This window comes from Carettochelys insculpta, chromosome 13 (genome assembly GCF_033958435.1).
Source record: "Carettochelys insculpta isolate YL-2023 chromosome 13, ASM3395843v1, whole genome shotgun sequence".
In the NCBI taxonomy this organism is placed as follows: Eukaryota; Metazoa; Chordata; order Testudines; family Carettochelyidae; genus Carettochelys; species Carettochelys insculpta.
Genome location: NC_134149.1, coordinates 42478938 through 42684338, shown reverse-complemented (window position 1 = coordinate 42684338; position 205401 = coordinate 42478938). Strand labels below are relative to the sequence as shown.

General features: G+C 48.9%; 1 protein-coding gene across 2 annotated transcripts; it reads left to right on the top strand.

The window, feature by feature from the left end:
• Window positions 1-59845: 59845 nt before the first annotated feature.
• GABRA3 (gamma-aminobutyric acid type A receptor subunit alpha3) lies at window positions 59846-192740 on the top strand. Of its 2 annotated transcripts, XM_075008164.1 has the most exons (10): window positions 59990-60105; window positions 74766-74897; window positions 82566-82687; window positions 135623-135690; window positions 141306-141526; window positions 155352-155434; window positions 163386-163529; window positions 165737-165889; window positions 171233-171444; window positions 181711-192740. In XM_075008164.1, the coding sequence occupies exons 2-10, from the start codon at window positions 74809-74811 to the stop codon at window positions 182047-182049; spliced, it is 1431 nt and encodes a 476-aa protein (XP_074864265.1). In that variant the 5' UTR covers window positions 59990-60105; window positions 74766-74808; the 3' UTR covers window positions 182050-192740. The 2 variants fall into 2 exon arrangements, with proteins under 2 accessions (XP_074864266.1, XP_074864265.1); XM_075008165.1 differs by lacking the exon at window positions 74766-74897 and having other exon boundaries at window positions 59846-60105.
• The last annotated feature ends 12661 nt before the right edge of the window (window positions 192741-205401 follow it).

Here is a 205401-nt window from a genome sequence, read left to right as displayed (position 1 = left end):
TGCCAGTCAAAGAATTCGCCTCTTCCTCCTTTCAGCATCCTCTCAACAAGAGACATCCTCTGGCAATGGACAAAATCCCAAGAGAGAGAAAAAGGAAATGTCCCCAAAATGGACTCGGCAAAATGTAGAATCAAATCTCACAGGTAGAAAAAGAAGCCAGTTTCCCCTGAAGGCTCCACTTGGATTATTTCCCCCCTGCTATTTTGCCATCCAGTTCTGCAGATGTGGCTTGCATGGCTTCTGTTATCCACCTTCACAGAAGAGGAGGAGGAGGAGGAGGAGAAAATGTGTATGTGTGGGGTGTGTGTGTGTGTGTATGTGTGTGTGTGTGTGTGTGGTGGGGGGCAGGGTTAGAGTTCTCTAGCAATGCAGTTTTATTCTGGATTTCACCTACCCTTCACTGATCTGTTTCCCCTCCTCCCTCTTTTTTTATTTTAGGAGGGTGGGGGCTTTCAACCCCTGGGTGCAGTTTGATTTGATTTCACTTGCAGGGTGATGCTGGTGACTTGGATGGATATTGTGAAAGGGTTAAAAAAAAAACCCAAACACAAAACAAAACAAAAAAATAAATCCCTGTATGCAGGAAGAATTGCTCTCAAAAGCAGAGTTGCATGGCTCCTTAATGCTGTTGCTGCAGCTCCTGTAGAGTTTTGCTGCTGGTTGCAAAGTCACAAGGGGGGCGGGGGGCGAGGGACTTTTGTAGATTTGGGGAAGAAAAAAAAATCTGTGGGCAAATTAGGATCCTGACGTCACAGCTGACAACATTAACCCCTGCTGGTTTGAAGAGGGGGTTTTTTGGAGGTGGGAGGAAATGGGTTTTCTTTTTCCTTTTCCTTTTGTGTGTGTGTGGCAGGGGGAGAGAAGGGGTGTGAGGCTGAGCCTGGAGATGAGATGGTTTCATTGCCAGAGCAGAACACTGCCACGGTCATTTGAAATAACCTGGCAAGCTCACAAAACCAAACCTTTTCCTCGACGAGAGAGCATGGAGGAGAAGACAAAGCATCTGAGTGTGTCTCTCTAACCCATGGGGCTAGGGAGATCCAACAGCAATCCCAAGAAGCCTGTAAGGACAATTTGTACAGGTTTCTGGCAGATGACAGAGAGGACCCAGGAATTCCCCTGGGAAGGAGAGAGGGTGACCCAGAAAAAGGATCTTTCTTTTGGAATTAGACCGGAGCAGAGATATTGACCCAAAAAGCACAAGTTTGGAGGGGGGGTTGAAATTCTGGAAGTGCTGCCAAGTGCCGGCTAATTATGCGGAGGATTTGCACACTGAAATAGCAACAACACAAAGCAAACAGTCATCCTCAGGACGCTTTCCTTATCAGCTAAGGACCTTTTTCTAATAGCACCCCACCAAATATGGCTTTTTTATGCCCTGAAGCCTCAGGGTCTATATCCTGTCCCAACCCACACTGGCCAAAAAGAGATGGGCATTTGTCACAATGGCCGTACTAGCCAAGGCTTAGTGTTTCTCAAGCTTCTGTCCTGGGGATGAACACATAGGGAAGCTGAAGACTGAACATGCATTTTCTTCCATTGGACAGAGCATTGCTGCCAAGGTGCTCCTGGCCCTGAGAACTAGAACCAGTTGCCTCCTTTCCTGGCCACCAGGGCAGAGAATTCCCTGCCTTCCCCAGTCTCCTAGTGGAGATGTTTAATCCCCTCTCCTGTTTATCAGTGACCCCCCACCCTGCTGTTTAACATTTCCCAAAACAGACATCCCACCCTGCCAGCCCTGCCAGGATATGCTCTGCCCAGCCCATGCTACAGCCAGACACCACCCCGTGACCAAGGAGCGTAACCAATGGAAGCTCAGCAGGAGCTGGGTGGAATGAGGAAGAGACCTGGAGGGGGTATGCAAAGCCAGGCAGAGCTGGCTGGAGGCAATGAATGGTTGGGTATCCAGCAATGCTGTTAGGTCACTCGTTCAAGTCCAGCCCAGGGCCTGCTACCCTGACAGCTGGTCACTGACCTGTGTGAAACCAGCTCATGGTCTCGTTTTGGTAGAGTAGACAGCTACTTACAAACTTGCAGAGACCACAGGCTTGTCAGCAGGCCAGAAGAGACCACTGAAATGGAAGATCCTCTACAGGCTGAACCCCGGGCCAGGATGAAGCATGCTAAAGGGGCAGCAAAAGGAAAAGTCTACAGGGAGACAGGCCAGTCTGTATTTGGTCTGTGAAGAGAGGCTCTGCTTTCTGGGCCTCTGGACAAGGGGTGAATGGAGGTCCCTGTATACCTGCTCGAAGCTTTCCTGCTAGGACTGGTAAGAGGAGACAAACAGGAGCCGCTCGGCCTTCTGTGTGCTTTGTTCTCAGCCAGAGTTTTACAGAGGGTCCTCCGTGGTGATTAAAGCAGATCGGAACCGAACTGGGAGCTGCAGGGAGTTCCGTACCACATTCCTGGTGTGGTGCCGCACAGCCGCACCCTCAAGAGCACTCAGGGAAGGGCGTCATCCCTCCCATAACACTCTGGACCAATCCAGCCTTCCGTGGATTCATCCCACATCCAAAGACCCGTTGGCATAGTGCCACCAGGACATTGCAATGGGAGCTGCCTCGCCTACATGGGACATGCCGTAAGCAGGCAATAGAAGCAGCTTGGTAGCATCATGACGGTCTGCAGACAGACCTTGCATCCTATTTAATAGATGAGTCCCAAAGTTAACAAACCAGCCAAGCATGTTTCTTCACAAGGTGACACCATGGCAACTCCATGTATTTAGGTTGGCACAATTCCATTCCTGTCATAACTTTGTCAGATACGATTATTTTTAAGCATTTTTTTTTTCTATTTTTACTGTGTCTTTTTTAAAATTCTCAGTTGCACAGAATTATGGGGTTTTCAGCATCGTTTCCCCCCGTTTTTATTGGCTTCGATTTTCAAACTTGTGGAAGATTACTGGGGATCAGTCAATTGTTTTATGACAGCAGATACTGAGATTCAAAATATTAAAGCTTTATAACTGATGTATTGAAAGACAAACTGTCAACATCACATGTCAAAAGAGACAACACAAATATCCTTAAACCAAACTCCAATCAAAAGCTCTCAAGCATCATTTTACTCACTTTATCAGCAAATTTTGATTATTAGTAGAAATATTTTGGGTGTTTTTGGTGAAACTGACATTTACCAATCAAAATGTAATCCTTCCAAGCCCATCTGCATTAGAGGCATTCAGTGGCTAAGGAAATACACTGACACACGTTGTCTACTGCAGTAGGGTCACTTGGCAGAGTGGGTCAGAAGCAGATGTGTGTTTGTGTGGCCACTCAGCAGAGATTCAGATGTTGCCCTGCTGATAAGCAGAGTGCCCAAAGCTAGGTTTTTTGGTATTGCTGGTGGTGCACACATCTTCCACTTGCACTGCCTCAGGCGCATCCTTGGAATATCATGGAAGGACAGAGTGACCAACACTGCCGTCCTCGAGCAAGCTGGAATCCCAACCATGCACACCCTCCTCAGGCAGCGTCAGTTCCGCTGGCTTGGCCGCGTCCACAGGATGAATGACGGAAGGGTTCCAAAAGACATCCTGTATGGTGAGCTAGCCTCTGGCAAAAGACCTCCCGGACGCCCCCAGTTGCGTTACAAAGATGTCTGCAAGAGAGACCTCAGAGAGGTAGACATTGAGCTGAACAACTGGGAAGAACTAGAAGATGACCGCAGCAGATGGAGGCAGGGGTTACACAAGGGCCTTCAGAAGGGCGAGATGAGGATCAGACAGCTAGCAGAGGAAAAGCGAGCACACAGAAAGCACACTAAGGACTTGCCAGACACCCACCACATCTGCAAGAGATGCAGCAAGGACTGTCACTCTCGTGTGGGTCTTCATAGTCACAGTAGACGCTGTAAATGAAGTCCTCAATTGAAACTATAAAGGGCGCGATCCATAGTCTATGCAGACTGAAGGATGCCTACTACTACTGCTACTGGTGGTGCACATAAATATTATTCTGCACATGGATGGAAAGAATTATCGTGCACCCAGCTGCAAAAGATGAGGGGGAATGCTGGATTAACATTGACCAAAACCCTTCTAGGCCAGTAGACTGTCTCCTGAAGGAGTTTCCCTGCAATGGAAATATTGTAGGGGCTCTACCCACGTATACACCTGCACACCTGAGGGGGTGAAGGCAACAGAGGGATCCAGAGGTGCCAGAGAGGCCACCAAGGCACTCAGGAACAGGGAGTGGGACGTGGAGGGGATGGAATGGGAGTCTTTTTTCACAGTCTGGAGCTGCTTCCCTTCCCCTTGCCTGGTGAGAGTAAGGACCTCTACTCACAACTCTGTATTTCCCTTCACCTCTGCATTCACATAGAGAGTCCTTCACCCATTCCCCTCCCAGCTGCCTCACGAGAAGCACTTTCCGCCATCCTCAGGTGTTGGTGTTCCATAGGGCAGCAGTGCTGGCATGTGACTCATGGAATCCTAGAGCTGGAAGGGACCTCAGGTCATCAAATCCAGCTCCCTGCCTCAAGCAGGATCAACCCCAACTAAATCATCCCAGCCAGGACTTTGTCAAACTGGGGCTTAAAAACCTCTAGGGATGGAGATTCCACCGCCTCTTTCAGTGCCTCACCACCCTCCTTGTGAAATACTTTCTCCTAATATCCAACCTACACCTCTCCCTCTGTAACTTCAGACCACAGCTTCTTGTTCTGCCATCTGTGACCACTGAGAACAGTCTTTCTCCATTCTCTTTAGAGCCCCTTTCAAGAAGTTGAAGGCTGCTATCAAGTCACCCCTCAGTCTTCTGCAAACTAAATAACCCCAAATCCCTCAGCCGCTCCTCACAGGTCACGTGCTCCAGCCCCTTAATCATTTTTGTTGCCCGCAGTTGAACCCGCTCCAATGCGTCCACATTTTTTCTATACTAGGGAGCCCGGAACTAGACAGAATACTCCAGATGTGGCCTCACCAGTGCCAAATAGAGGGGAATAACAACTTCTCTAGACCTGCTGGAAATGCTTCTCCTAATGCACCCAGTACGCTGCTGGGCTTCTTGGCTACAAGGGCACATTGTTGATTCATATCCAGCCTTTCATCCACTGAAATCCCCACGTCCTTTTCTGCTGCACAGCTACTTAGCCAGTCATCCCCAGCCTGTAACAATTCTTGGGATTCTTCCGTCCCAAGTGCAGGACTCTGCACTTGTCAGTGTCTTTGTCTGTCAGCAAATTTGCTGACGGACAAATATGGTGGCTTAATCCAGCCATCTTTCCTGTACTCACAAAGAGGGACCTCGAAAACTGGAATGAGGTTTCTAAATTTGCACCATGTCTCAGGTGCAGATGTTGTATATCCTGGGGGCGGAAAGCTTCCATTAACCTGTTCAGTGCTGCTACACTGGCTAATTGGCAGGTTCACAGTCTGGATATAACAGAGATTAGAATTTCACTTGCTGAAGACCCTGCCCAGTAGTTGCACCTAATGAGTTAGCTGCTGTCTTCTGCACCAGCTTTTCTCATTTCCAGGGGAATAAAGGGGAAGTTCCACATACCACACATTATCATCATCATGCCTCCAGCTGATGTAGGCAGCCAATCCTAGAGCTGCTGAGTTGGAAGGGGCGTCAGGAGGTCACCTAATCTAGCCCCCTGGGCCAAGGCATGACCAAGTATGGCAAGGGACAGTCCTGGCAGGTGTTGTCTATCCTGTTTTTAAACACCTCCCCCCTAACCCCCAAGGACTAGAATTGCACATTCTCCGTCTACCAAGAAAGTGTTTCTTAATATCGAACCTGTTTGGGTTATAATCTCCCTTGCTGCAGATCAAGATCATTACATCTTCTGCTACTTTCACTGCACATGGAGAACAATTAATCCCAGTTCTTTTTATAACAGCCCTTAACATATCTGGAGACTGAGCAGGAATCTGATGACAGTCTTCTTGTCTCAAGACTAAACAGGCAGTGTTCTTTTAACCTTTTCCTATGGGTCAGGTTTTCTAAAACATCATCATTTTAGTTGGTCGTCTTTGGACTCTCTGACTTATCCACACTTTTTGTAAAATGTGGACCCCAGAACCATACACGGTTCTCCTGCTGAGCCTCATCTGTGCTGAGTAGAGCAGGGTAATACCTAGATTGTATTCACCTTTTCTGCAACTGCAGCAAATTGCTGACTTCTATTCAATTTGTGATCCTCTATAACCCCCAGCTCCTCTTCAGCGGTACTACTACCTAGGCAGTTATTCCCCATTTGGTAGCTCTGCATTTGATTCTTCCCCCTTAGGTGAAGTAATTTGGATTTATCTGTATTGAATTTCACCTTGTTGATTTTAGAGCCATTCTTTTCTATGCTGGCAAAACCCAGCTCCAGGAGACATTCTCGCTGTCTCTCTGGCTTGATTCAAGGAGAAATAAGAACCAGGGATCACCCAATGCTTTAAACCCACTGCCTATTAATTTAAAAACTAAGGAAATATTTCTTCACCCCACACAGACAACCTGTGGAATTCATTGTAGGGGACATTGCAAAGACTAAGAAGTTGAAGTGGGTTCGATAAAGAATTAGATAAGCTCATGGCGGTTAGGTCCATCGATGGGTATTAGCCAGGATGGGTAGGGATGGTGTCCCTAACCTCTGTTTGCCAGAGGCTGGAAATGGGCAACAGAGGATGGCTCATTTGATGATTATCTGTTCTGTTCCTTCCTTCTGAGGCAGCTGACCTCCGCCATTATTGGAAGACAGGCTACTGGGCTAGATGGACCATTGATGTGACCCACTGTGGCCATTCTCATGTTCTTATGCCATCAAGGCAGAGTCTAGGGTAGGTGGAGCTGTGAGATGCATTATGCTTCAGGGAACCACAGCACCATCTGGGAGCTTAGATACTGATGCATCCTTTGGTTTTGTTGGAGTGCAGACTAACACGGATATCTCTCTGTTACCGTCCTTTTGGAGAGTTCATCAGGAGACCAAGGCCCTGACCCTTTCGGAGAGGTAAGTAATTCCAGGGTACTATGTGTATAAGCAGCCCTTGTTCCTCCCCAGACCCCAGTCTGTCCATGCAGAGGGCTGCCCTTCTCTGACCCTTACCCCCCCCAGAGCATTGGATTCACTTTGTTTAGGGTATTTAGGGCAGTTCTCTTTCTTACAGGTTTCTAAATTTGTGCTGAATATAATCAGCATTTCTTCCGCCCTGTCCATTTGCCTCATGGCCCCAAGCAGTTTCCAGTCATGTGTGTCTATGGGTAACGTTAATGGAACATCCATACTCAGACCTTTCCCTCCTCTTGTACCCACCTCCCAGGTCATTAACTGCTGTGCAATATCACTGGCCAGATACGCCACTGGTGTAAATCAGTGTAGTGTTGCTGACTGACATCGTTAGGGATCTGGCCCCAGAACTCCTGCTCTGTGGCAATGGTCAGTTCAGATTTGAACTTCACATGTAACAGACCATCACTGCTTGATTTCCTCTTTGCATTTCTAGGATGGTGGTTTGCAATTGCATTTGCGCCCTTGGGGGCTGCAACTTCTCTTCCTGTTATGACTGGCTGGGTTAAAGATCCAAGGAAAGGGCAAGGGCGTTCATACCGCCTAAACAGTTACCAAGTGCCAGGAAAGGCCTCCTTGTTCCTTATGGAGTGGATGGGCTGACCTGTGGCACCTAATTCAGTAGGTCTAGTTGAACCAGTTCTGCCCCCACTCAGATCTGTGGTCTCCCACCTCTGTCTCCTGCAGTTATGCCTATGGGATTACAACCAGGTCTCAAGCAAAGGCAGCTCTGCTGATACTAGTCACCCCGACATTCCGCTGCTTATTTCCTCCTGCTAACCCTGCAGTACAGCTCCAAGAGCGAGTGTGAGTCTACGCCTCCTTACTCACTGCCATCAGCACAATGGTTAAACAATTTCCAGCGCATCATCTTTACTGCCTGAACCAGAAAGAGCCCAGCTTGACCCTCAGATCCCAGGACAAATTGGCTGGGCCAAAGGGTGGCTTTTGCTAGTAAACTGAGCACAGTTGTTCTGGGGAAGGAGGATTTTCCAAAGAACACAGCTACAAAGGCACTCTCCAGTGCAGAACAATGGGACTAGGGATTGGTTCCAGGAGGAAGCCATCTAGAGGGTCTGTCTGGAGATTTTGGAGGAGATCTTCGTGGCAGCCAGGGAGAGGGAAAAAGCCAGCCACTGGATTGCAAAGCAAAGGATGCTGGTGCCACAAGCTTCTCAGGGCCCCACAAGGTCCATTTGGATAGACAATTCCTGCCATAAATTGTGTTCATCTTGCTCCTGCTGGTACTTCCCTGTGGAGTATCTCACAAGCACCCATTTCCCTGTCACTCTTACAGCAATTACCATAACCCTCTTCCATGCATGGAACCCAAAGCACTTGGCAGATGTGAACGAGTTAATCCGTACAAGCTTTATCTTCTTCCCAACTGGGAGCCACAGTCCAGAGGCACTTGAATCAAAAGCCTGGAGATTTTCAGTTCAGAGCAGCACTGTGGAGTGTGAAAGGGACTCCCTTCTTTCTCAGTGCAGTGTCATTCGCCTGACTGTCAGGGAGTTCCTCCTCATTTGTAGCACTATCAGTAGCCCATCTTTAGAAGTTGGGCATGTTTGAATTTCTCCTGTCGGAATTTCAGAGCAGCAGGAAAACAAAATGTTTGGTAAGTTAGCACAATCAGATCCAAAGCGTAATCCGGCTCCTTTGTTCAGCTCAAGCTTTCTCAGCAACATGGCTAAAGAATTTCTCCTTGCATTTCATCACAATTACCTGAGCCAGGCAGCCCAGCTTGACTCTCAAATCCCAGGATGAGTTTGTTGAGTAAACACATTGGTTTTGCTTGTACACTGAGCACATTGCTCTTGAGAGGGAAGAAAAGGGGAATCCTCAAGTCTCACAAATCGCATTGCTCCTCACCAGAGAACGGCAGTTAAATCATAGAAATGTAGTGCTGGAAGGGACCTGGGGAGGTCATCTCCTCCAGCCTCCTGCACAGAGGAAAAGTATACCTAGACCTTATCTGATAAGTATTGTCTAATCAGTTCTTAAAAGTTAAAGGACTCCACGTCCCTCTTTGAAGCCTATTCCAATACTTAACTACCCTGATAGGCGGAAAGCTTTTCCCGCTATCTAATCTCCCCAAGTGGAGATTAAGCTAATTGTTTCTTGTCCTACCTTCCGTGGACATGGAGGAAAAATTGATCAACATCCTCTTTATAACAGCCTTGAGCATAGCTGAAGACTGTTACCCACACACACACAGGTCGGGCACACATCCCTCCTTTTCTTCTCAATAGCGAATGGCCCCAGTTATTTCACAGGTCAGGTTTCCTAAAAATTTGATCATTTGTCTCAGTCTCCTCTGGACTCTCTCCAATGTACCCACGTCTTCCCCAGTGCGTAGCACACAGAGCTGGACACAGTACTCCTGCTGAGGCCTCACCGTTGCTGAACAGAGCAGGACAATCACCTCGTGTGTCTTACATACAACTCTCCTGTCTGTAGAGCCCAGAATGATACTAGTCCTTTTCACAACTGCTTCACATTACTGCTTCATTCACTTCGTGAGCCACCACATCCCCCACCCCCAGCCCCTTTTCCGCTGTACTATCACCCAGCCTGTCATTCTCTATTTTGCGTTTGTAGATCTGATTTTGTCTTCCTAAGTGTAGTATTTTGCACCCGTCTTTATTGAAGTTCATCTTGTTGGTTTAATCGCCATTCTCCAATTTGTCAGAATCACTTTAGTCCTGCCCTCCAAAGAGCTTACAGCCTCCCTCAGCTTGGTGTCACCCACAAATCTTATAATCATTTCCTGATCTCCTCTATCCAAGCCATTTGTGAAAATATTGAATAGTACCAGAAGCAGGTCTGGACCTTTCATGATCTCATTAGTTTAACAGGGAGCCATTGACAGCCTTTCAGCATGCACCCCTCTTACAGTAATGACATCAGAACCACATTTCCCTTTTTTGCTTACGGGAATATCAGGTGGGACTGGGTCAAAAGCCTTGCTAAAATGAAAACATATCACATCTGCTTCTTCCCCCAACCATCCATTATGCCAGCAGCTCTCTACAAGAAAGAAATTGTTGTCATGATTTATTGTTGGCAAATCTGCTTGGTTTCTGCCCTATCATGCTCTAGGTGCTTACAAATTAATTGCTTAATAATTTATTCCAGTATCTTTCCAAGTATTCAAATTAGGTACATTGGCCTATAAATCTCCAGGTCCTCTTCGCTCCCCTTCTTAAAAGACAGGTGCTATATTTGCCTTTATGCAGTCCTTTAGGACCTCCTCATCCTCCATGAGTTCTCAAAGATAGTCACTAATTGGTGCAAGAGTATTCCAGCTAGTTCCCTAAGTCTCTTGGATGAATTTCCTCAGGCCCTGCAATCTTGATTACATGTAGTTTATCTAAATTCACTGGCAAAAAAACCTATGTTAAAGACAAGCTAGGGTTGCTTGGTGGCATGCCATTGCCCTTCCAGAACACTGAGTTCTGAAAAATCAAGAAATGCAAAGTGAAGGTTTTCCAAGTAGTCTTAACTTTGTCCTCGTTCATCGATGCCCTCGTAATTTGTTATCCTTTACTCCACTAATCCCCAAGTTGCTGTCATGTACTCTTTTCCCCTCTTTTTACAACCGATTCACTTTCGCCCGCAGCATTCCATCTAGCGAATTAAAGGAGAAATCGGGAAAGGTTGCCCTCACCCCATCTTCTCTCTGGTCTCTTGGAGCGAGATGTACCCAAGGGGAAAAGTTTGTGAGGGAAACGTTAACTGTGCCTTTCCTGGTTTTCAAAGTTCTCAAATTCCATTCATTATTTGGGACCCCTTTACCTGGGGTAAAATGTGACTTAACAGTGGAGCATTTTGATCTGCATTGCAGCCATAGTTGGATCCACAATTTCATAAAAAATCGCTACCTAGAGACATTCTTGAAAATGGGTGATTTTTCAGGGCTTATATTTCTAGAACTGCTGGCTCCTATGACGCCAAATTTGGATCACTAACCTTACTCTGCATTCCCGTAAAGCGTAGCGCATTGCCTTGAATAGGTGTATGCAGATTTTAGGACATTTAGAATCATCGTCCTTTAAACAGGAACGACAGATGGAGGTGGAGGAAATGGGCTCCCCTCCAGACCCCCTGCAGCACAGGAGACTCTGAATGGTGTGGAGTGGTTCACTCACCTCCGTTGGAAGTTCTCAGCTGAATGAGACCGTTCCTTGGAGCTGAATGTAACTAGAGACAACAGCTATGAAACTTTCATCTTAGTGTGTGCTCCCATCCCTCTCTTGGGTGCCTTACAGCTTGTGGTAGCACGAAACACACACTTCTGAGCTCTGCACCTAAAGGGGAAGAACTTTGAGGCGTCTTGACTCACTAGTGGGACAGGCAAAGGGGCCTGAGATCCTCCCGAAAGGGCGGTTTCCCAAACCTGGCTCCCATGAGCTGATCCCTTCATATGGGCATGGGCACACAGAGGGAGGAAAGCGAGAGGGGCTCATATGCCTCAAAAGGGGCAAGAGCCCTCACGCCTCAGCACATCTATGTGGACTCAGATGCCCCCAGAAGGGTGAGAGGCACCACAGATCTTGGCACACATGAGAAGAGAGTATGTGGGGATGACAGAAGCCTGTGGTCCTATCTTCTCTCTAGCACCCCACCACTCACCTCCACCTCCCTCCTTTGCATTACCCTACCTCTTGACTCCCTCTAACCCCATGCTTGAGCCTGCAGATTCTGCCCTCCCTTACCACCCATCCCCACTACAGCCCCAAGCCCCTTTCCATTCTTCTCCCCCACCTTCTCTACCCCTTAACAGCCCCTCCACTCCCAGGATGCATCAACAGGTCTAATCCCCATCCCCAAAGACTTGGATTACATCCCCCTGAAATGAAATTGCTACTCCTGAATCACAAACTGTACCAATAGTGGCTTGTGATTAACTTATCTTTACTTATGTTAATTGAAATGTAAGTTCACAGCCATAAATCTCAACCAGGACTGGGATTTATCCAGTAATTTGTAGCCTTTCACATGAACAGTGCAAGGCAGCAGAAGGAAACTGGTTTTTTTGAGGACCGTGTAATTCAGGAACACCCCAAGTTAGATTATCCCTACTATGAACCTCCTTTCATGAGGCATATTTCCAGGCAATTAGAATAACAAATCAGATTCAGAGCACTGACAAAAGTCAATCTTCAAAGTATATTCAAATGTGGAGATGAAACCCCTCTAGCCATTTTTCTACATTGGCAGATACACACTAAAAAGGTGCATTTGCTCAATTTACACTCTCATTTGAGTTCTCCTAGCGATTTAGTGGGTGTGTGCAGTAAAAAATTTGTAAGACGGGTAACATTTTGACCTGCATCACACCAACAGTCTCATTATTACCACTGAGCAAAAAACCCTAGAAACATTTTGCAAAATATCTTTTTGTGGTGGGTGGGCTATCTCCATAACAACTGGCTCAACTGGCCCCAAATCTGGGTGAGTAGCTCTACCATGAGCGGTCCCAAGAAACGCCAAATCTCAAAAGAATTCAACTGAGCATGTCAATTTTAGAGTGCTTAGACAGAGCCACTGTTAAACCAAGTTGTGAAGCAACCTTAACTGCAGCCACAGTGGCATGCTACTATGATATTCTTTAACTCTCTCTTTTCTTATCCTGGTTGGTGTTCCTCCCCACTAGTTGTTGAAAATTAATTGTGTGCTTAATGTTGACTCCTCGAGAATCTGCTGACTCTCCCAAACTCCATTTTCCCCCAGATTTTCCCCTCTTGGGACCTCAACTCAAGTTTCCTGTTCTGGCTCTGCTTTACTGAAGTGTGTTAGCTCAATTCAGCTCATCCCACTCCTTCCTTTCCTTAAGATAGTGAAATAAATAATTGGTTCTCCACGTGGGGCCCAGGAGATGGGACAGAAGAGAGCTCCATGAGGGAAGGGGAAGGTTCTAGAACAGAGAGCTGGTGGCAGCCAGGGAGACAGAAGCAAGCAGAGGCCCTGGGCTTAAGAGAAGGACTCTGATGCTGGAAGCCCTCCGTTTGCATCGGCAAGGCCTGTTTAGATATAAATTACTGCCATGTTTCTTTGTCATCCTGTTCTTTTAAGCATCCTGCTGCTACCTCTCATTCCGTTACCCATAGAGGAGATAAGAGAAACTCCCCACAATTTCACTTTGATTTTAACACTTGGTTCTTACTTCAAAATCAGACTAGGAAATGGTCTTAGCATCACATAGGGAGGTTAAAGTTTAACGGTAAGTCTTGTCCAAAAAGGATGAGTCTTACCAATTACGGGTAACCAGCTGGGGCTGGAGCGGTACCCCACCTCCACTGCAGGCAGGGGGTTGACCTGGCCAGAGCAGCCCTCGTCCACAGCAGGCACACGGGGTGGCCTGGACAGGGGACTGCTCCAGCCCCCTGGACCACCTCCCACCCATGGAGGTGCCGTATGCAGGAATACTCCAGCTGGGCTGGAGTGGCCTTGTCAGCCTCACCCGTGACCTTTAATCCATTAACTGATTAAACCTAGCATTTAACCGGTTAACTAATTAAACAGGCTTTTACTTCCCAAGTGTCACACAGTGGCAGATATGGTATGCAGCCCTCTCTGCAGAAGACACCAGTTGCAGAGACACCTGGGCTCTTTTGCTCCAACCGCTCACTTTTCTAGCTCTCCATGCCCCTGGTTCAATACCACTGTGCCAGCCAAGATGGCAACTTCACATTAACATTTCCACAGAGCTTTTCGTCCCTAGAAATCAAAGCCTTTCAATAGGCTGAGTAAGCAGCACTCTCCCACTTCTGAAATGGGAAAACTGAGCCACAGAGAGAGTAAATAACTCGCCCCAGCTCACACAGCGAGTTAATGGCAGTAATAAGACTAAACTTTAGGAACAGAAGTTCACAATCCAGAGCTCTAGTCACTGTCCCACACAATCACCCTATAGGCAGGATTTCAGACCGGATTTGAAGATCCTAGGTTACATAGGTCACTCATGGTAGCACTTGGGAGGTGCATTAGTCTTCTATGCCCCCATTTTAACTGCTAAATGGGGTGCCCCCACATTCCCCCTCTCTGCTTCTTTGTGTGGCTCTCCCTGCATCCCATCTCCCCCAAGCAAGTTGTCCCCACCTGGGGACATACAAAAGGTGCAGTAAAAGTGGCTACAGAAGAGCCTTAAAGAAGAGGGACAGAGACGCGAAGACAGGAGGGAAGCAAGTAGGAGCCATCATCTTCTAAAGCCTGGCAAAGGAGTTTGGCTGCAACCAGGCAGGAAAAGGCCAGAGCCTTGGCTGCAACCAAGGGACACTTGGTTCAGCCAGGAAGGAAAGGATACAAAGATGGCTTTCGCCTGCCTTGGTGCCACTCTGCATCACTGTAGTCCAGTCCCCAGCCTGAAGCCCTAGTTTACACCCCTTGCCAACAGCCCCACTGAGTGTTGTACAGAGATTGTAACCTCCCTGGGCCAGGGGCCATCCTTTTTGTATGCTTGGTATATGCTTGGACTAGGAATCCGTTTTACTACCGTGACTGTGGAGAAGGGGGTGTCATTCTTCAGGGCCCCTCCAGCACCAGCTCCAAGAAGGAGCTGGGATGACATCTCTGCACCACTGCCCCAGACCTCCACACACTGGAAAGGCAGAGGTTAGCTGGCTTTAGGGCATCTTCATATTTGCAAACCAATAGATAGCTGCCTCAGTGCGGCCCAAGATCTGACCCGGGGAAGCAGGCTATGCATGTGATTTTTCACTTAGCCAGACCACAGGACCGACTTTTGAACCAGCTTCGGAAGCAAAAATTTTAACCGGCCCCAAAAGAGTGTTTTTCAGACCTCTGTGCGGAACACCTTCTGGAATCAGTCCTGCTCTGAGCATTGCTTACAGCAGTGTCTGGTGGCGATCAGGCACCTCCAATATGCATTCCAAGGTTTAGTTTTGATTGACATAGATTACACGGTATGTTTCCATCTCCCTGATTGGATGAGTGTAACTCACTGCCAGGTTCCCAGTTTGGAAACAACCCATTTGAAAATTTGCTTTCTGCAGGCATGCGTTCCAGCGTGTGTAAAACCCGCAGCCTCCGGGAGCATTCCTGCCGGTAACTAATGTGCCAGGGTCTCTTGAAGACAGTGAACACACAAGGGGTGAGAGTATGCTTCAAGCAAATTCAGTCCCCTATTTGAGCGATGATTCACTTGCAATTTTCTGAGGCGCTTGCCCAGGTCTAATGATTGCAGTCGACTTCGGCCGATAGCCACAGAGCAGAAGGGGAGTGACTTTTATCACGTGGGAGTGGGGAGAATCTCATTTTGCAGAGCGTCCTGTTGCTCTCCTGACATGGAATTCCTGCATGGCAACCAGAGCAAAGACCCCAGTAGGTCTGTCTTTGCAGTGTGCTCTTGAAATGGGTCCAACCCCATGGATGGGTAGTCAGCCACCCAGCTCTGGATTCCAACGGCCGTGTCAGCATTTTCTCTGAAGGCCTGGGAGCCCAGTGCTCTCTCGCTGTGTGCATTCAAACCGCCCATGTAAATCAGTAGGGGTTATGGATGGGCGAGGTGTGCTGGATTGGGCCCCCACCCTGCCAGTCTTTGAAAGGAATTACAGAGATGAACATGGGAACTCAAAGCCCAGGATTCCGCTGCTCATGCTTCCTGCACCTTGGATAAGGGAGGGACCAGGCAGCCCCTGGCTCTGGCTTTAGCAATGATTGATTTAGCATATGGCTTCTCATGGGACCTAAATCCGGCCCAAGGTGGCTTCCGCCCCTGCACACACACTCACCATCAGCGTTGTGCCACTTCTGGTGAGTGTGGGGGAAGTCCTGCTTCTGAGCTCTTAGGCTGTTCCCCTCCAAGGGTGCAGGGTGGTCCCCTGCCCCACAACTGACTGGAAGCAGTGAGGGTGCTGCTGCAGGAAGAGGCAGGCGGAGCAGGGGAAGCGGGCAGAGTAGGATCTCTGCATAGGTGCCCCTCTCACCCCATGCACTGCAAAGAGAACCTTGAAAGTGAACTCGGGCTTTGCAAATTGCAGTGTATTTCCCGTGATTCTTCAGGCACCTAAAAGATAGATGCCACTCTGCTCAGAGCCACCGGGCCCAAATCCACTTGTGGAGCTCGGTCTGAGTGTTCACTGGATCCCACTTGCTAAGGGCATAGATCACTAGCACAGTGGTGGGAGAGGAGGCTACTGGAGGGGATCTTAGCAGGTACAGAGTGAGTGGTCCCTGTCTATGCTGAGGCAACCCTCTGTGCTTACCCATTATGCTCAGTTGCTCATCTGTTGGCCCAAAGGAAGAGGGTGGATCACTCAATAAAATGCCCTGTTCTGTCCACCCCCTCTGAAGCATCTGGCATCAGCCACCCTTGAAGGAGAAGACCTTGGGCTAGATGGACCAGAGGTTGGACCCAGCGTGGCTGTTCTCTGAGACGCTACAAGGGAATCAGAGAACAGAAGCTGTCTAGCGACAAGGCCAGCTTTAAGTTGCCCTACTGGAAAACCTCTGGGTTTTCAGAGTTATTTCTATAGGATCCCATTAGAGTTGGCAAATTAATTAGCTCTATACAGGACTTTTTAAAGTCTTTTGGGGAGGTGGTGGGCTAGGAGTTGGACAAGTCTGGGGTTTACTTCACCCCTGGGTCAGGTGGGGGTTGTTTACGGAGGTGTTGTCAGGGAAAGGGCAGTTCTTTATGGCACACTGTAGACCCGTGTTACCCATTTATGGGGTAGAAAGCTATGGCCTAGGACACAGAGCTGGAAGGGGGTGGGAATAAGTCAGCTGCCTGGATGGATGGGCAGACTGATAATTGGGTACTTGGATGAGGACACAGGAATTAATCCAATCATTGTCAGAGTCTAAACCACTGACATTCCCTCGCCAGACTGGGAGGAACTCCCATCAGCAGCAGGTGCTTGTGGCCTGTGGCACAGGATGTACCTGCATTCTGAAGGGCCACACATTCCCCTCGCACAGGACACGACTTTGGTGGTCCTGCGGGCTTCAGAATACGTACAGTGTATTTAATGGAGAGCTAAGGCATTCTGCTCCCTCTGCAGTTCTGGGTACGTGCCAGTTGCAAGGGGAAGATCTGTTGTTCAGACCGGCCGTGTCCTGAATGGAGAAGGTCTCAGAGCATCCACTCTGTAGGAGATGCCGGAAAATAAACCATAGTTTATAGGTCTCTATGTATCTGTTGGGGAGGAGGTGAACTCCCTGTCATGCTGTGTTACCTAGCAACAGACTGGGAGTGCTGATGCGGTTCAGGGCTGCTCTCTTCCAAGAGGAGTGATGTCTGTGTCCACGTGTAACCGGGAGGGGAACCGGAGCTGGGATTCAGAGAGCGGAGTAGCTAGGAGGGAAAAGTCTAAGCAGACTCACACAGAAGCAGTGATACCAGGGGGATGGAAAGAGAGAGGGCAGAGGAGAAGATGGATATAGACAAGAACGGGGGGGGGGGCAGGGAGAGAAGGGAGTGGAGAAAGTACATGTGCACTCATGAGTCACAGATCAGTTGCAATCACCTCACTGTTAAACCTGCCATCTCCCTTCTGATGCAGACAAGCTACAACTTAGCTTTATCGGAAGGCCCCTGCACCCCTTTGTGCCTGCCTCCATCATCCACGAACTGCCCAGATTGTACATACACATTCACGCTGATCGGCTCACCCCCATGTACCCCTCCCCTGACAAGTTCCCATCCAAAAGAGCCTTTCAAGGCTCAGCTTGAGTAGCCATCAGGATGTGTCCTCTCCAAAAGCACATTGTGTCTGTACCTGGACTCCCCTTCGCTGTCTTCTCCTGCCACCCGATGCGAAGAAAAATGACTTCAAGTCAAACTTCTGGAGAACCACTGCAGCCTGTCCAGTGGGCTGCATAGGAACCTATTCTCTGGAATACCTGGGAGGGTGCAAGAGGACCAGTTCCCAGCATTGACAGGGATGCACCCCAGTATGCACTTTGGATGGTCCCAGGAGGACACTAACTACCAGAACTCAAATGGATCCAATCCAAATTACTTGAATGGGCCTCAGGGAGACCCACTCCTTAGTATTCAAAACAGATACTGAGAGAAACTTTAGCTTAAATAAATCTTGGGAACGTTCAGTCACCGGAGCTCAATTCAAGGGAGCTGCAGCTGGGGATGAAATTTGATGGACCCATTGCTAGAGCACAGATAGGCTCAGGGGAACGTGCCTTCCAGAGCTCACTCTTCTTCAGTAGCCTCAATTACTAGGACTCACTGGGCACGTCTACACTGCAGTTAAATACCTGTCATCACAACAGTCTTGCAGGACTTGAGCTTTAGGGCTGTCAAATGCAATGAAAATATCGAGGGTTGGGCTGGAGCCAGGCTCCTTAAACTTGGCATTACACGCCCATCCTTTGATCTCTGTCATTGCTCCCAACCTGGTCTCCTGCTTGTTGCACAATGACCTCCATGCACACTGCCCCTACACATGTCTCTGATCTGATCTGCAAGGCCCTGGTCCTCTCCACTTTCACCACCTTTTAAATTCTTACTTGAACAGTTCAGTCTATGGAGAAATGAGCTGACCTGCATATAAGTTATCTATGGCTGTCCTTGTTCCCCTTCACCTAACTCTTATGTAGACATCTGACTTGTCCTTAAACTGGGAGTTCTTCAAACAGGAGCATCTTTTTTCAGTGTTTGGGTTATAAAATCGTAAGATCATAAATTTGATGGGGTTGCAGAACCTGGTTCTTATCTGCACCAAGCTTGGTTGGCCTGGGGGAAAAACTTCAGGCGAAAATTCAAAGCTGGATTTCTGCACCCAGCAAGAATGGATTTGAAGTCAGAAGGGCCAGTTCTCATCAGTCTCTGAAGAAGCACAACAGCTCACCAGGCTGCTTTCTTGACCTTAAGAAAGCTTTCACCGTGTGAACCAAGTGCAGCTGGTGCTCCAGTTCCTGCCTGATCTGTCACATATCCAGAACTGAGAGCTTAAAGTTTCTTCACAATGGACCGTTGAGTCTGCAGTGGAAGGAAGACCCGTAAGCATGGGTGCTACGTGATTGCCCCACAGACAGAAGCATGCAGGAAAGGCAAGAGGCAGTCCCCTGAGAGTCGTCTCTTTGTTAAGTGTCTCAAGTGGGTGGAGCTTGGAAAGCGGTCACGATTCTTCCCTACTTCAGCCTCAGCCCAGCCCCAGTAGCCATGATGCCCTCTTTCCTCCACCTGGGAGCTTCCAGCAAGTGTGTATTGTGCAAGTGAGCCATGGAGGGTCCTGCAGACCCCCAGCTCCTGCCTGCAGAGTCCTCCCTCATCCTCCCCAAGTTAGGTGTATGATAGCTACCACAGTTAGGAGCCCTGGGAGAATACATTTGGATTCAGTTTGCACAGCCCTGCTGTGAGCGGCATCTCCGGGACAGCAGCTCTCCCCTGCCATCTCTCCATCCCATATACAGTACCCCAGAGAGCAGATCCTTCACTCCAGTATTCCTCGCCAGACCCATCCCGGCCAGGCATTGTTAAGCGCTGTCTGCAGTTCACACCCACAGCTCCCAGGGATCAGAGGCTGAGACTACAGAGTCAAAAGGAAAACGAAGAGAAGCCTCTGCCCCCCTCAAAGCCCCAGCTGCCTCCTCCCACACGCACACCGAAGCTCCCGAGACTTTGTCCTACTACCCTCAAAGCTGCCTAGCAGCTGCAGGATACTCAGCTGGAGGAGGTGGAAGCTGTTGGAGAGAGAGAGAGAGAGAGAGAGAGACAAGGCCACTTGATTTATATATTTGCAGTGGAAGCTCTCAGGTTGTGGCAAGACTGTTCATCACACCAAAGTGTCCTGATTAAGTCAGGTGCTGGCGATGACACTTTGAGGGGAGGGGTGGGATAAAACATCTGCCGGCACAGTAAGCCCCAGGAAAGAGCCAGGCCTGAGGCGGGCAGGGGTTAGCATATGCACCTCTGCTCCCCAGCCCATTGCAAGGTCTCTAGTAATCAAGGAGCATTCCCTCAGATGCTGGGGGAATGACAATCTCTGTCGCTATGGCGATGGTGGAATGCTGCAGCAAGTGATGACTTGGTAAGAGTTTGCAACTGGCCAATCAAGGAAGTGTTGGTTATATTAAAATGCACCCCACGCCCCCCTTTCCCACTACCACCCTGTGCCACTGATTTGAAGGAAGACATTGTTCTTGCTGCACGGAGAAGAGCAATACAACTGTGCTCAGGTGACGCTGCATGTGAGGACAGCGCCAGTAACACACACACTCCCAGAGTACCAAGTTGCTTCCCTTTTCTGACGCCAGCTGTTATTAACTTGCCATGCGACCTCGTGCAAATCACTCCAGATCTGTGTCTCTGTCTCCCCCACTTTCAAATTTGAAGACAGATGCTGACTCAGCTTTTTAAAATGCATTAAGATCTCCGGGTGGTCAAATGCTGGGTCATTCCTATACCTACCCACCTCGTACTGACAGCAGGACAGTAGCGCTGGGAAAGAGAGGAAGTAATAGGGGTCGGGAGAGGAGAAGGATTAAAGACTCCAAGAAATATCTGGCTGTGGAAAAGTTACACAGTCCAATGGAGTTGGCACTGAGACAAACACCATTTGAATCTCTACAAAGCTCAGTTCAGCAAAGCACTTAAGCGTAACCCACCAAAGCCACAGAGACCAAAGCAAAGGATCTCTGCTGACTTCACTCTTTACTGCTGAATTGGGGCCTTAGAGATTAACATCACCCCTTTAGAAAGGTGGGGACAAATCGTGCACGCCTCTTGAAGATGCTGTGCTGCAGAGAAACCACATCTCAGTGGGACACATGGCCCTGGAGGAAAGCCGCTCCATCTCTCTCTCCCTTTGCCTTCGTTATCATGGATGATCGTTATTGCTCAGTCCACAGACAAATTACAAAGGACATCAGCCGGCCTCTTGAAGGCGTTAGCACACCTGATTGTTACCATCAGGTGACTCGGAGGGGAGCCGTGTTTGTCTGTGGCTTCATGAACAACAAGCAGCCCTGTAGCACTAATAAATAAATGTGTTAGACTTTAAGCTCTACAGGACCGCTTGGTATTTGTTTAGATCGTTGCAACTCTTCTCCAGCCAGGAGTGAAGACTGAAGGGTGATTTAATTTAAGTTGCTCCCATCAGCAAGGATGATGTGGGAGGTCTCTGTTACAGAGTGTTCTTGTGCTCAAGAATCTGATCTCACCGGAGTTCAAGCAACTCCTGGGCTGGCTGTTTTCTGCTTCTGTCGCATCAGAGTCTTTGGTTTCCCACAAGTGGGGCTTCTGTCATCTGCTTTGTCCTCGTTTTCTTGCGTGCTTTGGTCATGTGGCTAGCGCTCTCAAGGAGTCCCTTGCTTCCATGTGAGCTGTGACATGCATCTGAAGAGATCAGCCCTCTTCAGGGCATGATCATGACAGTAGCAGCCACCTTCATTTACCCTGAAAGCGACAATGGGCCAAGCTGGCCACCTTTACTCATGCAAGCAGCTCCACTTCGGGCAATGGAAGTACAATGCACCTTTCGAGCTCAGTTCAGAATGGAAGACAGTGGAGTGGAACATACAGATGGGTTCCATGAGGTATTTGCCAGGTATTTGCAAATCCCTCTGAGCTTCAGGGGATGTTCAGATCTCGGTCTGAACTGTGAGAGTCTCTCGTTCCAACACAGGCCTTAAATCAACCCTGTTGGCTCAGAAGCAGTTCAAGGTTAACGACTGGGACCTGAGTTTTGAGCCGTTGACCTCCACTTTTGACCCCAGACATGTGTCTGATGAAGCAGGTCTTTGCCCACGAAAGCTTATGCTCTAAAAATCTACTAGTCTATATGGTGTCACAGGACTTCTTGTTGCTTTTGCGCATACAGACTGACACGGAGAACCCTCGGATACTTCTGACCCTGTTATTCTTTCAGTGTCTCCCACAGTCACGTGGCTCCTGGGTCCAGTGCCTCCTCCCACAAGGTTGGCTGTAGAGGCAGGCTGCCCTCCGGGCGTTTCCAATAAGGCCTCTGGCCTGAGGTCTCACAAGTGACAAATGTGACCTGGCTTCTGGCTCTGCAAAGTTTTTCCCATCAATTAATGCTTAACCCAAAAGTCTGTTTAAAACAACCCCCAAGTATTTGTAAGCTGGGGGAGCGGATCACAACCACAGAATTGCCCAGTGTATTTTCATCCTCAAGATCACACGTAACAAGAGAAAGAAAATTACTTGAATTAACTTAGGGAAAAAATCCCAGCCGTAGGCCCAAGCAGCCCTGCAAGGTCTCTAAAGAGTTGATCTATAGAGTTCCCTGACAGGAACCCAGTGCTAACTCATCACACTGTTGAGAGGGCTTAGACAACAGTCAGCTCCCTCCTTTCTGGATCAGTAGGACTGCCCTAACCTTTGATGATAGTGCCTGGACATGAGACCAGCCCCACCCAATGTGCTGTTCAGACAGTCCTTGCCCGCTGAAAGTTTACCATCTGAACAGGTAAGGCAGACTAACGGTGGGAAGAGGAACCCACTTACTCAAAGCCACACAGCAGACCAGAGGCAGAGCAAGGGCTAGCACCCAGGTTCTCTGGCTCCTAAACCCACCCCCTATCTGCTAGAGTAGGGGCCTTCCCACTGCAGCATACATACTGCATTACTGCTGCTGTAGGGTGCTTGGCCAGCAAGGGGTTGAGTGTCTACAGCCCAACCCCATCTGTTTATGCTGCTATTTTTGGCTGTTGAGCCCCGCAAGCTTAAGTCAGCTGACCCAGGCACTGAGATGCAGGGCCATGGTGTTTTTAATCGTACTGTGTAGCTTTCACCATCTTGCAGAGGGTTGCCCCAGTCTGGCCACATCAGACCTGGAAACGTTTTTTAGAGGGAGGGCTCAGCTGGCGGCAGCGGGCCTGGAACACGCTGCCTCAGGACAGATGGAATATTTAAATGTATTTTGCGTCATAGCTTTGGCGAAGAAGACTCCCTCCTCACCTCACAAGCCCTCTGCCAGCCGGGCTGATGGAGCGCTCAGGCAGGCTTTGTTTGAAGGCAGGTCCCTCGGTTTTGTCTGCGTGCTGGTTCCTAGCATGGAAAATCCGCTCACTCAGCGATAAAGGAATCTTCCTTCTCAGGGGATGCAGGGACGAACTGTCTTCCCCTACAACTCTGCCACGCACGCAGAGAAAATGAAATCAAATCCAATCACAGGCGCCTCATGAAACCAGAACCAATAGCAGCCGGAAGGCGGAGGGAATTCCTCAGAAGGAGAAGCACTGTCAAGTCCAACCCGTTGCTGACAGAGAGATCCCCTCTGAAGAGCCCCTGCTTATGTCATTGTACTTGTCTGAGTCTTTCTAGCTCCCCTTCTGCCTCTCTGTGCTCTTCTGTGTCCCTTTCCCCCCTTATATACATATCTTCTTCCCCACTCCCCACTGCTCTGATGCTTTTTTTTTTCTGCGCTCAGAATAATTTAATGTGCAGCTCAGGGAATTCACCTTCCTCCCTTTCTCTTAAAGTCTCTCCCCACCACTCCCCACCAAATTCCTCCCCATGCCCTTTGCCTCGTGAGACGTGCATGCATGAAGCATCAGCCAGGGAGCTTTGCTCCATTGGTGATTTAAAGCGGAGGAGTTTTAGGGAGAAAAGGGAGACAACTGGCTGCCAACCAGGGCATCAGTGATGAAGGAGGGTCTAGAAATTTATGTGGGGCTTTCAGACGGCACAGGTTAAACACTTGCTGAGGAATTCTTCTAAACATGAATGTTCTTAGCTGAACACTGTGGCCCGGTAGGGCAGCCCCAGACTGAGCAGGGACAAAGAAGTCTCATACTGCGAAGGAGGAATGACCTGGCTGAAGAGGCTGGGGAAGGCCTCTCTGTGGTGACAGAGGCTGGGGGCTGAAGCCGCACTGCCCACCAGCTCCCCAAAACTCCAGGGTGGGGCAGGCTGGAGCCATGCCACCCACCTGCCCACTCCAGAGCTCCAGGGATGTGCTCCACCAGGTGGGGGGCCAGCGGCCCCATTGTGTACATATATGTGGGAGCAAAGGGTCTGGGCAGAAGCCAGTGGCCACAGGGAAGGGCCGGGTGTCTGGTGGAAAGGGCAGAGCTGGGAGTGCTTGCCCCTGCCCCACGCCCTGAGGTCATGCACCACCCATGACGGATGACCTCTCTGTCTCTGTCTGATGGTCGCACCGACTCAGCTTGCCTTGTTTCCCTGCTGGTCACTGGGAAATCCCAAAGTCCACCTGTGTTGCATCCCAACAGGGAATCTTTCCTGACAGCATGGTCCTGCCCACTCAGGGCAGTAAGGCCCCCTGCTATTAGTAGCAGCACAATACTTTTGTCACTGGCTCATCAGAAAACACGCCACACTTCAGCAAGCTTTGACCCGGAGATTGCTTTTCCACTGCTTTGAAAGCCACCTGCTCCCTCAGAGGTAGAGGAGGAAAATGCACCATTCAAGCCATGTCTTCCCTGCAACAGGAAGGCCCCTTTGAGACATCATGCTCCAGTGTGCTTATTGTTACCGGCTCTGCAGCTAGACCCAAAGCCCCAGCAGACAGCAGGAGGGAGGGAGGGATTTGGAAGGTGCAGGCTGGTCCTTCCAGCTCTCCCTTTCTGTCTGTAGCCTGCTCCTCTGCCTCCCCTTTTTCTCCCTCTGCCTGCATTTTTCTATAGTTATAGGAATCCTGGTTTCTTCATTTAACTTACCCTATAACTCCTCTGGTAGGTGGCTAGAGAGGATTCCTGCAATTAATTCCAGGGCAAAAGCTGCCATTTAGCAAAGGTTTTGAAATCCCATGTTGGTGAGTTGCCCCTGAAGAATCACTAGGGACTTGTACCTAGCCAGCTCTTGAAGAAACAAAACAGCTGTCATGTAGCACTTTAAAGGTGAACAAAGACTTGGAAATACTATTGATCTGTTGCAGAGGGTCTGTCCCACGAAAGCTCATTACCAAATAAATCATTTTCTTAGTCTTTAAAGTGCTACTTGACTGCTGTTTTATTTTTTTAGAATACTGACTAACACGGCTACCTTGCTTTTACTATTCAGCTCTTAGTCATTACGTGTACTCCCTATTAAATGGGCAGCTGCAGAGCCACTGATCAGAAATTCGAAAGGGGGAAATGGGAGAAGCCGTATGGATTTTGGAAAGGAGTCTGCACTGGTTATATACAGCCACTGTGGAGTCTCCTGCCCCTCAGATCAAGGTTAGATGGAGACGTCTCCTACCCAAGAGCCTCAAGGATTCTGGCTGAGCAAGTTATGCTCCCAAAACTCTCCGAACCTCTGCCGAGGAGTGAGGAACAAGGCTCTTCATAGAGGGCAGACCATGAGGCCAGCCCATGTAGACCATTTTCGGGCAAAGCTTGACCCATCATGACATAACGACGTGCATTACCAAGCAGCATTTGATGTTATTTGGCCCAAAGAAAGGCAGAGAAACAGCAGAAAGGGCTTAGTTGGAATCTTCTGTCTGCACACAGGTGGAGCAGCTCAGCCAGAAGCATTCAGAAACATTCATAGGGGAATGGAGTCGTTAGGCGCACTCATTAGCTGTTTAGAAAGCTTTCATTGTGTGCCCTGAGCCTCACAGGGCCAGCTGAGGCCCAAGCCAAAGTCATGAAAAGACAGAGCTCTTGTCCATGCCTTATCAGAGAGAGAAGCAGAAGTACAGCTGAAATAAAGAACAGCAATGGTTGCTTTCCCTCTTTAGCCAGCACCCTAGCTTCCTGAGATAAGTCTCAATTTTCTTCTCATACCAGCGTGAAAATACTGTCCAAACAGGCTTTCTCCTGACGAGCAACGCAACTAGCTCCCCACAGGAAAAGCTCTATTATCCTCCACCTGGACCACAATGGCTAAACACAGAAGAATTAGCACCTCCGTGGGGATGACCTTTCTCAAACATTTGCCCTGCCCTTCCTTACTTTCCTGACAGTCAGATTGCCTGTTTGCAGGAACCGTTTTTCACAGCCTGCCTTTCTGGGAACTGCTCCTTTAAATTGGGCAGAAACAAACCACCATCGCCCTAAAGCAGCCATTTTGCAATTCTCTTTTCCTCTGACCAGTAAGTGCTTACTTCTCCCCTTCTTATTCTTAAGGAAAATTATATGTTCTCACTTTACCAGGTAGCACATCTCTTAGCTGCTCTCTCTAGCACTGGTAATGTTTGTGTCCAGAACCTGTGACCTCTTACAGTTTTTAAAGTGGTTCAGATTAATGTATTTATAGAGCCTGAGGTGAGAAACTAGCATTAAATCATCTAGAGGGGCCATTTGCATATCCCAGGCTGTTCAGTTGCATCCACTTACCCTTATATTGATTGGAGTAACTAAAGCTCATCCTCCAGAAAGACATCTAGCCTTGATCTAAACCTCTCCAGGGACAAAGCATTCACCACTTCCCTGGGTAGTTTGTTCCAGCAGTTAATCACAGTCTCTTTTTTTTTCTTAAAGTGTCTAATTTCTAATGTGAGTGTCTCTGGCTTCAGCTTTCAGCCATAGGTTCTTGCTCTGCCTTTACTGGCTCCATTAAAGAACTCTGCAGGACTCCCTGTTCTCCCTCCATGAAGGTTCTTACCCAGTCTAGGCGGGTCCTCTCTGTCTGGTTTTGGATTGCTAAACAGATTCTGCAGCCGGTCTGTGTGTAGGATTGTATTTTGAGAGTTGCTAAGCCCCTGCAGTGGGCCCTCAGCTTCTTCAGAAAAGAGGCTGATGACTACCAGCCGTTTTAACTCACAGGCTTGAAATTACCAATAGGTCGTTAACACTTCATCACCATAAGGCAGGGTTGGGGACTCACCAGCCCACAGTCCAGATCCACCCCATGGTGTGCCTGGATCTTACTCCTGAGGCACAGGGCTCCCCTCCCCAGTATTTGGCCCACAGCAGGGTGGAAGGTGTGGACCCGTGAACCTCGTGGGCCAAGGCTGGCCCTGGTCTTTGCTGGGAGGCAAGGGGGATCAGGCAGCAATTCTGCACAGTACTGCTGCTAATCCCCTTGCCAGGGGAGGGGGAGATACAGCATCAGCTCTGCCTGGAGGCTTTATGCCCTGGCTCTGTTTGGCTGGAATTCCAGCTCCTGGAACGATGCACAGAGCCATGTGTCCCCCCAGGGTTTTGTACAGGTAAGTTGCTCCCCAGTTGAACAGGCCCATGCCCCTAAACTATTCCTGCATGCCATCCTGCCTAGACCCTCCCTCCTACCCTGATCCTGCCCCCTACCTTCCAGATCCTGCACCCTTCCTCCTACCTGACTCCCAGCCTGCTCCTGCCCAGCCCGTGTGACCTGGAATAAGCCTCTTAGCATTTGTGCCCCAGGTCCCACCTGTGAAATGGCCCTACCCTAACTCACAGGGCAGTGTATGAGGTGCAGAAGTTTCAGGTTGGAGATGTGGGCAGGCATTTCAGAACCTGAAAGAGATTGCACTGTGCAGCAGTAGGCTCACAGGGATTGCAGCCCAGCATAGGGAATTTAGATTGTTCAGTACTTTTCAGAAAATAAGTACTGAAAACGCTGTTGGGGGTGGGGGAGATGACAAATCAGTTTTTTGAAAATGTAAACAAATAAATGAAAGTTTTGACTGACTTGAAAACTCCTAGTCCCATCACAGGCATATTGCAGGGTGAATGAGGGGTGACTGCATATGACCCAGGCTATAAATGCAGGTATTGAGTGGCCACCCTGAGCAGAGATACCCTAGGGTGTTCTGTGAGTGGTAGCCAGCTGAAAAGGAAATGCCTCACCTTGTGACTGGGGAACAAAACCAGGAAGAACCTGTGATCTGGCCCATTTCTGAGCAGCCTATTCCATGCTGAACAGTAACAGAGAGGTGGCCGTGCTAGTCTGTATTCCAGCAAAACAAAGCAGCAGAAATGTAGCACTTTAAAGACTAACAAAATGGTTTATTCGGTGATGAGCTGTTGAAAAATGTCATAGAGTGATGCTTTGCCAGCACGCTAACCTGAGATATATGATTTGCTGTTAGCAGAATAACTGCAGTGATCTCTCCTTGTGCTGCATTTGCAGGGGATTAAACCTGGTGGTTATTTGCTTGGCCTGCATGTAATTTCTGCAGTGCTGAATATGGCCAAGTCAGTTTTTCAGGTTTGGTGAATCCTAATTCCAGATTAGCTCGGTGTGATTGTGTGCGACATGCAGATGGATGGGAGTGTGGAGATGGTGTTCATGCATGCTTCTGTGAGCACGCATGTGAGGGGTTGCATATTCATGGACTCATGCCTGGCCAGTGCACTAGTTGTGCTATACCGAGGTAGCTTCAAAGCACCACACTCAAGATCTTGTTCCAGTGCCCTTAGTGCAATGTTTCTGACGGAGTGCAATTGTAAGAGGGAGTCCCCGACTCAGCACTGACATTCAAACCTGCCCTTGAGCCTCCGTTTCTCTTCCTCTCTTGCCATGCGACTCCCTTGGAGCGCTTCCTTCCAAAAATACAACCTCTTGTGACATTTGGAGCCATGGGTGAGTGGTAGCGTACACAGTGAAACTGGCAAAAGACACAGAGCAATAGTCCCAGAGTGCTGCTCTTTAGAGTTTCTTACGTGGTCGTACGCTGGATTCATTTATGGGCAGAAAAGGCGTTAATTTTTGACACTGTTTGGAACGTATTTGCAAACGAACTTGGAATGCGCTCAGCCTGATTTTGCTGTTGACATGCTTGAACTTTCGCGGTGCCGTGACTTGGTTTTGAAGAGTCTCGGAAAGGTAGCCAGGTTAGTCGGTATCTTCACAAAACAAAACAAAAGCAGTCCTGTAGCACCTTAAAGACTAACAATATTGTTTATTAGGTGATTAAGCTTTCGTGGGCCAGACCCACTTCTTCGCATCTGGAGAATGTTGATAAATGATTTTGAAGCGTTTGTCTCGGAAAATGTAGCTTATCAGAAATTCCATTGTGTTGGCTATTTTTGGTGTCAAGTGTCCTATCAAGATCACATCTTTATGTGTCTGTAGCCTGTCTTTTCCTCCAGAGCTGGTCTTCACAGGGACATGCAGGAAAATTCCTCTGAAATAACTAAATCTGAAGTAGTTTAGCTAAACTGATTTAGTGCTGGTGATTCTAGAGTGGTGGCTGCAGGAGTAAGTTAGAGCAGCCCCAAGAATGTTCCTACTACCCGCAGCTGCTTCCAGGAGTGGGTGAGCCCAAAAGTCAGAGAGAGAGAGCACCTTCACCTTGTCCTCCCTATGGGTCACACATTGCTCAGCTAGTTCAAAGAAACTAGCCTCTGGAGGCAGACCTGGACTCCACCTTCTCTGATTGTCATGCCTCAACTTAAGGGTTCATTCAGCAAACACTTCCGATCCTGCATGCTACGCCGAGAAAGTCCCTTGGCATCAATAAAACTACTGAGGTTCGCTAGTGCTGCATCAGGCAAGTGTTTTGCAGATCAGACCTTGAGAACGCATAAGAGTTGTGCAAAAGTGGGAGGGAAGGATATTTCATTGAGTATTTTATTGGAAGGATGGTATCTTCAAATAGCCGAGCATATTATAAATAGAATCTGAAATCATTGTACCAAACCCTACAAGGTGGGTGAAAGCTGTTTTCGAAGTCAGTTGAAGAAAAATCTCAAATTTCACTCCTGGGTTACTTGAATGTTATTTGGTCAACTCTAGTGCTCAGCCTTTTATTGCCTGCCTTAATGTTGGTGTGCGAGTAGCGGTAACAAGGGTTTGGTTAAGAGGAGATGGGAGACTGGCCTCTATCTCTGCACTGTGTTCGCATCATTCTGTCAGGCCGGGGGAAGCCATTTGCTGAGTTCTCAGCAGAGGGTGCTGATCAGAAGGCCCCGGAAGGGAAGGTGGTCAAGGTATGGGTTTTCAGCTTTGAAAATTTAACTTTTCATTGAACAAGTGTGTGTGGGGGGGGGGCAAAAGACAACTAAATGTTGTGGGGGCTTTTTGTCCAAAATTTTAATTTTTTGACCTGAAACCCGTGCTACCTTTTTCGTGTGCGTGCGTGCGTGCGTGCGTGCGTGCGCGCACCAGTACTCGCTGGTACTGAGTACCAGCACCTCAGCAGTCCCAGCCATGGGATTGGCTGGGGAAGGGCGGAGGCAGGGGGCCTGCAGGGAGCTGGCTGAGTACCAGCACCTTTTTTTTTTTTTTTTTTTAATGTATATAGAAAAGGCACTGGCTGAAACACTGTGTGTTTCAGGTTTTTTCAATGAAAAAATGGAGCTTTCTGAAAGAAGGTCAGGCCTGTGCAAATGTATGTTTAGTGGAAAGCCCGACATTTCAGCAAATAAAGACGTTCTGATGGAAAATTCTGGATTCGGCAGAGGGCAGATTTGGCACGCTGGTGGTGGTGGGGCGGGGGAGGGGGAGGGGGAGGGGAGAGAAGAGTCCTCCGGTCCCGTGCCAGACTATGCCTCACCGCAGCCAGCTACCTCAGACTCTCGCATTCAGGAAAACAGGAATTACTCAAACTCAATCAAGAATCCAAAGAGCAAGAACAAAAGCCACACAAAGGGCTGCTGAGACATCATGTTGTGACATTCTCTATGGAAATATATATAATGAAGGCAATTTGCACTCTTTGATCATACCCAGTAATGTATATACACATTTAACATAGGGGAGAAATTGCCTGCTCCTTTGGGGACTGAAGGCTGCTTTTTCCAAGGCAAGTGCTTTGCCATCAAATGAAGAGATCCATTCTGCTCACTGGATCCAGTGCATCTTGGTTATATTTAACCCACCACTTTTCACACTGAGAGCATAAATACACTCTTTATATCTCATTTCTGTGCTCGGTGCTATATCGCACCGAGGCTGTGACAGAGAGGTGATGCTTTTCCCATTAACGCCTCCATGCCCTGCTTAGCACCCATCTGAGGACCTCTGTGGGGGAAGCTGGAAAAGTAACAGCAGATCTTGGGGTGTCTGGAATTTGCTGATTATTATTTGTAAATAGGCTTTTCGTCACCTCCAGGCTCGTGTTTTTCATGCCCTCGTTTCAGCCTTGCAGGTCACAGAAGGGAACAGGGAGATTAGGAGTCAGCCCATCAACATCTAAGTTTGGATGAAGAACTTTGGGGTAAAAAGAAGGTTTTCCCAACCAGGAGTGGCAGAGGCAGCTATGAAAATGAAAACAAAGGGGGAATGTTCCTTTTCAGCCTGCTCGAATTCCCCTCGTCCCAGGAGAGAATCATCCCTCTCAGGAGGACCAAGGTTCCATAACAGCATGGGTGAAGGGGATCTTAAGTGTCACAGCTCCTATTATTTCTACATTGCCTACAGCTGTGCAGCATATCAAGCCTTCAGTTAGTGTGAATCAATGCCCCTTCCCCTCAGGATCAACAAAGAGCACAGAAATGGAAGCTGAAAGGCAAAGACGTCAGCTGTGGAAGCAGGAGCAGTGCTGGAGTCAGGCCTTGGTGGTTAGGGTAGTCCTGAGGCAGAGGGAAGAAGGTAGAAAGGCAAAGAGGCTCTGTTTTAGGGTTGGTGAGACATGAGGGGATGCTGCCCACTCCCCTGCCTGTTCCAAGGGGTGAACCTGCCTTTCTGTAAGTCAGAACCCAGACAGTGAACACAACCCAGTCATCATAACCCCTCTGTCAGCAGCTGCACTAGTCCATGGGGGGCCCCAAGCAGAAATATTCCCCTTCCCCACCCTCCAAGATGTAATAACAAGCAAATAGAGGGGGTCTCCCTTGAGCTACTCGAGGCCCTATCACATTGCTGAGCCTGTTTATGCGTCGTGTCGCTCTGCTTCTGTTCATTAGTCATAGTAATGCCATTAAACAGAATACTAGGAAAAAGTTCCTACCTGTCAGGGTGGTTAAACACTGCAATAAATTGCCTGGCGGGGTCGTGGAATCTCCATCACTGGAGATATTTAAGAGCAGGTTAGACAGACGCCCATCAGGGATGGGCTAGACAGAGGTAGGCCCTGCTATGAGGGCAGGGGACTGGAGTCAACGACCTCTTGAGGTCCCTTCTCGTTTGTTGTTCTGTCTCTGCCGGGCACAGCACAAAGCCTAGTCCCTGAGTCTACAAGATTTACTTCTCCATTCCCTGTCACTGCTGTAGAATTAGCACCTTCCCACTACCCACACATGGAGAATACTAAGAATACTTTACGTGGTTAGCCATGTTCACCGACAGAGCCCCAGGTGCTTTACGATTGAGTCTTGTAACTCTCATTTTACAGGTGGGGAAACTGGGGCATGGTAAGTAAGTCAGGGGCAGCATTCCCTGTATGCTGAGCACTTAAGCGGCCACCCAGGAGAGATTCTAATGGCACCCAGCTGATTAGCAGAGCGCCCACAGCCAGCAGTGTGTGTTTCTGCCAGTGGTGCACATCCACGCATGCATCGGTGCACATAAGAAAATTCATTCCACATGCGGATGGAAAAAGTAGAGGGGCCATTGGTCAGGACCAAAGCCCAAGTTCTCTTTTGTTGAACTGAGCAAAGGCCACACCAACTGCTAACCTGAAAGCCAGTTTATAATATAAATATACAGGATTATTTTAGCTTTCAGAGCAGGGCGCTAGTTTTAGGGATAACATTTAGCAGTATAGGTAGTGAGAAATGGATTAGAGATGGCACAGACACAGTTAAAAAGCCCAGTGTGGTGTACATACAGGTGTACATTGGGGCAGAGAACCCACCCTGGCCCGGCGTGACGTCCATCGTTCCGCTGGTGCACGTTTGGGATGACAGCTTTTTTTCTGGAGCACTGGGAAAGATCCATCTATGAAATGGGGGAGCTGGAGTGAAGGCATTGAAAGTGAAGCAGGGGAAGGAACTGCTGGTGGTTTCGCTTCATGTTAACGAAAAGATGAACAGTTGTAATTAACTGATGAGAGATGGTGACTGGTTCTCTGCCCACTTCTGATGATTTATGAGGTGCAGAACCTGCCACGTCAGCACATTCTGCTTGCACCAGCGCTGCGTAGAATCTCCGACTTTCTTGCTCTAATTTACACCCTCCCCTCCTGGGTGTAAATTGGAGCAACCATCTGACCCATTCCCCCTCAGAACACTGTATGCTGTACAAAGGACTTTCCTTTCCCGAGGACTTGCTAGCGGCCCCGGAACCGTTGTTGGTTAACATAGATTGGCTGCAAGGGGAGGGAAGTCCTGCGAATGCTGAGGCTGGAACTGAGAGGATACAAATTAATCTGTTGTAGAAACAGCAGCTCCTGTCCAGCACATCTGAGAGAAGCAAGCTCAGCCTCTGAAGGGCACGGTCCGGCTGGACCGGGGAGTCTAGATAAGATGGAGTTTCAGGTGAGTCTCCTCTTTCCCATGAGATCCCAGAGTGTGTGTCGGGAGCGGGGAGATATCAGAGCCTCTAACTGTTCATCCTAACTGGAGTGTCTATTCCCAGAGGGCTGCACACTCAACCTCAGAGGAAAACTGGAAAATTAGCTGCAGTAGGATGCCAAGGAAGGAGGCAAAAGCAAATTCCATCTCACCCAGGGCTCTTGTGTTTAAACAAATAAATAAATAGAAGAGAAGAGTATTTACATCGGCACATTCTACTGTAACATGTTGCTTGGTGTTAATCTTCTGCCTTTTGAGCATCCTCACCCCCTCTGTAGGTTCTGCCTTGCTCTAGCCTCCCCAGCTGTGTATCTTCTCACCTGTTGCTTGGTGTTCTATCCACAGGGAGTCCAGGAGTCCTGCCTGACCCCTGATGACCTACACGCCGTGCTCTGTGGCACTGTGCGTTCCAGGGCGGGCAGCACCCCGGAGTACAGAATTTGAAATGAGCTCATGGTCTGGTGATCGCAGGGTCTCAGATTCCTGAGGGAACTTAATGGCACACTTCTAAATAATTTACAAAGCACCTCTCTGCTGTCTCCCTAACTCTGGCATTTAGACAGCTCTAACCACTGTCTCTAGGCTCCGCAGCCTCTACACCTGTCTTGCACAAAACGTCATAAATAGGATAAAAGCATTGAGTGATATAACTAAATGTGTTACATTAAAATCGAGGAGAGAATTAGTGGGCAGGCATACGCAAATCAAAAGGGAAAATGAAGCCTGTGGACCCTATTCCAGTTAAAATTCATCTTTGCACGCTATGTTCTAGATGAGGTCTCGCCAATGCCTGGCACAGTGGTACCAATACTTCCCCGTCTCCACTGGAGATACCTCGCCTGATGCATCCTTATCTGAGCATAAACCAGTCACAGTATCCTGCTCAGAATCTCTGCATCTATCTTTCCCAGCTCCTGGATGGTGTCCTTAGATATTGGTAAGCACCAGTCCTTCAGATCCATTTGTGGTTAGTACGTTTGGTCTTCCAGCTGTTTAGATGATTGTAAACATTACAGTACCTGCAGCTGTTTGTACGCTTATAGGTGCATGGGTGATTGTGGAGGTGGGCGTGAGAGAGGGAAAGGAAGAATGGTATATGGAATGGTTTTTAAGTCCTGGCTTAACATGGTCCTGGCTGGGATGATTTAGTTGGGGTTGATCCTGCTTTAGGCAGGGGGACTGGACTAGGTGACCTCCCGAGGTCCCTTCCAGCCCCAGGGTTCTATGATTCTGTGACCCTTTCTCTGTGCTCGTTTGGACGATGGCATCCTATGCATTCACATTGGGAAAGCTGTTGAGGATGTTGGAAGGAAGAAGCCTCATATCTCTCTGGGCACAAGCAGCCGCTATGCGCTTAGTACAAATTAACGTCAACGTGAGCATCTAGGAGCAGAGAATGCAGGCTGGGGTGGGCAATGATTTCTGTAAGTGGTCCCAAGGGCAGCCCTTTTCTGTGGAGGGAGTGTGACCTGGGGCAGGTCTGGGAGGAAGGTTGGGTGCTGGAGGGAGTTGTGACCTGGGGCAGGGAATTGGGGTGCAGGAGAGGTGGAGGAGGAGGGGGTGCAGGGTGTGGGAAGGAGTTGTGATGGGAGGGAGGGAGGGAAGATGCAGAGGGTTTGGGTGGTGACCGGGGCAGGGAGTTGAGGAGTGGCAGCGGGTGGATGCCAGAGGCAGGCTGTGGTCTGGAGGTGCTTCCTTACAAAGCAAATTCCCTTCCTGCCATGGCCTCAGGCTGCTGAAAATGGCTGGAGGCTCCCTCCCTGCGCCTTTCTGCACACATACCCCTTGTGGAGGAGGGGAGACTCTCAGCCCAGCCTAGCCCAGTCACTGCTGCTCCCATGGCTGTTTTCGGGTCAATGGGAGCTGCGATGAGTGGGCTGGGGGAGGGGCGGCAGTGCGTGCAGCCTCCCCCACCCCGTAGGGGTGCGTGGCACCAAGATGAAGCCATCAGGCATTGTGAGCTGCAGCAGACAGGCAGCTGCCTCGGGCTCCCAGAGGGGTGGGCTTGGTGGGCCGCCTCTTGCCCAGCCCTGGCACAGCCCGGGCTTCCGGAGGAGGGCGTGCTAGCCTGGGAGCAGCACTCTGAACTAGCTGTGGGGGCCCGTGTGCTTACAAACTCCCAGGGTAGCACTGCAGCCAGAGAGCGCTAACCAGGCCAAAGAGAGGGCTCCAGGACGGTACAGGTAATGGGCCCCCGCAGATGTTTATGGGGGGTGCTGTGCCTGTGCCGATGCCCAGCGAGCTGCCAGCTGCACTGCTGGGTGGGCTTCTCCAGCCCAGCCACGGATTGCCCATTCCCCGGTCTGGTCCCTTGTATGAGGCCCCTGCCCCCACTCACTCGATTCCCCCTTCTTCTGTCACTCACCGTCCCCGGCCCTCACCTTCGTCAGCGGGTCTTTGCCCACAAAAGCTTATGCTCCAAAATATCTGTCAGTCTACAAGGTGCCACAGAACTTCTTGTTGTTTTTGAAGATACAGACTAACTCGGCTCCGTCTGTGATACTTCTGTAGCTGATGCACAAGCCTGAAAGCAGCCTGGCTCACTGGCCTGCCCCTGGGCCGGGTGCTTATTATTTTAAAGTCTTATTGATTTATTGGCATATAAACAGAAGGTCAAGTGGTTCTCCAGTTCTTGCTGGCGCTCTGGCACATATTAAAAGTGTAATCACTGGAGCAGCCAGGTCGGACTTGAAACATGCTTGGGGAGCAGGTACCACTCGTATGGTCACTGTTAAGGAGGCAGGTACCACTCGTATGGTCACTTTTCCCAGGAGAACTTTAAAGCCAGTCCTCTCTGCAGCTGTACCATGCAGGCAAACAAAATGGGATCATGGATGTTCAACCTCATCAGTGAGTGCTGCTGTCTCAACAACCGCAAGTGATGGAGGAGTCCTGCTATAGGAAGGAGACATGACTCCCAGCATGGTGGTCACAAGAGTCCTTGTTTGGAGCACAGCACACAAGCACCCAGCCTATAAGCTGACACACACTGTCAGCTTTGTTGGGTACCAACGCTGGGACAGGTTTTCAGATGGTGGTGAGCAGAACCAGTTCTAATGACTTCAATGAGTGACGCACATCTGCACCATCGAAGGATCTGGCTTACTGTCCCTGCCCTGTGGTGCTTTGGTTAGATAATGTGTCATGGTGCAAGCACGTGGTGCTTCTAGCAAAATAGAGGGCAAGGGAGAGCATAGTTCAGATTTGTATCCAAGAACCAACTGGAAACCATTCTACGTATGTGCTTAGCAGCCCAGCCTGGCAACTGCTCTATGGACAGCGGGCCATGTAGGGGGGTTCAGGCCACTCCGAGAATCATGGGACCTTGGAGGCCCGTTTAAAGTACGGGGGATCCCATAGATTTGCACCTGCCCACCTGACCCTGCTGTTCCCTTTGTGGATATCCCACCATTGCTTTGTGTGGAGTGCTGGGGTATTTAATTTCCCTGTTTTAAAAAAAAAGATGAAAGGAAACAAAAGCACTTGTCTCTCAAATGACCTGACTAGGCCCTTCCAAAGTTGTGTGGACAACCTCCTCCCCAAATGTGGGACCCCAGGCTCTGGGGTTCTGTGCTGCAGAGCTAGTAACCCCTCTTATTAATGACCTTCTAGCAAGAGATTCTCCAGGTTTCCACACCTCCCAGGCGCTCAACTTGAACCTGAATCTTCCAGGTTCTAACCACCGGAAAACCTCCGCTCTAACACCCCGGCTTTTCTGAGCTATGCATGTGTGCCAAATGCTAACGTCTTAGTCATTTACTCCAGGAGGAGGTCTTTTGAGGCATTGGTACCACTGAAAAGTGGTTGAACAAGCTTCAGCCAAAATGGAAAAAGTGGAGATCATGTCAAGATAGGGACTGGGGGCAACATAAGGGGAATCTTCATGTCATCAAAGTGCACAAGACAAATTGTTATGGCAGGTATCACCCGGTGGTGGTGATAGTGCTAAGGTTTTTTTTAATTTGCGTGTGAGCAAGTTTTGACTGCTGGAAGACATTGGCGGTGGTGCCTGTTATGAGCTACACGAGGCTCTGTGTAGAGGCAGTTTGGGACCTTGGAAACTGTGGAAACAGCAAAAGTTTTCTCTCTGTCTTGAGCATCCTTTATTCTGGCAGGGTTCTCTTGAAACCTGTGTGGGCTGAGATGCCCAGAAGAATGCCTGCCCGCCGCTTGGTCCTCTCATTTCAGGACTGGTGTGGATGTGTAAATAAAGCTGGTTCTAGTTAGAACATAAACATGCTCTACCTTTCTGATTTCCTTTGCCCTGGAAGAAGGCTACTGCTCAGCATGGGGTGACATGCATGTCAGAATTGGACTGTGATGTCATTTAAAGGGGGTCACAATACCATGTGCTCAGGTGCACAAAACCAGCAGCTCCTTGTGGGAGCCGAGTGCCCATCTGCAGAAATCATGCAGAGCGAGGGAGTAGGGTGGAAACTCATCCTGCTGGCTGGCTGCTTATTTGCAAGTCTGTCCTTGTTTAATTTGTTGATTATGAGCCTGCCTGTCTTTTGCTTTTTAAGCTATTGCAGGCTTAATCCCTTCCCTTGCGTTTCTAAGTAAACGCACCAGGAGCCTGTTGAAAGTACTTCCAAGAAAGCGAGTTATTTCCCCCTCCTTTATTGCGTGTTTTTTATAGCATCGACCGTACTCCTCCTTTAGCAGGCAGAGGGCAGCAGAAGCCATGTAACCAAAGCCCCTTCTGCTCCCAGAAGGCTGGGGAGGGATTTGTGTGACACAAAAGCGCTGGGTTCCCCTCTGTTCTTGCCCTCAGCGCAGCCTGGCTGCAGAGAGGAGCCCCCACTGCGGGGGCGAAGAAGAGAGGTGGCCCCAGGTGGTGTGCTGGTTGCTGGGATAGCTGTGGGGCTGAGGAGCCCATCAGAGAACTGAGTGCAGGCCCATTGCTCTGTTCTGTACTGTGCCTAGCTGAGTCCCCCCACTGTCTGTCCCATCTCCTGCCATACGCGCGGTCAGAGCCTGATGCTGTCACTGCCAGTTCACGTGCAGCTACCCCGAGCCACTGCGTGTACCTGGAAAAGCTGAGTCCCCCGTGGGATCCCTGCCCCTCTTCTAGCTGCTCTGCTGTATGGAGAAACAGCAGGGCTGGATGTGGGGTAAACACACTCGCTCGTCTTCACACCTGGCCTTTCCTCCCGCCTGAGGAGTCTCTCCAGCCTCAGCCCCTCCTGCCGCACGGGAGGGGTCCGTGCAATGCTAATCAGGCTGGCTTTCACTGTCCGGGTTCCCAGCATATCGAGAGTGGACTAGCAGCCTCTCAGGCCAGTGAATGGCTCCCTACACCACCAGCCCTGACCCACACACCTGGTTCCTCTGGTGGGGCTGCTTTCTCCTCAGCTGAGTCAGTCAGTCCCAGTGGGGCTGTTTGCCCAGAGAGATGCCCTGGCCCTCCCTGAAAGTGCTGCTCTGCTTCCGGGCTCCCAGTCTCCCTGGGCTGACCAGCTGGGCTGTAGAGAGAGGCCGTTCCAAAGGGAAGCAGAGTGCCAAGTGGGTCAGGGCTGGAGGGAGATAGGTACTCGGGCTGCTGGAGTAGGGCTGGGGGGGGTTAGAGGGTGCCCCTCAAAATGGCTCTAGAGAGAAGTAAGCAAGCAGTGCAGGAGTCCTGATTTTTCACAGCTGAGGGGCTTAAGGAGACATCCCGGGCATTCTCCTGTTTCTATACTGCCCTCCCCACTTAACAAGGGGTTACTGAGACACTGTTCTCTGCACACTCTGGGAACAGCAGCCTGACATTGATTTCCACTTCAGTCAAACACTTTGTCACAGCCCCAGAGGGACCCGGCACAGCCTCTGTGTCTCCCGTTTCTTCAGTGTGCCTGGGTAGATAGATATCTTACTGAGGCGTTTCCTTGCATGCCTAATAACTCCCTCTTACTGCTGCCTTCCTCGCCCTGCCTTCAGATGCCACCAAGCCAGGCCATGGCCTGCCAGCAGGCTCCTGGGGAATGCATGCTCATCTGCTCTTTGGCAACGAAAGCTCGGATTAGCAGGGCCCACCTCTCCTCGGTCAGATGGCCTCTTTTGCATTAAGAAGGAAGATCCTGAGTAGGCGTTTGGGCGGTTTAGGTCTCTACAAGTTCTTGTACCATCCCCCATCTCGTCAGAAGCTGAGCCCCCTTTTTCACATGGGTTTTGATCTCCCTGATACCTTGTCTTCGCTGCCCCGAAGATGGCCTTATGGTGAGATAATGAACCCACGTAAGTTATCCCTCTGGAAAACACTTGTACAGACAAGGCGTCTGCAGTTCTTACCACCCTGCAGCCGGGCAAGGTCAACACTTACACCTCTTTCCCCTATCCTCCTACCCCCACCTCACCTAGTTTGTCTTATGATAAAACTACAATGCCTTATTTCTGCTTAACCTGTGGGGGAGGGGAGGGACAGAAACACCTCCTCCTTTAGCAGTGAAAACACAATCTCACTCTCTCCTCAACGCAAGAAGTGATGTTAGAGCCATTTGAAATTTTCGGGGACTGATGAGAAGTTTCACAGAGAACTTGTGGTTTTCTTTATTTGATTTTTTCCCTCCTCTTTCCCCCCCAAAAAACACCAGAACCAAAGAAATGCTGCTTCAAAGGGTTTTTTCAAGTTTCCAAGGTTTCCCCCTCTCCCTTCATGTCCCCTCCCCCAACACACACATTTGTTCTCATTAAACTTGTTTTCAAACTTTTTCTATTAAGGATAAACTAAACAAATGAGAGGGGAGTTTTGTTATTGTTTTATTTTTATTTTTCTCTAATATGTTCCACATCTTCCTCCTTCCTACCTCTCCCCTCCTCATTTTCCAAGGAAGGGGGATTGGAGGGGAAAGGTGCTTTAAAAACATGAACATTCTCACCATTGAAGAGACTTTTTCGGTCTTTGGAAATGAAAATTGAGAATGGAAAATGTCATTTTTGTTACAAAGTGCCTTCCTGGAAAAGAAATTTTTGAATTAAGCTCCCTCTGTTGGCATAACTTTTTAAGTGGCACTCATGGGGAAGGGGAAAGATGACCAGCTTTTAAACAAGGAGACTTGGATGACTCCTGTGCACCTCAGTCTCTATCTGCAAGACAAAGCTGCCATACACCTGACACTTATAGTGGCGGCGGGACAGTGAGATTTGGAGCAATTGTCTCCCCCATCATCTGCTGTCTGTTGTCTTTCCTCACATTCTCCCCATCCTTTGTCCTGTTTTCTCCCACTCTCCTCCCCACGGAGTTTGGGAGACATTCCCTGCCACTGCTCTCTGTGGTGACCTGGAGCACAGCTAGCCTAGTAGCTAAAATCCGATCTCCAAAGCCCACATGAGGCAGTGGGTTGCCTTGCGAATGTGCTTTGGAGACTCTGATGATAGCTAGACCTAGATGGACCAGTTTGGAGAAGAAAAGAGCCACCCTAAGCTCCAGCCTACATGAACCTCAGGAAAACACAGTACATCAAAAGTAGCCACTGCATTCTATCCCCATGCAGGCAAGGACAAGCGTGCTTAAGTGCAAACTTGACTCTTGCAAAGGTAATGGCCAGCAATGTGTAACTGTAGCAGTTAGGAGCATGGTCCATAGGCTGGCCTTACACAGCTCTGACTTGTGCTGCCATGGACTAAGCATGATCACAGTGGGGGAACCAGGAAGGAGGCCATCATTACCATTGTGGGAACTCCATGTGTGCATGGTTAATCTATCAGCAGAGGAGATAGGTTTTCAGGCAATGGCAGATTATCTGCTAGTGGGACATCAAACCAGACCTGAACGTCATTGGGATTCCTCTGAACAAGATGTTATTCTCCCAAGAATCTCAAAGCACAGCCCATGAGTAAGAGTCAGCTGATTTGAAGGAACTTCACAGACAGGAAAGAGGCTAAGTTAGTCAGATAAATCAGATGGTGCAAATTGTTCCACCTGCTCTGATCCACAAGCATGGGGCTGAGCCATCACCGAAAAAACAGACTTTTGCAGAACAAGAAGCCCAGCCCAGCCAGATGCCGGTGTGGGTGACTATAAGCCACGTCAGGTCCATAGCTTCCTTAAACACATTTCCAATAAAAACACGTCGACTGAAAGATAGAAGAGAGAAAACAGATCTGCTAGGCTGAATGATTCCAATCCCCATGTCACTGACTATGTACACGAGCCCTGGATCAATATAACACATATCTGTGGATATGCAAAACGTTTTCCATGGCAATAAACAACTCCGAAGATGAAAGATGAAACCTGAGCCTTCTCCAGCTGAGAGGCATCAGACAGAATGCATCCCAGCTATCTGCAAAGAGGACGGCAGAGGCTTAATCGCCCCTGCTGGGAAGAAGTGGCAGAGGTACAATTTGATGGTGTAGCCACTACCAGTCCTCACTACTATTGCATTAATGTGCACAATGTCACCAAATGCATTAATGCAATAGTGGTGATTACTGTATTAATTCAATACAGGTTGACTGAGATGTTAGGTGCGTGGATAGTGTAGAAGGTGGCTCAGCCTTTCATGTAGATTTTTCTCACAGATCTTTTCTCCTACATTGGTTTTTCTAGACTTTTAATCATTTTGGTTGCTCTTCTCTGGATTTTCTTCAATTTAACTGCATCTCTCCTGAAAGGTGGGCCTTAGAACTATATACTCCAGCTGAGGCCCAAACGGTGTGGAGAGTGGAAGAATTACTCCTTGGCTTGTTTACAATACTCCTCATACAATGTGTCTCTTGCTACTGTCCCCCGCTTCCCTACAGCTCCTCATCACATCCGTCTTTCCTTCCTAGACACAGTACAGAACAACCTGTGAGAGCAATGCTCCCTGTGGAAGAAATGATGGCATCTCCCCTAGCCTCCTTCACAAAAGTAGCTGAATTGGCTGGATTAAAATTTACAGATATTCTTAGCCTGCGGCAGACAATTGGCGTGGAAAATTTCAGCCCCAATCATTATAGTTTGGCAAAGTTTTAAGCCACTGAAAGTAGCGTCTGGCAATGGGAACCATTGGGCAATCGGTGCTACCAGACTCACCAATGATAAAGCATCCAACTAGCAAATGCCCCTTCTTTAAATACTGGGGCTTTTTTAATCTGCTTCTGGAGGTTACTCATCTGATTCTTGACAAATCTTTCAGCTGGATATTGAGACCAATTCCCACTGAAGTTCAGGTTCCCTAAGCTCTCTGGTGCATCCCTCGCATCAAATGGCAAAACTTTTGGTCACAAATGAGGCGCTTTGGAACAGAGCAGGACAAGAACCACTTGAAGTTCAAATCAAGAGAAGAGAGTGGGGATGTCTAGGCCTCACTCTCAGAAAGCCATCATCCAGCAGAGTCCGTCAAGCTCTTACATGGAACTCGCAAGGAAAACGCAAAAGAGGGAGACCTTGGACAACATGGCAATCTATTGACATTGAAGGACAACACCTGAGGGTAGCTAGAAGTTTTGTCCTGAGACAGAGTGAAGTGGAGACGACTTGTAGATGACCTACGCTCCACCTGGAGTACAAGGTTTAAGTGAGGAAGTACCCTGGGAAAGCCCAGCCTTCCCTCCTGCTAATTCAGTGCCAGTTTTGGTATCTGATACTTATGGATCAGACTCCAATCTGGACTGCAATGCATGTTAAGGAATAGCTTTTCCTCATTTCCCTTTGGAAGGTATGGCTTGGCAATGTACTTTCATAGTGGGTGTATCGATGAAGGAGGAGAGAGAGGGGTGCGTATGAAGGAGAAGATGCTGCTGGAGCAGGTGAATAATCCTGTGCCTTTAGCCAGAAGCAGGGGATTTGGAAAGCCCAGAGAACAGAATCTAGATTAAGTGGATGTGACAGGCATGCTAATAGCAGCCACAGAAGAGGTCAGCAGAGCCTTTGTCTCAGCATGTTAAGTGCAATTACATCCAGGATTCAATACCGTTGCTGGCTTTTAAATTGAACAAACACTTAGTGTGTAGATAGCAGCTGCCATACACCAGCTTCAAAGCAGTTGGTGACACTGGGGAACATATTGTTATCCCATGTTACAAATGGAGGATGCACAGAGGGGTAGCTGCCTTGTTTAAAATCACACAGCTGATACCAGAACAGGGCGTCCCTACCTACAGCTACTTAAAACAAACTGGACTGGATTAGCTACAATAACTGCCTCTTAGAAGCAGTGCAGTTTCCAGGTAAGCTCTCTGGTTCCCTGGAGTGCTGACTCAAACTGCCCTAGCCCTGCCTACCTTCCAGGCAGCGTTTTTACCGATGTTTGTTTCCAGCATCCTCTAGCTTCCACCAATCAGCTCTCCCCAAGTTTACAGGCTTCTTTTGCCTTCAGAGTGTTGTTTGTTTCATGGGATTACAATGCTAGCAGGTTACACCGTGCAGAGATAGGGCAACGGAACAGAAAGCTTTGACTGGGCTGTGACCCATTCATCTGCACCAGAGGCTGCAGTATTGCATACCTGATGTGGGGTGAAGCTATTAATCAGATGATTCTTCTGTGGGGTGTCCCAACGGTAAGTGGGCACTGCTGGTTTTTCCCATGCCCTCGACTCTGAAGAGAACATATAGTATTGTGTCCACTTCTCTCTCCCAGGGGTCCTTCCCCTACGGTGAGAAGTCCCTACTTCTGTAGTGCCATGGTCAGGGACCAGCTGTGTAGTGTGTCTGCAGCAGTCCTTTGTCCATGAGGCATCTATTAGGCTTCAGGGAAGAAGGTTGTTATAACTGAGGACTCACCTGGGTTAATCTCTCAGGGGTCCTATCTCTGCCCCTCCCCCGGGGCTTTTTTCCTCTGTGTTGGATTGCTCTGTTTCCTTCTTGTGTGCCTAACGTGACTCGCCCCTTTTATGTGATTTCTTTGCCTTCTGTAGCATTGGCAACTTCTCTCCCTTTAGGATCCTCTCCAAATTTAATTAACATGCCACTCACTCTCTCTTCCAGATCAGTAATTAAGATATTAAATAAGACCAGATCTAGCCCTGATCCATGCATTACCCCCCACTATACACCTCCTGCCAGCTCTACACACTGCTGTTTGCAATTTGCATTATCAGACACTGTTTACATTATCCATTGCTTTGCAGCCTTTCAGGCCATATGACACCGTCCCTACCCAAGTCAACTTGAATGGATTTTTCAAATAAGATTTTTATCAGCCACAATATCAAACACTTGACTGAAAGCCAAAACATTCCATCTGCTGCATTCTCTTCACAGGCTAATTTTTCAGCAGAGCTTATTCTGTACAAACCCATGCCGATTCACACTCATGGCTCCGCTACGCCTTCGCAAGCCACATTCAGAGGTGAGTGTGAAAAAAGTCTGGAGGGAATTTAAATGTACATAATTTACGTCTACTTCCAGCCTTTTACTGTTCTCTTTGCCCAAGTGTGAACTCCTTCTGGATTTACCTGAAATATATTTATTTACATACATTTTGCTTCCATTGACAACATGTAATTTACGCCTCTCCACCTTATGCATCGCTTCAGTGTTTGCCACTTTACGTGGGTAATGATTTTTTCTTTTTTTGTCAGTCTCTTGTTTCATTACTTCACTGGGGAAAGTGGCTAATGAGATGTAAACTGCCAGGTTCACCCTTTTTCCTGTTTAAAAACTGGTACGGCATATTCCCTCCCCTCGTACTTCCCCCATGACTTTCCAAATCTCATCTGTATTCCCTACACCCAGTGATTTTTCCCATTGACTTTAAAGTGAGCATGAGCAATCATAAGAGTGATAACAAATTATGTCCTAGGGAAGACCTCACCACACAGACTGGTTACTTTGTGTATATTCAGATTTGTTGAGTAGTCCGTTATCATTCTATATCAAGAGTTTAGTGGCATTTTAGGTTGTTGGGTTTTAGGGTTCCCCTCTTATTTCTAATGATTGTATTTATGCAGTGCAAAAAATGGAGGTTGCTTCACAAACATTGAGTGAAAAAGGCCTCTGTTTGCAATCCAAAGAGACATCTTGTGCCATAGAGATATATTCGCCATACAGGCACCAATAACACTTAGTGAAATTAACCTAGCTCCTTGGATGACTTGGGTTTCCAAAATTTGCCATCCTGAAGTCTGATACCCAGATGTCACTGAACCGTGTGATCCCATTGCTACCTCTGCTGAATTCCACCAGCACTGTGGTTCTCAGACTATGGTCCAATCAGCACAAACTTGTGGCCCCCATGACATTGTTAGGGTCGTACAGGTAGTACTGGATGCGGCTCACGAAACACATTGTGTCCCTCAATGGTAAACAGGTTGACAGCTACTGCATTAGCTTGCAGCTGTGTGTTCCAAAGTTTCCCGTTGCTCCATGTCTTCAGACCAACAGGAAGGAAACAAATCCAGGAACGTTGGAGTCGACTGTTTTGTGCATACATGGATTTGTACAGCAGGTGCTTGATAGATGTTGTGAAGAACTCACAGGCAAGTAAGGTCTTCACAGATGCAAAAAACCCATGTCACTGGTGAGCCTGGCCTGGTTTCGAACACAGATTTCCAGATATGAAGGGGTGGATGTTAGACCTGGTCAGGAAATATTTTCCCTGCCTCCTCCCCCTCCTCAAAAATAGACGTTTTATGAAAACACGTTAATTTTAGTTTGAAGTTTTCATCAAAAATTTGAATTTTTGGTGGAAAATCCCATTTTGTTGAGAAAAAAAAATATTTTTAGTTGAGGAAGAACATTTCAATGGAGGTTTGTCAACAAGCTCAAGAGTAGAGATGGGGAAGCTAAGGCCCACAGTCCAGATCTGGCCCTGGCTTCTCTTGATTAGCCGACAAGACTCAAGGCTCCCTCTCCCCTCCCCTGCTGTGGCGGGAGGCAGTGGGGTCAGCATAAAGCCCCTGTGTGGCTGGCTCTGCATGGCAGGGGTAGAAAGCAGCTCTTTGCACTGCCGTTCCACTTGCCCTCCGGCTCCACCCTTGATGCTCCCCATTGGCTGGGAATGAAGTGCCCCAAACCCAGCCCACTCCTGCATCTTTCCTTCCTCCCTCTCTCACAGGCCAAACCCACTCCTGCACCCTCCCACTCAGACCCCCCCACCAAAGTGCCTTCCTTCTCCCTCCCAGAGGCCCCAGATCCAGCCTGTTCCTGCACCCTACTTCCCACCCACACCCCCACGCCAGTCTGCTTCTGCACCCTACCTCTTGCTTGGGCACTGCACCCCAACCTCCAGCCCCCTCCCTGGCACCCTTTCCTGCACAATAGATCCCCTATTTTTGGCCTCATCCCACAGACTCAGGGCCCCCACAAAATCTACTAGCTCCAGCCCTGTAGAAGAATTAATCCAGCCCTGAGCCGAAGCCCTGAGCCTGGTTGCCGCCCGCCTCCATGGGTGTGGAGAGCAGAAGGAACCCTGGCATCTTGAGTTGCATAAAGGAGGCGTCTCTCTTTTTTTTTTTTCCTTCCCTGATTTTCAGCTGGGAGCCAGGTCAGTGAGGTTTGTTTTTCACTGTTTTTGCTTCTCCCTTGTGCGTGGCCCTTTTGTGGGCCAGTGGCCCCTGAACCAAAAATGCTCCCCCGCCCCCACGCTAGAGGGTGTATTTTAGCTATTGTAGCCCAGACTCTGCTCCTCTCCAGCAGTCAAGCCTTCCAGGCATCGGATGAGGAAAATGAGCTGGGGACTGCATGACTAATTCCTAGTCCATGCTGCTGAATGGTCCTCCTTTGTGTGAGAGATGTAACAAGCAGCCTGATTAGCTGGGATTGAGGGAATTAAGCCACTGTTTGTGGAGATAGAGATCAGTGAAGTCTCTCTTAACACATTTGTTACACTGGGTTTCCTTTGATTGGCATATCAGCAGTTCCACACCATGAATTACCTTGATGAAATTCCCCATGCATCTGAATTTAAAAGCGGCACGGCAAGGGATTATGTATGCGGTTTATATTTTTGTGGGGATTTTATGTACCCATGAAAGTGGCAGGCTAAGAAAGTTGGCTGGAGCTCAGCACGACAGGCACTGTGATTAATTACTGTGTTGCTTCACAATGACTCTGGACAGTCCGGTCCTAGAACCCCACCAAACTGGGCCAATGCAACAACCCTTGGAGCAGCAGCATCCCCTCCTATTCCAGCATGTCCCCCCACCCGGTCATGCCAAAGCACCTATTTTATGGTCTGTAGCATCCCCTACTGGTTCCTTCCTAGAACTACCACCTAGTGCTGCCAATGCACCTGTTCTGTGAGTATCAGAGAGGTAGCAGTGTTAGTGTCTAGCTTTGAGAGCAACAAAAAGTCTTGTGGCACCTTACAGACAAACAGATATTTTGGAGCATAAGCATAAGCATCTGACGAAGCGGGTCTTTGCCCACGAAAGCTTATGCTCCAAAATGTCTGTTAGTCTATTAGGTGCCGCAAGACTTCTTGTTGTTCTCTGTTCTCTGAGCTTTCTCCTGCAGCAGCTGCAAATAAGACTGCCTTGGTTTGCAGTTTGTTTTGGCATGAGCGCGGTTGTGTTCTGGTGGAAAAATGAGAGAAGAGCGAGACCAGTTTTAATTTATGGCTGAAACAGAGGTTACCTCAGAGGAAAGGCTGAGCGGCTATTGCTCTGGAGACAAGTTGTTAATTTGGATGATGTAACGTACCCCCTCTCCACACACCTGCATTTCATACATCATTGGAAAGTTTAGTGTGCCTGCTGTAAGATGAGGTCTGATGTGGCACTGACAAATGGTGTTGTTACCATGGAAATGGGGATAAACAGTTCATGATGTTAAAATCATAGCACTGGGAGGGACCTCGAGAGGTTGTCAAGTCCAGTCTCCTGCACTCGTGGCAAGACCAAACACCATCTGCCCTGACTGCTGTTTGTATAACCTGCTCATAAACGTCTCCAAAGATGGAGATTCCACAACCTCCCTAGGCAATTTATTCCAATACTTAACCACCCTGCAGTTCCCTCGCTGAAATTTAAGCCCATTGCTTCTTGGCCTATCATCAGAAGTTACTGAGAGTCAGTTTTCTCCCTCCTCTCTATAACAACCTTTTATGTACATGAAAGCTGTTAGCATGTCCCCTCCCAGTCGTCACTTCTCCTGATGAAACAAACCCAGTTCTTTTAATGTTCCCTCACAGGTCGTGTTTTCTGGACTTCAATTATTTCTGTTGCTCTTTCCTAGACTTCCTCCAATTTATCCACATCTTTCCTGAAAAAGTGGTACCCAGAACAGGACACAATACTTCAGTCAAAGCATAATCAGTGCAGAGCGGAGCAGAGCAGAAGAATTATTTCTCGTGTCATGCTTGCAACACTCCTGCTAATACATCCCAGAATGAGGTTTGCTTCTGTTTTTGTTTTTTGTTTTTCAGCAGCGTTACACTATTCGCTCATTTACCTCGTGGTCCACTATGACCCCTAAATCCGTTTTTGCAGCACTCCTTCCTAGGCACTCTCTTCCCATTTTGCATGTGTGCAACTGATTGCTCCTTCCTAAGTGTAGTATTTTGCATTTATCTTTATTGGATTTCATCCTCTTTACCTCAAATGATTTCTCCAGTTTATCCAGATTATTTTGAATTCTGACCCTATCTACCAAAGCACTTGCAAGGCCTCCCGGCTTGTACCGTCTGCAAACTTTATAAGAGTCCTCTCTATGCCTTTATCTAAGTCATTAATGAAGATGTTGAACAGAACTGGATGCAGAGCTGATCCCCTTGGAACTTCATTCATTATGTCCTTCCATAAAACGACTCCCTAGAAATATTTCTGTTTAACGACGCATTTATTATTTCAAGACATAATATTTTTTTGCGTGTCCTCCAAAGCAGCCCAACAATGATCTAAGGTTTGAATGAAGTCTGACAAGGGCTGGCTTCTTTCTTGTCAATCCCATGGTCCCTCTGCTGCCTTCTGCTCCCCTGTCACACCAAAATCCATTGAAAAACCAGGAGGCTGCTGCACTCAAAACCAAAGGCACCGGGTACTTCTGCAGGAATCATGTATCAGGAATTTAGACTGGTTTTCTCCTGTTGTAGCTGGACCTGTTTGCAGTGAAGGAATATAGAAGTATGGCACCGGTTGTCCTTTTGCTCAATACACCCATTTAGAAGTAGACGCACACATTTAGAAGTAGACTCAGCATAACCTGGAGAAAATTGTCCTGGAACTTGAATGTAAGAAATTGTGCATACTCCCCATGTCTGAAATTCCTCCAGTAGTGGCAGCTAGCATATGCTGAGTTACAGTATCATCAGGACTTTACTGATGAACTGCAAGGACTAGTGATATTTCTCATGACACTGGACTATCTGCAAACTGTTCTTGAATACCACTCTAGCCATGGAATGGGAAGTGTTTGATCTTTGCATTCACGTCTCTAGTAGCATCTTCATGGATGTGATTTCTACCAACATGAAGCGGTACAATTCCATGTAGACAGAACACACCTCCCTGCAGTCTTTCTACTTCAGTTTTTGCAGAGCTAGTAATGAACTACCTCAGCTCATCGTAACGGATGCAGAATCTCTGACGCTGTGGTGCTGACACACATAGGTGACCTCCATAAACAACAATCACCTGGCTTTGAAAAGTATGCTGAGGCTTTCATTGGGACTACTTCAGACAGATGCAAGCATCAGTGTGCAAAACGAGTTGTTCATTTGAAACCAATTCATCAGGCACACACAGCAGAAGAAATCCACAAAACATTTGGATGACTTAAATTCCTGCTCCAAATTGCTAGCAGCCTGGATAGCATCAGCTAATGATATTACACTGCCTAGAACAATGGTCGACTTGTCTTGTCCATGCTGTGCATGGAATGAAATTGCAGAACCATAATGTTTTTCTAATCTTGCCTGTAATTTGCTGCTAGAATGGCTTGCAGTTTCTACATCTGTGGGAAGCAGGGCTTTATAGCTTTGTAGCAGCTTGCACAAAAGAACCTTCTTGTTCTACATAAAATCATTATTATCTCTGCTAATAAAATGCAATGTCATAAGGCGGGTGTATTTTTGCAATTGTATTGGGTGATTTTGCTTTAAGGTTTGTTTTACTTAAGTAGGAAGAAGAGTCCTATAGGTTGATAAACTGCATCTTTGGCAATCAAGCCTTCTACAGATATTCTGCGCACCATGTCTCCATCTCCTCTTGAAGTGCTGCCCCCTTTTGATTGGTTGCTCTCTCAATTGCTGCTATTTTTTTGTGGTTTCTCGTCTTGTGTGTGTTTTTTCTCAACTGCCCACCAGGGCCAGTCGCTGGAGGATGTACCCTCTCTGATGGCTGTAGAAGCAGGTGAACATGATCTCTGTTTCCGTTTTTCTTTCCTGGGTTCCCTACAACTATGACCTGTGCTCAGTTCAACTTGCTTGTATGTTTCTGAAAAAGACTAGCCTGTGCAAAACTAACAACAATTAATATACAGTTATTTGGTAAAGCATTGACCAATAAACACCTTATTGACTTAAACCCTTGTACGCCGGGTGGCGCATAGGTCATCTGAAGTCTCCTCCGCTGTCTCAGAACAAAATTTCTAGCTGACCCCAGGAGTACCCCAGTTGTTGTCCTTCGTTGTCAGTGGATCTCCTCCATGTTGTCTGAGGTCTTTCTCTTCTGTGTTTTCCTTGTGGGTTCCACTTGAGAGCTGGATGATGGTTTTCTGAGCGTGGGGCCTGGCCATCCCCACTTTCTTCTCTTGATTTGAATGTCAAGTGGTTCTTGTCCTGCTCTGTTCCAAAGCGCATCATTTCTGACCAAGTCTTGCCACTGGATGCAGAGGATGTACCTTATGGTGTTGGCCCCTTATTAAAGCAGCTTCTCTGCCCTGGGTGTTAATATCTCCCCATTAGACTCTGACAACGAGCCCACATCCCCCTGTCTGATCGGACTTGTTTTTTCCCTCTTTTGATACATACTACTGATAATGGGCCATTTCCACCTTGCTGAATAGACCTTGTCAGCTCTGGTCCTCCCTTTTACTGGGACCCCACTCTTTAAATACCCTTCTGGAAACACACCCCCCCCCCCCCGCAACTCATGCATCTGACGAAGCAGGTCTTTGCCCACCAAAGCTTTATGCTCCAAAATATCTGTTAGTCAATAGGGTACCACAGGACCTCTTGTTGTCCTCGAAGCTACAGACTAACACGGCTCCCTCTCTGATACTTGCAGTGTTGAAATTAACGTGAGCAGTAAAAACGGTCGTCATAATCTTGATGCAGTGTTTCCAAAACTGTGCAAAAAACAAAACACAACAAAACAAAACAACTTTTTCATTCTGGTTACTATGGTTTCCCCTCACCTGGAGACTTGCATGGCCACTTGACAGCTCTCCATCTAAAGTACATGCCTTGTGCTTTCAAATCAAATATTGTAAGGGCGCACATAGGGTGGGTACATTGAACTCCAGAAATATGGCTCTTTTTGGAGACTTGCTGAAAGCCTATTAGAAGTTGGATGAATCTGCCTGGCTTGAATTAGAAAGTACCTGGGGATGTCATTTAGTCGGGTGCATCTCCTGATTGACTGAATGTTCTTAAGCCACTAACTACCAATCAGCAAGGGCTGTGTGCCACAGTGTTGCAGTTTCCATAAGTGAGGAGTGTTACTTTGTAACTATGGAGATGGGTAGGAAGGGGAAGCATGGAAAGGATCCTGCTCATTGTTTCTTCTCTTTCCCTTCCCCCCCCTTTAAGTTATAGCAGAATGATGCTAGCCTTTTAAGCTTTGTTTCAGCAACAATGCAAAGCTGGGATTGCTGAAATGTATTGTGAAGGGTGTAACAGGGCCAAGGCGGAGAGCCCCCTCAGAGGGAGCCCACACAAGCAGAACAGCCTGCAGGACAATCACAGGCAGCTGGGCAGGAGATGGCTCAGCCTAACTGGGGCCAGCTGACTCCAGGACTGGGCTAATAAGAGACCTTTAAAAACCCTTCGCGGTGGGGAGAGTGTGAGAGGTGAGTGGAGAGACACAGGGAGATCAGAGCAGTGTGAGACAGCAGGTTTGAGAGGGGCAGAAGAGCATCAGAGATCACAGAGGGAGAGTGAGGAGCTTCAGCAGATCAAGAGTGGGGACTCGTGACTGCTGCAGCCTGGAGAAGGTACCAGGGGGGAGTCGTCTGGGGAAGTGGCCCAGGGAGGAGAGCTGCTGTGCCAAGGGCGAAGGGAGTCAGCTCCTCCCACTAGCAGCCACACAGTGTCCCTGGGCTGGAACCCGGCATGAGTGCACGTGGGCTGGGTTCTTCCCAGACCACCCCTCACCCCAGCAAGAGCAACTGAGCCTTTAAGTAGCCCCAGTGGACTGAATAGAGGCCAGAGGCCCAGGAATAAGACTGACATTGTCACAAGGGCTATTGATGGCACTGAATTTTTGGTAGGATCTCCGGCTGTCCCAAAAATGTCTCCACCCCTGGAAACAAACATTTAGTTTTGACATTTTGGGAATGGACTTTTTAGACTTTTCCCCTATTTTGAAAGACTGTTTAGAAACGTCCTTTAATTTTATTTTGAAATGAAAAAGAACACAAACGAACTGTGCAGACGCTAAAAGAAATGTTTCATGTTGGGGCCCGTCAAATGTTTCATTCGACCCAAAGTGGATTTAGAAAAAAAAAAAAAATCGGAATTGCCAATGAACCAAAAACTCTGCTGGCCACCCAGCTCTGTAGTCTAGATCTGTTTTTAATCAAATGGAAGAACAAGAGGTAGGTACTGTACCAGAGATGGGCACCTCTGTTCAGAGGGACTGAATGGTCTCAACCTCTGAGCTATTTGAACTCTGCTGACTTTGAGGCTCTCTGACCTGCTTGTTCCCAGCAGGGATGGGAAAGAGAAACCCTAGGCAATGCTGCTGTCGTCAAACTTCCAGCCTCCCCAGAAACTGGTAGAAGCATCCAAACTTCTGTGAGCTTGCTTGAATCAAACCTACAACCCTTCTGAGGACCTGACAGACAAAATTGTAGCTATCCAGCATGCAGAGGCCTTCCTCATGGGCCTGGATGTTCATCCGGAGCAGAAATGGGGTCAGCACAGACACATCAAGTTAGGTACTGATTTTTTGATTCTTTTAAGTTGCAGTGCTCTGTATCGTGTTAGGTCTTCACGAACATGCCTCTTGTCCCTGCCGGACACCCTTCTGTGCCGAGTCCTCCCGGAACCAGGGCTCTGAATTGCATTGCCTGCTGCTGTAGCTCACCTTAATATCATCAGGAGCTCTTATTACCAGGGTCTCTGCTGGTTTCTCTCAGCTCATTAGTGCTAATGAGATTCTCTCTGGGTGTTAGGCAGCTTTCCTCCCCGCCCTCTGTTTCCTATTATCCTTGTAAAGTTTACCCAACATGGCAAGAGATTAATCTTCTAGGGACCAAAACACAGGCACTGTGATGGCATCACATCTTCAACCCCTTCTCAGCTAGGTAGGATATCGGGTATTAGTCCCTAGTGAACGCTTGTGTTTAGGAAGCTGGATTCAGTGACCTTGCCACTGACAGCTCTCTCTACAGCCCCCTCGCATGCTTGCTGCCTGTTGGACAAGTCTGGGGATGGTGCTGCTCTTGGGTTGTGTGGGTCTTCAGGCTCCTGAACTGGTGCCATCCTGGGGGTTGGCTTCTGGCTGTCACTTGGTGCCCAACAGTGCCGGGGTCAAGGAGGAGCTTGTGGAGCTGAAGTAGACAGTCCAGCCTTCTCTTACAGGGGGACCCAGTGGACTGAAGAGAGCACATGGGTTAGGAAGGGCTGGGAATGACACCTGCAGTTGACCGGAGCTGCAGGTGCTTTCTCCAGTCACTGCTGTCAACTCTTGTGGTTTTACCTTAAGTCTTGTGTTCTTTGTTTTTTCTTAAGTGCCCAGACTCATGCATCAGCTGAACACACCAGGAGCTCAGCTTTCACTTAAAAACACGTTTCCAGCTGTCAGGGTTACAGAGAATAACTTACAAATGTAAACCGTGAGGGTTTGAAAGCTAGGAGGCAAATAGATAGGACTCTAAAGGCCAGACGTACAAGGGTCTTGATCCCAAAGGGAGGTCAGTGTCCAACTTGCCCAGGGGTCTTTGAAAACCCCAGCAGGCACCTCTCTGTACTGGTGAGCACCTTTTACCAAGAACTGTGCAAATCTGGCCGCAAATACTTCAGCTCTAAAATCTCGTGATTCTTAAACCAACACGCAGCGGTAGCAAGAAAAGAGGCAGTGTAGCCTAGTGGATAGCCCAGTGGGTTTAGATGGAGACCAAAGTTATACTTCTGACTCCACCTTTTCCCTGCTGGGTGGACGTAGGCAAGTCACTTCCTGACCCAGGGCCTCCGTATCCCCATCTGTAAAATGAGGCTAATGGAATTGACCTCCTTAGGTAAAGTGCTTTGAGATCTGCTGGTGAGAAAGTGCTATGCAAGAGGGAGGGGTTACTGTCATTAGGAGAGGAAGGCATATCGGCCCATGAGCTTTTTTCTTGTAACCAGTATACAGCTGCAGGACTACGGCAGTGTCTGTCTGTCTGTCCCCTGTGCTGCCTTGCACGAGTCTGCTTCACTCCCTGCTTGAGGTTTGGAAATTCGAACCACTTCAGCTCATCCTGTTTGTGATGATCTTTGATGCTTCATGTAGCACTTTAACTTGACCCTCTGGCTCCGAGAGCTGCAGATGGCTCATACTGCCCCATATAAATGTCTGATTCTAGCGAAAAACTTAGACAGCGGTGTGCTGGGCCACCGTTCCAAAGGCCCATGATATGCTGCGTAAGGCATATTTTTCCTGTTCATTGTTTTTGATGTGTCTATCAGCTAAGCCTCCGGTGTGTCTCCTGGGGTTACAAATTGAGGTCAGGATTGCTCCAGCCTCTTAGCCACCTGTGGGGGCGTGGCTGTAGCGGAAAGAGCCGGGCGGCTGAGGCATTGCTCTGGCACTTACCAGGTCCAAGTTCTGCTTCTGCCCTGCCACAAGTTTGTGGCGTGACCTTGGGCAAATCACTTGTGGGTACGAAGTCACTTAGCTGGGTTTCAGCCCAATTTCTCCCCTCACTGTGCGCACAAGCCTCTTAGGCCTGAGCTGGTTTGGCCGGCAGGGATCATAGCGTGGAGTCAGCACACTGCTGTAAGGCAGGCTCAACCCCTCCTGCTTTGCAGTAGGTATGTGGCTGAAGCTGAGGTTTAAATAGTCCTCGGCTGCCATCCCACAGCTCTGTATGTTCTGGCCATTCTGCCCACTCGCTCCACACTCACGCGCTGTGTCCCAGAAGTGATCTCTGTGCCTCAGTATGCCTTCTGTGGCATGGGGCTAATGCTTCCTCTCTCCCACCCTTTGTTACCTCGGTCTGGTAACCATGGGAATACATCCTGGGGAAAGGGGCGCCCGCCCCTGTGTGTCTGTATACTCCCTACATCCATAGGAGGCTGACCTCAGTAGGGGCCTGGCTAAAGCAGAGGGGGATCCCCTGTGGGTTCTGAGACATTTGGTTTACTGTTCCCCATGCACAGGGTTGCCGGATTCTGCTGGTTTCCTCCTGCGGAGTGACAAACCAAGGGTACGCTGCAGGTTGATCTCACACAACGCAGATTGTGAGAACTGTGTGCCCCCTCTGCATCCAGAGTGCTACTCTGGTTCAGTCAGCGTATCCCACAAATTCTAGGTAAGTGCAGTTAGCAAACTTCCCGAGCTCAGGCTGGGCTGACCCTCTGCAGGGGAGAGAGCATTCCTGTGGCCCAGTCCAGCAGCCGAGGCCTCTCTGCACCCTGCCTGCATACCTGAGTTTGGGAAGGGCTGACTTCCTCCCTTTCCTGGGGCTTGTGCCATGCTCAGCCCTGGCTCAGGGCTCCATTTGGGCCTTCTATTCCCTGGCTGGCACCCAGCAGAAAACAAAAACCACACTATATTTTCTGGACTCGGGCGGGGGGGGGGGCGGGTTTCCAGGTTTCTGGGTATCGGAACATCACCGCTTGCCTGGGCTCTTTCCTTGGCCAACCCCATGGTACCCAGATGGGATTTGGAGCCTGGTGCTCAGGCAGTGCCATCCCAGAGGCTGGGCCCGAGTCTGCGTGAAAGGATGAAGTCAAGAGCAGCGTTGAGCCGGTGGGACCCATCCCAGGCTATTTCCTGTTGTCGCCAGCTGAACACGATGCTGTATAAAGCAAACAAAGAGCTCTGTCACACATCCAGCCTGGGGCCTGCATGGCTGCCGCTCGGGGTTTGTGGGAGACGGCTCAGAGCCAGGGTGGCTAGCGCCAGCTCCGGAGCACTTGCTAATCTGGCCGCGCAGCGCATCCCGAGTGACCCCGGCTTGTGTCGTGAGGAAGGAGGGCACAAAGTCGGGTGGCTGATTTATGGCCGTGAGGAGAGGGAGAGAAAAGGGTCTGGAGTTAAGCTGTAGACAGGTTGCCATGGAGACTGGCTAATAAAGCACTCAGCAGCAGCAGCCGCAGCTTTGACAATGCAGCCCCTGATGCAGAAACAAGGAGTAAAGGCAGACCCGGGGGGTGGAGGGGAGCTGTAGTTGCAGGGAGGCAGCCCAGGCACTGAGTGAAAGATGGGTCCAGTGTGGTTTGGAGGTGATGGTGGGCAATCAGGGGCAGGGGAGGAGTTCCCTTGCCCCGAGTGGCCATGGGGGCAGAGCCCCCGGGGAGAAGGGGAGCCCTGGCCTTATTGACGCCACCAGGGCACGTGGAGGTGGGAGAGGGGCAGGTACTCCGAGAGAGAGAGAGAGAGAGACTGCCAGGACAGCCAGCCGGGAAGGAGTGTGCTCCGACAGAGGGGAGCACAACCCGGGATCATGCCACTGTGCTCATCGGTTTCATCCCCTCTTGGAAACCGGCACAATGGTCCCGCCCCGCCCTGAATGCGGGTGCAAACGATCCCCTCGTTCTCGCTCTGCTGTGCTGGTGGAGTGGTTTGAGGTGGCCTTAGTGTAATGGAACCAGGCCCTGTCTCTAGATCCCTCCAGGGCTCGCTCTCCCCGCAGGGGGTGGCACCATGTTCCTTCGTGCCAGGGGCTGGGGTGGGCATGGTGGGGCGTTTCTGTACCTCTCAGGCCTATATTGCAACGATGCTACAGCAAACATCCCTCATCTTTCCCCCCATCTGCGTACAGTGTCCGAGGGGACTCGAACTCTGCTCCAGCGAAGCACTTAACAACTGGGAATGGTCTTGGAGAGTTCTGGGGCTCTACCTCACATACTGAAGTGTATGCTTGAGAGCGCTCCTGAATTGGGGCCTTAGCTAATTTATTTATCACCTATTTGGGTGCTGATTGCTTAGAGTCAGAGAGCTCTTTATTAGTTGCCTTGTAGTTGCCGTTAGGGAAAAAGCCAGAACATAACAAAAAGCTTCCACCTCCAACCTTCTCCCAGCTTCCTCTGGCCTAGATTTTCCTTTGTCTGTCGATATTTAGTGGCTGGAGATGTAAAGGAGGAAGGAGCCGGGGAAGGGAAGATGTACATTCGAAAAGGAAAGACTCCATTTGATGGCACGCCAAAGGAGAGGAGGTGCTTGCAGGTTACACAAGGTGCTTTCATGCCTCTTAGGTCAGAGGATGTCCCAGAGGTTGCACTAACTTCTGTAGCATCTCACAGTCTCTTCTGAGATCATGACCAGGTCATAGAGGTATCATAGTGTCTCTCCTTCTAAAGTAGCCCCAGATCTGCATGCCAACTAGGTAACACCAGGGTCGTCTTAAGATTCCTCCTTCCAGAGGCAGAGCCTTTCACAGTAAATGTCCTCCCCATTGATCTCTTCACCATGCAGTGCCGCCTCTGTGCAACCCTTGTGTCTTTATTAAACATGTCACCATAAAACACCAAGGGCTGTTGGCTCCTTTATCGGTTGGATGGTTTTCTCTGCTCGCCTGGATGAAGAATAACCTCTGAGCCCCGGGTCCTCTGTTTGTGTCACCACAGTGCTTTCCTCGGTGCTTTCAGTGGGATGGCTGACTGGTAGTGGGAGGAGAGCTCAGGAGCACAGTTTCTCTGGAACCTTTCCTGGGGAAGCCCGGAGAGCAAAGAGTGGGAGTTGGTCCTTAGCCAGAACATAGTGAGAGACCAAGAAATGGACGTCTGGGGACCTGGCTTGCTTTGGGCCAAGGTGGCCACCCTGCCAAGGGCTCCCATAACCCAAGGTGCAGTGCAATTGGCACACCCCCAAGGTCCGGAAGGAACAGCCTGGGAGCTGGGCATGGCTAGGCTGGCATATCTTTAAAATATGCAGATCCACTGGCTCACTCTCCACTGTCAGTGGGTTGCAGCTCTGGCCTGGCAGCTGCAGCTGTGAGCATGCAGAGACTACACCCGCACCCCCAGAGGCTGTTGTTCTGTCTTTCTCTACCCCAATGTAAAGCCAGGTTCATTTCCAGGAGCCTTGCACTGCCTTGAAGCTTGAGCTCAGTACAGGAAGGATACAAGAACCTCTCTTGGAGCGGATGGGCCAGTGCTTGCGTTGCAGCCAGTTTCCCAGCCTGCAGGTGAGTGAGGCACAATCCTTTTCCCAGTGCTCCATATGGACATGGTGGTGCTGAGTGTGTGCCCTACGTTCTTCCCTGAAGTCATCTCTGGATGCCATCTCAAGTCATCCCCCAGTCTTTCTTCCAGAACCACATGTCTAAGCAGGAGACGCTCGGAGCACGTAAGTCAGATGTCAGAAGCCCATGGGTCCCTTACCTGGAAAGCACAAAAAGTTTCTCTGACCTCCAGCTTTTGGGCGTGGGAGGGGGGAAGTTTATGGAGATGTTGAGTTGAACAGTCAACTCGCTAGAAATTGCTTAGGTGGAACAGAGTCTGCTCTTGTAAGGAGACAGGGCCCACCGGTGCCTGACAGTAGATCTCCAGGAGCAATATTCTCAGATAACACCAGTTACGCAGAAATTTTCTTCTTTCTAGTTTGCCAAGAGCTTGTGCTACGAATTAAGGCCAGAATCGTCCCCCAGAGTTCAGCTAGCGTGAGACTGTGTTCAGTCTACCCAACGTCTCTTCGCCCCTGCTTGCGTCTCTGTGTTTGTTTATAGTCTGCCCACTTTCTGCTCCGTTTTTAACCCCGGTTTTCTCTCTGCATGTGTTTTCTGCCTGGGTTCTTTTCTTTCCAGGCTCCGACAGGAATAGGAACTCACTCAGCTCAAGGCAAAGATTTCACACCCACCATGCCTGAGTAAATTCAGCTTGGTGAATGCGCCCCGGCCCGGTGAATGGGATTAAAAAATGAGAGGGGATGAGGAACTTGATCCAGGGTACAAGGGAGTGCCTGGCTTAGCGCCGTCTGCCACGTGTTGCGTGTAGCATTTGGGCGTTGCCAGCTCAACAGGTAGCTGTTTGCACCCGAAGTCCTTTGCCACCCCCCTGTGCTGCTTCGCTTCCCCCCCCGCCCCGTGAGAAGGACTCCGCTCCGACAGGCCCTGCTGCCCACCAGCAGGCCAGGCCGGTGCTCCGTGCTCACAGGGCGCTGTGCCCTGCCTCCTGACCCTGGCTCGTCCACCGGGAGGGTTTTGAGGCTGGGGGTGGGAGGGAGTGTCTCTTCCCCCCTCCGCCCCGTGCGCCTTGGTGGGTGTTTTCGGTTCCATGGCTCTCTGGGAAGAAGGGATCTGCAGGGACAGGGCTGTTAAACCCTCCTCCGGAGACTGGGGGGGGAGGGAAGGAGGCAGGTGGGGAGGAGACTTTCTCCTTTCATCTCCAAGCTCAGAACGGCTCAGGGAGTATCTCCAGCAGCCGGCCTACAGTAACACCCGCCCGCCCGGGCTTCTCTCCCCCACCAGCAGCCACAAGAATCCCACGCTTTAGCCTCGGGTGAAGCCACCGAGACTCAAACGCCTTCAGCTCAACCACTGAATCCAGCTACTGCCGGAGCATCGGCTGTCACGCGCAGAGAGCCGCGACCTGGGAGCCCAAGGCGGCGAGCCGGGGAGAGCGAGAGCCGGCGAGCAGGAAATCCAACGTCAACAATCCCGAACCCCGCTCCGGCTCCTTCCTTCCCCTTCTCCCGGCAGCTCTGGGGAAGGGGTCCTGTGGCGTGGTAAGGAACTCAGCTGCTTCTCCCCGCGCCCCGCCCCGCCCCGCCCTTTGTCCCGGGGACGCCTTCGTAGCAGGGGGGTGCAATTCAGTGGATTTGGGGTTATGCCCCCCCCCCCTTTCCCAAGCGGCAGGCGCGGCGGCAAGCCGGGTGCAGCGCCGCTTTCCAAGCTGGCTTAAGCGTTGCTCGCTGGAGACGGGAGTCGTTATTATTAATCGCTATTCACGATTTAGAACCGTTGCCCTTTGTTGGCAACTTGGAAGCAGGTCAACCTCTTGGTTCCTGCTGGCTCTCTGGCCATGTGCGTCCGCGTAACCGTGCGCAGGCAGAGCTCTGCCTCGCCCTCTCCAGCCATCAGCGAGCCTGGGGGGGACCTGAGGCGCACGGGGAAGGTTGAACCCCGACTCGGAAGGGAGGCGCAAAGAAGCGCCGACGCTCCCGCTCGCTCCCCGCAGCCGAGTTGTAAATACCGACTCCAGCCAGGGAGACGCACGAGGCCGTCTGGCGGCGAGGGGGAAGCGGAGAGGCGCTTTGAGCGCCTGGGGGGCGTTCTCCCGGAGAGGCCAATCCCCAGCGTTTCCCCCGGCCCTGTGCAAACCCCGGCCGCTCCCTTGTTTGTTGCTTGGGCGCGGAGGGGGCTCGAGCCAAGCTGCTGCTTGTTCTGTGACCCGCAGGAGAGCGCGAAGGGACGTCAGATGTTTTATTTTCTCCCTGCCGCCCGCTGCCGGGCTGGGCGGAGGCTGCTTCGTTTGAACGGTTCGCTGGGCGCAAACACCTGTGAGGCTGTCGGGTGGCCCCGCGGCCTTTTGTGGCGATGACCCCCAGCTGCTGGGGGTGCGCGCTCCGCTCGAGGGGCAGGGCGAGGGGGGTGATGCACCAGCTGGGTGGCGATCGGGGGCGCAGGCTGGGGGAGGTCTGAGCTGCGGAACGGAGCGGCCCCCTTCTCCAGCTGAGCCCCCCTGCGCTGCTGGCACCGGCCGCAGGCCTGGGGTCTCCGCGGTGTGAGCGAGGGCTGCAGGTTGGTTTTGCCTCCCCGCCTCCCACGTTGCTCTGGAGGGCGCCTCTGGCGCAGGAGTTTGTGCTTTGAAGTGGAGGCCGGCGAGGGAGCGGGGTGACAAGCCGCCGTGCTCACAGGACAGCCCCTTCCCGGGGCGATGGTCAGCTCGGAGCCGCCGCTCAGCTCGTTGCTGGCTCCAGGGGGAGGGTGCTGGCTGCTGCAGCCCCAGCCTGGAGGCTCTGGAGCTGGGCGGGTGCATTGGAGGCGCAGCATGTGTTGCAGGTGCCCAAGCAAAGGGACGGGGGAGAGAGGAAAACGCAGCACTGAGTGGTAAGGGCTCAGCCTTGCCCAGCTCTTGGAAGCACTGTGGCGCACAGACAGTTAACCCTTGAAGGCTGAAGCAGCTACAGTCAGGTGGTTCTGGCTGATCTGACAGGCTAGGGCTGATGCGGGACATTCTGGGACACTTCTACTTGGTGCAATCCGTAGGAAACAGAGAGTTCCCGGGAATTAACCGCTGTGGAGCTCTGCATACTAGAGCCCTGCATGCAACTTTTTATTTTTATAAGCCCGCTCCTGTCCTGCCTAGTAATACTCACTCCCACATTGTTTCTCACATTTCTATCCCACCACCACTCACAGAGACCATAGACGCCTGCAAATCCTACAAGAGAGACAGCGGTGACTGGTGGTGGAGGGATGCAGGAAGGGCAACCGAGAGGGGCATGTGGGGCACCCCATTTAGCATTTTAAAATGTTGGTGGAGGGTTGAGGTACAATGCACCTCCCGAGTGCTACCACCTGTGGTGAGAGAGATTCTTCTGTGCTACTAAAAAAAAAAAATGGATGGTAAATATAATGAATACAAGAATTAGACACCATTTTTACACAGCAAACTAAAGCGAGATTGTGCTCTGCATGGTCAGTGTTTTGCCCACCTAATCTCTCTTGCACCAAAGCACATATCAACTGCTGTTACGGCGGGAGGTTCTTCAGGAGCCCTGGGATGCCAGACCCCCTGCAGAGCTCTACTGTCTATACCATCGCATGCTTCGGAGAGGAGAGAGAAGGCCCCTCCAGGCTTGGGATACTGCAGCCATTGGTAGGGTGTGAGGTCCAGAATGCCGGGGGAGAAACTTTTGCGATGTAGCCAGACTTCTAGAGTGAGCTAGAGCTGGAAGGAAAGAGCGGAGAGAGAAACCCATGCTGCCGCTTGATGATGCTAGAGCCAGGGGCTCTGGAACCTGGCCGGATGGGCCCTGCAGAGGTGGAGAAACAAGCCCCTGTTAAAAGAAATACGTCATTCAGCCTTGGATTAGCAAGCCTGAAATGTGGTCTCCACCGTGCAGTCACAGTCTGAGCAGCAGCCAACAAGCTTCCCCGATACAGCTTAGGTACACCTGACTTAGAGGGACTGCTCTTAAGGGTGACTGAGTAGTTATTCCCAGGGCCAGTTAGATCCTTGGTTCCGCTGCTGAGTCTGCCAGCTATCTGTGCAGTGCTGTCCAGCCAGAGAAAATGGGCTGAGACTTCCGAGAGAGTAATGACTTCTAGGTGCAATTCACTGAGGCTGTGCTCAATCCGGTGACTTAAAGGGCGAGCGTTTTAATCTGTCACCCAGCTACCTTGTCTTTCCAAGGAAGAGTGAGAGAAGCAGAGTGCTCAGGGCCATAGGCTATGAGGGGAGAAGATAGGCAGGAGACCAGCCCATGCCCACTCTGGACAGTAGGGTGAGGTGGCTCTATGGAGGAATCTGATGCAGCCCTGGCTTCTCAGACTAGTTTCTTTAGCTACCTCTTTGCCCCAGAGGAGGAGCCTTCAACCTAAAGGATCTCAAATGATGCTGCGGTTTCTGCAGGCTCTCTAGCCACCCATCCTTCAGAGCACTGCCTGTCCAGACTCTACCCAGCGTCTGATTCCCACCCTCCCTGCAGCACGCAGGCCCAAAGAGGCAAGTGAGCGCACTGGTGTCCTATCCTTATCGGCACCCTGGCACGTAAGTCTGGGTGCAGATTCCACCAGATCTCCTGGCATTTCTTCTTGGTTTTTCCTGTCTCGTGAGAAGCACAGCGGGTGTGTCTGCGCAGGTACATTCTGCATGCCACTGTGTGGATAGGTCAGCCGTCAGGGAGCTCAGCTTCTCTTTAGATCTCCGTCTTTCCTGACAAATCTCTCACCAGACGTCCCTCCCAACCACTTTCATTGCTCTGGGTGTACTCCTGCCAAATGTTTACAAAAAGCAGCACAATGTGCCGACCAAGGCCTGGCATAATCACATCCCCAGACCATGTAGTAAATAACCCTGCCTTTCAAATACTCCACCAGTCCCTACTCCTGCCATCACTTTCTCCTGCGCCAATGTCTCTGAGCTAAATGCGTTTTCACTGTGCACGTACTCTGCATGGAGCCAGTCGGGATAGTTAGTGTGCGTACCTGCAGAATCCTTTTATGTATCCATGTCTGGCACATCTGTTTACGTTGAATGTCCATGTGTGCGTTATCTTGCAAATTCTGATCCAATAATCTCTTTAGCATTGTGCAGTCTCAGTTGCCTACTTTGTCCACAGCATCAGCCCTCCGGTACCGTGTGGCTGTTGTGGTTGCTAGTCTGAGTTGGCAGAGGCTGTGACTGTGAACCAGAGTCTCTGTCTCTGCAGTTGCAGTGGTTGCAAACACATTTGCCCTAATTGCTGTGGGGTTCGAACGGGTGTGGAGTTGTTACACATGTGACCGAGTCCAGGTGCCTGCCAGTAGCTGGTGTGGTTGTGAACCAGTTGCTAGCTGGAGTCACAGCCAGGAAGATTAGAAAATGGGGTGGAAACGGGCTAGTTTTAGTTGATGGAAAACATGGTTGAGCAGCTTTTGGCTTTGTAAAACTGAACCTAGTGGAGGTTTGGACCCTGGTCATAATTATCTTCATCACCCACACGCTGGGGAATGTGACAGAGACCCAGTTTGGGGCTCGAATCTCAACCCTAGTTTCCAGGGGTCTATTTTTCTCCTCGCATGCCTCCTACTTGGTATTTTGTAGAATTGTCATACTGCAGAGGCCATACTTGGGAGCTTCCTGTGTCTCTGTCGCTTGGTTTGAGTGGCAGATTCATAGACTCCTAGAACACTAGAATGGGAAGGGACCTCGAGGTCATCGAGTCCAGTCCCCTGCCCTCAGGGCAGGACCAAGCACCATCTGTTTTTTACATGATATGTATAAGCAGATAAACAGCCTTCCCCACTTGCCATGCTGAGGGCCTCACAATCAAGGCCTGATGATAAATCTATAAACTTTGTGTTTCCGATGTCTCTGTGCACATCCCACAGGGTTCCTGCTTGGGGGATGGATTCTGAGTCTTAGGGGCTGTTCGTGTGCTTCTCACAGCTGTTGGTGAGTTCAAACCATCCTCTGCTGGTGAGAGGAGCAGGAAGCTCTTCTCGTGGTGGGGAAAGTGATCCTTATTGGTAATAAGCTGAGCCATTTGTCGGGTTTTATGGAACCTTCCTCAATGAAAGGCTTGAGGTAAATGGAAAATTTGTCTGACGCATCTCCTGTGGGGGACATTACCAGGCAGGGTTAATCCAGACTGCGAGAATTACCAACATTACAATACAGTGGGGATGAACTCCATCTGAACTCAGAGCTCTCTGCCCCACAGGAAAGAATTTTTTTTTATTATAAAAAACCTTCTCCTTACAGACGCTGCATGGAAACGGCATGAGAGCCTGAGCCCTTCAGAAAGGGGCCCCTTGGTGCTATGAGCTCCTGGTCCCTGTCACTAGTCAGTTCAGAACAGAGGCATTTTAGCCAGTCACCTCCCCCCAGCCCTGCCACTCTGTTAATTGAACAGTCTGTTCACCCAGCCACTGCTGGATTTATGGCTAGTCTTTGCTTGGGCCTTTGTTGGTGAAAAGGACAGGTGCAAAGTGTGCATGCTTAGAGGGGTCCAGCTAGCATCCCTTAGTACCTGGGAGCAGCAGGGTGCTCCTTTCTAGTAATCCTGTAGGCTCAAACCAGCCCTGATGGATCTGGCTTGGGAACCCAGAGAGAGCTTACAAAATGCTTCATGCCAGCAAGGAAGGGAGAAAGAATTCTGTGTCGTGTATTGTTTTTTTTTTTTTTTTTAAACTCATCAGAGGAAGAGATCTGATGCTTATGAGTGTCAATATTGTTACTCTGGTAATCTGACCCCTGGGTGTCCTAGGAGCAGGGCAGGTCCGATCCCAGCCAGTGCCTACCTGGCATAATCCAGCTCTCGATCCCTGCACTTCATAGAATCATAGAATGCTGGGACTGGAAGGGACCTTGAGAGGTCATCAAGTCCAGCCCCCTGCCCTCCTGGCAGTACCAAGTACTGTCTAGACCATCCCTGATAGACATTTATCTAACCTGTTCTTAAATATCTCCAGAGATGGAGATTCCACAACCGCCCTAGGCAATTTATTCCACTGTTTGACCACCCTGACATTTAGGAACTTCTTCCTAATGTCCAACCTAAACCTCCCTTGCTGCAGTTTAAGCCCATTGCCTCTTGTTCTATCCTCGGAGGCCAAGAAGAACAAGTTTTCTCCTTCCTTATGACACACTTTTAGATACCTGAAAACTGCTATTATATCCCCCTCTGTCTTCTTTTTTCCAAACTACACAAGCCCAGTTCTTTCAGCCTTTCTTCAAAGGTCATGTTCTCTAGACCTTTGATCATTCTTGTTGCTCTTTTCTGGACCCTTTCCAATTTCTCCACATCTTTCTTGAAATGCGGTGCCAAGAACTGGACACAATACTCCAGCTGAGGCCTAACCAGCGCAGAATAGAGTGGAAGAATGACTTCTCGTGTCTTGTTCACAACTTACCTGTTAATGCATCCCAGAATCATGTTTACTTTCTTTGTAACAGCATCACACTGTTGACTCATATTTAACTCGTGGTCCACTATGACCCCTAGATTCCTCTCTGCCATACTCCTTTCTAGACAATCGGGTCACAATGCAAGAGAGAAAATCTATGCAAAAGCAATAGACTGCCAGAATCTGGCCCCGTGACTCTTTCCACCCACTTTGAGCCAAAACCTGAATAGATTGAGTGCCAGGAATTTCTTTAATTGTGTCTCTCATGCCATCACACCCATGTCGCCTCTCCCCAGTGTGCAAGGAGGGAGAGGTTGAGTGGTGCACTAGGCTACCCCCTGTAGACTCAGACCCACTGCCTGCACTAGGAAACTGAGCTATTGTTGGCAAAGCAGAAACCTGAATTGGTAGCAAAGTCAGGTTTGCTCTTAGAATCGAGCCAAACAAATTATTTTCAACTCCCCAGCCCTGAGTTAGCAGGGTCCTTACGTAGGTGCCTAACAACGGGAGCAGTGCCATTGGCTCCAGTGGGACTGCTTGCGACGGTAAAGTCCGTGGTGTGCCTAGTGCCCTGTTGAACAAGGGACCACGAGCATGGGACATGGGGGAGCCATGGTCAGTTGCTAGTGTAGACGGGTGTAGCTCTGGTCATTTTAAATGCCAGACTAGTATCCAGTTCAGCCCTTGCTTTCACTGACTGTGGTGATGCCCCAGCCTACACTACCCTAAGTGTTCATTACATCTCTGGTTTCTCCACGTAGCCTGCATCACACTCTTAGGGTACACAAACTTGCAGGACTGGAAGGCACCTCAGGAGGTCATCTTGTCAACTCCTCCCCATTCGCGGAAGGACCATTTTTTTTTTTTTTATCAAAACCATCCCTGAGAAGCGTTTGTCAGCCTCCCTCACAATTTATTCCGGTGCTTAACCACTCTGACAGCCAGTAAGTTTTCCCAATGTCCAACTAATCCTCCCTTGTGGCACTATAAGCCCATTGTTTCTTGTCCTGTCCTCAACAGGTAAGAATAGTTTTTCTCCCTTCTTCTTGTAATGGCATTTTATATATTTGAAAACTGTTATCATCCCCTCCCACTCATTCTTCTCTTCTCCAGGCTAAACAAACCCATTTTTTTCTTGCAGTCTTCCTTGTTCGATCTTTGACTCAGTTCTTACCCAGGCAAAGCTCTCGCTGATATCACTAATCACTGAAGATAGTGTTTTCAAGACTTTTAGCATTTGCGTTGCTCTTTTCTGGACCTTCTCCAATTTGTTCACATCTTTTCCAACATGCAGCACCCAGAAATGGACACAGGACTCTAGCTGAGGCCTAATCACTTGAAATTAGAGTGGACTAATCCACCTGGGGAAGTGAAGAAACAGGTTGATGGAGCCAAGTGAAGTCACCTGCGAGACGACAGAAAGCCACTGGCCATTACCTAGAACCCCCAGCTAAAACTTCTCCAGCCAGGCCCACTGACAGGGAGAAGCAGAAGTAAAGGGGGCAGCTGCCTCCGTCCCTGCTATCGAAAATGAGGCTGGAGTTCTGGGCCTCTTTGAAATGCTGCGGTGCATGGCTGTCAGGGACTGGTGGCGGAGGGGGAGGGGAGCACTGACAGCTGACTGCCCTAGGCCCCACCCCTTCCGGGGTGAGGAGCTGGGCCCACCTCTCACTTGCCCTGGGGCCCATGAGGCTGTCCAGCACCACTGTCGTCCAACACGTCAGCAAGGATCTACAGCCTCTCCTAGAGGATGACCCCTTGCTCTCACAGCCCTGGGGAAGTAGGCCACTCCTCACATACAGACAGCCCCGCAACCTGAAACACAAACGCACTACCAACTGCACACCCCACAACTGACCCAAGAACTAATCCCTGCAACAAGGCCCTTGGCCAATCCTGTCCCCGCATCCAACCCCAGTGACACCAGCATAGGGCTCAACCATGTCAGTCATACTATCAAAGGCTTATTCATCTGCACATCTACTGATGTGATATATGCCGTCATGTGCCAGCAATGCCCCTCTGCCATGTATGTTGGACAAACTGGACTGTCTCTACACGGGGGAAATGGATGCAAATCAGACATTAAGAATGGTAACATATAAAAACCAATGGGAGACTTTTTAGCCTCCTGGGACACACGCACTTACAGACTTGAAAGTTGCCCTCCTCAAGCAAAAAAACTTCAAAACCAGGCTGCAATGTGAAACTGCTGTGCTGGAATTCATATGCAAATTGGACACCATCAGAATGGGTCTGGATAGGGACTGGGAATGGCTTGCTCATTACAAAAAGTAATTTTCCACTCGAGGTTTTCTTACCTTCTTACCCAGAACCTGCCTGATGTAGCTCTGATGTAGCACTCTCACTTCAGTATCCCTTCTATTTGTATATTTTTTTTCTTCCCTTCGTGTATCTGAAGAAACGAATTGCAACTCACGAAAGCTTTTGCCATAATAAATAAATAAATCCTAATAAATCCTTGTTGATTTTGGTGAAGCAGACATAACCTCTGAAACCTGGCTACCTCCGGGCTACCTCTGAAATCTGTCTTCTTGCATCTTGCTAACAAAGATCCTGCTCGTACATTCCAGAAGGGTGGTGGTTTGGTTTGGTTTTTTGAGGAGTGTGACACTATTGACTCGTATTTTACTTGTGAGGCGCTATCAGCCCCAGATCTCGTTCTGCAGTCCTCCTTCCCACTCACCAATTTCCCATTTTGTATAGGTGCATCTATGCTTTAAGCCAGTGGTACCCAAACTTTTTGGTATCACTCCCCCCTTTTGATTTTTTTGAGAAGCCCTCATGCCCCCCGACCTCTTCTTTACCAGCATCCAACCCCCCTTAACAAAACATTCAATTTGTGATTGAAAATAAACACAAAACCTGGATATAAAAATGTTATTTAAAATTAAAAATAAGCACATATAGTTTTTCTTGGCCCCTTGCAGGTGCCTGGTGCATCCTCAGCTGCCTGCCTGCCTGAGGCTTGTGCTGCCAGAGCCCCTGTTTGAGCTGATCGAACCCCGTGCTGCCAGAGCCAGCCTCCCGCCCGCTGGCCGCCTGCCAGCCACCAGGGCTTAGTACTGTCGGGGCTGCCGCGCACCTGCCAGCTGCCCGCCTGAGCCCCACAATAACAGGGCCAGCTGCCAGCCTGAGCCGCCCAAGCCCCATGCTGCCGAGGCCAGCCACCCCAGCTTCCTGCCTGAGCCCCACACTACCAGGGCCTGGCGCCAGCCGTCAGCCTCCCCCAAAGCCGGGCATCCCCAGCCCCGCATCTAACCCCATCCTTCTCATCCTCCCTTTCCTCTCCCCAGCCCACACTCACTCACCTTTTCAGGAAGCAGCAACTCCCCTTGGGTCTTCACTGGCTGCCCAAGTAAAATTCCCAGCCCCCAGGAGACATACCCATTCTAGCTCTAATCCAGTTAGTTTGCTAAAAATAGTGGCTCTGCTGTGGGGCAAGTGGTGGGAGAAACTAACAGCCCCACTACCTGCCCAGTCTAAATGCGAGGCACGTCCTCAGGGTGGCTAGCAACTCCCACCACTCACCTCACTACAGTTACTCTATTTTTAACATGCTCCATCAGAACGACATCCCCAGTTCAAAGCACTAAGTGCCCTTAGTCTGAGGCTTCTGTCTCCTCTGCGTCAGGCTCCACACCATTCCGTCACACCACTCGTCATCTCACCCACTCTTTGAAAAGCTGATCTGAAAAGGACATGCTTTCTTCCACTTAGGAAAAATCCTTCGGGATAGGTCCACGCTGCTGCAACACCTTGGATTACTTTTGTGGGTGTTATCACTTCATCGCTCTTAATTCCTGAACTGAGCCGTCGAGGGATTCTGCCCTCGTATGTCACTTCTGAGCTGGCTCTTTCAGCTCTGAGCCCAGATAGTGCTGCTCACTCATGATCCATGTTGCTATTACAGATGTGTGTGTCCACACAGCTCAGCTAATGCACTGCCTTCCTGATGAGGTGTGCTCCTAGCTGCTTCCCTTATGGGTCTCCAGGCAGCTCTCAATGCGTCTCAAGGCTTGCCTATACCATGGGATAATGTGCTCTCCAGGTTATGATTTCTCAAGTATTCTAACACGCTGAACATTGATTGGTCCATATAGACCCAGCGGCTATGCCTTAATGGACTGCAGTTTCAGCCAGTACTATTGTAAAGCCCACTTGAGAAACTTCAGTGAGCACTGACTGGTTCTGCTCAAAAAATTCCTCACCAGATTCAATCCCGCTCTTCACAGAACTGGTATTTGACTCTGGGACCTCATGCACGTCACTCCACAGTAATATGGATAATCGTCATTTCAGTTTGGAGCTCGCTAAGGCAAAACTGCATTCCTGAAACCCGTGCTTGGGACCTGGCCTCATGCACTAATTGCTATAAACCCCAGCGGACTGGCAACCTGAGACTGAACCATGTCTTGGTTTTCCAGCTCAGGGGCCAGCAGCTGCAGGTTTCTTGGGTTCCCTACAGACCAGTGCTACTTGCTGTCTCCATAATGGGCCTCCTCTGAGCTGGAATTGCCAAATATAAGGTGGTTTGATGGGGAACCATCTTAACAAGCTCTGTGTATGTAGCTTCTGACTTCACATGGCTGCTCTGACGTGCCTCAGCATAATGAGAGACACAAAAGGGGAAAGATGGTTGACTGTTCCGTAACATTACAATAAAAATTGAGCATTCCTGTAACATTGAAACATACTAGAAAGACATGACAGCCAGGCAGCCATTGAAACCACCTGAGCCCTTGATGCCCAGACTCAGTCTGTTTCTAGCTGTGTTATTGTCAGGTTTCACCATCTGAAATTGGCCATTTGTGGGGAAAATGGGTCTTCAGCCACGTACGGACAATGCTAAAAGCTTCTGTTGCATGGACGTACTCTGGCTGAGTGTGGTTTAGAGGAAGGCGCACTGGGGACAAACTATTTGCTGGATTTCTGGCAAGAGCTGCCTTGCACATGTAGACAAACGCAGGTTGTGACTGCAATAATCTGATTAGCTTCTGTGATGAGGTCACTGGCTCTGTGGACATGGGGATGTGATAAACCTTGACTTAGCAAAGCTTTTGATACAGTCTCCCACAATATTCTTGCCCATAAGTTAAGAAAGTATGGATTGGATGTGTGGACTGTGAGATGGATAGAAAGCTGGCTTGATGGTTGGGCCCAACACGTAGTGATCAATGGCTCAGTGTCTGGTTGGCGGTGGGTTTCAAGTGGAATGCCCCAAGGGTCGGTTCTAGGGCTGTTACTGTTCAAGATCTTCATTAATGACCTGGATGAGGGGACAGATTGCAGATGACACTAAGCTATGGGGAGAGGGAGATACATTGGAAGGTAGGGGTATGGTCCAGAGTGACCTATATAAATTGGAGGATTGGACCAAAAGGAATCTGATGAGGTTCAGCACGGACAAGTGCAGAGTCCTGCACTTTGGACAGAAGAATCCCAAGCATTGTTACAGGCTGGGAACTGCCTGGCTTAAGTAGCAGTGCAGAAGAAAAGGCACTGGGGATTACAGTGGATGAGAGGCTGGATATGAGTCAACAGTGTGCCCTTGCAGCCAAGAAGCTAACGGTGTATTGAGGTGCATTAGGAGAAGCATTTCCAGAAGACCTAGAGAAGTTATTATTCCCCTCTATTTGGCAGTGCTGAGGCCACATCTAGAGTCCAGTTCTGGGCTCCCCAGTATAGAAAGGATGTGAATGCACTGGAACGGGTTCAGTGGAGGCCAACAAAAATGATTAAGGGGCTGGAGCACATGACCTATGAGGACAGTCTGAGAGATTTGGGCTTATTTAGTTTGCAGAAGAGAAGAGTGAGGGATGATTTAACAGCAGCCTTCAGCTTCCTGAAGGGGAGCTCTAAAGGGGATGGAGAGTGGCTGTTCTCAGTGGTGGCAGATGGCAGAACAAGGAGCAATGGTCTGGAGTTACAGAGGGAGAGGTGTAGGTTAGATATTAGGAAAAACTATTTCCCCAGGAGGGTGATGAGGCACTGGGATGCGTTACTGAGAGAGGTGGTGGGATCTCCATCCCTAGAGGTTTTTAAGTCCCAGCTTGACAAAGTCCTGGCTGGGATGAATTAATTGGGGTTGGTCCTGCTTTGGGCAGGGGGCTGGACTCAATGAGCTCCAGAGGTCCCTTCCTGCCCTGGGATTCTATGATTCTATGATTCTGTTATGGGGAATGCCCAAGAGTGAGGTGAAAAGGGTGGGAGGGTGAGACTCAAGCATGCCCCATTCATTGGGCAGTCTCTTGAATGGAAGGAATCCAAGTCACTTTGGTGCTTCTGAAGAGTCTTTCGAGCTTCTGAGATCTTGGAGAGGGTTTGGTATCTTCCAGCATCGATGGCAGCCAAACCTAGCTATTGCTGCTGGCACTGACCGCATCTGTTGAGCTAGAGAGAAGGAAGTCCCACCAGTTGCCTCTGACCATCGAAGGAATGAGCTCCCATGACTTGCAGCCAATACGCGAGAACCTCTGCCTGTGCCTGGCTTGTCTATTCACTATCGATAGCACGAGTTTATCTGGTAATGAGGCTCTCCCCTTGCAGTTCCTCTTTTGATAACACCCTGAGGTCTCTGGCTGAAACAGGCAGGAGCCATCACAGTAGTGCCACTAAGAGTGGCATCGAGAGACGAAAAAATGTCCATCAATGACTGAACTGAGATCGTCGTGCTCGTTGCACTTGTAAGCCAGGTCAGGTGTGAGTTCTGGCCTCCAGAGGGGAGAAGCTCCTGGCTTTCACCTGCTGAGTTGTGGAGGCCCAAGTTAGCAATGCACTCAGTGGAGGAAACGCTCCGAGCTGGGTGCAAAATGGGTGCCGCTAGGTGGAGCGAGCGCACGTGTGTGTACAGGGGTGGGGATTTCTCTTTGTCCCTCTCCCACAGCACCCCAGTCAGAGGTTCCTTTGCCTGGGGGCCTCGTGTTTCTGCAGAGCAGTCGTCAGTGGCTTTGGAATGCTGTTGGTTGCACTGGTTGTTGGGTATTCCCACGGAATTTTCCAGCAGGGAGAAAGGAAGCTGAGCCCACCTGGATCATTGCCTGCACAAAGTGCCCTCCCCACACTGTTTCAGGGGATTGCTGGTCCCACTGAGTGTGTTCGTCGGCAGCGGGCTCAGGGAGCAGGCATGCACCTCAGGGATCAGCCCCTGGTTTGTCCTCCTGCCTTCCCTGTTGAGCCCTCGCTCTCCCCACATCCACAGAGCCGAGCCATGCAGGCTTCTCTCTCTCCTGTGAGCCCGCAGGCAGCTGAGCCGCCCACTGCCGAAACCAGGCTGCTGCTGGCGGCTAGTCTCTGCATTCCTTTGGCACAGGCCCCAAACTAAATTGGCTCTCCACTGCTTTGCCTACATCTCCCCTGCCAGTGACGCCAGGCGTCACCCTGCTTGCTGCTCCTCCCAATGCCATTTCCTTGCCTCCTTCCATGGTGCATAGGTAGATAGCGCTCGCCGGTCTGATCCGTACTGGTACTGATCATTTCTGCTTCCAAAGCCACCTCTTCAATGCCCACATCTACTATGACCACTACACGGCATTAACCAGCTGCTAATGTCGAGGGAACGGCCAGATGGGAAGTGTTGATGAGTGGGGAAAGTTGATAGACAGTCCTGCATCTTTGATTACCTGGCTTCTAGTCTTGCTTGTGAGCTGTCCAAGGCAGAGGCTGTATATTGCTATAGCTTTGCATGGTGTCCATGACATGAAGAACATTGCTGCAGCATGGACGATAAAGGCCTCTCCCGCTGCTGGATATGAAATGTGTATTTGTGAGACAAGGTTCTGTTGGCTCCTGTCTCCTCAAGTCCCCATGCTCCAGAAGTAGAGTCCAGTTGTTTGTCCTGGGGGACCTTCCTGGCTGCCACTGGTTTGAGTTTTGCAAGAGGCAGTTGTCCAAGGAAGTGTAGGAATCCAGGGAGATGCCAGCCCTCCTGGAGTGAAGGGATTTTCATGTATTCTGGTGAATTTAAGAGTTCTCTGTGTATTTGCATTGCAAACACTGGCTGCCCTGTGACCTAAGTCAGCACAGTTCTGTAGTTTACAGGGAGTAGAAACTGAGGCACAGAGAGTTTACGGCCCCAGTTTTCAAGCTTGAGTTTTAAGCTGGGCACCTTGTATCTTCCAGCACCAGTGGCAGCCAAACATAGCTATTGTTGCTGGCACTGACCTTGTCTGCTGAGCCAGAGAGAAGCAAATTGCACCAGTTGCATCTGACCATGGCAGGAATGTGCTCCGATGACGTTCAGCCAATGTGTGATAACATCTGTGTGTGCTAATATTGTAGGATTAACATCAGAACGGCTTCGCTGTCAGAGGTTTGTGGGCACTGCAGGGACTCAGCACCTCTGGACTTGGGTGACAAATATGAGGCACCCAAGTGTGAAGATGTCCATCTGACTTGTCCCAGCCCGCAAAGGCAGCCGAGAATTTGGTCCCCAGCTCTGGTACAGGAGCTTCCATAGGCTGCTACGCCCCAGAGCCTCTTGTGTTATTCAGCTGCACCTCCTTGCAGCCAGAGCGCTCGCTGGGTGTATCTACATGGGAACTGGCTTAGATATGGGCAGCAGGGAGGCTGGAGCGGTCAGCAACGCTTGTGTTGTCTGTGGGAGCCAGGGTGGCTCTGTTCATCATTGCTGTGAACTGACCTGGGGTTTTGTAACCGATTGTGTGCTGTACCCATAAGCCCAGCCCTAGCTGACTGCGAAGGGGCTACGGAGACACCGGAGAGCTTTGACAAAATCGGTGACAAGCACTCCCGTTAGCAATCTCTTTTCTTTCTCTTTGTCTCCTGCTCCACTCCCCTGCCCTTGCAGGTCGCAGAGACTCTCCTACCGTCCCTTGCTGCATCGCAAGACCATGACGCTGAGTGTCCCAGGATCTGCTCCCCTCTGTGTCATTAGTCTTGGAATTCTGCTCATGGCTTATGCTCTTCCTGCTGAAGCTGGGTAAGATGACAAGAACCTGAGGGGTTTAATAACAGTGGGAGCAGAGGATGCCGCATGTTTTGCTCGGGGTATTCGAGTAGGAGGTCCCCAACACGCACTTTTCTTCACTAGGTGTATTCCAGCATAGCCTAGAATTGCCATCAAGGCTTTTCTTTAGCCATTCCGGTATAAACCCAAAAAAGCGTCCACTTCCCTCCTTATAACCCTACCAATAACCTGCGGTAGGGTTCGTGTGTAATTCATGGCTCCGCCCCATAGCACCTGCCCCGTTTAGTCTTCTGCAATATCTCCCAGAAAGTTAGTTGCACCGTAATTCATCTGGTTTTTGCCATATTGCCCAAGTCTCTGCTACCCTTGGGTGCATGCACTATTGTAGCATAGCGTAAGACAAGTGCACCCCCACCTTCCTTGAAATATTCACTCCCGTGCAGCTGAGAATGGCTGCGATTATATTAGCATTGTTCAAGCCACTGTAGCTAAGGTTGTGTCAGCACTTTCGTGACAAAACTAATTTTCTAACTTGGCCCATGAGCAATTTGCTCTGGGTGAAAGCTTGGCAGATTGCTTCCAAGCGGGGCCGGCTCGCTGTTGTGAAATTTCCTGTACAAAATTTGAAAAAAGGGAATTGATTTAGCTGTTTGACTCGTACGAGTATAAACTGCAGGGGAAAAAATGCTGTGATCTTGGATGGGGTTCCTGGCCTTGGCTAGTGGTTCTTGAATGTCTGCGATGTCACTGCCTGACCTTGCTCACTTTCTTGCACGCGTGATACTGTTCTGATCTCAGAAAATGAGAGCCCTCGTGTCCATAACCAGATGCCTGTAGTTAGGTTGCCACTGGACAAAAAATGATCTGACGCCTCACCGTGCCTCCCAAGCGACCCCTTGTAGTTGCTAGTCACGTTTTAGGAGGGGCGATCTTGTAAACAGAGGCAGGTCCGTGCCAGCACAGATTCTGAGCAGTGGTGAGGAATGAGGAGCTCCTTAAGTCAAACACCTTTTGCTCTTATAGAGATAAAATGTCCATTGGGAATACGAGGATTCCCTATTGCATCCACCCTCGGCAGCGATACCTGTCTGAAGGAATGTTTCTGTGAAAAGAGGCACACAAAACATTTATTGCTACTGCTTCCCCAAATACACCTCTGCACACCTGTCACGTGCCTTCCCTTGTGCATACGCCATCTCCTCCCACATTCTCACAGGCCCACATGCACTGAAACGTGTATTTGCTTTGCATGTACTTCCATCCCCCATTCCTCCAAACACATCCATCCACGTGCGCAAACTCGTAGAGGGGATCTCCCCACCCCCACATACACATACGAGTCCTTGTGCACACATGTACTTTCCCTGCAGCTAAAAGGGCTCTTTCTCATTTGCTGCACACCAAAATCTCCCTCTAAGCCCCTCCCCTTTGTCTCTAAGCTGCAGTGAAAGGCCTCGTCTGGTTCGGATGGTCAAAGGTGTTCAGAACAATTGCCAGAACGTTTGCTGAGTCGCTGTTGCTCCCGCTGCACTGCCTCAGTGCGTCCGTCACCACTGTCAATGGGGCATGCTGGGGGCAGCGATCTGCCAGTGGCAACTTTCATTCCATTCCCATCCCTCCTCCCTGGAGAGAAACCCATCCTTTGTGCTGGTTTTCATGGTAACGGAAACCCCGGCAGCCCCTGCTGCCAAGGGCGGCAGCGAGAGCCCCTGCAATTTAGATTGAGGCCGAGGAAGGGAACTGCTTGTTCTTCTGTTGTCTGGAGCCTGGGTATCTGGGCATCCATTTGTCAGGAAGCCCTGCTACATTCTGCGGGAGGTAGATATTGTATGGTTGTGAAGCCACATCGAAGCCATCCTGCGCTGTGCCTGCAGGGTCCCTGCCCATTAGGCTGCTGATAGACACCGCAGCTTTCTCCATTTTCATCTTCTCTATTGCCTTGCCTTGGGTGTCATCATAGATCCCACTTCCTCTCCAGCCCATAAAGACAGGGTGTTATCTCATGCTGTGTGGTCCCACACCATCAATCCAAATTTCCATCCGCCTGAAGCTGATCTGGAATTATCTCACACTATTGCTCTTCCTCTTATGTACCGCTTGTCCCTCGGCTGTGCCAAGACCTGCCATTCTGCCTAGCTTTATACCTCCAGCCACCCCCTCATTTCAGACCGAGATTCCTTGTCGGCCCGACATGACCGCTTTGAAGACCTTCACTTGGCCTCCGTGGCTGTCAAGCCAAAGGTTCAGTGAACTGTCTTCATCCCCAAGCCAAACACTTGAGCCATGCAGGCTAGCAGAGAAACCTTCAACTTCATAGGGCCAGGGTGGGTGGAACAGGGAGTGGGGTCAGGGCCATCCTTACAATGTAAGGGGCCCTATATGAGTTACCTATGGCTGCCCCAGTGCCTCCCCACAACCCCTGTGCGGCTTCTTCCAGGGCTTCCCTTGAGGGTCCCCCTTGGGTTACCTTGTGCTTGACTCCCTGCACGGCTCCTGCTGGGCCCAGGGTGGATCTACAGAGACTGAGGGCTCCTCTCCATGCCCAACATGTCAGGAGGTAGGGGCAGGGTGGAGGCAGTTGAGAGAGCAGCCAGGGGCAGGGGCTGGGCCAGATGGGAGCCAGTCAGGGCCATCTGAAGGCTCACCAGCATATGCAGCTGCATAGGGGCACCCAAACATTTGGTGCCCCATATTTAGGGAGCCCTACACAGCCACATGCTCTGCATATGCCTAAGGATGGCCCTGAACAGCTGGTGTGCACGTGTGTTTGAGCAGGAAGTTCAGGCCCAGGGAACAGCACGTGGCGGTTCCTTTTCCAAGAAGATGGGAAGTTTGTGGTTAGCCTCAGAGAGGACCACAAAAACAGAGTCCTACTGAGCCATTGGTCAACATGAAGCAGCTTGTATCCTACACCAAAGAGCATGAGCTGTAAATACCCTGCCAGCTTTCCAGGCCTTGTGGCTGCAGGCTCAGTAGCATTGTCTGACCCGGCCTGCATTCCTCAACATCTCTCCATTGCCCTTTCGTTGCATAGTCTCTTGTTCTAATTCCAGTTTTGTCCCTTACGTTCTGTTGATCTTGTTGATCTCATTATTTCTGCACCCTCCTGTCACCCTGGGTCAGGGCAAGAGAAGTCTCTCTTTCTCCCAGTGTTTTCCCCTAGCTAAAGGTCAGCCTTTGCTCTATATTAAGGACAGATGAGCCGCTCTCCAAAGCTAATTTGGACCAAGCAGATGCCCCAAATATGGTTCCCTGTAAAGATGCTTCTGATTGTGTCCTTTGAAATTTTTATCTCCCTGCTGGTGCTTCTTTTTTCCCCAGAGTCTTCTAAGCCAGATGTGAACCCCGCAGTGTTGCAGTCTGAGGCAAAATTCAAACCTCAACTAAGCAAAATGGGTTCAAAATTAGACAAGATGAGTTTGCCAGTCATGCATGAGCCCGTGCTAGGCACTGCTCTTGAAACTCTGTCCTGTCTGCTTTCTATTACAGCTACCTTTAAATAGCCTGTAAAACCTTCATAACTTACAAGCTGTTGTATACATGTCAGGAATTCTAGAACAGTAGTTCTCAGCGAGGGGTATGCTGTATGCCTGGGGATACTTAGAGGTCTTCCAAAGGGTACATCAACTCATCTAGATGTTTGCCTAGTTTTACAACAACCTACATAAAAAGCACTAGCAAAATCAGTACAAACAGAAATTTTATACAGAGACTTGCTCATACTACTCAATATACCATACACTGAGGTGTTAGTATATTTGTTTTCTTATAGATTTATTTTATACTTATGTGATAAAACAATGAAAACACAGGAAATTTTTCAGCACCTGTGTGCTGTGGTTTTTTTTTTTTTTTCTTTAAATGTCTGATTTCGTCAGACTCCTGCAAGGGGTACTATACTCTGGAAAGGTTGAGAACCTCAGTTCTAGATGTTATGCACACTTTGGCAGAAGGCGGGATAGCTGGTTAAAACCCATGGTAAAGCAACCCGTTGGACATTTATTCCCATTGCACTGTTGCAATCACACTTATTAAAAATGGCTGTTGATTAGACCTACTCAAGAATTACATATGCGCACCAAGGACATTTAAAAATTAGTTTTTGCACCAGATCAGCACCAAAAGTCACATATTACACACGCACAGTGGAAAGTTCCAAATAAACATATTTGATTTTTGTTGTTGTTACATTTCTAATTTATACACAGCCTCTTGACTTCTCAGAATAAAACCATTTCACTTTGGCTTGGATGGACATTAGCCTCTATCCCTTTCAGTTGCCATCGTGACTTACAGCAGTTGTAACTCAAGTGCCTCAGGTCCCCTTCTCCTCTATGGGCAGGACAAAATCTCCCACGACATACCATGGTCATGTGATTGCCATGATGTATCATATGATGAACTCAACAAGACTAATATCAGAGAGGTAGCCAAGTTAGTCTGTATCTTCGAAAACAAGAAGTAGTCCTGTGGCACCTTATAAGCCAACAGATATTTTGGACCATAAGGTTTCGTGGCAAGACCATCTTCATCAGATGCATCTGATGAAGTGGGTCTTTACCAATGGAAGCTTATGCTCCAAAACATCTGTTAGTCCATAAGGTGCCACAGGACTCTTGTTGTTCAACAGCACTGGAAATTGGGTGCATCGTAGGAGATGTAGTCCGGCCAGCCAGATGTCAAAGAGAAGATAGGGGGCAATCAAATGCCCCATGAGGCATGCAGAAGTACAAGCAAACTTTCAGTCATGGTCAACCAACTGAAGTGGGTCAATTTGACCCTACGTGATGTATTGTATTTTGATGTTTCCTGGCGCAAAATTAAAAAAAAAAAGCGTGGACCAAACAAAAATTTTTAATAGGCAAATTTGGATTTTGCAGAAACTGAATTTTCAGGTATCCCCACCTGCACCAAAATAAACAAAAACCCATTTCGATGGAAAATGCCTGAGCACCTCTTCTGTTTATCCTTTATGGACCCTCCATGAGCTAATTGAAGGCACCTGTAATGCAAAATGTGCTAAATAATTGGTCTTGTAAACACCAGCCACCATTCTTCCCCTCGTTCGTCTTCCATTTTGCCCAGGCTCTGCATTTCCTACTTCAGACTAGAGGTACCGAATACATCGAGAAGATGCTGTTCTTGTATTACCAGCAAATGACAACGCTCTCATGAGAGTCTATTTTTATGAGCTTTTGGCCCCACCTTGTCACTTCCTAAACCAAAAGCTCTGGCTCGTTTGGGTGAGGTTCATCTAGGTCTATGGACCACAGGGTGGGAGTGCGGGGGTGCTCCTCTGATCCTTGTGGGAGTCTCCTGTCAATAACTATCTGTGGTGGGGAAGGGGAATTAGCTGGGCTTGTAGTCATTATGCCAAGCTGTTGACTTCATCCAGTGTGCTTAGCAAAACTGTCAGAGAGATGAATGCACGGTCCATCTGGCAAGCCAGAATGGGGGAAACAGACGCACACCAGCAGCTCCTAGCCACTGCAGCGCCGCTAGCACATTCCTAAAAGAAACACATCAGGGAAGGAGGAAGCGAAATTGCAATCTGCAGTGTGGTACTGAGCACTCCCCTTGTTTTCCGCACCACCAAGGGAAGCTGCCCAACCTATGCATCAACCCTAATGCAGCAGCACCAAGAAACAAGGCTCGAGTGAAGGAAGAAAATAGAATAAGGAGGAAAAAATCAGAAAGAGGGGGAGGTAAAAGAGAGATCGAACTAAACGGGCAGAGGCATGGGGCAGGAATATTTCCCAAGCCACTTGAACCGCTCCCTAATAAGGGCTCCCATTCCAGGGGGTCCAGGGGTGCTGCTCTGCAAATGCACCTGTGTAATTTACAACCCCCTGTCTGTCAACTTTGGCATCTCTCCCATTTGCCGCCTTTGCTCATCTGAATCAAGCTGCTGCTCCCAAGTCATTTATTTCTCCGTTTAGCCATAATGCATCGATGTGTCAGTGCTGGACTTCAACCCCCACAAGCTGCGACTCCTGCAGCACTTCTAGCAATTCATCCGCTACACCAGCCATTCATCTCTGTGCCTCGCTGTGTTTCTTTATCTATCATGCTGCATGTCCAGGCTTCTTAATCTCTCCTTCTGTCTTTCTTGTAGCTTAACTTCACTGGGTGGTTCTTTTTCCTCTCTCCATCTTTCCTGCAGTCTCTGCATTTCCCTACTGTTTGTTGTTTGCTTTCTCCTTCACTTCGTCCATTGCCCTTCCACTTATAGGCCCGGCTGATGTCTCCTCCTGGGATCTGAGTGATGGGGGATTACCTTAGAGGCAGCATATTTACATTGTCCCTACCCTTCCGGGCAGCTAGGCTATGCCCACACAGCAAAGTTATTTCGAGGTAACAGCTGTGATAACAACTTTGTGAGCCTCTAGACGGCATACATGCGATTTCAAAGTAAATTCAAAATAGTAGCGGTGTTATTTCACATTTCACAAACTTCATTGCAGGAGGAGTAATGCCTATTTCAGAATAGCCATTTCGAAATAGGCGCTGCCATGACATGGCATGGTGCTATTTCAAAATAAACCATAATGGAGCCCAGTGGCACTATTTCAAAATAGGCACTGTGTGTCCAGGCAAGCTATTTTGCAATAGCTGGGCGCTACTTTGAAACGCATTCTTGTGTGTAGCTGTGTTATTTCAAAATAAGCTGTTTCAGAATAGCTGTTCTGCAATGGCTTATTTCGAAATAATGCTGATGTGTAGACAAAACCCTAGTGGTTTGTGACTTGACTTTCAGAAGTTAATTGATTTCCGGTGAGAATTGGGGATTTTAGCATCTCTCTTCATCCCAGTGGCATGATTTTTAGAACAGCAACCTTTGGAGGCTTGTCTGAATCTCTCCTTAGGTTTGCAAAATTGTGTTGGGAATCTTGTGAGATGAGGGTTGTTCATGTGTATTGATATTTTCCTTGTTGCTCCTGGGTCAGAAAATACTGTGGAAGAAGGCTTTCTCTACAAATGGCATTTTAGCACTTGTGTTCTGAAAGGAATCAAGAAACATAGGTAAACAAGAATGAAATTCAGTTCAAAGTGGAGAAAATGTCAATCAACAATTCACTTCCTATTTTAAGTGGCAGTCCAGTGCCTCATAGCCAAAGCGGTTTGCTTATCTCCAGTTCTTTGCGATGCGCCCTCCTGAAGTGGAGAGCCTTTAAAAGCCTCTCGCCATGAGTTTTCCTGCCTCTTTTGCTAAAGGTCTCGTACGGGAAGAAACTGAGGCTGAAGTAGAGCAGTGAGGTCTCCTGAGGTTTTCCTAAGCCTTTCTCCATTACGATGCCGAGTGGGAGATGCTGGAAGAGGGGTAGATAATTCTCCCAGTCAGTGCTCCTTAACTATTCCCCATGTGTCTATTTAATGGGCGACTTAAGTACCTTACTTGCTAGCATCTCTGCAAAGCAACTTTAAATGGACAGAGTAGCTGTGAGCTCTCTGCTGTCTGCCTCTGCAGAGGCTACAAGAGAAGCAGGCTGGGACTGGAGTAGGCGTGATGTCTCCTGCAATCAGCCTCCTACCCATGATATCCTGTGGCCAAACATAAAACATATTGCAGCTCCAGGCTGCAGAGGCAGGCCCTGTCTGTTTGACCTAGGAGCTCCAGGCATATCAAGACATGATTTCTAGTCTGATTTCTGTTTCCTTACCTATCTCTCCTTTCCCCAGGCTTTCTCAGAAGCATGGTCCGGATATTGTTGATGACAGCAAGGACAATATCACCATCTTCACGCGCATCCTGGACCGGCTGTTGGATGGCTATGACAATCGACTGAGACCTGGACTCGGAGGTCAGTCTGCATTGTGAGGACTTTATTCTTCACCACGTAGGTCCAGAAATGAGTTATAAGTTTATTCAGAGGGTAATGTCAACAACCTTTCATGGCGTAAGGTGGGGATGAGGGGGAATTCAGTCCGACAGTTGTTCTTTTCCTCGTTCTTTATAACCCCAGCAATTTTCTGGCAGGAGAGAACCCCCCACTGATCTCCTGAGGTGAGCTAGGAAGATGGTCTTTCTCTAAGACTTAGGTCCTGAGCTTCTGTGGTACATCAGGATCAATGCAGGCTTCTTTCTCTATACTAACGGACCCCACCTACTTCCTAGAGGACACTTCCTTCCTTCTCCTGTGAAGAGGATGGAATTAAGTTTTCATGTTCATTCAGTCCTGGGCTCCTGTGTCAAGGCTCCACCAAATGAAAGCCTAGACTCAAACCCAAACCAAGCTGCCCCAGGTATTATTGCGATCTGCTTTCATTCCTATTTCACAGTGCTGAACTCCAGGGAGCCGTGTGTCAGACAGATGTCCTTCTTTCCAATTGACATCAGAGGGCTTTGTCAGGGAAATGCTCTTTTAGTATCAAAACAATTTCTTCTGTGGTTACATCCCATTTAGAAATTACAGATTGAACTTCTCTTTCGTTCAGCGCCCTTGCAACCTGGCCAGTGTCAAACCAGAGAATTTGCCCAAACACAGTCGGTTAATATTGCCTAGCATCATTGCCAACATTCCCACTGCTTACTGGGCTCTTAGAAGACATTTAAGGATAAATTAGAGCCAGATACCAGCGCGGAACATTGAAAGCCAGAACTGGTGGCCATAAACAAACTTTATGGGACAAAGGGAAACTTGGACAAACCCTTGATAAGTGGACATCTTAAGTGGCTAACTGAAATCATGCTGGATCACGGATGTTGTCAGACCAGAGAGTGTCAGACTAGAGGGGTTCAACCTATACTTTGGTGATTCTTCTCACATTGGGTCATAGTCAGCCAGACCTCTCTCACTGGAATTCCAAGGGCATTGGACCATCCCACTAACTGGGCACCCAGAGTTGTGTTTAGTGCCATCTGAGGCAGAGTCCTTCCACCAAAGAGCATTGTGGCACATCATGGCGAGGAAGGACCAAAGACGGGATGGGGACCAGGGGGACGAGAGTGACACTGGTAAGGTGATAGGATTATGGAGCGGAACATGGACATAGTTTGGGTGTTCTGGTAGGAGCAAGCCGATTTCATTACCTTTCCTCCCTTTCGCTTTGTGTACGCTTTGCATCCAATTTTTTTCAGAGGGATGCGACTGGTGTCCAGGAGGTGGCTCCTCCTTGGAGGTTGCCATTGCCAGAAGGTTGTTTGTCTGTGAACCCAGAGCAACGGGTTTAGCTTGCATTGTGTCTGTAGGGAACTGCTGAGAGATCCCACATCCCGTGGCCCCCAGGCCATTCAGTATGGTGAGAAGTGGGAGCTGGGACAGAGCTCTCCCACAGAGAGGTCCTGCACTACATTTTGCAGGTATTTATTCCCCCCACAGTGAGTGCTTTGGCAGCTTGTTTGAGTGATGTCTGAGAGAGTCTGAGACTGCAGTGGTTGTGAGCTCCCCTGCAAGCTGTAGGACTTCACTGCTGCTAACCGCACCTCCTGCTGGGGTGATGGAGACCAGACTCCCTGAGTTCCCCATGTTCTGCTCCTGTGGGAAAGCCTGGACACAGAGTAGCTGTGATCTTCCCCTGTGGGAATCTCCTGCCCCATTCCTTACAGCAACTGCTACTGGGAGAGTCTTTCTAATCTGTGAACACCCAGTCGTCTCCTCTCTTTGCTTCTGTCTGTCCTGCTCTCCACTTAAGACAGATTCTCCTTGTCTATCAGAGTCCTAAACTGCCACTCACTCTTCCCCCTCCCTCCCACCCCCACTCCTACGGCAGGCATACACCTCTCCAAAGAAATCAGCCAAAATCCAGGTGCATGCCAGCAAGCTCTTCTGCCTTCAAAATCCTGCCCTGCTGGCTGGCTCTTTTATCCTGGAGGGAAAGCGTTAAAAGAGCTGCATAGGCTATCCATCGGTTTTATCACTTTTGCTGCTCATCTCTCTCCCCCAGAATTAACCGCAATCCCGCTGATAGCTTGGTTTCCTCAAACCTCTGTGCTGGGTGAATCAATTCCAATAAAATGCATCTGAAAGGGGTCTCGGGGGACGTCTGTGGCTTGTTCCAGGCTCCACAACAAACCAGCACAAACTATTAATAAGAGGACTCCCAGGAGCCCCTTCTGGACGAGTTAAAACCTTCCTCAGAATCTCTCTGGAATATGGCTTTAAGTCCTTCTGCGAAACAGTTACCATACTGAATTGCCTTTGCCTGACCAGAATTAGCATGCCCATCACAATGCCTCTGATTTCCCCTCACCCAGGAGTCGTTAATAATTGCAGTGGGGCCGGGGGTTGGTCTGCCATGTGGCTTTCTTGGGGCTGCTGCCAGGGTGGGAGAAGGTGTCTGTCAGCCTCTTGTGTCTGGAGAGGTGGATGCTACTGGTCCGACTGAACTCTGTCTGGTGGGTCAAGGGTTTCTTGGGGCTCCATTCAGAACAAAGTGGTTCTACTAAGTAAGATTGTGTGAGGAGGATTCTGCTTCAGGTTAAGTCAGTCCCTGCGCTGGTGGTAGCTCGCTCGCTGCTTTGGGACATGCTTTGGCTTACCTAGGGGATCTCAGCCAGCTGTCTGCGTGGACCATGCTACTTACAGAGCATGCACCTCCCTCCATACTTAGGGTACCCCTCTCCCACTGGTCAGCTTTTCTCTTTCCTTAAGGCCTTGTTCTGGAGGAGGCTTTCATAAACTGTTTGCTCTGCGGTGTACAGTTTATTCTCACCAACAGCACGGTGCTGAGGTTTCTGTGTTCCTAGTGGCCATACTCAGCAAGATTACAAAGGATTGCTAGGAGAGGGCTTAGCCAAAAGGTTAGCATGTGACTGGGAGTCAGGAGATGTGGCTTCAGTCTCCAGCCCTACCATGGAATCTCTGTGACCTGGGACAAATCACACCCTCCCTGCCTCAGTTTCCCCAGTTTACAAATGGAGGCAATGTTGTCTGTCCCTTAGAGGCTTTGAAATGGGGTTAAGCCATGACACATGGTTTGCAGTCCTCTAAAGAAGGTGCAGTAAACCACAAACTATAAATTGTCTCATTAGCATGAGAAACATCCCATCCGTGTTGAGCCAGGGGGCAAAGTCTCCAGATTACTGCCCTTGAAAAACTATGTCCCAAACAGTGCTCCCTGTAAACTGGGTGCTTGGGCGGCTGCCCAGGAGAGATTCAGGGGCTGCCCAGCTGGTATTACATAGGACACGTGTCCCTTCTAATTTTTTCCATCCATCGACGGAATAAATTTTATTATGCAGGGACATACACTACTATTAGAAACATGTGCTGTCCAGCACCCACAGCTACCTACAAGGGCCAGCATGAGTTTCTCTTGGTGGTGCATGTCCCCACGTAACACTATTGATTCCACCCATGGGTGGAAAAAGGAAGGAGAACACTGATCTTAAGTAACACCCACTCCTTATGAAAGGCTGAAATCTCATTGCTGTGCTCTGGGCACAAAGAGATAGCTGGGTCCCTTTAGCCTGTGATGATTTACACTTGAAGTCAAGCCTTAGCTTGGCCCACACATAAATGAGGTTACCAGTGCCTCACTCTACGATGGGGTATGCCTCAAAAGCGTAGTAGAACTGCAGTCACTTGGGAGGTGTGGAACTAGGGGTGCTGAGCAGGTGTGAGTGGCTTCCATCCCACGCAGGGGTTTTTTAGTTTGGAACAAAAGCTCTTGGCATCTCTGCCTTACACACTGTTCCAAAGCCACTGCAGTCACGATCTCAGACCATGTCTGGAGTAACCGGATGCCCTCAGGCTTTGGGCTGAGGGGTGTTTTCAGAGCTGCGCAGGGAAGAACACACAGGGCCTGAGCTGTCCCTGGTTCCCTTCAGGACCAAGCGGACCCATGAATCTTTAGAAACAATAAATAAAGCTCTGATGTCAACCCATTACTCCCTGGAAAGCCAATGCCCTAAAACAGCCTATCTGCTGTGAAACCAAGGACGTTAGGGCAATTAACTCTGCAGCTGCTCCTGCAGCTGCGGAAGAGGAAGGACCCATTTGTGGCATTTCTGCTGGATGTCTTTGCTGTTGCACACATTTCCGTAAAAGAACATGAATTACAACACTAGAAGGGGAAGAAGCGTGGGGCCCTGCTACCAGCACCACTTGTACTCCTGGGAGAGACAGGAGAGGGAGGCATGGTATGACTGAAATGGCTAATTTGGATAGAGAACAAAGCTCCAAATGGACTTAGCTGGTACAGCTCCAATTTCAGAGCCACAAGGGCATACCTAGGCACTCTCTCTGCTAGGACAGTTGAGAATCAGCGGTGTATGAGCTCTGGGTGACCCTAGCCACGTCTACACGTGCACGCTACTTCGAAGTAGCGGTGCCAACTTTGAAATAGCGCCGGTCACGGCTATACGTGTTGGGCGCTATTTCAAAGTTAACTTCGACGTTAGGCAGCGAGACGTCGAAGTCGCTAACCCCATGAGGGGATGGGAATAGCGCCCTACTTCGACGTTCAACGTCGAAGTAGGGAACGTGTAGACGATCCGCGTCCCGCAACATCGAAATAGCAGGGTCCTCCCTGGCGGCCATCAGCTGAGGGGTTGAGAGACGCTCTCTCTCCAGCCCCTGTGGGGCTCTACGGTCACCGTGTGCAGCAGCCCGTAGCCCAGGGCTTCTGGCTGCTGCTGCTGCAGCTGGGGATCCATGCTGCATGCACAGGGTCTGCAACTAGTTGTCGGCTCTGTGTGTCTTGTGCTGTTTAGTGCAAGTGTGTCTGGGAGGGGCCCTTTAAGGGAGTGGCTTGCTGTTGAGTCCGCCCTGTGACCCTGTCTGCAGCTGTGCCTGGCACCCTTATTTCAATGTGTGCAACTTTGGCGTGTAGACGTTCCCTCGCAGCGCCTATTTCGATGTGGTGCTGCCCAACGTCGACGTTGAACGTCGGCGTTGCCAGCCCTGGAGGACGTGTAGACGTTATTCATTGAAATAGACTATTTTGATGTCGCTACATCGAAATAAGCTATTTCGATGTAGCGTGCACGTGTAGACGTAGCCCCTGTGGCCAAAGGAAGAAATGCAACCCTGGGCTTCACTCATGGGAAACTTGGATAGGAGGAGAGAGATTTGTTTTCTGTATTTGGCACCCATGTGACTGGGGGGGGCTGGAATTCTGGTGCCCACAGTTCAGGAAGTCAGTACATTGGAGAGGTGTCAGAGTAGAGCTGTGACATGATTAAAGGATGAGAAGCCTGCCTCACAACAATCAGTAGAGATCTGCTTTGCTTCGCAGAAAGAAGCTAGGGTGACTTGACCGCAGTACAAATAGTTAGAGGAGAACACTAACAGAGTGATAGCTGTGTGAGTCTATATTCTATCAAAACAAAAAAGCGGTCCAGTAGCACTTTAAAGACTAACAAAATAATTTCTTAGGTGGTGAGCTTTTGAGGGATAGACCCACTTCTTCAGACTGTAGCCATACCAGAACCGGGATGCCAATTACCTGGACCATTGTAAGGACTCTATCACGTACTTTGTTTTATCTGACTCTTCTCACGCACACGTGCACGCGCACACATGTGCACACACACACACACACACACACACACTCTGCCCCTTTTCTCTTCTGATTTGCGTGTGCACACACACACATGCACGCACACACTGCCCCTTTTCTCTTCTGATTTGCCCACCTTGATTACAATTTTTCTGATCTGTCAACCTTGATAACTATTTTTGGTTCTCTGTGCCTGAAAATATTGAGTCTGTTCTGGTATGGCTATGGTTGGAAGAAGTGGGTCTATCCCACCTAGCACATTATTTTGTTAGTCTTTAAAGTGCTACTGGGCTGCTTTTTTGTTTCGATAGAGGAGAACCCGTAGTAGGTAATGGACAAACCAAACTAGCCGAGGCTGGTCTGGCACTAGCCAAGGGCTGGAAGGTGTAAATTTTCGACAGTGAGACATTAACCTTTCAACAAGTCACCAAGGGTTACGGCGTTTCTTCCTCCCTGACCATTTTAAATTGAGATCTGCACTGGGAGCTATTGTGGGGTAGTTCTCTGGCTTGTGTTAAACAATGACGCCTTCGGGCCTGGGAGTCTATGGGGAGGGGATCAGGGTGAGATTAAGAAAGGGGCTTTAGGGGCTGCATCCCAGGGCCTGGGGTGAAGCGGGCCCTGCAAAAACATCTCTGGGCCACCAAATGCACAGATCATTTTGCAAAGCCATCTTAGCCCAGGGCCCTGGGCTGTAGCCGCTAATGTCCATATGTGTGGGGCTGGGCGGTGAGGGGTGGGAAACAGCTCTGTGCAGTGCTGTCCTTCCCACTGGGCTGGAGCCAGATCGCCCTAAGCGCTGGGAGAAGCTACAGCCCCATGCTGCCCTTGCTTGCAGGCTCCTCCTGCACAGCTCCCTTTGGCCAGGAATCCAAAGGGAGTTGCAGGGGGTGATGCCTGCAGGTGAGCCCAGGGCAGCATAGCCCAGGATGAGCCACCTGCTCCCCACCACCATCACCAAATGGGAGCAGCCCCAGGTAAGTGCCCCACACCCCAGCCCCCTGCCCCAGTCTTCAGCCCCTCTCCTGAGCCCTGTCTCTGTCCCTGGGAGACCCCACACCCCATTCCTGTGCCTGCTGCTGCACCCGAACTCCTACCCACTACCAACCTCTTGGCTCCTGCCTGGAGACCCCTCCTGCATCCCAAGCACCTCATCCCTATCCTCACCCCAAAGCCCACGCTCTCAGCCACTCCCACGGCCCCCCTCCTGCCTCAACCCACAGCCCCCTCCCACACTCTGAACCCCTCAGTTTTGGCCCCGCTCCAGAGCTTAAGGGACTCCACAATTTCTGGTCGCCCTGGGCCGGCGCAGAGTTCGTCCAGCCCCAGAGGCGGGGAGGGATGGAACGCTTGCGAGGGAGCGAGTGGATGAGTCTGAATGGCTTTCCTGCTGAAGCGGCACTTACGTTGTAATCCCTCCAGGGGCTGTGTCTTTCGTGGGGTCTCACTCAGCTCTGGGCACGGTGTAGATGCTGAACAAGTGAAAATGGAAGGATCGATTCAACCGTAAGGGGAGTAGAGAGGACGAAGTGAAAGGGGGGGGTGGTAAGAGAAGGGCGGAGAGCATGTGAGAGAAGGACAAGGAAAATGAGAGCTGGTGGGAAGCGGGCAGAGATGCCCCCCTCCGCTTTTAACGTCCTGTGAAATATTTACAGCCTGGCGGCAAACGTTTAGAGTCCCGTCTGAAAACACTTAGCCAGGCCAGCAAGTGCTGAGCACAGCATCCGAGGCCGCACGCCACCTGCGCTCTGACAGCCGGGGCTGCCCGTCTGGCACCCTCTGCGGCGCCTTTCCTCTGCCCTGCCAGGTGCTGAGCGCTGGTTGTCAGGGCTTATGTGCGCAGCTGAATGTTGCTGTGCTCACTCCCCCTCCTCCGCCCGCTACCATCTTTGTATTTATTTTCTTAGCCCCTCTGCTTTCACCATCTGCTCCAGCCCACTCCGACAATCCCCCTGCCAGAGCTGTCTCTCTTGCCAGGATGCTAGAGGTACATTGCTCTAGCAAAATGCAGCCGTGGCCAAGCCAGGCCCTGTTGAGTGGCACTGTGGCAACACTGCTTAATGCCTTCCCCCCTTGGGAGATACCCCACCACGGTGTCAGTTTTTGGCTGGGGGCAGCCTCATGCTCTCCCAGAGGGGAGACCAGATGTGATTTTCGGGTGACAGGCAGAGACAAAAGGGAGCGCTCGGGTGCTGGCTCGCAGAGGAGCGGTGTTAGGAGGTGGCAACAGGCAAGGTGCTTCCCAAACTCTTGTTCCCATGCAGAGAGAGAGAGAGGTCTTCATAGCCCCTGCTAGCTAAGAGGGCAGCAGCCCTGAATGAGCTCTGAGGACCTTCGTTCTTGTCTGCCTGCTGACAGCAGGTCCAAACAGCCCTGGTGAGTCAGGGTTAGCAAATCAGACACACTGGCCTTTACCAAAGCTGTGGGGCTCACCTCAGCTCTCCTGGCCACCCCAGCTTTGAGGTCAGTGAGTTTCCACACTCACAGTCAGGAAGAGCGCCATCACCTGGCGCTGATGGTTATTTTCGGTGACCTTGAAAGAAATGGGGACGTGAAAACCCTGCAGAGCGCACCCAAAGCACAACCTAGACTGTGTACTGAGTAGCAGCATGGCTGTGCCTTTCCCCACAGCCCCAAGAACCAGCCTCCACTCAGTTCCCTCTAAGCTGCCTGGCTATGCAGCCGATATCCCAAAGGTGGGGAGAGCAAAGAGGTGAGGCGCGGGCAGGGAACAAGCTGGGGCTTGCAGGGCTCTTCCTGGGGGGAGGCAGGAAAAGAGGCTCTTCCCCAGCCCTGGTGGCGCAGTGGGGAGAGAGGGAAAGGGGGCAGACCTCTCTTCTCAGGACAGCCTAAGTCTCAAATCCCTCATCCCTGGCCCCACCCCAGAGCCCCCAGCCAGCTCCCACCTCCTCTGCACCCCAACCTTCTGCCCAAGCCCTGAGCCTCCTCCCACACTCTGAACCCCTCAGCCCCACCCTCACCACACATCACGTCCTATTGGGGCACGCAACACAATTCATTTCTGCACATGGATGTGAAAAAATTAGAGGGAGCGTTGCCCCCGTCCCCTTGGCAAACCCCTGTTTGCGGGGGGCAGCCCCACTGAGGAGAATAAGGCAGGATGGTAGGGGATGCTTCTGCTGTGGATTGTGGCAAAGAGGTGTATGTAATGATTAGGGCCCTCCCAAATTCATGGTCCGTTTGGGCCAATTTCACAGTCAGAGGATTGTAAAAATAATAAATGTAATTATTTCTGTTATTTATGTCTGAAATTCCACAGTGTTGTAATATGAGGGGCCCTGGCCCATAAGGGAATTGTGCCGGGGAGGGATACAAGGTTATTATGAGGGGTTCGGGTGCGGCTACCCTTCCTTCTGTGCAGCTGAGGGCAGAGCATTGTCTTCAGAGCTCAGCACCTGGCCAGCTGCTCCCACCCTCTGGGCACCCGGCTTTGAAGTCAGCACAGAGGTAAGAATGTCAATAGTGCGAGTCCCACTGTACATCCCTTTTGGGTCAGGACCCCCGGCTGGAGAAACGCTGGTGTCCCCTGTAACATACGTGGAAGGTCAGGTAAAAGCACACGCAAGACCAGGTTTCAGGCAGGGATGGAGATAGATGTTATGGTTTGTGACATGTATTTCATCTGATAGGCCCCCAGTAATGACTGAGGCAAGTCTTGTCTTCTACTGCCACCGCCTCCCAGCATGCCCTGTCCTGCCTCCTCAGCACCAGCCCAGCCCTGGCCAGTGCATAGCAGGAGCTGGCTGGCACTGTGGGACAAATCCAGCACAGCGCTGAGACCCACCCCAAGCTCCAACTGCTTTCCTAAGGGCTAGATGCACAAACAGTTTACTGTATGAGACCAGAGTTGTTTACAATAAAAACAAAACAGAACTTCAGCAGTTAAAATGTCTCCCCTTGGGGATACAGAGCGCAGCATGGTTATTAAGTCAGAGGAGGGGTGGCGTGCACCCCAAGGGACTGGAGAGAACAGCTGGAATGGCCAACCACACAGGAAGAAACCTGCTGGTGATAGCAGTTTTATGGTCCACGTTACTCTCCACTCACAGGCAACGGCTGTGGAAACTTCCTGGGCCACTGTTTCTCCCCTACAACAACACGGAGGATAAGGTGTGACCCGTTACGAGGTTTTTTCTTCCTCATGAACTTGAGGCCTCTTCCAAACTCCACAACAGGGAAATGGGAGGAGGAATTTGAGGCCTCTCTCTTCCCTCACATCATGGAGCTTCAAGGAAGTCTGCAGCAGAGAGCTTCAGGCTCTGCGGAGACCTTTCCTTCCCCTTTGCAGAGCTCTGGTTTTTGTGGAGGCCTCTTTTTTTGACCCCCTACCTAAGCCGGATATTGTGTCCCCCAGAGCATACCGCTTGAGGTGTGATCCCAGTTCATGTGGTGATGCCTGCTGGCAGGACAATCCTCCAGTAGAGCAATGGCTAGGAGACACGCCTGAGATAGGCCCGAACCACAACCATCAGATCCAGATTTCAAATGTCTGAAGTACTAGAGGGTCTGGATTTAGGGGCCAAAACCGCAGTGTGATTCAGTGTAGCTAAACCAAAGTCAAGAGAGTGATGTTCATTTACACCAGCTGAAGATGTGTCAACCAGCACATCTTTTAGCCCAGATTTTAGGCCTTGACCTTTGTGCCGTATTGGTGCTGGGAGTGTGGAGGGAAAAAAAGACTCCATCACCCCCACTGTCCATAATCATGGGCTGGGGAAAGCCAAGATGAGGACACGGGCAGAAAGCAGAGAGTGGGGAGAACTACTGTGAGAGACTGCAGAAAGAAGACCCTTTGAAAATAACCTTAATCAGGCTCCTTAAAGTAGCAAAATCAATCCCATCTCCTTTCCTACCCCCTTGTAACCAAAAGCCGTGGCATCTTCCCAGCCCCTCCTCCCAAAACAACAAGCTCTGAGATCCATAAAGGCTCTTTCTTTCCTACACGTCCCCACCCCTACTACGCACCATCCTGCCTGAGCCACTTACAGAGCCCCCTTCCAAACCACGTCCACCACGCTACAGTGACTGGCACTGACTGTTGGAAAGTCGTATAACGATGCACCAGGAAGGTATCCAGGGAGCATTCTGAGAAGAGGCAGCAACATATGGCCAGCGCAGAGCCCAAAGGGCTTCCGGATGCAACCGTGGGTATTGTTTCATTGAAACTGCCTTTCAGGAGCTATAGAGTCATGGCAGGGAAAAGCTTTACCGCAAGAGAGAAGAGAAATGATGCTGTGTGTTTAAAAACGGCTTAAAAGTCTCTAAATTCGCAGTTTGCCCGGTTTATAATTAGAAAGCAGTTTGTGTCATGTTCAGCAGATAGGCCGGCAGCATTCTTCTCCCTTGTGGTCACAACATTGCTCACAAGACAATTCAAATTATTGTCTTTTTGGAGCCTCCCGCCATGTTCCCAGGGAGAGTCAGTCAAGCCTACTTCCCAGCACCCGGTTAAAGGAATTCTCATTGGCCAAACGTCCTCTCTGTCTGTACTGATACAGTGTTTTTGTCACCATCCGATCTCAGCATGGTGCAAGGATTAAAAGCACAGTGATGTGCCAAAGGGCAGTCAGCTGTCCTCCCTACACAGGTGCGATCAGGGCCCATAATATGAGCCTGATGCACACAAGAGGGTGAGTAATCCAGGGTTTGAGGCACACCCTGGCATATGGCTCCATGTGGCTGAGCCCCCACCTTCCCAAGCTGTGAACCCATCCCACGTTGGAGTTGCAGTGGCCGAAAGGGCCTTTTCTCCCACACGGGCTGTAGCAGTGGCATGGACGCCCCTTCTCCACCTCAGGACTGCCAGCAGGGCCATCTCGCCTCCCCTCAGAGAGGGAAGACACAGCCATTACTAGTGTATGTGCGCTTACGTAGGTGGCTAGCCCTCCTGCTTCACACTCAAGTGTCTTCTTCTGGGCAGAACGCCAGAGCCGCGTCTACACGTGCACGCTACTTCGAAGTAGCGGCACTAACTTCGAAATAGCGCCCGCCATGGCTACACGTGTTGGGCACTATTTCGATGTTAACATCGACGTTAGGCGGCGAGACGTCGAACCCGCTAACCCCATGAGGGGATGGGAATAGCGCCCTACTTCGAAGTTGAACGTCGAAGTAGGGCACGTGTAGCCGATCCGCGTCCCGCAACATCGAAATTGCGGGGTCCGCCATGGCGGCCATCAGCTGAGGGGTTGAGAGACGCTCTCTCTCCAGCCCCTGCGGGGCTCTATGGTCACCGTGGGCAGCAGCCCTTAGCCCAGGGCTTCTGGCTGCTGCTGCTGCAGCTGGGGATCCATGCCGCATGCACAGGGTCTGCAACCAGTTGTCGGCTCTGTGGATCTTGTGTTGTTTAGTGCAAGTGTGTCTGGGAGGGGCCCTTTAAGGGAGCGGCTTGCTGTTGAGTCCGCCCTGTGACCCTGTCTGCAGCTGTGCCTGGCACCCTTATTTCGATGTGTGCTACTTTGGCGTGTAGACGTTCCCTCGCTGCGCCTATTTCGATGTGGTGCTGCCCAAAGTCGATGTTGAACGTCGACGTTGCCAGCCCTGGAGGACGTGTAGATGTTATTCATCGAAATAGCCTATTTCGATGTCGCTACATCGAAATAAGCTACTTCGATGTAGGCTTCACGTGTAGACGTAGCCCAGGGCAGTTCTCCCCCTCAGAGCTATTTTCTCAGGCTCTCTGCAGACTCAGGCACATTTTGCTATATTGGTTACAATTGGCTCCTTTTTAATTTTCCCTCTTTCTTTTCTTTTTTTTCTTTTTCCTTCCAGTGGAAGCTCAGATTCTGTAATCTCGTGATTCCAGAACCTGTACCCTCATGCAGGGTCGACTGTGTCTGTGCTTTAATCTGGCCGTGCAGAGGTCTAAACTCGGGTTGTTACCTTTGAACTTACTACCCCATTCCCCCACCATTCTGGTTCCTTGGGAAATGCTGAGAGAAAGAGGCATGAAAGGCCCTACCATGCTGATTTCTGGAGCACAGTTGCAAAATCTTGGGCTTGGAATTGAGTCTCATGAGATCGACTGAGGTGATAGCTCTGGATGACTGCAGGATTTTGTGGAAGGTTGCTGAAGGACAGAGAGAGGGACTTTGAAATAACACAGTGTCAGCTTCTGCTACTCTATCTGCTTTAGACTTCTATCCATGAGATGCTATCAGGTCATAGTCCTATCACTTTAACACCCTTCCTACCCCAGCTGCTGAATAATACAAAATTCCTGTGAGAACCACATCCTCTGCCAGAAGAACAGGGGGGATTTTATTTTCCCAGCTTTAAAGGTAACTTTAAGGAACCTGGGTAGGTATTTTGTGTGTAGTTATTTTTGTGCTATGCAAGGCTCTGTATTAAAGAAGAGAAAAATTAAGAAGCCCGGCTCTGTTGCAGTGCATTTTGCATGATAGTTGCTCCTATGTTCTCCCATACCTCAGAGCTTTAGACTATTCAGTGGATGTGAGCTTAGCTACCAAAGATACTTTTGTTAAGGTAAATTCTGTCAGTGGATCTCAAAGCAGCGGAAGAGCGATTTGTATCTTGGTCATTAGGAAAGTGATGCAGTCCCCAAAGAAGTCAAGAAAAAGACTTCTGTTGACTTCATTAGGACTTAGGTTGATATTTAGATTCTGTTGGCTTGGTTAGTGCTGAATACACTCTCATGGTCTGTGTCCTCATTCTACTAGTTTTTGCAGAAGCGATTGCATGTCCTCTGTTTCTCCAGTGATCTAAAATCACTTACTATTTGTCCTAGTTTAATTCCAATTAATATCCCCTTTGTTTTTTAATAAGCAAAGTTCAATGGAAATGAACTGAAACTAAGTGCACGTATGTTACTGAAAAGCTTGATTTTCCTAGCAGCAATCGCAGAGGGTTCTCAGATTTTTAGATGTACATCTTCACCCTATGTTGAACAGCAATGGAGAGGTAGCCATGTTAGTCTGTATTCTAACAAAACAAACTCTGCCCTATAGCATCATCCATCTCTGGGTTGTTGTATCTGATCCAGCCCATGCTGTAGTTAGCTGGAACAGGGGATTTGAAGTCCTCCCTCGAAGGCCCTTCTTAAGGTGGTGTCAGGGTTCATGCTTCTGCTGTGTAATTGTTTGCTTAGTACCCTGCCTTCACACTGTTCTAGCAGTGAAAATTGGATCTAAAGAGGGCCTTTAAGTTCTATATGGAGTGGACAAAGCACCTTCAAGAGCCCTCCCAGTCCTTCATGCCATTCCTAATGACATACTAAGGAGTCCTCTGTCCAGAAATCATTCCCCCTCGGCTGTTCCATCACATATCTCCTTGATCTAGGACTGAAACCAGAGGGACGAGTCAAGATTCACTCCACATCACAACAGCTCTGGTATCCTGCATCTAGGCTATCCACATGAGACTGGACACGCAGTGGCACAGAGGCCTTATGTTTACAAATACTGTTTTCTTGCTGTAGTGTCATGAAGATATTCATGTATGTCTCTCTTGCACCTTTACCCCAATCTTCCCCTGTCTGTGCTGAGTACAGGAATTTTTCTCCCCTTCCACGTTGCGTTTTATAGTTCAAGTTGTGAGGACAACCTGTTATCACAAAGCATAACAGTATTTCTACAGCTTTCTCCCCAGTCTTAAATTTGTGGTCTGAATTCAGGTCTGGATTGGTTGTTCATGGGAGGAATTTGACCATCTATTTTAAAGAAAATTAATATCTTATCTTTGACTCCAAAAAAAAAAAAAAAAAGGGTTTCTGTCTCCTTGAGACTCCTTCATAGAATTATAATTTAAAGCTTGAGAGTTGTCATAACAGCATTCGCTTGTATTTATCTTTCCCTTCAGTAGGGACCCTGGTTTACATTTCAGGAGTTTGGCAAGATAATCTATGAACACAGACTGCATTTGTGGATTAAAGAGCTACCAGATGTATTGAGTCTATTCACTTGTCTGGCTCCCGTCCCTCCTAAGCAACATCTGAACATTGCCCTCAAGTATTTAAAAATAGATGCAGCGATAATCATTTTTCCCTTCCAGGCCTATAAGAGAACTAACTGGATGAATAGTTTATAGAGTGTGCAGGTGAGCCCGCATATTGTGTACGTGAAGAACTTACTGAGGGAAGAAGCAATCTGAGAGAAGAGTTTCTTAAACTAACTCTGCATCTACACCAGCAACCAAATGACAAAAGATTTGTCGTTCAGAAGTGTTAATAAAACACACACACCCATGAAGACAAAAGTTTTGTAGATGACAAGCACGAGTGTGACCACACTTCGTCGGCAAGAACATTCTCCTGCCAGCAAAGCTAACGCTGCTCATTAAGTTGTGAGGTTTTCCAGCTCTTCTTTCTTGTGGCTGTGAGTTCCGTAGCTTAGTTCTGTCTCCTGATGCTAACCTCATGCAATCACTGTCTATAAGTGTCTTCAGGAGGGAGGTTCCTGATAGTATGTTGCTTTCAGCCTTTGCTGACTAAGGCATGACAAGATCCAAGGGCAGGAAACTAGAAATAAAGCACACGTGTGACAGTCCTAAGCTGCTGGAACAGCTTTCCAAGGCCCATGAAAGAATCTCCATCCTATGGGGTCTTTAAATCACAAGTGAGTATCTTCCTAAAAATATGTTCCAATTCAGTCACATGATATGGACTTGATGCTTGGGTGAGGTTCTTTGTCCTCGGTTATGCATGAGGTCAAACTAGAGGATCATAGTGGTCATTTCTGCCCTTTGACCTTATGATCAGTAGTATGAAAAAATGGGTTTACCCACAAGTAGCTTTCTTTGAAGGTGGGGTTGCCTATAGGGCTACATAGAGCTGGCTTCTGCTTCTCTGGCATCTGTTTGCTATAGTGATTTTGTTTAGAGCCCTTGTTATGTGGAAACGGGCAGTTTTGTGGGACAAGATCTGGTCTGTCTACAGTTCCCAAGGCATGTGAGAAAGGCAGGTCTGATGGTGATGCCTCAGGCCAGAAGTTTTATCTTAAATAAGTTCCACATTTGTTTAGGGCAACAAGGGTAGATCAAAATTGCACAGAGAATACACACGTGCCAAAGGTAGAGAAGTCCATTGTGAAACCAGGCTGATGACTTTCCACGTGAAATAGCCCCGGCACAGCCAAGGGACCATACACAGCTTGGGTAAACCTTGCAGTAATCACTGCTGCAACCAAGCTGCAGACAGCATAGAAAATGGTGCTCCTGCTCCAAACAATTTTCACTTTGAAAGCTGTCGGTGGCCCAAATATATCCCGTCCAAACAGGATACTAAGTTTGGGTTATATGATAGCTAAGGATGCCTGCTGAGGTCAATTGCCAAACCAGCTACCAGAGCTGCAGGAATGGGTGAAATCTAGTGCTTGTTTAGGGGAGAAACACATTACCTCTGGTGTACCTGTAACCTGCAGAGTCCACCTCAGATCCCAAATCCAGTGCCCATTTAAATCACGTGAGCTTTGCTGGGGCTTGGGCACTAGTTTCAGGAAAGCGCTTAAACATAAACCTAATGCTGCAGAGATTGGGAACGTGTGGTAATGTCTTCTATTGAACCAACTGCTAATGGTGGAAGGCACCAGCTTTCAGGCTACCTAGAGCACTATCGCAGGGCTGTGGAAGGGAGCCATGTGTGAAAGCCAAACAGAAGCTGGGGAGAGATTGAGAAATGGAGGTGGGGGATGATAAGTGGGAGGTGTTCACCTGAAGTGGGCAATTGGTGGGCATGAAGGGTTTGAAGTGGGCCCTTCTGGGTCGCCAGCATTGTGGTGTGTTACCAGCAGTGGCGATCGAAGCCTCTGTCACAGGATACTTCACTCACTGCTAGGCAACGCTGCCTCCTGGTGGTTTTGGGGGTTAGCTTGGTCAAGCCCATACCTCACCCAATGATTACGTCCTATCAGCTTCTCCTCTGCAGCCTCTCTCTCTCTCTCTCTCATTCTCTCTCCACACAACATATATACAACCTGTGGAACTCCTTGCCAAAGGATGTTGTGAAGCCCAAGACCACAACAGAGTTCAGAAAAGACCTAGATAAATCAGGGAGGTTAGGTCCATCAGTGGCTATTAGCCAGGATGGGAAGGAATGGTGTCCAAAGCATATGTTTGTCAGAGGCTAAGAATGGGTGACAAAGGATGGATCACTTGATGATTATCTGGTCGGTTCATTCTCACTGGGGCACCTTCATGAGCCACTGTCAGAACCTAGGATACTGAGCTAGATGGACTTTGGACTGACCCAGTCTGTCTGATCTTATGTTCTTATGGGCCTGAAAGTTTCCAAGAAAATATTCCAGCTTCATAAAGTCATTCCAGATATTCCCAGACTGGGTTGCCTGAAATGCTAACACAACAAACTTCAACAGACAAGGATTTGGTGACCCCAAGAAAGGAGCAGCGCTCTAGAAAGGAGAAAGGTGCCAGCTTTCTCTTCGGGAACTATTGAAAGGCAGGAAAGAAGCAGCCGTATTTAGGCTCTCTAGGAATTTGACAAGATATGCAAAGAATTAGTGAGTACTTGCGCGATGAAGCCTGGACCACTGAACAGATAGTCAGTCTCTGGGGGCTGGAGAGAAGGAAGCACTGATAATAGGGATTGGACACTCCAGCAAGAGTGCAGGAACCTCCCCCGTCCCACCTCTTCGCCCCGAAGTTTCCATTTCTGCCCTGCCTCTTCCCCTGAGATTCCCTCCCCCCATTAACTCTTGTTCTCTTTTCCCCCCCATCACTCACTGCTTTTCTCCTCCCCTCTCTGCCTGGCTCTGCAGGCACTCACCTGGGGCTGGGAGCTGCAGCCACCCAGTGCAGATAAGAACCAGACTTCAGGTGTTCCGTCAGCAGCCCCGCCCATACATTTCGCTCACTTAGAGGCACTTAGTACACAGATCAGGGCTTCATTCTGATTTGCACCTCCAAATGCAGATTTCTGCATGCTTTCAGATACTGATTTGCAGGTTAAGGCCCCTGTGATATTCGGCGATCGGTTCTCTCTGTGCTCTGTTTGGGAAGCTCAGTCCTTAAAGCGAAGGCACCGTCATCAATACCACAGCCATGATCCTGGAAAAACATCCACATGTATGCTTCACTTCACGCCTGGCATTGTCCCATTGAGATTGAAGAGGCAGCCCATGTGCATAAAGATAAGCGTGCGCCTAAGTGTTTGCAGGATCAGGGCCTTTTTGCAGGTGAGGCTGAGGATTCAGGAACACGTGCTGTGTCTGGGACAGCATCTTCTCCCTCTGCATGTAGAACAGTTATGGAAAAAAGGGTAAAATCTGATTCTTCACCCTGCCGGATCAGTTCCCTTCCCTGTCATGTAATGTTAATCCATTAAACCTGCGTTGGCAAGGAAAGCTACATATAATTAACTTGCAGATCAGGAAAGCAGATGTGATTCTCATACAAGAAGGCTTTTAACTGCACAAGGCATTGCTTTGGCATGAACAGACTGCAGATGAGGCCTCCTCAGTTCAGCCTAATTGAGGGAGTTGATGAAGGAATTGACATTTTCTTTAATGGGCATTATTTAAATTCTTCATCATCCATTAAGAAATTGAGGGCCCAATCAAGATCAGGCACATCACAATCTACTGGGCGTAAGGTGACGTGGTCTGCATCCCTCAAAGAACCTGGAATCTCCTTTGACAAAATTCAATTGGTTAATTTAATGAACAATAGGAGGGGAAATGAGGAGAACCATTATGCACTGATATACCCAGTCTTGTGCAACCTACCTGAACGTTCAAAGAATATCAAAATATTTTTAACTTCCTTCCATTGTTCTTCTTGAAAACTGTAGTCATATTGTTCCCTTTGATATAGAGGCAAAAAACCCACATCATAACCTGACTGATTTATTCCCGGGAAGAGATTAAATTGTGTATGTATAATTTAAAAGGGCTAATTATAGATGTGTTAATATTTATGGCCCTTCTGTCAGAGCCAATAGTGAAGTCCCTTTTCAGGTCAATTAAGCTTTATGTTTCTGCAGCTGGGATTTTGGAGATGACGTTAGGTGTGTGCACCAGCTAGTATGGTAGTGGATGTCTGACGGTGCTTGTGGACAGGTGGGTGTGAGAGGCCGTGGAAGACCAAGCCTCCCCAGACAACCAGCCGCCTTTAGAGTGTGCCGCCCTGGCCCTGGCCACGCTCCACCCCTGCACCCTCCTCCTGTTCATCCTCTTCTCCTGAGGTTCTGCCACTTCCCATCCTCCTCATCCCGAATGGGGGCCTTGTGGGTGAGGTCAAAGAGGTATGTCCAATTGGTGTGTGGCTGGTGGACGGAGGCCAAGACGCACAAGCAGTGGGCAGGGGAGACAGGGGAGGGAGCTGAGAGGGGTGAGTGTTGCATTGAGGGGCTGTGGGGAGTGGGCCCTGCAGGGGGAGGCCTCATAGTCAAGCCAAAGTGTGGGCGAATGCAGCCCTCCAAAGGGAGGAGTCATGCTGCCCACGTAATATTGGTGCTGTTCTCCTGGAATTCAGAGCCAGGATTCCTGTTTTAATGGAGGGAGGAAACTAAGGGTAGGCCTGCACAGCGGAGTTATTTCGAAATAACTTTGCCAGCCTCTACAGAAGGCTTATTTCACAATTTATAAACCTCATATTACAAGGCATAGTGCCTCTTTCAAAATAAGGGCTGTGTAGACCGGGAGTAGGAGCTATTTCGAAATAAGCCATCGTGTGTCCAATGGCTCTATTTCAAAATATCTCTCGTCTGTCTAGACACTCTATTTTGAAGTAGCGTTCAGCTATTTTGAAATATATTTTGTGTGTAGCAGCATTACTTCGAAATACACTATTCTGGAATAAATAAGATATTCTGGAATACCTATATCCTATTTTGAAATAGTGCTGCTGCAAAGACACACCCTTAGGCTGCATCTACGCTACAGCGATCTTTTGAAAGACCATCTTCTGGAGGATCTCTTCCAGAAGATCTTGGTTTGAAAGTGCGCGTCCACACACAAAAAAGCTGATTGAAAAATCAATCCACTCTTTCGATAAAAAGTGTCCACTCAGGGCCCTCTTTTTCGAAAGAATGGACCAGGGATCAAAAAATCTGGCACCAGGAGGACAGCTTTTTTGGGAAAAAACGCCCACAGGGCATCTACGCAGGCTTCCCCCCCCGCCCTCCCCAAAAGAAGCTTTCAAAAGGAGGCGCTCTTTCTGATCCTGAAGCGGAAGAGGGCTTCTGGAAGAAGAGCCGCGTTCTTTCGATTTCAGACCGAAAGAGCGCATTTCGTCTGTGGATGCTCCGCGCATTCTTTCGAAAAAGGGACGGATTTTCCAAAAGAACGTGCTAGTGTAGATGCGACCATAGAGTCAGGCTGGATGTGCACCTGTGTGTGAAAGACCAAACCATCAGATGGGCGTTTGTAGATTACCAATAGTGAATAGGTTCCAACCAAGCAGCCATTCATGCGTGTTTTCTGAGGGCTGAGCAGTGCCTAAGTGTTGTATAGGAGTATTTTCCCTGGGATGCACCTAGAGGGATTGTTCCTGGCCTGGGAGAGCTAGCCAGCATGGCTCCAAGCATTCCCTGCCTGCATGATCTTCACAAAGGCTTTTTGCACCAGGGGTGTGACTAGCCCTGCGCACCCAGGCAAAATAGGTTTGGGGGGATGGCTCTGTGCAGCCTGTCCCTCCCACTCCTTCCGTGTGCCTCTTCAGGGCCAGTGACAACCTCAGGTCACGAAAACACTGAAAAGCGAAGAAGGGGAAATCAGTCCTGCCCAGAGAGCTGAGCACTGTGGGGAGACGATGGAGAGGAATGATGCTGAGGCTTTAATGATGAAAACAAGTCAGTTTGCATTAATGACAAATGCAAAGTGAGGAGGCTTTTGATTTTGTTGAAAGCTGCCGCTTTCCAGGGATGGGTATCGATGAGAATAACATGATGGGAGTTTTAGCTGTGATTTAAATCACCCTGCACGGCTGCGTGAGATGCTGCAGTTCCTCACCGCTCCAGTTAACAAGAAAGAAGTTAGAGGCCATAATACCGCTCAGCAATCAGGGATGTCTGGGTGTGGGCTTTCTGCTGAATTTTGTCAGCATGTCACATCAAATGTCTGTCCCACTGGTTGCTAGTTGCTGTCTTCAGAAGGCCTGAAACAAAGATCCTGAATGTTTCACCCTTCCCTAGGGCAGATGCTCGAGGGGAGATCTGTAAGAGGGAGACAGAAGACAAATATCTGTGGGAAGCTTGGTCTTCATCCATTGTGATCATGGGACCAGATTATACCCAAACTTGAGGGTTCTATTTGGTTTCTGTGCTGGTGTGTTAAACGCCATTCTTTTCTTATTGGAAACCCCAGCCTAGCCCTCTGGGGAATAGATGATGAGGAAGGAAATGTGCTAAAATTGGAGGTTTTGTATTTTATTTTTATTTTATTTTATTTTGCCATTTGCGCCATTCCTGTCTCACGCAGAGCTCACTGTGAAGTTAAAAATAGTGGCCAGATCCTCAGCTGGTATGAATCAATGTTGCTCTGTTGAATGGTGTCAATTCAAATGAGCTGAGGAGCTGGCCCTAGGAACCAAGCGACTGTCCCAAGACAGACCATGTCCTTGCAAAGATGCTGCTGGCTGCAGGGCCAACACAGTACAGAGCTTGTGAGTCTCAACCCATGTGCGTTCCAGGGGGCTTTGTGTAAGTCCCAGCTGAGCTGTGTGTTAAGGCACGAGCAAATAGCATCAGTATAACTGAAATCATTTTTTAAAACCCATTTTAACTAATCTAATGCAAACTCCTATGTGGATGCTTGTATTTCAGTTTTGGTGGTGTGTATTATCAGTTTAGCTGAAACTGATTCCCAAATTATTTCAGGCAAACCAAAATAAGCCCCCTTTAAATTGAAATAAGTCTCGACACAGACTTCTGGAACAGTTTAGTTAAACTGGTTTAAACTCAAACTGGTCCCGCTGCCATGGGTAAACAAAGATCGAGTCTTGATTTTCCCAAACCAGTTGCCATGAATATTTGTGTCCTGTTATAGGTGTGCATGGGTCTTTTTCATATGCTTCACCAAAGGGCTAAGAATTTTCAGTAAAAATGCCTGTGGACTGTGGATGATGAAAGGTTGGTTGGGTGGTATGAGTAGTATGAAGTCTAATATCAATAAGATGTGTGGTTTTTTTGGATCACTTAACGAAATGTTCTCTGTGGGATGGCGAGGACATGTAACTGTCACTAAATCAATGAGGTATGCTCCATTTGTATGTTGAAAGTTGCACAACATGGTCCATGGCCAAAGTTTGAGACCTATACTTTAGTGGCTTTTGGAGTTCCCAGTCCTAGTCAGCTCCCTGTTGTTAGGCGCTGTGCTGACAGAAAGCCAAACATGGCCCCTTCTTTCAAAGAAGTTTGTTGGTATGATTCTGATAGTTCTATGAAGGGAGTTTTCTCTGCAGGCATCTGTCTGTGAGATGTACGGCAATTTTTCCTGTAACATCCTTGGGAGACATGGTTGAATTATGCTTGTTGCTTTGGGGTCCATTGTATTAAGTTCATGGTTTGTGTTTTACTGTGAGAAGGAGTTGTATCCAGTTTGGGGGAGGGAGGGGGATGGAGGAGATATGACAAATGAGATTGCTGGGGAGGTCGAAGGCCTATTGAACAATGGGCCAGATGAGGGTAGACTCTAGGAACAAAGTCTGTGATGAGGTTTTCCTGGGGAATACCTAGGCAGAGCTGATACAAGTGCCTCATCTTTGGTGATGGAAAACCCAGGCTTTTGAAGCTATGCCCGCCATTGTCTGCACAGTCATAGAGTTCCAGGCCAGAAGGGATCACCAGCTCATCAGCCGATGGTCTCGCTCAATAAACATGCTTGCCTTGAAAGAGCTGAGTGATGACATATTATCTTTGGGCCGTTACACTGTTCATAATCTCAGAGAAGATAGCAATGCACAGAGGCTGGCCTGTCTCAGCCATCTGGCTTGCTGGGGCAATAACAACATGGGCAGGGAACTGTGCAGCCCAGAAGGACCCTGGTGAGGAGGGAGAGAGATGCAGGTACCTTCCTGGAGGGGAAATAACGGCCTAGGCTAGGGGCTCTCCAGGGACAAACAGAGATGCGGCTGGACTGAACTATGATGCCATTTATGGGGCCAAAAGAATGCAAAAGACTTTGGATGGGATTGTCTCCCCTATCCTGGTGCATCTGCATTGCCCTCATAGTTGCTAGTTCTTTCAGGCTAAAATTCAGTGCTCAGTATGTAAGACCCAGCGATGCTGCCTTGTTCTTGAACTGTCCCCTCATTCCCTCTGCAGCAGGGGGGCAGATCAAGGTGGGGTGAAGGCAGAGCTGAGCACAGCTGTGCTTTCCAGCTTTCCGGCGGCATGTGATTCCACAGGGGCTCTAGCCAGCTGGCCTAAGCTAAAGCCGCCCAAGGGCTGAGGTTGGGAACGGAGCAGATGTCAATTGTAAGTGTGGGCTGTAACTGGCTTGCTAACATCCACCTATGTCTGCTGGATCTCAGTGCAGTCCTCCATGCAATATTTCCAACCCTGGAATGGCTCTCGATGACAAACCAAAAGGCTGGAGTCCGACTGGCTCGGTAGTAGTTTTGCAGAAAAGGACCTGGGAGTTGTAGTGGACGAGAAGCTGGACATGAGTCAACAGTGTGCCGCTGTAGCCAAGAAGGCTAATGGCGTGTTAGGTTGCATCAAGAGGAGCGTTGCCAGTAGATCCAGAGAAGTGATTATTCCTCTTTATTTGGCTTTGGTGAGGCCGCATCTGGAGTACTGTGTCCGGTTCTGGGCCCCCAATTATAGGAAGGATGTGGATAAACTGGAGAGGGTCCAGCGGAGGGTGACCAAAATAATTAGGGGGCTGGAGCATATGACCTATGAAGAAAGGTTGAGGGAAATGGGACTTTTTAGTCTGCAGAAGAGAAGACTGAGGGGGGACTTGATAACAGCCTTCAACTTGCTGAAGGGAGGCTGCAGAGAGGCTGGAGAGAGGCTGTTCACAGTGGTCACGGATAGCAGAACATGGAACAATGGTCTCAAGTTGCGGTTGGAAAGGTCCAGGTTGAACATTAGGAAAAACTTTTTCACTAGGAGGGTGGTGAAGCATTGGAATGGTCTCCCCAGGGAAGCAGTGGAGTCTCCATCACTGGAGGTGTTTAAGTCTTGGGTCGACAAAGCCCTGGTGGGGCTGATCTGATGAGTTTGGTCCTGCTTAGAGCAGGGGGCTGGATTCGATGTCTTTTTTAAGTCTCTTCCAGCTCTATTGTTCTATGGTTCTATGATTCTATAAATCCCCTGATAAGCAAACAGATTCCAAGGTAAATCATCTGAGGGGCAGCAGTGTTCGTCTGTAGCTTCACAAATAACAAGCAGTCCTGTGGCACCTTAAAAACTAACCCATTTATGAGGTTTTGTGGGTAAAACCCACTTTTTCAGATGAAAAATGTGGAGGAAAAAAGCATATCTAGGGTTTATATAGCCGGGAGGTCAGGGAGAAGGGTTACCTTTCACTCGTTCGACCGGTTATATAGGCTGTATCTCATTATTGCAAATATCAAAATATTCAAATTTCTAAATACAGGCTGAACCTCTCTCGTCTGGCACCCTCCAGAGCTGACCAGTATCGAACGAGAGAATTTGCTGGACCACAGGAGGTCAATATTGTCTAACTCATTACCAACACTCCCTCTGCTGGCTGGGCTCACAGGAGACATTCAGGGGTAAATTAGAGCTAAATAACAGCACAGAACACTGAGAACCAGGGCTGGTGGCTGTAAACAAGCTATCGGACCACCAAAAACTTGGCCACACCCATAACAAGTTGTCATTCAGCTGACTAAAATCATGCTGGATTCCAGATGTTGCTGGATGAGAGTGTGGGTCAATGGATGAGAGAGAGGTTCAACCTTTTTCAAATTTTGCAAAAAACCACAGCATCGAAATAGCCTCATTCCTGCGAATGTCAGGGTTTTTTTTTTATTTTCACAGGAATGAGGCACATCCTAGTCAATTTTGGGTACTTAGTGAACGAGATACTTAGTACCCTGGTGAGCCTGTCAGCTGTTGTTACATGATCAGGTCTAGCAGACCTATTTTGCCCTTGTGAAAAGCCATTGATTTGATGATTTGTGTGCCAATCAGAAACAAACTGGGTGTGGATCCATGCCAACTTGACAAGCACTTCCCACACTACAATTATTGTCAGGGGGTGGTGTTGTGGGGAGGGGGGTGATGAAGAACAGAAGGGAAAAGGAAAGAGAGCAGGTGTTGGCTAATATGCATGTGGCAGAAAAAAAGAAAAAGAGTGCTGGCTGGGAAGAGAAGCTGAGAAAAGGCAGCTTGGCAGCCAACATATTTCTGGAGACAGCTTTCTCCTTAGCAGGCTGTGACTGAGCAGAGAAACATGGCAGGGAAACAATATATGAGAGGTTTTCTCTAAAACTTCTGACAAGAAGTAAACTTGTTCTGAAGGGAAATTGCGAAAAACGACATCCCAAATGGAACCAGAAAGTTGCCATGGCAGCTGGAACGCAACATCTCTAAAACAAGGAAACAGCATCTCTAGAAGAGGAAATTAAAAATTACATTTTCAGGCATCTGCTCTCTGACTATGGTTGATTGCAGAGTTATCATAACTCATATTTCTTGCTGGCAGGTGTAGCGGGTCCCACTGAAAAGTCAGCATTTACTGCCTTGTGTAACTGCAGCGAACAAAGCCTTGTCCTATACTCAGAATAGGAGATCCCATGGTCCAGAGATTGCTTTAGAGTGAAAGATGCTGAGTTTGAATGGAGCTGATTGTAAATGGGTTTGGTCTTGAGTGTATGTCTCCATCATTCATAACAGTTTTGAAACTTGAAATAGCAGATTCTGATGAACTGGCCATATGCTTTTTTACATGGGTCTGGAAATCCATAGTGGAGGGTAGGTGATGTGAGAGTTTAATAATTATCATACCTGTGTCTCATGTAGCACCTTTCATGAGTATATCACAACGTGTTTTACAGAGCTGAGAATCATTATCTCATTTTATCGCTACAGAAACTTCAGGATTGAGAGAGGAATGACTTGTGTGAGGTCACCCATCAGGTTAGTGGCCCAGTCGGGAATAGAATCCAGGTCCCTGGAATCCCAAAGTGATGCTCTATGCGCTCGGTAACACGGCTTCCCTGAATATGTTCCTTTTGCCCCTGTGGAGACCTCTTGAGGAATAATCTAACTGAAAACAAGACAGAAAACAAAATGTCAGAGTAAAGGGTCAGTTTTCAAATTATAGCAGGTTTAACGATGGAATGTCCCAGAAATCCAGTGACCTGGCAAACAGGGTGAGCAACCAGGTGGCAACATTTACAGGTTATACACCATGATTCAAGTTAGTCAATGCTGGAGAAGATGGTGAAGAACTTCAGAGGGGCCTCACAAATGTACGTGAATAGGCAGTCTGATGTCAGCGGGAATGGATTGCTGACGGAATGCCTGTCGGGGAATAATTTGTGCTGCTCACAAAAGTTGCTGAGCTCTAAATTAACAGGGACTGCTTGTGGAAAATGCCCAGTGCATCGCTAGGGAGCATTCAGTAAGAGTCTCTGCTCAATGTTCAGCAGCGGCAGTCAAAAAGGCAAGCAATAACGTGTGTATGCCTAAGGAATAGGATGGAAAATTAATAGTGAAAGCATTCCGGCGCCCACTGTATAAACTACACATGGATAATGAGAACATGCACTGTATCATTAGCTTGGGTAAAACCCATGATAGAAGGAATATAAAAGCCCTTTCACAAGGGATGTAAATCCGCATGCATCAGGATATTAGCCAACCACTAATACAGAGGGGCTAGGAAGAATACAGGGACAATTTATTGCATAGTTGTCTACAGCAGAGTTTCTTGTGCCTTCCTCTGAAGTAGCTAGTGTTGACCTCAGTCAGAGTTAGGGGATTAGATGGACAACTGATCTGATCTGGGTTGGAAGGCAATTGCATTTATCCAAGCCGTGCTTCTTTTACTGACTGGCAAGGATACTGTGGGAGACCATATCAAAAGCTTTGCTAACGTCAAGGTATATTACTTCCACCACCTTCACCGTATCCACAGAGCCAGTTACCTCATTATACAAGGCAATCAGGGGGTCAGGCATGACTTGCCCTGGGTGAATCCATGTGGACTGTTCCTGACCACTGATGTGATATGGCAGAGGGGTTGCAAGTTAGGCCTCAAGTGCAGATGGGGAAACTGAGGCAAACAGCAGCCTCATGAGCTGCTGCATCAATGCTAGAGTTAGGTCTCAGGCATTCCAGGCCCATGATCCTCTGCCCGGACCACACTGCCCTCTCTATTGTTGCTGGATTTCTCCCCTGCTCTTTTACCATCAAATAATCAGGGTGGTTTCCTTCTGTAGTGAATGTTCATGTGTATTTTCCTGTTTGACTTTTGGTTCCATGGTCTTTTCAGTCATTTTCTCACTATTAATGAGTATCAAATACTAAATCATTTGTTTTGGGCTCTTGTCCTCCAGAGATGGTATCAGAGGTTCCTTACTGGGGGACTGCCTTGGCAGGGCTAATTTAATGTAAAATATTGCAGTTAATTTTGTGTTGGGTTTATTAAACCTGTATTAAACTAGATGGAAGTTGGTGACTGCCTCTGACACTGGATTTCCATGTAGCCAGCATGAGATGCTAGAGCAGTGTAACCCAACCACAGGCTGCTTGTAATTTAGAGAGTGCACAGTTTCAGCATGGTGATATATGCTTCCCACCAGGTGAACTTTGCTGCAAAGGAAAACTGCATCCATTTTTCTGAACGTCCTAGACAGGAGTTAGTCCAGTATTAGCAACAACTACCAAACAGTTGCCTGGAGCAGAGGGATAGTTACATATAGCCCCAAAACAAAAAAGCAGTCCTGTAGCACTTTAAAGACGAACAATATAATTTATTAGGTGATGAGCTTTTGTGGGACAGTAACGTGTGAGGCAGTTGATATCTGTGTTGAGTCCGAGGTGAAAAGTATCAAACTTGAGAATGAACTCCAGCAATTACCTCAGATGTTACGAGGATGAGTATCAGAGGGGTAGTCGAGTTAGCCTGTATCTTCAAAAAAAAAAAAAAAAACCCCAAGATGTCCTGTGGCACCTTATGGACTAACAGATATTTTGGAGCATAAGCTTTTGTGGGCAAAGACCCGCTTTGTCAGTTTCCCCAACTTTGACATTCATAGTGATCCCAGGCAGCCCACTTAGCTTAATCAACACTTGCAAAAACTATGTCTCTTTCCCCTTCCCTCCTTCTCCCCTCTCCTCCTGTCCTATCTAGCTGATTCGTCAGTTTTTATTTCATTTTTGACATCTTTTTGTTAAATTCTCATCATCTCAGGTATCATTTATCAGAATTTTCTAGATCTGAAGAAGTGGGTCTGCCCCACGAAAGCTCATCACCTAATACAGTATATTGTTAGTCTTTAAAGTGCTACAGGCCTGCTTTTTTGTTTTGTGAAGATGCAGACTAACACGGCGACCACTTGGTGACATATAGCCCCAAGTGCATCTTCTCGTTGATCAGCAGGGAGGGAGGTGAACTGACTTAGCCTACGTAAGTGACCTCTGCTGAAATGCGACAGCTGCTTGGTTGCAATGGCTCTCCCCCTGCTGTGTATCAAAGCCTGGCTTTAAGCTAGACTTGACTAGCGAGGGTGCCACACATACTGTCTTTTAGACTGAATGCTCTTTAGGGACAAGGATTGTTATGCATTACAAACATTTAATAATAAAAGAGATACAGTGTGTGTGTGTGTGTGTGTGTGTGTGTGTGTGTGTGCGCGCGCGCGCATGCGCGCACACGCTTAAGTAGCAGGGAGGAAACTAAGTCAAATAACTGAGGTTAATGTTTGGTTAGACTCATAGACCTTAAAGTCAACAGAGGCGCCACGATCACCCAGTCTGACCTGCTCCACATTGCAGCCCATAGAACCTCACCCATCCTTGTAATAGAGCTCTAACTCCTGGCTGAGTTACTGAAGTGCCCATACCGTGACTGAAAGATTTCAAGTTACTGAGAATTTGCCATTTACGCTATTTAAAACCTGCAAGTGACCCATGCCCATTACGGCTAAAGGCGCCAGCATATCAGTGATTAAATATGTGTAAATTGCATGGTTTGGCTACAGTGAGAGAAGTGCTTCTCAGGCTGTAAACTTCGCTATAATGTCCCTTGGAGGGATTTGACCGATATTGCTTTACTTTATCTGGGCTGAAAAATTAAAGACACATAATTGTGGAACATGCAGAACTCTCTCATTCACTGCAGCCAACAGCGTTGTTGGGTGTCTCTTGAGATGCTCCCTGGAAGTCTTTTTCACTCCTCCTCCTTTTATGCTGAACCTTCCAGGTTGGAGAAAAGACAAAGTGAGAAGTGTTGCCACATGCATATCTGTGTTTACAGTCTTGACAGCTCTCTTCCAGTCTGGTTGGAGGACACTTGTTTTTAGACATTGCACCAGGGAGAAGGAAGTGATAAATTATCTCAGTCAACCCACCAACCTGCTTTGCTGGAACTGGCAGTACCACTCTAATGCTGGCTGGAATTCTCTCTGAAATTTGTAGAAGATGAACTGGCCCCCAGCAAGAGATATCAGGCCTCTTGGCGTTTGGAAGGACAGATCCGACTTTTGAGGAGACGAGCAGCCACCCTTTTATGTGGGTTTCTGATCACAAGCCTTTGGAAGTCATCTAGGATGGAGTCAGATCCATGATCTGGAACAAGGAGAATGAAATCTGCAGTCTTAGTGAAAAGACAAAGGTACTATTTCAGGAAGCTATTGACAAGTCAAAAGAACACTGCGTTAGACAAATGGTTAAAGACAAATCTCTCAATGCAATTAGAGGAGACTCTGATCCAAGGTTCTCATTGATAATACCCTCGGGCTTTCACTAGTTCTGACTCTGCTAGCGTACGATATTTATTTCATTCATTACGTTGCTTCCTTTGTCGCTGTGTGTTTTAACATACTCCAGAGTACTTAAGAGGACAGATGGCCCAAACCCAGTGCATTAAGTGCATTTGCAAGCGCTACACAGACAGTCCCCTACACGTTATCTATCAAAGACTTTCTTGGTTCCTGTTGCTGCAGTATCTGAGCATTTGCCCATGTTAATGCATTCTTAATGAGACATATAAGGCAGTGCTGTTGCTCCCAATTTACACATGGGAAAGTGAAACACAGAGAGATGAAACGATTTGCCCAGGGGTCCACAAGAAGCTTATTGTTGTGCAAAGAACTAAACCTGGGTCTCTCCAAGTCCTGGGCAAACAGCCTAGCAATTAGATCACCCTTCAAAGACATTAATGGACTACCCTCAAGATAGGCCTAAGTATTAACTAGACCATCCCTGACGGGTAATTATCTAATGTGCTCCTAAAGACATCCAATGAGAGATTGCACAGGCTCACTCTTCATTTGCCTCTCCACCAGTCCACACAGAGGGTAAGAGTCTACTATTGCTGCCAGCTAATGGGGTTACTTTTTAGCTCAGGCGAAGGTGTTCGTCATTGATCAAACCTCACTGAGAGCTCCTAGGTTACAACAAAATACTCAGGGTGCATGCTTTCATACTAGTCGTAGTAGCAAAAGCTGATGTCAGAAGGCAATCCTTCAGGGCAGTCTAGATTCACATGCTACCTGCAAACACAGGAATGTGCAGGGGCGCGTGCACATGTGCGCGCGCGCACACACACACACACACACACACTGTGCTGACAAAGCCACTGTATGCCCACTGCAGTTATCCTTGCCCATTCCTGAAAGGCAGTGGGAATTGTGCACCTGACTTCCATCGATGAATTGGTACTGTTTGTATCCAGTGTCATGAACAATTCGTAGCAAGCACCATAGGCATTAAGTGACTAGCTCATCAGTTCATGAATATTCATCACTTCTGTATCGAAGCCTAGTGGCTCCAGATAGGTGATGGGAGAGTGAAGGATAATAAACTTGTGAGGCACAAGTGTCATTTCCCTCCAGTGTGCTGCAGCAGCAGCAGGTGCAGAAGATGTGCTCAGACTCCCAGGAATTCCCACACCCTATCAGATCAGTGGCCCACGTAGTCATACGTACCATTTCTGGCAGGGGCCAGCACCAGTTGTTTCAAAGGAGCACTCAAGAAGCCTTGTCGTGTGATAGCCTGTAGTGTCATCGAAGACATTTCTTCCTAACGTCTGTGGGTTTGTGGCAGGCTTACACTATGAAACCAGGTGGCTTCTGTCCTTTTAGTGCGGCTTGTTCTTATTATCCGCATGCACATCTAGCCTTTTCTTGGCCTCCTATTATCTTGTGGCATGGAGTTTCACAGGTTAACTATACATTGACTGTTTCTTTTGGATTAATGTTAAATGTATTCCTTTCAATAGGATGGCATGCCCCTTCATTCTTAAGTATTAGGAGAAAAAGTAAACGCAAGTGCCCTGATCTACTATCTCCTTACTGTTCCTTGCTGCATAGATCGCTGCCATCCCTTCTTAGTCGTCTCATCTCTAAATGAAATAGTCTCAGTCATTTTCCTCTTGCCTTGTACTGAAATCTTTCTGTGCCCCCCCCAGTCATTTTGCTGCCTTTTTCTGGACCTTTCCTTTCTAAAAAACACTGTTGTGGAGATGTGTGATTAGAACTGAATGCAGTCTTCAAGATGATGGGCTCTGTTGAGTTATGTAATGCCGGAATTATTCACATGTTACTTCTGCGTTCATATTTATTGCACATCATAGAACACTAGAACTGGAAGGGCCCTCAAGAGGTCATCAAGTCTAGTCCCCTGCCCTCATGGTAGGACCAAGCACTGTCTAGATCATCACACTTAGTCTCAGAGAGGTGGACATATTAGTTTGTAACTTCACCAAACAAAAAAGCAGTCCTGTAGCACTTTAAAGACTAACCATAGAATGTATTAGGTGATGAGCTTTTGTGGGACAGACCCACTTCTGCAGATCTGGAAAATCCCTGTTAGACATTTATCTAACCTGTTCTTAAATGTCTCCAATGATGGAGATTCTACAACTACCTGAGGCAACCCGTTCCAGTAATTAACCACGCTCAGAGGAAAATTTCATAATGTCCAGTCTAAACCTCCCTTGCTGCAATTTAAGCCTATTGTTTCTTGTCCTGTTTACAGAGGGTAAGGAGAATAATTTTTCTCCCTCCTCCTTGTAACACCCTTTAGATACTTGAAAGCTGCTACCATGTCCCCTCTCAGCCTTCTTTTTTCCAGACTAAACAAACCCAATTCCTTTCATCTTCTCTCATACGTTATGTTTTTTAGACCTTTAATCATTTGAGCTGCTCTTCTCTGGACCCTTTCCAATTTCTCCACATCTTTCCTAAAATGTAGGGCCGGGGACCGGACACAGTACTCCAATTGATGGCTAATCAGTGCAGAGTAGAGCAGGAGAATCACTTCTTGTGTCTTGCTCACAACACTCCTTTGAATTCATTTACAAAGGGCTATAATATAAAAGATGTTGTGTCATAGTGTCAGATTGACTCAGTTTTGGAAAGTGACATATTATATATTTTAAAATTGTAAAGGGTGCCCGTGTTATAATGTTCAAGCTCAATTTATGATATTCTCTCTTGTAGGCACATACACTCCACTGAGCTTTTGGCAAATAAATATGAGCCAAAATTTTCACTCATGTACACCTAACCTGTGCTGCTAACCTCCATCTTCCAGCTCTTAAACAAGTACCGTGATATTCAAAGAGAAGACTTCCTGTGTGAACTTGGGCAAGTTTCCGTGGGCCAAATTCTGAATAATACCATGTTCTGTAAGTGGCCCATTGAAGATAACGTGGAGCTAACCACTACTTTGGCCAGGTCTATACTCGGGGACGAATCAAAGCAAGAAACACAATTCCAGCTGTATGAGTTGCATAGCTGGAGTCGACATATCTTACACTGATTTTCTACGCTGTCCCCACAGAGAGACGTGGACAGGAGAAACTCTCCCATCAACTTCCCTTACTCTTTGCAACTGGAGTGACTGGAGGGAGCGAGCACCGTGCGGCGGGATGGAGGGGAAGGAGGGACCTTTTCTGCTCTCCTCTCTCATGCCCTGGCTGGAAGGGCTTTGCTACGAATGAGTCACCGGGAGCAGGGAAAGACATGCTCGGAGTTTGGTTTAGCAGGGTCCGAGCTAGACCTGCAAAATCAAAGCCTGGAAGATCAACTTCAGGAAAAATCAGTGAAAGGTGTGTTGACTCCAGCTATGCAATTCATGTAGCTGGAGTGTGTATCTTACATTGATTTTCTCACCCTGTGTAGACCTGGCCTAAATAGTGCTTTGCTCCACATGTGGCCCCATTATCCTGAGAGGTCCACTTACAGAATATGGTATTATTCACAGCCTCTAGTAAGCATGGACAAGCCCTTAGTGTCAGAAACGGCTGTTGTTGAGCAACTGAAATGCCCGTTGACTTCTGAAAACCAGCCCACTTATTTAACCCGTTAACTTTCGAATCACAGGTCTGAAAGCTTTGGTTGTTCCCATTCTTTGCCGCAGTTTCTGCTCTGTGACAAGGGGATAAAGAATTTCCTGCTGTTTTTTGCAAAGAGCTATTTCAGAGGGAGCTATTCTTTTGTTTCTTCATTTTAGTTAGTTCAGTGGCAGGGGCCAGTGTTTCTGGAAGGAAAGGTTGTAAGTACCTTTCCAGAAGCTGCACGCATGTGGTCACTGACTAACCAGCAATGGTGAGGTCTGTGTTATGTATGTATGTGGCCAAAAGTACTTGTACGAAATGATTTTTGGTGACAATCTGTCTACAAGTGAACAAAATGTCCTTTGACATGATACCATTTCTAGAATTGTGTGTCTTCCCTCTGCTGCCCAGCAGGGGTTCTCACAAACTCTTTTCAATTTGAAAGCTGATGATCTGCCCCCCACCCCCACCCCAGAGGCCAGCAGACCCCAGCTCCAGAATGACTCCCAAAACTTTTTCCTTTCAAGGGCTTTTTGTTAACAGTGTCTTAAATGTCTTTCCCTGCTCCCAGTGACTCATTCATTGCAAAGCCCTTCCTCCCAGGGCATGAGAGAGGAGAGCAGAAAAGCTCCCTTCTTCCCCTCCATCCCGCCGCACTGTGCTCGCGCCCTCCAGCCACTCAGAAAACACATTGTGGCTGTCACAGGCGGCCAGGCAATGAAGGAAAACAGGAAACGTCCCCAAGTCAAAACCAGTCAGGAGGAGAAAAGGGGCTTAGCTAAGATTTGCCTAAGCTTCCTCAGATGAAGAGTCATTGCTGGAGGAGACACCAGCAGCTTTCCTCTCTCCACCCCCACATGCCCGCTGCCCGCATGCCTTGGACTGTGCTGGCGGATGCTGTCCTGGTCTCTCTCTGTCTAGGGCGGGTCGGGTGATCAAGGGGCTCTGGTAACAGCATGTTCTTTTTTCTTGGGCCTGGGGCGTCTGGAGTCGCCAGCTCAGCGTGGCAAGGCCAGTCTTAAGGACCCTCGTAAGAACATAAGAATCGCCATACTGGGTCAGACCAAAGGTCCATCCAGCCCAGTATCCCGTCTGCCGACAGTGGCCAATGCCAGGTGCCCCAGAGAAGGAGAACAGAAGACAATGATCAAGTGATTTATCTCCTGCCATCCATCTCCTGCCCTTGTACTGAAGGCTAGGGCACCATACTTTACCCCTGGCTAATAGCCATTTATGGACCTAACCTGCAAAAATTTATCGAGCTCTTTTTTAAACTCTAATAGAGTCCTGGCCTTCACAGCCTCCTCCGGCAAGGAGTTCCACAGGTTGACTGTGCGCTGTGTGAAGAAAAATTTCCTTTTATTAGTTTTGAACCTATGACCCATCAATTTCATTTGGTGTCCCCTAGTTCTTGTATTATGGGAAAAGGTAAATAATTTTTCTATATTCACTTTCTCCACACCATTCATGATTTTATATACCTCTATCATATCGCCCCTCAATCGCCTCTTTTCCAGACTGAAAAGTCCCAGTCTCTCTAGCCTCTCCCCATATGGGACCCATTGCAAACCCCTAATCATCTTAGTCGCCCTTTTCTGAACCTTTTCTAATGCTAATATATCTTTTTTGAGGTGAGGAGACCACATCTGCACGCAGTACTCAAGATGTGGGCGTACCATAGTTTTATATAGGGGAAGTATGATATCTTTTGTCTTATTATCGATCCCTTTTTTAATAATTCCTAACATCCTATTTGCTTTACTAACTGCCGCTGCACACTGCGTGGATGTCTTCAGAGAACTATCCACTATAACTCCAAGATCCCTTTCCTGATCTGTCGTAGCTAAATTTGACCCCATCATGTTGTACGTGTAATTTGGGTTTTTTTTTCCAATGTGCATTACCTTACACTTACCCACATTAAATTTCATTTGCCATTTTGCTGCCCAATCACTCAGTTTGCCAAGATCTTTTTGTAGTTCTTCACAATCCCTTTTGGTTTTGACTGTCCTGAACAACTTGGTGTCATCTGCAAACTTTGCCACCTCACTGCTTACCTCATTTTCTAGATCATTGATGAACAAGTTGAACAGGATCGGTCCCAGGACTGACCCCTCGGGAACACCACTAGTCACCCCCCTCCATTGTGAAAATTTACCATTTATTCCAGCCCTTTGTTTTCTGTCTTTTAACCAATTCCCGATCCATGAAAGGATCTTTCCTCCTATCCCGTGACCGCCTAATTTACATAAAAGCCTTTGGTGTGGGACCGTGTCAAAGGCTTTCTGGAAATCTAGGTATATTATGTCCACTGGGTGCCCCTTGTCCGCATGTTTATTAACCCCTTCAAAGAATTCTAATAGATTAGTTCGACACGACTTCCCTCTGCAGAAATCATGCTGACTTTTGCCCAACAATTCGTGCTCTTCTACGTGCCTTGCAGTTTTATTCTTTACTATTGTTTCTACTAATTTGCCTGGTACTGATGTTAGACTTACCGGTCTATAATTGCCAGGGTCTCCTCTAGAGCCTTTTTTAAATATTGGCGTTATATTGGCCGTCTTCCAGTCATTGGGTACCGAAGCAGATTTAAAGGATAGGTTACAAACCACTGTTAATAACTCCGCAATTTCACATTTGAGTTCTTTCAGAACCCTTGGGTGAATACTGTCTGGTCCTGGAGACTTGTTACTATTCAGCTTATCAATTAACTCCAAAACCTCCTCTAATTTCACTTCAATCTGGGAGAGTTCCTCAGATTTGTCACCTAAAAAGGCTGGCTCAGATTTAGGAACCTCTGTAACATCCTCAGCCGTGAAGACTGAAGCAAAGAAATCATTTAATCGCTCCGCAATGGCACTGTCTTCCTTGATCTTTCCTTTTATATCTTTATCGTCCAAGGGCCCCACTGCTTTTTTAGCGGGCTTCCTGCTTCTAATGTATTTAAAAAACATTTTACTATCATTTTTTGAATTTTTGGCTAGCTGTTCCTCAAAATCTTTTTTGGCTTTTCTTACTACATTATGACACTTAATTTGGGAGTGTTTATGTTCCTTTCTATTTTCCTCACTAGGATTTGACTTCCACTTTTTAAAAGCTGCCCTTTTCTCTCTCACTGCCTTTTTAACATGGCTGTTAAACCATGGTGATTCTTTGTTAGGTCTCTTAAGCTGTGTCTACACGTGCACGCTACTTCGAAGTAGCGGCAGTAACTTCGAAATAGCGCCCGTCGCGGCTACACGCGTCGGACACTATTTCGAAGTTAACTTCGACGTTAGGCGGCGAGACGTCGAAGTCGCTAACCTCATGAGGGGATCGGAATAGTGCCCTACTTCGACGTTCAATGTCGAAGTAGGGACCGTGTAGACGATCCGCGTCCCGCAACGTCGAAATTGCCGGGTCCTCCATGGCGGCCATCAGCTGGGGGGTTGAGAGATGCTCTCTCTCCAGTCCCTGCAGGGCTCTATGGTCACCGTGGGCAGCAGCCCTTAGCCCAGGGCTTCTGGCTGCTGCTGCGGCAGCTGGGGATCCATGCTGCAGGCACAGGGTCTGCAACCAGTTGTCGGCTCTGTGTATCTTGTGTTGTTTAGTGCAACTGTGTCTGGGAGGGGCCCTTTAAGGGAGCGGCTTGCTGTTGAGTCCGCTCTGTGACCCTGTCTGCAGCTGTGCCTGGCACCCTTATTTCGATGTGTGCTACTTTGGCGTGTAGACGTACCCTCGCAGCGCCTATTTCGATGTGGTGCCGTGCAACGTCGAAGTTGAACATCGACATTGCCAGCCCTGGAGGACGTGTAGACGTTATTCATCGAAATAGCCTATTTCGATGTCACTACATCGAAATAAGCTATTTCGATGTTGGCTTCACGTGTAGACGTAGCCTTACTGTGTTTTTTTATTTGGGGTATACATTTAAGTTGGGCCTCTAGTATGGTGTCTTTAAACAGTTTCCATGCAGCTTCCAGGGATTTTAGTTTAGTTACTCTACCTTTTAGTTTCTGTTTAACTAACTTCCTCATTTTAGTGTAATTCCCCTTTTTGAAATTAAATGCCAGAGTGTTTGACCGCTGTGGTGTTCTTCCCAACACAGGAATATTAAAAGTTATTATATTGTGGTCACTATTTCCAAGCGGTCCAGTAACAGTTACCTCTTGGACCAGATCCTGCGTTCCAGTCAGGACTAGATCGAGAATTGACTCTCCCCTTGTGGGTTCCTGTACTAGCTGCTCCAAGAAGCAGTCATTTAAGGCATCAGGAAATTTAATCTCTGAATCCCATCCTGAGGTGACATGTACCCAATCAATATGGAGATAATTGAAATCTCCTATTATTACTGTGTTTTTTATTGTGATAGCCTCTTTAATCTCCCTTAACATTTCAGCATCACTATCAATGTCCTGGTTAGGTGGTCGGTAATATATTCCTAATGCCATATTTATATTAGAGGAATGAATTGTTATCCATAATGATTCTATGGAATATTTTGATTCCTTTAGGATTTTTGTTTCATTTGATTCTATATTATCCTTCACATATAGTACCACTCCGCACGACCTGTTCTGTCTTTCCGATATAATTTATATCCCGGTGTGATAGTGTCCCACTGATTGTCTTCATTCCACCATGTTTCTGTAATGCCTGTTATGTCAACTTCCTCCTTTGATATAAGGTACTCCAGTTCACCCATCTTATTAGACAGACCCTCATTCTGCTAGATGATTTCTTCTGCGCTCTTGCAGCCCCAGAGATGTGCAATGCCCTTCAGTGCAGAGCGGCTCAGGGAAGAGCGGGGGTTACTTTTCCAAGCAGAGCCCTGGGAGGCGAAGCACTCCTGGTTTGGTGAGTCTGGCTTGGAGTGTTGTTTAGCAACACTTCATGTTACTTTCCCCACCTCTTTTGCTCTTGTTTCTCCTTCCTCCATTGCTGTGTTAGAACAACCCTGTGCAAGTGTGTTAGTGAGCCAGGGAGACCACAGGGCTTGACTGTGACCAGCAGCCTCAACCTGCTCCTTGTGTTCATTCCAGACCAGCCCTGTCTCTTCTCTAGTGCGACATGGAGCAATCTCTTCTTTTCCCAGGGTTTTCTCACTCACTCCTGCCTTTCCTCCCTCATGCTAGTAAAAGCTGGCCCCCTTTACCTTGGGCTGGGCACATTCTTGCTAGCAGCCCTGATTCCAGAGCCATAGGCTAGGGTGAGCCAAACAGCGTCCAGGATTCCACACCTGGGTTACTTTCTGAAACCAGCTCAGGGAATGGAAAGTCATGGCCCTCTGGTGGCTTATGGGTGGGCCACTGTTGGCCTCAGTCCATTTCCTTATGGGCAGGTGTATGGGGGATCTTTCTTCCTGGTCATAGCTGTGTCCCGTGCTGACATGGGGCGTTGCAAAGTTTCCCTGCAGTTGTTCAATGGGTGATTTTTGCACTTGGGCTGTTAATCATGTTCTAACTCCAATGAAAGAAAAGAACAAGATGGGTCCTGCTAACTTCAGGGTTGCTGAGGGATCTGGGCCACAGATAAATTGGCCCAGTATATCTTGGACAGCAACGTGGTTCATTTGTCCAGAGACAACAGAGTTTGCTTTGCAATATTTTGGATTCAGTGTGTGAGATGTGATTCCCATCTTTGCCGTTGATGACAGAGATGAGGCTGGTGGAGGAGGACCAGAGTGGTATATAGCAAGAGAGGATCCTGGATTAACAAACGGGGTTTGGTTGATTGAGTAACTAACGGAGATCAAGGCACAAAGAGCTTGGCGTCGCTGAGCCCAGGGGAGAGGGTGGTGGATATGTGAAGCTGAGCAGGTGTAGAAGAGTAGAGGAACCAGGGAACGACTCTTTATTCTCTTAAATGCTTGAGACTGAGATAATGAGTAGATGCTAATATTTCACTTCTGGGCTATACATCTCAGACTGTTTCACGAGGGTTGGTGAGTACAATGGCACGCATATTACTGAGGGGGAAACTGAGTCATGCTGTGGGACATGATTTATCCAATGGCCCTAGCAGTTTGGTAGCAGATCTCAGGATTCCAAGACCAATACCTTTTCCACTGGGCCGTGTCTGTGCCTAGATCTAACTTTACTTACATCCGTGTCTAGCCTCCACTCACTCTTGGCCCAGATTGTTACGAGCTCTGGTTCCCTCCCCTACGCCTTTCAAGGACCTTCTCAGCGCCAAAAGGGGCTTGAGAATGAAGATCCCTGCTTGCGATTGGGATGCTCAGTCACTATGACGCAGTATCATAAATCCAGTGGGATTTCAAGGTCGGGTGGTGAACAATGTTCCCTCTAATTTTTTCCATCTGGGTGCGGAATAAATTTTACGTGCACTGAGGCGTTTGTCGATGTGCACCTCCAGTAGAAACACTGGGAGTTCTGCTAATCAGCTGGGCAGCACCTGAATCTCTCCTAGGTGACTTCCCAAGCACTCAGCTTGCAGGGAACACTGGTGATGAAGTCCAGGGCCGTGCTGAATCTGACTGGAGCCCGCTTTACCCAGAGAAAGGATCTGTCAAACAGTAAAACTAGTGCTTCTCTAGGTCTTTGCCAGATGGCCCCTGTGAGGATGAAAGCCAGGAGAGCAAATGGGGGAGGTGGAGTGAGTCTGAAGACCTGGTGCTTGGGGTTTGGATCTCTGGACTGAGAAGGAAGGAGCCTGAGGGCAGAGCATCTTGCTGAGGGGGCTACAATGGTCCTCCGCCTTTAGGAGAGCGCTGCTGTGTTTCAAGCCCCCATTGTGGCACAATCCCAGCTCCGTTAAATCTCAGGCACAATAATCAGAGGCAGTTCCGCTGGGACGGCAGCTAAGGTCGCAGAAGGAAAAGATACTTCTATTCTTCTTTTGTTCTGAGGGCTAAAATTGCAAGGACATTAAATCCCCAAAGTGAAAATGTGAAAATAAAGAATGAGTGGATCATAAAGCCTCAGCGCAGCTGCAGAAATTACCTTCTGCTTCCGATTAATTCGGTGTTTCATGCACCCGAAGATGTCAGGGACTTGGGAGGAGGCAGGAATGTAAAGTTTTCAGTCCAAACTCTGCTCAGTGTGTTTCTTCTCCAGACAGAGGTTTTGTTAAATTAGTTGCAACAAGCACAGCAAAGTAGAAAAATCTCTCAGGGACAAAGAAGCCTCTGCTAGATCACAGCCCAGCATCTGAGAACCTACCGCACTGAGATTCAGCTGCGTTACTCTGCTAGATCACAGCACAGCATCAGAAGCGCCAGCACTGAGACACGAGCGGATCTGAGTGAATAATGGATTATTTTGGCTCTGCGGCGGAACGGAAAAATCCAATTGAACTGAAACAAATTTTTTTTTTTAAAAATTTAAAATCAAATCAAAAACTCAAAAAAAAAAAAAAAGCATTTAATGAACCGAAATGTTTGCGTCAGCTCAAAACAGTGGCTTTGCAGATGGTTTTCACCTTAGTTTTCTTTAACTGGCCAAATTTCCAAACAGAATGTCACGTCAAAACTAACTTCCCCGCTCTGGCTTTTATGGCTCCCTATTAGTCAAATTGAATTCACAGGCAATTTCAGAGCCCTGAAAATTGCTTTTCATTGAGACATTCTGTCAAAGGAAAAAAATATGTTTGAGCTCTAGACATGACTGTAGAGAGGGTTCACCAGTACTGGAGCAGAACTGTTCTCTCCCATCTAACAGTTCACAGCACGAGGCTCCTTCCAGGATTGAGATAAATCTGCATCCACCTCTGTTGGCTCGTGTAAATCACTGTCTCTGTTGACCCTACCCACCTCAGAAACATCTGCACAGCTAGCCTCATAAAACTCCTCTGAGCAGGGGTGTTATGGCAGGTAAAAGGAGACAGCAGTGACACCCCTCACCCCACCGCCAGAAAAAAAAACACCTGTCACTGCAGGGCATTAGCTCTTGCCTCCCCTCCACCCAGGAGTGTGAGGAGCATGGGCCACTTTCTTTAAATATGCATCTCTGGCTCTGCTGTATCTCTGAGGCTCCCCCCACCCCTGCCTGCCTCCAGCCACACTGCTTGAAAAGTTAGTTCCCTCTTTTTTCTCCTCCTCCCTCCACGCCCCCTTGCCAGGCTGGGTTTTCTTTGCTCTGTGGGCTAGGAATGCTGCGTTGTGAGAGCAGCAGAGCTAAAGAATGACCCCCTGCTGGGATCCTTCCCTGCTGTCACCTTACAAACGCTGCTTCAGTTACACTGAAAACTATTCCAGCTTTCCAAGTTTGGGGGAAATGATAGCGACCCAGGGAGGGCCATCTGTTTTTCCATTTAGTTCCCAGCTGCACTTATCTGAGAGACTCCTTCCTTTCCAATGGGCTGGGTCAGATTGCCAGATAAGCCCCAGACTGTTGCGCGCAAATGCTTATTCCTGAGCAGGATAACAAATGCCCTTCTGAATTCCGAGGACTTCTTCCCAGAACACATTTGCTGCTGGTTACGGTGCAGAAATGACAAATCCATGCCCTGAGCAGTCAGCCTTTTTGTACTTGTGTGTTTCCTGTACCGTCCTTCTCCTCTCCCTGGTTAATAATCTTAGCTCCTGTTTGCTTTTCAAATATTTCTGAGGGCAACAGGGTTTCTCAAACTTGAGCACCTTCGGCGATTGTCCTGGAGGTGACATTTATACTCTCAAATCCTTAGAGAAACGTTAGGATTGGAACCGCCTTCCAATCCTTTGTTTTCGCTCATAACCAGGGGTGAAAGTAACCAATTTCTGACAGGTAGGGTCACTGTCACAGCATCTCCCCCCTTGGGGGCCTGCTGCCATAAAAGACGGCCTGTAAGAAGTGTAAGTGTTGGGTGGAATGCAGGGAGCTCAGAGCAGAGGGAGAGGCAGGGGTTGGATTGTGGGGCGCTGCACCCGCTAACATTTTTCATCCATGACTGGAGTGAGTTTCGTCTTGTGGACCAATACAGACCAAAGGCTCCGGTAATCTCTCGCTTTAAAATGACACCCCCTCCTCTTCAAAGGCTGCCTTTCCCTCTCCATCTCACCTTGTCTCTGAGGTAGCTCAGCCTTCTAAGGGCAGCAATGGGGGCAAAAAGAACCCCTAAATGAGACCGAGCTTGATAAGTTTGTGGAGGGGATCTAAATGGCAGTAGCTCCTGGGTGGTAGGTGCTGTGACATAAGCCAGCAGAGACATGATGGTACTGCCTACAATAGCCCAGGGCCCACTGGTGACTGTCAGCCAAAATCCCCAACCTCTGGAGACAGGATACTCGATAAGGGCAACTCTGAGTTACTCCAGAGAATTTCTGCCCAGGAGTCTGCCTGGGGAGATCGTGCCCACATGCTCAGGAAGATCGGAGATGATTAAAAGAATTGGGTTGGTTTAGTTTGGGAAAGAGAAGGCTGAGAGGGGCACAATAGCAGCTTCCAAGTCTCTGAAAGGGTGTTACCACGAGGAGGGAGAGAAATTGTTCTCTTTGGCCTCTGAGGATAGAACAAGAAGGAAGGGGCTTAACCTGCAGCAAGGGAGGTCTAGGTTGGACGCTAGGAAATATTCCTATCTGTCAGTGTGGTTAAGTACTAGAATAAATTGCCCAGGGAGGTTGGAGAATCTCCGTCATTGGAGATGTTTAAGGACAGGTTGGATAATTCTCTAACAGGGATGATCTAGATAGAGCTTGGTCCTGCCATGAAGGCAGAGGACTGGACTTTTGATGACCTCTTGACGTCCTTTCCAGCTATAGCGTTCTATATTTGGGGCCAGGAAGGAATTTTTTCCCAAGTCGCATTGGTAGGGACCGTGGGCGAGGGTGTCTCCTTTCTCTGCAGCATGGTTTGAACCAGAACACATGGTGAATGATCTGTAAATCCTGGTACGAGGACTTCAATAACTCAGTCATAGGTTAGGGGTCTGTTATAGGCGTGGATGGGTGAGGTTCTGTAGCCTGCAATGTGCAGGTGGTCAGACTGGATGATTTGATAAGCTCCAAGGGTTGAAAGAGACCTCAGGAGGTCATGGAGTCGGGGACCAACCCCAACTAAATCATCCCAGCTAGGGCTTTGTCAAGATGGGATTTAAAAACCTCTAGGGATGGAGATTCAACCACCTCTCTCTGTAACACATTCTAGTGCTTCACCACCCTCCTGGGGAAGTAGTTTTTCCTAGTATCCAACCTAGATCTCCCCCACTGCAAGTTGACAGCATTGCTCCTCATTCTGTCATCTGTCACCACTGTAAACAGCCTCTCTCCATCCTCTTTGTAATCCCCCTTCAGGAAGTTGAACGCGGCTATCAATTCCGCCCCCCGCCCCCCGCCCCGCTTCTCTTCTGTAGACTAAATAAGCCTAAATCCTTCAGCCTCTGCTCATAATTCATGTGCCGCAGCCATCTAATCGTTTTTGTTACCCTCCATTGGTCTCTCTCGAATTTGTCCATATTCTTTCTGTAGTGGGGGGGCCCACAAATGGGCACAATACTCCAGATGTGGCCTCACCAGTGCTGAATAGAGGGGAACAATCATTTCCGTTGATCTGCAGACAATGCTCCTCCTAATGCAGCCCAATGTGCTATTAGCCTTCTTGGCAACAAAGGCATATTGTTGATTCACATCCAGCTTCTCATCCCCTGTAATGCTCAATTTCTGATGTTCCCTCCTAGCCTGAAAGTCTGGGATCACAGCACCTGGGAACCCTCAGCCCTTTGCAGCTGTGCATGGACACTGCAGCGTAATCGCATGGCTTTTGAAAACACCCCAGCACAGCAGCAAGACTTTGTAGGCTCTAGAGTGGGACCATACGCAGAAAGCTCCTGCCCCAAGCCCTGACTGCCTCACTGCCCATTTCATTCCAGCACACCGCAGGGAACCACCCGCACTCAGCCATGCCCACGTCATCTCTCCTAGATTGCAGCCCAGCCTCTGGAATCCCCCTGCGCTGCATTGCTCCTGCTATGTATGGCACCTCGCAGAGCAGCATCCACAAACTGACACACAAACCTACCAGCAGATTATATCAGGGCTGCGATTCTTAAATAAATAAGAGTTGGTGATTACAGCTGAATTTTTAATAACAGCCTTCTTCCTTCCGTCCCTCCACTAATCACTTGTAGAGGCAGTCCCACAGCAGACAGCCAGAGACGGGAGAGGAATGGAGACAGGGTAATTTGTATTCCTGCTCGGCTGCAGCTAATGCTTCGGAGAAGCAAATAAAAATAGCACTCAGTCATTTTGTAAATAATCCCCACCCCTTTGCTTGCCCAGAGAGTCGTGAGCACTTAAACAGGAGATTTCAGGAATGAGTGGGTGGTGAGGGGGTGGCAGGCTGGCTCTGTCTGCAGCAGAAAGGATGGGAGCAAGAGAGGAAGGGATGCAGGGACTGGCTCATTCAAAGCCCAGCAGATGCGCAGCAGCAACCGCGTGGGGTGTGGAGGAAATGGCCCCTTGGCCCCTTATTTGAGGCACGTACCACAAATGGGGAATCCACACAGAGCCCTGGAAAATGCTGCTGTAACCGTTCTGATGGTTGAGTCCAACCCTGCTCTTGTTGGAATCACTAGGAACTGAATCTGTGCTGTCATCGATTGTCTTTGCAAGCCAAGTAGATCTGGCTTCCGAATTTCTTGGAGAGGGCGAGAGTAGCGTTTCGAGAGGGGTGGGTGTTGGGAATCCCATGGGAAGGCTTGGGAGAGGGCTGTTCTTTGTTTTACATTTGCACTGAAGACCTGCCCCAGCTCTGTGGGATTTCTGCAATGGGGTCCAAGCAGCATTGCCTGGCGAGGATGAGCGAGTTAAAGAATGCTTTTCTGTGCTGGGTAGGGGTGGGGGCGCCTCTGCTCAGCCTGCAGTGCATCACTTCTGCCTGCAAAATTCCTCCAGATGGCATTAGAAACACAAGCACACTCTGACCAGGGAATACGCTCATTGGCAAGCAAGGATGGTGCAGTGATTAGGGAATCAGCCAGGGTCTTGGAAGGCATTGTGTTCAATTGTTCCTCTGCCAGACACATTGAGCTCTGCCGAGTGCTCAGGATGTTCAGTGCAGGAGTCCTCAGCAGGGTGAGTCCCAGATCTGTGCTCATTACCACGTGAAGGGGCACGAGAGGCTTATACTCAGTGGCAGCTCCTCTGAGGGGCGGAGGGGCATTGCCTGATCTATACCACAGACTTTCCTGAACCACTGCAAATGGCTACAGAAGCACCGACATGACGATTTCAGATCTCACAACTGGTTGCACTGTGCAGCACCAGGCACTGCTTAACTAACACTGCAGTCGCTGGAGAGGAGACGCCTGGCTCCCTCCTTCCATCCCTACCACCACTTACAAATGAGGACACTCTCCAGCTGGAACCCCAACCACCAGAAGCTCTATTGGGCTTAGCAGTAGAAGGGTATCCATGTTAGTCTGTATCTGCAAAAACAATGAGAAGTCCTGTGGCACCTTACAGACAAACAGATTTTTTGGAGTATAAGCTTTTGTGGGCAAAGACCTACTTTGTCAACCCGGAGACCCTAAATAATAGCAGCTGATGGGGTGTTTCCTCTAGCCCAATCACAGCAGCCTTTCCCTGGGCAACTTCTCCCACCACTTCCATCTAGCACCTTCTCCCTGGTACCTGGCTGAGCCTCCCCTTTCCTCAAATCCTCAGTTTTCCACCGTCACTTCCCGGTCCGTTCCTCTTCTTCTTCCCCCTCCTTTACTTGAGGGGACTTTTTTAAAGGAGAGTCTGCCTGTCTTAACTGGCTGCAGCTGTCTAATTAATGAGCCTCAAGTGTTTTGTTTTGTTTTGTTTTTTTAATTCTAATGCAGGGAACAGAAACCTTCACATACAGCTCCCGATGTATCTGCCTTCTATTAGACTCCTAAAGCCCACTGCCTTGGGTCTGCCACGCTTGCTGATAATCAGTCATGAAAATGTGTGTATTGTTATTTCTTACTTATGTGACAGAAACGTGCAGAGGCTCGGATCTCAGAACTTGTGTGGGTGCTGTAGGAACCTAGCAGAAGGTCTCTGCTGCAGAAGACCTGTGATCTAGACAAGGCAGACAGAGAGCAGCTAGCTTAGGGTAATGCAGCAGAGGCAAGATAAGAAGGCAGCTCTTCACACTCTGACTAAAGCCCTAGTCACACAAGAACACTGCCTGCCCTAATTGCAGGTTAATGACTCGGTCCTAGAGATGCAGACCCATAATCAGCATAAACCCAGCATGTAAAGTGTGTGTTTCTCTTATTGTACAGGTTGAATCTCTCTAGTGTGGCCCTCTCTGGTCCAGCAACATCTGTGGTCCGGCATGATTTTAGTTAACTGCATGTCTGCTTATCATGCATGTGGCCAACTTTCCCACAGTCCCGTAAAATTTATTTACAGCCACAGATCCTGGCTGTCAGTATCCTGTGCTGCTATTAGCTGAAATGTATCCCTACGTGACTTCTAAGAGCCTAGTAAGCAACGGAAGTGCTGGTAATGCTGCTAGACAATATTGACCTCCTGTGGTCAAGCAAATTCCCTGGTTCTGCTCCAGTCAGGTCCTGAGGGTACTGAACCAGAGAGGGTCAACCTGTAGTTGCTTCATCCTCCCTTGACTGCCATCCCTGCACATTGATTTACTCTATCTGCTTGTTTCTCTAGTCATTGGCCTAGGCTGCAACTTCTTCAGGAAAGGGACAGTGTCTTTATTTTCCATCTGTGCAGCACGTAGCATGACAAGACCCTGATCCCTGACTAAAGCCTGCAGGTGCTACTGCAGTATCAATGCTAAGTGATGATTAACAATTTGCACAGGGGTCTGGGAAGATGCCAGTTGTGGGCAAGAGGAAGTTAACATTGAACAACTATAGTGGTCCCCTGCGAACACGGTAGTGCAATCAGGGCAGTGACATCACAACATGCCCTGTTGTCAAGGCCCAGAAATACTGACACAAGACAGCGCTGCCCGAAGAGGCTTTCGAACCACATATGAGAGACAACAGAAAGTGGTGTTTTGGTTTCATTATTTCTGGCAGTACATCATAATGCACTGTGTGTCTTACACTGGCAGAAGATGGGTTGTGGGCTTTGTTCTCCAGACCCAGTACCTGAAGTCCTACATTCTAGTCCCTGGTCAACAGGCAGCTGCTTCGTATTGTGTAAGTCTCTCTCTCACACACTGTTTCCCCATCTATAAAATGGTGCCCATAACACAAATCAGTCTCCACATAGACTGCAAGACTTAACTCGTGTGTGTGCAACAAGCTTTGCTATGCTGGGAGGGCAGATGTTACCGAAGGGCCCAGTGGTGTTTAATATGCTGCAGCAGATTTGGTGAAAGTGCTGAAGCATCTGTGATCCAGCTATTAAAGTTTTCTGGGATGTTAGGGGAGCAGGCCAGATTTCCATGGGCAAATGATCAGCTCTGCAGCTTAAGAAGAGGAGAATTAGCAACTCTGTTCTGCATTGTGTTTCAGGCTGTAATTGAAAAAGCTGCTACTTGCTTTCTGCCCATGAAAATATAGGTGTGATTGGCTCCTGCTGTTTGCTTTTCCAACCCAAATATCCTGGGATCCCTTCTGCTTGGAAGCGAATGTATCATTTCCACAGAGCCAATGACCTCGTACCGTGCCATAAGCAAAACATAGCACAGCAACAGAGAGATAGCCATGCTAGTCTATATACTATGAAAACAAACAAGCACTCCAGTAGCACTTTAAAGACTAACACGATAATATATCAGATGATGAGCTTTCGTGGGACGGACCTGAAGAAGTGGGTCTGTCCCACAAAAGCTCATCACCTAATAAATTATTTTGTTAGTCATTCAAGTGCTACTGGACTGCTTGCTTGTTTTGATACAATACGTTGCAGAAGTCCTTGCGTTGTGTAATATTACTAGGACCATGAATGGCACTAAGCCCGGAGATTGTAGTTTGCTGTGATCTGCTTATCTGTTAGTGAGTTCCAACTTTCACAGCTCAGCTAGAATTTGTACGTGAACAGCAGTTGTATTGTGTAGAAAGCCACCCAAGTCAAAAGAGATCATACCTCTTCTGTATGTTCATGGATATCACCTAGGCCCAGTGTAACCATGGTGGTTCAGCTGCCCCATGGGGGCAAGATCTGTGGCGACCAACCTGCCTCCAAGCCCACCAGCACAAGTCTGTCTGGAGGCCGTCACACAGCAGAGGCTTGGAGGGTGAACAGGCCTAGGAAAAGGAGCAAGACTGAGGCTGGGAGTTCCCTGACTCTGAGCACCGCTCTTTGTAGCCCCTTATCCCCCACAAAATGATAGAACCGTGTGCCTTGAATGGACCGTAGGGGTTATCTAGTCTCCTAGATGCAGGATATGTTGGTCTGGAGTGACTAGGAATTTGGTGGCGTTTACATGAAGCAGAGCAGAATTTGGGGCCATATGTGTTGAAGGAGAAGGATGTGTCTGTCTTTTTGCTCTCAGCACCGTGTCACGAGGGTGAATGGACAAGAGACGAGGTGCAGTTTAAACATAGTCTTGATAACTGATCTGGGCTCCACTGAGTCCTGGGCATAGGAGGACACAAAGGAATCAATATTTACAGCTGCCTTTGCCCCGCATTTCAATTGCACCAAACACGTCTTAGCCACAACCCAGTGCTTTATCTGGAGCTGTTTGACCTGCAGTTCCCGGAACATCCCGTGATGACTATGAATGTTTTAATTAAATGGGCACTCTGAGGGTTCTGGCTTTCTCAATTATGATTCATTGTGAAATCATTAACATGATGCCATTGCTGACTGTCTGATACCCTGTTACACTGTGATTGCAGCTGTCTGTATATTATACTAATAAGTATCATTCATGCAAGGAGCCGGGAAGGAATAAGTACAGAGTAGTTCAAGGAAAGCCCGTTTTCTTTGGGAGCTGATACTGCCAAATGGTCACATCCACTTGGATCCAACAGCCTCTGTCTGAGAACTTCATGTGTGTGGCTTTGTTTTGTATTACACTGGAGGGTCCTGCATCAGAGAGTGTTGATTATGTCAGCATCAGGGCAGGAAGTGAGATGGTCTCTGCCCCCTTCTGGATAACCTGGTAAGTTTGTTACTGGACATTCTCGTGCATCCTGGGTTTGCAGGTCTCACTGGCTAAGCACACACCCAAGTCCAGGTGAGGAACATTTTGGATCCTGTTCTCCTGATGCACGGTATGCCTAAATCCCACCAGTGTCCATGAGATTAGCTAGGTTCTGCAGGTGCAAGGGACCATGGAGTCTAGTCACTGGATAGTTTACAATAGGCTGAGTTCACCAGAGCAGGACCCTGGATTAGTTCAGATCCATCCAGGGTTGCTGTTCTTTTTTCCCCTCACAACTCCTGTCTGTTCTTCTGTGGCTATTTGCAAAGGCCTCATTGATAAGCTTGGTAACAAGAAAGTGGAAGTTTCAACTCTGCTACAACTTTACTAGGAAGGGACTGCAAAAGACAAACAAGCAAACAAACGAACAAACAACCCACCACACCTCTTTTAAGTCAAACCCCTGTGTTGCAGCCATCTTCCTTTGAATTGTGCGTAATGCCAACTTAGGCTATATCTATAATCACCCGGAAGGTTGATGGCTGGTAGGCAATACCAGTTGCACACCTAAAATCAGCTTTTCACCCCTCAGCTTTGATGCCTGTCTTCAGTTCCTCCCGTCAACGTTCCTTAATCTTCATGGCTCATGAGAAGTTCCAGAATCGAAGTTGACCCGGGAATGCACTGTTTCACACATGCGCGAAATGGTGCCCCGGAAGATCTAACCTTTCCTGGTCAGTGTAGATGGTGGGCTTAGAAATAAAACCACCACAAGCAATCAGAAGCATGTCCCAGACTTCTCCCTAACTCCTCCACCTCTCACCCTCTATGAGCCTGCAACCATTTCCTTGTTAACTCTTGCGCCAGTTCTCCAGCACTCGAATCGCACAGGTCACATCCTAAAACACAGATCCTCTTCTCTGGCCACCTCTCAACCTCTTTCTCAAGCTGTTTCATTCTGCTGACTGCAAGGACCATGGCTGGGCCTGGATCCCAGCGTGGTGATTACAGCTATAAATTGTGGACTGAGCCATTGAGCAACAGACCTCATCTTCTATGACACCTAAACCAGTCCTTGATCAACAAAGCCAATTACAGACATCACACAAAAATCAGCCAACTGCAGGTGTTGTACATTCTTTTCAGATCCCACGTTTTTCCTGTAATACTTGCGTACTTTTACTCTCGAAACATTTGATTGCCTGTACAGTGGTTTGCTGCCAGGACAATCTGTCCTGAACTAGAATTTCCACATCACTGGGAGATATACCACATGACATGACGTTGGCCTTTAAAATGTCTTTATAGTGCTTACACTGGCCACCGATAGAGTGCTTTCTATGAGCAAGCTGGCCGTAGAAGACCATCTTTTTTATCCTTGTATCATCTATCCTCATAACATGGCCAGTCCAGTGAAACTGTTTGTTCATAGGCATTGCTTCCATGCCCACATCACCTCACAGCTTAAGAAGCTCCCTGTTTGGAATTTTGTCCCACCAGTTCACGTGGATGATCTTTCTGAGCTCATATGGAACTGATCGATTTTCAAAACATGCTGGCAGTATGTTGTCCAGGACTCTGAACCATATAGCAGGATATTCAGGACAATTGCATGATAAACTGCTACCTTGGTACAGAGTTTAACACTGTGGTTGTTCCATAGGCAGTTGATCAATATTCCGAAGGCTTTGTCTAACTGAGCAGAGACATTATGATCCATGTTTATGCTGGAGGATGGTAGACTTCTGAGGCAACGGAACTTGTCAACAGCCTTAAGGATGGTACCAGCCACAGTGATCACTGGAGTGCTGCGTTCTTTCCATAGAGGCTGAAGCACACCTTCTGTCTTATTGAGGCTCACTGTGAGTCCAAAAGGGTGAGCAGGAGTAACAAAGTGATCGCTGATTACTTGCATTGTTAGAGCTGTAAATTACAGATGTTAGGGATGCTGAAAGGGAAGAAGGAGTGAAAAAGGTTCATGTTAAAGAAAAAAACCTCAACTCATTAGAGCTGTCTTCTCTGCTATGCGTCTCATTTTTGGTCTTGCTTGAAGCGACACAGAGGATATTCCTAGAGCTTCTAAGTATTACAAAAGTAACTTGCTTTGCATAGGAAAAATGCCTAATTGACTACTGTGTATTTCAGAAAGTGTACTGTACACACGTTTCTCTTTAACCTTATTTTACTGCATCACGACAAGATCAAGGGTTACATATATAGCACAGCAATATCAGCCACAGGCTGCATCAGATTCTCTCCAATCATAATCGCTCAGGACATGTATACCATATTTTAGCCATTAAGGGGAAAACCCTGCCAGAATGCATTATCTTACTTTGGTTGCAAAACTTTGAACTGCAGAACAAAGCCGCATAATGCTGCAAAATAAATTGAAACTTGACAATATACCCCTCTAAGAACAGATCAGTGGGCCATCTACTAATCCAGGATCACATCTACAACAGTGACCAATGCTAGGTACTTAAGCGAAGCTAGGAACATTTTACTCACTTCAAATGGACAGTTTGGTCATGAGGTACCAGTCTCATTCAGCTGAAGTGAGAGCACATCGTCTAGTAAAATCCATTAGCATCTGTTAATGGAAGTCCTCCCATTCTAGGGATCAGATTTGGCCACATTTCTGTGGGATACCTGGTGAGAAAGTTGGAATTGTGACAAAGACTAGCCCATCCAGCATAGTCCATCAAGCTCTCAAATGGAACCCTACAGGAAAACGCAAACGAGGAAGACTTTGGACAATGTGGAGAAGATCTACTGAGATTGAAGGTCAATGACTGGGGTACTCCAGGTCAGCTAGAAGTTTTCTCCTGAGATAGAGTGAAATGGAGGAGACTTTTAGGTAACCTATGTTTCACCCGGAATACAAGGGTTGAACTTCCTCCATAACTTCCTAAACCTAGTGAGGAGAGCCCTGAACTAAGACACAGGAGGCCTGGCTCTAATTCTGACATGCTGGGTAACCATGGGCAAGTCATGTCATTTTGTGCCTCAGTTTCCCCATTTATAAAATGAGAGTAATTCTGATGACCACGTTTGTAAAATGCTTGTGGGTATACTGATGAAACATGCAAATAAGAGTCATCTAATACCATTATTCATATTGAACAATACTCAGTCTGAACTGGCTTAAGGGACTTTAACACATGCTTAATTTGAAACACATGCTTTACTCCCATTGAGGCGAATGGGATTTAAGCCAGTGCTTGAAGATATGTACGTCCTACAGTGTTTTACCAAGCTGGGGCCTCCCAATGGTTTTGCGCTGTTCCTGAAATAAGACATTACTCAGCATCAGTATGGGTGGTAAAGATTGGCAGCTCGGTGATTATTGCAGCCGGGTCAATACTAGCTTTCTGAGAGCTATCATTCTTCACGAAAGAGACACATAAGAAAACGGCAAATGTGATGCATGTAAAAGCCAATGTGAATATTGATTCTTGCTCATTCAGAGAAGCCCAGAACTTTAACAAAACCAGGGCATCTTTAGGGAGGGAGGGAGAGGGAGAGGAATTTCAATAGTTTACTGATCAGGCTGGCACATACAAAGGGATTTTGGATTAAAGTTTCACAACATCAGGTTTTACCATGGTATTTACGACATATGGAACCATAGAAAATTGTGCATTGTGTGGCTATGTAAATTATGTAAATACACATGGTCTGAATGAACTGGGATGTATCCATCCTCAGTGTAACGCTGTGGAAGTCAATGGAGCTGTACCAAAGATGAATTTGCCCCATTGTGACTTATAAAGCTGGCCATTGTTCACAACACAATAGTGATGACAATTCAGCAGTACACCAGGCAGGCATCTGCTACGAAAGAAAACAACCCATAACTAAAATCTTTTCAATGCAAATGAAGAAAACTTCTGTAACGGCTTTTCTCTCTTGCTTTTCCCAGACAGCGTCACTGAAGTCAAGACAGACATTTATGTGACAAGTTTTGGCCCTGTCTCGGATACAGACATGGTAAGTGTGGTACATCATAGAAGTAGGACTCTGAGATGTTGCAGTGTGCTTTGTTCTTCTGCCAGATTAATGGGTCAAAAGTATGCAGTAGGGAAGCAACATGGCAAAAAATCTATCCAGGTTGTCTGTGAAATTTTGGTTCAGGCATAAAATGTGGATAGTGTGCTTTATTTGGCATCCCTCTACTGGCAGTGAGTAGATACGGAGTTAGAGGTGTCTTCACAAGGGCAATGGTTACAGCATGACAAGGGGCCTTGCACAGCATAATTCACAGAGCTAGACGGTATCTTGTTGTCAGTAACAAATATGGACCAACTCCATTCTGTGGCTTTTGACGAGGGCTTGGTGCAGAAAGCAGTTGTAATAGAAGTTCAAGGAACAGGACTCCATTCTGGTGTCACGCCTCCTTCTCAATTTTACATTGGTTTTTGGAAAGCCCCCCGACATCAACAATCATAATCAGGGTCATTCTAATCCCAGGTACAATAATCCATGGAGGTATTTCTCAGTCTGTAGCTTTTGGATTAGAACTCGGTGAAGGTTTTCTTACACAGCTTTTTTGCGATGTAGACACCCTGGTGCTATTGAACTTGGAGGGTGTTTTTGACATCAGTGGGGGAGTCAAGGTGTCTTCCTATGTTTTATCGCTGATAGCCGCCTTTTGGGGCTTCCGGGAAGTGAGAGGGAAGGAGAGATGTGTTTATCCATCAGAAGGAAGTCCTCAAAGCATTTCTAATGTTCTCCAGTGAGACTGGATGGTGTCTCCAATTGTTGGGACATGATGTGCTGCTTCCCATCACAAAGAAGCTGTTGGAATGAAGATCAGGCCCATGGATGGAGGGGGTGAGGGACTGGAAGAGGGCAACTGCCCTGGGGCCCGCTGATTCAAAAGCTCCTGGGATTCCCAGCCTCCGCTGCTGCTGCTACTGCGGGTGCAGCAATGCCCAGAGCCCTGGGCCCTTCACGTCACTGCCAGAGTATGGCACGCCGCACTCCAGACAGCGCTGAGGGCTGGAGTGGGCAGTAAGGGCTAGCCGGCCGTAACCTCGCCACTTTTGTCCAAGACTCCGTCCCTTCCAGGAGCGTGGAGTCAGGACCCTCCCTCCCCCTTGACCAGGGCCCAGCAAGACTGTCGGCTCCCCTGCTTCAGGCTCCTCCTCGTTCTTTTGATTTGAAGTAGCATGACCTTTGTCTTTTAAACCCTTTATTCCAGCCTAACGAAGCAAGGGGGTTCTGTGGGTCTTGTCAGTGAATGCAAAGGAAGGGAGGCAGAGTGGCACGATTTTGCTTCCTTTATTCATCTTGAGTAGCATCTTTCTTCATAACCACCCACCACTTTCTTCAGTGGGACTACTCCTGGAGTAAGTCACTCGGTAAGGGCGTCAGATTCTAGCCCTCCGTAAGAGGGGTGGACCTTTCCAAACTGCCTGGAATGCCTGAGACAGCCTAAGAGAGAGAGGAAAACAAGGGAACTGCCTGGCATATTTCTGAGGTGTTTAAGGAAAATTATTAATGAAAAGGCCTGAGGCCTGAATCTAGGCTTGTACTCCCTCAACAGTTTGTCTTCTAATTAAAACAGGACTGTGGAGCATAATTAATAGGGAGCTTTCTCCAAAGCATTTCTTGCAGCTTGTCTTGCGCAGAAAGAGGATTGGGTTGCTTTTTAAATGAAATGCTGGCACTGCTGGCTGGGTCTGACACCCTGTGTGTACCTCCTCTAGGAGGGTCATTTAGTCTTGGGTTTCCCCACACTGCTGATGCTTAGCTTGGCTTGCAGGATCCCTCACTGGAGGACAAGAACTGAGCGCACCCTCCCCAAGCAGGCATGGGTGAGAGCAATGTCCTAAAACAACCTTTCTCCAGACTTCTGGACCCTAGAGGTTTTCATTCTCCATGTTCCTTTGACTGTGGACATCTATCCTGCTGCCCTATCAATGGGTCTTCACACTGACCATTAGCACTGGTGATCAGAGAAGTGTCCCGGAGTGCGAGGAGTTACCAGGTCCTGCACCTCCACTTGCAGTCAGATGAGACTCTCGTTCGGCAGGGGGAACAGGAGGGTTATCAGCCAAAAGGGATGCGGTGTAGAATCAGCACAGAAAACAGAAGCCATCAGGACCATCTGTCTTGGGGAGAGGGGACCCGGAGAGGGTCTGAGCCAGGGCTCTAGCCCTCCCCCTTCTTTCCCAGCCAGCTGAGACTGCACCCTTCCCAGCCGCCCAGTTCAAATCCCAATAGCCAGGCCCCTCTCCAGCCTCTCTACTGCTTCCCAGGCAAAAGATGCCACCTAGCAGCCCAGGTTAAGAAGGGCAGGGCCATTGATGACATGCAAGAAGTCATCACCCCCAATGCTCCCATCACCAATTATGCATTGATGCCATATCTAGGGAAACTGAGGCACCCCCGTGGAGTTACCACAGGACAATGGGAAACACATGCACCATAACAAGGGGAATAAATTCCCCACAAATCTCAGTTTGTCCTATCGAGTTAAAGAAGAATTAAATCTCTGACTTTCATTCCAGTGCCACCTTCCCATCACGGCAGTCACCCATCTTGCTTGGGAAGGACCATATCCTGCACGGTTAGCAGTTCAGTTAGTGAAACGCTAGTTAATCTCATCTGAGTTCTCTCTGTCTTGCTCTCTTTTCCATCACGGCGAAGACCAATAATATATTCAGCAATCTCAGCCCTTAGGGAGTATCTGATAATTACTTCCTAGGTGGAGCATATTTGATTAAGGGAGCATGTATAATGAACTGTGAAGAAGAAATATGAGGTATTGAAAAGAGGAAACTATTCTCCACTGTGTGATTTGACAAAATGAATTTAAAATTAGAAAGACAGTTAAAGAATAATAAATTTTCTCTCCCCTTGCATGCTTTCATTCCGTACATTGTGCATAGCCAAGGCAGTGCTGCCTGCAGTTCTGATGCTGAGCACACTTTGCAATGGGTGTCCAGGAGAGACCCACATGGGGAAAGGAGGGTGAACTTACGCTTTCCTCACGATTGTTCTCCTGCCTGAGATCGGAAGTGGGGAAGTCACTCCTTCCGCATTGGCATCTGTCTGATGAGCCAGCCCCTGTGCGTACCACCACTGTCATTAGCTGCGACTGAAACTCTGCCTTGTGCATCCCAATTCAGACAGATTGTAATGATGATGAGGGGCCTGGGAGGTGAGGCAAATAATGTTTGCTGTTGAGAGCGGAGTGCAGCTAGTTACTAACTACATAGGAGTGTGTTCTGCTTCTGTCTGGCATGGGCGTGGAACGGGAGAGGGAACTTCAGGAGATACTCAACCTGAAAAGCATTAGCTGGTAAGGGCCTCCCATAAGTCAGGTACTGGGTGTCCCAGCTGTCCCTCAGTCGGTTGATTGTAACGAAGATGAGACTCGGAGGAGTTCCTGTGGAATAGACTCCGGAGAGGGGCCGTGCTGCAGAGGAGAACCTGGGCCAGGTTTCTGTGGTTCCTTGGCAGGGATTTTAGTCACAGCCCTGAATGGAACAAAATGTGACCTGCAATTCTGGGCTCACCTGAGATGGTGTCTGTGTGCAGGCACTGGGAGAAATCAAGGCTGAATAGGAGGTCTTCACCACTGCGGCCAACAGCCGCTGGGGCCCCGGGACAAGGTGGGAGGGGGTCCAGCTCCAAGCCCCAGGAAGGGGTTAAGGCCAAGGGCATAAGGGTTGAGACCTAGGGCAGTCAGCCCTCAGCACTGCTCAAATCATGGGGCACACTCTGGGCCATTGCTAGGAGGAAGGAGCGCCTGACTGTGCTTTTCTCTGCTTCTGGGGATGGGCCTCTGAGTGCAGAAGGAGGAAAGTAGGTGCTGAATTAGTGTCCTCTGTGGTGTCGTTCGGGAATTGTTCGCCAGAGGGAAGGCGCACGCCTAGAGGTCTCTCCTCCCCTGACGAGGACTCTTCCTCTCCTGACAAGATGAGCATTGAAGGGCTTTGTTTCATTATACCTCCTGCTGGGCCTCTCATCCCCATGCTAGCAATGAACCATTCAGGGGACCTTCGGCTCCGTTGGTAATGCCTGTTTACAAGGCTCTCCAAGGGCCATGGTCAAACCACAAACCGCTGGTTAAAATGTAGAGGGGATTTCAGAGAGGAGGAGTCACGGGAAGAAATGCCCAGGCCTGGCAGGCTTGCGTGTTCCTGTCTCTTTGGCAGGCCTCCCGCAGCAGGGCAGGATTTGGTGCTCGGCGTTTGCACTGGTGCTCAGCAGCACCTGGATGACCACGTCACCTGCTGCAGTTCTGTTTCATTCCCCACCAGGAAAAGGGCGGGACACACTGGCTGCGGAGCACCACCCTCAAGTGGGCTGCTTGTCATGGGTCGGTGTAGGATCCCAGCAGCATGTGGGCAGCGGGTGGGGCACTCTGAGATGAAAGCTCCGAGCATGTAGTCATGTAAAACTGTTATACAAAAGGTGGCAATTCTAGCTTACCTTAGGGCAGGGGTCGGCACCCTGTGGCTCCAGAGCCACCTGCCCCTCTTTAAGGCTCCCTGCGCTGCCCCCACTGAAATAATGGAAGTAAATTGAACTGGTTTAACGGCTGGCATCAAACCAACTCAGTCTAGTTCCATAATTTCGGTGGGGGCAGCACAGGGAGCCACCCAAGCTGCAAGTGGGGGAAGCAAACGTGCAGGGGGAGCGGCTCAGCCATGCTAAGGAGGAAGAGGTGGGGGGTAGTCCCCTGCAAACGCAGCTTCCCTCCCCACGGGGCCAGCACCTCCTCCCAGGTGGCACGGCGACTCCCAGCTCCTCCGCGCTGCACAACAGCCGCTGGAGCCTGGAGGTGTGCCTGGCAGTGCAAGGTCAGAGCCCCCCAGGACCCTGCCCAGCTTCCTGCCTGGCCCTGAGACCTGGTGAGTCTGGTGCCTGCACCACTGGGTGGAGAGTGACTGGGAAAGTTGCAGGCACTTTCTGGCTTGAGAATTTTTGGGGGGACCCAGAGTGGAGGGAGGGGGTATGGGCAGGGGGGGGACCCTGAGTGTGTGTGGGGGGAGAGCAGAGCATGGCTACGTAAGAGCTGGGTTCAGTGGGCAGGTGGGCCAGGGTGGCTGAGGCAGGTTAAACCTGGGGATGGGTGGGGGGCGATTTGGTGCTGATAGGGGTTAAGCCTGGGGATGGGGAGTAGGATGGGGGTAAAGCTTGGAGATAGAGGGCAGATTTTGTTGCTGAAGGGGTAAAGCCTGGAGATGGGGGTAGCTGATCTTTCCCACTGGTACAAACCATTTGTGTGCACGCACGGTTCCTAAAATAGGGGTTACAGAAAGTACAGTTTGACGTTATTTATTAATGACCGTCTCATATTCACCTGCACTGCGGCTCTTGAAGTATTGATTTTGTAAATGAATTTGGAAAAAATGGCTCTTCTGGTGGCAGACCCCGGCCTTAGGGGCCTATCTGCTCCAGAGAACGTCACCCTGCTACCTACCTCTTCTCCCCACCCAAAGGACTGAAATGACACTCCGGGCCACAGTGCCTCCCAGACCCCATGGCCTCCAGTGAAGGGGTGGTTTCCCCGCCATGGAGCTTGCTGGGTGGTTCGCAGTGAAGAACTAGATACAATCACCTCTGTTTTTCTCTCCTCTCCCCCACAGGAATACACCATTGATGTCTTTTTCCGGCAGTCCTGGAGAGATGAAAGGCTTAAATTTGATGGCCCTATGAAGGTCCTTCCCCTGAACAACTTGCTAGCCAGTAAGATCTGGACTCCTGACACCTTCTTTCACAATGGCAAGAAGTCGGTCGCCCACAACATGACCACACCCAACAAGCTGTTGCGCCTAGTGGACAATGGCACCCTTCTGTACACCATGAGGTAAGTATGCCTCAACTGGTGCATGGACAGAACCAGAGCCATGGGGTCACCAAAGCCCTATGCCCACGGCGGGCAGGGGAGGTTAGGTTGAGCGTGATGGGATCCTATGGCAGGCTATGAGCAAGACTGTTCAAGCTCCCTACTTTTAAGAGCCAAAACGAGTTTCATCAACATATAACATGAACTAAAAGGGACTAACAGATCGATGTGGGCAGAAGGTTTTGTGGGCATGCCTCTGGACAAGTCATTTTTTGCCAAGCTGCTTCTGCCCCAATACATCTGCTAGTCTTTGAGGGGCCACAGGATTCCTCAAGGTAATGAGAGAAGAAGCCACAAGCCACCAAAATGAATGATCCAAGAGAACAGGCCCAAATCAAGGACCCCACACCCTGAAAAGTGATTAATCCTGGCAGCCTTTGAAGTAGCCCCTGACTCATTCCAGCTGCATGCATGGCTCTGGATAATAAAAGCAGCCTATAGCCAAGATCAGGGCTTTTTGTGATGCAAAATACCAAATGGCATCAATGGCTTTACTGCTATCTAAACTACTTTCTACAGCCCCTCGGAGTTAGTCACTCCGGCCCCTAGGAAAGCAGTGTTGCTTGAACACCTGGCTTGGAACCTGGACTGCGGTGAGGCAGGTTGAAGCAGGAGGCCTTGAAGGACATTGCAGATGGAAAATTGAGGAAGAACCCGGTGGCAAACCCAGCCGTTTAGAAGCGTGCTGGCTGACATTGCCATTTCAACAACTTCGAAACATCAGGTTTGGTGCGATTTTGTTTGTGGGAACAAATCAGAACATAGCCTCTGAGAAGGTAGAAGGAGCAGCTTCTGGACATCTTAGGCTCAAGGCCCCTTCTGGAACAGAACAATCTGAGTTTGCCTTTTCAGAGGGATGTATTGTTTCCTTTTTGTATAGTATCATGGGCTTCAGAATACTTGAAGTTGGGGAACCCCAGCCAAATGCAGAAACGGCATTTTGTTTCTGAGGGAAATTTGAAACCATTTGGGTTCCATATCAGAATTCAAGCAAAGGCCAATGTTGCAGAATTTCCTGCAAAACTGCAGACCCATTTCCTTCACGGCTCCGGTGACAAAGAGGTGCCCAGGGCTCTGGATAGGAAAGTGCTGATTTCAAGCGGGCACCTCAGGGTTCTCCCCCTTTTCCAGGAAAGTGGCATAGGTTTTTTATCCCATAAAAGCCGTGTCTACACGTGCACGCTACTTCGAAGTAATGGCACTAACTTCGAAATAGCGCCCGTCATGGCTACACGTGTTGGGCGCTATTTCGATGTTAACATCGACGTTAGGCGGCGAGACATCGAAGCCGCTAACCCCATGAGGGGATGGGAATAGCGCCCTATTTCGAAGTTGAACGTCGAAGTAGGGACCGTGTAGTCGAAATAGCGGGGTGCGCCATGGCGGCCATCAGCTGAGGGGTTGAGAGACGCTCTCTCTCCAGCCCCTGCGGGGCTCTATGGTCACCGTGTGCAGCAGCCCTTAGCCCAGGGCTTCTGGCTGCTGCTGCTGCAGCTGGGGATCCATGCTGCATGCACAGGGTCTGCAACCAGTTGTCGGCTCTGTGGATCTTGTGTTGTTTAGTGCAACTGTGTCTGGGAGGGACCCTTTAAGGGAGCGGCTTGCTGTTGAGTCCGCCCTGTGACCCTGTCTGCAGCTGTGCCTGGCACCCTTATTTCGATGTGTGCTACTTTGGCGTGTAGACGTTCCCTCGCAGCGCCTATTTCGATGTGGTGCTGCGCAACGTCGATGTTGAACGTCGACATTGCCAGCCCTGGAGGATGTGTAGACGTTATTCATCGAAATAGCCTATTTCGATGTCGCTACATCGAAATAAGCTACTTCGATGTAGGCTTCACGTGTAGGCGTAGCCAAAATGACTTATGCCTGAGGGCCCCAAAGGATAGTGACAGTGCCTTTGGAAGGCCAGTGTAAGAACCCTACCCCCACCTCCTGCATGCTGCCCCTTACGTGTGCTCTTCCCATCCTGCTCCCCAAGTGCAGTTCAGCTTTCAAGGGGGTACATCAATGCCCTGATCTCCTCCTGCCACCCTCACAACTGGCCCAGGCACCCCAGGGGGATGAGGCTGCGCAATGCTGGTGGTACGGTGGGACATGCACCCGTCCCCTGAAACCTGTGCACTGGGGAGCCTGGGACTGATTGTGCATCTCTGAGCTCCCTGGAGAAGTTGTCGCTCTGCGCTCCCTCCACTCAGCGTTTTCACTCTGGCCCTCCATGATGCTGTGGCTTTGGCACACGAGACATTGCCTTCTCCCTTAGCTTGCAGCAGGTCCCTCCTGATCCAGCCCCCCAGAGGCATCAGATGCTAAGAGGAGCAACTGCAGACATTGCCACGCCTATTTTTACTGTTAGGAAACCAAACTTCTCTTTGCCAAGAGTTTAAGTTTAGCTGTAGCCGCTCTGCTGGAACAGCAATTCTGACACATACATCATGGGGCAATACTGAGAGCTCCTGGAGAGAGACCTCTTCATCAGTGAATTGAGCTGCACAAACCAAGTGCAGCTCAGTACCCAGAGATCTCCTGGCATCGCAATGCAGCCTGCGCACACAGCGTCACCAAGCAGACATCAGGCCACGCTGTCAGGGCGTTGTTTCATGGCCTTAGTAGCTCCAGCACAAATAAATACTCTCTCTGTCTCCCTCCTTCTGGCTGCTGAGTGATAGCGACCAGTGTTACTGCTCCCTGCTTTCCCACCAGCTTGGAGGGCATGCAAAAGAGCCCTGGGTTTAGTTCTGTTACCCAGTGCTCCCTCTGCGCTCCTGTCTGAGGCCAGCCCCAGTTAGCGGAGTATTTATCAGATGCATGCAGGACCACCAATGGGGTCGGGGGAAGGGGACTACTATGCCAGGGCCCAGCAATTCAAAAGGGCCCTGGACTCCCAGCCGCTGTCTCCGCTACTGTGGGAGCAGTGGAGGGTGACTCCCTGGCACCTTTAAATTGCTGCTGGAGCTTCACACAGCACCTAGTTCCACACCTTCCACCTGAGGGCTTGCCCATTCCAGGGGCGCAGAGCTGCCCCCCCTCTCCTCCCCACCTTGCTTAGGGGCTCAGCGAGTGAGTCGGCCCAACTGGAAATGTGTAGTTCACAAAAGCTACAGTCGGGACCCCAAAGTAGCTCTAGAGCACAGGTGAGGAACACAAACTCATGTGTGCCCGTGAATTTGCACCGGCTGTGAAAACAGCTCAAGCAGCGGCTTTGCTCCAGGAATCTCAGGGTGACATCGGTGGGTGTGTTATTGAGGTCAGCCTAGCTCGATGGCGCTCAGCCCTTTCAGACTGCCGTGTGTGCCCCTTGCAGGAGCGTGGTGTTCCTTGCAATACCTCAGGTTTCACCTCACTTACAAAATGTAACACACAGCGCACTAGGACTGAAAAATGGCTAATGGTCTCGTTTTCCCGTATTTTAAAACACATCAGTTGACGTGTAAGCGTTGTACTTACATCTCAACGCATGAAGAAGTCATTATAAGAAATTTTAGTGTGTGCTGACTTCACTCTTTCCAGGACCTCAGGGCTGTGCAGCTTTCTAGGCAAATCCACAAGGGGACAGATACGTGCCCTGGTCTCCTCCCACCTCAGGTCTGGCCCACGTGCTTTGGAGGTAGCCCATTGTAAAAGCAAGCAAAGCTCTAGCTGAGCAGAAGACCTCTGTGTGCTCCCAGGGATGCACGTACCCCTGGTTGAGAACCACTGGCTTAGATGATCATAATACCCCCCAATCTTGGTCATAAAATATAGAACATGTCACATGCGTGATTCCTTGCATAGGGCATGCAATGCTTTGAGAACCTTGTCCTTAAAGAGCACTTCTGCTCTGCAAAGTGTCTGGAGGAAGGATTGCAGGGATCTACGCAGGCCTGCTGACTGGGGAGGGAAGGTGGCAACTGCCCCCACCTACTGATTCAAAAGGTCCCAGGGCTCCCAGCCAACACTGCTGCTATTTCAGGAGCAGTAGCTGATGGACCCCTAGGCCCTTTAAATCACTACCCTGTGGAATGCACTCCAAATGGCACTGAAGGGTTGGCAGGGGAGTCTGGCTCTCTAGCCCTGCCCTTTCCACCCAAGGCCCCAATCACTCCTGGGAGCATGGAGCTCCCCCACTCCCTGCAACCTTGTCCAGGGTCCCAGCAGTTCTGTTTCCCCTCCCGGATCTACCGACATATTGTTTTGCCAAATAACATGTGGTCAGGTAAACAGGAAAAGATGTTTTCTTTGATTGCCAACCCTGCAAACTCAGCCGACTACCTGAGAAGCAAGCCCTGGGTGCTTTCGTTTTCGGGCGCTATGTTCAAGCAACAAAGAGTCTGCGGCCCAAGCTCTCGCCTTTATGAAACCTGTGCGGCTCTCTTAACTTCCAAGGGATTGCACATGTGCATTGCTTCAGAGTTAGCAGAGAACCTGGATGCGGCCACCATTGGTGGTGGAACAGCAAGGACGGTTCAGAGGAAGCTCCTCACAGACACACCCCAAGTTCCACCCATGCTAATGGGCTCATGGATTCCCTACTTGTTATTAACAGAAGGGGACTAAAGCTGGAACATTAAGCCTGAGATCTGACGCTCAACAGCTACATTATGTCCCTCCAATATAGCCACCATGCTGGAGCCAAAAGCAGAAGAGACCTATTTTCCTGCTTGGTTTCTGTGCTGCTGAACAGGGGCAAGGACCAGTCTTAGATGGCAACAACTTCCTAAGATCAGCCGATCTCTACCACGGGCTGCAATGCTGCCCATTGGGTCTGAAATTTCCTGAAAACAAATCATGTCAAATCCAAACTCTGAATCCTAGAAGTGATTCAGCCTCGAACCCAAACCCCGGACGGGAGCGCAGCTCAGAGTTGAACTCTACCTCTTCAGCCTACCTGTGATTATTAAGAAGTACCATGGGGACAGCGACGTGAAGGTGGAAAAAGGACAAAGCCCAAATGCTAGAACTGGAATAGAAAAAGCTGCTGGCGCCGTAAAGCTTTTGTGCCGTATATAGACCAAATGATTAGCATATTTAACTGGAATGGGTCTACAGAGCATCTTCTGACATTACATAGATAACTGCATGAGTGATTATGACCCAGCAAAGATTTGATAGTCTCATGGTAAGCATAAGAACGGAACTGACATGGTGTGTATTGCCATCAGCCCTGGAGAGGCATATTTAACATGCGACGTGCTCTTTGTCACTGGATTTTGCTGATTTAAAGGAGCTCGCCTGACTGTCTGAAGGAAAACATAGTTTCCTCCTACGTGTTTAATATTTGTCAGATTAGTCCCACTGGGAGTGGAGCAGGAGAAAGCTTAGAGTTTTCAGGGTGATTTCAAGACCACTGTAAACAAAAAGTATGTTGCAGGTGGGAGGGAAAGAAATGATTATGGAGGAGAAGGTAGAACAGGAGGAGAATGAAATCAGAGCTGGGTGAGATGTTTGGGCAAATAATTTATTCACTGAAAACTGCAGTTTTGAGTTGACCGAAACTGTTCACAAGTCTGGCTTAAATTCAGTGAATAGTTTCAGCCAAAAATGGACAATTTTTAATTTAAGTCAAAGCATTTCAGTGCAACAAAATGCTTCAGCTTTTTGTTGCGAAATGCTGATTTGTTTTGCAATCTAGCTCTTTTCATTTTAAAGAACCCAAAACAAAGCATATTTTAAAAAAACTCAAATAAAATGAAACAAAGCAGCAGAAATGTAGCACTTTAATGACTAACAAAATGATTTATTTGGCGATGAGCTTCGGTGGGACATTTCATGCTGCGTTTCTGCTGCTTTGTTTTGCTGGAGTACAGACTAACACGGCTACCTCTCTGACACTATTCAAACAAAATGAATTAGCCTATTGTGTGTGAAATTAAACATCAATTGACACGAAACAAAAATGCTTTTCAGTGTGTCACTGTAATGAAAAAAAGCCCTGAAAAATATTCATTTCTGGTGGACCCAAATTTAATTGTTTCCCAGTGTTTTCAGTTCTGTCATTGAACTGAAAAATATCAGTTACTTGCCCAAGGCCAGGTCAGCAGTCCCTCAGCCAATCATCACATGCTGTGTGGTGGTATTTTATAGCTAAACTAGCTAAATCCTAATATGGTACGGCACCTCTGAAACGGGACTGACTTCTCTGCTAGCTGCAGTGCTGCAGTAAATATATTGCTCTGCAACATGTCTTTTTGAACAAGTGCTGCAGAGGCTGTAGTAATTACCTGGGAAATTAGACATATTCCTCTTAGCCTGACATTTTGACATCGAATTAAGCAAAGCATATGGTTTTGCAGTTTCTTTGGGCCAGGAACAGGTTGCAGCACACGAGGCCATTTGGGGGGAGAAGGGGAGAGAAAGAGGGATATCTCCTTTCCTGAGCTGCAATTGATTTGGAGCCCAGGTAAATATTTTAGCTAATTAGTGCACAGGCGAATGAGAGAGCAGGCATGCTGGGATGTGAGAGAGCAAGAGAATGTGTGTGAGAGAAAGCATGCACGTATGTGCAAGAAAGAGGAGGTACGTGTGAGAAGGATGATTCATGTGAGAGACATGGAGGGTTTGTACTTTGCAGAGTAAAGTGTGTGTGTGTGTGCGTGCGCTGGTTTTTCAAGGCCTCAGAATTTCCTTTTCTGTATGATTTCCACCCTCCCCCACCAAGTTCCCCCAGTCTGTGGGATGGAGAGAAGCTGTGGTTTTGTGGCAATGGGGGTGGGCTCCTTTTCACTTGGTCTCAGCAAGTAAAACTCTCTTTGAACATGAACTTCCATCCGTTCTCCCCCGTTGCAATTCCACATGAGGTGGCCATGGCAGCCACCTCCAGCTCTTCTGGCTTGTGCATGACTATACTAATGCCCTGAGGCATGCAAACATCTGTGAGACACACCGACAGATGTAGACAAGGTCAAGCAGATCAGAAGTCTCCAGGGACCTACAATACGTATCTCACCTACAGGAATGCGACTTCCTGTGCTGGATCAGTTCAAAATATTGAATGCTCTGACCTGCAAACAGCCAGACTAAAGAGTCTGAGGCTCAGAGCAAGGTGGGTATTCTTGATAATGAGAAGGTGCAGCTGTGGGAGAGAGAGAGAGCGTTGGTGATGCTCTAAAGTACATCAGAGCAGTGATGCCAAAATCTGACTCAGCCACCCCCAGGGGACTCTGATGGAAGTTGAGAATCTAGCCCAGCGTAGTTAATTAAAAAGGCAGATATTGTCTTGTTAGAAAAGCACTAATGATAGGGATGTGTCTTCTGGGTGGGAAGACTCTGGAATCAGCTCGCTGGAGTGCTTTTGAAACAATAAGATCACCCATAAAGCAAGAAGGATCTGGAATGAAGAAGCGGGTGGAAAGAAAGGGTAAAACAGGGTCTGGGTGGGGAAATGGGCAGTGTCCACATGGATGAAAACAGTGAGGAAATTGAATTTTATGCACCAAAGTCCCGACAGAATTTTTACGCCAGTAACACTGAAAGGCATTAGAAGAAAAAATCCATTCTAGCTGGAGAAGAGACTTACGCTGCCCAGAAAGACACATGTGTCTCCCAAGTGATAAGATCTCTGAGGACTTGGCAGAAGCCCTAACAAAATACCAAATTCCCCATACAAATCTGTAGCAGAGAGAGACTTCACTTAAGAAATCCACCAGATGTAGCAGGTGCATCTGAGTTTCTGGCTCTTCGTCCTCCGTCATTTTGGGAGCCTGCCTGCCTCTTGCGTAGGGATCAGAAAGCTAGAATCAAGGCACAGGAATTCCTAGAATCATAGAATGCTAGAACTGGAAGGGACCTCGAGAGGTCATGGAGTCCAGTTCCCTGACCCCTTGGCAGGACCAAGCACTGTTCGACCATCCCTGGTAGATGTCTATCTAACCTGCTCTTAAATATCTTCAGTGATGGAGATTCCACAACCTCCCTAGGCAATTGGAGCGGGAAGGAGCGATACATGCCGTGCTTATGTGCAAACCCACCGAAGGAAGTGGACTGCGCCCATGGCAGTCTGCCGACGTCAGTGAGTTAATTTTGTAGCAGGCATTGACTAAAAGGTTCCTCTGTCTGCCATCCTCTTGTCCGGTCTGCCGATGAGCAGTGAAGAGGACGCCAGCGGACTTGGGGCAGCAGCGTGTGTGTTTTTGTTGCTTAGGCTTGTTACTTCAGCCCGTGCAATGTTTCTATGCCAGTCCAGAAAGCAGGAGCCTGGTAAGAGAGGTCGCAGGAGCAGCAGACAGCACTTGTCAGGGGTATGAAGCACCTTGCCCACTTTGGGCTACGTTAGAACCCCTCGCTCCCAAAGAGGAGCAGTTCCATGACCAGCCCCGCTGACTTCAACGTGACACACCCTTTGTAACAGCAGAGTGTCATGGAGACACCCGCGCTCGAAGCACTGGCATCAACTAGACGTGGTCATCACTAGGCGTAATAACCTCAGAAACGTCCTTCTGACACGCAGCTATCACAGTGCTGACTGCGATACAGGTCACTCGCTAGTTTGCTCCAAGCTCAGGCTGAGACCCAAGAAGCTGCACCGCTCTCAACCTGCTGGAAGGCCCCGCACTGACGCCAGAAAGACAGCAAACTCGGAGAAAGCTGAAATGTTCAGAGAGACCCTCCAGGAAAATCTGCGCAGTGGCCCCGGGGGCCCCGATGTGACATCCAAGTGGCAACATCTGAGGGATACGGTTTACAACACGGCCTTGTCGGTGTTTGGAAGAAAAGCTAGGAACACGAATGACTGGTTTGAAGCTAACTCCGATGAGATGATTCCAGTCATTGAAAAGAAGCGCGCTGCACTCGTGGAGTACAAATGCTCACCGAGCCAGAGTACCCAGCAAGCACTTAGAGAGGCCAGAAGAACAGTACAGCAGACAGCCAGGCGCTGTGCCAACAACCACTGGCTCCAGCTATGCAGCAGCATCCAGACCTGTGCTGACTTTGGTAATCTCGGAGGAATGTATGAGGGTATGAAGAAGGCATTAGGACCCACCCAGAACAAGATGGCACCTCTGAAATCCAAATCTGGTGAAGTCATTGCTGACAAAGCCAAACAGAGGGAGCGCTGGGTTGAGTACTACTCCGAGCTGTACTCACGCGAGACCGTTGTGGTTGACGCAGCCCTCGATGCCGTCGAGCTCCTACCAGCAATGGACGAACTGGATCAGGAACCAGCTGTGGATGAACTGAAGAGATCCATCGACAGCATTGCAGCAGGAAAGGCCCCTGGCCAGGATGGTATACCACCAGAGGTAATCAAGTGTGCCACAGACACACGCCTGGAACCCCTACATGAGCTACTGTGCCTGTGCTGGAAAGAGGGTGAGGTTCCACAGGATATGCGCGACGCCAACATTGTAACCTTGTATAAGAACAAAGGAGACAGAAGTGACTGCAAGAACTACCGTGGAATCTCCCTCCGAAGCGTCACTGGTAAACTGTTCGCTCGCGTCATCCTTGTCAGACTCCAGAAGATTGCTGAGAGGGTGTATCCTGAATTGCAGTGCGGATTCCGCGCAGAGAGGTCTACCGTTGACATGGTCTTCTCTCTAAGGCAGCTGCAGGAGAAGTGCAAGGAGCAGAGAAAGCCACTCTACATAGCCTTCATCGACCTGACCAAGGCCTTCGACTTGGTCAGCAGGGATGGTCTGTTCAAACTGCTCCACAAGATAGGCTGTCTTCCATGGTTACTCAAGATGATCCAGTCGTTCCACGAAGACATGAGAGGAACCATCCAATATGACGGTGCATTATCGGATGCTTTCAGAATCAGGAGCGGCGTCAAACAAGGATGCGTGCTTGCTCCGACATCGTTCGGGATCTTCTTCACACTCCTCCTGAAGCATGCCTTTGGATCTTCAACAGAGGGCATCTTGCTGCACACAAGATCTGATGGGAAACTGTTTAATCTTGCAAGGCTGAAAGCTAAGTCTAAGGTGCGGGAAGTCCTCATCAGAGACATGCTGTTCGCAGACGATGCTGCTGTAGTGTCTCACACAGAAGACCAGCTTCAAAAACTGCTGGATCAGTTCCCCAAAGCGTGCAAGGACTTTGGGCTTACCATCAGCCTAAAGAAGACAAACGTTCTCGGTCAGGATGTTGCTGAATCCCCATCAATCAGCATTGACAACTATATGTTACAGGTTGTCCATGAGTTCGTTTACCTCGGGTCCACCATCACTGACACCCTGTCGTTGGACACTGAGCTAAATAGGAGGATTGGAAAAGCAGCCACAACTCTGTCCAGACTGAGCAAGAGAGTGTGGAATAACAACAAGTTGTACACTCACACCAAAATGCAAGTCTACAGAGCCTGCATCCTCAGCACCCTCCTTTATGGCAGCGAGACTTGGACCCTGTATGCCTGCCAGGAAAAGAGGCTGAACGTCTTCCACTTGCGCTGCCTCAGACGCATCCTTGGAATATCATGGAAGGACAGAGTGACCAACACTGCCGTCCTCAAGCAAGCTGGAATCCCAACCATGCACACCCTCCTCAGGCAGCGTCGGCTCCACTGGCTTGGCCACGTCCACAGGATGAATGATGGAAGGATTCCAAAAGACATCCTGTATGGTGAGCTAGCTTCTGGCAAAAGACCTCCCGGATGCCCCCAGTTGCGCTACAAAGATGTCTGCAAGAGAGACCTCAGAGAGGTAGACATCGAGCTGGACAACTGGGAAGAACTATCAGATGACCGCAGCAGATGGAGGCAGGGGTTACACAAGGGCCTTCAGAAGGGCGAGATGAGGATCAGACAGCTAGCAGAGGAGAAGCGAGCACACAGAAAGCACAATAAGGACTTGCCAGAAACCCACTACATCTGCAAGAGATGCAGCAAGGACTGTCACTCTCATGTGGGCCTTTATAGTCACAGTAGACGCTGTAAATGAAGTCCTAAATTGAAACTATAAGGGGCATGATCCATAGTCTACATAGACTGAAGGATGCCTACTCTACTCTATGGGGAGATGGGGTTTAGGTTTAATGCAGGAGCCCATTACTTGAACTGGACCTGCCCCCTAATGAGAGAGCTCGTGGTTTCTAGCCCTGCTCACAGTGGTGCCCAGGGCACAACGACAAGACTCCCACGCTCCATGCGGGATTCACCTCAGCAATGTAAATAGAGTCCCAGAAACTGGCTGAAGTGCCCTAGGATCTGTGGCTGCAGAAGAAACAGACAAAGGAAAATATTCTCTTGTTACCTAAAGTGAAAGGAGCATCATGCCAGAAGATGGGGTGGAGAGGAGAGACTTTGGAAGGCCGGCAGACCAATGCAGGGCACAAGCCTGTTGCACTAATGCTCACAGAAGGAAATCTCTCCTTGCAACACTTCAGTCAGTTGCCTAACAGAGCCCATAATTTCTCCAGCACTGTGATCTACTCTGCCAGGAGAGTGGTTTCTCTGGGCTGATCTGCGCCAATCCTGGCCTAGCTGGTAGCCATTCCGCAGTGTGCCCTGACCTCTAGCCAGGGCCCTTCTCTGCCAGTCCCTGCTGTTGCACCTTCCACTCCCTTGTGGGGGGTGGGAGGTGGAGCAGAAATTGAGCATGGCAGCTCTGCACAGCCTTCTTAGTCCTGCCAATGGTTATTAAAGGGAAGATATTAATCCGCATTTCATTCAGACAGGGTTTGAGAAAGCCGTAAAGGCTAAAAGGCATGTTGAGAAAAGCGCTGGACATACATTTCTCTTGCATCTTGGACTTTACAAAGAACCTGTAGGAAGACAAACAGAAGAACTGCAAAAGCAGGGAGTCATTGCGCCACCAGAGCTTAGAGAACGTATTGGTCTACAGTGCGTGTTTCTTGATCAGATGGGGGTGTGAGGATTCGTGAGAACCATAATGCCACCTCTGACTGGAAATGTCATCCAGTTCCTACACTACAGGATTTATTTGGTAACCTGGCAGGACAAACATGACAAAAGGTTGCATCAGAGCAAGTTTCTAACAAAATTCGTTCAGTGACCAGCTTGCAGACAATACGAATTTCTGCAAGTGCCGTCCACTTTTATCTTCCGTTAAATAGAATCCGGAGTTCTGTCTGTAGCAGCTCCATCTGCTGACTCACAGCAGTGTTGCACGAACGTGCACTCCATGCAACCCCGGCCCGGGGTGACCAGATGGCAAGTGTGAAACATTGGAATGGGGAAGTGGTGGTAACTGGAGCTTATGTAAGACAAAGCCCAAATATTGGGACCGTCCCTATAAAATCAGTGACTTCGGTGGGGATCTGAAGGAAAGTCATGCCGGAAGCTGATCGCTTGTGTCCAACTGAGTAGATCCCGATACCTAGATATAGTTAAAACAATGAGAAGTCTTGTGGCACCAGACAGACTAACAGATTTTTGGAGCATAAGCTTTCGCGGGCAAAAACCGGCTTCCTCGGACACATGCATCTGATGAAGCGGTTCTTTGCCCACATAAGCTTATGCTACAAAGCATCCATTAGTCTATAAGGTGCCACAGAACTTCCCGTTGCTTTTGCGAATGCAGACAAACATGCCTGCCTCTCTGATACTGGATGGAGGTGGTCCCTCACGCGTTGTTTCCGTTCTGCTTCAGAGCAATGACTTGCAGAGCGTCTTGTGAGCTGTTGATTTATTTATTTATTTATTTGCTGTCTCACAAAAATGTCAATAAAATCATTATTTTTTAGAAATTTTCCTCGGAAGTTTTCTTTGAACTTTGGGAGTTCTTGGACAAAACCTCCCCATCTGAATTCTTCACTCATTGGGATCTAGGCTCTTCATAAGACAGCTTCAGCCTTGATCTAGCTCTGTTACCGGCAGTATCCATTGTCCACTTCTTCTAGCAAAGCCATCGAAACCTTCCTTGGCCATCTGGATTCTCAACAGAGTTCATATTTGGTGTCTCCAAAATCCCTTCTCCCCTGACTTTTTCTGCGTGTGTTAAACAGGTGCAGACTTCCCCTGCCAGTTGCAATATTTCAAGTATGAGCACAAGTCTCTAGGCAGCATGAAAACACTTTCCTGAATCCTTCTGTTACCAGTCCCCTCCCTGTTTGCCCGAAGTACTAGTGTTACCGGTGCTGCTGTAACAGCTGCTATGGCCCAACCCTGAAATCAGCTGCATGTTCACGTTAAAGCAAAGTGATCATAGACCACAGATGTGTGTGCTTGAGGAGTCGCTAATACACAGTCCTCTTCTCTGCACGGCGGCAAGACACGTTCACAGTCCTTGCCTTCCCAGAGTCCGAGGTCTGTATCTCTGCACCCTGTACAGAGGGTCTTAAGAGAGTAAGAAGAAGGGGAACTGTGCCCTAAATCCACTCCTGCTTTGTCAGTCTGTCTGAGCGACATGCTTAGGAACATACCGCGTACCTTGCCGGAGTAAAAGACACACTCTCCCAGACACCAGGGAGCCCAGGGAGGTAACAAGGAGCGGTGCCCATTTCTGCCCTCTTTTTTAACTCCCTGAAGTGCTTTGATGTTTTGTCTCACCCTAATAGCCATGTAGCACATGGCGACTCCGAATGTTTAATCCATCAGATTTGCAATAAGGTCCACAGTGCGACCCATGGCATTGCTAGAGTTAGATATTAATGACCTCTCTTCACATAATGCACAGCAAATGAATGCACGGGATTTTGCTTGGATTCAGTTTGCAAAAAGGGGAAGGCAGCAGGAACTGAGTGCATCCTCTTCTCTGCATCTCTGAGGCATCCCTGCTGCCGAGAGATCTGCCAGGAGTCAGCAGAGTGATGCTTGATAACCTCTGGTGAATATAGGACCAGAAGCCGCAGCAGCAGCCCCCTGCTGGATCCACAGCAGGCATGTCTACAATGGTGTGTGTTTGTCTTTCAGGTTAACCATTCACGCTGAGTGCCCCATGCACCTGGAGGACTTCCCAATGGATGTGCATGCCTGCCCACTGAAATTTGGGAGCTGTAAGTACCTAGTTCAACCTTCTTAAGGGGGCACACAATTCAGTGCTGTGAGTCCCTAAGCTGGTAGCTTACTTATTTAATAGAACCTTCCAGTCGGGTCGTGTGGCTGGCAGTCCTGTTATTCACACAGTGTCCACACATTGGTGCTACAGGTGCCAGGTGCTACATATAAAAAAATAGCAAATGGTTCCATTGGTGGCTAGCGGCCTGGGCAGTGGGTGCCTGACTGTGCTTGTTGTGGAGAAGAGGGTAGGTGAATGATGGGAGTGTTGAAACAAGAAGCCGAGAGCTTTCAAACTGGTCATGGTTATCATCAGTATCTGTCCGGCGCCCACCTACACTGTGTCCGAGCACATGGTCCATATGTTAAAAGATATCAAAACAGCCTCTGTACCTTAGCGAGGACTTCAGCAAACCCCCTCCTGCCCCAGACCAGGAAGTTGGTGGCCACGTAGTTGTAAGGAGTTTAGGCTGGGTCAGATTTGAAGCTTCAGGAGATTTCACCCACCAGATATAGTCTTTAAAGACTCAGCTGAATTCATCTCGGGTTTCTGAGTCCCTGGCAAGCTGCCTGGATCATTGCTGACATCCTAGCCCTGGCGTCTGTTGGTAAGAGACACAAGCTTTTGAGCTCTTCTTCAAGTTGGTGAAACTCACTCAGAGCGTGGTAGAATGGGTAAGTTTCCTAGACCTGCTCGGTGTCAGCTGGAAAGCTTGTCCCTCTCACCAACAGAAAGTGGTCTTATAGAAAGTTATAAAAGTTATTACCTCAACCCCACCACCCCCTGCCCTCGTCTCTATATAAAGGGTTATTAAACAGAAAAAGGAAACAAGCGAATTATTTACAAGGTTAAAACGGGTTAAACATATAAATAAAAATGAGCCACAGTCTTAAATTTCAAAAAGTAGTAAAAGCTTAGAGTGCCCATCTGTCCTGTATCAGGCAGGACAGTCCCATATTTGGGACGCCAAAAAGGCGCAACTGCTGGCGGGAGTCACTTCCCTGAGCCTCGAGGAAGCGGAGAAGTGTGGGCAGCTGCTGTGTCCCTGCCGCTTTCCCGGGCCTCTCTGGGAAGGCCGATGGCTGCTGCCTCCTTCCTGGCTCCCTGGGGCTTGGTGGTGCCTCCCCTCCTACCCTCCATAGCCGTGTCTACACGTGCACGCTACTTCGAAGGAGCGGCACTAACTTCGAAATAGCGCCCGTCACGGCTACACGTGTTGGGCGCTATTTCAATGTTAACATCGACGTTAGGGGGCGAGATGTCGAAGCCGCTAACCCCATGAGGGGCTGGGAATAGCGCCCTACTTCAAAGTTGAACGTCGAAGTAGGGCACGTGTAGACGATCCGTGTCCCGCAACATCGAAATAGCGGGGTGCGCCATGGCGGCCATCAGCTGAGTGGTTGAGAGACGCTCTCTCTCCAGCCCCTGCAGGGCTCTATGGTCACCGTGTGCAGCAGCCCTTAGCCCAGGGCTTCTGGCTGCTGCTGCAGCAGCTGGGGATCCATGCTGCATGCACAGGGTCTGCAACCAGTGGTCGGCTCTGTGGATCTTGTGTTGTTTAGTGCAGCTGTGTCTGGGAGGGGCCCTTTAAGGGAGCGGCTTGCTGTTGAGTCCGCCCTGTGACCCTGTCTGCAGCTGTGCCTGGCACCCTTATTTCGATGTGTGCTACTTTGGCGTGTAGACGTTCCCTCGCAGAGCCTATTTCGATGTGGTGCTGCGCAACGTCGATGTTGAACGTCGACGTTGCCAGCCCTGGAGGACGTGTAGACGTTATTCATCGAAATAGCCTATTTCGATGTCGCTACATCGAAATAAACTACTTCGATGTAGGCTTCACGTGTAGACGTAGCTCATATCTCCCTGTCCCATATTTGGGACAGGGAGATATGGTCGCCCTTAGAGCTTCTCTAACAGGCAATATCTTTGTGACCTTTTGTGCTAACCCACGCTAAAGAATTGGTATCTCTAGCTTATTCCTAGTAAACCTTGCCCGCAAGACTCCAAGCAGCCTCGTGATCCTGTTCCTTCTTGTCAGTAGCAGAGGAGCAGCCATGTCAGTGTCCACAAAGCAAGGGAGAGTCCTGTAGCACCTTGAAGGGTACCAGCTTTATTTGGTCATAAGCTTTCATGGGCAAGACCCCACTTCTTCAGTAGGTATATGAGTTTTTACCCATGAACGCTTATGCCCAAATAAATCTGGTACTCTTCAAGGTGCCACGGGACTCCTCGTTCTTCTTGTGAGGAGTTTTCAACCCCTTCCTTCATTTGTGCTGTGAGTGATGAGCAGATGATCAGGAGGAATCCTCTTGCATGACTCATCTTCACAGTGGAAAGGGTAAAACAAACATTTTTTGTCCTCTTTAACATTCCGCAATAGTTAATCTGGTGTCAGTGGACCATCCCTGTTGGGCAGAACATAACATTGTCTTGTTGGAGACCAGCACGTCACACCGATTAATGTCTCTCTCTTCGGCATCATAATCAAAAACAACCATGAGCTCAGCACCCATTGGTGTCTGATGTCTCCCTCACTATTCCCTTCCATCTTTCCCTGTCCAGTGTGGAGTGGCTTAGTGTCTGCAGACTAGCTCTGCACCAATCTACTGTATCATCTACCCATTCTCTGTGGGGTCTGCATCTCCTATTCAGACCGTCCATTATGCTGAATACCAGAGTCTTGACTTTTTGCTTGTCATTCATTCTGCGGATATGCCCGAGTAGCTGTAACTTCTGTTATATAACCACCTGCAGTAGGTTCTCTTTTGGCTGTATGTTCTTATACAATTCCTCTTTGGTGACCTTCTGCATCCATCCTGTTCTCAGGATCTTTCCATAACAACTCCTCTCAAATGCCAGTATCCTTTTTTTCAAATCTTTTGTTATCACCCATGTCTCGCATCCATACAACATGCTGCTGAATACACACATTTTCAAAATGCTCAGCTTCATTCCTAAGCTAATTGCTTTGCTTTTCCAGATCTTATCCATCGCCTTCAAACTCGCTGTTGTTTTAGCTTTTCTAGTCGCTGTTTCCTTCTTACAATCTAGATCATATGTTCTGTTGCTCCCCAGATATGTGAATTTCTCTGTGTTCTCTAGTTTGATCCCATCTACACTGATCTTCCTTCCTATTTCCTTATCTCCAAATACCATTGTTTTCATTTGATCAATATTCATAGTCAGTCGGTACCACTTCTCTTCCTCATTGAACCATTCTCGCTAGCTTCCTTTCATCTTCCTCAGTGATAACTACACCGTCTGCAAACCTCAAGTTGTTAATTCTCATCATGTGCACCGATATCCCTTTTACCTCCTCCTTGATCTTGTCCATCACTCTCTCTAGGTGCATGATGAAGATACTCAGTGATATCAGATCTCCTTGTCTCGTACCTCTACTAATTCTAAACCAACTTCCCAACTCTCTGCATGTTCTCACCATTGCCTCTGCATTGTTGTTGATATCCTTCAACAACCATATCAGTCTGCTCTCCACTCCATATGCCTGCAACACTGCCCAAGTCACTTTCTGATCTGTGTTGTCAAATGCCTTCTAAAAATCAACAAAACAAGCATAAATGTTCTTGTTCTTTCATTGAGCTTTCTCCACTATCAATCATACTGCCAATGTCTGCTGTATGGTACTTCTATCTTTGCTGAATCCTGTTTGCTTGTTCACTGGATTTTTTCTGTCTGTGATCTCAGTTTCTCTGTCAGTATCATCATCAGCACCTTGCCTAGATCACTCGTTAGGGCAATCATTCTGTAGTTCTCGTACTCCAATGGGCTTCCTTTCTTGTGGATTGTCACGAGCACAATCTTGTCCATTCCTTAGGTGCCTTCCCTTCTTTCCACCTTATTTTACATAGTCGGAGTATTTCCTGAATTATTCTTTCTCCTCCGTATTTGATCATCTCTCCCATGATCTTATCATTTCCAGGGCTCTTGTTCATTTCACTGCTCCTTCTGCTTCTTCCTTCAAAATATCAGTCTCCCTCTCAACGTTCGATGCAGTGATATTGCTTTCAGTTGTTCAGTCAGTCTCTCTGAACATTTGGGTCGAGCTGTGCTTTGTATGGATCAGTGCAATATCTCGTCCATTGCTGCAGAAGCTTCTCCTTGTTCATGAGCACCTCGTCTTTCTCGTCTTTGATCGCCATCTGCTTCGGCTGCCACTTCCTATTTCACCATCACAGCGGCTTACAATACAGCTACAAAATATTGCTTTACGCTATGAGGAAATAGGTGCAATAAGTTAGATTAATGCAACCTACAAAGTCTATAAAGACTAAACACAGTCTTGTAATTCAAACACCTGTTTTAACAATACTAGCACACAGGTGAGCCAGCCTGATTTCAGCCTTGTATTTATCAGTGTTCCCTTGAGACGTGACATGAGCTAACACCTGCTCTACCATCAATGCATACATCACAGAAGTACCAGGCGCTCTGGATCCAAGTAGGACATCTATGCCAGGGACATCCAAGACTAGGACAGCAGAAGATGCTGTAGGAATTATGCAACAGGGCTCATGCCACTTCCTGTCCTCATTTGGACTGGGCTGCCCCACTTTGGGCAAACTAGACATTAAACAGACCAGAAATGTCTTCAGGGCTTTAAGTGGACCCAAAATATCAGTGCCACTGCTATGTGACACAAGGAATGCTTATGTCCCTAAGGACAACTGTTATACAGTTGACAATCTTCTTTGCATGCAGCATAACACAGAGGGCAGGGGGGAATGCCTAGCTCTGAAATCATAGGAGGCTTTGGTTGTCTAAGATTAAGTGCATTAACTGTGGAGTCTGGAGTCAGTGGGGATATTACAGATCAGGATTCAGACACTCTAGAAGAGGTGGGAGGAGGGCAGGCTTGGAAGAGCTGAGTGCTGCCGATCAGGTTTAAGATTCATTAGCCACGCTGCATTGGAAATGCTAACACAGCACAGTTATGCCCAGAGAAACGTAGCCCATTCATCAACATCACCTTTTATTCCTTAACGTGGAGCAGGATTGCCATGGGCGAGAATCCAATCACGCCATTTCCTTTTAATAAGACAAATCATTTACGTTTCAACTCACAGTGTCCCACAAAGCTTCTGCAGCTAGAATTTGACTCATCATCATCAATCCTGAAAAAAAATATCCTGCTTTCACTTCAGGTCTTGTAGGAGAACCCTATGGAAAGGGGGAGAGCCAAAAATCTCTTGTCAGTGTCCTTCTGCGGTAGATGAGGTCACTGCATGGGGTGGATTAAAGCAGGAATCTTGCAACTTGGCCCTTATGGGCATGGCCTCCCTTACGATTTAAGGGGTCTTATGCAGTGCTATGAAAGCAATGTCCCGATGCCCAGCAGCAGCCCAAGGGGCGGGTGTGATTTATAAGGATATGATTTTATAATCTTCAGAAACACACTGGTATTTTTAAACCAATTTTTAAACTAAGGGCCTGTAGACGAACTGTAAATTCAGAAGCTGACCATATATACCTGCTAATTGGCTTTGTTGCCACTTGAGTGGCTCTTTCACAGGCTCGGTGTTCTGCTAACAGGCTGGATAAAAGGCCATTTCACTTTTACGTTGACTAGCTCATCTCCAGAGGAAGACTCACCAGACTGCAGCAGTCACAGAGCAGGGAGAAGAAGAGGCAGCGGGTGGACATTAAGACCCACCGGTGCCCCAGATTGTCGGGTGTCTTACACAGCTGCATATTCTGTGTATGAATAAGGATGGCCCTGCTTACGGGTACCGCTTCTGGCTGGCTGTAAGGTCCCTAGTTCTGAATGCCCGAGTCAGGGAACATGCGTCGCAGACTGGGCCATAGACCGGTCTGCTGGTATGCGTATGCACCTCATTGTCTGCAGCCTCCCCCTGCTCCTGCTCTACTTCCAGGGGAACACAGGCCCATTAGCAAGGGAAGCGAGTATCCAAGGCCAGGAGAGGCTAAGCCTCCCCTGACCCAACCTGCGGCCCTGCCCACGTTCTGCTCCAGGGGCCCAGCGTCGATCCTCCTCTGCCATAAAGCTGGCAGTGGCTTAGCTCCAGCTGGTGGCCTGGGCTCAGGCCTTCCTGCACTTGGGGGAGGCCAGGAGCAGCACTTAGGCTGGCCCGGAGTAAGGGTCAGGCACTGGTGCAGGTTGGGTGAGAGTCAGGCTAGAGGTGGTGGGTGGCTGGGACTGGGACCTGACTTGGGCAGGTGGGCTGGAGCTCTGAAGGTGGGAGGTTGTCTCATGGCCCCTCCAGCCACAGGGGGAAGAGGTTAGGCCTCAAGCAGTAGGCATGGGGCTGTCAGGCTAGCCTCTCCAGGGGTGGGGTCGCTCATGGCCCATGCCCATTCACTGTGCCTTTGAGAGGACAGGGACTTGAGATAGACTTGCACTGCTAGTACTTTCTCTAGAGCAGGGAGAGAAGCAGATGTCAGTGGAGGACACAGGACATCCCCCCTCCAGTGAAACATCCAGCAGGTCCCCGGCTGAGCCCGAGGCACTAGCAGGTGTACTAGAGAGAGTAGGGAAGTAGGAGGTTAAAAGAGAGCAGAGTTACCAGCATACTGCAAGTCTCATGACGTGTGGTGTTCTTCATCAGGCACAAACTGCTGGAGTCCCGTGATTTTGCAAAAACCTTAGCAATTTGATGGATTTATTTACTTTACAATGAGTCCGTTTTTAGTCCACCTGATGTCAGAGAAAATCTTCAGAACGTAGCTCTGTAACCATTCCCACCCCAGACAAATATGCAGAGAAGCCTGAATGTCTTGCTTTGTATGAGTGCATGATTTTAAACCAGTCTCCTGGCTTTTGGAATGGTGCGGGGCTAAAACTAGTGACAAAGCAAGCATGCATAAGTGTGAGCGTGGGTGTTTGTGCATGCACATGGAAGGGGGCGTGTTGGTGGGGGTGGAGATGGTGTGACCATGAGTATGCAGCTTGTGAATGAGGTGGGAGGGTTGCAGGTGTGTTTGAGCACCTGGAGATGCTGGTGGAGGGACAGGGTGCATCTGGACAATAGTCATCCAGGTAACTTTGTCCTGAGCACAGTGCAGCCTCTCTCAGTAATTTAGCAGCCTGCTGCTGGCTGCCTCTCCTGCAGCTTGCAGGCAGCCACTTCCAGTTTCCCCCCTCTGGGAAGGAGGACTGGTAAGCCGGCAGGGGAGCCTGTGGTCATGTAGATGAAGAGAGCAGGTTACTGAGAGGGGGCAGAGGGGCTAGTTTTTCCCATGCATAGGGTGGGGCAGGGGGGCTGGCGTGAGTGTGAAGCTCTCGCTGCCTTTTTAACGTTCACCCTGTTAAGCAGTGGCCCAATGCGCAGCAGAAAGTGTGCACAACCCAGCAGTAACTGGAGCCCAGAATTCCTTAGACCCCCCCTCCTCCAGGTTAGGGGACTCATTATCCCTGACCGATGTGCTGCAGCTGTAGGTTAGAGAGGGCCCTGCTGGAGCACTGGCTGGGAGTCTAAGCAGAGTAGCATAGGCTAGAGCCCCGCGGAGGGCTGCCTGGGGAGGAAGGGTTGAGGGCTGAGGAGGGGGAGGAAGCTCAGAAGTCCTTTGAGAAGATGGTCCCTGGCGTTGGATGGCCTGGGCCCCGTTTAGCGGAGGGCAGGGTTTTCAGAAGCACCGAGGGAGTTCGGGGCAAAGACGCTTCTCTGCACAGAACCGCTCAGACAAGTAACCCTTCTCCGTGGAAACTCTCCCCTGCCTAGAGCCAGATTCTGTTTGTGACTCAGCCCCAGCTGATCCGCAGAGCCCGCTGTGTTCAGAAATGACAAGTCGCTGTCGGGCCAGAATGCCCCTTCAGATGGTGCACTCTCCCTTAAGCCCCAGGCAGGCAGCCAGCAGCTCCGTGGTCAGACATAACTGGCCATGGCTGTCGCTGTGGCTCCCCTGAAGATGCACCAAATCTTGGCTGCGTTTTCATCTGGTCAGAAAGCTGACCGCCTTCTCTTCCTCCTCCGCAGATGCCTACACGAAGACGGAAGTGATCTACACCTGGACTCTGGGAAAGGATAAATCAGTGGAAGTGGCCAAAGGAGGATCACGCCTGAATCAGTATGACCTCCTGGGTCATGTTGTCGGAACAGAGATGGTCCGATCCAGTACAGGTACTGGAGTGAGGTGGGGCTGGAAATGGACGTCGGAGATGTGCACACTTCAGGTGGGAATAGGTGGGGTGGTGGGATTCCCAGTGGCTTTGAATGCTCAAATCAAAAGTCTATTGTTCTCATGGGAGCCAAGGGGGGTATTTCAGTCAAGAGCCATCACTTCTAGAGAGAGTCAGTGACACCAGCAGGCCGTGGATTGTATCCAACGATAGCATTGCTGCCTTAGTCCTAGCTGAGATGATGGCAGATGGAGCCCTTCCAGCAGTCCAGGCTCTGAATGGGTATCACGGCTCTCCTTAACACCATGCTCTGGTCTTCCTGGAAGTTTGGAAGGATCAGCAGCACAACATTCCCTGAGAACAAGCTGGGCCTGGGGAGAAATGGAACATGGAGCTGCCAACTTTCAGCAATGGCATCTAGTTCATCCAGTCAGGGAAGCTGGTGACCCTGGGAACCTTCCTAGGTTGTGGTGGATGGAATCTCCGGCCAGACCAGGTCACCTGATGTGACATGCAGAGATTCATTCTGTGATGGAGAGCTCCCGGGCACAGTGCTGGAGCTCAGGCACCGTGGTGCCGAGTGCCGTAAGAATGCTCAGGTAGTGAGTTTGAGGGATAGAATGTGTCTAGGTTTCTCACAATGCTGCCCCGTCATTGCAGAGCTTATCTCCCTCTAGGGGAAAAGGGGTTTGTAGATGGCACATGCCCAGACTATGAGGTAGGTACCATGCAACATCTGCAGCAGCAGGCACCTGCTCACATTCTGTTGGGCTGTGGGGCAGGAGAGCAAGAGGCACCGAAGGTACGAATGGCTGGTTGTATATTTTCTGCCATTCACTTCCATCAGTGATCAGGAGTTTTTCTGCCCTCTCCCATTGAAAAGTCGTGGGATTCAGAAACAGCTAACAGCTGCGGGTGCCTTTGAAACTTTCCCACCTCATCCAGCTGCTTCCCAACATGCTGGCATCCAACTTTCAGATTCCCAGAATGTCACAGGGGAAGACAGGAGAAGAGGGTCCCAAACATACGTTTTCTGTTTAATGACCAATACTAACCCTCTCTCTCTCTCTCCCCATCTGCTGCTCCTCCCTTTCCCCTGTGACTTCAGGTACAGAGAGCAACATTTACGCTGTGTGCATTTCTCATTCTGTGTGCATGCTCCGAGAGCTCTCATACAGGGTCATTTCTTCTCCTTGATGTTAACTCTATCCCTTCGCACTGGCTCATATCGCCTCCCTTGAGGATGTGCGGGGAGTCCCAGGAACTAAATGTCATAACATTCGATCTTGCTCTGCCCTCAAGCTGTAGCAAAAGTAATCACAGAGTTAATAGGCTGAAATGGTAGGAATCCTGAAAAGTGCCTCAGGGATTAACAGAGCCAGAGTCAACCCAAAAGAGCACTGTGTTCCAGCAGTGATGAAGCCAAATTGAAGGTTTCCACCATTACCAGGAATGCTGGGCCAGAGGGAATGGAAGGAATACAGAGATGGCAAATAATTCCCGAGCCCCTACCACAGACCTTGAACCACCAGCTTCCTATCCCCACCTTCCAGCTGAATGCTACCAGGGGAGGTTAGCTATTGGCAGATCTTCACGTCCTTTGTCAAAAGATAAAGAGTAGAGACCCCTCCTGTGAGGAGGTAAAGGTGACACACTGTCTAAGGGTTACCAGGCATTTCCTGTCGCATAGCTGGGGTGAGGAAGTATAAAAGGGCGTGGGAGCTTTGGAGAAGAGATGCAGGTGTGAGGGGGTGTATCTTGTCCCTTCTAGGCCAGGTGAAGCAGGGAAAGTTTTTCAGCTGCTTTGCTTTCATTTTGTGAAGTCCCGAGGAAAGGGGCTTTAAAAAGACTAATGCTGAGAGCTGTAGAGCCCTCCTCTGCCTGGTGAAAGTTGTCACCGACATGCACCCGATGTGCAAAGCAACCTGTTTGTACAAAGCAATCTCTCTGTTTGTGTGCAAGAGTGACCCGGAGCCTCAATTTTGCATTGCAACAAATATGCCAGTTTCATGTCATTCTGACATGATCTCCTCTCTCATGAGGTCAGCTGGTAACTGAAATCAGGTAAGACAGCCCTCCAGGACATTCACACACCTCACACCCTCTGGGGATAAACACTTTTGAGCTCTGGACTGAGGTTTTATTGGCTGAGACCTGGCAAGTAACGGTTGCTCCGGTGCTCTCTGCTCTAACCTGCTGTCCCTCCAGGGGAATATGTCGTCATGACCACGCACTTTCACCTCAAGCGGAAGATTGGGTACTTTGTGATCCAGACGTACCTGCCCTGCATTATGACTGTCATCCTATCACAGGTTTCCTTCTGGCTTAACAGGGAGTCTGTTCCCGCCCGGACTGTATTCGGTGAGTTTTTGACATGCAGTATGCTGGTGGGTGAGGGATTTCACTGGAGGAGCAAGCAGGGCTGATTAGGTAACCATACCACTGACGGGAAAGGCACGGCATCTGTCTGTCTGTCTGCCAGTGTCTTCTGATCTGTCTGGTGTTCCTCCCTCTGGTACGGGAAGGTCTCAATTGTGAGCCTTGCATTTCTTTTGTGGATGCCTTTCCCTATGTGGGGCCATAGCCCTCCAAAGTATCCCTAGCCCTCTGCTGGGGGGTGAAGAGTTTTGTTTGCAGGGCAGCTGGGGGCTTGGTGAAACCTGGTCTCTCTCACCCCTGGATAGGCGTCTTGGAGTCGTGTGAGCCATTACCCTCTGCTGGGACATGCCAGCCCCGTGGGCATAGGCAGGGGTACTCTGTGTGTGCTGCCATCACTCATTTTAATATTCATGTCGGGTTTTGTCCTTCCTCAGACCTCTTATCAGTGTCTCCCTGGAGGGCAAGTGGCAGGGTCAGAGTAGCCAGAATCCTGGTCTCCAAAGCCTTGCCAGCCCTGATTCTAATCAGTCTAATTGCACACTGCCTGGCACAGCAGGGGAAAGAGGCACTCAGAGAACAGGAGGGAAACTCAGGACAGGATGAGGGTGGCCAAGAGACAAGCAGGTCAGGATGAGTGATGACAGGTGTCTGAGCCTTTCTCCTGCAGCTCGCTGGTCATTACCTGAAACGGGGGAGCCTGGGAGCTAGTACTTGGGTGAAAACCTGCCCTCTGTGGGAAAGGCCACGGAGAAGGTGCACAGTGCTAGCAGAATCTACCTTAGGCCTGGTGTTCCCAGGAGTCAGGATTTAGGCCTGTGAGCAACATAGAGACAGCTGGTTTTCTCTGGGCAGTGGGCCAAGGGCAGGTGCCCTGGACAGCACTGTTAGCTCTGGCCAGTCCTGGATGGTGCTGATCTGTTGGCAGAACCCAACAGAAATGAATATAATTTGATTGCCCGGCAGCCCCTCATGTGAAGGGAACATTCGGTTGTCTCTGCTATTTAACTGATTTCGTCTTACTGAGTAGGGGGCAATTTTTACTGGAAATGGATTTGATTTAACCTGTGAGCGCCATTCCTGCCCCTGCGATTGTGCAGCACCCTGCAGGCCATGAATACGCAGCAGAACAGCCCGAGGGTGCAGCCGCTAGAGTCAATGAGAAAACTCACGTGATGCCGAATCAGGTGCTGAGTAACACAGCAGGGCAGCCAACAGGCACCTAGGGTCAGCCAGAAGGTTTTGTGTTGATCCTTTCCAAATGTTTTGTGTCAGCTCTGACCTTTTCCCGTTTAAAAAAAAAATGGAAAAAGACATTTCAGCTCAAAAACTGGAAACGTTCCATTTCGACAATGTCGAAACTTCTCCCCCCCAGTTTTTTTGAGTCAATGTATCCATCAAAACCGAACATGTTGCACAAAAGCAATTTGGGCTTCAGAGAATCAGTATTTTTCAGGGAAAAAGAAAAGCAATAAATTCCTGATCAGCTTTCCTGGATAAGAACAAGAACTTAGATACTGATAATCCACTTCCATGGAACTGGCTGTTCCTGCCTTATTGGAGGTTCTGTTGGCATGTTGGCAGAGGGGCAGAATATTTGTGTGGGAGAACAGGGTTATAGTCTGCATACTCTGTACTTCCCAACTATACTTCGTCAGCATGTTCAGAACTGATCCCTGGGTGGAGTCAATAGGACTGCACCTTAAATAGAATGTAATTATTTTCATTTCTTTACATAATATCTTTTCACTTCGCTGTTGGAGGCGGAAGGTTGGGCCAGACTTACAAATATATTAACAGACTATTTTAAAATGAATTCCTTCTTCACTTACCTGACAAGGCTTGAAACAGGGCCTGCTTGTTCCCTCTACACCAGCTGGTGATATCAGACAGGGCTCCATTTAAGCATGGCAGGCAGAGGGGGCAGGTTTCTATAGGGGGCTCAGTGCCCCCTCCAAATATCTATCTGCGTACTGTCTCCCCACCGCTCCCTGCCCACCTCTGCAGTCACAGCCCCATTGCATGCCATGGGATGCTGCGTGGGTTCCTTGCCCCTTCCCCTAGCGGCAAAAGCTAACAGTCCAGAGTGGGAGCCTGACCCCGGCCAGCCCACAGGACAACAGAGGTGCCACTGCCCAGGCCCATTCTCCATCCCTTGGGTCCAGCCCCATAGGACAGAAGTGAAACAATCTCTGCTGAGTTGAATATGGGGCAGACCTGCTCTCAAGCATCCTCCCCCTCTCCCAGGTTTCCTCTGTGCACTGACCTAGGATAGAACTACACCCAGGGGATTTTAATTGTATATCCATGGTGATACCCAGGTGATCCTGACCTTAGGCTTGGTCTGCTCAAGGCAGGTAAGTCAATTGCAGATACGCAATTCTAGCTATGGCAGTTGTGGAGCTAGACTCAACTTATCTGCAATCGACTTACCTGGCCATCTATGGATATCGATATCGAGGAGTACAGTGGTCAACTGCTGACCCCAGATAGTTCGATTTTGCACTTCTCTACCAGGCACTCGAAATCGACTCTGGAAGATTGACACTGACCGGGTCAATCTTCCAGGGAGTGTTGAGATACCCTTAGACTGTGAGGGGTGGGAAGACAATAACTATTGTCACAGTCAGTGATGACAGAAACCCTTTTAATAAAGCTTTTGACCTTGTCCGTTTGACCTCACACCAGGTTTTTGATAAATGGGGGATTTCAGTAATTCTCTTGATAAACACATCAAATATGGAACAAAACATCTGGAAATTATAAGTAAAAGAAACAGGGAAAGAAAGAAAGAAAAGTTGGTCCGTTCACAGCAGTCCAAAGCAAAGCAAACTTTTGAAATTTAGAAATCTTCTCCCAAAATGGCCGATATCAGGGAAGTGAAGTAGGGAAGCTGTTTAATTTCCCTAGCCTGCCCATATCTGGGGAGCTGGAGGCTCTGAGGATGGATAATGAGATAGGGAGTCCTCCTCTCTCCGGCTGCTGGTTCAGAGCTGCACGTGTGCTGGTCTTCCTGAAATGAATTGGTTGAGCTCAGCCCAGTTGCTCATGGGCAGTATAAGCAGCGAAGCCGAAACAGAATGCTCAACCCGTTCCTTCAGGGCTTCCTCTTTGCAGATAATGTTTGAGGCAGTTTGGCAGGGAGCTGTGAGGTGGACCTGTACGACAGCTGGAGGGGCCAAGGCTTCTCTTATCCCACTAAAAAGATTCAAGATCTCAAAAAATATCCCACCCTGATATCTGGACAAAGTCAAAATCTTGAAAATTTTTGCAGATTGAAAATTAAAAAAGCCCCCTTTGGTTCAGGTTTTGATAATTCCGCAACATTTAATTTCATTTTGTACCCCTTTTTTTTTCTTGCATTTCAAAATGAAAACTTGTTTCAAACCGGAGAACAAGAGGATTTCTTTTTCTTTTCAAACATCAAAAACAAATATTCTGACAACTTCAAAGCTTTTTTAAAACAAATTGTTTAATTAAAAAAATGTGTTGGGACAAAGCCTTCTATAGGAACAGTGTCGGATGTGATGAATTGCTGTTTTCTAATAGGAAAAAAAAAAGTTTCATTGACAAATTCCCAGCCACCTTTCCTTACCCATATGTATTTGTAGTGTTGAAATGGTTTGTTCTGCAAAGGATACTTCTGAGAGATGCTGTGTCCACAAAAGAAATACAAGTTGCATTATTTAAGCTTGGAAAAGGACACAAGTTGTCACATAAATTGGAAAGCTTTGGAGACGGTAACCATTTTTCTGGCAGAGCGTCATTAACATAAAAGGCCATTTTGCAACAAATAATTGCAGAGACCTGGCTTAAAAATCCTGATAGAATGGTCCAGTGATGAGTGCCCCAGCGTGTAAATGTGGATATTTGGACTCTGTTCCCAGCTCTGCCAGTGACTTTTTGTGTGATCTTGAGCAAGCCAATTCCTTGCTTTCTGCCTCAGTTTCCCTATCTGTTAAATGGGGTTAATTAAACTTACCCACCTTTGTATGGTCCTTTGATGTCAACAGATGAAAAATGTTGAAGAAGTCTAAAGTCTTGACAGTTATTGGCTGCGTCTACACGTGCACGCTACTTCGAAGTAGCGGCGCCAACTTCGAAATAGCGCCCGTCACGGCTACATGTGTTGGGCGCTATTTCGAAGTTGAAATCGACGTGAGGCGGCGAGACGTCGAAGTCGCTAACCCCATGAGGGGATTGGAATAGCGCCCTACTTCGAAGTTGAATGTCAAAGTAGGGCACGTGTAGATGATCCACGTCCCGCAGCATCGAAATAGCGGGGTCCGCCATGACGGCCATCAGCTGAGGGGTTGAGAGACGCTCTCTCTCCAGCCCCTGCAGGGCTCTATGGTCACCGTGTGCAGCAGCACTTAGCCCAGGGCTTCTGGCTGCTGCTGCTGCAGCTGGGGATCCATGCTGCATGCACAGGGTCTGCAACCAGTTGTCGGCTCTGTGGATCTTGTGTTGTTTAGTGCAACTGTGTCTGGGAGGGGCCCTTTAAGGGAGCAGCTTGTTGTTGAGTCCGCCCTGTGACCCTGTCTGCAGCTGTTCCTGGCACCCTTATTTCGATGTGTGCTACTTTGGCGTGTAGACGTTCCCTCGCAGCGCCTATTTCGATGTGGTGCTGCCCAACGTCGAAGTTGAACGTCGACGTTGCCAGCCTTGGAGGACGTGTAGACGTTATTCATCGAAATAGACTATTTTGATGTCGCTACATCGAAATAAGCTATTTCGATGTCACGTGCACGTGTAGACGTAGCCATTTTGTGAGAAGAAGTGGAAAGGAAAGCAAGGGCAGATAGGTATTAAATACTCCACAGAACACAATTGTAAACGTCGTAATAGCAGATCCTTCACAAATGTCCCACTAGTTCTGCCAGGATGGCTGCATCTTACCACTGCTACTGTTGTTTGCCAATTTTTTTACGGTAGCAAACAGAATGGACTGGTCTACTAGATGCTGTACAAACACATAGTCAGATAAGCCCTGCCTTGTAAAGTCTGATGTCTAAGTAGACAAGAGGTGTGAAGGGAAAACTGAGGAATGAGGAGGTGATGTGACTTTCCCAAGGTCACCCAACAGGCCAGAAGCAGAGCCAGGAACAGAACTCAGGCCTCCGTGGCCCCCATCTGACCAAACTGATTGCTGAGGTAAGTGGGCACGGGTCCAATGAAATCAATGGGGCTGGCATTTAATCCATGGTTGTGATGGCATCTCTACCTCAGAGAACAAAGAGAGAGCGGGAAGGGACAGCTCATTGACGAGGCACAGCAAGGTGATTGCCTGCTTTGACAGCACCGTCCTCTCCTGCTCTGTCCCCTCAGGTGTCACCACCGTTCTCACCATGACGACTCTGAGCATCAGCGCCAGAAACTCCTTACCCAAAGTGGCGTACGCGACGGCCATGGATTGGTTCATAGCCGTCTGTTACGCCTTCGTGTTTTCTGCGCTGATCGAGTTTGCCACGGTCAACTACTTCACCAAGCGGAGCTGGGCCTGGGATGGCAAGAAGGTGCTGGAGGCCCAGGAGATGAAGGTGAGGCATGGAGGCAAAGCCAGAGAACACGAGAGGGCAAAGAAACGCCACACGAGAGAGCTGCACTGGGACCAGGAGTGGGTAACATGCAGCCCGGCACATTCCAGTAGGCTGGATGCTACTCACTGGGGTCATCAATTCAGGTCTTGACTGGAGCGGTTCTTGGGGCTGGAGGGGGAAGAGGCTGGTGTGACGTATTGTCTTTATCCTTAGCTGGGGGAAAAAACCCTGCAATCCTGACGAGCCGGCGAATGTCTCCATCTGTCCCTCCCTCTGTGCCTGCGTACATGTGTCTGCCTTTGGTTGTGTCTCTGCACATCTCTCCGTGCAGTTCAAGCTCTCTCTTTTCTTGCTCCCATTCTCCGCCATCTTGCTGCCTGGATGTGCTGGCATAAAGCTCCAAAGCCAGGTACCTGGGGGGATTCTGGCCCCACCGAACAAGAGAAGCCGCTGGCCTCATGCTCTTTGCTCCCTCAGTGCGTGGCGTGGTGGATACCCCATGGTTTCCCCTCAGTGGGGACAACAGCCGCTGCTGGCCCTGGGGCAAGGTAGGAGGAGGGGCCTGGGTCCATGTCCTCAGAAGGGGCCAGGCCAAGGGTGGAAAGGACAGGACCTAGGGCAGTCTGTAAGGCCCCCTCTCCTTCCCTCACGACCATGCACAGTGGGCCGGGGCTGACTGAACTAAGCCCCACCCCTTCTGCCCTTGGCCCCACCCCTTCCAGGAGCCAGGAGCAGGGCCACCCTCCCACCTTGCTCCCAGGCTCGAGGCAGCTGTGGGCACCCCTGCAGACAGCTACCCCAGCGTGCAAAGAGCAATCCAAAGCAGCAACTGGCAGGAAATTAGTGGGCACCTCCCAGGTTTTCTCTTCTGGCTTTGGACCAGCGTCCTCTGTGGCAGCCATCGCTGGTCTTTGTGGACATCCCCATCCTCCCATGCTGATCTATCAGAGCGGCTCGGAGGAAGCCCTTGCTGTGGAGCACTGCTCTCTTGTCTGTATTTATTGAATCAATTTCACAATCAGATTTGTCATTGTTCTTGGTTCTGGAGCGCTTTTTTTTTTTTCCTTCACGATACTGTGCCGCTCAGAACCGTGGAGGGACCATGTGCAAATCATCAGTGAGAGAGGATCTGTGGAGACTGAATTCAGTAGTTCCATCCTTCGGTTTTGACTGAGCTGCAGCATTGAAAAGAAGGTCAGAGAGGAAGCGGCATACACATGTGGGATGGGGATTAAAGAACTAGAACCAATAACAGCCCGGCTGCAGTGTCACTCCCTCCAGCGCTAATTCGCTGCTGCTCCTGGGATCTCCTTTTCACCATGGTGATGCTACGGACCGAGTCTGCACTTTGAAAGAGATAGCCGAGGCTAGTGGGACATGATGGAAACACAGGCAATGCCTCTGGATCTACCTGACATGAATTTGGCCCGCAGAGATTAAAGAATAATTGATGTCAGTGGCTGTTGAATCAGATCTTAAATGGGTTGGATCCCAGTTAGGAATGGGCCAAGCAGAGTGGATAAAATAAGGACCGATGTGGTACTTCACCCATCACTTAAAGCCAAACCCAGCTGAAATGACTCCAGAAACTAATAAAAACCCAACCCCCAGTTAACCTAAAAAAACCGTCCATTTCTGAGTTTCTCTCTTCAAATCAGAAGTGCTAAAATATCATGAAAAGACCTTGAAGAAACTTGTTCTTGCAGTAACACAATGCAGAGTCATGAAGTAGCCAAAATCTTACAGAGGGAGCCTTTCCTGTGAGGTCTGCAATCCAAGACTCAAGATGGTCAGATAAACAGCCAAACTTCAGGGTGCTTATCCAACCTGGTGCTTCTCCATCCTTATGAACTTCATCCATCTCCAATCGGGTTACAGATCAGCAAAGATGACTGGATTCCTTCCATCTCTGACGTATTTTCTATTCATCTGTTAAAGGAGTACTCCAGGAAGAGTACCTGGAAGGGTTCAGGGGGCACACAACTTAGCTACACCTGGATGAATGTGCTGCTTTTCTGCCCCGCTGACATGTTTCCAGGCAGAATGTTGTGATGTTTCCTCATTGGCTCAGTTGCAGCCTTCAGTGAGCTGACCTTGGAACAAATGGCAAGTTAGGTGTTAGAATCTGGAAAAATAAACCATACCACCTCCCTCATCTGATTCCTCTTTCCCCGTTCCCCAAGCTTAAGATTGGATATTGGCAGCACTGGGAGTATTTGTACCAGCAGTAAAGTTACAAGCAGTATATGCCTAAACTGAGTTTTGGTCAGCTCTGGTCAACGAGCTCTGGTGAAGCTGTCTCTGAAACCAGAGGGTTTCTTATCCACCCTTGTGATTATTGTGACAGCACTTAATTGGTGGTGCTAAAAGCCCAGGTGCACAGATCGGCAGTGCTCCTGCCAAAGCAAAGCACTAAAGAAGCAGCAGATTCGACACCTACCTCGAGATGTCTTTGCACAATAAAAAGAGCTTTCAGAGGTAGCTGTGTTACTCTATTCCAGCAAAAACAACAAGGAGTCGCAGCTCATGAAAGGTTTGTCCCAATAAAAAAAGTTCGGACTCATTGACAAGAGGGCTGGGGCAACGGAGCAGTTGCCCCCGGACCTAGAAATTCAAAGCAACCCAGAGCTCCCAGTGGTGGCTGGAGTCCCAGGCCCCTTTGAATTGGGGCTGGAGCGCCACTCGGCATGGCTCTGAGGGCTGGGTGGTGGTGGGGGCAGTGCCACGTTCTATGAGCAACTAAGGACTGACAACCCAAGGCCCCACCCTTTATGCCTGAGGCTCCGCCCCTTCCAGGGCACAGGGACAGCCCCCCGCCCCCGCCTTTTGCCCCAGGGCCCATTGCGGCTGTCGCCTGGCAGAAAGAGTTACCTGGAGGGGCAGGTTGTGAAATGAGAGCTTAGGGTGGAAGTCAGAGTCCTTGACGTAGCTGAAGAACATCCAGGCAGCCTGACTTTGCTGGTTTAAAGATGATGACTGAAGGTGATCTGGTGAAGGGAGCATGGCCGGAGTGTGGGGAGAAGAAAGAAACCTCAGAGAAAGCTGAGGACACAGTGGATGGATTACGTCAAAGAAGATGGTAAGTAAGTGAGCGGCCTCAGACCAGTGACGATGGCGGTTGGTTGCCTAGTGACCCATCCCCTGATGAAGGAGAAAAAGGTTTAAATTTGGCACTGGGAAAGTGGCCAGACGAGCAGCCCTTGAGACTGAAACTCTTCCTTATCTGCGACGTGGACAATAGTACCTTCTCCCACACAAGCTGTTGACTAGGGTGACTGGCTGTAGTGGGGCCCACGGCCTCACTGGGCCTTTGTCACTAGCTCTGGAAAGGTGACAAAACTGTGAGGAGAAAAATGGCCAAGGATTGTCCCGCAACAATGTCCTTCCCTCAGGGTGGAGCATTTCCAGGTGATTCTCCTCTGGGCCTGTCAACCTGCTACTTCCCAGCAATGGAAGCATTGACTGTACAAGAGTCATCATTCCGTTCTGTCTCCTTGCCCGCTCTGCACACACTTAAACTTCTGGGAGCAATACAGCTCCCAACTGGAGTAGCTGAAACTAGGCACCCGGAAAAACAGCAGGGTAAACTCCCTGTGTCAGGTGGCGAGAGGATATTGCTCCTTCCTCCTCTGGTCCTCCAGGCCAGGGTTCTAATCATTTGTGAGGTTGAGGTCATGCAACTTTTTCTCCTTCCTGTTTTCTCTAGAGGGATCCCACCAAAGAACACTATCCCGAAGTAAACACCACCCTTTCACTCCATCCCTTGTGTTAGTGGGAGCAATGCTATGGCGAGAGGGCGAGTGGGTGAGTGAACAACATGGGACTTGTGTGCCTCACCTCTTCATCAGTGAACATCCCATGAAACAAGTCTGCAAACTTCAGATACTGAAACCAGTTTACATGGGAGTGGCTTCTTCTTTCCCCATTGTTACTGAACACAGTGCATTCATTTTGTTTTCTCCTTCACCAGAGATGGACTGGTACCAAATCCCAAATCAGGTCACCGCCAAACTTTGGAAAAGTTATGCTCCGGTTCCAAGTTTTGTTGTTCAAGTCCGTCTCTACTATTTGCTTTTGCACCATTCCACTGAGTGCAAATGTGAGCTGGCTGAGAGCTGGCCTGTCCGCAGGCCGTAGACGTTTCTGTTGTCTTGGACTTGAGTAGTCGTTGTTGAATCTTGGCTTCTTTTAGTCCTAAAATTGGCTTCCCTGCAAAAGCCCAATGACATAGCCCACCTGCCATTCCTTGGCCAACTGTCCTCCCCGTCCCTCCTCCATCTGCATGATTTAGCTGCATCCTTCTCACAGCTCTGCCAGCGTTCAGGCCTTGAGCGTGCCAGGGCTTGGCGCTCCATCCAGCACAAAGAGAAGAGGCTCTACGTAGGCGTTAGTGACGTGAAGCACTGGACAAAGCCATCTGCACTGAGCACCAGAAAGCTGGTTGCCCCTGGCCTACCTGCTCCTGGAAGGTATTCAGGGTGAAAAAAGAGTGGGCTGGGTAAAGATAAAGAATGGATATGTCAGAGACCAGTTGGCATAAGCACCATCCTCATCATGCTAATGAGGTGCTTAGCTACACACTGCCCTCTTTGGCCTCATTACTACTAATAGGCAGGAGTCCCTTGGTAGCCAGGTGCTGTTCTCATTAATGCAAGGTTGCATTTCTCTGTACTCTCTGTCCTGTTCAGCGCTTACTAGCTGGTCCCCTGTCTGTGCCGCATTCAGCACCCCCAGCTTGCGGGATCCAGTCTCCAGGGTGTGCAAGTCTGAAACACGCCCACCACTGCTCCAGAAATCACTTTCTCATCCGATGCATGCCTCGTGCCACTTCTGTATCCCTTCCTCCAACTCTCCTCGCTGCACAGCTGAAATTTTAGGGTCCCCTGAGCCCTCCAAGCCTGAGGTGGAAATTTTCCTGGACTGGAAATGTTTCAGGGAGCATTCAAACCATGTGCTAAGATATTCAAATACCCCCTCTATAAATGGAGACAGAGGATTGATCCTTTGGATTTCTCTAGCACAGGCCAAGATCCAAATGTGCTTTACAAATACCAAGGAGTCCTCTCTGTGATAGGTAGGTATAGGGTGCACCTCCCTCATCCAGCACCCCTGGGACTTGACCAGTCCTGAGCAAGGGAATTTGCCAGACGAAGGGAGGTCTCCCTGTCCCCCAAGCCTGCTGTCCTTCCCTGGTGGTGACTCCACACACCACTTATCCCCCTGCTTCCACCCCCAACACACCGTGAGCCCCTGCTGCCCACTTACCTCCAGCCTGGCCTGTGCTGGCCCCAATCCCAGATGCGACTGGGCTGCAGACTGCATCCCCAGCCCTGTGGAGCTGGTTACTGCTCTGGCCAGGCTGCCGGCCTCATCCCCAACCCCATGGTACCAGCCTCAACCCCAGCCGAGTTGCTAGTGTGGCTCTGGCACCGGGACACCAGGCTGGAACATCCTCAGGCCACGGATTCTCTGGCCCTGTAACATCTGTGGTCTGGCAGAACGCTGGTTTTGGGAGATGGGAACTGTATCACTCTCCCGCTTTTCTAGGCTGGGAACCAGGGATGCAGGGAAGGTAAGTGAAAATCAGTGATAGAGTGGGGGATGGAACCTACCTCTCCTGGAGCCTGGCTTTAGTCTCTCAAAGGAGGAGGCTCGGCTATATACAGCGTATCAGATTTTGCAAGAATCTCATTGTTAACCAGTGTGAGCGCATGGGGAGCGTGAGGGTGAAAGCTCTTCTCAGGAACACGATGTGATGAGAGGTCTGCCATGCACTAGAAATGTAAGTCTTGTCCCGCTAGCTTTCCCGACATGTGTTCCATTAGGAATGCAGCGTGTAACATCAGCGTTGGGTATCAGAGGGGGAGCCGAGTCATTCTGTACCTTCAGAAACAACCAGAAGTCCCCTGACACCTTATAGCTACCAGATATTTTGGAGCATGAGCTTTCGTGGGCAATCATGATTCTATGATTCTGTGTTAGTCTATAAGGTGCCACGGGACTTCCTGTTATCAGCATTGTGGTGAAGGATGGTGGGTGACCACTCGTTCCCTCCCACTGGCAGGACTCACGGACCTGGGTTGTTTTTCTGCTCTTTTTGATTTTATTTTTTTTTTGTTTTCCTTCCTGTTTCGCTAGCAAAGTGAATACCACCCAACTAAACACACCAGCAGGTCAGAGGACGGGTTCGTATCTGACTGCAATAAACACATGGTTCCTTGTGATATCTTGAGTGAGTCATCAACTATATAAAACACAGCCCAGGATCCAAAGGCTAGACCACGTGCGCTAATCTCTCTGGAGCCTGATTGCTTGTGCTTCCGAGCATAGATTATCAGGGTGCCCTTGGAAACCCTGTAAAATATGTGCGCTCCCTGTGTCACAGCACACCACATGCTTGTGGTTCTTGCAGTCCTTAAGGCTTAAGGGCCTGATCCGAAGCCAAGGGGAAGCCACTCAGCTCAGTGAGTGAGTTCCATGTGTGCGAATGCCGAGAATAAAAGCTGCCAAACATTTTCCTGTTTTCACTTGTTTACACCAGCCTGGCAAGGTCAAATTTTCAAGTGAAACCTTGTTCAGACTGAAAAGGGTCATATCAGTTTCAGTCCCTCTTTCATTCCTGGTCAGTAACGTACTGGATTAAGAATAAAATAAATCGTGGTGCATTTTCAGTCGAACTCTGCGAGCGGTAATCGATCGGTCTTCCCGTCCATTAATAATCTGTTTACACCTATACCTATGGTAAGACATAGGCATGGTATATTGTAACAGGGTCAGGCCAGCAGACCATAGTAAGAAGAGGGAAGGGCAGCTCAGGACGAAGCCCTAGCCAGGGGAAGAAGCGGGAGAGCTGGTTGAGCCCCCAGGTGGGAGCAACAGGGAGGAGCTGCAATTAATCAGAGAGGGCCAGCTGATCTCATGGCCAGCACACTGGCAGGGCTTTTAAAAAGCCCTTCTACTCAGGGAAGCGGGGAGAGTGAGAGTGGTAGAGGCTGGGAAGCAGTGGAGAGTGAGATATGGAGAGACAAGGTAAATGAGGAGACCAGGAGTGTTTGCAGAAGATGGGAGGGAGGAGTAGCTCCATGGGAGTGACTGGGCTCCCCTCCCCTGGCCAGCCTGAAAGCCCCGACTGTGGCTGGAGGGGAAGAGACTGACCGACCAGCCCAGACAAACAGAGGGGGGTGCAGCCAAAAACCCCTCAGCCAAAGGGACAGGTGAGGACCCAGGCAAGACACGGGGGCCTTACCAAAATATGTATTGTTAAATGGTAAGACATTTTCAAACTTTTATTTGTGTCTTGATAGCTAGTAACATGCTCACACAATTCACCTTCTTTGAGGGTGCACAATTAATCAGGGCTCCTCGGATCAAAGAATTGATCATGAATCAATTGCTCGGTTAACCACTGAAGACAATAACAATTCTTCTGACCTTCTCAATCAGACACTATAAACAGGGCCTGCTCACTGGTCAAATCCATCATTGGACTTCTGTGTTTGCACTTTCATTTGTGCAGTTGCAGGAGTTATCACTGGATCTGTCACCCGATAATATGCTTATTGCATATGGGTTTTAAGGATGCCCAGCCTGTAGCATCCCACGGAACATGCATAGTGGACTGCTGAATTTTGCTGAAGTGAGTAACCGGGAGTAAATTCACCTGCGAAGTGCTTCAGCAGCACAGTGAGGCCGCAGGAAGAGTAGACAGATGGGGTACTGCTGGAGGGTGCCCCACGTCTAGGTTTGCATGCAGAGGATGTTTGGTTGCAGGTCATGCCCTAACACACTGTCTCAGACATTGCACTCTACCGGTTAAAGAGTGGTGAGAGAGGGACTGTGTGGCTTTTTTGGGGCGACCTACCCCAGCGTCTGCTAAGTGATCTTCAAAAAACCCAGTCCCTGGGGCTTTATGTGCAAGAGGTGAATTTCACACGGTGTGATTCATGGCGCCTTTCAGAGAGAGGGAGAGGCAAAGTTCATGGCCTTCGCCAGGCGTGTATGGGACCGAAGGGCTCAATTGGCTATACTGCACCACCTTCTGAGCGCAACCAACTAGGAGAAAAGCCTTTTGAAGACCACCACAGAGTCAGATTCACTCTGATGGGGGGGACTTTAATATTTGCTGTGGACTTGTGTTCTGAAGGTGGAGGCATCTTTCTAGAAAAATCGATGCACCGCAAAGGTTCCAGAGACTTTAGCAAAGATCAGTCTTTGCCTGAACGTGAATACCAGCAAGTTCCAGGGCTTACTTTGGCTGAGTGCCCTTCAGTTAAAAAAATTGCAGTCATCCCATCCATGAGCAGTAACAATGCCATGTGGCGTAGCTGACAAACCCTGGACAATGCAGGGGGAGCAAACAAAAGAAAGTGGGTCACGGACAAGCCGTGGGGTGACAGTGTTGCCCAATACATGTGGCCAAGACAGAGCAGCAGAGAAAACATCCAGGAACAAGAGACTGCAGGCTGGGCATAAGGAGACCAGGCACCCAGCTAATCTGCCGCAGCGTAGGGATTGCCACGCCATTACTGCTTTTACAGACCTCTGTGTGGGGCTTGACTGAGTCACAAGCAAGTCGAGGGGTTTGACCCAAGATCCCGCAGTGAGCGAGCGCCCCTCTTCGCAGGTCCAGCTGGTCTGCTCCCGACACAGCCACAGAATGTTTGGCTACGCCGCCTGGGTGGCCTAGCAGGCACAGCTCTGAAACGCCTTCCCCCCTTGAAACACGGCCTCTCCTGGCAACTGAGGCTGCAAACACTCATTGCACCTGTGTGTCATTTTGAGGATAGATCCTTAGGATGCCACACTGGCCCTGGGGTCTGCTCTGTGGGTACTGCAATGTGAATAGTGTGGCAAGTACGATGAGCTGTAGGAGTCTATTGTCCAGAAAGAGACTTTTAGTTACAGGAACGAGATCAGCTTGTGCAACACGTACCAGATCTCCTTCACTAGCTCTGGTCTCCTCTTCAGGCCAGCCTGCATCCCATCTCCTCTTCTATCTCCTTTCCTAGCCCAAATCCCCCTCACGCACTCTGCTCCCATCAATGACACCTCTGAGCCTGCAATCCACCTGCCAACCAGCTTGGCCATTTTGCATCATTACCTCTTGCAGCCTCACCACCCCAGAGCCAGTTTAGCTTCTTCAGGTGCTGCAGAAGCACCATCACCTCTCTCTTGGCTAGCACTTTGGTTCTCCTATCAGCCCAATAACCAGTAAGAGGGGTCGGTCTGGAGGAAGGTACGTTTTCATCACCCTTGATGTGTTTCACCGAGTAGCACCACTCCATAGACATGAGAGCGAGACTGGAACCCCACCTCGGTGCTTGGGTGGCCGCAGCCAGCTTCCTGAAATCCAGGGGCCCATCTGGTTGCCAGGGTCCGTCGTACAGTCTGCTGGCCTAGCTCATCCGGCACTTTCCAAGGTCCCCCAGGTGGATGTGGATCCTCCTGACACCGGCCTGTGCAGCTCAGCAGCACAAAGGGTGGAGGGTTTACCCTTGAGGCACGGCAGCAGCGTCCTTACGTGTGGTTGCAAGCGTCCCCGCGTGAAGGCACAAACATCCTGGTGATATAACCCGGTACCTCAAGGTAATTGACCGTGTCCTGCTGGACAAACGCAGGCATGTGGTAACCCCGATCCAGGTCGCTGATGCTCCTCATTGCAACATGAGCCCAGAAGCAGGACTAGATAGTTTGTTTGAGCTTTTTCCCAAGATACTGAGCTCACTGGGTCTGATTCTCCACCCACCTACAGCATGGTTACCGTGTGACTCCTTACATATGCCAGAGCGAGGTTCAGCCAGGTGAGGTGGAGAAAAGGTACCTCCCCTTGTCAGGCATTGGGCAGGTGTTATCTGTGTGGAAGAGGGAGGGACTGGAGCAGAGCCAGCATGATGGGTGTGTGTCCGCTGTGCCACTGGAGCGATGCTGAGAGGATACCCCTAGCCTGAGCCCGTCCCATTGATTTTGGCTGTCATTATCTGTACTGTAGGAGTCCCCAACCCCATAGTGTTAGGCACCATGTGCTGTACTTCAGAGGATTAAGTCCTGGTGTAAGCCGGAGGAGAATCCAGCATGCTGTCTCCCCCTCTGCCAGCAGTCCGAGTGGAGCAGGGAGGATGAGGCTTCCGAGCACTAGTCTTCCACACACACCCCGTCTTTTCCTTTGGGTGGCGGCATGGCTGCCATCCACACGGCTGCTGGCGGAGAGGGCAACATTCTGCTTGCACTTGGGCATGGTCTGATACTGACATTTTTCCCCTCCCCTAGAAAAAGGAGCCAGTGGCCCTGGCCAAGAAAACCAACAACACCTACAACATCGTGGGCACGACATATGCCCTCAACATCGCCAAGGACCCCGGCCTGCCCACCATCTCCAAGAGTGCAGCTGCCACCGCCACCGCCACGGCAACTACCCCTGTGCCTCCAAAGGTCCCCCGCGTGGAGGAAAAGCCCCCAGAAAGCAAGAAGACCTATAACAGTGTCAGCAAGGTGGACAAGATGTCACGCATTGTCTTTCCTGTCCTCTTCGCCATTTTCAACCTGGTCTACTGGGCCACGTATGTGAACCGGGAGTCGGCCATCAAGGGCATGATCCCCAAACAATAACCCTGCTGCACAAACCTTCCCTCTGTGAGCGCCATCTAGGCTGGAATTTGTTGGGGCTTTCTTCCTCTTCTTTGTTTGGTTTATGAATAATCGCATTAATTTGACCGAACATTTTAATGTCAACAAAACTGTGATATTTATTTAAACCCCATTGGTTTCTTTGAGTTTGTTTTTGTTGATTATGATAAAAAAGGATCAGAAAAAAAACGTGCCTCTAACATCGTGGGTCTGCTGTCCCCCCGCACCTCTATGTCTCTCCACCTCCACTCCCTGTGAAATGAGAGCTGCTTGCATGCTGTTTCCATTCCATGCTAGGCTTTGCTGAGGCTGGCTGGTGTATTTTCTCCTTACTCCCACCCTGCGATAAGCTGGCTTTGTGGATCCCTGTTGCTAAGACACTCCTGGCAACAGAGGTTCAAGGGTGCAATGACCTCTGTGGACATCCTGCCAGTTGGATGGACTTTCTTGTTATTCTTTGTGGTAACTTTATTCTTAAAGCAGCAAGTGGTAGGTGAGCTGTTCTCAATTCAGGGAGCTACACAGATTCCATTGCAAGGCCTCCACTGTGTTACCATAGTCACTAGCTGCCGCCAGGGGACAACTGTGCAGTTTTCCTGGTGGAACATGGTGGGTGAGGCCAGTGCTGTGGTGGAACTGGCTGCGATAGGGCTGCCAGTTCTCCCTCTTCATCCAACCATTAGCCTTCCATCATCTTTCCCTCTCCCCAGCAGAACTGAACACCCTCAGCAGAGTATCCTCGTCCACTGCAGTGCTGCCACTCAGTACTACTGGAGTGAAGCCGAGCGGGCCGTTGGCTATCCCGGCTTCCCATGGGCCCCTCATATGGTGCTTCCCTTCAGACGGAGAGAGCTCTAAGTGTCCTCAGGGTGAATCAGTTATTGAACTCCCTGGGGAGCAAAAACACCAGAAGCTGAGGAGAAGTTGCCTGAGCCTTGGAAAGTTGCAAGGTGGAACAGAATGTGTGGACTGACCGGTGGCTTTATTTGCTTCCTGTTGTTCCAATATCGCTTCCTCCATCTCCTCTTCTTCCTTGACTTTCCCTTCCCCAACCCCTTTCCTTCCAAGCCATCCTCTCTTTTGCCACCCAACCACAAGCGTTTGCAAATCTCCCTGTCGCAGGGTGGAACACGACAAGTGAGGTGTCCGGACCTGGACGGCGCCTTAGCAGGAGCATGGCATAGAGATGTGCCGTTGGAGCCCAGCACAGGAGGCTTCTTTGCTCTGACAGGGCTGGAGCCCTAGGGCAATGGCAGTGTTGGCCTTTGGCTACAATAGAATAAGGGTCTCTGCTGAGGAGGAGAACAGGAGACACTGACTTAGAGGTGGAGGCAACAAAGGGTAGAGGAGTGGAAGAAGAAGCCCAATGTGGGGCCGTTCCTCTGAGGCAATGAGCTCCCTCAAGCCCTGGTAGAAGCTATGCAGCATCTTGCAAAATCAACCTGTATGGCTGAGCATGCTAAATATTTTACATAGAAGGGACTTGTTCCAGTTGTTGTGAAGACCTCTGTAAATCAGGAGTATCTCTATTGGAGCCAATGGAGCTTATCCAGCGAGGTCAGAGCCAGGCCTGAATCCCCCACCTACTCCTTTGGAGAGAGCCTCTTACTCCCTCCCATCAGCCGGGGCAGGGACTTATGGCAGCCACGTCCTCCACAGTTGCTGTGCTGGTGTGGTAGGAACCTAACTGTCTTTTTCTCCCCCGGCCCCCTTCCCCACTGGTCCACTCTGCCCCGCCCTAGGGAATTATATACTGCAGCTGGCTCACCCTCCTGATCTTTCTGTGCGCATCTAGCTGCACTGCAGGTGAAACTGACACCAGTGCAAGGCGCTAGCACTGGTGGGCCTGGTGCTGATCCGCTACGCAATCATCACTTTCACCCTTGGTGGGCAAGGGTTCAAATGATGCTTAGGAGCAATACATGCCCTCCTGCAGGATTCATTCCTGGGGACCACAAGATCAGGGTGGGGAAGAACCGGGAATTTAGGGCTAACCTGTGCGACCATGACTCATGCGGATGAGCTCTTATTACACAGACGTGCTCTTAACCCTCCACTGACTTGATGGCAGCATTGGTACAAGAGGGCACAGGGAAGGAGGCATGCTCCTGTCTTCTCACAGCCACCAGGACAGGAGTCTAGGCATGTCCGGACAGCTCCGTCTCATGCACTATCCTGCCTGTGACTGTTTCCAGCCCTGGAGAAAGGTGCAAGAACCCCACAGTAGGTAGACATGAGATAATCAGACATCCGCAAGCTTCCACGCCCCTCTGCTCAGGCGCCAGTGAGGAGTACCCAGACCCGGAATGCATGTGACATTTTCACGGTGCCTGTCATCCCAGCGAGCTGACTCAGCTCCCAGCGAGGGCTTGCCTCGCTCACCGCTACAGGAAGTGGGTCTGGGGCAGGGTCCGGCATCTGTGTCATTTTGCAGCAATGCTAGACAATAATTTAGGAAAGATGAGGACAACTGGGGGCATCCCACTGAGGCTGCACAGGGCCTTCAAGTGCTGGAATATGCCAGGACATCCCTGGAGCTATCATTATCCCCCACCGACTCCTGACTCTACCAACCAAGGCTAAGTGCCAACAGGTGCTTTCATGACCCCCAGAGGGCAGCCCTTTGCCAAGGGTCAGTTGGTTGTTTTGGAAGTACTTCCAGGTCTTTTCTGTAACTAACCGAGACAAAGGGTGTGTTATAAAACAGCCGTGTCCTGATCATAGTCAGGCTAAGTGAGTGCCATAGAAACCGTATGAAAGCAAACTCAATAAAATTGCAACTAAAGAGCAGCAGGCGGTTTCAGAGGTATTCTGTAGAATGCAAGCGTAAGCAAGGGCCCTACAGTGTCACACCGACCTCACTGGTCATAACCAGTGTCCTCCAACCGGCCACACGCAGTCTGCCTTCAGCCGTTCTGCCATGGGAAGCACAGATTACTTTGTCCAATATCTCGCTCGGCTCATTCTTACCGCTGCCAGTCCTGCTGCCTGGAAATGTTCTTTGATACATTTATTATAACTCTCGCTAAATTATTTACAAGACAAGCCTCTAGGTTAAATCAACTACAAACTTCCAGCTGCTCTCATTAGCCGCTACACGGCATCTGAATAAAGGCATGACTAGCAGTAGAATGAATTCGTTCTTCCCCTCCCCCAACAGGGGCACCAATTCTGTACTGCTATGCCAGGAAGTGTACCGCCTAGTGAGTCATCGGCCTGGCTCTTTCCTGTCTGCATTTGAGCCAGGCCCAAGCCTTAGGCAGGGTAACAGAGGGAGAGGACTGGACTGATGTCTTTCAGAGAGCGTGTCAGGGTATGTTTTCTTAAGGTAACTTTTGGAAACTTTCACTGGCTATGTCTACACGTGAAGCCTACATCGAAGTAGCTTATTTCAATGTAGCGACATTGAAATAGGCTATTTCGATGAATAACGTCTACACGTCCTCCAGGGCTGGCAACGTCGACGTTCAACATCGACGTTGCGTAGCACCACATCGAAATAGGCGCTGCAAGGGAATGTCTACACGCCAAAGTAGCACACATCGAAATAAGGGTTCCAGGCACAGCTGCAGACAAGGTCACAGGGCGGACTCAACAGCAAGCCGCTCCCTTAAAGGGCCCCTCCCAGGCACAGTTGCACTAAACAACACAAGATCCACAGAGCCGACAACTGGTTGCAGACCCTGTGCATGCAGCATGGATCCCCAGCTGCAGCAGCAGCAGCCAGAAGCCCTGGGCTCAGGGCTGCTGCACATGGTGACCATAGAGCCCCGCAGGGGCTGGAGAGAGAACGCCTCTCAACCCCTCAGCTGATGGCAGCCATGGCGGACCCCGCAATTTCGATGTTGCGGGATGCAGATCGGCTACACGTGCCCTACTTCAACGTTCAACTTCGAAGTAGGGCGCTATTCCCATCCCCTCATGGGGTTAGCGGCTTCGACGTCTTGCCACCTAACGTCAATGTTAACATCGAAATAGCGCCCAACACGTGTAGCCGTGACGGGCGCTATTTTGAAGGTAGTGCTGCTACTTCTAAGTAGCGTGCACGTGTAGACACGGCTACTGTGAACAATAAGGAGCCTGGTGGTACTTTCAAGCTTTTGTGAGATACAACTCACTTTGAATGCTGAAGAGAAAAGAAAAAAAGAGCTGGGAGTATGATATCAATGCTCTGTATCCCTTCATTTTATTCTTTTCTTCTCTCTTCAGCATCTGAGGAGGTGAGTTGTAGCTCATGGAAGCTGATACCCTAATACCTCAGTAGAATCATAGAACACTAGAACTGGAAGGGACCTCAAGAGGTCATCAAGTCCAGTCCCCTACCCTCTCGGCAGGACCAAGCACCATCTAAATCATCGCTGTTAGATATTTATCTAACCTGCTCTTAAATCTCTCCAGCGATGGACATTCCACAACCTCCCCAGGCAATTTATTCCAGTGTTTAACCACCCTGACAGCTAGGAAGTGTTTCTTAATGTCCAACCTAAACCTCCCTTGCTGCAATTGAAGCCCACTGCTTTTTGTCCTCGTACCAGACGCTGAGGAGAATAATTTTTCTCCCTCCTCCTTGTAACACCCTTTTAGGTGCTTGAAAGCTGATATTATGTCACCTCTCAGCCTTCTCTTTTCCAAACTAAACAGACCCTATTCTTTCAATCTTCTCTCGTAGATCATATTGTCAAGACCTTTAATCATTTTGGTTGCTCTTCACTGGACCATTTCCAATTTCTCCACATCTTTTCTAAAATGTGGGGCCCAGAACTGGACACAATACTCCAGTTGTGGCCTAACCAGTGCTGAGTAGAGCGGAAGAATGACTTCTCATGTCTTGCTCACAACACTCCTGTTGCATCCCTTAAGCCCATGTGCTTTTTTTGGAACAAAGTCACCCTGTTGACTCATACTCAGTTTGTGGTCCACTTTGACCCCCAGATTCCTTTCTGCAGTTCTTCCTGTGGGGTCTCGTCCCATTTTTGAAGCTAGGCGTTGCTTCCTAAGTGCAGTACTTTGCATTTGTATTTATTGAACTTCATCCTAAAGTCGTTGGTCTTTATAGCCACCAGATTCCTTCTTGTTTCTGCGGAAACAGACTAACAGGGCTACCTTCCTGCAACCTCTCATTCAACCCACATGTTCTTATCTGATTCACTCTCAGCCTTCATGGTAAGTTTCATGCCTGTGTCTAGCACTAACCCTTTCAACTCCCTGTTTTCTGTATCTTTGGGGCAGTTGTTCCTACAGAGGTGACTAGTGATGGGAGTTGGTCATTTGGGTCATACCACACCCTGCTTCTCTTAAACTTCTGATGTCTGCCTGATAAATTGCCTGCTTCCTTACTATGTGTTAATGCTGAGCAAAAGCCAAGTACGTTGCCACTAAAACTTGGCACTGATGAGCAATTCAGCATGCCAGCTGGAAGCAGAGTGACTGGTAGCCTGTGGTTAAAAAAAACAACAAAACAAACTGGATTTGTAGTTTTGCTTCCAAGTGAGGAAGAGTTTTGGAAAGATAGTTACACATACATTGTTTAACACTCCTGCCAGTGGGGAAGGGATCATTTCTTTTCTGCTACAGGCTCAGATGAGGACATTTCCTTCCAGTTAACACTACAGGTTTCCCCTCCCTGCTCTGGAACCCTTGGGACCTCAGTGGTCCCTGATGAGGGATTTTGCTGGATAAGGGAGGGTTCCCCCACTCCTGCTCTCCTCCCTGTGCAGATGGTGCCTGCAGGTTCTCAGCTCCCTAGCTATGCGTCCTAGGCCCTGGTTGCCTGCTCCATGCACCACTGTGGCTGGCACTAGCTGCTTCCCTGCCCTGGCTCCCCAACCTCAGCTCCTGGTCTGTCAGTGGTTTCCCCAGCCAGGGCTCCCAGTCTCCCACTTTTTTTTTTTTTTGAGCTACACATCTCCTAGAGCTGGAAGGGACCTTAGCAGGTCATCAAGTCCAATCCCCTGCCCTCTTGGCAGAGACCAAGCACTATTCCTGATATCTATTTGCCCCAATCCCTAAATGGCCTCCTCAAGGATGGAACTCATACCCCTTGGTTTAGCAGGCTAATGCTCAAACCACTGACCTATCCCCTCCCCCAGCCACTGGGGCTCTCTAGTCCTGCACCATCTGTGGTCCTGCTGGCCCACGGATGTTGCCAGACCACAGAGTCCCGGATTTCAGTGGTTCAACCTGTCGATAGGTCATCAGTTTGCCTTTCTAAAGAAACCCCACATCTGGCCTGTCCTTAACACTACCTCATAGATCAGTGATGGGCCACTTACGGTCGTGAGTGGCCCACGTGAGTGGCCCTCCTTCAACTCATTGGGCCTCAAGACTGTTCTAACCGAGACAGTTTCCCAGGATAGAGTAGTTTTGCAAACCGTACTTCTGTACCTAGAATTGTGGATGTGCCATCTGAACTGTAGCAGCACTTTGGTTGGCCGCAGAGGGAGCGCACAGCTCTCACAGTCAATATCGTGTCCAATCAGCATGCACCTCACTTTATGTTTGTGGCGCGTTAGCAATACCAGTAGGAAAAAAAGCTATACAGAGACCAGCAGAATCTGACGACCCTGCGTGTCGGCGAAATGTCTCAAGGCTGCACAGATAGAGCATGAAACAGGCAATTCCCAGGCTCCAAAGTTCTGGGAGGGACGTGGAGGTGTAGGAGGTGCCAGGCTGCAGTACTTCTGTGCATACAATGTGCATGGCAGAGAGGGGCAGCCAGGGGGTGTGCCGGCTAAAGGTGGAGCCACAGTGGGCTGCAGGTTGCCCACCAGCGTTGTGTCTATTTGCTGAGAGTCAATCAATGGACGATGCAGCCACAGGCCAGTGCACTTGGATGGGGTCCACCCTTCAGTCCAGTCTGTCGTGCGACCCTGAAGTCGCACTTGCCTGTCAGTCCCATCTCTCTCTGGTGCGTGCGCATGTGGTGGTGCATGGGCAGGGAAATGGGGCTAGCCACAGTTCTCAGCCTCTTGTGTGGTTTCCAGTGAGGGCAGAGGGATGATCGTTCTTAAAAACATAAACACTTTACTAATACCAAAGCAAAGCCAATCTTCTCCCGGTGTCGAGCTAAACAGCCTCTGCGCGTGGTTTGGCAAGAGGCCCCGGCACCGTATGGACTTGCTGGCTTCGAGGCAGAAATAGTGAGGATTTGACCTTGTTATTGTTCAGACAGCGGAGTGCTTGGGGTAGGGGAGTCATAACTCACAGACGCTTTGTATTTAAACAGTAAAAGCCCTTCCTCTCTAGAACAGGGGAAATGTCCATTTTCATTAAATTCTCTCTTTCTCTGATACAGCTGCATAAAACCAGCGCCGGGGGAGATTTGAGTCCCTCTCAGACCCTCCCCAAATTGCCTGAGGGCAGCGGGAATCAAGGACATGAAAGAAAATCAACCCAATCAGTATTCGGGGCTCAGCAACGGATAGTTGCCTGGTACCAAGGACGCTGCTGCAGGGCTGCCAAGCACCTGTCAGGAAAACGTATCGATACAGGGCACAACTTTTACTGATGCTGCCCATTTATTACTGACAAGGCCAGCAGGATGCTCTCAGGAAGGCAGCGTGACTTTCAAACGCCCGGCTCACTGAATGCAATTATTCCCTCCAAAATGCAGTTAGTCAAGTGGTACACAGAGCTGTACTCTCTGGTGCTGGGTAGCCACAGGCCAGAGCTGGCATTTATGCCCAGGGGAGAATAGAAATCTTGTTCAGTTGCTTGGGAGCTGTATCCAGAGCCTGTCCCAGCTAAATATAGGAATCCTGTGCTGATTCTTCTCTTCTCGGAGGGGGGCTGTTGTCCCCGGGCCCTGTTCCAGCTCCGCACAGAGAGTCACTTGTGTTCCTTCCTGGGGGCTGAAGGCAGCTGCACACAGAAAGTCATTAAAATTCTCCTCCCTGCAGCATTGCACAGGGTCCGTGCCAGGTGGGCACGAACAAGCAAAAACAAAGTTATCGCCAGAAACTAATCAAGCTTTCTCCCGGAGCCTGGGGAGGAAGAAAGAGAGAGAAATTAGGGTTGCTAAATACTCAGGGGTTTTTCTGACCAGCTGCACCAAGGGACATATGAGCACCTAAGAGAGGCAAATAGACTGACAGGAGCAACCCAGGCAATATTTTTGAGGAGACTTTGGAAATACTGTGTGTGACCAGAAGTGGGCGTACACATTCACTGCTCTACAGCCCCATGCACCCAGAGATCGAGGTAACGTGATAGTGCAGTCTGGTGGCAAGGGGAGTAAAGATCTGGGGAGACTGTCCTGCCTGACTCCATGATGATGAGCGAGGGAGGCAAAGCAGCTCCTCAGCTTCTTCTTTTCCTCATTTCCAGTTTGTTCTTTCTCTTGCTCTCCATCCCGTCTCTCTGCTACTATCTTCCCATTCATTCCTTTCCTCAGCCACACGCAATCATCCCCACCCAGCCAGCCACACACCCACTCACCCAGGCATTTTATGCCCCTGGAGATGACCTGGTCTTGCAACCTGACAGCCCAGGGAAGCACAGTATGGGGCCTGGAGGCCTGAGGAGGAGATGCTTCTGCAATGGCATGGGACAGAGCAACCAAGGCTGCTGCAGCTGACAGTGCCAGGCACAAATCAAGCTCGCGGCACCATCGAAGAGCTAGAATGGGAGCCAGTTGTGACTGTAGCCAAAGGGGGCGTGACTAGGCAATAGTTCAAGGCAGCACTTGCAGTCAAAGGTGAGCGCTCACTGGTCGTATCCTCCTGATGGCCACATCGGCTGATGCGTATTTGACAGGTTTTCCAAAGTGAACCCCCATATTCGTTAGAGCAGAGGCCATTGTAGCTTTAAGCATTTGGGGTCTGGCTCTTGTGGGCAAAACTATGACACGGTATAAGCCAAAGACAGGTTCTGTGGACACATAGTCCAGTCTGAATTAACACCAGCGGCTTCTCTTGCGGTCACAATGTGGTTTAACCCCCCTCCCTTATTTTCTCTGGCTTCTCTCTCTGTCTGGCTTTCTCCACATTACCCTGTGAAGCAGCATGACTTTTTTATTCTGTAGCCAGTTATTGAGGGGAATGACCATCTAGGACACAAAGAAAATCACCAGTCACAGAGGAGGTTCAGTTCTGTCTTCAGACGCAGACATATCTTGCCATTAGCAATAACACTGCATGCCATGGCTTCAAAAGTCAAAAGCCTTAATGAATAAGGGCTGGATCCTGCCCTGGTGCCGATGATTTGTCACCAGTAAAAGCATGAGAGATAACGTTGGTTCAGTGGGAATGTCACACAGAAAATGAGGGGAAGATGCATTCTTTGGCAAACAGTTTTTGAAGTCCTAGTTAGCACTTGTTACTTACCAATGCAGAGAAACTTTCTTATCCAGCTCTAACACTTCTACTTAGCAGAGGAAGCTAGAGTCTGAGTCAGTATGTATTGACCTCACCAGGACTTTAAAAGGTAGTGGATACTTCCTTTGCTCAAAACTGTTTAAAGGGACCTTCAACTTGAAAAACCTCCATTTCTGTCTGAGTTATGGCTTATTTTGTACCTTTGTCCCTTTGGTCCAAATCCTCAGAGATATTTAGGCACTAAACTCCCTTTGATTTCAATAGGAATTAGGTGCCTAACTGTTGTAGGATCAGTGGCTTTCTGCATTCTCCTGTATAGGCAGCCATTTTTCCTAGTGGCTCTGAATGCTGCAGCAAGGGAGGCGGGATATTTAAAACAAGAACAATTAGATTGGAACACCCCAAAACCTGGGAGCAGGACTGTGGAATGGAAAATGTTCATATTTCTTTACGTGGACCAAATTTCACGTTAAAGGTGTCCCTTTAATGAGACAGAGGAGGTAGTATTTTCACATCATCCCATTGTCCTGCCGTGTGACATCAACTCATGTCGACCTCTGGCCCTTGGATCTCCTCAGGCAGTGCCAGCCATGTCTTTGAATGTTGGTGTCCGGCCCCAGATGTTAGTAATGTTGCACGAGCAAAACGCCAAGGCAGTCTATCGCAATGGCCAACACTTTGCAATCCAACGCCAGACACAGCCTCATTCTGCTCCCATGTTACCTCTTCTGTTTTGTTTCCCACCTTGCCAGACTGTCTGTACTCCACTATGGGAAAGAACTTTGCAAGCAGCAGTTTAATGCATGACAATCCTCTTACTCCTAGGATCGCTGCTGTAAATAACTAATGACTTGAGAAATATGCATTTTAAAAAAAACGTTTTGTTGACTTTCTTTTTTCTTTCTTGACTGGCTGTTAGCGACCTTCTTAAAGGATTGCTTCTGGAAACTGTGATCTTTCTCTCGCGGTCTCTGAGATGTGTGTTTTGAATGCTTTTTGGTGCAATGTTTAATGCTGTTTGTATTTCTGAACTGTATTTTTCAATCTTTGCTGGAAATCTAATTCACCTGATTTTAATTGGTGGGGCTTTGAATCCTGCGATTTTTTGCAGCTTTTTGCTTCTTTTGGTAAGGTTAAAGCAAAGGAAAAATGTTAGGCAAATAAATAAAACAACAACCTTCTGAAGAGAGATTTGAAACAGGAACTGGATGGCAGAGACCAGTGATCTGAGTGGATGAGGAAGATTCTTCCAACCCAAGTATTAATCTCCCGCTGTACCACACCAGCCAGGACTGTACATTCTCTTCACTGAACTAGATCATCCCGCCACTCTGCTCCACACACTCTCTCGATCTCCAACTGAAAAAGACAAATAAAAATTCATATTTTAACAAATTCTGAGCCCTTATTTTCTTTGGGCAGAATGTGCTGAATTCCGAAGGGGAATTGGGACTGGTGGTTCTCGGAGTCTCACTGTTCCTCCGCCTGAAAGAAATAGTTCCATTGACAAAGCATAGTAAATATATTGCCTGTTTTAACGGAAACACTCCATGGAAAATAAAATCTCTTGAAACCATTGCAGGATATTTTTAACAGACATAATAGGGTTATAATTAAATCCCTGAGCAGGTACAAAATTGGTATTTTCATCCACATCTACATTTGCAGAAATGGTCTGTGAATACCTGTTTCCGTATCTATGGGTGTGGATACCTGCAGATATAACACAAATATTGTGTCTGCATCGGCAAAAATGAGCCTTGTGACCTGCAGATGTCAATACCCATGGATATGTATATCTGTGGGTTTGCAGGGCTAAAGTTATAATGTAACAGTCACAGGTATGACTACACTAAATGATCACTTTCACATACAAGCTTACAGACTTGACACAGAAATCTCCAGGTGAAATTCAATGCGCCAAGCTATGCAAAGATCAGACTAGATGTTCATACCGGTCCTTTTGTGCCTCAAAAGTGTACAAATCTAACATATTTCTTTGTGGACAGTTCCAGAATAGGAGAGAGGGCAGGACTGTATTGTACCAAACCCAGAAGAAAATAGAAAGTTCAGTGTACTGGAGAAAATTCACCGGAATGCTAGATGGGAACATGCTATCGACTGCTTTACAAGCAAAGGGCAATCTTAGAAGGGGCAAAGGCACAAAACAAGCTCAGATTAGCTAGAGGCATGAAGGCTAACAAGAAGACATTCTACAAATGTATTAGAAGCAAGAGGAAGACCAAGGATAGAGTAGGTCCACTACTCAGTGAAGAGGGAGAAACAATATCAGGACACTTGGAAATGGCAGAGGTGCTTACTGACTTCTTTGTTTTGGTCTTCACCAAGAAGTCTGATGCAGAAATGCCTAGCATGGTGAATGCTAGTGGGAAGGGGATAGGTTTAGTAAAAAAAAAAGAACAAATTAAAAATTACTTAGAAAAATTAGATGTCTGCAAGTCACCAGGACCTGATGAAATGCATTCTAAAATACTCCAGGAGCTGAAAGAAGAGGTATCAGAAACTTTAGCTATCATCTTTGAAAAGTCCTGGAAGTTGGGAGAGATTCCAGAAGACTGGAAAAAAGGTAAATGTAGTGCCCATCTGTAGAAAGGGGAAAAAGAACAACCCAGGAAACTACAGACCAGTCAGTTTAACTTCTGTACTGGGAAAGATAATGGAACAAGTAATCAAGGAATTCACCTGCAAACATCTGGAAGAAAATAAGGTAAAGAACAAATCATGCCAGACCATTCTGATAGTTTTCTTTGACAAGATAACAAGTCCTGTGGATAAGGGAGAAGTGGGTTTTGTATACCTACATTTTAGTAAGGCTTTTGACATGGTCTTGCATGATCTTCTTATCAATAAACTAGGCAAATACAACTAAGATGGGGCTACTATAAAGTGGGTACATAACTGGCTGGATAACCATTCTCAGAGAGTAGTAATGAATGGTTCTCAATCATGCTGGAAGGGCATAACAAGGTTCTGTGGGTGGTCTGTTTTGGGATCAGTTCTACTCAACATCTTCATCAACAATTTAGATATTGGCATAGACAGTATGCTTATTAAGTTTGCAGATGAGACCAAGCTGGGAGGGGTTGCAACTGCATTGGAGAATAGGGTCAGAATTGACAATGATCTGGACAAACTGGAGAAATGGTCTGAGGTAAACAGGAGGAAGTTTAATAAGGACAAATGGAAAATGCTCCACTTGGGAAGGAACCATCAGCTTCATACATACAAAGTGGGTAGTGACTGTCTAGGAAGGAGTACTGTGGAAAGGGACTTAGGGGTCATAGTGGACCACAAGATAAATATGAGTCAACAGTGCGATACTGTTGCACAAAAAGCAAACTTGATCCTGGGATGTATTAACAGGAGTGTAGTGAGCAAGACAAGGGAAGTCATTCTTCTGCTCTACTCAGCACTCGTTAGGCCTCAGTTGGAGTATTGTGTCCAATTTTGGGCATCACATTTCGAGAAAGATGCGGAGAAATTGGAGAAATCCAAAGAAGAACAACAAGAGTGATTAAAGGTCTAGAGAACATGAGCTCTGAGGGAAGACTGAAAGAACCGGGCTTGTTTAGTTTACAAAAGAGAAGACTTAGGGAGACAGGATAGTGGTTTTCAAGTACTTCAAAGAGGGTTACAAGAAGGAGAGAGAAAAATTCTTCTCTTTGGCCTCTGAGCATAGGACAAGGAGCAATGGGCTTAAACTGCAGGACGAGAGGTTTAGGTTGGATATTAGGAAAAACGTCCTAACCGTCAGGGTGGTTAAACACTGGAATAAATTACCTAGGGAGATTGTGGAATCTCCATCACTGGAGATTTTTAAGAGCAAGTTAGATAGACACCTATCAGGAATGGTCTAGATGGTGCTTGGTCCTGCCATGAGGGCAGGGGACTGGACTCGATGACCTCGCGAGGTCCCTTCCAGTTCCAGTGTTCTGTGAGTCTATGATATTAGTCTGCCTAAAACACATTCTTTGCAAGTGTGGCAACCTATAAATCTTTAATAACAAAGCATTATTTCTATCAGACTAAATGCTTTAGGGCATGAATACAATTATTATGGTTAAAATATTTAAACATCTTTAGCTAGATAGATTAGGTTAGACAAAATCACCCACCCCACGCGGCCCTCATGACATGTACTTTTCCCTTAGGATGCTGCTAGTGATAAATGGCACATGAGTTGTCATTAAGAAAAGACTGTTTCCGTAAGCGAAAGATTGCAATAAGACACAGCATGGAAATGAGAATAATGCTGGCAATTGTTCTCCAGAACTTTGTGTCTGGGAGCCAATATTTTTTATGAAAAAATTAGTGTACAAACCCATTTTAACCAGCTCTGTTGAGTGGGAAGCTCTGCAGAGAGGTGGATTTTGCTGCACGCCATCTGGAGGCTGATCTGGGAGCTTGCTGGTGGGACCATATCTCCAAACACATTGCAACCTGGACCAAAAAGTTATAAATTGGAATTCTCAGTATTCTGCTCAATCCTTGTTCTTGCTCCAAGATTCGGATGACATTGGAGACTAAGGGATGGTCCAGGTTCACAGCTGCTGTGGCAGATGGATGGTAACTGTGGTCTTTGGACTCAGGGGTACATATATGTATGCCAGAAAAGCAAGAAAGACCGAGAGGGCAGGAGGGATGCTCACACATTTTGATGTAGGCAGCTGGAACCTGGAGTTACTCAGCTTTTACTTAGCCAGCGCTCTGTGGGATTGGGCTCAGTATGAAAAGAGCTTGCTTCTGAAGGCAAAAATCCATGGATGAAAAGAGGTTCCCTGGCATCCTGCTTATTTAGTTGAATTTGGGAAAGAGGGAATAAAGAGGGGCAGATGCTGCTGAGGTCCACAGACATGACGCACTAATGAAAAGAAGTGGAGCCAGGAGAATTCACCAGGCAAAGGCACAGCAGGAGAGAGTGTGTATGGCACTGGTAGAGCAAATGCTCAGATACAGGCTTATTACAAACAGGGAAGGTTCTTACTTGTTCGTATTATAGAAATGCCAAGAGACCCCAGTCAAGACTACGGCCCGTACGAGGGTGCATTGGTCTTCTCAGACAAGAGAAGCAAATCTGGAACTCTGGAACAAAGGAGGACCTGCTGAATGGCAGGGGCATATGTTGGAGGGAGGACGTGGTTCCAGGATAATACGGTATGTCTTCACCACGCGGAAGATCGACCCAGTAAGTGTTGATCTTCTGGAGTTCGGTTTCACACTCCTAATACAGTCATGTGAAATTGAACTGTCTGGGGACAACAGTCAACCTCCCTACTCCTTAATCCCATGAGGAGTAAGGGAAGTTGATTGGAGAGTTTTTCCCATCGACTTCCTTCCATGAGGACGTCCAGGTAAACTGACTGTAGATAAGCAGGTTCTAGCTACGCAATTGCCATAAGTAGAATTGCATATCTACAATCGACTTTAATGTCTAGTGCAGACCTGCCCTCAGTGGCTGAGGGCAAACCCCAGGCTACTGTTGTGTAGAATCAGACACTGCTTCCATCTCTCCCAGACAATGAGGACGAGCTCTGGGGAAGAGAGCAGCCTCTTCCATCAGAGGACGGAGCTATTTGCAGGGGAAGGACTGTTTGCTTACTGACTCCCCACTGCCCAGACTGAGATGGTTCCACCTGACGCATCCCTTCCACTGGTGGAGGAAGGCTGGAAGATGATTGTGAAAGGACTTTTGTTTTGACGGTTTTGTTTTGTGTTCTTTTTGTCTTCCAAGGTTTTGTTGTCAGTCTGGGTGAACCAGAGGAGGACAATTTAAAGGGGCCTACTGGGAAAAGCCACCTGAAGGGCTACAACAGAGGTGGGGAACCCTCAGCCCCCACCCCGTATAGGTCTGGACCACAGCTTGTCCGGATTCGAGCCACAAAGTTCAGGGCTCCCTTCTATAGAATCCGGCCTGCAGCGGCGTGGAGGGTGCAGAGCCCTGAGCCTCACGGGCCAGACCAGGCAAACCAGGTCCAGATCCAGACGGCAGGGTGTGCTGGGGTCTGAGGGTCTGGGAGTGAGGCAGGAACCATCTCTGGGCTCCACTGCCAGTCGTTACTGTCCTCTCAGCTGGGGGGTGCAGCTGCAGCCTGGACAGCCTACCTGGAGGCTTCCTGCCACTGCTCTGATTGGCTAGAATTTGTCTATGGGTCAACAGCCCCAAAAAGGTACTCCACCCCTGGGCTACAGCCTGTGGCAGTGCCCCATTATGTAGTGAGCTGACTCAGCTCCAAAAAATGTTTACAGTGCAAGCAGACAAACCGAACACAGGGCGGAAGAAAGGAACAGAGAGAGGTGTGAGTGACCCTGACATTGGAAGAGCAGGCGTGCTGCAATTTAAATCTTACTGTTGGAAACAAAACCTGGACTCGGTGAATGAAGCAAACAGGCGGGTTTATTACACACAGTGCTGGCCAAGTGCCACTTTGCTTGTTAGGCTCAGTGGGCACTGTCAAGCAATAGGTTGCAAGTGATTATATAGGATATCAATGGACATAGAGAAGTGATGGGGTGGGAGATGCCAAGCCCCGGAATAGGTGCTGGCAGCAAGGCATGATGAGCACAATACGCCAATAATCTGACAGGTTACACCAAGGAATCCGCCTAGAGCTCAAATAATGTTTATCTAATACGTAGATACTACTTTTAACGGTTTAATCAACCAGTGCATGCATGGAATTCCAGTCATGAGTTAAGGGAGTGATGGTGATGCTTTCTAGATAGGAATGATCCAGTGATGCATATCTAAGGGAGTTAAAGCAAAAACAACAAAGGTAAATGACAAGCGTACTGAGTTTATTATATCTTTAAGAGTTCAGGCTGACAGAGTGGGAGGCGTTTGGGTAGAGAGAGAGAGGACGTTTTCTAGCCTAGTTCTGAGACCTTGGAATGTAGCTGCTGCTGGGCTAGTTATCTCTGTTTCAGATTTTAAGGCACCATTCGTGTTTACGGCCTTGTTGAGGCCTGTAATGCATGACAAAGGGCAGAGGCAGCAGATTTTCACTAACTGCCTATGAACCCCGATACATGTTACAAGATAGTTAGGCCTCATACTGGACTATGAAATGTAAGAATGATGAGAAGGGGTCTTAACATAAACCATGATCCACACTGGGAATTTTGACCCTACACTTACATTGCTCTATCGCACTACGTGGCATGGCAGAGGGAGTAGCAGAAAAGGAACAGGGTGCAAGGAATGTTATGAGAACATGCTGGAGTATTGGTGACTGAGGCTGAATTGAGTTGGTAGAGCTATGCAGAAAAGCGAGCCTGGCACCTTTTGAAAGGCACTGAACAAGTCCCAGCGGGTATGGAGCTTTGCATGCAGTGTCCTTGATTCTAATCAGTATCAGGCCCCTTGCTTTCGTAAATACAGCTTGAACCTCTCTAATCCAGAAATCTCTCATCTGGCAACATCCAGAATCCAGCATGATTTTAGTTAGCTGGATGAGCAGTTTGCATGAATGTGGCCAAGTTTCCCGTGTTTCCATAAAGTTTGTTTCCAACCACCAGTCCTGGCTCTCAGTGTTCTGTGCTATTATTTTGCTGCAATTTACCCCTAAATGTCTTCTAAGAGCCCAGTGAGCAGTGGAAGTGTTGGTAATGCTGCTACACAATATTGACCTCCCATGGTCTAGCAAATTCTCTTGTCTGACACTGGTCAGGTAGTGAGGGTGCTGGATTAAAGCGGTTCAACCTGTACCCAAAAATGCACTCGCATCATTCCAGAGAAGTAGCCACAAGAATGTGCTGGGCTGTGGGATGTTGTTCACTGGAACGTAGCAGAACGTCGCCTCTGGACTGATCAGGGCAACATTCATACTGGTCCCATTGGCACCAGCTTTTCCAGGAGCAGACGCGATCTGTGAGTGTCAGTTGTGTTGGAGAAGAAGACGCTGATTATAATCAGCACCGCTGAGCCTGCTGAAGCTGGTAGCCATGTTGCCAGAGTAAACTGGTGCATCTCCTCGAGCGTACAGGTAAGGCAGCCGCTCTGTGGTCCTCTCCGCTCTGAGAGCTGGAATGCTTTCAAAGGACACAGCCACAGGATGATTTAAATTCACTCGTATCTCATGACACCCACTTGTAAAAATTGTCACGGGGCTTTTCTTTTGTTTTAAATAATTCATAATTCCCGGGTGGCAGAGTGTGATCTTTACTGAAGCCCAGTGGGGGAGTTCCTGCTTTTGAACAAGAAGCAAATATTGCTCATTTAAGCTGGAGGAGCTGGCAAAAACTTAGATGACACTCCACCCCAGTTTCACAGGGAGCTAAAAGCACAGCAGTAAATGCTCCCTCTTGCAACCCCTGGAAGAACAGGAAGCTGGGCAGTTACTCATCCTGCAAAGAACAGTTTCTCTAGGCTGTCCCTAGATCTCAGTACTTTACATGTCTACGTAGAGAGACATATTAGCCTCTCCCTTCTCCAGTGCACAAAGAGGATCAGGCCGGGGGCGGCAGTGGTGGGAGGGAGAAAAGTGGCAGTGGGAGAAGTTTAGGTTGGATTTTAGGAAAAACTATTTAGCCAGGAGGGTGGTGAAGCACTGGAATGGATTATCTAGAGAGGTGGTGGAATGTCCATTCCTACAGGTATTTAAGTCCTGGCTTGACAAAGCCCTGACTGGGATGATTTAGATGGGGTGGGTTCTGCTTTGTGCCAGGGGTTGGATTGATGACCTCCTGAGGTCTCTTCCAGACCTAGGATTCTATGATTTTACCTGCTAAGTGTAACATATGCAGAATGACCTTGTCCCAGGCCTTGGCATAAGGTGCGGATCATGGACATGCCAAAGAGGTGCTTGGATTGCACTGGACTGTGGATAATCTCTGCTTTCTGGGGCTCACAGGAAACACACTGGAGCCTAATTAGACCACCACATAAAGCCACTTATTTTCTACTGTACCACCAGGGGTGTGTTAAAATAAAGACAAAAAGGTCACTTGCTCCAGGGCCCCCCAGGCGGAAGGGGCTCCAAGGCTCCATAACTCCATTTTGTTTAAACAATTTGCTTTAATGGAACAAAAGAAGCATCTTATATCGGATGAATCAGCATTTTCCTACATCCAGCCAGCTTTGCTGTTCACTGAGGATACGTCAGTGTTTGTTATCTGAGTATCTGGCCTATCCCGCATGTTTGGTATGTCTGTGATATGGGGGCAGTAGAGAAAAGCTGCCCTCATGCTCTTTGATTCTACTCAGAATCCTCAAGGAGCAGGACTGCCAAGTGAGAGTCGGAGACAAGCCAAAAAAAGTTCTTCCAGAGTCATGGTTAGCAACTTTGGGTCCATTAATATGAGCAATTGCCCTTGGCTTGTGAGCACAGGTTGGGTGAGTGGATTGATTGTCTGCAATTGTATTCATTAGGCCATCCCTCATTTTGGCACAGTCAGACTTGTTCTCTGTTTTATACACATGAAGCCGGTATGAGCTCGGCATTTAATAGCTTTTTTTATATTTTTATAAGTTAATTGTTGTTTTATGACATTTTACATCCATTGTTAATTTTAGAGCGTAATTGTTGGCCTGCATCACTGGTCTTTTTGCAGTTCAGTTGTCTATGGAGATGGCTTGCGCACGTTGACTGAAGCACAGCTAGTAGTGACATCATTTGAAAACAAATAATTAATTCGACTGGTTGGTGAGTGGGCTTTGTTGTCATGGTAACCTTCTTGGCACTGAGGCTCACAGAAAGAGGACAGGTAAGTGTTTTGAAATTGCCTTCACTTGACACATTTCAGCATGGTTTCAAATGTCGAAGGACAATTTCAGCAAATGAAATTTCAAATGTCCCACTGAAATACTTTATACCCTAAATTGCTTTCTTGCCTGAAGGAGCTGGAATGAAATGTGATTGGAGAGAGTGCTTTTCATAGGCAAAGTATCCTAAAAATCTCCTTATAAAGCAAACTGAGTTAAGCACACACACACTGCTGTGTTGATTAAAATCGGGTTCCCTGATTGAGGAGATATTGGCCATTCCACTCAGATAATCCCCTAGCACACCAAAGAAAATTTCTGTCAGCTTGCTTGAAAGTTGACCAAAAAGCCTTTACCCGATTCCCTCCTAAGGTGTCAATCAATGAACCTTAAAATAGCAGGGAGAAAGGGCGTTTTGAAAAAGGTCACTCAGCAGACAACTGAAAAACCTCAGAATTGTACTTGCATATGCGTCTGCGTCTTTCTGAGGCTATGTCTGCACTACGAAATAATACCGATTTTCAGTCATTTAGCCCAATTTTACCAAGCGCCTGTCTTCACCGTAAATTCCGCTAGCTCGATTTATGGTGCTCTAAAATCGACACGATACCAAGATCATGATATCATAGTAACCTGCCAGGTGTAGCGTTCAGTTCGAGTTTAAAATTCCAAATGAGGGATAGTGAGGAAGCGCCGTGTCTTCAGATCAAATTCATTAGCTTCCAGACATGTCCCGTATGTGCCCCTCACTTCTCCGCTCTGGCCTCTTCCATCTCCACTGCTCTCAGGTGCGGCAGGATTAGGCAACAGGAAGACCCTTTCCATTCAGCACTTGCAAGCCCGTGGCTGAAGGGTCATGAGAGGCTGAAAAATCTTCTTTCTGTTTGCTAGTAGTGCGGCTGTGGGGTCTGTGGTTCTGTGCATACCCCAGATAGTTGCTGTTTTTTCTGCTCTGTCTGGTGCCAGCCACTGACTCCTCTGCCACCACCACCCCCCACACACACACCTTGCGCCATGTGGCAGCTAGTCTGTGGATGGGGGTCGTGCTTGGATGAGCAACTTCTTTTCAGCCACTTACACTTTGTCCTGACCCTCACATCCCCTCTCTCCCCTCCTCCCCTGGAGGCACCGTGCAGTCTGGAACTTTCTCATGCCCGGCCACATCACGTGGCTTGACCCTGAGCTAATAAAAGAATGGGGTGAACCAGGTGTCAGGCAGCTTGCACGGGGTGAGGGTCCTGTAGTTGGCCAGGGTAAGTCTCCCTGGTCAATCACAATTTTGGGGCAACAGAAGAAAATACTTTGTCACTCGCATGGCTGGCCTCTCTGAGGACGTTTTTGTAGGGGCTTTACCAAAGGCCAAGGGGCTGGCTAGAGTTGGGGATCTTTTGCTGCCCCGAGCCGTAACCATTTCAATGATTCATTGCAGTTTCAGTGTAGCACCCATGTCTACTAACAAATTCTTGTTCTAAGGGTCTTCTTATCCAAGAGGTCTACATCGTTGCCAGGTCTAAACCTAGATCCAAGCTGAGGCACACTGTTAATTGAGGCAGGTGGTGGGTTTCCCTGGGCAAACGCAGTTTTCGAGGCTGGTTGGAGAAGGGTGTCTTTTAGCTGCCCCGAGCCATTACTGTTTCAATGATTTTTTGCCGTCTCAGTGTAGTGCCCGTGTCTACTTAGGCAAATTCTTGTTCTGAGGGTCTTCTTTGCCAGAAGGTCTAAATCCAGATGCAGTTAGTGGATCCTGCCCAGGAGTGTCAGCCAGCATCCTGGGCACGGATGTAGACGTGCTGGACTTCCTTCACCTGGACTTCCTCCATGCTGCAGCAGGCGACTAGCCTCATTCCTCTGGGGTGGTGGCCATCTGTCATAGGCTTGGGCATTATGATGCTTCACCATGGGGTTGTGGAGTAGATCCTCCTTGCCCCACAGCTCCAGGAGGGTCTGCACCTTTCTCCCAGTCCCGGAGGGACCCACCTCTTGGTGCCATGGGCTGGCTCTTGGGTCTTTGAGACAAAATTATTAATCTGAGGATTTTCTTTGCCAGGAGGTCTAAATCCAGATCCAAGCCTGCAAAGATCCAGTGCTTTTGCATCCCATTTTGAAAACCTGTTGTCTGGAAATCCCAAAATCTTTTTTCTAACCATGCCTAAGCTCTTTACTACCCCTTCCCTCAATAATAAAAAGCACGTCTCTTATACAGGCAAGCCAGAGCCTGCCTGGAAAACGGGACAGTTGTGTAACACGGCGGAGGAATGAGGGAAATTAAATGTAGCAAATGAAATGTGGGAAGATGTCATCAGATACTCATATCCTCTTGCGGGGCATTTTTCTTTCCACGCTGCACCAGTGAAAATAGCCAAACTGTTGCAGGGCTCAGGGAACTGTGGGATAGGTTTCCACCATATGCTGCCGCAGCAGTCGATTTAAGCTACTTGTGTGTGGCAGCAATAAGTCAATTTTATGGGGAGTAAGTGGGAAGGTGAGGATGCTCAAAATTGAATTGATAAAACCCAGCATTAATAAATTGATTTTAATCACATTGATTTTTGCTCGTAGCCTAAATGACATTAGCATATCAAGGGTAGTAGGCTCTGAGAGTATCATGGCCACCATCTGTGACTCCATCCAAGTGCTGTTTCCAAAACACACTGGACCAGGCACAAATTTAGATCTAGAGCCTCCTTTCACACCTCGGGCCCATCTTCATTGTTGTGGACTTCTGAAGTTAGGCACTGTGAGCGGTTCGCACCTGGGCCCAGGTAGCCTAGTGGCGAGGCCCCCTGGCCAGGGTCTGTTGGGTGGGTCCACCCCGAGAGTCTATGGCTTGAGTTTGGGGCATTCCCCCAAGAATCTAGTCCCCTCTTTTGGTGGGAGAGGGGTACCCGGGGGGGTTCCCACTCCCCTCAGGACCTGGGGGAGGGTCCTGGGCTGTGCCCTCCGGCGGCTAATCAGGTGGCAGCACTGGCCTGGGGCCTCCTGCCCCAGAGCCATCTCCTGCCTCTTCACTGGTCAGCATCAAACTGAGCTGGCTTCCGTCCCTTTATACCCCTCCAGGCCTGACACTGGCTGCAGGTGAACTGGGATGGGGCCGATGGGACTCACAGGCCTTGTTTAATCCCTGCCTTGCCTGGCCTCCCTCTCACACTCCTACAGGCACCTAAATCCAAATTCAGAAAATAAGTGGCCTGATGCAAAATGTACACAGTTCCCGTGAGAATCTGGACTCGATGTCAACACAGTTTCAACTACATTTCAGTTTGGTCACACATCCGAAAGCGAAGTTCAGACCCAGACCCAGAAGTAAGTTCCAACAAACTCCAGCGGAATGAAACGCAAATTTCCACCCCTCAGAACGAGACCCTGCAAGTGCTTTAGTCAGTCAGACTAATGAAGCCAATGGGAGGCAGTGTCACCTTGTGGCTAGAGAACTGGACTGGAACTCAAACCGGGATGACGTTGGGCAAGTATTTCATCGTTCTGCACTTTGGTTTGCCCATCTGTCAAATTGGGATGATGATTCTGACCTGTACGGTGAAGTGCTTGGAGGTCTACTGATGTAAAGTCCTATGGAAGAGGTAATTCTGGTGCTTATTCACTGTGCACAAATTTAAGCAGATTTCTAAGTCTTTGTAGGAGCCAGACCCACTGCCTTGTGGGTTATCCTGGGAAGGAGCAAGGCTAAGTGAGTAAACCCTGACAGAAAATCCGGAGGGGAGTCCTAGGGCGGTTCTGTGCCAACTTCTGGCATTGACCCGGCAACTCCTGCAGCTGTGCTGGTACCAGACATAGAGGTTATCCCCTCCTTTGGACTATATCAGTAAAGCCGAGAGGGGGACACTGGCGTCTGGGTAGTCCAGGTTCCCAAAAAAAAATTGCCCAGGCTCGAGCCTGGAGCGGTACTCCAGCATCGCTTAACAGCGTTGAACCCACATGGGAGGTAACAGATACCAGTTATAAGCTTCTTAGCTCCATAGTCTATGTAGACTGAAGGATGCCTACTACTACTACTACTGTAGGAGCCAGATCCTTAGCATTCACCCTTTTGGACTGATGCCTTCCCCAAACATTCTGACTCCTCCTTTTGCTTCACTTGGTGGATTAGTTTTTGGAAGCACTGACCACAGACAAAGTACCACCTTTCTCTTCCTTGTATAAAAGAAACTTCATTTTCTTAAAGGTACTTGCGAACGGAAGCCTAGTTCAGCTCAGCTGTCAAAGACATGGGGGTGGAGGGGAGAGAATAATAAAGGAAAACCCAGATGAGCCAGTAAAAATAAGCCAACCAGGTGGCAATTT

Bases quoted from the DNA above. Each gene is read 5' to 3' on its own strand.
- GABRA3 (XM_075008164.1), top strand. From the start codon at position 74,809: ATGACGCTGAGTGTCCCAGGATCTGCTCCCCTCTGTGTCATTAGTCTT. The intron at 74,898-82,565 runs GTAAGATGACAA...TCCTTTCCCCAG, and splicing joins GCTCTTCCTGCTGAAGCTGG to GCTTTCTCAGAAGCATGGTC. The intron at 155,435-163,385 runs GTAAGTACCTAG...CCTCCTCCGCAG, and splicing joins CCCACTGAAATTTGGGAGCT to ATGCCTACACGAAGACGGAA.